We start from the raw sequence: 288,358 nt of genomic DNA on the forward strand, positions 1-288,358 counted from the left end.
CCATCCTTCCCTAAATTCTCTGTGGTTTATCCTGCCTGTCCATGGATGTCCTCCACATATCATTTCACCAACTCCCCCAACATCTTGCAAGCTAGCTGAGAGCTGTCCTGTTCAATTCGAGGGCACAGTGGTTCAGATGCTAATTTGTCCTTGGTTACACAACTCAGAAAAGATCCAGGGTCTGAAAAGAGCTCTTTTGGATACCAATGTCCTTGTTATTTTTTTTTTCCTGTTCTAGCACTAATACTGCACCCCATCCCATTTTTAAAGAAACTACTGTAATAGACCCAAAAAAAATCTATTAAAGGGAAATAAAAACTTTAACATCGAATAATTTAGCTGTAAAAATTGGGTGTTTGGGGTGAACAGCAGCCAAAAGCACGTCGAAGGGAGTAAGAAATGATACTCCCCGCGGCCAAATAGATAAATGATTTCATCTAATAAATTTTTTTAAATATTAAGACTATTTTTTTTTGTAAATGAGTATAGTTGACACACAAGGTTACATTAAGGAGTACAGCAGTGACTCGGCTTCTCTATATGTTATGCTATGACAAGGGTAGCTACCCTCTGTCACCATACAATGCTAGTACGGTATCTCTGACCATATTCCTTACACTGCGCCATTTAGGGAATAAGAATATTTAAATAGTCGAGTTGTTGATGCTATACTGTGAGACCCCCTCTATTGTGCACTCACTCGAGAAGTCTGGTGCTGCACAGCTGGTATCGGTGGTGGTCAGGGGGTAAAAGACAGGACCACGTATCATAGAAAAGGGACCCCCTATATGGACAGCCAGGTCATGGATAAAATGGTCTAATGCATTAGAATCAGGAACTCCTCGCCATGGCGGTTATAATCAGGAGAAGCACAAACCTCCCCAGAGAACTCCCACCCTAGAATTCCAAGGAGATTACTAGGACAGTGAGTTTCTCATCTTGTGAGACCGGAGTCAAGTGAAAATACTTTTGTATCTTAAAGCGCAGGGCGACTTTTCTTGTGTCTTCATTATTCCCGGAAATAGATAAAAGAAAAGGTCTCCATAACCATCCCCCTGATGACAAGCAAAGCTAATCGCTACAGTGTCTTTGCTCCCATTGTACCTCGTTATAACCTGCATTGCACTGTGACTACATAATCCTGGTGGAAGAGTGTACGCCCTCAGCCCCACGCCTCTAGTACATATCACTACAGGCACACAGATGCACACTTGATAGGTCAAGATTTTTAAAATCCCACCATCTCCAAATTAATAGCTGTGTATGTCATGTCCTTTCCATCAGTTGTGTTTACACTTAGTATTGCTTTGTAACTCTGAGTTTAATTTTCCAGAAGGTACTAATTTTATTGCTTCCAAAGTAGTCAATTATTTTTCTGTTTATATAGCATTTTATGTTTCAATTTTCCCTTAGACCCGTTTGCAGACACCCGGTTGGGATACACACTTGGTAATGTAAACCCAAATTAATTTGCACAGTTTTGCTTGACTGGGCTTTTTTTTTTTTTTCCTTGAAGTCACGCTCCATGAAAAATTCTAACCAGGTGAGCCTTGGCGAAGCAGCTGTTCCTCCCATGTTCTGTAGGGAGGAACCATCAAGGCATGAGCTAAGGGGAGGCAGGTAATTGCCTTGCCTATTTGGGGTCTTTGTCTAATATTGACTTTTAATTATGAAGGCCAAATGTTTATTTGCTTAAGGGATCCATTTCTACCCCTTGGTTATTGACACAGTTGGAATATGAAACATGTTTACTTTCTTTAACATGGGGGTGGATGGGTACGTTTACATTACAGTAATATATTCTGAGTGTTAGTTTTGTCAGCTCTGACCACATGTCTGTCTTGTATGTCCTGATCAATTTTAGATCTTTATGCTCCATAAGCTAACTAAAAATACGTTAAAGATGTATCACCTATTCTGGAAAACACTTCAGAAATCTATACCAGTACTGTAGTTGGTGTTGGTCGAACACCGGGGCTGGCACATAGGAGGGGCTCCATTTGTCAAGTGCTGGGGATACAACAAGGATCAAAAAGCCCTGGCTGCTACCCCCCAGGGACTTCTGTCTTGGGGCTAATGGTTGACAGCGGGCTAGGTGCTACCATAGCAATGCACAGGGACTATTTGGACCCATAAACCCTACTTCTAGAAATCTTTCCTAAAGAAATGGTCTGATAGGCAGAAATGGCTTGCAGAGCTTATTCTGACAGTGGGCATTGTTCTCGACAGACGGGTCATGCTGATAGGGTTCACGCAGTGAACCAAACAGTGGAAAAACTGGAAACAGTCGGAAAATTGTAATTAGCCAACTGTAATAAAAAATAACACAATGTGTTAGCTATTCTGAGCCAGGCAAAGTCCAAAACAATCTGAATTAACATTCTCAACCCTATGAAGGTATTACTATTTTCACTGTTTGATGTGTAAGAAAATCGACACCAAAGTTAACTTGTCCAAGTTTACTTACCATGCAGTGTAGCCCTAGAGCCTGCCTTAGGTTACAACCATTAAAAATATTTATATACTTGATAATGCTAGGGAGACAGGCTTATGATATTTACATAGAGTGGGACATACCCTGCCAATCTGAGCCTTTGGTTCTCTAGAAAGAATAGCCTAAGATAAGGGCTTGCAAGCCTATAACTTGGGGAAGTTATTTCGGGAAAGAGCGGTAGAGTGATGGAAGGAGTGAGACAGGGAAAGTGAGAAAGCCAGTGCAAAGATGTTATGGAGCTTGTCACCCTGTAAGCAAGGTGGGGGTGGGGGGTGGCGGGCTCTGTCCCACTAGGACCCTCTGAAGAGCTCTAAAGAATGTGCTTCAGAATCCTTCGCTGAATGGATGGAGGAAGGGAGGCTATGTCCCCCAACTCCATTCCTCGTTGGTCAAGGCTTACCCATCGGTGGCCTCCCTCTACGTCCAGGGTGCCATGAGCGTGAGCGTTGAGTGAGCTCCCATGGGCCTCACATTCTGAGGTGTCAGGGAAGACGCGGGGCAAAAAGCGAGAGACAGGAGGTACTGAAAACTTACGGCTGCGTGAGGCTGGTGCAGCAGCGATGGGTGAGGGGATGGGAGGCCTGAAGGACAGGTGGCAGAGCGCCAGAGGTGCCTCAGACCACCCATCCTTTACCCTAGTCCGGCCCAGGCGCCGCCTTTGCCCCGTTGCGAGATCGCTCCGTGCAGTCTGCTTCCACGAGCGTGGCTCACCGCAGCGTCTGCCGGGGGCCGGATGGGTGGGTGAGCCGAACAAGGTCCGGCCGCAGGACCGCAGGTGGCCCCAGGTTCTAACGGACCAGCTCTCTCCCCTCCGTTACCCATGCGGGCTTCCTCCCCTGCTCAGCACTAGGGTGCTGCCCAGTAGAATGATCCAGACTCTCCTCACTGAAAAACCCAGGCCTGCCTCAAAGGGATCAGGGTCCCTTGTGAGCGCAGCAGGTGTCAGCCCTGGGGAGAAGGACCTTGACATTGAAGACCCACCCTTCCATGGTGGGCTCTAAACCAGAGCCTTAATGGTGGGCTGGGGTGTCAGTGGGAGAGATCCTTTCCTTACTCTTTGGGGACCCCCACGGAAGTGCAACGGATGTTCTCTATATCACTGGCACATCCTCGAACTTCTCAGCGCATCTCAGCGGGTTCCCCTTCTGCGTCTCTGAACCTTGGTCCCTTCCCTCCTACCAGGCCGTGGTGGCTGCTGTTGCCCTTGTGCACCTGCCACGGGCATGGAACCTCAAAGAGCCATGACCAGTGTGTCCCACACAATGAGGAGAGGAAAGAGGAGTATTACTGCCACTGAATTATACTCCTTAAAAAATGGCTCAAGTGGCATGTTTTTTTAGACACATTTTAGCACAAAAAGCTATTGAAAATTATATATACCCGACATACTGCTTATAGGCAGTTTTTGTTTGTTTTTAATCTAGCATTTATATAATGCCCACCTTTATTTCCTACGTGCTTACAGTCACATAGTACTAGCGATGGTTACTTCTAGGTATTACGAGGGACTTTTATTCTTCCTTACACCTCTAGATAGCTCTCAAACTTTCTCTAGTGTTTCTACAATGAGAATAATCAGCTCTTAACATTCTGAGGTCCCCTAAAGGAGAGCTCCTAGGTGTTAAGAATTGGCACCTGATCTTCAGAACCTAAAAAATGTTCATAGTATTCCAGTTTTCCCTGCCTTGCAGTGCTCATTTCAGGTACAGCATTTTAGGAAGAGTTCAAAGGTAAAGAGAGAAAGCGGGTCCATGGACCAGAACTGGAGGGGCTTCTGACTGTGTCCCAGCCACATTCTGCCCCCTCATCTTGCCATCTGACAAGTGCAGACCTAGAGAAGATGGACTTGGCTCCCTGATCTTGGACTCCGGTTTCTGAAGCCTCTGCTGTTGGTCCACACAGAGGGGCTTGCAGGCCCATCGGGGGAGGCTGCAGCTTCTCCTCATCCCTCAGGTCCCTTGAGGGCTGCCCTGCTGTGGTTTCTGCCTCAGGCCCACGCACTGTCCTATCACCTTCCGCCCTGCGGCTCTGGGCTCGTGGCTGAACCACCGTGGGATCAGCTTCCCATTACCTGCAGTTGTTCGGCCTGGATGCTCCAGAGAGGTGATGCTCCGTGGGGCCATCCCTGACTGGTGGCAGATGGGAGTAGGTGAACAAATACTTTCTTCCAGAAAGATGGTCTGGAGACACAGCAGCTTCATGCAGCAGCTCTGAAAATGCCCAGTAGGGCAGGGAATCGGCTTGTTGGCAGGCTGTGGCAGCACAGAACACACAACTGCATTAACTCGCCTTGTCTCCTGCCTCCTTAGGATTTTGCTCTTCAGCAAAATGTTCACATAAACTTTAGACCCGGGCTGCTTTTCTAGAAGAACTGGGTCAAAACTCTGCCATACATCTTTTGGGCTCTGTGTGTGACTTAAAGCAAATCGCTTAAATTCATTTTATATAAAAGGTAACTCAAAACTTTAGCCGAGCTTAACGATTGAGTGAGATGGTTGTATATAAGGGTCGAGTGTGTGTTAAGTGTAAAAAACACCCAGCGTATTTCCCGACCTAAACAATAGCCAACAAAAATCATTTTGCACTTTGTTGTGTCCTAGCTTTTGCCGTGTTGAACCTGCTGGTGTGGCTGGCAGCCTATAATATAAGAGGATGTGTAGAAAGGTGAATCAAAGCGAAAATTGCCAGCAGAAGAGAGTAAGTAGTAGGGTGTTGGCGATTTCCGGTGGCTCGGCTTCATACAACCTAGGCAAGCAAACATATAACCCACCGCAAACCACACTTGACCTCATGAATCCATACCCTGTGAGGCAGAAGTGAGTCTGTGAGGATTTTCTGGGAGATAAGTTAGGTCAGCACTTTGCCCAGTGTTTCTCTTTATAGTATTGGGACAAGAACAGGATTTCCTGTCTCCTCGTCTTTGCTTCCCACATGTATTCAAGTCACCTTTGCTAACCTTCTCAATTCCAAACAAGCTTGCCCAGAGAGGCTGTGTGTTTTTAAAGGGCTAGATTTGAGTGTTACAAGCAGCCCTACTTCTTGGGCCATATGACCTGGCAGACCCTATGATGTTGGAAGTGTCAGTACTGGGGAAAAAAATGCATGTGGATTTGTGGCAAATCCCAGGGGGACAATCACAACACAGGCCTCTGGGTTTTTGTTTTTTTGTTTTGTTTTGTTTTGTTGTTTGTTTATTTTTAAACAAGGGAAGGACATGTCCTCTTCAATGGATAATTATACATGTGTATTATACCAACTCAGAACATCTATTTTAAAAGGAATTTACATAGTAAGATATTAAACATAATAGTTCTCCATAGCTACTGCTGTTTTCATTATCTCTCAACTCCTATAGGAATCCCCTCTAGAATTTCTCAGGGGTTGACATTAAGTTTATTGTTCTATAGTTTCAAGAAGAAAAGAGGCAGAATTCTGGAAGGTTGGGGCATATTTTCATCTCCTGCATGTTATGGTCTTTTGCTTTATGGTGACTAAACGCATTTCCACATCAAATCTACAAGTTTTATATTTCTTAAGATGTGCTCTTCTGAAAAGAAAAAAGCTAGAAAAATTGGTTATTTAGTTTATCTTATTTATGATGGTATAAATCTACAATTCGGTGGAAAACCAATACTTTAAAATTGTTCTTTTTGATGGGGGAAAATAGAATAGATGTTTGGTATTTCTGCTTTTTTTTTGCTCTGTCATCAAAGTACTTCACCCCCACCCAATGGTAAATACGGCATAATACTTCTAGTTCGTTTTTGCTGATCAGAATTCTTAGTGACTTCTGGAAAACAAGCTAACTTGGAAACTTTACCTCTTGGGCATTATTTTGAAAAGCAACTATTATGGTCCTGGGTCCCGGGAGAGTTGGGGATGCTGCTGCCCGGTGACCATGTGCCTGAGCTGCCTGTTGTGAACTGAATCTGGCAGATCCATTGGGTCCCGAGATCAAATGCGCCCAGCAAAACTTCATCAACAGATGGAAATGGTCCATTAAAGATCCAATGTACTCAGAACAAGACATTAGGTTTAATGAACTGACAGCTCAGACCCACCACCGATGGACCAGCATCCTTCCCTCAGTCCACGCCAAGGACCGTGGCTTTCGCCAAGTGAGGTTGGAGAAAATCAAGGGAAAATATTCAGTCAGTGGTTGTATGTGTGATTCCGGAGCTTGAAGAGGAAGTTTATCAGATCCTTTAGTGACCAACAGCAAGGCTTTTCTGAAGTTCCTCACAATTAACATTCCGAAGTTGATTTCCATCCATGTTATGACTCAGGGTCACTGAAGGCCAAGGTGGCAGATATCAGTTAAGATCTCCCTAAGCGCTGTAAGTTCCATTCTCCAATGATGACCTAATGCCTCCTGACTAGGACGTGATCTGAGACCACTGACCCTTGCCAACTGGCCTTAGGTCCGCCTCCTTAGCTTTTCCCTTTGCCTCCCGGATAATACGTGAAGTTCCTTCACCTCTTCCCTGACCCCAAACCTGGCTCGTTCTCTCTAGCCTGAAGTTACTGCACTGCTTGGTTTTCCTTGTGGAATGACTAGGTCATGACTTCCTTCAAAGACTGAAAAAGGCCAAGCATTTTATCACTTCCCACAACTCCAGTAAGTGAAGTGTAATCAAAAATATCTCTTGAAACTTTGTTTAAAGTCTCCGCGGCAGATGTCCCTCTGTTCCTCATGTCCTTATACATAAAAACAAGCGTAGACAGGGGGGCTTCAGTCGAGTACTATGCTGTGAGTGGTAGCAACCAATAGCAGATACTCCCAATTTTACACAAAGCATAGTAGTCAGAGCTACCTATCAAGCAAAGGGCTCACTCCAGAAGCAGGAGGCTTCTACCCCTGGAACTAGTTGTACAAACAGGATAGGCAGTCGATGCAGAAATATTTTAGATGTGATGTGAGCATTCTATTTGGGTACTGGTAGAGGTAGCAGATAGAAACCAAATGAAAGTCTTTGGCTCTAATACATAGAGGCCATTATCAGAAGGGCCATGCTTGGCATAAGCTCCGTCGAGTGACTTGGAGAGTCTGGCCAAGGTCCCCGTGCTGGCATGGGAGCCCACCCTGTACATAGTGAGCCCCCAGTAAGGAGTTTGTAGTCTGCTCCCCCTTGTGCATGATCTCACTCCAGAACAATTTGCGTCAGCCCACCTTGTATTCCACTGTTGGCTCAACCTATGAGCGTCAACTACATGTCAGTCGCTATCCTGGCCATATTAAGTTGCTTCCCTGAAGTCTGGTAGAGAAGTCCCAAGTAAACAGGTGTGGAAACAAAAACCTTTATGTAAAGTACCACAAATGAAATAAACAAGCTGTTAAGACAAAACTTTTGGGATGAGTAATGACTTCTGCCTTAGGTGATCAAGAAAGTTTTTCCCTACTTCTAACCTCTTGACTCAATTCATGTTCTCGTTTTTTGAAGCTAGAGCTTGATACAGCTCAAATGCCCCTAGCTTCTGTTCTCATCTACACTATGCAGTCCCCTTCGATTAAGTTGTTGGCACACGGACACAAATCATTGCCTAGTACACCGTACTTCTGCGACCTCCCCTGCATCCTCACCCCGTGAATCAGACCCAGGTCTGATCATTTAGCCCAGGGCCCTGTTGACCAATATGTAGAGTTGCCTAATTCAACCTGGGATTGAATCCAGACATTATACATGTTCCTTAGACAATGACTTTGACCTACCATTAGAAAGACTTGACCTTGGAATCACTTTTTGAATTGGTTGTGAGTTTTCTGCCCCTTGTCTTAGAATCAAGGTGAACTGGAGGAATAAAGACCTTCTTACCCCTGATTTACAGCAGTTTCACACTGGCATTAAAATAGATCTCCACTGCACTGACCTCTGTGGTCTGAGCATTGTGGTGGAAACCAGCCCGCAGCAGCTTGCTGCAGCCAGGCAGTGACCGGAGCCCTGCAAATCCATGTGTCCTCTTCTGTAGCCACAGGTGCTGGCCCCTGAGACCTCTCCACTGCAAAATCTCCATGCCCCAAGCCTGACAAGTCTTCATCTTTTAGTGTTTACCACCTTCCCTTCATTGGTTCTTTTTCTATGTTCTCCTTTCCATCTTAGATGCAGTAGATGTTAGCTATGTATGTCCTCTAGTTGTATTAGATTTCCCATCTTCTTCCCAAGCTACACCTCAGTTTTACCAAATATAGTTTTGCTCTCCCTGCCACTACTTTCATCCAGGCTGTCCTCTCCTGCCTAAGCTACTCAAGATGCTCTGATGATTTCCTGTCTAAGTCACTGGTGTGAGATTTACCCTAACACACAGAATGGGAGGACTTGGAAGGATGTGGAGAACCTCCTGAGCAGGGCAATCAAGGCCCCATGTGCCTACCTAACTCTCGTAGCGGCATCCTCCAGGTGTCTCCATGAGCCCCACTTTCTACATGCTGTCCTGATGTTCCAGCTTTGCACCTGTTCCTTCTGCCTAGGATGCCCTCAATTACCTGTACCTCAACTTGATCCATCTCATGTCTCCTTTTGAGTGTTACTTCTGAGACCTCTTCTGAGTCTTTAATCAGACACTTCACCACCCCTGCCACCACCCTGCACCATGATTGCATTTCTCACAGAGTACTCTAAGAACTGGCTTACATATTTTAAAAGATAGAGGGCCATATATATCCATCCCTATATCCCTACTACTTTAGTTTTTGCCTGACCTGTCAGCAGAGCTTCATAAAAATTGGATCAATGAATCCAACTCGTTTGCCTTGGCTTCCATTTATTGGCTCAAATTCCTAAAACCATATGCAAAAATGGTTTGTACATATTTAGAATGTGGGGATTTCGTTGCCTCCATTTTTATTGACTCATCAATATGATAGTTTGTGTCTCAGTAATTCCATACTCTCAACAGATAAATGAAATTCAGACAAGCAGTTTCAGGACTCCTGAACCCTTAGCTAGATCCATGGGCCTAAGAAAGCCCAAGGATGTAGGAAAACGAAGGGTTTGTGGAGAGTTCTTACTGTCTGGGAGAATCTACCTCCATCCAAGAAGGGAATGGTGGTGGTGAAGAAGCTAATTTCTTTACTTCCAGCCTCATATCAAAGAGGCTTCCCTGAGAGCATTGGAATAATTTGACAAGCATTTCCTGAGTTTGGGGGACAAGACTAAAGCAGGACTCCCACTAGAGAAAGGTAAAGCAGCCTTGGCAGCAGGATGGAGGGGCCGCCCCAAGGTCAGTCTGCACCCCGGAATTCTTGGGACTAGAGGTACAAGAGTGTTTCTGGGACCAGAAGTGAGAGAGAGACAGCTGCCTGGAGGTGTTTTGAAACCTGCCCAAGAGTGCTTCTGCTCCAAGTCTAGAGACCTGAAGAGCAAGACTCTGAAACCTAGAGCCGAGGGAAGGGTTCCGCAGCTGTAAAGAAAATGTGCCTAGTCCACTTCACTTCACAAGAAGTACAGTCAAAGGTGGTGTCCAGCAGGTAGCTCCAGGGCCCCATGGAAGAGCCCAGAGAAAAGTCCACTCCAAACATCTGCCCCAATCCGAGCAAGGCCAGTTCTAGTAAGAACTTTATGATCCCCTCACTGTCCTCTCTTGGTACCGACCCTCGGGTCAGGAACTGCCACCCAAACCAGCCCAAAGCAGAAGAAAGGGAAAAATTCACTCTCAAGTTTGGAGTTAGGGTTAATATCTTGTTTTAGATATTCTGGCTTCTGAATTAAACACACCTTATGACCTAAGTGACCATAGGAAGAATGTTAAGAGTAAACAGAAAAACCATGAACCTGTTGGAGTTGAATCTAGGTTGAAGGGGAAAAAAATGCCCCCACTGATTGCACCGTGCAGGGACAGTGACAACCCAAAACTGAAAGTTTTTAATGTCATTAAGACATGAGTTACATTTACAGACTTTCTGAGCATCCAGCTTTTATCACATTTCCGAAGGAATGTGTGACAAAAGGTTAGGAATTAACATTTTTACTTTCCAGAGCAAGGAAATGAGCTGGAACAAGTGGATGTACACAGAAGAACTGAATAAATGCCACTTGGTCCAGGTTACTGAGACCAAAGCCTTAGAGTTTTAAACATCAGGTATAAATATACAATCTTTATCTAAAAAGATCAGATTTTATGCATGTTCACATTTTTCTCCTAATGAGCAATCACGGGGCTATTGGGTGATTGGAAACATAGGGGGAAAAAAAAAGTCTCCATAATGAGACTCCACTAGTTTCTAAGCCATGGCCCCACTTGCACAGTGCATCTGTCTGCATATGTGATGGACTGCAGACTTCATTTGTCCTGGCAGCACTGATTACTGTTGACAGGGTCACCAACCCCAATGCCCTTGGGCTCAGGGAGGCAGGAATATCCTTGAGAGCTTGGCCACCCTAGAGGAGCTGTGTCCTATGCTTTACAGGCCTTGCTGAAGGCTGGGGACAGAAGCACTATGCAGATGCAGATCTCTGTAAGGAGGCAGAAGTCGGAGGTCTCTGGTAACCATCCTATCCGTAGTGGTAGGAGGGGGAAGATTGTGCTGAAGCAGGGCGGGGTAGAAACCTAGTTCCAGAGTTGGCTGTTCCACTCCTCCTTTAGAAAAGGAGAGGTGATCAGTCGTACAAATGATCATGACTATATTTTTCAATAAGGACTTTACAGCATGGTGTCTGCATCTTTTCCACTTGATTTTGAATAAGTCCCATCATCCTTGGCTATGGCAAGTGCCCAGTAAATTTTTGCTGAATGTCCTCTTTCCTGGAGACAATTGAGCACTATATAAAAGGTGCTGAGCTATAGACACAAATTGAAGTACAATCCCCTTCTGGGGAGCACCGACAAGTAAACAGAGGAGTATAAAATAGGACACGAGTGTGTGGTGATGGGGAAGCATGGGCAGAATGCACCCAACCAGGATGGGCAGCCAGGACAGCTTCTTCAAGAAAGGGAAGTGTCCACTAATGCCTAAGGGAAGGGTGAGAGTTAGCTAGCCAGGCCAGTTGCAGAAACAAAGGATCTTTTAGGAGGTACGAGCAGGAGCTGGGCTGCATTCTAGGAAAGAACCAGGTGTGCAGTGAGATTGGGACAAGTCAGGTAGAGGTGGAAAGGACATTAGGGCTCAAACATCAGGAAGGGAAGTGTGCACTGGATGGTATGGGGCTTTGGTTTATGTTTTAGCTTACTTTATACCTGCTCTTTTGCCTTCTCCTTTATCACCGGGCCTGGAAGCCGGAGAGCTACATTTCCCAAACTCTCTTTCCACCAGTGTTCTGCATTAGTAAGACGCATTCGTGTGAGTTTGGAAGGCAGAAGTGAGACAAAATCCTATTCTCCAGCAGTTGCTCGTGGACACAGGGTTTGAGCAGATGTGGATTTTTGTCGCAAACTGGGGACTCGCACACCAGGAGGGCACCATTCCTCCTGCAGACTGTGGAGGAACTGGGAAGCCAGCTAACCTGGGCGAGAGGCAAGAAGAAAATAAGGTAGTTTACAAACATAGTCGGACTGAGGAAGAGGAGGTCCTGAATGAGTACGGGGGCTACTGGGCAGGTGGAGAGGGCAGACACAAGGTTCGCATGAGGTACTGGATTTAAAAATGAAGAAACGGAGAAACACCATCTCCGGAAGAATACGATTAGTATGGCCCTAGTAAGAGCAGCTGGTAAGATTATGTTCAAACACATTGAGAGCCAGCTTTGGATTGCTTCCCCTTCATCTAAGACTTAGCTGCTGGCCAGGTGTTTTGGAGGAAGTGAGATAGATTTCTTTGCTTCTCAAGGGATGAGTACGCTTTGGATAACTTCTTTCATCCTCCTTCCACCTTTTAGCAAGCTTCTGTTGTACCCCTTCTGTGAACAAGGTGCTCTGCTTGAAGGTTGTACACATATTACGCAAGGTGGGCATCGTCAGCCACCTTACTGGAGAACACAAGAACTGGCCCCAGGTGACCCAGTTAGAAGATGACCAACCAAACCAGAATCTCCTCGTGCCAAAGAGAAACAACGGCTCTTTCCACTGTCTTCCATGTTGCCTCCACGTATGCAGTGTCACAGGAATGTTCACAGGTTAGATGTGCGTGGGTCGTTCCACGTAGATCAGTCTGGACTGGAAGGTGTAGAGAGTGGAGAGGCTCATTGAGGCGTCCCCGCGGAAAGCAACTGCACTGTTCTTGTAGGAAAACTACTCACTCTCCTCCCACAGCAGCTTTGGTCTATCCTCTCTGAAGTTCTGCACTTAGAAACTTATTTCTCTGGGTTACTTATTCTTATAAAGAGATCTTACAAATCCATAGGACAAATGCCAGTAAGAGAAAAACATGCAAAGAGCATGTGCAGATATTTTGCATCGGCAAAGGACAAAGGAGATCATGGATGTGGTCTACCCCAGTCACCCTGGAATGCAGGCTGGAAAATGGATTCAGAAGAGTACTTGGGTGGTACCCAGTGGTCCCTTTAATTCTGCAGATTCCTCCTAGACGAGCCCTTTCATTGCACTCTCCTTAATCCCTGCCTTGTATGTACTGGGACAGGATGAATACATCCACATACAAAACATCTTTTTCCCCCCAGTGAATGTCCTGAACCTCCTCTCAGGTAGCCTTAAAATTTTAATCATGGTAAAATACACATAAAATTTGCCACGTTCATCGTCTTTAAGCGTGCAGTTTGGTGGCGTTAAGTACATACACTCACATGGTTGTGCAGCCATTCCCACCACCCATCCACAAAATTCTCTTCATCTTGCGCAGCTGGAACTTTGCAGCGATTACATCATTCTCCATTCCTTTCTCTCTCCAGCCCCTGGTCTTTCACCATTCTATCCTCTGTATCTTAATCTGACTCCTCTAGGTATCTCCTATACGTGGAATCATACGGTAATTATCCCTTGCTGACTGACGTATTAGCACACTGTGTTCAAGGTTCATCCAGGTTGTAGCTGGTGTCAGAATCCCTTTCCTTTTTAAGGCTGAATAGTGTTCCATTGTACGTATATACCACATTTTCTTCTATCTGTCCATAGACACATTGTTTTCACCTTTTGGCTATTTGGAATAATGCCGCCACGAGCAAGGGTGTACAAGTACTTATTGAAATCACTGATTGCAGTTCTTTTGGGTTTATACCCAGAAGTGGAATCACTGGCTTGTATGGTAATTGTTCTTAACTGTTGAGGAACCACCTTACTGTTTTCCATAGTGGTGGCAATATTTACATTGCCGCAAACAGTGCACGAGGGTTCACATTTTTTCACATCCTTGCCAACACTTGCCTTTTTTTTTTTTTTTTTGATAGCAGCTGTCCTATCAGGTGTAAGGTGGTGTCTCCTTGTGGTTTTGATTTACATTTCCCAAATGATTAGTAGAGTTGAAGGAAATAACAAAGATAAGAGCAAAAATAAAAGGACAGAAAAAGCAGTAGAATGAAACCAGAGCTGGTTTTTTTTGAAAAGATAAACAGAATTAACAAACCTTTAACTGGACTAAAAGAAGACTTGGAATCAAAAATGAAAGAAGGAACACTTGAATTAATAACACAAATACTCAGAATCATAAAAAAATTATGAGCAGTTACATGCCAATAAATTAGATAACCTACGAGAAATGAGTAAATTCCTAAAAACATAATTTACCAAGACCTGAATCATGATGAAATAGAAAATCTGAACAGACCACCAGTAAGGAGATTGAATCAGTAACAAAAAAAGAATCTCCCAACCAAGAAAAGTCCAGGATCAGAGTGTTTTACTGGTAAATTCTATCAAACATTTAGAGGGCAATTAATACCAATCTTTCTCTAACTCTTCAAAAAAAAAAAAAAATAAGGTATGGTACACTCCCAAACTTACTTGACATGGCCAGCATTTCCTTGATACCAAATGTTATAAGAAAATTACAGGCCAATATCCCTGATGAACATAGTTGGAAAAATTCTGTGCTCCCCTTCAGTGTAATATCATTCTCAGAAAAAGTCAGATTAACATCCAAGAAGAATTTAAAAGCTAATTTAAATCTTCAGTGTAGTCTCCTGAGCAATGCTGAGTGAGGATCCCATTCACAGCACACCACAAATCCTCATAAAATTTGTTCTCCAGTTAGCTGATCTGCACTTTCCCACAGCCCCACACCCAATCAGCAGCTGTGCACAATCTTCCTTTATTCTGTCAAACTTTTCCAAAATAGTCTTGTCAATCTCTACCTGTGACACTTCCTCTGTTGTCCTCAACCCCCACTGTACCTTCTCACCTACCTCTGACTCGTCAAGACCTAGTCATTCGTCCCTGGGCCCAAGCCCATCTGTACGATGGAACTAACTCATGCTCTTCCTATTTCCCACAGTATTTCAAGATGAAACAAGAGAACATATGTGAAAAGTCCTTGTCAATTGAAAAATGCTACAAAAGTAATTTAGTATAAGATTTCATAGTTTTAGGACATACACAGTTATCCGTTCCAAGTTTTTTTTTTTCTTTTTTTAACTTACAAGGGAAAACACAATAACATCCAAAACTTGAAATAAGTGTATTATGGTATCCAAAAATATATTCTGTGATCCAAAAACACATGAAGACTCTGGTACAGCTGGGCTCCTGACCAAGGGCCATGTGTTTACCACCGAGCTCGAGAGATCTACCTAGTACCTTTGGGTGGCGTGCTCTAGAAAAGTGCACATCTCTAAATCCTCCTCAGGATTTGTTTTTTTCTCTTGATGTACGAAATATATTGAGTTCATCATAACACCTTAGAAATGCTTCTTCATTTTTTTTATAATGATTTTTTATTATATTATGTTAGTCACCATACAGTACATCCCCGGTTTCCGATGTAAGGCTCGATGATTCATTAGTTGTGTATAACACCCAGTGCACCATGCAATACGTGCCCTCCTTACTACCCATCACCAGTCTATCCCATTCCCCCACCCCCTCCCCTCTGTAGCCCTCAGTTTGTTTCTCATAGTCCATAGTCTCTCATGTTTCATTCCTCCTCAGGATTTTAATCAGAGCTCTGGCTCACAGACCAAGAGAAAAACGGTGTTTCACTGAGTGTCTGAAACACTGAAATGAGGCAAATCTGTCTCAAAGGGAAAGTAGTTTCAGGGTGGTCAAGGGGACAAACAGAAGAACCTGAATTCTTATAGTAGACATGGAGTCTGTTTTTCTAAACATATCTTAACTCATCTAAACACTACACAACTTGAAGATTCTCTATTTTACTGAAGATGAAACAGAGGCTCCGAGAGCTAAAATAATTTTTCCAAGGACACGGGGCTGGTAAATGGTCGAGTGGGATATTTAACTCAGGTCTATTTGTTCTGAAGAGCGCGGTCTTAACTTCTGTCCCCTACCTGTGAGCGGTGAATGAATGGTCTCTTTTCCCTCCTGCCCTTTGTCCCCCTGACTCAGGAAGGCTCAGGATTCTGAGGAAGGCAGTTTACGTAATAGAAGGAGCTCTCAGGCCGAGGCTTGTCAGTGACCCCAAGCATCTCTGAGCTCATAGGCATATCATGCAGCCTCTTGCATCCTCAGCTTCCTCATCTGTAAAATGGATATAGAGTTGTGATATAAAACCATAAGCCATATATATTAAGCCTATGGGTACACCTTTGTTAAACCCATACATTTTTAAATAAGGTTAGAGAAAACGCTTTTAACATGTGAAAAGAATTATACTTTATTTAGATATGAAAATAGCCTCATTTTTCCTGGTTAGGTAACTAATAAAAGCCCATACCTTTGAAAATGCCATAGGATATTTTGTTGTTTAAGAAAATATATAAATATTATGGACTTGCTAGTAATAAATCCCAGAGTTTGGGTCCAGTTCCAATACTCACTAGCTATTGATTTTAGGCAACTTTACATAACTGCTAAACAATCTGAAAAATAAGCTCAAATGAGATTTAATGTACTAAAGCTTCCAGTCCAGAACTTGGCACACAGTAGGTGCTTACTAGTGACCTTAAATGGGTAGCTTATTCCAACAACCCAGGGATCAACCATTCCAACACCTGCATCCAAGATTACAAATAGATGGCTATGTATTTTTTCCCCCAAGATTTATTTATTTGAGAGAGAATGAGTGCAAAGAGGGGGAGAGGGAGAGGGAAAAGCAGACTCCTTGCTGAGCTGGCAGCCCAACATGGGGCTCAATCCCAGGACCTGGAGATCATGACCTGAGCCAATGGCAGACGCTCAACCATCTGAGCCACCCAGGCTCCCTTGTGTCTTCTTGGGTGTATGACTAACAGGACTTCTTTATATGCCTAACTATTATATCACATCTCTTTTCTTTGTTATTTCTGCCAGTGCTGTAGTCTGATGCACTCATGTTTCTATACTAGTCCATTTTAAGGGTCTCCTTGTCCTGCTCTGGCCCTCCTCCAAAGAAGTTGCAGTAGGCAGTCTCCAAAATGACCCCTAATGATCTCTTGGTCCTGAAATCAATGCTCTTGTATGGTCTCTGTCCACATTACTTCAGAGCTGAAACCAGCTTGTATCACCAGTAGACTATGATGGTGGTGACAATGTGTGACTTCCATGCTAGGTGATAAGGACATTGCAGCTTCTACCTTGATCTCTTTAATTGCCTACATTCTGGCGCAAAGCAGTTGCCATGTTGTTTAGTTACGCAAGCAGAATGGTAGACAGTCAGGTATAAAGGAACGGAGGCCTTCCGTGGACTGCCAGTGCCAACTTGCCGGCCATGGGCATGAGTAGAATAACCAGTCGTTCCCATTTTCCGGAGACTTAAGGACTAAATCCTTGGAAACCCCTCCATCCCATGCAAAGCAGAATGATTGCTTTTACCCTGTGCATGACTCCCCTTGGAAGTAGGTCCTGCAGCCTCTGCTGACCTCTCCTTGAACCTCCTGAGAAACCCTGAGACAGAACTGCCGGGCCAAGCCACTTCCAAATTTCTGATCCTCACACTGTGAGAGATGATAAATATTTTATGCCACTAGGTATTGGAGTAATGTGTTAGGCAGAAATAAGGAACTAATAAACAAGTCTCATTTTTGGAACAAGTTGAATATAACTCAAGTCCATTACCTGTCATTGGGCATTGCAGGGAGGCCAACAGGGTACTGGGGTTGAAAGGTATTCAGTTCCACTTGTTCTGAAATTTTATATTGTGGCCCTTCTTACAAAATACTGTTAATACCAGCCTTTTATTCCATTAAAATAAAATCCTTCAACACACATAGTATACCTGGGTGTGGGGGGATTACAGTACTAAAGCATATAATCTCTTCTCTCTAGAAGTCCATGATTTTGCAGAGATGGGAGTTCTCTGAGAGCTCCTCTGGCCTTAACCAAGTCTTGGAAGGCAGGGGAGTTAGATGGATGGCATCCCAGGTTGGGGAGACAGCAGGAATACAAGCAGGAAGACGAAAAATGACGCGGAGCACCCAGAAACTGGGAGGCGGGCAATGCACAGAAGTGTGGTCAGGCAGGATCTACACCCAGCAGCTGCCAGACGATGCGTTCTCGCAATACTGACTCCCGATCTCCCGCTACTAGTAGCCTTTCCTTTAGCTGCTATTGGAAACAATTTTCTAGTGTGTACATGCATGTATGTATGAGAACCATACACATTCGTGGCTTATTTGCCTAAGTAGCTGACCCTCGGGCCTCTGTTTGATCATGATTTTTACCTCGTGTAGCAGCCCAGACATCCTGAGGGTGTACTTTAGAAACTGCAAAGATGAACATGGAAAAAAGAGATGCTTGGCTCCCAGGCCAGACTAGATTTCATAATGGGTATTGAAACCAGGTCCCAATCAAAGCGTCCAGTCTCCTGGCCAGGCGATGAGATGCTGCCACGTGCGCTCTCGCAGTCCAAATAAACACGAGAGCTTGCTTGCACAGCATCTGCTCAATGCCAGCACGGTGTTCTCGTGACAACTGCTCTCCCTCACCCATGCACATGTGAGGACACACCGCACCCCATCCCACATCCACACACGCATTCTGAAAAAGACTCACACTGATTGTCAACAAGTCGGTCTTAATCCTGCTGGAGCCTGGCATATGGAAGTAAAGGGAGGGAAGGGAGGGAAGGAAACTTGTAATCGACTTAGTGCCGACTCTGTTCTAAGATAACTCTAGGCGCCTTGCACAGATCATCTCAAGCTCCCCCCGCCGCGTTCTTACACTTGCAAGTCCCAATGTACAGTGGAATGAAGTGCATTCGGAATGGCCGTCCTGTTACTAATGAACTGTGTGGCCCTGGGTGGGTGAGTGGTGGAAACAGGAAGCAGCTTGCTTGGAGGTGAAAATTTAATACATGTAAAGAGTTGTTACCCACAAACACTTTGCCGATGCAGGCTCATGGTAGAATCACATTATATTGATTTAGGTCTATATCCAATGTTATATAGTGATAACCTTTTAACTCCCTGCTGCATTAAAAAAACAAAACAAAAATAAAAACAAACAAACAAAAAAAACCCTGTCTCTTAACCCATGTTAAATCTCCAGCTTAAAAACAAAACCACTTCATTGCCAACCGTCTGCCTCAACCAAAAAGGGGCCAACAAGTGCAGTCTTTTAGCTAGAACTAAATCTGTGTTTTCACCGGGTAGAAGGGAAAAGGGATAAGGAGATGAGGTTAATGTTCCTTTCAACAATAATGCTTAATATTTTCTAATCTTTCAGGAGTAAACCATGGAGGGCTAAAAGTTGCTATTTCTGGTAGTGAGCAGGTGACTGGTATCCAAATAAAAATAACATTTTTGGAGAACTTGCGGAATTTGTCTGTGGAATGAACATGTGCGTTCCTGGATGCGGTTTCTCCCAGAATGGCCACTGCGTAGGCTTCCTCCTGCCATCCAGAGTGACAGTCCTCTGCTTACAGAGCTGTAATGAGCCAGTCTACGCCACGCAATCCTATCCCAGTGTGAGAACACACAGAATAACCGCACGTAGCATAAATGGCTTAAGATCTCTTAAGCCCGGGCTCCCATGAGGACCAACCTGGTGATGTGCACTGCTCTGCCCTTTGCCTAGCACGGCCACCGGCAAGTCGTGAGCGCTTAACGAGTACGTGTTGAATTAAATGTCCATTTTGTCTCCTAAACTAGGTTTCTTGTTATCATCCAGCACTGTGCTTGGCACAAAGCCAGGTACTCAGGGAATAAGCAAATGAGGGTGAAAACTAAGTGAACAAGGAAGTAAACAAAACCAACGAATACCCTTTTCATGTTCGGGTATCCTAACCTCACAGACCCTCAGAAAAAAGGTTTTCTCTAACAAATGTTCTAAACTGGCAAGTGATGGGATTAAGACTTAAACCCAAGAATGACTGGCTTTAAACGTCATGCCCTTGACTGAAGATGGTTTTGGCTGAGTTCTTAAGACCCTAAAACATGGATTCTAAACAGGCTTTTTTTTTTTCTTTGTAGGAACATATCATAAGTTTAAAAGCCCCTTGACTAGTCTGATATTTGCTAAACTTCCAGTATCTGCCTTGGGAAGCTTTCCAGCTAGAAAGGGAGTTGAAGTTCTTTCGTAGAGTAAGACTATTTAGTAATAGAAAGATGCAATTAACAGAATGTTACACTCTTCTTGCAATTGCCCCAGCATGTCTCTCCCCGCTCCCCCCAGGAACAACCGGTGCAACAATTAGTAGAGTTGAAGGATCTGTCCTTACTCTCTCTAGAGCCCAGGGGCAGTGGAGTTATTTTCTGTAAGAGCACAGACGATTCCTTTATGCTTGTCCTGTGAGCCAAGCAGACAGACCATTCACAATATCAAGTTCAGGGGCCCCTTACAGTGACCTCTGAGTGCCAAGGTCAACACATGCTTGCTCCCTGTGAATGCATTTATTATGGTGGGTGCTGCAATTTACAAGGTCTCTCAAAGGTCCTGATTTCAGAGCGTGTGTCTCTGCCATCCTTGGAACTCATGGTCCTTCAGCATCATTAATGATCCCAGGATAGCCAAAATATAATGGGTTGCTGGGAAGCTTAGACTATGAGGCCATCTGGAATGAGTTTGGAGCCAGGACCCACCTGTGACGCATTAGGCCCCAACCCCAGAACTGGCTCCGAGGAGAGGAGCTGCTGGGGCCTGCTAACTGAGGAACCTGGGGGAGTGTAATTGGAGAAGGGTGATTTTTGGAGCACAGAACTTGCCAGGATCTTTGTGTCTCCTGAGAGCGTGCAGGCAGGCTGTCTGCCGAAAGGGTTTAAAATTTCCACATTGTGGAAGGAGAAAATGGCTACACATAGAGACGGTTTGCCTTTCAGAGACACCACTGAGTGAAAGGTGGTGGAGCCTGGCGTCTTGGACCTGAGGATTGAAGGTCAAGTAGCCTAAGTTCTTGGCTCTAACTCTAGGGGGATCTGTCCCCCAGTTTTCTCATCGGGTTTAGAATAGCCACTGTCTCAGTCTGCTTGGGCTGCTATAACAAATACTATAGACCAAGTGGCAAACAGATGTTTACTTCTCATAGTTCTGGAGGCTGGGAAGTCGAAGAGCAGGGTGCTGGCACATTTGGTCGCTGCTGAGAACCTGCTTCCGGGCATACAGATGGCTGCCTTCTTGCTGTATCTTCAAATGGGGATATGAGGGTGGGGGGTGGGAGAGAGACCTCTAGTCTCACTAATCTTATCATGGGGGCCCCACTTTTATGACCTCATCTAATCATAAGCTGAAGAAAAAAATTGCAAATAGCTAAATGATGCCAGTTTTAGATCTGTGTGTTATTGCAAATAGAAATCATTTGAAGCTACTATTTATAATTGGATAAATATGTATTCTGTACTGGAACCATATAACACTGAGAATACCATACTCTTGAAACATCTAAATTTGGTACAAATAATCATAGACCACCTATATGGTAAATTTTCTCTTCTAAAAGTATATCAAATATTTTCAAAGTGGGGGCAAATGCTAGTACCCATAAAAATATTTGGACTACACTTTAATATACACAAAAATAACAATTGTAAATCTCGGGGCGCTTGGGTGCCTCAGTTGGCAAAGCCTCCAACTCTTGATTTCAGCTCAGGTCATGATCTCAGGTGAGATCAAGCCCTGTGTCGGGCTCCACGCTGGGTAGGAAGCCTGCTTAAGATTCTGTCACTCTCCCTCTGCACCCCTCACCCCTGTGCTCCAAACAAACAAAAAAATGAAAGTGTAACTAGAGCATTATGTCAAATGCAGTGCAAGCCAAAGGAGGCAGCAATTAGTTCTGGCTGGGGGATCAGCTGTGGTGACCTTGAACTGGAGTTTGAGGGATTTCCACAGAGCAGACAAGGTGTTTAGAACAGGGTAGGAGAAAACGCAGAAAAAGTGCACCACACCGCTGGTGTGCACCCACAAAATCAAGTGTTGGGCAGAGAAATGTGTCGTTCAGACCTGCTCTTAGAAAAGAAACCACGGGAGAACCAGCAATAATTGGCAGGCACGGTGTTGTCCAGGCGGTTGTTCCCAGGATCCTGAAAGGGAGATCCAGAGCAACGTTGGGTACAACTGACCTCCACTTTGCCCTGCTGGAAAGTCCATAAGAAAGATCTGGATAGGAAGTGATGGCCAGCAGACACGGTGCTGCAGGCATCCTGCCCGACGCCTTAGGCCCGCACACACAACAGAGGTATTGGGAAACAGAAGTTTCCACTCCCTTTAGGAAAAACACTCCTGTACCTTTTTCGCTATCCCACCACCTCCAAAAAGAGTGATCTCATCTATCTTCTGGCCCCAACTGGACCACTTACTAGCAGATAGTAGTCCAATGAGTAGCTCTTCCTGGGACAGAAAATAAGGAGTGCTAAAAATCTGAATTTCAAAGAAGGGACTCAAGTTTCTCTTTATCTGCTCTATTTACTCAAGCATGAGAAAAATGTGTGACACAAGAAGAGCAGAATTCTTAGAACTTTGGCTTTTTCATGGCATTAACCAAAGGTTTCTATCCTTTTACACACTAATACTTGAAAACTAGACAAGGTTTATAATCAGAGGTTCTTAAATGCCCTTCTGAAGAGTGTGTATTCTTATATTGCCTGTAGTGTCAAATGCAAAGATTTATCATGAGTAGCATCATTCAATTTATGTTTTTGGTAGCACTATAAATAATTAGAGAACGGGCATTACCACAAGTGGTTAATCAGGAAAGTGATTATAGGGGCGCCTGGGTAGCGCAGTGGTTAAGCGTCTGCCTTCGGCTCAGGGCGTGATCCCGGTGTTATGGGATCGAGCCCCACATCAGGCTCCTCCACTAAGAGCCTGTTTCTTCCTCTCCCACTCCCCCTGCTTCTGTTCCCTCTCTTGCTGGCTGTCTCTATCAAATAAATAAATAAAATCTTTAAAAAAAAAAATGAAAGTGATTATAAAGTCACCATAATGATTCAGCATTTTTCGTCTCTACCAAGGCAGTGGAGTAACAGACTCAAACTTTTTTGGAGAGTCAAATAGGAACAGATAGTAATTGATATGGAATGTCATGGGAAGGGTAGAGTCAAGGATGGTAGAGAAACTTCTAACTGGCTTATATGGGTGGATAGCAGTAACATCAGTTCTCTGTTTAGAGGGAAAAGAGAGGTGGGCTCTGGGGATGCAGAGGTACTGTGGATTTTGTTTGCACCAAACTGAGCTTAGACCTGGTGGACTGACCTCCAAATTGGAACTGTCCGGCAGATATTTAGGTTCATGGATCTATAGCTCATAGTGGTGATCAGGATACTGGTTAGAGCCACGTGAGAAGGAGAAATACTTCCTTTATTCTATCAACTGCTAAAACGTAGAGCTTTTCATCCAGAAATCTGGCAAGCATCCTAGAGAAAATTTGGTAGTTGGCTGGACATTATCTTCAGATGCCCAGAAGAGAAGAAAATGTGAAAATGCCAGTAGAAGTTCTAAGCCTTGTTCTTACAAGATTTTATTCGTTAGCTGTCCTTGACTTTGCAAAACCTTGCGTTAATGCATGTCTGTTCTTTCTCTTGATGAAGGCAATTTTATTTTAATGCATTAAGTTGGAATACTGCCCCAAAATGTAGGCAATGGTGTGTAGCTCTAACTGAAAATATGCAGCACCCACTTGGCCAAAAACAGCCCTGCCAGAGACCACCCATTCACAGCAAGAGTTCTGTATGGTGATGTTCTCCACCCATTGTCCCAGAATCTAGGGACAGGATGCACCAGGTCGGGTAGAAACCTGGACGTTATTTAGGGAGGTGAGGAGGAAAAACAGAATACGTCATGTGGAGATTGAAATGCAGGGATGGAATTTGCAAACTCCAGACTCTGCTTTGCTCCTGGCCAGACTTAAAAGAGTGGCCAATTCCCTTAGCCCATGGCTCCTTCAACATCTCCTGCCACTGTAGGGGTTGCCCCTGGCAGGGGCTGGCTTTGGCTGAGCCAACATTTAAGAATACATTTGAGTAACATCAGGGTAGTTTTAGGTGCTTGGAATATTAAGGTTCTTTTGGTTGCAAACCAACTAGCACTGGCTTAGGTTTAAAGGCAGTTTTGTTTTTTTTTTTTAAAGAATTCTGGGATATCCTGTGGAGTCCAAGAGAAAATAATAAAGTAGCAGAATGGGGTAAGGGCAAGGATTTTTCCAGGGACCAACAGAACTTCCTAGACCTTTTCTGGAAGCTTTTCAGTGAAACTGGCTCCCAGATTCTAGGCTTCAGGCCTTGGGTGAAATTCTCAAAGGAGAGAATTTGGCACACTTTGACCAGCTATGGCCAAAGGTGATAAGGAGATAAAATATCAGTATGGCTTCCAGGCCCTGACTTGTGGGTCTGTAACCTCTTCCATAGCATAGAAAATTGGCTGGGCAAACATTCTGTTCAATAGCTACCACACTGGGATAGGGGCATCAGTTAGTGCTCAGTATCCAGTCTTCTCGGTCACATTATCCCATGACAACAAACAACATTGCAGTGATACCAAACGTTTTTACTCACATTACATGCTGGCTTCAGATAGGCTGTGGCTCCATTCTGGGTCATGTTTTGGGTCAGCTGAAACTTTGCTTCGTGTGGCTTTTTATTCTGGAATTCAGGCTGAAGAAGCAGATCCTATCTGGGACATGCTGTTCTTGAAGGTTGAACAACAGAATAACTCTTAAAGTTTCTGCATAGACATAAGTATGTCCCTTTCTCTCACATTCCATTGGCTAAATCAAATCACAGGGCCATGTGTGATGTCTGTGTTGCAGGGAATTATACTCCTCCCCTAGGGAAGTATTGCATATCCATGGCAACAGATCGATCTGTATAATCCTTTGAGGTAGATATGTATAATCCCTTACAAGGAGGGGGGTGAATAACTGGGTTCAAGGATACCATCTACCATAAGTGATTGAGGTCTTCAATACCAAGTCAGTCTAGCTTCTGATGCCATTCAGAGCTGGTACACAGGATTTGACCTGATCACTAAAATCCACTTTCCTGGCCTATGCCCAGCTCTCCTAATGCTCCCATTGTCGTGTCCGGTTGCACTAGAAGTTACTGACAAGATAACCTATCTGGTAGCCCTATTTATCTCCACTATATGCACTTAGACCAGACTGACCCTCTCGTGTAACACAAGTGGCAGCCAATAAAAGGAAATGTCAAGTAGGTTCATCTCATTGTTTAAATGGTCTATATCTTTACTGGCTTTCTGTCTAGTTGTTACATTAATTATTGAGAGATGAGCATTAAAATCTCTGCAATGGCAAGTTTTATGTGTGAACTTGACTGGTCCATGGGGTGCCCAAACATTTGGCCAAATGTTATGGTATGTCTGCAAGAGTGTGTTTGGATGAGATCAACATTTGAGTTGCCAGCCTGAGTAGATCGCTCTCCCCAATGTGAGTGGGGCTCATCTAATCAATTGAAGACCTAAATAGAACAAAAAGCTGAGTGAGTAGAAATTTTGCCTCCCTGACTATTCTACTGGCACATTAGTCCTGCCCTTGGACTGCAACTTATACCATCAGCTGTCCCGATTCTCAGTCTTCAGACTTGGACTAGAACTCTACTACCAGCTCTCCTGTGTCTCCAGCTTCACAGATCTTAAGACCTCTCAGCCTCCACAATCATGGAAGCCAATTCCTTATAATAAATTTATTATAATTATAATACATTTCTTAGAAAATATGTGTATATGTATGTATATATATGTGTGTATATGTATGTGTGTGTGTATATATATATATATATATATATATATATATATATATAAAGCATGTGCACACACATATATATACACACACCTCCTATTACTTTTCTCTGGAAGACCCTAATCTCCAACTATAATTCTTCAATTATCTTTCTCCTTTCATTCAATTTACTCAATTTTAAAATGTATTTTGGAGTTCTATTCTTGGGTGCATATACATTTATAACATATTTTCCTGACCAACTGATGCTTTTATCATTTTGAAATTACCCTCTTTGTCCCTAATACTTTTTTTGTCTGAAATTAATAAAACTATTTCAACTCTCCTATGATTACTGCCTATATGGTTTGTCTTTTTTCTTTTTCAAAAAAAAAATTCACCTTATTGGTGTCTATAAATTCAAGATTTAAAGATGAATCTTTAAAGACGAATGCTTTTTCATCCAGTCGGACAATTAAAATATTTAATCTATTTACGTTTAATACCCTTATTGATAGGAATCTGCCACTTTGCTGTTTTCCTTTTGACTTTTTGTTCTTCTTTCTCTTCATTTCCTTGTGTTATACAGATATTTTGAGTGTACCATTTTAATTACTCTGATAGTTTAAATGTACTTCTAAGGTATTTTTAGAAATTTCAGTATTGACCTGTAATTTATCACAATCTAACTCAAGTTAATTCTGACTTTATTCCTGCAAAAGATAGTTGCTAGTTGGACCAATATAGCTCCATTTCCTTCCCTCTTTTTTGTGCTAGTGTTGTCTTACATATTACAACTACATAGGCTATAAACATGATAATACTGAATTATAGCTATTGCTTATATGAAAGCAAAATGGTGGATATCCTGGTGCTCTCCATTCTTTACTATGGATCCAAGTTACCATGTGATGTCATCTCTTTTCAACCTGAAAGACTTTCTTTAGTATTTCTTATAGGGAAGGTATGCTGGCAACGAATTCCCTCCGTTTTTGTTTATTTGGAAAGTGTCTTTATTTCACTTTCATTTTTGAAGGATGGTTTTGCTGGGTATAGAATTCTTGATTGATGATTTTTTTTTCTTTCAACACTTTGAATATGTCATTCCACCGCCAGCTATATTTTTTTTTTTGGTCTATATATGATTTTTCTTTCAAGCAAGATTTCTCTTTGCTTTGATTTTCAGCAATTCGACTGCATGTCTAGGTGTGATTATCTTTGTCTTCCTGTTTTTATTTGACTGAACTTGGATCTTTAAGTTAATGGTTTTTTATCAAATTTGAGAAGTACAGACCATTTTATCTCCAAATATTTTCTTCCATCTTTTTCTACCGCTAACTTTCTAACTCCATTATACACATATTGGAACACCTGACATTTTTGTACAAATGCCTGACACTATGCTGATTTTTCTTCAACTTTTTTTTCCTGTTCTATTGGAATAATTTATATCCATCTTCAAATTCATTGATTATTGAGCACATCTGGTGAGTTTTTCATTTCAATTTTACTTTGCTAGTTAGCATTTCCATTTGACTCTTGCTAAAATAGATTTTCAACTTCTTAGGTTCCCTGTTGATTTATTAAGATATTTTCCTTTAATTTATTAAACATAGCTTATGTATTTATAATGGCTGCTTTGGAGTTTTTATCTGTGAAATCTAACATCTGGATTCTCTCACCCACTGTCAGTTCTGTGTGGGTTGGGGAATGCATTTAAAGTTTCAGGCAATTCTCAAGTGTACCGTGGGTTTAAATTTTTACCAGGCTCCATGGTCTCCCCTATGCATATGTAGTTTTCTAGACAGCAGAAAAGTGTGGAAAAGCTTATCTCAGCTTTTACATGACTGTCTCCTTTCCACAATCTCTCCATAAAAAATCTGAATGGTCTGTCACTCATTCCAAGTTGGAATGGCAACCTTGGTCTTGCACAGCTGTGGGTTTTCCCCATCCATTTCCAATTAAGTCTGCCATTTTAGCTGGCAAAGCCAAGAGTTTTTGCTTCCTGTCACAACTTGAATTAATTGCTTCTGGCAGTAAAGCTGCTGGATTTTGCAGTCAATCCCAGGCTGACAACGCTACTGTTCTTCCTACTAATCTGGTGTGAGGAAGGGAGGGAGCAAGGAGCAGAACCAGGCAAGAGACCACAAGAATAAGTGCTTCTCAATATTTTTGTCTGCCTTTAGTCGACACCTTGTGACCTGACATGATTGTTTTTGACAATTTTGTCCAGTCTTATAGTTCTTTATTGTAGAAAGGAAACCCCAACCTCTTCAGTTACCATTAGTGAAAGTCCTCCTCTGTTTCCTTCTCTTCAAATGCAAGATAGTAATACCTACCTCAGATTTCTGAGTGTGAAATAAGATCACCTATGCCAGTACTGTAATATTCCATGATTACTCTGACTTACTACACTGAGGAGGAAGGCATAATATTCAGATCTAAAAGAAAAATTATATCTTTCAGACAAATGAATCCATTCAGAGATGGTTTCTGCTAAAAAAGACTAGTGAAGTTACCTGTGAGGGTTTCTAATACCAAACTTGACTGAACAACGAGTATAAGATTCTTTGTTCAGTACCTGAGAGACTGGAAATATGGCTGCAAATGTTCTCAAAGTGGATATAAAGGAAATGCTCTTCTGACATTTTAGAAAAACTTTATCATAGGTAATTTAGTAATGAGAATGATAAATAGCTGCAACTATTTTTATATCTTGCAAAAATTATTCCTTAGGATCAAAATTTCAACTTGTGTACTAACTTAGACATTACAGAAATGGAAATGGAACAAAATAGAAGAAAATGCAGTTATTAAGTGAATGTTCTGAATTATGTCTTTAATGAAAATGTCCATGATGTACAGTTAGGGAAAATTTTAAATAAAATTAGACTTTGAATAACTCAGTAAAATTGATAGGTAGTGATTAGAAGCAGTCATTGATATAACATAAAAGCAATTGAAAGTTTTGTTTTATGGCAAACTTGATTATCAACTCTTACTTACATTTTTTAAGTTAAAATAAAATTAAACATAAATTTAAAAATCCCTGTGATTACCAATCAGCCTGGGCAATTTCAGCCATAGGACCAGTGTTAGAAGAGCCTATGTTTTCAATGTGTCTATATTTGAACTTCTTTCTGCAATTCAAGGAAGCTGCTACCAGCTTGATAGTGATGTTACAAACTTCACACTTACTCCAGGGCCTAACCCGTGCTAGTTCCTTTCCTTCAGAATCTCAATCTCTCAGAGAAAAAAATTCACAAAGATGATTTGTGTAAAACCAACACAAGGAAAATATCACTAGTTGGGGGAAAAAAAAAAGCCAAAACAAAACAAATAACATCTATTACCTTCTAAAACCTAGGACCTGGACTTCTATCCACCTTTTTGAGAATGTTTCCTTTCTTTCCACCTAATTTTATTACAGCATTTATCCTGTATTTTTCCCCCCACTAGACCAGGAAAAATTTAAGAGTAGGGGTTATTCCATGTATATAATTTCTAGAAACTTCTATAGCACCAGATAAAGAAGAGATGCTTCATAATTCATAAATGATTAAATGCCTAATTCATTCCTCTTAGGAGCTTTGATTCTGGCAACATTAAGAACAATAATAACACACAAACTCTCACTGAAATTCTTAGAAACTGGATTAAGAATGACAACTAGTTTGTTTCATAAGAGAAAAATCTTATGTCAGAAACAAAGACTTAAAAAGTTAAAAATTGAGCTACCCTATGACCCAGCCATTGCACTACTGGGTATTTACCCCAAAGATACAGATGTAGTGAAGAGAAGGGCCATATGCACCCCAATGTTCATAGCAGCACTAACCACAATAGCTAAATCGTGGAAGGAGCCAAGATGCCCTTCAACAGATGACTGGATTAAGAAGATATGGTCCATATATACAATGGAATATTACTCAGCCATCGAAAAGAACGATTTCTCGACATTTGCTGCAACATGGATGGGACTGGAGGAGATAATGCTAAGCGAAATAAGTCAAGCAGAGAAAGACAATTATCATATGGTTTCACTTATTTATGGAACATAAGAAATAGGAAGATCGGTAGGAGAAGAAAGGGAAGAAGAAAGGGCGGGTAAACAGAAGGGGGAATGAAGCATGAGAGACTATGGACTCTGGGAAACAAACTGAGGGCTTCAGAGGGGAGGGGGTGGGGGAATGGGATAGACTGGTGATGGGTAGTAAGGAGGGCACGTATTGCATGGTGCACTGGGTGTTATACGCAAGTAATGAATCATGGAACTTAAAAAAAATATATATATATATATATATAAAATAAAAAAATAAAATCCATCTATTGGTTAAAAAAAAAAAGAAACAAACAAAGAAACAAAGAAACAAAGAAAAATTACAATAATCACTGATAATGTAGTTAAGGCATTTAACACCGGGGGTTAATTGCCACGGAGGGGAGGGAGGAAGGTGAAAAAGAGTTGGAACCAAGACCTCTGCATAAAAGTGAGCCTCAAAAAAGAGACAACAGTAGTTTAAAAATGCTGTAAAAGTAGTATGCCTACTGGAACAGGGAGAGGGCAAGGAAGCTGGCCTCTTATTTGGAGTCAGAATTATAATTAGTCATGGGGCTTAGGAATTCTTATAGCAATCAGGATCAACATAAAATTGATCCTGTCCAGTAATAATCCTTGGAGTTTATGGCAGAAGGAAATGAGCAAACAAGATAAATATACTGGGCTGGGAATATACTCTGAAAAACAATAGGATTGCCTCAAGTAGTGGGGAAAAGTGAAAGATCAGCTTATAATAGAAAATGTAGGGGCACCTGGGTGGCTCAGATGGTTAAGCGTCTGCCTTCAGCTTGGGTCATGATCCCAGGCTCCTGGGATCGAGCCCTGCCTTGGGCTCCCTACTCAGCGGGGAGCCTGCTTCTCCCCTCCCTCTACTACTCCCCTTGCTTGTGCTCTCTTGCTCTGTCAAATAAATAAATAAAATCTTAAAAAAAGATGTAAAAACAGAAAGAAAAAATTATGAAATTAGAGTTAACAAAAGAGATCCCATCCTCCAAATTACAGATAATTAAAAAAAAGTTTTAAACTGGAAAGAGTAGATAGAATGAGTGATTTCTGTTCTTATATATGTTAAACAAGTAAAAAAAAAAAAAAAAAAGAAAGAAAGAAACCTATGGCAGGCTTTGGCTACCAATATCACATTCTTCCTTCCTAAACTCCAGAAGAATGTATTTCCTAGCCTCATTATAAGTGAGTGGAAAAACGACTAGTTTTGGCCAATAGTCTGTTATGAGAAGCAACGCATGTCATTTCTGGGCCAAAGCACTTAAAAGCTAGTGCATGACTTTCATGTTCTATTGGTCACCTCAAGCAGCCATAACAAAATACCATAGAATGGATGGCATAAACTGCAGAAATGTGTTTTCTCACAGTTCTGGAGGCAGAAAAGTCCAAGATCATGGTGCAGGCCCATGAAGTTTCCTGGTGGGAGCCTGCTTCCTAACTTACAAATGCTGCCTTCTCACTATGCCCCTCATGTGGCAAAGAGAAAGACAGCCAGCTCTCTGGTGTCCCTTATAAAGGCACTAATTCCATCATGCAGGCCCCACATTCATGACCTCATCTAACTCTTATTTCCAAAGTCCCCATTTCCAAAAACCATTACACTGGGGGTTGGGCTTTAACATGTGAACTTGGGGGGAGACACAAACGTTCAGTTCATAACACATGCTTTCTTCCTCTGCCATGGCTGACTTTTGCTCTCTCAGTTGATGCAAAAGCAAAATGTTGATGCTTCAAAACCAGTCTGGATTTATGAAAGACTGTGTGGAGCCGAGTATCTTACCAATTTTTTTCAGAGCATTTAGCATACAGAATAAAATTCTATTTTAAGCCACCAAGAGTTTGAAATTGTTATTGCAGAATGAATTAGCAAAATCTAGGACACAACGGAAGGAAAGGCCAATGTGGAAGAGAATCAAGAGAATCAAAGAATAAAACGAGATTATAAACACAATGAACAACATGGAAAAGATAAGATGTAAATGAAGAACTAGTAAGCTAAAAATCTGACCGCTTCATATACGGCACACAGATTGTACTAAAGGTCCTAGCCACCGATAAGTCAATAAAAACAAATAATACCAAGATCGAGGAGAATAAATAAAACTGCCCCACATACAGCGATAATTGGCTGCTTAAATTAAGAGTAGCCACAGAAAAACTAAGAGGTCTTACCAGTTTCAGGTTGCTGTACGGAGCAAAATTCAGTTGTTATAAATCTGTAAATCTACAACAACTTAAAAACTATAAATACTTTTACAATAACCAAAATAGAGGGCATGGAGGTATAAATCATTTAAAACATATGTTGGCATCTGTGAACATCTTTATAGAGGAAATGATAAAACTTTATTGAACATAAAAAAGATCTAGATAAATGGAGAGAGAAATCATACTCATATTTGGGAAGATAATCCTATAACATTTTCCCCAAATACCAAAACCCCTATAGTTCAATTTCTACATTTCTACAGTGGATTTTTTTTTTTAATTCAAGTCAAGATGTTGGTGCCAAATTTTTACAAGAATAGCTTATCCAATGGAGGAATGTGGGGGAAGATCTAGTTTATCAGGCATATTAACTAAAACAGTATGGTATTGACACAGGGATAAACAAACCATAAAAAAAATTGTATTTGGAAATTGACCTACACATATTATGAGAAATCATGAAAATGAGAAAGGGCATTCAAAGTTGGTGGAAAAGGAAGGATTAATTGGCAAATGACACTGGGATAATTGGCTGTCTATGTAGGGGGAAAAATAAAATTAGATCCTTAAGTTTCATGAAAAATGTTTGGAAAGTTTAAAGCTGTAAAGGTGAAAGCAAATCTTAAACTCTTAGAAGGCAACAGAAAAATACTTTATGACCTCAGGGTAGTGAAAGATCTTTATCAAACCACAAAAAGTAAATCTAAAAGGAGAGAGTAATAAAATGAAAAATTAAAAAATGAAAGCATCTGTTGGACGAAACCAATATGCTTGAAGTGGCAAGACAAGTCATCGATAGGGAAAGGACATTTGTTGTGTCGATGAAGTAACAGGCTTAAAAATGTTCAGAATCCTAGCAGATTAAGGAGAGCTTTGATCCCTGAGACAAGTGGGCTGGAGGTATCCATGTAATTGTTAAGAGAGAGAGAGAGATGCAGTACACTTTGCACCATGGTGACTGTTAAATGAGGAAGATGGGTGTTCCTGGGCATCTATGTTATTTCCTTATTAGGAGGTTTTTCTTTCATTATAAAATATTCCAAAGTCCATAATCACTCCCATCTTTTTGCTGCTCTGTACCTGCACACTCTGTTACCTTTGCTTCTGTGGACACAGAAAGGAGAAGAAACTGAAACTCAGTCCTTAAATTGTTTACAGTAGGCAGAATTTCCCATTCCTTTTATCAGTACTTGGTATACAGTAGGTGCTCATAAATGCTTGTTGAATTACAGTAATAGATTTCTGCAGTTTCCAGGATTCCCTGTGTTTCCCCTCAAATCTGATATCCGCAAAGTTCCCTGTGCTTTCCCATCCCACCAGATACTCATGAAACTGGACGAGAGATGGTCAGTTAATATCTGCTTAGCTCTGTGAGGACAGGAAAAGCATCTATGAGCTACGGTAGCCCCAGGTGACAGCACAGTACCTGATACTAACAGAACTTAATTCATTAAAAACCCAACAGCATCAAGTTCATACTACCTGTTCTTCACTCCACAGGTAACTACCCAGGATTGGCCCATCCCCTCCCCACCAGATAGGAAACATGAACTGGGCTCCCCTTGTCACTTGCCTTATGTTGGAGGTCTGCTGCTTCCCCACTTCCTCCCATTAAACTCCACCTGACTGAAAACTGATGTAGAAAAGACCTTAGGGTTTGAGACCGAAGGCCAAGAAAGAATTCTTGAGATGTCTTTGGTGCAAAAAGGTAGTTTTATCAAAGCACCACGGGAGTGGCCTATTATATACTTTCAGTTGGGAGGGGGTTAGGAATAGCATAAGCCTCCGAGGTATTTTGAAAACAAGGTTTCCAGGATCCAGAGGGGGCTAGCTATTGTTGGGAAAGGTCATTTATTATCATTTAGTAAACCCTCAGTCATGAGACCCTTCAGAAGTGTATCTGTGGGTCCTGTGCTTGGAGGATGATTGCCAACACGCATCTTGGGGGGTAGAGATAAAGGAAGTTTCCAAAGGAGTTATTATGGTGAAGTAGACTTTACAGGGTCCTGAGGGCTGGGCTAAGATTGCCTTTTGCGCTTAGCAAAGTATCAACATTGAGGCAGTGGAGCCCCTAGAGGAATGTCGCTCCGCCTGTTTCAAGGACTTGTCAATGGGCTGTGGGGGGTAAGGAACCCTAATAACTTTTCTGCCTTTGTTTCCCACGTCAAAGACCACCTTTGTATACTGTACTCAGGTTACGTCCCAACTTCGGACCACTTCTGTACCTAATTCCTCAGCCCTTGATCCCAGATCTACCTCTTATCTTTGTTATCCTCCTCGTGCCTTCGGGCACGCACGTGGAATCATTTGGCTCTGGTACGTTTGTGCCTGGGTTGATTTTTACTATGGGGCCACCTGGATTTGGCAACCTGCCTATAAGGAAACGATCGTCCAGAGCCACTTATCTGAGCAGGTCCTATCCGGAAGAGCACTAAGAAAACGCTGAGTCCCTCCAACTCAAATCGAGCCTACATGGCCAAGTTTCTGACCCCCATGGAAATTGCCTGACCTGGTCCCCAGAAGCCAGGCCCTGCCCTGAGCAGGGACAATCTCATACCAGTCACATAGCAACCACAAGGTAGGGCTTAATGGTGATTGCCACCGCTAAGACTTCTGTACTGGGCTGGCGGACTGGGCTTGGGAGAAATACGCTTCGATGTCTCTCTCTTTAGAAATGGATTACATTGGGTACTTGTTTTATTTTCTTTTCAGTAGCTGAAGTTCAGATACTCCCATCTCCTAGCACTTAACATTCCTACCCTGGGCAGCACTGCTGCTGAATATCACTTACACTCCCTGCTGACATTTTATGGGGATTTTAAAGCAGCAGGTGTGTGAGATAGAAGCCATTGTCAATCATTGCAGTAAAATGCTCCACCCTTTCAAATGCCTAATCGGGGGGCTTGACAGGTTGCAGCTGGCTGCTAACCAGCCCGGGTTTGAAGCTTTTGAGGCTAGTGGCACCACCCCACTTCGGGAAGGAAGCCTGTGGGAGGCTGGGGAAAGGGGCAGCTGAGAAGGCCAAGGCACTACCGTGTCCTGGTGAAAGCGGCGGGAGAGCTCACCGCCCAGATGGAAGTCGGCGCAGCATGGGCAGCCTCCCCTCCACACTAGTATTGTCTGCATGGTCTCCAGACCGGGAAGGGGCCATTCCGGTGCAAACAGCCCTATGCGGTGACCTGTTCCCTATTCGGACACCCTGGAGGACTCACCTCTGAAGGTCTCGATGAGGCTTTGGTTTCCTCCTTGGGGCTGGGGCTGATTAAATGAAAGACAAGTAATGACCCACTTCCCAAGAGGCTCCAGAGATGCCGTGGGGTCACTAAGGTGACCTGTTGAGTAAATTGAGCTCATTCAGCTTGTACAGGCACCTTCTTTTTTTCTTTGGGGCAAAACGTTTGGGGACGGTTCTGTAAGCAATGCCTGTGGTGGTAAGTCCTTGGCCCTCATCAATGTCAGTGGTCATTTTAACAATTTCCACATTTTTTTAAAGATTTTATTTATTTAACAGACACAGTGAGAGAGGGAACACAAGCAGGGGGAGTGGGAGAGGGAGAAGCAGGCTTCCCGCTGAGCAGGGATCCCCATGCGGGGTTCGATCCTAGGACCCTGAGATCATGACCTGAGCTGAAGGCAGACGCTTAACAACTGAGCCACCCAGGCACCCAACAATTTCCATGGTCTTAATCTTTTATAAACAGCTCCCCAAATGTACTTCACATATCCCCTCCTGATTCAGACTGCAGATTTTTAAAAAGGAGCTGATAAAATAAGAAATCGGCTGAAAAAGGAAAGAAAGAAAATTTTAAAAGCTGAAAGACTAAAGAGTCATGGGGGAAAAGCCATGAATTCCCTGTGCTGCATTGCCCGAGCGCTGGAGTTTTGCAATTCTCCTCGATGGGTAAACTTGGTCTTGGCTGGATGTTCTTGCTGGTCTTCCGGGGCAGGGGCCCGTTGCACTGATTCTCAAGTGTCTGCCCGAAGCGGGATTGCACCGCCCTTGCCTAGGGGTCAGGCTAAGAAATGTGGAAAGGTTTGCTCTTGGTAGCTTTTGTTCCCTGAAGGGACCCCCCTCCTCAGTGCACCCTCAAAGAAAAGCTGTCAATCGCTTCTGTCTCCCTGCTCTCCGGCCGCACTCCATGCTCACCCAGTCTGTGACCAAGCATTCCTGTCTCGGAACATGGCCCTGTTTAGAATCTCCAAACCCAGCAGATTCCTGCTATGGGCTCCCATTCTGCTCCTCCTGGGGGAGGAAGGGGAGTCTCTTCGGATCTGCCGCTTGTTGGGCCCCTGCTCGGAGAGCAGTCACCCTACTGTGCCGTGGATCATGGTTATGGCAACCCCGAGCTGAGAGCCCACTCCTGAGCTCATTCTTTGCAGCCGGCTCCCCGCTCCGATACCTGGGAGCTCTGCCGCCGCACTCAGGCCTCTCAGTCTTTCTGTGCCCCAAGGGTCCTGAGACCACATGGTCCCATCGAGTGTCCCCAACACCCCCCCACTCCCTTAGCCACCAGTGCAACGTCCCTCACCGGAGCAGACTTCTAAAAGGTCCGATGTTGCGTTGCCCTGCTGTATCACTCGTCCGTAGCCCACTGACAGCGGCTGCCTCCCCCGTGGTCTATCTTCCCACACCTCTTACCTTGCAGAAAGTGGTCGCTTTTGTGTTCGTAGAGTTGCAGCTGTCCTTTCCTTAAAGCTCCAGTTGAGTTTGCAGGTGTTCAGAATGGTAGCTATCTAGCTGAATTCCTGGGACCGCACGAAATCAAGGGCTCCACTCCTCTACCATCTTGGACTCTTCTGTCTCCCTTTTGTCATTTTGGAACAGGCTCTGGTAGCTCAGGGGAATTTTATTTATCTTTCATTCCCCCCCCTCAATAGCTTCTGGAAGGCCATACTTTTTCTGTAGTAACTCAAATACAAAGTGGATTGTCCACCTCCGAACTATCAGTGCGTCTACCTCTATTATAGCGTTGATCATACCGGCTCCAACTTCAGTGAGCTTGCAGTCCGGTGTGAGAGCAAGATAAGTAAACCTATCTTAAGGAACTACATAAAAAGATGCCACAAAGGGCAGAAGAAAGGGACCACCGAAACACAAAGATCCAGAGTAGTATGGGATAGGAAGAGGTTAATTCTCGCGAGGAGATCCAAGAGACCTTGCTTAGAACAGGTGGTATTTATCAGATACTATGAAGATGAGTCAAGCTTTCACCCTCAAAAGAAGAGCGAGTGAAACCAGGTGGAACCTAGGCTGTGGTGGCCTCTGAACAGCGATGTAAGGACAGCACTGAAAGAAGACACCACCACAGGACGCACAACTTCAGTCTTCTCCCCTGAGTCTGTTCAGACTCCATCCGTTTGGCTACTTCTCTGCCCATTGGGTGAAAACAAGGGCAATGCCCTTTGACCCTTCTGCCCGCTCTTTTTCATCTCTGTAAGGAAAAAACCCAACCCCATGGAATAGTCAAATTCCAAATTTCGTTGAAAGTTAAAACATCTTTCACAGATTTGAGGGGTTAGCATCTTCTCTATGCTTGTCTCCTACCTCTCCTTTCGCCCCAGCTGGCTCACCCAGGCATAGGGAGGTGTGCACAGAGTCACAGCAGGAGGAGTGAGGGAAAAAAGGCCTTCCTAGACTGGAACTGTTGTGGTCTTCCATTGGCGTTCTCAGGGATTGGTAAATGTTCAAAACCAACCTTTTCTTCTAATGGCTGGCTTCTGTGACTCCTTCAGTGATCGCCTTTGGGAGACATGGATTACAGCTCTTGCAACAAGAATTATTATCTAGCACCACAGAGGGATACATAAAATACCCTAAAACTTAGCAGCTTAAAACAATTATTTTTACCTCATGTGGTTCCTACATTTGGGAATCTAGAAGCAGCTTAGCTGTGTGCTTCTGGTTCAGGGTTCCTCAGGAGGCTGCTGTCAAGTCGTTGGCCAGGGAATAAGTCATCTGAAGGCTTGACTAGGGTTGAATGTTTCCAAAATGGCCTAATTCGAATGGCTATTGGTTTGAGGCCTCAGTTCTTAGCTCTGTGAATTTCCCCTTAGAGCAGCTCCAGTGTCCTCATGACACAGCAGCTGGTCTCCTTAAAATCCCCCACCACCAGCCTCAGTCTGAAGTCCTCTTGGGTTTTTAAAATAGTCCTGCATCTGGTTACTCCAAAGGAAGGCTAACCCTGGAGCGCCTGGCTGGCTTAGTCAGGAGAGCATGTGACTCTTGATCTCGGGGCTGTGAGTTTAAGCCCCATGTTAGGTATAGACCTTAAAACAAAACCTTCCAAACAAAACAAAAACAGAAAAGGCTGACCCGGCTTATGACACCACAGAGGTACAGCTTGGTCCCCAGGTAGCCACTTCTCTTTGCTCCACCACTGGGGAAATAGCAAAACCTTTTGTTCCTAAGACTTGTCAGGGATGGGTGAGACACAAGGTCCAGGAACACAGACCCGTCTCTTGGATGGACTCTTTGTAGTCCTCTCTCCAGTCTTGAAATGAGAAACCATTCACTGGGGAGGCAGAGCAGGGAAAAGACCATAGCATTACAAAAAACTTTCTTCTCAGCCTAATACACAACTCAAGGGTATAGAAACAATGGGCTTTGAACAGTCTTGGGAGTCACACAACCCCATAGGTCACCCCCTTTGCAAACCCTGCCTGAGGTTTTTGCCACTTATTTTGTATCCACTATTGAAAGCTTCATCCCAAGCTGAGAGGACCCATTCTGTTTTAACATTTTGTTGTTCTAGGGCAAGCATTTCATTAATGCATGTGTCAAGCCAGCTCTGCATTTTGAAAGTCCTTTGTCTCCAGGGTTCCCCAGAAGTAAACCCTAAGACGAGGATTTGAGTGCAAGTGGTGTATTTCAGAAGCAATGTCAGTAAATACTTTTAGGAAAATGGGAAAAAGACAGGACAAAGAAGGGAGCAAATGTTGTATTAGCAAATCTGTTACTGCTGTAGACAACTAGAGATTAATTCTGCTGAGCAGCTCCTCATAACAGCAGAAAACACCTACATAACAGCAGTTACCCCCTACTAAAGGACAAAAAAAAGTTGAGTATTTATCCACCAACTTCCTGTTTTTATTTGAGGGCTGCATTGCTTGGGGACTTGATTTATTGACATGAGCACGGGCTTATGAGTTAGCTCCCCCGTTTCCAGACTGGACTTGGAGCCACTTTGAAATTTTTTCCCAGTCACAGGGGCCACAGGAGGGGGGTCCTAGATGTGAGAGTCAGAACAGACTGTGTTAGAAAGCCACTTTTGAATATGCATCCTGCGGTATGGGGAGAAGGGATGGCATAGGTCCACTGCAAGTGGTGGGAGCATGCTCTGCCCAACATCTGAAACCCTCTTGCTCTGACTCCAGGCACATTTTCCAGTCTTATCTCCTGCTATTCTCTTCCTCGAAGCCTAATTTTTGGAGGCCAACCTAACTTTATGTTTCTCAATGATCACATCTTAAATTATGTCTTTCCCATGTTTTCGCTCTTCTGTTAAAATCAACCTGCCCTCTTCCCGGGACGAGATGAGGCAGCATAGCCTACACGCTGGGATCCTGCAGTCTGAGAACAAGGGGCAGGGTGGGGGTGGAGTGGGGAGGTGTAATCCTAGACTCAAAGTGTAGAGACCTGAATGCATTCTCCTGCAATAAGGCTTACACATTACAGGACATTACAAACTGAATGACCTTAACCTCTCTCTGGGCCTCAGTTTCCTCACCTGTGAAATAGAAAGAGCCCTCCCTAGCTGGCAGGGCAGCCACAAGATAGTGATGGCGAAGTGCTTTGCAAGTTGTGAAGCAATCCCTTTTGCACGTGTTTGCTTGTGCAAAAGCAAGGGATTGTCATGAGTATTCGGGATCTTCCTTGCTGATGTGTTTTTGCAAGAGTTTGGCTAGGAACATGATTAAGATATGTCCCAGCTGAGTAGCTTCTTCCACTGCAACTTCATCCCACAGCCGCAAAGGGGGATAGAATAGGCCTTTTGTGATTGTTTTTTACATAGTTGGAAGCATTTCAAAGCATCAGATCTCTTTTTTTTTTTTTTTTAATGAACTCTGCTTTATTTGCCTTAAATCTAGCTTCATCAGTGCTGAAGAAGCTCTGGCTCCAAGGTTAATAGGACATGGATCTCTCAAACTACCAACTCTTTAGATTCAGAATTTTCGAAGAATCGGTATATCCCTGACGATACTGATGAATCACATGTGAAAGGAGAATCGAGGAAACAATCTTGATCAAACGTTATCAGCCTACAAAAAATTTCCTGAAGTATAAAGCTTTCTTACTGTTAGAAAAATATAACTTAGATCCAGTCAATTGAGAAATCCACAAGCAAACAAAATAGAAATAAATTACCTTTAAGGAGAACATTCTAAGTGAAGGGCACTGGAAAAGGAGCAGGTTGGGGGAGAGTGTGATGAATTCACTTGGAGTCTATTGATTTCAAAGTGCCTTTGAAGGAGGCCATGTTGGAGTTCAGCTATACAAGCTAAAATGCAAAATTGATGAGTAGAAGGTAAGACTCCAATATGGCAGATATTGGGATTTAGATGGAGTGAAACCCTGGGCCTAGAGGTGATAAGCTAAGGGGGAAAGTGCCAGGAGTTAGGGATCAGGACAAAGAATGAGTATCTAGCAAAGAAGGTTCAAGAGGGTAGTCAGAAAGGTGGTAGGAAAGTCAAGTGAAATGGGGTGTCCTTGAGCCGCCGTAAGAGTAAATCAAGACAGAGGGTCAGCAATCAGCAGTGCTAAATGGTGCCGCTAAGTGTGGTACAGTGACAGTTCCACATGGTTTTCTGGATGCAGCGACATGAAGGAAACTATAGCGAGAACCATTGTGATAGAATTATAGGGCAGAACCAGCTTGGAATGGGTTGAAGAGAGAACAAAAAATGAAGACAGAATGTAGACAGTTTTTTCAAGAAACTCAGTAGTGAAGTGGGGAGAAAGCAGTACCTGGAGGGGAATGAGGACTCCAGAGAGTCTTTTCGTAAATTGGAAAAGGCTGGGACATGCCTGATTATTGATAGAAGGGGTCCAGTTGAGAGGGAGAAGTTACCCAGGGGAAAGACACATAAGATTACATGTTTGCCGAGGCACAGGTCAGGATCACCCATCCCACCTGTTGGTCAGGGGAAGCTACCTGGAGAATGTAACACCTGAGTTAAGCTACTTAGAGGATGAGGGAATTTCTCCGGGCAAGAGGAGTAGATGAAGAAAGATAGGCTATTCCCCATCCAATGCACTTCTCAATTTCACCACCGGGGCCTCTCAAACTTGCCTGGGTTGAGTAACATTTGGTGGGGCTGTAATTTTTCTAAACTCATTTTTATAAATAAAACGTGGGTTTGCTTACACAAGGCTTACATTGTGTGTCTCTACCCACGGTACATTTCTCATCGGGGTTATTTCCTTTAGAAAACGTGCAGCCAATAGTAGCGAGTCTTAACTCCCATGCGTCTGCAACTATTTATATCATGCAATGGGTTGCCTTACTCCCTATCACATTTCCTCTGTATTTCATAAGTGAATAATTTCCTTATAATCATGATGCTGCCTAATTAAAGCCTGTCCATCTCAGCTGAAAGGGAGAACTTGGCCTTTTTAGGTGGTTGGTCAGGTCTGAACTCACTTGATGAAAGACATATTTTTTTAGTGATGGTGGGGGGGCCGGGTCTGGATGGGGAAGGAGGCTTAAGATGTAGCATATTTTGTGAGACACACTATCCGCAAGGAGGGTCAGCTATTGAAGAACTTAGTCTTTCAAAGCTGATTATTATATACTAACAACAACGGAATAAACATGACAAAGTCAATTCACGAATAATACATGGAATGTTCAAACTCTCTAGTAACTTAAGAAGTGCTCATTAAATTGAAGTAACATTGTCACTATTCAACTAGCATTAATTTCTTTAAAAATACAAGGAACTAAAGCTAGTGAATATATGGTAAAAGGTAGTACCTTTGATCGTTCTTGATATTGGGGTAAATTAAGGTGATTCTTTTGGAAAAGGATCTGAAATCATGAAACAAGAGACATAAAAATGTTTATATAACTTGACCCAGAAATTCTTCAGGAAATGTTTTTTTAAAAAATGACCTAAGGATGGGTATGAACTTAAGCTCACTTGCACAGGGTGTAAGAGGTATCCTCGTTTACTATAACTCAATTTCTTACTCTGAAGCCCATTTCTCTAATAGTCTTAGAAAGATGAAGATCGCTTATTGGGGTTTTCCAGAATACAGAGTTGTGTACGGGGTTCCAGGATCATACATGATACTGGAGACTCATGGCATGGGAAGGAGGTTAGTGTTCAGCTATCCACTGTCACACCCCCAAGGTGCCCTGGAGCTCAACCTTCGTTGCTTCTGCAACTTGTGGAAGGCAAAGGGGTCACTGAGAAAGCTCAGAATTATGTCTCCATAGCCACACGATGCCTAACCCCTCTTGGTGGGGCCTTGCTGCCTTCCCAGTTCTTCTGTCAGGAGGAAGACCGTGGATGCCTGCTTTATTAATGTTCTTGGTCATGCAGTTCTCTCTCTTTCTCTCCTTAGCCCAGGGGGCTTGGTAGGGAAAGTTCCCCAGCACCACCACCACCATCCCCAACAAGGAGAGAAGGAATCATGTCCTCATTTTGTTTTCCAAGGCCCTCCGCCTCTCCTCAGATCCCCTAGCCGCCCTCTGCTTTTATCTTTCTTCAATCCCCACTCCCACCTCAAGCCTTTGAAAATAAAAGGAAGAGAAGAATTTTATAGAAGGCTGTGCTTTTAGCCCAATCCTGGGCCTTCTCTAGGCCAGAGTAAGGACAGTTTATCTGTGTTTGGATGAGGGGTCATGGACACGGGGGTGGGGGGGAAGTCTCAAAATATTATCCTGGTGAAGGGATTAGAAACAAATATCCAAGAACTGGGGACATGATTACATAATCATATAACCAGAGCAGACTCATTCTCTCAAAGATTACCTGAATTTAATCTTCGTACTAATCTTTTGAGTATCATGTAATCATTAGAAATAATTTTAAAGACAAGGCATCAACCTAGAATATTATATAATATGTTAATAATCTGATGGTGCACAAACATTTTATACTATTGCAAAAACCAAAAGCCACCAGCGGTGATGAAAATGTCTGCAGTGTTTGGGTGGCAGGATTTCGTGTGAGTTGTTTTCATAGTAAGGATTATATAACAATGTTAAAAGAAATAGAAACTAGAGGAGAAAATACTTCTTTCCAGATTTGGAATGAGAAATGAAGAAATCCTTGTGGATTTTGCCTCAGAGGGTATCAGCGAGATGTAGTTCCAAGAATTCCAAGCTATTTCAGCTGCTGCCATTGTTAATGAGTTGGGCTTGCAAAGACCATTTTTCTCTCTTGATTTAACTTTCTCTAATTCACCAAGACCTCTTCTCTGCCTCTCCAGATCCTATCCATCTTTTAGATACTAGAGAAGAAGTTCAGAATAAGAATTTGGAAAGAAATAGTCAACAAGTCATCTAGTAAGGGGTGAGCAATGTCTGGCCCATATGATAGATCGTTTGTTTCTGAGCAAGTGGAAATCACACTTGTTGGATGCATTCTGTGCTCCAGACGCAGGGGTGTGGATACTTCACCATCATTACATAATTGCATTCACTAGACCATGGGTCCTATTTTACTGATGTGGAAACCAAGGCCCAGAAAGGTTAAGTGATTTGTCAAGTGCTACTCAATGACTGAATCAGAATTCAGACTCCAATCTGGCTGAGCCCAAAGCCCAAGTTACTTTCCATGACACTGTGTTCCCTCTCCTCGAAGTGGCCTCTCGTTGGCAAGTCCATTCTGTCTGCCTAAGGTAACATTTTAAAGACCTAAAAAGTTTCATTACCATTATGAACTCACAGAAATATCAAGTCGTGCATTATTACTGGAAAGTAGCGTCACCGTAGGCCAGCAGGTCCCACAAGCGCGGTCCGGGAAGTGCTTCTTGATGCATTAGACAGAAATAGTCCACGGCCAAATAACGTGGACAGATACCTATGGGCTCCTTTTGGAGATTTACGGTCCACTAAAGGCTCTGCATAGTTAAAAAGACAAAAAAACAAAAACTCCCTCTTTTTAAATCCAGTGTTGCCCAGACAGAGATAGTCCTAGAACCCTTTCCATCTGAACACTTACACCCCCTGGCCTGCTTGTACAAACCTGTGTCAGAGACCATGGAGGGGTCTCCAGGGAGAAGAGAGAGGACAGTATTTTCCTGGAGAAGGAGGGTATTCTGTAAGACACTGGGAACACCTGGGCTCAGTGACCTAGTAGGAGAGAGGGATGTTTTCCTCAACTCTGAGCAGAAACAAAGGCCTTGGCACAGTGAAGACTCCAAGAGATGTGACTCCGTATTGGCATAGGGAGAGCCTGCCACCTCGGGGACATCAGGACCCAGGCAACACCAGGGCATGGCCAGTGGGACTCGGCAATGATGAGAGGTCCTCTAGTGGCTTCCAACACATACCTCCGTGACGGCAATTAGAACAAGAGCAGGAGCCCTGTGCCTGGCCCAGAGCAGGCATGCAGTGTTAAAAGACACAGTGGAAGGTCTACTTGCATTTACTCAAGTTTTGCCTGGGACTGCAAGAAGTACGTGAGTGTATCATCTTGGCCTTGGCAGGAAAGAGATGGCCAACGCAGCAGGGTTTAACTGAGTAGGAATTTCATGAAGGGACTCTTTACAGAGACGCAGAGGTTTAAGGGAATCAACAAAGGGTGGAGAGGCACCCAGGGACCAGCAACTGCGGGAAGCCTTTTCCACCCCTGAGTCTGAAGGGAGAAGAGAAGAAAGCTATGTTGTCAGAGCCTGGTGAGAACCAGAGCCATGGAAGAGGCCCCATCTGACAGGCATGTGGCGGGAAGAGAAGAGCCAGCCCAGCAGTAAGACATTTGGGATGGGCTAACGAGCCCGCAGAAGCAGATGGGGGAAAGCTGCCAGCAGACTGTGTCTAATTATTATCAAGAGGTCACAGCGTATGTCCACAGACTAGCGAGGCCTGGAGAGGCAAGAGCTACCCTGGGAAACTCCAAATCTAAGATGCTCAGAATCTTAGAATTTTAAAATATAGGAACACATAGTTAACCTGAAAAAAATAAGTGGGTGAAATTGAGGCTCCCTTCCCGTTTCTGTGGCCCAGTGACTGCCTCCCGCTCACTTATGCAAAGCATGCGGAGTCAATTTACGCAAGTTGCCTCCTTTTCAACCTTTGTCAGATGGGACACTTGGAAACTGTGGTTGGCACGTTTATTTGCTTACAGCGTTCCTGTAGGTGAGCCCACCCACTATATCTGGGGAAAGGTTTATGCCTTGGGAGGAACTCTTCTACCCTAATTAAGTAGAAAGAGACTATCAGCCCACCCCCATGAGCCATTCCAGAAACACCCAAGGAACTACTGGTCTTTGGGGCTTGGGTCCCCATGTCCTTCCCAAAAATGTGCTTGGAAACCACAGGGATGCCTGGATAATGGCCCAGAATGTGTGGAACGTAGGGCCCCGGATTCTGCTGACCAAAACTGGATGAATATAATCAGACTTGTCTCTAGGAGTAGGCTCTGTATAAGGAAGGGATGAAAGAGTGGCCAGGGGAGGGAGAGTGGGGCAACTCTGATACCAGGTCTACCAGGAAGCCTCTACCACCTGTAGGACGAGAGACAAAGAGGGAGGAGACACTATTTCCAGACCTCTGGATGCTGGAAACTTGCACCTCTATGGGCCCGCCCAGTTGGAGCTTGGGCCACAAAGAGAAAGGACTATCCTCTGGTAGCCAGGTCCATGGGGCAGCTGTAGTCCCTGCTGGAGATGTTACTCAAAGCAGAGAATGTGTGGAAGAAATACTCTGGCTTGTCTTCTGTCCTCCAATCTCCTGCCAAGGTCTTTCATAAACTCAATCTGGTCTGAAGTTTGGCGGTTGGCAGAGCATGTTAGAGACTGCGTCTCTTTGTAGTGCAGAAGAGAATGAGGAAAAGGGGTGGAATGGAATGGATGTAGGCTCAAACAGGCAAATGTCCGCACAGTATTGTATGCAGATGTTCACTCCTATACCTCTGCACAGCTCTTGTGAGTGTTACCCATGACCTTCACTTTGCCAAATACTATGCTAAATGCTCATTTCTTAACTCTCAACGGCACTGGAACTCCTTCAGTATCCCTTCCTTCTTCAAGTATATTCTTCCCTTAGCTTCTGGTTTTTCTCCTATATTATTTGCTGCAATGTTTTGGGCCCCTCTGCTGGCTCCTCCCCATCTTCCCATCGTTGATGTTGGAGTGCTTCAGGAATTTGTTCTTGGGTTATTTCCTCTTTGCTCTGTTCCTCCTTTGCTGCTCTCATCTGGTCCCACGAATTTAAATGCCACCTATCTAGACAGTCACCTTGAAATGTCTAAGTGCAGCCCCGCTCCTCCATTTCTGTGCTGTGTTATATAGCCATGTGACTGGGAGAGTTCCAGCTGGAGGCTAGTGGGCATCTCAGATGTGTCATAAAGTTAAAATTTTTTCTTTCACAAATTTATTTTCCCATTTTCAAAGCTTAGTTCTGTGCCCATGATAGGGAATGTACATATACTTTAATGAATATTATAAATATATTTTCCATGATCATTATGAAGTATTTTAAAAGCCTCTCATTGAACAAATACTGGCAGAATGCCAGAGAGGTGCTGGACCCTGAGCTAAGTACAGAGTAACCAAAAATGACCCAGGCATGGTACCTGACCTCAGGGGAGAGAGACACGTCATCGTGCCCACTTGCACACGTATTGTGTATATACTCAGATCTTCCACCTGGCTTTAGGTTCCTTGATGACTAGTGTATTGTTACTATTCCTTGAGTTGAAATAGAGGCTAGTTTGAGCAAGAAGCAGGATCTTGGGGTCTGTTCCAGAAGCCAGGGAAGGTAGAATAATCAAACCACAAAAAGGCTGGGACCTCAGCAGCAGTTGGTAGACTTTTCTCTAGGGTGCTATAATAATAAGACTCAGCCCCAACTCGCATCGGCATTAGAACAATAGAATCAATCACACAATGTAAAAATGACAACGATCATCTCTATGAACCCCAGGTTCATCTATGAAATAAAGAAGTTAATAATGCCATGCCATTGTGAGGATTAAGGAACATAATGCCGTACAAAATACAGGACATGCTTGGGTGTAGTAAGAAAAGCTACCATTGAATGGGTGCTCACTATTTTTATCTTTATTATTTACCCTAGCTCCTCATCTTTTATGTGGTTGGAAAGTCAAGCCCAGGGGAAAGCAACTTAATGTCAGCTGTAAGCTTGGCAGGCACAGAGCTGAGACCAGAACAGTGGCCAGCAAACTGCCAGCCCAGCATGATGACCGTGGCAGAGCTGTGTGTCTTTCTAAGTGTGATTCTCTAAAACGCAAAGAATCCTAGAGTCACCGTATTTGGGGGAATCTTCATGTTCATCAATGATTTGTCTTATATTATACAACTGGGGACAGGACTGGACCTACCAATGAACTCCTTGTCTGAGCCCACTTAGGGACAACCACTTAGAAAGCTCTATTTAGGGGCGCCTGGGTGGCGCAGTCGTTAAGCATCTGCCTTCGGCTCAGGGCGTGATCCCGGCGATCTGGGATCGAACCCCACATCAGGCTCCTCCGCTAGGAGCCTGCTTCTTCCTCTCCCACTCCCCCTGCTTGTGTTCCCTCTCTCGCTGGCTGTCTCTGTCAAATAAATAAATAAAATCTTTTAAAAAAAAAAAAAGAAAGAAAAGAAAGCTCTATTTATACAAAACCCAAATCTCTCCCCAATCTTGGCCTTTTCTCTTTGGCCTTCAGAAGATATTCAGAACTTGAATCAATTTTTTTTTCCCCCCGATGGCAGTTTTTGAGGCATTTGAAGAAAGATCTTCTCTCACTGGGTTTTCCCTTTTCCATTGTAAATGTTTCTATCCATCCTAAGACAACCTTGTCCTCATCCAAGAGTCTGGTCCCTCTCATCCCCTAGACTCTATTAAACACCAGTCCTTTCAGTTCTATCACATTACTGTTTCTCAAGCCACTCTCTCTGCCCTGTCTCTACTGCCACTACTGCTTTGATGTTTCTGGTCACCTTGCAGCTAGACTATTGCAATCACCTCTTTCGCCTGGCCTCTGTCCTGCACTCATATACCTTTTAATTCATCATCTATACTTCTAGAGTTATTTTTCTAAATGCAAATCTGACACCATCACTTGGCTCCCCATTACTTACCAAATAAATTCAGAACTCCTTAACATGGCGTATGAAGATCTTCATGATCAGAACCTCCTGATAGGTCTCCCCATTACTATCCAATAATACTGGATATTGACCTCTTGAAGGTAGAGTGGGAAAGACTCTTTTAACAATTGAAGAGGGAAAGGAGAATGGTCATAATGAGGACAGTGGGATTAGACATTAAAAACAGGGCCTGGGTTTAGAAGGCACCTCAAAAATAAACTCAAAAGAACGTGGTTGATTCTTATCTTTACCATTTAAAGATAACTGCCAGACTTGTTTTGATTGACAAATGAGATGTTGGTGTTATTCAGTGAGACTAAGACAGAGGAGAGGCTCTGGGAGCTTGGGAGCATAAGACGGTGAGTGCACTTTTCAATGCGATTGAAGGAACCCACAGCTAATACAGAGGCAAGGGGCTGGGGAGATCGAGCCCTGGAAGCTGCACATTAGTAATGCAGCCCGGTATGGAATCAGCTTCTTTGGTGGCACAGGCATGGTTGGTTCTTAGCAAGCTGCAAATGGAGTACGTTCCGCAGAGGAAAGAATGAAGTCATGCCCCCTGTCTGACCTTGGAGTGGGCAAACAGCTTCAAAACAGCCATTGTATGTGACTGTAGAAGATTGTTTTTATTGTTGCAAAGAAACATTCTACTTTGCTTAAAAGATTTGTTTATCCTTTAATCATGAAGGATGCCTCCAGCTGCTGTAACCCTTCATAACTTACACTTTACTTTTCATTGCCCATGACTGGGAGGTCACCCATTCAGGGAGAGGAATGGGTCCTTATTTGGCATAGGGAAGAGATCTAGGCAAGAATGATACCTTATGTCTCCAAAAGCAGCAGATAACCAGATAATAACCTCACCGGTGGCCAGCTGAGGTCAAAAAGTCAGAGTGATCCATTTAGTAACTATCATTTTATTATAAGTACTAATAGATGATCACTAATTATATAAAAATGTATATTTCAAGTGAAAATACTGTGGTCCAGAGAAGTTCAATAACTTGTCTAAGGCCATACTTCTACTAGGGGTAGAAACAGGCCTTCAATCCAAATCTGTTTCCTCTAACTTGACCTCGTTATGTCCTTCAAGGCGATAAACAAATCGAGGAGATTGTCTTGACTCAGTAAGGAGCTGAGCTATGTGCAGAGACCTATAACTTGCCGTGAGACCTGGCTTTGGATGTAGAGACTTGGATTACCTTCTCTGAACTGTGTGACTTTTGTTGAGCAATTCACATGAGAATATTTTCTGTCCTGTTCGCCTGATGTTGTTGCTAGGGTGTTCAAGCGAGATCAGTTAAATAAAAATGACTTATAAACTTTAAAGCTTTATACACATACAGATATTAATCATGATCCTAATTCCTGCTTATGATTGTGATTATTATAATAGCAGAGCCATTTCCTTTTCCTCTGAACCCCAATTACCACATCCATGAAATGTTTGGGTTTCACCAAATACTTTCTAGGTCCCTCCAAGGTCTATTAGCAAAGAATCATGAGAATGTTAAATACAGAAAGCAAGGGACCAGGGTGTAAGGAGCACTAGTGAGACCCTTTGGCTGAGACAATTGCAATGTAAACTGAAAACTAAGAGTGGTTGTCAGATTAAATGCTAGCTATCAAAAAAGAACCTTGATTAATATTCTAAGAATAAAATCAAAAATTTGTCTAGAAAACAAATTAGCAAGTGCTTTCGGGCCACTAAATAAGATCCCATTTGTGCATGGTCAACCGTGAGCATGAAACCGTAGACGCTGACCTGCACGGAGGTGTTCCCACGGAAGAGCCGATTGTCCGAAAACCCCTCCCTACCTCCTTCATCCACAAACACTTCTGTTACGTACATTCTGGAGCATACTTTAAGGCATTCTCCTTTCACAAAAAGCCTCTGTGCCCTATTTATCCCTCGTGTTCCTGCATCAGTGGTCTTCCTTCATATCGACATTCTCACTTGAACGCCATGTAGCCCTGTCAAGGGTCCTGGCTAAAGGGCTTGGCGGGTGGTTAGAATCTAGACGCTGCTGTCTACTTGGCATGTGGGACCTTGAAAAGTCTGGTTTTGGTCCAGAATTCCTTTCAGGAATACTTCTCTATGACTTTTAATACTCCCTCAAACTTCAGAAATGTGTGTTGCTTCCAGAAGTTTCCCAGCCCTCCTTGAAGAAAGGATAAGTCCAAAACCATTTCTTAGTCTAAACCAGCTTATCTGTGGACAGAGCAACTTGCAGACCATCTCCACAGGCCGGCATCTCGTCTCCATAAGCACCGGGCACTCTGTTAGGCACTATGAATGCTATAGATGAAATGTTTGTGTGCTGAAATTCATATGTGAAATCCTAACCTCCAATGTGATGGTTTTTGAAGGTGAGGCCTTTGGGAGATGCTTAGGTCCCTGGGTGGAGCCCTCATGAATGGGATTTGTGCCCTGAGAAAAGAGACCCCAGAGCATTCCTTTGCCTTCTTCTGCTGCATGAAGACACCGCAAAAAGACTGCCATCTCTGAGCCAGGAAGCGGGCTCTCACCAAGACACCGAATCTGCTAGGGTCTTGATATTGGGCTTCCACATTATGCGAAATCCCCTCCTGGGCTCAACATCACTCCCCATTGAGAATACTGTATCACACAATGCCTACCAAGCAACTTGATGAATATTATAACTATTACTGTGATTTTTTTATTACTGTATTATAATTATGGTCTTCTTCTGAAGATGATGGACAGATTTCTTTCCGTCCTGTGATGTCCTAGAGAGGAATTTGGCTTTCAAAGCTCAAAGAAATAAAAGAATTCTAGGATCAAAGTTGTTGGCTCCAGTTTCCCCATGCGTTAAATGGTGGTGCTGTTTATGCTGGTGAAGGTTCCACGAGCAAACACAGACCACACAGCCTGGGGCTGAGTAGGAGCTCAGTGACTGTCCTGTGAATACCCACCGTAGGGAGAGCAGTGCTCTTAGAAGAGCCCCAGTGTCAGGAGGGGAGGTAGGTCACACGTAGTGCTTGTCTCAGTAGACCAAAGCCATGTTTGATGAGCACCACCGGGGGCAGCTGCTCCAGTCTAGGGGTGAAGCCTTGCTCTGTGGATGAGTCTTTTTGGCGCCAGAATGGACACAGTTAAGCCAACCTGGGTGGTTGCCAGGCACAAAACAGGCCTAGACTTGCCTATCCATTTACAACCCTCTTCTGCTGTACTCTGATTAGAAAGGAAGTAAATTCACCTCCGGCCCCTCTGCCTGAAAGAAAACTTTCTCTGACTTTCCAACTAACTTGCAGGGAAGCCCAAGGATGTATTGGTGTCAGACTGGCATATAGTAGGTGGTCAATTCATACTTTTAAAGACTGACTATGCATACTGCTTTACTCTTTACAATAACCCTTCGAATTTAGTATTAGTGGATTTTGCTGATGGAGAAATTAAGCCTCAGAATTTACATGGATTTTCTAAGAAAGTATAGTAAGCAAGCAAGTGGTGGTCCTTGGGTTTAACCAGTGACTGTCTAACTCTGTTCCTTTCTCTCTAATATTGCACCTATAATACAAGGGTTGGGGAAGAAAAGTAAATTTAGTTATTTTCTGGAAAATCTGAGCATCTGAGCATCATGATAAACACACCTTGGCTTAAGCACATGAAGAGATTGCTCACACAGACCAAGTAACAGATAAAGTTTCTCTGACTTAAGAGCAATTTCATATCTCTGAGAATTCAATGTCTCATCTATTCACCCTTTGGCCAGGCAGGCGAAGTGTTTGAGGTGGAGAATTCTGATCTGAAAAGCCTAACAGAAAGACTTGAATGAACTTGAAATACCCACGGGGGAAAGGGAGATGGCCCTTTTGACATTTCCTTGCATGGTCCCAATTGTGACAATGATGTGTTCCTAAGTGCTGTGGGAACATAGGGCAGCTGTGAACAGCTCTGTCCGTGGGAGTCAGAGCTGCCCAGTGAAGAGACACTTAACCGAATCTGAAAGCATGAGTAGGAGTCTATGTGAAATGACTTGTCCCTAAGTCTGGGTCTGTATGTGGTTGGATTTTAGGATCGGTCATTATGCCCCATCAGCCAGGGCTGCAGCCTACACTTGCAAGCAATTTATACCCCTCTAGAGTATCAGATCTAGATATGAATGAGGAAATGGAAGTCCAGAGAAAGAATCAGGCTTGTTCAGGGCCCCTGGAGTAAAAACTCCTCTTGAAATTCCCGGAACAACCTCTTTACCACCCTCACTTGGAGCCGCGCCTGTTTGTCTCCTGCCTGGCCCAGATTCCCGGGGTCTCAAACCACATGAGACCTAGGAGCGGGCATTAGTCATTTGTGTTACTACCCGACCAGCATAGTTTCCTGGCCACGAAGCCTCCTGGCTTTGGAGCTGTGTAACATGTGCTCATTTCCCTGCAGGGTTCAGCTTCATTTAAGCTCAAACAAATGAGAAATGCTCCCAAAAAAATGTACAGTCCTTGACCTCTGAGCTCTTCCACTTGGCTGATGGCCTTGGGTGAATTCTTCCCCCGTGAATCTAAGTCAGGAGCCAAGTTGCATTATTGTAAGGACTTCAAGCTCGATGCCTTTTCTCCATCTGGAATGTTCTTCCATTTCCCCCCAAAGTCCTAACAGTCTTTGAGGCTTAGGCCAAGTGCCATCGACTTCAGAAGCTGCCTCCAATCCCCATCTCTCCGCCACATTCAGCCTGTAGTTACTGTTTCCTTCTCTGAACTCCTAACCTACTATCTCTACTACCCATTCCACACCCAGCATATTTTAAACAGGAAAAAGGAAAATGCAAATTATGTCTTGTAACCTCCCCAAGATGCTACACCCTGAAGTATTCCCTCTATGCCGTTTGGTCTTATCTGCCTCAGACCTGTGGCGTATTGGCTTACTGCTCCTTGGGATGCTATTCCTACCTCCCCTTACATTGTTCTGCTATTGTTTTCCTTCTCTCTCTCCCTCTAGCCACTTTTCTGGCTTGCTATGGGGCCGTAGTGGAGGCTGAATGCTTACCCAAGTTATCATGCAATCCAAGCTGCTCATAATGAGCTGGATGTCGTCTGACCTTTACTATGACCAAGTCATAAAGTTAGGTACGCACAGCAGTACTCTACCATAAAATGCAAGTGGTATATTCAAGATTGGGCTCAAAGAAGCCCTGATGGCCTAAGTTAGTTACATGAAGTGGCCCTCATGCCCACGGTTACTTTCCCCGGCTTGTACCTATGTCTTGTGAGGAGTATCGTACCACCAGACAACACCATCATCTCCCTCCTAGGTGATTGTAGAAACCTCCAACCTTGTTCTCCTTCCTCCCGTTTCTTACCTCTAAAGCTCTCAGAGCACTTGATCAGAGCCCAAAGCAACCTCTGCAGGAGTCCTTTGAGGACTAAGGCCTTACCTAAGAATTATACCAACTTGACCTTCTAGTCCATAATATTTCTGGATGTTTTAATGTTCCTTATGTTACATTTCCCTGTTCAATTTGCTATTTCATGCGAATGTCCTCTTTTTATCCTGTAGCTCTTTATACACAGTACTGACATGCCACCATTCCTCGTCCATGTCCGTATTCCCAAATTTGGACCCATGGTTCCTCTCACACTTTTTTTCATACTTCTGCTATCTCTTTGGCATGGTTCTGTGCCTGACAAACTCAAAATCTAATGAAGGAAATTTCACACTATGCTATGATGATATGCATATCATCGTAAATTATAAATAGTAACCAGTACTGGGCATTTGCAGGATTAGTATATTCTCAGTATCCATTGCTTAGCCTGAAACCAAAAATAAGTCATGACTGCACACAATAATACTAGGAACACAATATCAGCAGCTACAACTTATATAGTGCTTACTCTGATCAAATTCTTCAACATTTCTCAACTGTCTTTAGTATTAAGTAATAGTAGCAGCAATCACAGTAACCACACACACACACAGGTGTAGTCCGTTAGAAGTCAAATGAGATGAAGCATATAAAATCACTTTGAAATCCTCCTACCACAGACTAGTCCATTGTGAGACCATCCTGAACAACCCCTCCCTGAGTTCCACCTCCCTTCCTACCCCCAGGAGTTCAGGCAGAGGTCTCCCAAGATCCTGTGGTTAAGAGTTTCAGTGAGAGCAAGTTGAAGTTGAATCTGTGACTAGAAGAGCCGTGGGCAAGAGGAAGGTGGAGTTTCAACCATGGGACCTCCTCTGACGGACACTCAAGGACCCACTTTGGTCTGGCTCCTAACAATAGGCAGTCCTCAAACTTAGAAACCCTCTCTCAGAATGGAATTTGTGTTTTCATTTCAGGAAAAGGCTCTGTTAATGAAAGAATGTGAAGAAACAGGTGGGGGGAGGGGCACTGTGTGCAGTCTTTGGGCTAGACTTTGGTATATAACTGACCCCATGTAGTCCTCATGATGTCCTTGTGATGGGAGTAAGACCGTGGTCATTTTACAGACAAGGACATTGGTGCTCGGAGACATTTAGTACCATTCCCAAGGTCATACAGAAAGACGCATGCGGCACCAGCATTTGGAGTCCTATACATCAGGCCACAAAGCTTATTTGTAAAGAATCTACGTGGTATAAAGTTATATTTATTACCAAGAATATAATGTTTTATAAGAAACAACATCTCCTAAAAAGGAGATGGGTCAAGAAGTACTAGGAACTTTAAATTTGAAGTCTCTAGTCTTTAGTATAAGACTGCTCCAATAGGGCATAGCTTCCTAAAATCTGTAGGACTCAATTCCCTTCATTATTTTATGTCTTTAGGTGAGATGGTCACAGGCCTCAGTGGGTGTGATGACAGTGGTCAGATGTGTGCTTTCTAGGATCAGTCATTTCCAGAGCTGAAAAGAAAGGGCAGGTGGCAGAGGGTGGATGCAGGAAGTGGCAATAGGAGAAAGACCAGTAAGAGGGAAACACCTCTGAGGGTCCAGCAGTAGGACAAAGGTGTGCATGCAGACCTTTAGCTAAGGTCTCTCAGTTAGTTGGAGGGAGATCAGTTAAAGGGGTGGGAACAGGGGGTAGTTAAGGTTGCAAATCTAAGAGTGAGGGAAGGAGCAAGCGGACTTCCAGGCTTGGATTTCATAGGATTCCCAAAAAAGTTACCAAGACATGGTGTTCAAACAAGACCTGAGTCTAATCACAGGAAGCTGAGCAGAATGACCAGTGCAGGAGCAGGAGGAGCGGAGCAGGTAACTCGATGCAGAATACTGTGAAATACTGAACAAGGACTCCTACGGTCCTGTGTCTGGGAACGGCATGTGTAGGATTTTTGCCAAATACTGACATCAGAAAGGACACTAAAGGCAGAAGGAAGAGCATGTGCCAAAACATAAATGCTGAACGTACATGGCATTTTTGGAGCAATAGCAAATAGCCTTTTGGGCTTTGGATTGAGGGAAGTAACACTTAGAAAATGTTAGGGGAGCAGGGGGAGAGCAGATTACAGAAGACCTTGAATGTCCACTTGAAGGGCCTAGAGTTTGTGGGGAGTCAGCAAGTCTGGGTGGATCAGAAAACTGTGTCCTGGGAGTGGGGTTGAATAATTAAACTCAAAGCCAATTTTCTGACCTAAATTTGTAGAGTCCAAGGACTTGACCATTGGTCGCCCTTGGCTCTTCTCCCCAACTTCCGCAGGTTGGCTTCGTGTATATTTCATCCCTTGGTCTGTAAGACTTTTAACCCATAAACTGCACAAAACGTAGCAAAGTCAGGCAAATGCTTGAAAAGATTTTCTGTTTTGTGGACTTAGCCTGGAAATGCAATCCGATTCCAGGAAAGAGCAAGACACCAAATCTAGGGAAAGGCGAGACCAATATGAAGAGAAATCGAACCACCTTACCAGCCATTGGCTGATATGTCCCCTTTCCTTCAACAGGGGCTTAAATTGAGGAGGGAAGAACAGTTTCTAATGCCTGATTCTCCCAACATGACAAAGACTCATTGCTTATCTGTTTTTGTTACACACCAGCACCCTGGTGAGATCCACTCAAAGTGCACATGGAATCCAGAGAAGGAAACCATTGCTATTCGGGGAACCAGAGGATTCACCAGAATTAGTTTTTGAAAGATTAGAAGGCACTTTTTCAGTCGAAAGACAGAAAGGTTTTCCACCAGAGGAAATCATGTATGCACAGACATAAAAGCGACTATTGGGTAGAAGCAAGCAGATCAGTGTGGCAAGAAAATGAAGGGATGAGGGCGTGGAGGAAGAAAAGCATTCCAGGCTTGTGCAAGGGCATTCGGGTGTGGGAGACCCCGAGTGTCAGAAATGGTTTTATGTGGGGCGAGCCTAAGTGCCAGAAGGAACAGAGAGGGAGCTGTGGCTGGAAAGGGGGGATGGCTCAGGCCCAGGAGGGCTGCAACTGCCCCTCTAAGGAGTCTGGCTTTTATTCAGCAGGGAGTAATGGGGGGCCACTAACAGTGAGAAGGGGGTGACATCATTCATTAAAACTGTGCTTTTGGGGACAATGTTTGGAAAATGAGAGATGGGGAAATAGAATGCTTAAAAATGTGTGCTCAGATAAGACACTGAAAGAACACAAACCTAGGGCCCTATTAGTGCTGTAGACCCAGTTCTACCAAGAACTCTCCCCAGGCTTCCCATCTGCACCAACATCACCCTTGTCCAAAAACCTTACTGCTAACAGGACTTCTGGTCCTTGGACGTCTAACAACACTACTAACTGTAGATTTCTGCCTCCCTTGTGCTGTGAACAGCTCTAAGGCGCGAATAGGATCTGAATAACCTCTATCTCCAGCATACAGCAAAGAGTCAGCCCCATGGGAGTATTTGTTGAATGAATGCAGGCTGAGATGCCTGAATAAATCAGTGGATGAATGGAAATAGGATGCAGCTGTGTGCCCCACCCACCTACTCATTCCCTACCCCACACCCCTCCCGGTCCTGACACTGGATGGGGCGGTAGGACAAAGTTGTTCCTTCATTCACTGGTAGTAAAATATGAATTACTTCAAGGTGCCACTTGGTTACCCCTCAAACAGGAAATGTGAGGGCAAATGTAACTAATTCGGCGGGTGACTGTGGGATGTGCTATGTGCTATGACCAGGTCACCACAAATGCATCCCACACCATCTGTCAGTTCTGCCCATACACACCCGTACACACCCTTATCCTGGGAGCCACGACCCGTGTGATACGGAATGTGGCTGCCTAACAATGGGCACAGCTGGATCCTCAAGACCCGTGTGCACCTGGCTCAAGGACCTGGGCATAGCGTCCTTCCAGACAAGGAACTCTGCCAGATGCTAATCACTGGCCTTTCACATCTAGTGTCTCTTTTTACTCGGTCATACGACAGCACTGCAAAGTAGGTCTTACCATCCCCATGTGACAGATGAGGGACCCAGAGCCTAAAATGGTTAAATCAGTGGTTTTCAACTCTGGCTGTAGTGGACAGTCCCCTGGGGAGTTTTAAGTGCCAGCCCAGGCCCAGGCTGGTCCAGTCAGTTTCTAGAATGAGACTCAGACATTCATGTACAAGGTGACATGACTGTGGAGCAGAAGCCCCAGGACTGGAACTCGGGCTCCCCCAGCCTCAGGAGCTTTCCAAAGCTCCATCGGCCTGAAGTAATATTCTGCTCCCGAACTGTCCGAGGAGCTTTCAGTCCAGTGTCACCAGGAGCTGGGGTGGCGGGGGAGGAAGGGATGCAGGGAAGGCAGCAGACGGGAAACTGGTTTCTCATCCGTCTGTCGGTTCCTATGCTTTCTGCTTTTGATGGCAAACCAAGGGATTTATTTGTGGCTCTGATGGTGTGGTCACCATTCAGTTTCCTCGCACCCATCCTACTCCAGACACAACCTCTTTCCCGTCAAGTGGGGCCTTCCTGGCACAGAGGCCCGGCCTCTGCCTCTTCTTTGATGGGGGCGAAGCAGAGGGCCACTTTGGCAGCTTTACGGGCTGCCTCTCAGGCTGCTGACACAGCCACCTGACGGCTGGCCTGCCGCACGGTGCTGCTGGGGCCGTGTCCCCAAGTTCACCAAAGGCGCCCGCGCAGGGCATGTGCTTTGGCTTGTTTTAATGAGACTTGTGTTAGCCCATGAATCACAGAGTAGCCGTGCTGGAAAGAACCTGCAGGTAATCTAGTTTACCACCCGCACGGTCACCACTGCCCGACGCTTTTCTGAGGGGAAAATGGAGGCTTATTTGATAATTAAGTAGGAATACCCATAGAGTCTAACATAGTAAAACACCTCAATACCAAGAAAGTCTTCTAACAATAGATGTTTATTTCGCATCTACTATGTGCCAGACGCTTTGCATACATTCCCTTGATTAGTTCTAAGGGCCACTGCATTACACACATCCAGGGGTCATCCTTCGTCTCAGAGTACATGTGACCTTGCCAGGATGTTCATGGATCCCCTAGAATAGTGCTACTCATAACTCGTGTGGCCATTCCTTGTGGCCCTCTTAAGACTGAGGACAGCCTCCTGAGGAAGCGGTCATTCCTGTAGCGGTTCAGGGTATGACCCGCAGAGCCCCTTTCCTTCCGGAGCACTAATGGCTCATCACGGAAAGATTACCAGCCAAATGGGGGACACAAGCTATCACTTTTTAAATTTATGTAATCACCCTGTGTATCGGGGAGCTCTTGCTGCATAATGGGTCACTCCAAAACTTGAAGGGTTTAAAACAAGGACCATGTGTTATTGCTCAGAAATCTACGGGTCCGTGATGATCGGGGCTTGGCTGACCTTGGTTGAGCTCATTGACATTCATGCACCAACCAGTGGGTCTGTTGAGGATGGTTGGTCTATGATGGCCTTGGCTGGGCTGGCTTGGAAGACAGGGATCTCTCTCACTCGCTTGGTCTCCCTTCATTCAGAAAGTTAGTCTAGGCTGTGCATGGAAGGCACAGAGTTGCGAGAGAGTGAAGGGGAGCAGGCAAGACCTCTTGAGGCCAGGACCAGGCCTCATGCAATCACTTCTCCTCTCTTTTGAGGCCTGTCCAATCACAGAGGTAGAGAAATTAATTCCACCTCTCAGAGCAGGTACAAAAACTTGTGGCCATTTTTTCCTTGTCTACCCCATTCTTTAACCCAAGGTCGTGGGTTACCTCTGTTAGAGAGCATGCCTTAGGGGTCCACCTGAAAGCAGCTGACCCACACTCTCCCTGTGATAAGCCCACTTATGGGTGGCGTATTGGGAACACAGAACAGAAGGTGGAGGTTTTTGTCCAAGACAGTGGTGACTCCCACCTACTAGCCAAGGGTTAGAGTTTGACCTCCACTGGTACTGTGCTCATTAGACACTCCTTTTCGGTGAGAAGTGTATATGAGAGTGGAAGAGTCTACAGGGCTTCCACTGAGCACTGAGAGGGGAAGAGAATGCACATTCTCTCCTCTGTGGGTCAAGGTGGGAATGTGGGTAGAGGAAAAGGTCCCTTCTTGATCAACAGTCCTCAGATCCAGATGAGGAAATGGAGGCTCAGAGAAATTGATATATGCCCGAGAACACACAGTGAAAAAGATAAGGCATATTGCTCAAATTTTAATACCAAGGCACTAAGATCAGCCTTGTTCAGGTTCCCATCCTCTGTTGCTACTAGCCCTTTGCTGAGTGAGCCAAACAAGGCTTCTCAAATGTACTGGGCAGCTGATTTGGTCCAAGCACTGTACTAAGCACCTTTATAAAAATTGCTGCAAAAGTCGTCACCACTCCAAATGGCCACTACTTATCCTAATTAATGAGGAACAATAGACTCAGAAATGATGAGATGTGTTCAAGGGGCTCCTGAGTGTCTCAGTTGGTTACGCTGCCGACTCTTGGTTTCAGCTCACGCCATGATCTCAGGGTTGAGACAGAGCCCCCTGTAGGGCTCTGTGCTTAGCAGGGAGTCTGCTTCAGGATTCTCTCCCCCGCTGCTCGTCCTCCCACTTGAGCGTGCTCATGTGCGGGTTCTCTCTTTCCCTAAAAAAAAAAAAAAAAAAAAAAAAAGATGAGATATGTTCAAAACTACACAGTTAGTAAATGGAACGACATGAATCTAAATGTGAATTAGGCTCTCACCAAGTCCAAGTGCTCCCTTGGGTATAGGTAACTACTGGGTCCCCTTGTCCTGCATTGCATGCAGCAGGCAAACTGGGTTCTTTTTTGCCCCACAAGATTTTTCCTTATTCTCTTATTCATGCTTTCCCTCTATAAAGAATGTACCAGCAACCACTTTTTTGGTGATATAACATTTCCCCTTCTCCCCCTACATCTATTACCTATAAGACCCCTACCATCTTTGGGGCACCTGGGTGGCTCAGTTAAGTGTCCAACTTTGGCTCAGGTCATGATCTCAGAGTCCTGGAATCAAGCTCCATGTTGGGCTCCCTGCTGAGCGGGGAGTCTGCTTCTCTTTCTTTCTTCCTCTGCCCCTCCCCCTGCTTGTGCTCATGTACGCTCTCTCAAAATCTTTAAAGATGGTAGGGTTTTGGGTTGTGTTTGTTTTTGTTTCTTTTCTTTTCTTTTCTTTTCTTTTCTTTTCTTTTTTCTTTTCTTTTTAAAGGACTGGCTGTAATACCACTCCATCCAAGATCCAAAATTAAAGTCTGTTCTTGTCCTAACAGGAAGTCCTCTCTCTCTACTTCCTCTGTGCTCCTACCTTCTGGTGCATACCTCTTTTTGCCATATGCTGGTACTACTTGGTTCATTTCGTCTCCTCTGCCTGAAATATTATTGGGCCGCAGGGCTCATCACTGGAACCCCATTGCCCAGAATGGAGTCTTGTCATTGAGGAGACAAAGCAAAAAAGAAGAGTATGATTTCCATGCTTGGGTGGCAAGAATTAAGTAAATCCTCCTTTGCTATTAGCAAACCTGGAAGACTGCCTGGAGGGAGCTGTGGGTCTGGGATCAGGAGCAATTTCTAAGTCTCCTTGTGGCTTTCAGTCTTTCTCATCCCTTTGGTCTCTGATGTCTAAAAGGTGTTGAAAGCACTTTGGTAGAAATCAGTAGTTTGTCAAGCTTGGTTACAGCTGTTCTTGGAAAAGAGCAGGGAAAAAAGTGTGCACAGACTGGTGTGGTAATAATTTAAATTTCAGCCAAGTGAGATGTGGAGGCCTGCTTGAAGTGACACATTTCTGGCAGCTAATTGTCCCTGGGAAAGATAAAAGGGGGAACGAGAAGACAGCATTTGTGGGAGTGTGTGCCATTTCCAAACCAAGCTGCTTTCTCATTCTCGCAGAAAAGAAAGGATGGTAGTAGTGACTTTCTAAAGGTAAAGGAGACCAAGTCTTCACTCCCTGTGTGTCAGGCATGATAATTCCTAGCATGTGTCCAGTGCTTTCTGCTCCATAGCCTTTCCCAGCTGCTCTCAGTCTCCAGCCCACGGAGGAGAGAAACCCAGTGAAGAGGGAGACATGCAGGAAGCTGGAACTCAGTGTCATGTAAATTTTTCATCGTCTCTTTTAAAGACCCTTTTACTGTGGCACATGTTTTCTTTTCAATGACCTTTGATTCTTCTTCCAAGACATGAAGACTGACTCTTTGAAGACCATTCTCCCCTGCCAGGCGATCTAATCCACAGGAAGCGATCCAAGACCAAAGAACAAAAGGAGCCAGAGAAAGGCTTTAAGTAAAAGAAACCCTTCTGGCCCCAGATTCTAGTCAGGGCTTGCCTGTGACCCCCCTCATGACCTTGGGCAAGACACTTCAACTGTCTTACGTTTCCTGGGCACAGAGTCCAGCATGCCCTCCCCTCCGCTCCCAACATGTTTTCAGCACCATATTATTACTTACGTTTTATAACCTATGTATTGTTGGTGTGCAAGTCACCTCTTCAGGGCTTCTCTCCCCAGTTCTCCTGTGTAGAGCGGCTTCTTCCACCAAATTCTGTCTCAGCCCCGCATTGGTGACTTCATGACCCTGATCACAAATGATCATACTGTCTTGGTATTTATTTCTGCTTCCTTGGAGGGGTCCCGGCAGTCTCTCCAACCGCAAGGCCAGCTTCGTGAGGACAGGGCCAGGTCAGGCTTCAAATACTGATGGAGTGGATGATGCCTCCTGTAGGGGATGCGGGGTGGGGGGCTCCTCTTTTAGTCCAGGACCTGGTGCAGAGCTGGTGCCCAGTTAAGGTTGTGTTGATGACAAAGGCCTGTCCCCACCCCTCACCTCACTCTCCAGCCTTGGTCCGCAAGAGAGGGAACATCTACTTCCGTCCTTGCACTCAGGGTTTCCAGCCCTTAATAGGTTTTCCTGAGAGGAGAAGGGATTCTCCACATGGTTGGATACACCCTGACGGTCTTGGACCCTGAACTGTGAGTGGGCAAGGATACTCTGTGCAAACGTACCACGTAGCTGGGAACGGACCCCATTCTGCTTCCTGAAGCATGCGGAGCAGGATTCTGTTCCCTCTGTCTCTGGGCTCACGCACACGGGCTGCGTTGCCTCCTTCACTCTTGAGAAACCGATTCTGTATGAAGAGGTCGCTAGTAAAGGTTTACGGGCCTTGGCATTAGACCCATCTGAGCCAGGGCCACAGCGCCACCATCCCCCACCTGTGCGGACGTAAGCTGGGTATTTAGCTTCTCTGAGCGTCGTTTTCTTCAATATATAAAACTGGAAGACCGTCATCCGTTTCTTTTTATTTTTTTTTAAGATTTCATGAGAGACTATGGACTCTGAGAAACAAACTGTGGGCTTCAGAGGGGAGGGGGGTGGGGGACTGGGATAGACCGGTGATGGGTAGTAAGGAGGGCACGTATTGCATGGTGCACTGGGTGTTATGTGCAACTAATGAATCATCGAACTTTACATCAAAAAATAAATAAATAAATAAAAATAAAAAATTTTTTAAAAAAGATTTTATTTATTTGTCAGAGAGACAGGGGGAGAGAGAGAGCACAAGCAGGAGAACAGCAGGCTGAGGGAGAAGCAGCCTCCTAGCTGAGCAAAGAGCCCAACATGGGGCTCGATCCCAGGACACTGGGATCATGACCTGAGCTGAAGGCAGACACAACCGACTGAGCCACCCAGGCGTCCCCGTCATCCATTTCTTAAGGTAGCTGTGAGGATGACCAACTTAATATGCAGTTTGGGGTGCATAGAAGCAGTTAGTAAAAGAAAATAAGTGAAAGAAAGGAAGGAAGGAAGGAAGGAAGGAAGGAAGGAAGGAAGGAAGAAAGAAAGAAAGAAAGAAAGAAAGAAAGAAAGAAAGAAAGAAAGAAAGAAAGGAAGAAAGGAAGAAAGAAAGAAAGAAAGAAAGAAACTTTCAACCCTGAAAGGCACAGAGTACAAGGACGAGATATGCCTGTGGTAAAGAATCTGTGGAAGCTTTGAACTTGCATCCGGATTCTGGGGTCAGCGTGCACACACTCGCACGTGCGCAGACACACTTGTATCTGATTAGTTTCACTGCTGCAAAGCAGAACAGCCTATTCCAGCCGGTGGGTGTGCCTGAACCAAGTGTGTTTGCCCGCAGCTGACCTCTGCCAAGCCCTTACAGTGGGCACACCTTGTTTCCATAACCTTGTGGATAACAAGTGCCTATCTTCTCCGGAAGGAAATAAACATGCAAGGCTACACTGGCTACACTGTTTTGTCTTAGAGCTTTCAGTTAATAGATACCAGTGAAACTAATTGGAGCTCGTTAGTTAAGTAAAGCATTCTTGTTGGAAAATTATTCCTGAAACCCAAATCAGAAGGCCTGCACTGGAAGCTACTATGAAATGATTTTTCTAGTTTAGTGTCCTCTTTTTACAGATGGAAAAAAAAGGCTCAGAAAGAGGAAGTGACTACCCCCCCCCCCCTAGGTCAGCTTTATAGCCAATTTCTGGTTAGAACATGGCAGACCATAGCAAGCCATGAGGCGAGGCCTGGGACAGGCCCAGGAATCTGTGCAGAGTGCTTCGAAGAACACGTTTCCTTGGTCTGTATGGGAGACTCTGCTGTTCTGCCACACAAGGCCTCTGTGCTTGTCTCTTCCCCCTTAGGACACCACAGAAGTCCCCTTTATCACTGGGGGGTAGGGGACCTCAACAACTTCTTTGTCCAGAAGATCAATTCCTAGGAAGCCACGTGCCAGACCTATTTTATTTAGTCTTCTCTACGGTCCCTAGAGCTGGGTGTTCCCCTCTCCCTGGCAGAGAGGGAAACTGAAAAGTGCCAGGCAGCCCTGCGGCTCTGAATGACACAGCTCCAAGCTACCCTACCCTGGCAGGAGGCAGCACTACCTGGTTTCTGAAGCCCTCCTCCTCCCACCACACCCTGCTGCACCTGCTTCTTTATCTGTCACTCATCAAATCGCCGTATCTATTTGCTAGATCAGTTTCTTTAATGGAAAATACGCTTCATGGGGGCAGGGGATCTTGTCCATCTTCCCCCTGAGTATTTCTGTAGGCCTTGGGCAATGACAAACACTCCAAAAGGAAGGGAGGCAGGGAGGGAAAGAGGAAAGGATTGTGCTTCTGCCCCTGAGCCTCTGTTCTCTGTTCTAGAATCAGATCAAAATAACGACAGACCCTCAAAGGTACCCAGCCTTCCTCTCCACAAATGTCTTTACGGGGCTGCTGGGAGGGCCCAGAGAATGCAAAGTGGAAGGGAAAGGCATCTTTACCTGGTTTATGCATCCACCCCTAACATAATCCTCTCCCGAGAACTACTGAGTCCTAATGGCCGGGAGGGCCACGGGGTGCAGCAGTGGCCCTACCTGCTTCCCCCCGGGTTCCTTTTTCTCCTGTACCCGTCAGCGGAGGATTTTGGGCAATGATGGGTGGCGGTGGGACCGTGCACAAGAGGAAGGGATCTGGTCTGGGAGGCCTTCTGGAGCCCTGTCCCCCAGGAAGCGCAGGTGCTTGACAGGATTCGGGAAGAGCATGTGCAGAAGGAACAGCACGTGCAAGGGACACACGTCTGAGAAAGCGTGGTGCCCTCTGGGAACGATGTGGCTGGAACCCAAGGTGTGGAGAAGAGCAGATGCAGGTGCTGAGACTGGAACCTTGCTTGGGCGCAGACCTTGGGGAGGCCTGGAATGTTCGGATGGCAGCCTGGAGATGGAGCGACCGCTGGTAGTTGTAGACCTGAGTGTGGCCTATCTGAGCTTCCCATTCACACTGCCTCTTTCAAGCCCTTTCTTAAGGGCAGAATGGAGCAGGGCAAGCCTAAGGGGGCTGGAAGTATAGTTAGGAGGCTGGAAGGAGCATTCTGGAGAGAGGGAACAGAGCCCTGGCATTGCTGCAGAGGGCAAAAAGTAAGGGGAGACTGGGGCAGAGTCAAGGTCAGAGTGGGTCTTGCTTCTGGGAGGGCCTCGATCTGCCCAGGGCCACAGCAAGTAGAGGGCGACTTAGGGCCACGGTCTCCTGGCACAGCATTCTTGCCCCCGCAGGGCAAGTGCTGCCTCACACCCCTCCGCAGTGTGGCCAGGGCCCTGCCGATGTCCTGCTCTCCCCGAGCCCCCGGCTCAGCGTCCACGCTCCGCTCAGCCACCTCCTTCTGGCCCTGGGCCTGTCTGCCTCTGGTTCCCATCACAAAGTCAGTTTCCTCGCTTTATTCCCCCTCCTGGGGAGGCCGAGCAGTGACAATGCTGTCTGGAATAGGAAACCGTTCCATTTCCTCTCCCTGGAGGTTAAGGTGAACCCTCCACCCACTACTGAGTTACCTCTGTTTACTCATTCACTCCTCAAATACTTCTTGTATACCGAGCACTGGGACCCACCCGGCCTCTCAGGACCTCTCCTTACTTTATCTTTGAAGGCTTGTTTAATGTTAACATTCAAAGATTTTTGAATTCACCTAGGCTCAGGGTAAACATGTCATTCGTCCCAGGCCCCAGCAAGTTAAGTTGGCAGGTCAGGCCTCTCGACTGACTCCCAACTCCCTGGGATTTCCCTGACCTTTTAGCGGACTAGGAAATCAGGACTTCAGCTTTGATCTCATCAAACCAGCATGCTTTTCCTTATGGGGACAGGGAGCCAACAGGTGAGTGCCGCTCCCTGGCCCCAGGTGGGGCAGGCCCAGAGCTGGTTCCCCAGCACCGCGTGCCACACCAGCCAGCACGCTGACACCCATGCTGTTCTTCCTTCCCTCCTTCTGTGGGGATGTGCTCGTTGATGAGCTGTGGAGCCCATCCAGAATGTTTTTGGAGCTGTTAGCTATTATGTCCTAAAAAAATAATAAATTGCACACTGTGGCTCCGCGTCTTTCCCTCTTTCTTTCAAAGCAACTGGATTGCTAAAAATACCAAGCCTTCTTCCAGGGTCCTTCCAGGGTCTGAGTTACCACCAACGGGAGGGTCCCACCGCCCTGGAGCCCTTGTTGACTTTGAAAAGCTCACTCAGCACCCGCCGAGAGCCCTCTTGGCCCCCAGGCCTCTGGAGGATGCCTTCCCGGGCTCCTTTGTGTGGACACAGAGAGCAGGCTGCCCATTGTTGCCAGAGCGCGGAGCTGCACCCCCAGCCCACCGTCGGCCTGCTCCTCGGGCCACCACGTCTGTGTTTATTATTCCAGATGATAAAGTGTACTGTCCTGAGGAGTTCAAAGCCCCACATAACACGGCTGCCTCATGGGCAGGAAAGTTGTGGTGGTGGATTTCCTGGAGCAGTGGCCAACCTCTTGCTCTCCGCTTCCTCCCCCCCCTCCCCCTCTCCCTTGCTCTTTTTCTTTCCTTCAAGGCCCTATTCCCCAGCCTCTTTTCTTCCCTTCTTTGTCTTGCCCTGTGTTTTTCCCTCTCCTGAGAGCCCCTGGGGCAGCCCTGTAGAAAGCAGTTGGAAACCCTGGGGTGATTTGCTAAGGGCCTCCCTGGCACTGATAATGTATAAAAGCCATTCTTGTCCATTTTTGTCTTAGGCCACACATTCTGAGTGGGAGTTTATAAGACAGGCTGTTAAATGCCCAGCTTTTAAGCCAGAGGATAGAAATCCTGGGCCCAGCCTGCCTGAAATATTAGTGTACTAAAAAAACTGGTCAGAATTGGGAATATCTGTATGCAGCAGAATGGACCAGAAAATAGACAACTCTGCAACATTCCTAGATTTGTCATCTTGGGGAAAATTGTATTTCTGTCGTCCTCCGTTTCTAATACATCTAAAGGGGTTAGGAATCCTTGTCCTGCCCTCTCCTAGGAAGGACTGCAGCTTACCTAGGATCATAGATAGAAAAATCCTTTGGTGCCTGTGTGATGCTGTAGTGATATTATGGGCTCCCTATGACCCATGGTTATTGCAAGAAGAAACAAGACTACGTATATAAACTCCCTCACGTGCTGTCAGGCACAAATAAACATTAGCTGCAATTATCACTTGTCACTGGCCAGGTCCCCCAAGTAGCAGGCCAAGGTGGGGATGTGCATGCAGAGACTCTGTCAGAGAATGTTCTCAGGATTGCCATCCTGAAACAGAAGGGAAGGTGGAAGGGCCAGGCAGAGGAAGGTGTGGGTTACAGTGCAGCCTCAACAGAGGTCTCAGCCAACTTCACAGAAAGCTCTAAAGTGGGAAGGGCCTTTCACTTACGCACAGTTGGGGGAAGGGAGCCAGGCATTTATATCTCACCCCCAGAGTTCAGTCATTGGATGTGGGCTGTCCTACAAAGACCGTGTGATCTCAGAAGAGACAGCTCTCTTCAGCTGATGCAATCCTCAAAGGGGACTAAGAATTGAGGGCTGTCTGCTGGCAGCCCTCCCAGCAGCTGGAGGAATAATTCCTTAAGTGCAGAGGCAAGGTCTGGGCTATGCATCCCAGCATCCCCTACATCATTATTATTACATAAATATAGGGATTTATTTTGTTTCTTCATGTGGCTGAAAAAATTCTGATATTGGCTAAAGAGTCTGTAATTAGAAATGGGGAAAAATGTCCACCTAACCAGCCAGTAAGTAACCACTGATCAGCAGCTGTTCAAAGGAACACGTCAGACTGGCCGATCCAGTGGGCCCACAACAAAGAACCGTGATTTCCAAGACCACTTGTAACAGCCTATTGATCTCCCAGCCTTGCGCTCTCTATCACCCCCTACTGGCCAATTCTGTGTATTGCCCCGATCATTCTTTCTTACCTCTGATTGTATCCCCCTATTGCTTAAACAAAGCCAAGGGCTTCCTTCCATCCCCTAAGGAAACGGTCAGGACTCCTGTTTACAACTGCTCTACCCACCCTTTAGCAGCCTCCTTTCCTGCCCACACCTGCCTGCCTCTGCCTCCTGACCCCAGCAGCATCCAGGTACAGCACGGTGTTCACACCTGGAATTCTCTCCCCACGTTTTCCTCACGATGGATTCCTACATAGGCTTGAGGCCCGGCCTGAGTGCCCCCCACTGTGTGTGTTACCTTCACCTCTGGGAGAACACTTGCAGCACCGCCCGGGAGCTGGCTTGGCTTCACAGCTGGTCAGCCTCGCTTTGAATCTAGTCCACCCTCTCCTGACTTGAGCTGTTCTGCAAAGTCTCCTAAGGACTCTGAGGTGGTTTCCTCATCTGTATGATCAGAATAATCAAAGGATTATCCCGCCCTTCAAAGGAGTCTCCTGAAGATGAAATCAGGGGACATATAAACTACCTGGCTGAGCGCCAGGCCAGGAGTCCGTGCTATGCTCTGTTTCGGGGTTCGTGGAGAGCAGTGTCCGTTTCTGCGTTCTCTGAGCACCGACTTGCCACAGCAGAGGGTTCTCCCGTATTGGACTCAAAGTTCCCTGCGGGCAGGGTCTGTTTCTCCCCACTCAGGATTGCATTCCTAATGCAGAGCTCCGTGCCTCCATCAATTTTTAAATAAATTAAAAAGTATTCTGGAAATGTTGATATCCGTGGCCCTGAACAGAATTCCTTAAGGTTCTCTAAGGCAGAGGGCATCCATGTCCTTTTTTGAGAGCGTAAAATGAAATCCCATAGCCCGGGGACTGGCCCTGGAGCCTTGGCAGCTAGCCCGGAGGAGGAAGGACTAGGCCGCCATGATGATGAACACTGCATCGTTCTTCCCTTTTCGAGGCAGCTGCGCTCCACAGTGATGCAGCCACGCTGGACAAGCTCGGACCAAACACACACATCACTGTCTCCATGTGTGCTTCCGATGTGTCCGCAGCCAGCTCGGGAGAAGGCTCCTGGGGACAGCCAATGGGACTGAGACCACCTCAGAGTAATTCTGAACCTGTGCACCTGTCATCCTCCTGTCGCTCTTTCTGGAGCAGCCTCAGGACAAGTCCACCGGACAATGACTCTGTTTCCATCCAATCACTCCGCTCCTTCATGACCTGGGCCCAGGCCAGCTCACCAGATCCTCCTCCTGCGAAAAGAGCAAATTGTATGCCTGACAGGAATTCCATGGAGAAGAGATGGCCCCTCTTGGCTCCCTTAACTGCTCCTCCTAAGGAACGTTTATGATATAATGACGGGTGTTTGGAGGAGCTCACATTCAGACAGTAATTTGCGGGGGGGGGGGGGGGAGCTCATAAACATGAAAAAAGCCCAAGAATATCAAAGATGGCTTTCTTCTCTTTTGCTCCATACTGAGCAAATATTTTTTTTTTAAAGATTTTTTATTTTTTATTTATTTATGTGACAGACAGACAGCCAGCAAGAGAGGGAACACAAGCAGGGGGAGAGTGGGAAAGGAAGAAGCAGGCTCCCAGCGGAGGAGCCCGATGTGGGACTCGATCCCTGAACGCCGGGATCACGCCCTGAGCTGAAGGCAGACGCTTTAACGACTGCGCTACCCAGGCGCCCCAAAGCAAATATTTCTTAAATGTCCACTATGTGCCAGACGTTAGTCTGTACACTGGAGGTCCGAGGAAATGCGACATGAACAGTGTCCTCGTGACGCTCTCAGCTAGCCAGGCAGGCAGTGTGATAGACACTGTGGTCAGCTACGGACGCTTGCGGACCGGAGCCCCACTGCGGACTTGGAAAGGCTCCCAAGAACATGGTAACGAAGCTGAGTCCTAAGGGATCATCTCAGAGTTACTCATGTGGGAACAGGCAGAAGGTGGAGGAGGAAAGAGTGGGTTTCCGTCAGAGGAGATGGGGTGTGAGAACGCACAGCGGTAAACAGAGCATTGGTCGTTAAAAAGGACACCTCCAGTCGCTGTGGCTGGAGCACTGGGTATGCAGACGGAGGCAGAGACCCCAACAGTGGAGGGACGTGGAAGCCATGCGGGGGACAGCCAGATCTTAAGACACAAAAGAGCCCGTGAAGTAAGATCCTAAAATCTAATCTGCGGAGGACGTACCTGCCACGTGCATTCACGGGGAGTCTCCCGGGGCCACATCCTAAGCTGGCCCTGTCGCACACCCTAAATTACCAACGGAACGTAAGAAGCCTTCAAGCGTTCTTTTAGACCTTGCCCAAACCTGAGGAAATATGAGAAACAGAGACTAATGGACTAGTGTGGTTAATTGTATGTGGCAGTGGGCTCGGCGAGGCTGCCCAGCTCTTTGGTCAGGTGCTAATGGATATGTCGCCGTCAAGGTCCTCTGCAGAGATGATTAACAATTTTAGCCAGCTGCTTTTGAGGAAAGCAGGTTAGCCTCCATACTGTTGAGTGGGCTTCATCCGATCAGTTAAGGCCTCGAGGGCAAAAATGGAATGTCCCCGAGAAGAGGCAATTCTGCTCAAGACTATACCACAGAAACCCTGCCTGGGTTTCCAATCCGCGGCCTGGCGCGAAGGATTGAGACTCAAGACGGCGTATCAACGTTTACCTGAATTTCCTGCCTGCCAGCCTGCCCTGCGGGTTTCTGAGTTGTCAGCTTCTCTCACTGAGTGAGTCAATTCCTTAAGACTCACGTCGCAGGTAGAGATGGACGACAGATGACCGAGGAGCACGCGTGTACACGCCCGCACGTACTTACAGACATGTGCACATGTACGCACACTTGTACTGGTCTGTGTCTCTGGAGAAACCTGGCTGATACAGCCGGGATTCAGAAGACACACTCCAGACTGTTTCTTATTGAACTTCTCTGAGTCCCTTGCTGCCTCAGCACCGCGGGGACTGACCCGTCCCTCCCAGGATGACTTTGAGGACTAGCATACCGGCTGGCACAGAGGAGGGGCTTCCCATGGTCTCCTCCCTTTCCTTGCTTGATTGATAGGACAGATCCATACCCAACGAAAGGGCTTTTTTTTTTTTTTTCTGCTGACACAGGCTGCCCTGGGCGAAATCTGATCTAGAATGGGAAGTGCTGAACAAATAGAAAAGAATTTACTCGCAGTGGTATTGCCACCGTGATGGATGGCTGCTCCGAAGGCTATTTCTCAAGGGCTCACAGTAGAGAGAAAGGTTCAGGCTTGATTTTCGATGTGTGTGGAAAATAAATTGTATGACAAGGGTGGCGACATTTGGACGGGGAGAGGGCTTAGCTGAGGAATTAAACATGTCAGGAGGCCTGGAATGAAAACAACGCAGAAATGGAAGGTGAAAGGGGCGTATTTGGAGAGCTTGACAAGTGGCACCATGGGAGGAAAGGTGGCATCTGGAATGGGATGTCGGTCATTCCCTGCCACTCCAGCCACCGTCTGTCCTCGATAACTCAGCCAGGTGGAAAGGGAAAAATATGAGCCCAGGTTCTAATGCTCTGTTATCACAACTGGCTTAAATTATTTTTCCTTGCTTAATTGACTACATAGCAAACTCAGGGTAAAAGCACACAGGCTTCTTTTTTTTCTTTTCTTTTTTGGTAAATGAAATCTTTGCCTGCTTCATCTCTCAAGTTTCTGTCAGCAAACCTCCCGACGTTAGATCTATCTGAGACCCAGAGAGAGGAAGTGTCTGGAATAATGTCACACAGAACACAAGGGGACTTTTTTTTTTTTAAGATTTTATTTATTTATTTGACAGAGAGAGAGAGACAGCCAGCGAGAGAGGGAACACAAGCAGGGGGAGTGGGAGAGGAAGAAGCAGGCTCCCAGCAGAAGAGCCTGATGTGGGGCTCAATCCCAGGACTCTGGGATCACGCCCTGAGCCGAAGGCAGATGCTTAACAACTGAGCCACCCAGGCGCCCCAGGGGAGGGGGGTGGGGGAATGGGATAGACCGGTGATGGGTAGTAAGGAGGGCACGTATTGCATGGTGCACTGGGTGTTATACGCAACTAATGAATCATGGAACTTTACATCAAAAACTAGGGATGTACTGTATGGTGACTAACATAATATAATAAAAAATTATCATAGACACCCCCCCAAAAAAAAAACCACAAACAAAACAAAACAAAACAAAAGAACACAAGGGAAAACCCAAGTCTAAAGCCCAGGTCTGTGTGAGTTCCCAACCACAGGGCTTCTGTGTAAGGGACCGAGCGCGATATCTAGGCAGGGATGGCACATGGGTCGTGCTCAGCACACGGACTCCGATCGACTGACAGCACTTGGCTGAGGAGGGTGAGAGCAAACGCAGGTTCGGCATGAAAGAGGGTCGTAACTGATTAGTGACATCTGTCCTGGGAGACGGAGATTCTGCAGAGGGGCCAAATATTTGTCTTTCCTTACCTGTCCAACTTTTCCTTCTTTCCCCCTACATCCTAGGTCAGCAAACTATAGCCAAATGAGGCTTGCTGCCTGTATTTATAAAGTTTTATTGGAACCCGGCTCTACTCATTTGCATATTATCTATGACTGCTCTTGCTGTACAACCACAGAACGGAGATTTTGCAACAGAGACCACGTGGTTCACAAAGCCTAAAGTATATACAAACTGTCCATTTATAGAAAAAGTTTGCCAACCTTTACTCTAGGGTACACTGGGACCCCAGCTGACTTGATTCCAGGATTCCAGTCAGATAATGAAGTCATTCATTCATAATTCATCACATATTTACTGGATGTCTAATGTGTTCCAGATACTCTATAATATATAGCATAGTAATATATACTATGTAATATAACATAGTACTTTATGCCGAGAAGGGAAACAGCGTGAGGATGACATATATATCCAGATATACATATCCATGTCATCCTCAGGTTGTTTCCCTTCTTAGGCACAGAATGGCTGCCAGGGACAGTCTGGTCTGTATCCAGTAGAGAAGAGGAATTTCTTCCGATAGTCCAGAGGTGTACTATGCCCAGCCCAGCTCGATTAGGTTCAACGTCTAAAATGGAGATGGTAGCAGCTTTCTCTAAGCCATGTGGGGGAGAGAGAAATGCTTGCACAAAATCGAGTTTTAGGTAAGAACAAGGAGAGTGACACGAACAGTTGGACAACCAGCAGGGTCCCCTGCAGTGGCTACTGCACTTGTGCAGAATGGTGACAGTGACTTCTCAGGGGACATGAGGACAGAAGCCCCAGGACAGAGTGGAGCAAATACTGGAAGGAGAGGAACTTGGTAGATCGGGTGGGACAGAGGTAGGGCAGCGAGAAGGATCACCCCTCAAGTTTCTGGCGTGTGCAATGAATCCGTGATTTTACCAGTAAGGTGCAGGAGCGGAAGGGTCAGGGACCTCTAGCTGTTTTTAATACTGCCTGCTCACTAGAATCGCTGGAAAGCTCTTAGAAAATAATTATGTCTGGGCTCTTCTCCAGACCAATTAAAAGCTCTAGAAAGAAGCCTGGACCTTGATGTTTTTGAAAAGTTCCCCAGGGATTTGAATGCATAGCCTGTTGAGAACCAGGGTTCTAAACCTTTCAAGTAGGAGTAAAGCCGAGAGATTATCTAACCAAGCTCCTTATTTTATGAGTAACAAAACCCTGAGTTTTGTCCAATATCACAGGCTTTACCCCATTTCCTTTCATTTCAGTGAACTGTGTTGGGGTGCCCACTGTGTGTCGAGGACTGGGCTATGTAATGAGAAACCAAGGTTAGTGGAGGGCCTCACCATGGCATAAGAGGAAGAACGTAGATTCTGGAATCAGACCAACTGGGGCTCAGTTCCTGGCTCTGCCACCATGAGGTCTTGGATCAATCATTTGAACAATGAGAGTCTTTCTAAACTCCGAGGAGTGAGGGAAGTAATATGTATCTCGCGGAGGGGCAGAAAAGGTTAACTTCGAGACTGTACACATGGCCCACAGAGGCCCCGAGAGGCACTTGGAAATTATTAGCACCTTTCCAAGCTGGTTGGGGATGATTTCAAGCAGGCTGGGGACTGGTAGGAGCCTGGGCTGGGCAACAATTGTGCATCTGAGCTGGAGGCCTCTGCCAGATGATCTGTTGGCCAGAAGCACGTGAGTGCACCGGCCGATGGGCCATTAGGATTTCAGTTCGGGTTTTCATAACGGAATGACACCTCTTGCTGAGATGACTGATCCCAGAAGAGAGCCCAATCTAACTTTAGAGGGTTTCATAGTTCTCTCAAAAGTCCAGAAATGTGATTTGTCTTCAGGCTCAGAGCTTCCAGGATCTTATGCAGTAGCCAAGCTGACCGTGGCTTCCCCACCTGCTGCATTTTGAGCGGTGAGTCACGGTGTCTATATGGTCAGTTTGGGAGCTGAGAGATCGATGCACCAGAGCCATCCAGCTTTCCATGGTAATCAGCTGTCATTAGGAGAGGACATGAGTCATTAGGATCACGTACATGCGTGTGTGTCAACGCCAGGGACTCGCTCGTTCCTTCTACGTGAATCACCGAAGGCAATCACAAAGTCATGAGCAGCCTGGAGTGATGGGGCCAAGTGAGCACGAGCCCGGGGACCCCAAGCCTGACTCAAGACCATCAGCAATCTCTGCCAATAAGTGCGCATCTTGCTTCCCTCATGACTTTCCCCAGGGGACCCCTTGCCTAAAGTTTCCAGGTCAGGAGAAACAATCTTCATCCACAGGGAGAAGATTCTAGCTCCTTGGCAGATAAAAAAAAAAAAAAGTCAGACTAAAAATGTGAAAACAGAAATGCTCTTCAAAAATGATACCTGGATTGAAAGTGACATTTGTCTGGAAGGGGCTAGGACGGCTAGATATGGAGCGCTTCCCATGTGTCAGGCGCCGAGATTGCAAACATAAAACATCAGAGTGAATTAATTCTCTGAGCGCTAATTTCTTCATCTCAAAGTTCCGTTTCAAATGTGTGTCTCCTAAATTTTGAGTTATAAAAATATTCAATAATAACAGGAAACGTTTATGAATCACTGAGTTAGACACAGGATTAAATCTGTTTTATACACTACCCCACCCCTATGAAGGAGGTAGAGTCTAGAGCCACGGCACGAACCAGGGACCCAAGGCCTCCAACCGAGGCTCATCTGTCAGAGTTCACACAGAAAGAGCAGAGTCCGTACCATAAGCCTCAGCAGCCTGACTCCAAATCTCTCCAAGTAAATGAGGGCGCTAGAGCAGTACGGCACTTTAATTTTTCTGAATCTCACAGTGGCAAAGCACAGTCTTGAACCTGGCATTTCCTGGCTCCTGGTCCACTACTATTTTCAATTTCTGTCTTAATATGTCCCATAAAGTCTAAAGCAGGTGAGATGACCAAAGGAGTTAGCAAAGTCACGCATCTCCTCTGGTGAGCAGCAGCCCACAGAATGGTGAAGGCCGATCGTCCAGAGAGGAGGTCCTACTGTAATAAGAGGTACTCAATATCTGGTAGCCGTGTCCCGGCCACGATAGCACGCGTCATCATCCACGGTCCTCAACACGTGTCTATGAATTACGTAGAATTATCTCTGCTTTGTAGGAAGCAGAAACCCACAAAATGAAATTACTCGTCCAAGGTCGCTTAGCTGGGGTACGAAAGAGTTATATTAGGAAAAAAAAATGTTCTTTCCTACTATCCCGAAATTCCCTGAGGTCAGAAGCGCGTGTTGATAGTTTTGTTAACTTATCACAGTGCCTGGAAGGGAGCAGAGGCTTGATAGCTGATAGTTTACGTTCTTCTTCGACACTCTTACTATTCATTAAGAATGTGCCTGGCATTGTGCTAAATGCTTTATAACGTTATTTTTTCAGTGTTCCAACTAAGCCTGCGAGATAGATTTTTGGGTACACTTTTAGGCTGGGGAAACATCCTAAGTGAGACTAAAGTTAATGATCACACAGCAGAGGTAGAATTGAAATTGAGGTTTGTGCAACCCCAATAGCACGTCTTCCAAATTTATGCTTCTCTGCTTTTTGGAAGAAGAGCGTTAGGGCCAAGAGTCTGATTGCTGGAACTGCCTGGCCTCCACGCCCTTCGTGCCCTCAACAATCAGCTTCCAGTAGCACTGCCGTACCTTGCAAAGAGAACCTGGAGCCCCACCAGGAGAAGGTGGGTTTGCCAACATTTTCCAGGCCATTTTGGGGTTTTTAGAATCTGAAGGCAGTATTATTGGAGCTTCGTGCTCCTTATGAACTATTTTTATACCTGGAATGTGTTGGGAGCCAGCTAGCTGCTGCCACAGCTCAGATATCACCTGGGGCTTTTTTTTTTTTTTTTTTTTCCCCTGAACAGGGTGAATAAATCACATGAACAGCTAAGCCAGACTGTGTCTGTCTGGGTCTGTATCTGATAAGAGGCTCTCAACAAGTGAGCTGTGTTCCACTTTCTGCAGAGCTGGCTATGTAAAAGGCAGTGGACAAGGGGATAAGAATCACCAGATTTCAAAACGGGAAGGCCCATCCATCCCCCTTGCTTTAAGGTAGAGAAACTGAGACCCAGTGCCTTAGGCTGGTGTATTGGGTTGCAAGACCTGGAAATCAGTTCAACTCAATGGAGAGTGGTGTTTCATAATTACAGAAGGGTGCTGTAGGACAGACAGACAAGATCATGAGAATTGGAAAGTCCTCCCCCTGGTGGCAGACAGATACAGGACACAGATCCCTCTTGTAGGGAAAAAACAAAAAACAAAAAAAACCAAACAAACCCCCAAAACTTGCCACAGAGCTGAGGAGGGTGCTGTCCCCAGGCAACTTCCATCTATCCACTCCTCAGGGGTCTGCCTAGGTATTGAGGCCAGCCTCCATCAAGTCATGCCCTTGCGGGAGTAGCCCACATTCCATGATTAAGCTAGGCAGTGTCAAGGCCCAGTCATTCAGACCAACAAGGGACATCGTGATGGGCAAAATTTGTCCCAGAATACCCATTGTGTCGGCTAGAGCTTTGTCGGGCCTCTATCACAGGTCAACCTCTCCCTCTGCTTTGCACTGCTTCCTCTCACTTCCTTTCACAGAGGTCGTTCCCTCATAGAGAACCCAACCTGCAGCACCCTGACTCTCTAGCCAAATGGTATTTTCTTTTTCTTTCTTTTTAAAGATTTTATTTATTTATTTGACAGACAGCCAGCGAGAGAGGGAACACAAGCAGGGGGAGTGGGAGAGGGAGAGGCAGGCTCCCAGTGGAGCAGAGGAGCCTGATGTGGGGCTCCATCCCAGAACGCCGGGATCACGCCCTGAGCCGAAGGCAGACACTTAACGACTAAGCCACCCAGGCGCTCCCAAATGGTATTTTCTTCCTGTACTCCCCAGCTTATCCGTTCTATTTGACAGCACCTTCCCTTATAAACCATCTTTGACTTTTCTTCTTGCACATAACCCATCATGGCTGCACCCCAAATGATTGCGTCAGCACCTGTGGCAGATCCTATTTTCCAAATTACCATAATATTTTCAGTCCTACATTTCCTTCTAGAAACTGGCCACTCCCCATCAAGAGGCAAACACCTTCTGATGAAGCTGGGCAGGACTTTGTGACCACCTTGGTAAATAGAATGCATGTCATGAATGACATTGCGTGATATCTAAGGCTAAGTCAGAAAAGGCAATATGGCCTTAACTCTGGGGACACTTAGAACCTAGTCACCACCCTGTGAAGGAGCCCAAACTAGTCCATGTGGTGAGAAAACATGGAAAGAAACCAAGGCCTCCAGCTGACAGGCAGGATCAATAGCCAGACATGTGAATGAATGAAGCTTGAGATGATTCCAGCCCCTCACCTTTGAATTTTCTAAGACCCTAGACATGGTAGACATAGTTGTTCCCACTGTGTCCTGTGTGAGTTCCATACCGTCAGGATCTATGGGCATGATAAATGGTTGTTGTACACCACTGATGTGATTTGTTTCACAGCCTGGTAATTGAAACAGCCCCAAAGTTCCCAGGACATTCTGACTTATTCCCGTAGCCAACTGACTCCACCTCGAAGTCCCAATTCCAAATTCCTTGGAAAGACCAATTGATTGGACCAAGGTGGACTCCTAACTCAGATTAGGCCAATCAGCTGTGGCCATGTGACCAGAAAGGCAAGTCTTCAAATGTAAAAGCCTTTATTAAGAAATAATCACCTGTCTTGTGTGTGTTATATGCTGTATGAGCTAGGGTGGTCACAGTGGGGAATGAGACATGGTCCAGCTAGCATAAAGTGCATTTATAGAGGAATCAGGCAATGAACAAGGAAAAACGTACCACCTTTTTCTAAGGTAGCATGTCTCAGTGATAGAGACTTCCATGGAACCTAGTTTTTTTGGGAGTCAGAGTGTGGCCAGTGAGAAAAGGACTATTATATATGCTTTATCCAGACTCAGATTCAACAAGCATTTATTGAACATCTACGTTGGGTCTCAGGGGCTATGTCAGAGGGTATTCATGTACAGATGACCCTATATGACGAATATTTGAATCTTCCACTAGGCCTTGAACATCCTAGGTCCAAAGAGACGACAAAATTGCTTGAGTTTGAGCTCAGACCTGGACCACTGTTCACCCTTCTGATGGTCTCCCCCTGACACCAGGTGGTCTCATCCAGGATCCTTCAACATGGCTCAGGGTGAAAGGAGTTTTGCCAGGGTCAGAAAATGATACCTAAGTGCATGGGCTCTGGAGATAGCCTGCCCAGGTTCTAGTCCTCGACCACTTACTAGACACAACTAGTAAGGGGACAGTATGGGACAAGTTTAGGCTTTCTGAGCCTCAGTCTCCTGGTCTGTAAAATTAGGCATTAATAGTGCTGACCTCGTGGGGGTTTTGCGAGGATAGAAAGAGCTAAACCATGCAACGAGCTTAGACTATGCTCTGACCCATGTAAGTGCTCAACATAGTTCAGCTCTTATGATCCAGTTCGAGAAGCTGGAGGAAGCTTCCTCGAGAAGGGCCCTAAGAGTATGTGGATTTTGAACACCTAAAGTTAGGAGAAGAGATTTCCTGATGGAATTAGCAGTGGGAGCAAAATTAGGGAAATTATGGGACACGAATCCTATTTCATGGAGCTTGAAGAAAATTTGCCGACTTGTTTATCTTCTGCCCTTTCCAGTAGCGTATTAGCTTCCTATGAGATAAAGGGCTTCATTCCACCTAGACTATGCCCAGGACACAGCAGGTGTGCAATAAAATTTCACCGGCTAGATTAATGAGGTATGCGCTGTGTGGTCTCGGGCAGGCTGGCTCTCCTCTCTGAGACTTAGCGCCCTGCCTTCCCAGAAAGGGATAATGACATCCTCTTCATGGGCTGTTGAGAGACTTAAATGAGATAATCACACAAATCCTGGCCTGGTGTAGGTGTCCGACACAGGTAATCCCTTTCCTTGGAGTGGCATATCCAGCAGGAGGTCGAAGTGGAGTGGGATCGACGATAAAAATGTAAAGAGGAACGTGAAGAGAGGAGCTGGGCGTACTAGGAAAAATAGGGGTGTCTTCCTGGAGGAAGCAGAACTAACACTCGGCCCTGGAGGTGGGAGCTGGTCTGTGTTTGCAACAGAACCTCCAAGATGGACTCCAAATTCACAGGGGGCTAGGGACAATGGGTGTCTGCACATGTCACGTGCAGGCTCCCCAGGAAAGAGAACCTTCAGGGCGGAGAGTCTGTGCCCATGAGATGTGCCCTTCCCTCAAAGCTTTCCAAGTTATGAGCTCCTGGCGCCAGAAACTGACACCTCTCAGTTAAGACACCAGCTTGCCATGTGACCTGAGCAAGCCACTAAACAAGCTGGATTTGGGTTACCCCACCTGTAAGCTCAGGGGTTTGACGGATGAGACCACGGGCCGCCCCTAGCTCTGACACTCTCAAGTACCTGGACAGACATCAGGCAGCCATCTCATAAATACATCAACAAATGCAGTTACGCAATCGTTTGCACGTGGTGTTCTTTTGTATTAAATTTTCAAAACCCCAAAGAAAGACCTAAAGTGGTTTGATGGGAGACCTGTTTTGAGGGTCAAGACATAGCGTTAATGCAACAGCAGAGGGAGTAAACTGGCCCTCGGCTGTATAAATGCTCTCCCCTTCTCTGGGCCTTGAGCTGCCCTTCTATTTAAAGAGGGAGCTGGGTAAAAGATTGGAAGGCATTTCTGGGCCTTTCAGATCACCAAATTTTTATGATTCTCCTGGGATGAGATCCTTCAGGAACAGATGCCAGGAATGCTGACGGGTCCCTCAAAAGCCTGTTCAGTTGGACAACCTGCAGGGCTGTGGAATCTGGGCCTGTTTGTGGCCACATCAGGATGGCCTCACCACTGATCTCATTCTCTGGCACATCCTCTGTTATGACAAAGGCCCTGGTGTGTCCAGAAGACCTGCCCTGGGTCAGGGGTGTAGCTAACACAATTGCCTAAACCTCAGGAATTATTTTCCTAGGAGGCCTGCCTGTGCCAGGAATAAGGGTGGGTGGATAATAAGAACTCATCAAATCTGCCAAGGGCAGCAAGACGGTTGCAAAGATTCCCGATTCTAGAGTCAGGAAACCTAGGGCCGCACCCGAAGCTCTGTCCCAACCAGCCATTTGTCCTTGGGCAGGTGCTTACCCTGTCTGAGTACCCCTTTCCACATCTCAGAGTGGGAACGGGATCTTGCACGCCTCACAGTGAGCTTGTGAAGATCCAGGGAGGTCACAGATGTACATCCTTGGAGTGTTATTGACCCGCAAAGTTGAGACAAGGTTGTCTGTGACGGCTGCATCCACAGAGTGCTTGAAAATTTATGGAGCACGTTATTCTTCACGCACATTCACACCAATTATCTCACACTCCCCTCGACTGCCCTATAAGGAGAGAGAGTGAGCTCGTTATCCCCTCACCACTTATCAGCTCCACTCTTGGAGCACTTCGTATTTTAGTTATTTATGCACATATCTAATCTCCCTACCTTGAACAGAAGCCAGAACAGACACAGGGTCTGATGGCCCTGGCTCCAGCCAACCCCCAGCCACGCACCGCCTTACACGTGCTCCGTCCTTAGTGAGCAATGGAAGTAAGGAGAGGGGTGGGAGGGGACAAAGAGAGGTGAGGGAAGTAGGTTTTCATGTGAATAGTATAAGGCAAGCTGTCGACTGTGGTAGCTACTAGCCACTTGAGATTATTCAAATTTAAGTTAATTAAAATTACATAAAACTTAAAATTCAATTCGTTTGCTGCACTGGCCACGTTTCAAGTGCTCAATAGCCACTGATGGCTACTGTATTCCTCAACATTTCCATCATTGTAGAACATTCTATTGGACAATGCTGATACAGAGGAGGGAGCATGAGCTCTGGAGTCCAACAGAACCAGGTTCCAAGCCTTCCTCTGGTTCATGCAAGCCAGCTCACCTCTCTAAGCCTCAGTCTCCATGTTTATAAAATGAGGATTGAGAATTATATCAATGTCCCTTTCATAGGATTGTTGAAAGAAGTAAGCAAATGAATTCTGTGGGTCTTTTTAAGACTTTATTTGAGAGAGAGAGCACTTATGAGCAGAGGGGAGGGGCAGAGGAGAGGGAGAAGCAGATACCCTCCCACCACCCCAAGCAGGGAGCCCAACATGGGGCTCGATCCCAGGACCCTGAGATCATGACCTGAACCAAAGGCAGACATTTAACCAACTGAACCACCCAGGCGCCTCAAAACGAGTTCTGTTTTAAATATAAATGCAAGCAGCCCCTCTGCTCTGATGCCTCCCCCGATGGTAAAGCTAATGGTGTAGGCACCAGCCTCTGGTCTACCCGTGGGAAGTGGCAGGGCTGAGTGGAGGCAACACGGGCAGCTGGGCAGACACACTGAAGTTTGCATCTTGGTTCTACCTGCCAGCTATGTGATATGAAGATCGTTCCACCTCTCCAGGTCTCAGGGTCATTTTTTTTCCAGGTGGAAAAAAAAAAAATCATTCAATTCTTTCAACATCCCTATGAGTTAAATATATAAATACATCAGTGCCACTGGGTGTTTACCCCAAAGATACAGATGTAGTAAAGAGAAGGGCCATATGCACCCCAATGTTCATAGCAGCAATGTCCACAATAGCTAAATCGTGGAAGGAGCCGAGATGCCCTTCAACAGATGACTGGATTAAGAAGTTGTGGTCCATATATACAATGGAATATTACTCAGCTATCAGAAAGAACGAGTTCTCAACATTTGCTACAACATGGACGGCACTGGAGGAGATAATGCTAAGTGAAATAAGTCAAGCAGAGAAAGACAACTGTCATATGATTTCTCTCAACTATGGAACATAAGAGCTAGGATGATCAGTAGGGGAAGAAAGGGATAAAGAAAGGGGGGGTAGTCAGAAGGGGGAATGAAGCATGAGAGACTATGGACTATGAGAAACAAACCGAGGGCCTCAGAGGGGAGCGGAGTGGGGGAATGGGATAGACCGGTGATGGGTAGTAAGGAGGGCACGTATTGCATGGTGCACTGGGTGTTATACACAACTAATGAATCATCGAGCCTTACATCGGAAACCGGGGATGTACTGTATGGTGACTAACATAATATAATAAAAAATCATTTAAAAAAAAAAGATAAAAAAATTTAATAAACTGAAAAAAAAATAAATAAATACATCAGTGCTTGAAAATAGCCCATGTTCAATAACTGGAAAATTATATTACTAATAATTTTAACTATGTGCTTTTTATATTATCTAATTGCTTGAAGTATGGTCACCTTCTTTATCATTATTTTACTACTACTAACTAGTGGTAGTGGTATCCCCCATTACGCTTAAGGTCCATACCATGGAGGGCTCAGAGATGCTGAGGAAGTGAGTAATGTTCTCTGCACAAAGCAGCCAGAAAAGTACCAGAAAGGTGTCTTTTGTTATGAAAGGTAGCTTGTGTCTTTGTCCTCATCAAAAATATCAACATCTTCCCCTCACACACAGAATCAATTTAAATCCCCCCGCCCTCCAGCATCGGTGCCCCAGCGCGTGCTTCTCGGTGCCCGTGGCCCGGTCGCACTGGGGTCCGGCTCGCACTCAGACATGCCCAGCTTGTTTCTGCTCAAGACCTTTGTACTTGCCTTTTTCTCTGCCTGAGCTTCACTCTCCACATCCTCCTGGAACTTCCAGTTCTGGCTTCTTAAACCTCTTCCTAAAGAGCCTCTCTAGGAGAGCTGCCCCTCCTCCAGGATTTGCCTCCTGTCATGCTGCTTGACTGCTCTTCAGAGCCCTTACACATATCGTCTCGGCTGAAGCTGTGCCCTCCTCCCTCACTCCTTTCCATCGTTCACTTTGTTAATGTGGCGATTAGTAACTCGAATGTAATCTCTGTGAGGGAGAGACATCTATCTTATTGCTTTTACCCTGGGTTTAAAACAATGCCTAAAGCTTGCTAGGTTCTCAATACATTTCAATGCGTGTTCACATTTGAACAAAATCTGAGGGCTCTGGAACTGACCTTTCCTTTTCTGATACAGATATCAGCTCGAACTAAATGACTGTATTTTCAAATCTATTCATCCGCCCGTTCATTCCCCAGTTCTTAAACACGTACACTGCGCTCGGCACCTAACCCAGTATCTGCCTTTGACAAGAAGCAGATGACCTTCTCTAAGGAGTCCTCTCTCAGTTCCTGGGGCTCCGTCCAGAGGCACAGAAACCAGCAACTGCAGTCTTTTGGCTTGAGTTGAAGAAATCTGTTGTAGGAGCCCAGTCGAAGGAATGACTTCTTCGGCTGGAGAGCATCAGGAGAAATGCCTCAGTGGAGGTGAACTCTGAAATGGGACCTAGAAGAGTTGGTGTTTGAGCTTCCATTGACTGCAGTATGACCTCTGAGCTGGAATGCCTGGATCTGAAACCTGTCTCTGCTGCTTCCCTGCTGAATGACCGTGGCAGGTTCCCTCGCAGAGCTGTCCCCAGATTCCCCATCTGTAAAATGGGGACTATAAATTAGATGTCAAGTAGGGTTGGTGTGAGAATTAAAGTATCCACTAAAAAAGTTCTTAGGTGGGTGCTTGGTGCATAGTAAATGCTCAATAAACACCAATTACGTGGCCATTTTCTTAGGAGAGCATACACATGCTGGATGGGCATGGAAGGAGGCTAGTGCTTCCTCGTGGCTGCAGCGTGGAGCCCCCGGGAGGGAGCAGCTGTGGAAGGAGAGGCTGGCTGAGGCCATGCCACAGAGAGCTTTGTGGGTAGGCAGAGTTTGGCTTTGATCCGAGGAGAAGTGAAGAGCCATGGAAGGAGTCTAAGTTGGAACATGGCACGCACACATATGCAATCTAGGAAACTCTAGCTGTAGCACAAGCGTGGGAGGAACTGGCCAGACTGGAGGCAGGGGCAAGGAGGCTGTGACACAAATCCAACCCAGAAATGAAGCGTGTCATTAGTGGGGGGAAAGAAGAGCGCTCCTGAGGAAATAAAATTAAGAGGCTTGGCCACTTTGTCACTGTGGGTCTGGCAGGACACAGGCACACTCAGAAGGATTTTATTTAATAAAAGACCATCTTGAGTGGTATGAGCAGGATTAAGGGAACAAGGCACAACCAAGAGAAGAAAGGTATCACCACCGCCAGACCTGAGGGGACAAGGGAAGGGAATGGTATTTACAAGAGCCCAGAGAAATTGGAAACCAAGGAAGATGGCTGATCCAATAGGAGCTAGAGCCAGAGTCAGGAGCACAGCTTCTACAGATCATGGCCAAGCTAGGAGAGGAAGGGTAAGGAATAACATACCTAGCCTCTCTCCCCTTCCACTCTTTAAAAAAAAAAACAAAAACAAAACATTTTATTTATTTATTTGACAGAGAGAGAGAGACAGCCAGTGAGAGAGGGAACACAAGCAGGGGGAGTGGGAGAGGAAGAAGCAGGCTCCCAGCGGAGGAGCCCGATGTGGGACTCGATCCCTCAACGCCGGGATCACACCCTGAGCCAAAGGCAGACGCTTAATGACTGAGCCACCCAGGCACTCCTCCTCTTCTGCTCTTTAATCTCCTGCCAGTGTCCCTCTCTAGCCAAACCCAACTGAAAGGTAGAGGTCAGGAGAGCCTGGGTCCTGTGGTCTATAGATGTCAGCTGCCTTGGGTCAACATCAGGTGAGAGAAGGGTGAAAAATGTGCCTGGGGAAGGACACATCGATGAAGGATAAGTTTCACAGTCACCAATTAGATGGGAGTGGGGACTAGTTATCAGTGGGGAGCGAGAGGAATCTGTCCGAACTCCTGAGGTTCCTTGCTAAGGAGATTCACCCCATTACACATCTGTGAAAAGGAGATCGAGGTGCCTCTCCGAGTGGATCACACTCAGATTTGCACATACCCCTCAATGTTTGCCCCAAATTCCAGGATCTTCTTCCCCTTTCCTTTCCCCCCAACAAATGTTACCTATTGCTGAATGCTTGGAAAAGTTTGCCAGAAAAGGATTTGCACTAGATCGGTCTAATTTCATTTGTACTACAGCTAAAAAACAAACTGGTTTATTACATATTTTCAAAGTCATAAACCAACAAATACAAGAATGACCTCTGGGGGGGAAAAAAGTCATTGTAGCAGAGAGCACCTCACTCCTTGACAAAACATATTCTTTTTCCACAAACACCATGCGGAGCCAAAAAGCTACATGGAAACTGTTCCAGCTACATAGCCCTGCCCCTCTTCCTGACACATCTAATTCCCTGTGTCTCTGACGGGTTCCAGGCCTGGATGGATCTGTGCACACTGGAGCACCAGGCCACAGTGATGTAATGCTCTGAGTGGCGCTGAGGCAGGCACACCCAAGAGAAGAGAAAACTGCCTGGGGACCAGGATTCCGTTATTACAGGAGTCACAGGAACTGTTGACAGCAACAGCCAGAACTTCTTTCTACAAAGTGCTCCCAGGAAGACTTTACAGGCCTGGAGAGCAGAACGGTTTTCATCATTAATTAACACATTTTTCCACACTGGGGTCAGAAGCAAGACTAGCTAAGAGACACTGGGATGCATGGAAGAGACTGACTGGCAGCTATGGGCAAGCCTCAACATTGAACTCTGCTCTGTGGGTCACAGGAGAAGTCTGAGCTCCTTGGGAGACCTATTGAAGACCTTCCAAGATCTGACGCTTGTTGGTCCAGGTCGTTGCCCCAGCATGTTTGTCCTAACCTTTTCTACAACTGAGTTACTAGCATTCTATCCAGATATACCCTATAGACACTTCGGGCGTCTGGGCTGCTTCTTGTGCCAACCCCTCTGCCTGGAATACCTTTCTCTCCCTCACCTAGAACTCTCCTACTTTTTTCGTAAGACCTTTCTCTAATGACAACCAGATCTCTCAAGGAAGGCTCTGAGAAGGCATTGTCAAGCACTCCTCTGTCTATGTCTCCATGGCACCCTGGGCTGCACTCTCAAGCAGAAAACAAGTAAATGATTTGTGCTGTTCCCACATCATGACTATGAGCTCCGAAAAGGCAGAGTCCGCATCGTGGTGCTCGTACCTTAGTAGTGGGTCTGCCCCAGAGTAACCGCACAGGAACTCACAGCACTGAAGCTCACCATTCTCCCATTGGACAATTCTCACCAGAAACTTCTTCCTTTTTTTTTTTTTCTCTTGAAGTCTGGAGTTTCTAACTTACAGGTACAAGTTGGGCTTTATGCATAATAATAGTCCCTGCTGGTGCCACGTCACAGCCATTCGGCTCTTCCAAAACAGGGACCATGACCTACTAGGCCTTCTCTCCACCATACTTTTTATTTTTGCCTATTTGGGTTTTTTTGTTGTTGCTTTATTTTGTTTTTATGGACGTTTTTTGTTGTTTTGGTTTTTGTTTGTTTGTTTGTTTGTTTTTTGCAAAACCACTTTGGGATTCGGATAGATTTGATTTGGATATGAGCTTTGCTACAACCCAGCCCCGGTTTACTCATCTATCAAATGGGGATAAAAATGTCTACATTGGAGGGATGTTGAGAGAACTAAGTGATATATTTGATAGCTGTTCTGGCAGATAGCGTATCCTCAAATAAATACTCTTTGAATGACCTAACAATGAATGAATGAACTAGTGCTCTGTTCACTAGATGGAGAAACATTTTCTACATCTAATTCTCTTACACTAGTTAAAAGTCAACAAATGGGGACGCCTATGTGGCTCATGGGACGCCTATGTGGCTCAGTTGGTTAAGCGTCTGCCTTCAGCTCTGGTCATGATCCCAGGGTCTTGGGATCAAGTCCCACATCCGGCTCCCTGCCCAGCAGGGAGCCGGCTTCTCCCTCTGCCTGTTCTGCCTGCCACTCCCCCTGCTTGTGGTCTCTCTCTCTCTATGACAAATAAATAAAAATCTTAAAAAAAAAAAAGTCAACAAATGGTAAATCTATGGCAGGTACTTGCTAGGCTCTTAGAGTAGAGCAACGAGGGGCGCCTGGGCGGCACAGCGGTTAAGTGTCTGCCTTCGGCTCAGGGCGTGATCCCGGCGTTATGGGATCCAGCCCCACATCAGGCTCCTCCGCTGGGAGCCTGCTTCTTCCTCTCCCACTCCCCCTGCTTGTGTTCCCTCTCTCGCCGGCTGTCTCTATCTGTCGAATAAATAAATAAAATCTTGAAAAAAAAAAAAGAATAGAGCAATGAACAAAAGTCATGCATGATCCATGGCTCCTGGGGATGTCACGGGACAAATAATGACAAAACACACATGTAATAAGTGGTATGAGGGTGAACTTGCAGGTCACTCAGCTGAGTTTATCTGAGCAGGTCAATGAAAGACTCCTTGTGGAAGTGGTCCTAAATTAGCAAATAGAATACTTAGGCAGTATTGAGAAGGGCACATGTGGTGATGAGCACTTGGTGTTATATGTAACTAATGAATCGTTGAACACTACATCAAAACCTAATGACGTATTATATGTTGGCTAATTGAACATAATAAAAAAGAATACTTAGGCAACTTGTAATTAAAATTCTTTGCTTCTCATCCTGTTATTATTTGTATAGTTCTCTTGGGAACATTATGGAGAAAGCGAGATAGGTTGGCCAGACAAGAATGTTAAACCCTGAATGTAATAGTACCAAAATTGGACAATTAAAAAGCTTCCCCTCTAAGTATTGTACTGACTGGTGAATATGATGGTAAACACACTAATTGATAAACACACTAAGTCAGTGGTTCTCAGATTACAATAGATATGTTGCATATGTTGCATATCTTTCACAGGTTTGATGCCAAATTTTTGTCAATGCATAAAATTAGTTTGTATAACTGAAATTATACATCTGCACTATTTCTTAGCTGAAAGGTTAAGCTGAGGATACCTACTGTCCCTGGTGTCCAGTGGAGTGAAATCTGATATTTGCCCTATCACTATTTCTATTCAGTATTATCCTGGAGGTGTTAGCCAGTGCAATAATTTGAGAGGGAAAAGAGCACAAGAACGGGAAAGGAATAAGTAAGACTGGTATTATACACAGATGACATTAATGGTATATGTAAAAAATCTTAAAGAATCTATGGACAAATTATTAGAATTAACATGTAAATTTAGTAAGACCACTAAATTCACAAGGTCAATATACAATTAAAAAATGAACTTTAAAAACATTATAATAGCTTTAAGAAATGTCAAATACATAAGAATCTAACAAAAAAATTGTATTTTTCTATATACAAATTTTTCAAAACATTACTGAGAGAAAGGACAGTTGCCCAAATTGAAGAGTATACTATGTTCATGGATTGGAAGACTCAATACTGTAATTTTGTCAGTTCTCCTGAATCGGATCTACACAGTCAGCACAATCCTGATCAAAATCCCAGCAATTTTTTTTCAGAATGCCTTAGTTTAGATCACCAGAAAGTAGATCCTGAGAGGAGGTTTGCATGCAAGTGATTTATTAAAGAAATGTTCTCAGAAGAAACTGATCAGAAAGTGGAAAAGTAGAACATGGAAGGGGAAGAAAGCAAGCAAAAGTCCAGCTTCCGCCTGATCCCACAGGGAAACTCAGGAATGAAACGGACACCTGAAAGCTTTTCCACTTCAATGCACATAAGCTGGCCTTTCATACTCCTGTAACAGTTAGTCATTGCTAAGATCTATGGCAGGCATAAACTCCCTGGCATTTACAACTGTCTTTACATTTGGGCAAAGTGGCTCCTGTAGCTTTCAGGGCATCCTTCAAAGAGAATCACAGGTACAGGCTGTAGGAAATAAAACATAACAGAGGCTGGGTGAGAAGGGCAAATGTGAAGAGCAAAGGATTCCTGAGGGGTTTGGGGTCAAGAGTGGATAATGCTCACTATATGGAAATCAACAAGCTGATTATAAAATTTATATGGAAATGTAAAGAGCCAAGCCAAACAAAGATAATCTGGAAAAAGAGGAATAAAGTTGGAGGACTTGTACTACCAGATTTCAAGACTTACTATAAATCTACATTAATTAAGTCAAGTGTGGTACTGACCTAGGAATAGACAAACAACCAGTGGAACAAATAAAATGCCAGAAACAGATGCATACATACACAGTCACTTGATTCATATCGAAGATGCCTGCAGTGGAAAAAGAGAGATGTTTTTAAAAAATTGGTACTGAATTAGTTGGATATTAATACAGACAGAAATGAACCTTGACTCTAACAAAAACAAAATTCAATTCTAGATGGATTATAGACCTGATGTGATGGGCCAAGAAAATAAAATCTCTGGAAAATAACAGAAAAGGATATCTTCACGACCTTGGGGTAGGCAAGTATTTAAGTACAATACAAAATACACTAACTGTCAGGGAAAAGAGTCCGATATTTGACTTTATTAATATTAAAAACTACAGCTTATCAAGAGATACCATTGAGACAGAGAAAAGACAACAGAGTAGAAAAAGATTTCTACACTACACATAGCCAAGGAAGAATTCATAATTGAAAAATGTAAAGAACTATAAATCATTAATAGGTCTTGTTTTTGTTTTTAAGATAGTCAAAAGACTTACAGAGGCATTTCATGAGAGGCTGTCCAAATGACCAATAAGCACATGGTCAACATCATTAACCATCAGGGAAATGTAAATTAAACCACGATTAGATGCCACTGCATATCCACAGAGAATACTAACCGGAAGAAGAAAAAGAACCGTGACAAAACCCTACCATTTCTAAGTATGGAGCACCTGGAACTTTTATGCCCTCAACTTTGAAAATTGGAAGGATCTATTAAGACTGAATGAAGTTGCTATGAACATTCCTTGCGCATGCCTTTTGCTGAACAAATTAATAAAACTTGTGTTAGGTATGTGTCTAGGTGTTGAATTACATGCTCATGGACTCTGCATTTCTTTCAAAGTAGCCAGAAGCTGAAATGACGAATGTGCCAGTATGTACACAATGGGTTCAATAAAGCAATGAGAAATCTCAAACTGGTACACAAGACATGCATCAATCTCATGGTGTAATAAGTAAAGGATCAATGTAAGTGAAAAAACTTTCATTTTTTATGAATTATGAAATCAGGCAAAATGAATCAATGGTAATAGAAACCATAATAGTTGTGACACGTATAGAGTGTATCGACTGGGAGGGGACGTAAGGGAACTCCTTGAGGTGCTGGGAAGATTTTTATCTGATCTAGGTAGTAAAAATTCACCAAAATATAAGTTTAATGTTGTGCTTTCTATTGTATGTTAAGACCTATTTCACTAATGAAAAATAGAGCTCTAAAAAACCCCAAAGTGCCACAAGTTTATTGTGGACATTTTAGAAAGTATAGAAACACACAATGAGACATCCCAGTGTTAAGATTTTTTTTTTAATTACAAAAATGACAGTAGATTGTAAATGCTGTTTTGTAGTCTAGAAACAATTTTCCTATAAACGAAATGTCATGGTCATTTCGACATTCAATAGATTTTCTACTACAACATAAAATAATATTTGCTGGGACGCCTGGGTGGCACAGCGGTTAAGCGTCTGCCTTCGGCTCAGGGCGTGATCCCGGTGTTATGGGATCGAGCCCCACATCAGGCTCTTCCGCTAGGAGCCTGCTTCTTCCTCTCCCACTCCCCCTGCTTGTGTTCCCTCTCTCGCTGGCTGTCTCTACCTCTGTCGAATAAATAAATAAAGTCTTTTAAAAAAAAATATTTGCCAATGTAAACGGTAGGATATAACATGACTCTAAGCCAGAGAACTTTGTCCTACTATTAATTCTTACGTGTCTGGGCATGAGGCAGAGAGGGAGAAAACATTTCTGAAGGGGTGGATGGCCTAACGTAACCACATAAATATGCAACAACTGTTCATACCGTTTATGAGGGCTTCTCAACCTGTGTTTGCCACACTCTTTCAAATACTGACAGTTTTGCAAGCAATATTCAAGAAGTATTAATGGCAAATTCATTCTGCCTTCTTTTAAATTTTTTACTAATTAACAGCAATAAAATGTGGAATTATTTTTTAAAACTTGACAACTCCAAAGGAAAAAAAACCCTAAGGTAAAACATTGGTGAGGAAAAGTTTAGGAATCCTTGAAACAGTGTGGAGGTCCCTTAAAAACTTAAAAATTGAGCTACCCTGTGACCCAGCCATTGCACTACTGGGTATTTACCCCAAAGATACAGACGTAGTGAAGAGAAGGGCCATATGCACCCCAATGTTCATAGCAGCAATGTCCACAATAGCTAAATCGTGGAAGGAGCCGAGATGCCCTTCAACAGATGACTGGATTAAGAAGTTGTGGTCCATATATACAATGGAATATTACTCAGCTATCAGAAAGAACGAGTTCTCAACATTTGCTGCAACATGGACGGCACTGGAGGAGATAATGCTAAGTGAAATAAGTCAAGCAGAGAAAAGACAATTATCATATGGTTTCTCTCATCTATGGAACATAAGAACTAGGAAGATCGGTAGAAGAAAGGGATAAAGAAAGGGGGGTAATCAGAAGGGGGGAATGAAGCATGAGAGACTATGGACTATGAGAAACAAACTGAGGGCTTCAGAGGGGAGGGGGAGGGGGAATGGGATAGGCTGGTGATGGATAGTAAGGAGGGCACGTATTGCATGGTGCACTGGGTGTTATACGCAACCAATGAATCATCGAACTTTACATCAAAAAATAAATAAATAAATAAATAAATAAATAAATAAATAAAATTAAAAAAAAAAAAAAAGGAATCCTTGAACTAAATCGTCACCAGTAATGCTTCTCCCCAGTGGTGCCAGGACCTACACTCCAGTGTTTGTGATGAACTGTGAAGCTTGGTATATGTTACTTATTATAAGCATTAATTTAAAAAAATAGGGATTGTAACTGGTTTATGTATTTTTGTGAACTAAAGCAGATTCAAATATAGTTCTGTAATATTTTCACTCATTTATATACTAAGATGCTAACGCATTGGGGACAAAAGAAAAAGTTTCATGACGTTTTCAGGGAACTATACACCATTCTGAATGTGCCCCTGCTGGATATTTATATTAGAATCACCTGCCACAGGTATCTTATTTCAAAGCCTTTTTCTTTTTTACAATCTTTATTCTGAATCATCTCAAGCCTCATTTTTGTTATCCATTGGAAAGGTATAATAATTCTCACCTTGGGGTGCCTGGCTGGCTCCAGTCAGTGGAACATGTGACCCTTGATCTTGACATTGTGAGTTCGAACCCCACGTTGGGGGTAGAGATTACTTAAAAATCTTTTTAGAAAATAATACTAATTCTCACCTAATTTGTAGGTTGCTGTGAGGATTAAATAATAAAACCTGTTTGGTATGTATTATGTGTTAAATGTTGTATCAGGAACTTCCCATGCCTTAGGTATTTTCTGGGTCTGACTTTTTTTTTTTAAAGATTTTATTTATTTGACAGAGATAGAGACAGCCAGCGAGAGAGGGAACACAAGCAGGGGGAGTGGGAGAGGAAGAAGTAGGCTTCTAGCGGAGGAGCCTGACGTGGGGCTCGATCCCATAACGCCGGGATCACGCCCTGAGCCGAAGGCAGACGCTTAACGACTGTGCCACCCAGGCACCCCCTGGGTCTGACTTTTTAAAAAAGATTTTATTTATTTTAGAGAGAGCAAGCAAGTGGGGGGTGGAGGGCTGGTGGGGAGGGGCAGAGTCAGAGGGAGAGAGACAATCCCAAGCAGGCTCCATGCCCAGTGCAGAGCTGGATGTGGGGCTCGATCTCATGACCTTGAGATCATGATGTGAGCCGAAACCCAGAGTCGACGCTCAACCTACTGAGCCACCCGGACGCTCCATGAATCTGACATTCTGAACATACAGTGTGTGTCCATGTCAAAATCAGTCCATGATGGTACGAAAACTTGATTTGCTCAAGAAAAGAAGCATACATTAGGCTTTGACCCGGATTAAATTTGTTGGGATGAGCATTGGCCGACTCCAACTGTGGCAGAAACCAACATGCTTTTGAGTAGCAAGAAAGGGACCACAATACTTCACTCTCAGAAGAGTTGAGATTTAGTGACCCAAATACTAGTAAGAAATATTTGTTCTGGGGGTTAATTTTTTAAGCAAACATAGAGTCATACTGCCCTTCTCTCTATCCTCCTCTACTTCCCCATCTGAGAAAAGAAAAAGAAAAAGAGAGAAAGAAAATATGTCATCTTTAGCCAGAATGAAAATTCCAATCACCCAGCTGTTTTGTCAGTTTTATTTGTGATCTAACTTTAGAGCTTAGAAGACTGCCTGACACACAGTGGCCATACCCCCAAAATTCATTGACTAATTGTATAACATGAATGAATGAATGAATGAATGAATGAATGAATGAATGAATGAATGACAGAGGGAAGGCTTCAGAGCTTTAATGCCTAAATAGAGCTATAGAGACCATTAGCCTCTGTTCATACACTTCCCATCACTTAAGTCCCTGGCTTCAGGGGAAAGGGTCTGCTTGACCAGCCCATGTTAACAAATAATCTGCAATTATACAGTCCAACATTCGCTATATCAGTGTCCTGGCAAGGAGCGGAGCACTCAACATGTTTAACTGAAGAAAACTTAAAGAAGAAATTATTTATAGAGGTTTGGACAGCATTAAGGGAACCAACGAGGGATAGCAACATACCCAGAGACTAAGGACTGCAAAAAGCTACTGCTACCCCACTAGCTAGAAGGGCAAGGAAAGGGACCAGCATGTCCAGAGGCCAGTGATACTGGGAAATGGGAGAGAGGGGCTGCCTAGCACGTGCTGCAGTTTTAGAGAGATGCAGCCACTGCCAACCACAGCAAGACAGGGAAGGGGGAGAAAGACTAAGTACTCACCCTCTTTCTTTTCTGCCCTCTACTATCCTACCAGCATTTATGGCCGAACTCAACTGGAAAACAGGAAAAAGAGCCTGGGTGATATGTTCTATAGAGGGCAAACTCTGGGCACAGAGTGTATCAGAGAGGAGTGGGGTAGATCTGGGGGACAAACGGAATAACCAGCACAGTCCCCTTCGTACACGTTCCATCACAATACTCACTGGTCCCTCGGTCCTGTCCTCCATCATGAACTGCTTGCTCCCAGTTTTAATCTGTCTCCAACTACATTCAGTGGTGTGAGGTCGTATTGGTCTTGGATAATTATACATGAAAAGCACCAGTTAAACCTCGGCTAAAGAGTCATCACTTAGGAGGGAGCACTCGGTGTGTGAGCATCTGCCAGATGCCAGGCATTGGACTCAGCCCTGGATAGAAATTGCAAATGCAGCAGAGATGGTCTCTTGCCTCAAGGGGTGTACAGTCATGCCTCAAGGGGTGTACAGTCATGGAGTGGGAGATTCAGAAAGTAAAAATAAAATTTTAAAAAAAACTGATGATAATGTTACAATGAAGAGGAGAGTTGATTGGGAATGAATGAAGAAAAGCATGAAATGCTCTCTCGATGCAACACAGAAACTAACATTATTGTAGTTCCTTTTTTTCTTCCCCAGAGTTTGATCACCTTTCGAGTTTTGTATTCCACAAGAAAAGAAAAATATTGGTGTTGATTTTGGGTAACCAAAACAAGAGTAAGTAGAAGGAATTTCTGGGCACAAGAGTGGAAAGAAAAGTTTTGGAATCAGAGAGACTAGAAATCAAATCTTGGGTCTACCACTTTGAAGTCTGAAACTACTGCAATCTCATTTCTAATTGGCGATAGTGATACTTCAGTTGCAGGGTGGCTGAGAAAATGAAATCATTTGACTTTTTGACAAAACCTGGGTACTGTGCTAAGAATTTGGGATGTTGTGGTTTCTAGTCAAAATATTCAACCTGTATGTATTAAGGATGAAGGGGAGGAAGGAGGCCTAATATAGGTGAAGTCTCTATTTCCCGGTAATTGTAATTAAGGCCACCTTGGGAATAAAATGCTATGGTAACACTGTCTATATGACTCCAAATTGTGCTCTTAATTTTCTACTCCAAAGAAAAAAGCACATGATTGCACATCAAAAAATGTCTGCCCAGTGGCTGAAGTTTCAGATTGGAGTTAATTTCAAGGTTGATTGGAATGTCAGAGTTAATGATTTTGTCCCCCAAAACTTGGAATTCGTAATTGTCCTTTAAAACTGTAAACAATGTTGGAAAGAGCCTATTTGTCTTCAACTTGTGTTTTCCCAGAATTGCCTCCCCCCACCACGATCTTCCTGCAATAACGTCGACTGCCTGCAATAGTAGTTAAAATTATGGCGCCTGACACTCTCTTGAATTTATAAACCAGTCAGTCTGTTATTAGTGTTGTTATTAAGTCACCAAGATTGTTTAATCAAAAAGTGACCTGATTCTCTCCCCAGAGTATCTGGAGAGATGGCTAAGGCTAAAGAAGAGTTAGAAAAAAATGCACATAAGTTAAATAAGTTGAGTTGGAAACTAGATAATAAAACGTATGCATCAAAAAGACAAGCGAAAGAAGCAAAGTTCTTGAAAAATGGGAAAGTAGTTGTCAGTAGCAAACCAGGAGAGGGAGAGGAGAAGGGAGGGGAAAGAGCCTAGAGAGAAAGAGGACAGGGAGGAGGAAGAGGAAGAAGAAAAAGACAAGGGGCGCCTGGGTGGCACAGCGGTTAAGCGTCTGCCTTCGGCTCAGGGCGTGATCCAAGCGTTACGGGATCGAATCCCACATCGGGCTCCTCCGCTATGAGCCTGCTGCTTCCTCTCCCACTCCCCCTGCCTGTGCTCCCTCTCTCGCTGGCTGTCTCTATCTCTGTCAAATAAATAAATAAAATCTTTAAAAAAAAAAGAAGAAGAAGAAAAAGACAAGAAAAGGAAAAGAAAGCAAGCCTGAATCCGGTCTTGCAAAAGTTCAGAACAACACTGGAGTTCGTGAGAAGAACGGGCTTGCTCCCCTCCTGTGGCACCCGGTGTCATCGGATATTTAGAAGACTCCACCATCCAGGGATTATTTATGGACTCCAAGACTGTAGATCTTTTCTGTATGACCTTGGAGCATGGCTTACGTCCTTTGGGACCGGTTATATGATACCACTAAGCCTCTGTTCCAGCTCATTCCCCATCCTTGATGCCTTTCTCTCCACAGTCTTTCAGTCTTCTCACATTAGCGTGGAATTCCACTCTGGCAGAGCTAGAGGGCTCTTGGAGGTCATTTAGTCCAGCGCCGCCATTCTAACGAGAAACTGAAGTCCAGAGGAGAAGCGCAGCTACGTGTCCGAAGAACCAAGACTAAAAAAACAAAAAACAAAACCCCAAAACACAAAAACAAAAAACCAACAACAACCCTTCTTCCAGTCCAGGTACCCCAAAAAGATGAGCTCTTAAATGGGGTTACAATTGAGGTAAGGGAATCAGGAAATGCCGAAATACCTCTCCCCCAATTTCTTACCTACTGTTCCCTGTGCTCAGTGATTCCTTTGAGAGGAAACAAAGCTCTTCACTCTTCGGGGAGCAGGGAGAATGTTGTAACTGACATTTATTGAGCACCTTCTGTGTGCCACTGTGCCAGATGCCTCCCATCCACGATCCCATTTAATCTTCACAATAGTCCCATAACCCAGGTGCTGCTAGTCCTACCTTCCTTCTCGGAGTTCAGTTTCCTCAGCTGTAAGAGGACCTTCCTGAGGTCACAGAGAGTAAGTTCCAGAAACAGGTCCAACCATAGGTTTGTCTTTCAAATAGCAATGGTGTTCCACTGGGGGTGGGGGTGGATTCGGGAACCAAACTGTATTGGGTAATGGAGAACATCAGAAGGGGAAAGAGCATGAAGTGCCGCGCAAGGGGGATGCACGCCTCTCCGCCTTCCATTGGTTCCCCCTTTCCAAGTGCAAGGGGGGTAGATGAGGTTCAGCTATGTCTCCAGGATGAAGAAAGGAAACTGAATCATTGGCGAGCATACCATGGTGTTCTCTGCCGTGGTGTGCTGTCTCGGAAAGGTAAACAGCTCTCTCGTTGTCTGAGATTACCCCCCAATAACCATGTGAGTTCAGTACTCTCAGGATGGGACTCCAAAAGGAGGATTGCATTCAATCGAGGTCACAAGGCTTAAGCTGCAGAGGCAGAAAACCTCCGGTCAGGTTCCAGCTGTAAATCCGAATGTCTTCCCTCTAAACTATCTGTAGGTCCCAGGCGATCTTCAGGCTGACAAAGACCCAGATCACATCTGGCCCCTCCTGACCCAGCAGAGCATCTGCTGCAAAGAGTTTCTCAACCTTGAGCTGTGATCACAACTGCACCGAATGAGACACTCCTCCACTCAGCCATTTGCTTCCACCAGAATCACCACGTAAATGCAGCCAAAGAAGGAAGCGCTTGGGCTGTTCTGTCTGAATTCTCGGAATCAGTGAGTCAAATTGCCTGGCCTGGGAAGTCTCAGGGAAAGTATGTTGGCGCAGCCTCCATGGGGGAAATCGAGCATTCTGACTTCTCACTCAGAACTCTCGAAGCATCCAAGAGCACTGAGGCACTCTGGTTTCTGCCCATGGGATAATTGGTTACTTCTCCCTCACTGTCTCCCCATACAAGATAAGAGTTTACAGATTGGGAAATTAAAGCAGAATCTTCAAATGCGGAGGGTGGGTTTGTTTCAGTATACGGTAGAAGTAATAGAATCGAGAAAATTTTTAAAAAGAAAACACCGAGCAATAGAACACTGATAGAAACCAAACCAGGGTCAAGAAATGTGGGGTTTGGGGCCTGGCTTCGATGTTACCGTTCTGGGAGAGAGGGCAGTCAGGTCCTCTCTCTGAATCTTGACATCCTCTTTCTTGAAACCAAATGGGTCACTTGAGTGGTTCTCAGCTGGGATAGCTCCACCCCTAAGGGGCATTTGTGAAAGTATGGAGGAATTTTGTGATTGTCACATGGACTTGAGGACACAATTGACCTTTAGCAAGCAGAGGCCTGCAATCCATGGGACGGTCTCACCCATAAAGAACTGTCCCTCCCATAACACCAATAGTGCCCTTGTTGAAACTCCCTTGATAATCTCTCACTGCTAGAATCGAAGATTTTCTAATTTTCTGCTTTGGTGGCTGGGAAACTCCAAGCAAATTGGAGAAGCCTCATTCACAGCTCCATGTAGCCTAAGTCCTTGGCATTCTGATACTTTCTACTTATTCTTCCCCTGTCCTCTACACACACACAAACACGCGCTAGTGTTGTGCTGCTTAACTTTCCATCCGTACTTTAATGATCAAATTTTAAATGAGTCTTTCTTTTGTGTTGTTATTTCTTTTTTTTTTAATGGATTTGCACTTTGTTGTCTCATGGTTTCACTGTGAGCTGTTTGTACACACTTCCCCTACTAGACCAAACTCCTCGATGGCAGGGACAGGTCTTGCTCACATTTGTTCATTCATCCAATAATTCAAGTGACACTTATAATAGCTAATATACACTGAGTTTTACATCAAAAACTAGGGATGTGCTGTATGGTGACTAACATAATATAATACAAAATTATTATAAAAATATATATTATATATATATAATTGTTTTGGAAAATAGTTTTCTTTTTCAGAAGACTATTTTAAGACGTTATAGGCTTATTATTATTTAAAATAAAATTTAAAATCAAGCATTGGGTGTTGTATGTAAGTGACAAGCCACTGAACTTTATTCCTGAAATAATATTACATTGTATGCTCACTAACTAGAATTTAAATAAAAATTTGAAGAAAAAAAAATTAAAAAAATATATATGTGTATATATATACATTGAGCACTTACTATGTACCAAGAACAGTACCAACAGCTTTTATATGTCTTGAGTCTTGAGTCAATTAACCCTTAGGTAGTCTTATTATCCCCATATTGTGGATGAGAAGATTGAGGCTAAAGGAGGCTAAGTGACTGGCACACAGTCACACAAGCAGGTATTGTGTTGGGGACTGGAGATCAGAGACAGAAGCCAGTTCACACATTCAAAGAGCTTGCATCCTGACAGGCAAGTAAACCAACACAGACCGCATAGCACAGCGTGGTCTCTGAGTATGATCCTAGAGGTTACCAAGTGAGCCCCAAGGAGAGGCACAGAGCCCAATGTCTGGAGAAGAGACCCTGAGAAGATGACACCTGAGCTCAAGTTAGAGACCCAGTGAGAATGGTCAGAGAGGCCAAGGAGCAAGGACACTCCACTGGGGAACCCAAAAGTGAAAGTGTGTACGTTCCAGGGACTGGAAATGCCCAGTGTTCTAAGTCATTGCTTGGAATATGGTTTGCCAGTAGGGAAGCTGAAATCCAGTAAAATTTTCCCATAGAGAAGCTGAAAAAGAACATTGTTGAAGTCCCAGAATGTGGCTGTAATGGGAACCAGGTTGTGAATGATCGGAGCGTAGCCTACAGCCTTGGTCGGTCCCCTTCAACAACAGAGGCAAGGAGGAATAGGGAGCCAAGCCCTTCCTAAAAGCTGTACTTGGTGTTAAGCATCTGCCCTGCTAGTTCACTGAATCCTTGCCTCTGCCCAATAGGGTAGCATTATTATCCCATTGCATAAGTGGGAATACTGAGGCTCAGGGAGGACCAAAAAGGTAGTGAGGAGCCACACCAGGAATTAAACTCAGATCTGACTGTAAATTCCAAAATCTTAAGAGGCTACCGTGCTGCTCCCAGGGTCTCAGTTTGCGTGTGCTCAGCCCGGGCATGCTTACCAACTCTGCCGTCCCCAGGACCCCGAAAGGCTGCTGGGGTCTCTCTGTTAGGTCCGCTACTGCACCTAGACATCAGTGTCTACTGAAAGTGCTTTCTCCCCTCTTCTGTGTGGTCTGGAGCAGCAAATCCAATGTCAATTTTGTTCATGCTCAATCTCCGCTTAGATAAACCAGTTAGCAGAGTATATATGATCACGCTCCCCGCCAAGTTATAAACGAAGTACTCAAACAAACAAACACGAAATCAAATGACGATCTAATTAGCTGGCTCCAATCACTCTGTCCCCTTCCAGCTGGTCCAGGGTAATCTATAACAAACACCGGGGAAGAAAAACAAACTACTTGCTTTCATGTCTTTCTCTCCCTGTTCCTTAGTGTTTCCCATCATTCCTTCTCTCGCTCTCTCTGTAGGTTTTCCCCTCTTTTCTGTATTTCCTTTTCTTTCTTTCTTTCATTACTTTCATTCTCTTTCTCCTCCTCCCTTCCCTACCTTGCTTCCTTCCTGTTTTCTCTTTGTCTTCAGGACCCAAGAAGGAGCTCTAGCCTGGGAGACGTGAGACTCCCATAAAAGCCGATTTGAAAGGGAGCCATCAGTTTTTCCCTTCTGACACAGACAGCCCGGAGCTGAAAACCATCTCAACACCTTTTAGCCAGGAAACCAGATATGGATGCTTGTGGGACAGGAACCAGCGTGCGTCTCTGGTCCTCTCCAATGGTTCCTGACCCAGGCTGAGATTGGGAACCACCTGCTGGTGAAAGGCCAACAGGAAGGGGACCAAGGGGCAGGGAGTCGCCTGGTGGCATGGTGGGTACCAGACCTAAATCCTTCTTTCATTTTTTAGTCCCAACCCCAGTTACAAAAAAAAAAAAAAAAAAAAACCCTCTCCAAGCCGAGAGAAGAAAGTGACAAGTGAGCCAAGCTTTAGCTTTTTAATAATGTGAAAATTGAAGCAATTGAAGAACAGTTATTAATAAACACAGTTCATGCTATGAAAGCATGGAAATTTTTTCTCTGTAACGTAGCATAACCACGTGGGTGGAAATGTTGATTCATTTAAAATAAACCGCTGGCTATAACTTTCGGCAATCTAAGGGAGCTGTGTGTGGGGGAAGGAGCACGAGCTTGGAGTCAAACTCCATCCATCCCGGCACGAGTCGTGTGACCCTGGGCAGGTCATTTGCCTTCTTAAACCTCCCCTCCCGACTGTCTCTTCACCAGTAAAATGGGACCAATAAATAAGCAAACAAACAAATAAATAGACCTCCCCCAAACCGTTTTCTTGAAGTATATGAAATGAACACTCAAATCTCAGCTTAATGAAAGTGTGCAGGACTGGAAACTCACAATTCTCTAGAACTCTAACCCACATTTCCTCATTTGCTTTGTGATCAGAAGTGAGTCACTTCACTTCTCCAGACCTCCATTTCCTGTCTTCTAAACCACATCACACTCCCGGGGATGCAAAATGGTACGGCCATTCTGGAGAACAGCTTGGCATTTTTAATCAGGTTAATGATGCACTTCGACTGTGACTCACCAACCCCACTACTGGGTGTTTTCTCTAGAAAAATGAGAACTTAGGTTCATGCAAACACCTATACACAAATGTGTAGAGTTGGTCTCTTCATAATCACCAAAAAGTGGAAACAATCCACACGTCCTTCAGTGGGTGCGTGGATAGACAAACCGTGGCTTGCCCATACCACGGAACGCTGCTCAGCAATGAAGGAATGACTTTTTGACCACGCAACAGCTTGGATGAATTTCAGAGGCATTATGCTGAGTGAAAGAAATCCGTCTCAAAGGCTGTGTACCGCATGAGTCCATCGATCTGCTGTTTTCCACTTAGAGAAACACAGAACTGTAGTGCAAGAGAACACATCAGTGGTGGCTCAGAGGGAAGGGCGCGGGGCAGGTGTCATTGTAAATAGGTGGCAGGCGGGAGTTTGGGGAGTAATAAGAACTATTCTGTATCCTGATTGTGGTGGCGGTTCCATAAATCTCTGCATGTGTTCAAATTCCTAGAACCGTATGCGGAAAAAAGAGGGCATTTTACTCTGTCGTTTAGAAAATAAATAATAAATTGAGTGGGACGAATAAAAATAAATTACTCCTATTTATCCGTAACATTTTGGTTCCCAAAGTACTTTCATTTGATTCTCACAGCTCAGAAATCAGAACTGACAGACACAAAACGACTTGCCTGGCAAATACTGATGTCATGCTGGAATCCCGTCCTTCCAATTTCAGATTCTGGGCCCTTTTCAGCACACCTCACTAGGCGATACTGGAAGTCCTTTCCTTTTCTGAGAGGCTGTGCGTTTGCTGAAAGAAGCTGTAGTGTACTGTCTATTGTTTGTCTTGTTTTGTTTTGTTTTTTCCGAGTTCCTACGTCAACCTGCTCCTGCTCCTGGGAACACTCGTATTTGTATAGAGAAAAGTAAAACAGGCCAGTGCATGGTCCCGTAAAATGACACGTTAGTGGAAGGCCCTTTTTTGACCATCTCTTTGAATGAATGGTTAGGAAAATAAGTTGTGGCAAATTGTAAAGACTTCATGCATGTATTCGTTCATGCAACACCTCTTTACTCAGCCACATCCTCGGGTGCCGTGACTCGGCACCAGCCCTTTCTTTTGCTGTAGAAACTCTCCCTACAGCCCTTTCTGGCTAACTCTCACGCATCCTTCGGGTGTTGGCTGAAACTTCACTTTCCTGGTGGTTTCCCTGTCCTCCTCCAACAAGCTCGCTTCAGTGTTCTCCTGGGACCAGAGCGTCCTGCGTTCTGCGTCGATGCTGAGGATTTCAGTACAGCTTGGTGGCTGTCTCTCCCTCTAGACTGTGAGCGTTAAAAAGGGAGGGACCAGATCGGAATCATCTGGCACAGGACTCTGCACAATCAAGAGGCCTTCATTCATCCACTGGCCAGGTTTTTACATGGCCCTCCTATGTGTCAGGCAGTGTTCTCTTGCTGAGAAAAACGCACAGCACACGTCCACATGGACCTTACCATTAAAAGTGAGAGACCATGAAGAAACACATTACATGCATCGCCGCCCTTACAGATCAGTGAAGAAAAATACAAGCAGGGGCGCCTGGGTGGCGCAGCGGTTGAGCGTCTGCCTTCGGCTCAGGGCGTGATCCCGGCGTTCTGGGATCGAGCCCCGCATCAGGCTCCTCCGCTGGGAGCCTGCTTCTTCCTCTCCCACTCCCCCTGCTTGTGTTCCCTCTCTCGCTGGCTGTCTCTCTGTCGAATGAATAGGGGAAATCTTTAAAAAAAAAGAAAAAAAGAAAAGAAAAATACGAGCAGGCAGGAGGACAACAGAGTGTAATGGGTTCCTGAGGAAGAAACATTCGAGCACAGATGGGAACAAAGCACAATCCTTCATTCAGTGTTTACCCAACAAGAATCTCCTGAGAATCTAGTACTTTATTTCTTCCCAATCTTCCTGGCCCCCATGGCTTAGTTGGCATGGGCCCATCTGCTAATATTGGCACTTTGGGCCCTGGTCCCCATGTGACTGGAGCCATTGAGATGCCATCGGCCAGGCCTGGGGACACAGCTCCCACTCCACTGCCTCTGACAACCTGGGCAAACTTCTCCTGGGCAGGGGTGCTGGGAGTAATTTTGTTTTGGAATCTGGGTTGGTGTTTAGATTTTAAACTAGTAACCTGCCAGTCTCCGGCCATTTGAGAACTTGGCTTCCTTTGACTCATAAAGTATCCTTTATGCCTCGGAGGTGACATAAAATATCCTTCCATCTTTGCCCTGAAATATTCCCGACTGGTGCATGAAATAGGCCTTTATGGAGCATCAAAGGCCCACAACCGTGTCCCTTCCTGGACCTTTGATATTTTAATATTTGGCCAATGAAAGTATTATCTCTTTAATCCACAGAGCCCTTATTTAGTTTGCTGGGTATATCTTTGTTGTTACTTCAATGATGACAGTGCTGGCAAGGAGAAGGCGCCCAGCCTCTCGGCAGCTCCAGAGGTGGCCTTTTTCTAACTTTTATCTCCAAAAGCAAAAGAACTCAGCGTTTGAACTTTTTTTGGTCTAGGTCTCCTAAGGAAAATGTCAGACAGCATCCCCCTTAACAAGTACCTCTAATATATGCTTCTCATCAGCCCCCCAAGTTCCTTCAGTGGGCTTCCATGGGCTATCTGGATCTTGAGGAATTGGTGTTTAGCTTGAAACAGGAGCCAAAACTTCATCATTATTGGAAATGCACTGTTCATATTCAGTGACGAGATGTTGCACACCTACTGTGTGTCTCCTTTTAAGGTAGAAACCTAAGAACCATCTGAAATCCCTTGCCCATTTGTTTATATACTCAAGAAGTACTTATTGAGGTTCTGCGCCCCTCCAGGCACTGGGCAGGACCTTAGGCATACGCAGCATAAGCCAGTCTGCCCTCAAAACCCTTCAGCTGAGTTCCTCTCTCTCTTAAACTCCTCTTCGTTTTTTTACCAAGCCCTGTGGACTCTGCCTTCCCAAATAATTCTCAGATTCACCCCCCTCTCACTGTAGTCTCTACCTCTACCTTAGATCAGGATCTGATCATTTTCCAACCGAATTCTTGCGACCGTCTTTTAACTGGACACCTGACCTCCAGGGTTACCCCTGTGCGCCCCCCCCCCCCCCAGGATCCAGCCACAGGCATTAACCTAAAACTTAAATCCGATTTTATCAGTGATCTGCTCCAAACCTCTCAAGCTCAAATGCCTTCAAGTTCCAGGCAATGAATAAAAATAAGTGAACTAGCAAGAGGAGGTCAGGGCCAGGAAGTCAGTAGAAAGTTGAATTGGATAGTGCGTGCCCCACCCACAGGAGGGCCCCGCGGCAATCCAAGTACACGTGTCTTGGGGCTGAACCCCAGGCCAGCAGCCTGCACGTCTGTCGCACACTGAATTCCTACTCCTGTCTGCAGCCTCTCTCTGCTGCAGCCTCAGGAACTGGCCCACCCGAACTTTCTAGTCTGGTTTCTCGCCCTGACCATCCTGTGCCTGCCTCCCCTTCTACTCTGTGCTTAGCTCTGTTAAATTTCTTACTTTAGTTTTCCAAACACCATCCCTCCTTTGTGTGGATCTGCTCCTGGGGTTACATAGCCTGAAAATTACTGCAATTTCTCACCTAGAGAGTTCTGTATTATCTTTCAAATTTACTCTCCAGTATCCCCTCCTCTGATTCTAGAAAGAATGGATCCTTCCCTCTCTGTCTTGCTTCTTCGCCTTGTTGATTAGCGGGTGGAGAAGACCCGGCTCTTAGCTGGGAGCCCCCTGTGGCTGGTGTTTGCTGGCCGACACCGGGCAATACTTGTAGTCCTGGTACGTTAGGCTGAGCAGACACTTCAGTGCAAGTTGACAAACTGAATTATCAGCTTCAGTGCTAGGTAGTTCCACATACTTCTTATTTAATTTTTATAAGAGGCAGCCTGAGAGGCGTGTGTTATTATACCCTTTCTCTAAACGAGGAAACCAAGACTAAGCAGAGCTTACGGTTACACAGTGAGTAGTAGAACTTGGCTCTGGCCCCAGGTCTTCTAATACAGAGGCCAGCCTACTTCCAACAGTGTGGCCCACCCAGTTCTCAAACTGAATGCAAATATACCAGTGGAAAGTTCTAGAAGTATCTGTTGTGTCTGAGAAAAGGCCAAATGTTGGTAAGGTCATTAATGGGAGAAGATGAAATAGATGAAGAAGAAAATGCACAGAAAGAGCCAGAAAAACCAGACTTATGGCTCTCCTGAAACAGCATGTCACGGACTGTCACAGTACAAAGAGAGCTCACTCTTCTGCAGTGTCCTGGCTTCTGGGCCTAGTCCTGCTGCTGACTTGCTAGGTCACCACAGGCCAGCCACTTGTCTTCTCTGAGACTGCAGTTCCTCACCATGAACTGTGGGGGCCAGATTCCCTGGTAATTGAGGTCCCTTCTGGCTGTGTCTTTCTAATGTCATGTCACTAACAACTGGAGAAGTGGCAGGAGTGAAATTGTTCCCAGGTCTGCCATTCCTGACTGAGGCCCCAACTATCGCCTCACCACCCATGGTCTTTCCCTCTCTACCTTTCCCTTTGGAGGGCCTAGAACCTGGGAAGCCAGGCACAGGTATAGCAGCAGTGAACACAGTTGACTCCGATTCCTCGTATCTGTGGGCAGCTTTCCAGAATGAACGGGCCAGTCCAATGTGTTGCCTCACACAGTGAGAAGCCCTGTGTTTTTGGTTTTTTTATAAGGACTTGCATTTCCCATCACCTTTGTTTTTGTTAAGATTTCATTTATTTGAGAGACAGAGAGCAGGAGTGGGGGGTGAGAGGGGGAGAAGGCAGAGGGAGATGGAGAAACAGCTGCTGAGCAGGGAGCCTGATATGGGGCTGGAACCTAGGACCCTGAGATCATGACCTGAGCCAAAGACAGTCGCCTAACTGACTGAGCCACCCAGGCGCCCCTCCCATCATCTTTGTTTATATTTTAAAAATGGAGGACTAAAGAATTCATTGATATTTGATGGAGGTTATTTTTTTTTTTCAGGATCATGTCAATTCTTTAATGTATTTGACTTCTGTCCCTTCCTCCTTGAAAAAACCAAAAGAGAGAAAGAAATATTTTGAATGAAAAATTTACTGACCGTTTATTCGGGAATAATTTACTGGTCTTGCGGTGATTTCTGGGTTTTGTTACGTCCTCTCCCCTCAAATCATACCCCACACTGAGGGCCAGAGACTGGAGGTGGGGAGATTCATGAGGAAGCTATTGTAGTCAATCAGGCCTTCGTCAGCCTCGGCCTGGGGTAAATGCGAGAAGGCGCTAAACGCACGAGGTAATTCAGAAACAATCTCAGGACTCAGCTAACAATTGGATGTGGAAGGTGAGACCAAGGACGAATAGGATACCCTCCGTTCTGGTTTGAGTGATGGGGTAGATGGTGGTACCGTTTCTGTGGAAAAGAGATCTAGAAAGAAGGGTACACTTGGGGAGCGGAGGTGATGAGTTTGGGTTTGGACACGTTGAATTTGAGGTAAAGCGTCCGAATGTAGGTGTTGGGAATACTAAGGAAATAGCCGGATCTGCTAAGTTGAACGCCATTTTGATAGACCGTCTTACTACCAAAATCTGTGCCGCTCCTTCCTTCTAGGGCCCTTCTTTATTGGACCTGTCCTTGAGGAGAACCATAATTCCCATCCCATTGACATTGGACTTGTCCATGTGACTTGCTTCAGCCAACAAATGTGAAAGAAATGATATGTGTTCTTTCCAAGCAAAAACTTTAATAAGCAAACAACAGTTCTGCTTTGTTTCTTGCCTCTTGGCTGTGACACTGGCATGTCCCAGGGAGGCAGCTCCTTCCACTTTGATCTGGGAAAAAAGGAGACCTGGAGCAGAGCCACAGCCAATCCAAGAGAGCAAGAAATCAACCTTTGTTGTTGCAAGCCATTAACATCTGAGGGTTCGTCATGGCGGCAGCCGAGCTGAGCCTAAACTGAGTCACCCACCCTCTCATTTATGGAGGGAGACACTGAGACCCAGAGATAAAAATTGGAAAAGGGAGAGGAAAAGAAATTATCTCCAGGCTTTCAAATCTTAATAAGGGTTTTTCTCCTCTCCATGCAGAAGTTCTCATGGCCACAGTGTTTATGTTCCCTGAATTTAATGTGTTAGAGCTGAATATCTTGGTAGCGGGGCCCAGTTTCCTTTTTCTTTTCTTTTTTAATAAGTAAAACATTATTTTCTTTTCCTCTGCAGAGATTTCATCTGCATCCTGTTTTTTTCTCTCCGTTTAAAGGTTCCTGTCTAGCATCGAGCCCATTAATGTGAGATTTCTTTCCCACCACTTTCCCTCTCAGCTCCATAATACTGACTTTATGCACAAAAATTTTATTTGGGGTTAAGGCCAGGTGTGGGAAATTTTAGGACAAAAAGCCATTTAAAAATCTGTGTAGAGTGGAGGAAAGGGCACATGACCTAAAAGATGGGAGTTTGACTCCCACCTGAGCTGCAAAATGACTGTGTGACCTTGGGCAGGTCACTTCACCTCTCTGGGCTTCAGTTCCCTTATCTGTCATAGAGGAATAATACATGCCTATTTCTCAAGTTTATTTGAAGATAAGCATCTATTCGTAGATGTCTTTGAAAGCCTGGATGTTGAAAGAGTAAATGTGTGGAGGTGGGGGACTCAGAAGATCAAGTATTGCCAAGCGACCTTGGACAAGCAGTCTCTTGGCATGGATTAAAATCCCAGTTGCCTGTGAAAGCATTTGAACCATGCCAGGCCAGTAGGCAGAAGCTTGGATGGAGGAAAAAGATTTTGGAAAGTGCTTCCAGCATTTGAGTTTTCCTAAGAGCAGGATTTCTGGCCCAGGTTTCCAGGGGGCAGGGTTTTGGGGTCTGCTCTGCAGTGGTGGTGGTCGTGGCAGTGGTGGTCGTGGTGACGGGTTACTGTATTTAGAACAATACATTACAGATCTCATCAGACCTTCACAATAATGCCATTGTAGCCCCCTGTTGGGAACCCTCTTTCTATGAGAAGCTGAGCCTCAGAAAGGTTAAATGTATGAAGTGAAATCCCACCATAACTTTTGAGGAAAGGAGCGGCCTCGTTGAAGGCTGGAGGGTGGGCGGAGGGGGTGAAGTGAGGGCAGAGAGGCCAGGAGGAGGGAGGCCATTCCAAGTGTCCAGAGGAAAACAGTTAGAGGCTGGACCACACAGACCACCTGGAGATGCACTGGAAATACCGTCAAGATAGGCTATTCGCCCAAGGTCATGCGGCAAATTAGCGAAAAAACAGGTCTGGACCCCAGGTCTTGGGCTCCCAGCCCAGAGCCCTGTCTCTTCTTTCATGTTCTTGTCTAATACAAAGTGTTTTTCATGAGGTCGATGGAAACTGACATGAAACAAAGCCTTGAATCTTGAAGATAAAATTTTAAAAGAAGCACATTGATAAAGAGACTCAGAAAACAACCAGGCACAATGGCCCCACACCATGGAGCAACCCTACCGGGGCAGGACTTGCTCCCTGCGGTCTTTCCTTTTTGTCTCTCCCACCCACACTGCCCCGGGCAAAAGAAACACTGAGGCGGACCAAGAGAGTTGGAGGAATTTAATTAGTGGGAAAGGGATATGTGTATATGTACACACGCCTGTACATAGTCTTAATAATCTACGCAAAACAAAACAAAAGCTTTTTATACATTTAAGATTGTTCACTGAGAACAGGAATTGGCAAATGTTTTCTGAAAAAGGCCAAACAGTGAAGGCACCAGGCTCTGTTGAAACCGTTCGGCTCCGCGTGGTATGGCAAAAGTAGCCACGGGCAACACTTCAATGGTGTGTCTGTATTTCAGCAAAACTGTAGTTAGAAAAACAAGGGGTGGCCTGGAGTCCGCCCACGGAGCACAGTGAGCGGGCCCCTGCTTTAGAATAAAGTTGTCCACCAGTGCATTATCTGAAAGGGGGAGACATCAGAGCCCGTGCTGGGGAAAAAACCAGCATTCGATAATCCTGTGGACACAGTAGCTGGACATTTTCACGGCTCTTAGGCGGCCGTCTTACGGGACGCGGTAGAGCCATTAAAACAAAGCACTCCATACAATCTGCAGTTTGCTACCTGCTGTGCACTGTTCTAAGCAATTGACATGAAATCACTCCAGTAACCCTCCCAACTGTACCCAGGAGGTGGGTGCCGTTACGTGTCCCCACCTTTCAAGATGCTTTTACTATGCTTGTGTACCTCCCGTAATATATACGTGGGTAGAGAGGGAAGGGAGAGCCCTGTGGTGTCGGGTACCCTGGACTAACTCCAGACCTTTGCCACTTGGGTGGCTCATTCCTGGATTCCTATCCTCCTGTCCTCGTAGGGCAGACACCTCAGGGAGGATGTGGCTATCAGATTCCAGGAATTTCCAAAACTTAAAGGATTCAAATGTTTCCAAAGCTGAATTTCTTTTTTACTTAGTTTCTATCCCACTAGGATAGGCTTCTACGGGCACAGGCTTTCCAGAAAAAGACTGAGTGTGGCACATGAGTATTTATTCTTAACCCGGCTCTACTTTTCATCATAAATAGCCTCTCCGCATGGCCCAGAGGGAGCACAGTCAGGAAGACCGTGTTCTGTTCTGGCCCTGGCACTGTCTCGCTGGGTGACTGTGAGCCTCTCACTCAACCTCTCTGGGTGTTGGTTTTCTTGTCTGTTCAATGGGATCATGAAGAGGAATAATATCCAAGCTATTTCTCAGCTCTAAAATTTTGTCCGTGTTCAAAAACTGGGAAGGGGCAGAACAGAAATTCGAGAAAATGGGTTCTAGTCTAGGTTCTGCCACTGCTTCTATAACCTTAAACAAGTCCTGGGCCTGCGTTTTCCCAAAAGGTAAAAGGGAAATTATTGCTAACTCTTAAATAAACCTACGGCATACAAGGCAGTAATCTAAGCCTGCTCCATGAGTCTATGTATTTGAGTCCTCATGGCCCTACAAGGTGGACGTGTTATCATCAAGCCTATTTACGGGTACAGAGAGGTTAAGAAACATGGCCCAGAAATGGACCCTCAACTCTGTGGTCAACTAATCTTTGACACAGCAAGAAAGAATATCCAGTGGAAAAAAGACAGTGTCTTCAACAACTGGTGCTGGGAAAATTGGACAGCCACATGCAGAAGAATGAAACTGGACCATTTTCTTACACCATACACAAAGATAAACTCAAAATGGATGAGAGGTCTAAATGTGAGACAGGAATCCATCAAAATCCTAGAGGAGAACACAGGCAGCAACCTCTTTAATCTCAGCCACAGCAACTTCTTGCTAGACACGTCTCCAAAGATGGGAAACAAAAACAAAAATGAACTATTGGGACTCCATCAGGATAAAACGATTTGCACAGCAAAAGAAACAGTCAACAAAACTAAAAGACAATCTACGGAATGGGAGACGATATTTGCAAATGACTTATCAGATAAAGAGCTAGTGTCCAAAATCTTTAAAGAACTTACCAAACTCAACACCCAAAAAACAAATAATCCATCAAGAATTGGGCAGAAGACATGAACAAACATTTCTCCAAAGAAGACATACAAACGGCCAACAGACACATGAAAAAATGTCCCACGTCACTTGGCTGCAGAGAAATACAAATCAAAACCACAATGAGATACCACCTCACCCCAGTCAGAATGGCTAAAATTAATTCAGAAAACAACAAATGTTGGGGAGGATGCAGAGGAAGGGGAACGCTTTTAACTGTTGGTGGGAATGCAAACTGGGCAGCCACTCTGGAAACAGTATGGAGGTTCCACAGGACGTTAAAAATAGACCCAGCAATTGCACTATTAGGTATTTATCCAAAGGATACAAACTACTAGGTATTTACCCAAAGAACATAAACATCCAAAGGGGCACCTACACCCCAATGTTTATAGCAGCAATGTCCATAATAACCAAACTATGGAAAGAACTCAAATGTCCATTGACAGATGAATGGATAAAGAAGATGTGGTATAGATATGCAATGGAACAGTACTCAGCCATCAAAGGGGATAAAATCTTACATTTACAACGACGTGGATGGAACTGGAGAGTATTATGCTAAGACAAGTCAGAGAAAGACAATTATCATATGGTTTCACTCATATGTGGAATTTAAGAAACAAAACAGAGGATAATGGTGGGGGAGGGAAAAATAAGATGAAATCAGAGAGGGAGACAAACCTTAAGAGACTCTTAACCATGGGAAACAAATTGAGGGTTGCTGGAGGGGGGGTAGGTAGGGAATGGAGTAACTGGGTGATGGGCATTAAGGAGGGCACGTTATGTAAAGGGCACTGGGTGTTATATGCAACGGATGAATCACTGACCTCTACCTCTGAAACTAATGATACACTATCTGTTAACTAATAGAATTTAAATAAAATAAGTTTTAAAAAAAACCAACATGTTCCAAAACCACACAGCTAGGAATGGATAGAGCTGGATTTGAACCCAGGCCATCCGGCCCCAGAGTCCATACATTAAAGCATGACATTTAGAATGTCCCTGAATGAGCTGAATTAGACCATCTCTAAGGACTCTCCTGGCTTGTACATTCAACAGGCGCTATGATTCTAAATTATTTTGCACCATTTTTACCTCTTTCTCCTCCCCCACACCACTCCACCCTCTGCCCCCCTCAGCTCCCATGCACTTCCACCCCCTCGAACATTCTGTACATGGTCCTGAGGACTATCTCTGTGGCTGCAGAGGAAGAACCAGCCACCTCTGCTCCCCTCAGCTTCACAGAAGCTCAAGGCTCAGGGGAGAGGCAGGCCAATTCACCTCCCGTGGGAGCAGACATGGGGCGCAGGCCTTCCCTTTGGCCCCTGAGCCTTGCTAATGGAAAATAACGTTTACGACTTCCTGAGAGCTGTACCTGGTCAGTCTGAGACAGAGGCTGTTCCTTCACCCCAACTACAAGCCCAGGCTTTTAACGAGGGCGTTGTATGTTTATGAAGCAAACCACTGTTGGCCACCTACTGAATGCTGGGAGCTGCAATAAGCAGGAGTGAAAACAGGTGCCGTCTCTGCCCTCATGGAACGTGCAGTTACGGGGGAGGAACAACACGTGGCGTCTGCAGTGTGGGGCTGGAGCAGCGAGGCCGAGAGCGGAGGCGCTGGCGATGAGCCGGAGCTAGTCCAGGGCGTGGGGGGCAGTGATCCAGATGGGGGGGGGGGGGCTACATTCAGGAGTAGGAGCAGCCACGTCGGTCCTGCCTGCTTCCCTGAGTGCCGGGCGCCGCACGAAAATCCACCTGGTGTCCTCCTCGGAGCAATCCCAAGGGTCAGCCTTACGGTCCTCACTTCAGAGCTGAGCTAAGGGAGCCCGAGAAACCACAGGCGCCCTGGGCGGCCCGCAGGAGCTGTGCGGGGTGGGCGGGCTTTGATCCCAGGGAACCCCAAAGCCCAGGCTCTCTGCTCCAGCAGGGCTGCCTCCTCCCCGGAGTGTTTGGTTCAAGGAGAAAAGGCAGACTAAGAACCGTATGCTGGTGTTACTCAACACAGGCCGGAGTCCGGGGCCAAGCCCCAAAATGCGAAACATTTAGAAAGTTCTAGAGCCAATTTGACAGAGCACTCGATCTATGTCTCTTGAATTTAATAATAAACATTTTGGGTTTGTAGTTTGTATCTTTTTTCCCCCACTCTATTTCTCCATTAGTTCATTTTTATTGAATTTTATAAAAGTATTGGTCCATGACAGATTAAAAATTTTAAAAACTAGTTTTGAGACCATCAGAATTAATTAAATTAATACTAAATTAAAATTAAATATTAAATTTAAATTAAAAATTAAATCCCAGGATGCCTGGATGGCTCAGTCCATTAAGCATCTGTCTTCTGCTCAGGTTATAATCCCAGGGTCCTGGGATGGAGCTCCCTCTCCTCTCCACTTGTGCTTTCTCTCTCTCTCTCTCTCAAATAAATAAAATCTTTATAAAAAATCAAATCCCCATTTGCTGGTATGGGGAGCAGGTGGTGGTGGAGGGATACGAGGGGAGGGGAAAGAAAGTCAAGATTATACACTTGGCTCCCTTTTTATTGTTTTCATTATTTTATGAAGGAGATTAGAAAAGACAGATGAAGGCAATTGTTTTCTCTAACTCTTAAGAAGATAAAGACTCCGATCCCTTTTGGAGAGCACTAACGACAGGGACTCAGTCCACCTTCTAGGGCTCAGGAGGGACCACAGCGTGGCCGGTGCTCTGCGATGCCCCGGCCCAGCCGTCAGCCCCAGCCGATGCGGAATAGAGCACCGATTGTTTCTTGACCAAATGCCGTCCCTCCTGCTCATGCTGCCTCCACGAGAACTAGAAAGCTCTTCCTACCCCTGCCAGGGTTTGGAATCTTCCAATTTCCTAAGGGAGAGTCCTGACTTTATTACTGCTGCTGCTACTACTATCATTTTCAATATGGAGAAATTGAGGTCTCATGATGCCATGTGTCCCACTCAGGGTGTAGGACCCAGGTCTCTTAGACTCTGAAGTCCAGGTTCCCTTCCACTTGCTACATTATAGCTCCCTGCCCTGAGTCACCTCTCCTTTTCCCTATTAAATGTCTGTGTCACTAACGATCCTAGCATCCTGGCTGTGAGTTCATTTTTCATTCTGAAATTTCTCGGGCAGGTAATTTTATTTCCGTCTTGCCCCAAGGGAAGGAATTCGTGGAACATGTGGCATGCACTTCAAAGAGAGTGGCAGGATGAAAATACACCCACCCACCTCCCTCCCTCCCTCCCTCGCCCTGCCCAACCATTTCTCATCTTGTCTTACAGCTCAAACCAAAGAGGAGTCTATAGGAGAGAAGGAATCTGGGCGGGTGGTTTTTGAGTTAAGTGCAGCCAAGGGCGACATCTGCCCCAGACTCCGAGACCATCATTCTGGAGCATTCACAATGACCATAGCTGGGTTTGGCTTGCAGGACTGTTACATAAAACTAGGCAGGTGGGTTATATTTTGCCCCTGCCCCAGTGATTTCCAAAAGCTCTCTTCCCACTGGTTTTTGCCCAAAAAAAAAAAAAAAAAAAAAGAAAGAAAAAAAAGGTGGGGGGCAGAAGGTAAAATCCCTGACTTGGTCCCATACAAGGGTTTTTCTCTTTTCAAACAAGAACTTCAGGGTTTCCTTTGCCCAAATCTGGGTCTCCAGGTTCCTCCTGCATCATCCCTGCCAATTATTTTGCACCTGAAATTTTCCGCTGCTCCCTCCTTAAATGGCTCACCACAGTGTCTCAGGGATAACCTCTCATTAGGGCAGAACCTTTGATACCTTGCCAATAGAGAGTGCCAGAAGCACCCAGATTTTCCAGACAGCTGGCCAAATTCAACAATCATTATTTTATTTGCTAATTTTAAAATTGATTTTACACACACACACACACACACACACACTTCTGTGCTTCAAAGACCTCCTCTTTAAAAGGAGGGCACAGAAGTACAAACAGAAAATCCTGTCTTGGAAATAGGGGTTAAAAGTATGGATCAGCCAGACTTGGGAACCAATCCCATTTCTGCCACTAGTAGCTATGTGACCCTGGCCAGTTAACTGAACAGTTCTGGGTCTCAGACTTTGATAATAACAGTACCCACCTCATGACCCGCTCAGAAGAAGAATGAAAATCAGCCCTGCAAAACACAGCATGGACTTAACATATCTAACACTTATCACATATTTATTGTAATTATTAATATGATAATTAATGATATGATATGGTATATGATATGTCCTATGGGATATATGATATGACCATGATAATCATTTTAAGCCACAGAGCATAAACTCCATGAGGGTAAGAACCTCAAGCATCTTTTTGCTTCCTAGCTCCATTGCCTGGAACAATGTCTGGCTCAAGAAGGTACTCAACAAATATTTGTTAGTGAGTAAATAATAAATGTTGAAAAGAACCTTGAAAGATGATCTGCTCTGAGTTGAGTTCTTAGAGCTCTACTAAAATATTAGTCATTTTAGTTCATTTTTATAGATTTAAGTTACTTTTCTGATTTACAAGTTTTCCAAATGGACATGCATTCATTCCTTTCTAATTTTGTTTATATTCCCCATGTTTACAAATTGCTCCTAATTTTATCACCTATAGACTTCTCATATTTCCTATGTTTCTTTCTACTCAGACATTTTTGATGCCTAATACAAACATATTCATTCCCCAGAGGTTAAGCCACAAAGATAAGCCTTTTCTCCCATTTTGTTCAGAAGTTTTATCAATTAGGTGGAGTCATATTGCTGGACATGAGATCATCTGTTCTGTGTACCTTTCCATATTTTTAATCTATAAACAATATGTTGAGTTTTTCCCTATTTTTAATGTGTCACCCTGAGAAGCAAAGATCTTTCAGAACATAGGATCTGTTCTGGGATTATAATAAATGAGGTCTTTACTAATAAAAAAAAAAAAAACAAAACTGGGGAACCCCTGGGGCACCTTGTGGCTCAGCTAGTTAAGCACCTGACTTGATTTCAGCTCCCGTCATCATCTCACGACCTGGGCTTGAGCCCCACGTCAGGTTCTGCACTCAGCGGGGAGTCAGCTTGAGGATTTCTCTCTCTCCCTCTACCCCACCCTCCACTCACACATGCACTCTCCCTAAAATAAATCTTTTTAAAAGAAGTTGGGGAACCCCTGAACAAGTCTAGTGTCCTTATTTAACCAGTTGGTTGGAGAAGGTAATTAATGTTCAAAAAGGCTTTTTGTGTACCCTAATCCAGGTAATCTTCAAGAGCGTACAGAGCAGTTAGGTACCTCAACTGGATACTGTGAAATGGTAAAATACATATATTTGGTCTTTGCCCCCAGTTCCTGGCACAGAGCTTTAAAATCCCTTAGGATTTCCTGAGTAATAGGAGTGTCTTCTGATATTCAGAATGATCCCCTTTATATCATACCTGAGCTTGTGCAGACAAGGGGATTTAAACTGGGCTCTGTGATGGTTTCAAGGGAGAGACCGGCTGCACACTTGATTAGAGGCTTGAAACTTTAGCCTCCCTCCCTACCCTCTAGAGAGAAGAATGGGGCTGGAGATTGAGTAATCATTTAATCACCAATGACCAATGATTGAAGTCAACTTTGCCTACACAGTGAAACGTTGATAAAAGCTGTGGACCAAGGGCAGTGGGGGGAGCTTCTGGGTTGATGAATACTTGGACGTGCTGGGAGGGTGGTGTGGCCAGAGAAGGCATGGAAGCCCTATACCATCCCCCACCCTTGACCTTGCTCTCTGTATCTCTTCCATTTGACTGTTTCTGGGTTGTCTCCCTTACACTAAAATGGCGATTTTAAGTATAGCACTTTTCTGAGTTCTGTGAGTTTGTTTAGTAAATTATTGGACCTGATGGGGGAGGGGGATTGGTGGGGAACCCCCTGAATTTGTAGCCAAGTTGGAAAGAAGTGTAGGTAGTCTGAGGACCTGAGACTTGCTACTGACGTCTGAAGGGAGGGCAGTCTGGTGTGGCTGAGCTCATGAGCCTGCAGAGCGTGACACTAACTTGGGGTGCTTAGTGTGAGAATGGGATTGCGCTGTAGGACACCCAGTGTTGGAAAGATCCATCTCATCTATTAATGGGAAAAGTAAGGCTCAAAGGAAAAAAGATACCCACTGTCACATATCCTTTCTTCTCTCCATGTATTTCCTAGGGAGCCTGCCTGCCTTGGAATCAACTGGTAGCCCGTATTCCCCACACCATACGCAATTCTTCCTGCAGGAGAAGGAACGATTCATCTAGCCGCTGAGTAGTTGGTCTGACTCTCACCAGTCTACGTATCCAGACCAGGTGGGGTTAAGAGCTCTGATCTATAGTCTTTGCTACTGGAACTAGATAGTTGAGGGGCAGTGATTCCTCCTGCATGAGGCCACGTAACAACGTGCCCATTCTGTAGACTCACGCGCTCTTGAACGTGTCCTCCAAAGTCCTGTTTGTGGAAAAAACAAGAGAAAGTCAATTTGGCCTCAGGTCCAAGCCCTAGCAACACTACCCTGATGAAGCCTGGAGTTTTACCTTCCTTCCTCTGTCTTTTGTGCTTGTTTCTCAATTGGTTCAGAACTTGTAGGGAGAGGGGGAATTATTATCACTTTTAAAGCCCTGTCCATGAGGCATTGCTTTCAATTCTGATTCCAAAGCCTCTTTCTTTCTCTTATTCCCCAGGCTCACAACATTGAGGCAAAAGACTTAGGGAGACAAGAATGAATATAGAAACAAACATTTTTATATGTATAGAGCAGAACATCGGTAATATTGTGTAAGAGAAAGAAGATGGCCTCCATATCCTATCCAAACTACCTCACAGGGCTTGAAAATTTTGTAATATTCCCTGGAAATAACTTTTTGTCAAGAAAGAACTCAGCATGGGGAAGGCCAGCACATGTTTCCATTTGTTGTTTTATATATTTTATATTTGCCTCAATTATGGAGCCAGCCCTTTTAAAGCCAGGAAGTATGCATAAAAATGTGTGTGTAGAACAATAATTTGTCTTAAGGTTTATTTCATTTACAAATAAAATAAAACCCACCATGGATCAAATGGAATGACCAGGTTGAAGACATCGCGTCTCCTCCTGTGGGTCTTTTCATTACTGGGGGACAAAATTTCCCAGGTATCCTTTTGACTGTTTTCTTAAATTGTTACCATATTGAAAACAGCTGTTTTCAACAGTTAGGTGCAAAGAGCTAGGGGAAAATGCCGGGGGTATCTTTTCCTCTCCCACATGAGTCTACCCACAGACCAGCAGGTCATCCCTGTTCCCCTGCAGTTTGGGAAAGATGACCTTGAGCTGAAATCTGTTGTTTTGCACAAAGACATTATTCCTGCCTCATTGCAGTCCTGAAATTTGCCTTTTCTGCCCAGGTATGTTTAATCAGATCACTAAGTCTCTCTCATCAAGGCCACCAGTAAAATAAGGATCAGAAGCATTCGTTTACTACCTGTATGGCCCAGGCTGCCCCCCGCCTAATTTTTAGGTCAAGGACACAAGAAGAGTATTTTTATCTACATTTACAAATGAGGAACTAAAATTCAGAGACGCGAAAGATCCAGGGCCTTTCTGCGATGGCACAAGCTGGCGGGTGGCTGAGAAAAGGCTGGAATCTAGATGTGACCGGCTCCAGAGTCAGGGCTGTGCACGGAAACAGCGTGCTTGGAGAGGGACCCCAGACCAGGCAGCCAAGGGGAGCATGCGCAGATGCGGAACCAGGGAGCCCGCAGCTGCCGGTTTAGCAAATGTTTAGCAAATGCACGGGGCGTAGAGTCCTGTGTTTTGTTTTAAAGTGAAACCATCTGAAGCAGCCCATATCCTCCTTTAAAGCAAGTTATAGGGAGAAAAAAAGATCAGAGGGGCTGCAAGGCATTGATAGAGTTGGTGGTGTCCATGTTATCAGCTCCCGATTGAGAGCAAAGGAGACGTATTCTCTTGGACTCGTGGCCCTCCCTCCAGAAAGCATCTCATTGCTCCTCACGGCAAGGGAGATGATGTCAGAAATCCTATCAGCCTCTCCTTCTGTGGCACAGTGGCGTTGCTGTGGAAAAGCACCAGAAAGTTCTAGAAGACTTGGGGGGTGGGGAGAGGATTGTGCCCCCACCTCAGCTTCTCAGACACGTTCCAGCAGTGGAGTTAATTAGACCAAGGAGACTATGCATCAGGAAGCTCTGTCCCCAGAGCCCCGTCCAGACTTGTTTAAAGACAGCTGCTCTGATCGTTAAAATGAAATAGGACATGTAACCAGATTATGGGGAAATTATTGCTATTAACAGCAATAATTACCCTCTGTTCAAGTAGCTTCCTGAAATAAAAAACATCAAAGCAGCAGTTTTCAATTACTTTACTTAGTACCCTGCATGAACCCTTTGGGTATGTGTGTGTTTGTGACACATCAGAGAGACAGAGTTGGGGTCAGGGAGCAGGAAGGAGGGCGCAAGTGTGTGTGTGTGTGTGTGTGTGTGTGTGTGTGTACGCACATGTGCACACTGTATATACATTGTGAATTGTGCAAATACCTATTTTCATCGAAACAAACAAAATCTAGTGAATACCTATAATGTCGGGCTCTGTTGGGGGTACTGTGGATAAGCACCCGGGAAGATACAGTCCTACCCCACCAGAAGCATTAAGTGTGGAGCCAGAGGCAGACCTGTAAAGAAACCAGTGTAATAGGCGTGGTCAATCCGATCCTAAAGGAAGCATGCCCAGGGAGCAAGTGCAGCCCAGGGAGCAAGCCTCATTCCATCTGGCTAGGGAGAAGGGAAGGTAGACTTCCTGGAGGAAGGGGTGCCTATGCCACATCGAGAAGGACACATTGGGGTGAGATGGAAAAGGGAGGAGGCTGGGCCAGGCTTCAGAGCAGAGGGTCTGGTACAACTAAAGGTCCAGTGGTTTGAAATAGCTTGTCCTGACCAAGATTGCTTCTCTCCCCTGCTGTGCTAGACTGATGGAATTAATGCCCCCCCTTTGGTGTTCCTCCCTACCCTTTTGGACGTTGGAGTTCCACTCCTTAAGGCCAATACATTCCCGCAGCCCGTGTGACTCACTTTGGCTAACAGACCCAGGTTGAAGGATGGTGTGCCAGTTCTGAGCCTAGACCACAGAGGCCCTACATGTTTCCTCTTGCTCGTGGCACTTTTGCCATGGTCATGAGGCCATGTGCAGACTGGTTTACTGAAGAATAAGGGACTAACAGAGCAAGGCAGAGTCACCCCAGTGACCCCAGCTGAGGTCATGCGGGGCCAGCCAACAGCCCCAATGCCCAGACATGCAAACAAGCCCAGGCAAGGTGAGCGGAGCTGCCTAGCTGACCCCCGGCCAGCTCCTGATTGATAAGCGCTTCTGGCCGTTTGTCACAGACCATTAGTATAGGGCAGTGGATCATCGGGACACCTTCTCTCCCCAGTCCTTCTGCCCCCAGCACTTGTACACATATCTGCTTTACAGGACGGTCAGTGTGTCACCTACTCTCTCATCAGCATTCTTAATGCAAAGCTATCAAAAATATTTAACAGGGAAAATACCTGAGACTAAATCTGCAGGTGGCTTCCAGTCTGAACACGTCTCAAGATCCCCACTCTCTCTGGGTGGAGGGGAACCTCTGGAAAATTTAAGGAGGGGGCAAGAAATACACAGGTAGGGGCTGGCCAGAGCATCTCCGCCCTTCATTGCTTGAGTACCCTGCCTCCACATTCAGCACCTCCTTGTTTTTAATCCAATTCATCAGGGCTTGAAGGAATGTGCCTTTTCTTCTCGTACTTCAGAGCCAATGGAGATAAACATAGCAGCCAGCTGCACAGAGAGAAAAGCATCAGCCTCTATAAGAGCTAGATAGGAGAATATGGCTTGAGATATGGTCAAAAGGTCAGAAGTCAACAACACAGACACTTTTCCAATGAGGGCATACAAATGGCTAACAGACACATGAAAAAATGTTCAACATCATTAGCCATCAGGGAAATTCAAATCAAAACCACACTAAGATACCACCTTACGCCAGTTAGAATGGCAAAAATTAACAAGGCAGGAAACAGCAATTGCTAGAGAGGATGTGGAGAAAGGGGAACCCTCCTACATTGTTGGTGGGAATGCAAGTTGGTACAGCCACTCTGGAAAACAGTGTGGAGGTCCCTTAAAAAGTTAAAAATTGAGCTACCCTATGACCCAGCCATTGCACTACTGGGCATTTACCCCAAAGATACAGACGTAGTGAAGAGAAGGGCCATATGCACCCCAATGTTCACAGCAGCATTGTCCACAATAGCTAAATCATGGAAGGAACCGAAATGCCCTTCAACAGATGACTGGATTAAGAAGCTATGGTCCATATATGCAATGGAATATTACTCAGCTATCAGAAAGAACGAGTTCTCAACGTTTGCTGCAACATGGACGGCACTGGAGGAGATAATGCTAAGTGAAATAAGTCAAGCAGAGAAAGACAATTATCATATGGTTTCTCTCATCTATGGAACATAAGAACTAGGATGATCAGTAGGGGAAGAAAGGGATAAAGAAGGGGGGGTAATCAGAAGGGGGAATGAAGCATGAGAGACTATGGACTCTGAGAAAAACTGAGGGCTTCAGAGGGGAGGGGCGTGGGGAATGGGATAGACCGGTGATGGGTAGTAAGGAGGGCACGTATTGCATGGTGCACTGGGTGTTATATGCAAGTAATGAATCATGGAACTTTACATCGGAAACTGGGGATGTACTGTATGGTGACTAACGTAATATAATAAAAAAACATTAAAATTTTAAAAAATTAAAAAAAAGAAGTCAACAACACTTCAGCCTGAAACTCAGTTCGCCCTCCTGGCACAGGGGGTGCTGGAAACTGGAGCGGGACAGGCTCCCACACCCGTCATCAGAGGGAGATCCTCCCCTGCATGAAGGGAAGGGAGGAGTGAGGAGAGGGGCCGGGGAGTCTTGATGGAGGCCCTCCACATGGAGAGGGGAGAGAGGTAAGGAAAAACGTTGCTGCTAGCATCCGAACCCAGATTACAAGGGACTTCCCAGCTGCCATGAATCGTGCCCAGGGCCGTGGCACCTTCCTTCTCCCCGACAGAAGCTGTGGCACGCCAGTGGGAAGATTCACTTCCAGCGCTCAAGGCCGCAGAAGACCCTTCTCGTGCACATGCGCACACATCCCACGAAGCACGTAGAACACGCCTGCACTCCTGACAACTTCCTAACCTGAACTCTGAGCACCTAGGCCTCCCAGTGTCCCCGCGAGAGGGGTGCCGGCCAGAGCTGGGAACACCCTGCAGACGTGTCACAGCTACACCGACACACCCATACCTAAACTGGGTCTGAATCCTGCTCCGTACCTCCAAGTCATTTGTTCTTAGGGAAACCGTTCAACCTTGGGGTGCCTCTGCTTCCTCGTCTATAAAATAAAGATCAGGATAGAACCCCATAGGTTTGGTGTGAGGCTTGAGTGACATAACTCATGCATCTTATCTGGGGGGGCAGTAAGGGCCCTTGGCGGTATTTGGGTCAGCCCTTGGCCTGGCTTACACGGCCCAGCTTGACCCAGTCCCTAATGACCCCCACACCTCCTCTCCTGCCAGCCCACCCTGTCTTCTCTGCGGTAGCTGTGCTGAGCACATTTGGTTCGCACAAGCCTGCGTGCCTTCCAGATACCATTGTCTTTGCCTGGAATACCCTGGCCATCCCCTCTTCTATCCCCACACACATCCTTACCCTGCCTCGCCGCTACCCATGGGCCAGATCTCAGCTAAGTATCATTTTCACGTACTTGTTCATTCACTCCAAAAATACTTGTCGAGTGTCTGCTGAGTGCCTAGCTTAGTTTGCTAAGTCTGCCAGAACAAAGTATCACTAACCATGGGGCTTAAACAACAGTCGTCTATCTTCTCACGGTTCTGGAGGCTAGAAGTCCAAGATCAAGGAGTCGACGGGGCTGTTCTTCCTTAGGCCTCTCGGCTTGGCTCACAGGTGGCCATCTTCGCCCTCCGACCTCTCAGGGTCTTTCCTCTGTACTTGTGCGTGTCTGTCCTAAGCTTCTTATAAGGATACCAGTCATATTGGATTAAGACCTGCCCATGTGACTTCACTGTGACTTCATTACCTTTAAAAGATCCTGTCTCCAAATCCCTTCACATTCTAAGATAGTAGGTGTTGGTACTTCAATATATGAGTTTGCCGAGGGTATGTCCATAGCAGCCCATTACGGCACCAGAATGCAAAGCATTTCCTACTCCCCATTTTTTCCTCCGAAAGAAAATAATTTCTAAATAGGAAGACACTTCTACATACTCCTATATATCGCCAGTGATTCGGGATTATCGTTATTATACACTTCTCCAGCGAAATGAATTGCATCTCCAGCCAGATTCCAGACCCATAAGGAAAGGCACGGCATTGGTCTCAGTCACGGTGTTAGGCTCTTCTGATGTGATGAGGAGCGATATATAGGAGATGACAATGGCTATTTCTTGAGTGAATGAATGTCTGCATTCATCGGCGGCCATGTCTGCATGCCAAAACCACATTCTTAATAGAACACGTAGCCTAGAAAAATGTGTGATAAGAATCCCTTACATTTAAAGAGCCGTTTACAATTTAAAGAGCCTTTCTATTCCCTATCTTCTGTGGCCCCATGGTATGGATTCCTTATCCTCCTAAGTGGCCCCATGGTGTGGGTACCACTGTCTTCTTCTGGCAGAAGGAGCCACTGAGGCCCAGGAAAAATAAGGATCTTGACCAAGTTCCCCCTGCAAGCAAGTAGGTCCGATGGACCCAGCCCACCTCAACGAATAACTACAGTTTTTGAGGGGCGCCTGGGTAACGCAGTCGTTAAGCGTCTGCCTTCGGCTCAGGGCGTGATCCCGGCGTTCTGGGATCGAGTCCCACATCGGGCTCCTCCGCTGGGAGCCTGCTTCTTCCTCTCCCAGTCCCCCTGCTGTGTTCCCTCTCTCGCTGGCTGTCTCTCTGTTACATAAATAAATAAAATCTTAAAAAAAAAAAAACACAGTTTTTGAAATTACAGTGAAATAAATGAAATTTGTAGTAAAATTTCCTGCTTCCCTTGAGAGACTTGGAGACCCTGGCAGCTAGGGAAACGGAAGCATCAGCATAACCAGCAAAATGGAGCTCAGCTTCCCCCCTCACACTGCACTTCGTGGCGTAGCCCATCTTCCCAGGGTAACTCGGACTCGATGCGTGTCCTACATGTTCCAAAGCTAGGCTCGCCCTTTCAAGTTTGAAAGGCTGAAAAGGAGTCTGAACTTCAAACAGCAATTTAAGAGCCTTGCCCTTTCAAGTTTAACATTTCTGCAAGAACAAAAAATAGTCCAAATTGTTGCTTTTGGAATCCAGTTATTATTACTCATGTTTTTTTTCCTCCAAAAAGAACATCATTTCACATTTTGGTAATGCCTCTTGGAAGCGCTGGCTGGGGGCAGTCAACAGGCACCTCCAGGGTCCAGCATGACCTGGCTGCAGACGAAGGACCAGGGCATGGGAAAATATGTGTCTTTTAAAGCGCTCTTTTGGAAGCTGGCGAGTCCTCAGCAGACAGGCTGAACCCGAAGTCCGCTGTGACCCGTGTGTGAAGGAGGCCTGAAGCAAGGCTAAACCGCGGGGCCTTGGCACAGGGAGACCTGCTCTCAGATCCTTTCTCCAGCACTTTGCGCGGTTTGGAGCAGGTGGCCGTTCCTTCCTACGTTTCTGATTCATCCTTTGTAAAATGGACATTGTAGTTCGATAGGCTTCCAAACAGCGTGAGAATGAACAGATGAATGCATATAAAACTCTTGTCCCAGCGCCTGGTACACTAAGTACCAACGTTTCTTGAGTGCTTACCCAGGCGGTGCCAGCCCGGGCGGAGAGCCGAGAAAAGGGGTCTCAGAGGCTCTCCAAACAGGGTCCTCCTGGTGGTGGCCCTCCTGGTCCCAAAAGACAGCCTTCCTTTCCACCTGCTCTGGGCAACTGCTCTCTGCCAGACTCCCCCCCCCCCCCCAGTCTTCACCCTGTGCCTCTCAAATGTCCATCAAACTTCAGTTCTGATGTTCCAGACCCCCTGGCGGACACCCCTCTACCCCATCCCATGTCCTCGGCGAGAGACCTCCCAGTCAGGGCTCCTTGGTGGCGAGGACAACAGGCCAATTTGATAAACCAACTTGCTCCCTCCTAAAGTGAGTTTCTTTTCTATCCAGTATTGACACTTTCCTGCAGGATATGAAGTTGTCATTCCATGATTTCTCACAAAAAGGGATCCTGGTCCTGGGATCAGCCTGCAGCCATGCTGTGTCCTAAAAAAGCACACAAGGTTGACCTTGGTCAGTGTCCCTCCTCACGTGTCCAGTGCTTATGCCCAGCCTCTCCCCAGCCCCATTTCTGCATCTTTTTGGGTTTTTTTTTCTCCTGATAGATAATTTTATTCATTTCTTTTTTTTTATTTATAATGATTTTTTATTTTATTATGTTAGTCACCATACAGTACATCCCCGGTTTCCGATGTATTCATTTCTTTTTAATTCAAGTATAATTAACATAATATCTGGGTTCCCTTCAACCCCTCTTTGACCAATTTATTTAATGTGAATATTTACCTAGGACCTTCTCTGTGCCAGGTACTCTGTGTTAGACACATTGACAGCATTTTTACTTCTGTGTCCAAGATTTTATACTCTGCTGGGAAGAGAAGACCTGTAAATCAACAATTACGATAAAGTTTTATCCAAGTGCTTAGGTAATGGGACGAGAGGATGCAGTGAGAATAAAGAAGAAGGGAACTTATCCCAGACTGGGGAGTCATGGAAGGCTTCCAGGTGGAGGAGACACAGAATTTTGAAGAGCCCTACTGAGCTATCTCAATAATGCGGAGGGAGGGGATGCGGGGAGGCGAGGTTAGACCCTGAGGGGCGACTATGCGAGCTAGAAAGTTCTGTGGAGTTATCTTTTGATTTTCAGTGGAGGAATGAGGAGATCAGACCCATGTTGAGGAAGCTCGACAGAGGACAGAGGGTATGGTCCTGGCTCCCTTGGAATCTACACTGGGAGACCACCCTTCCCCCACCCTCATCTACTGCCGGGCCTCCAGAGAGAAGGCCCAGAGGAGGCCGGGGAAGGAGGGGGGGGGCAGGGAAGGAGTAGCCTGCCTTTTACAATGACTTTGCCGGCTCTGCTTTTCCTGAGCACAGCAAAGAAAAATAAATCACTCCTCAAATGGCAGGGGCCAGGGCTGGCCGCGTGATTGTCTAATTAGGGGTAAGATTACACCACAGGTCTGGTTACCGGACCCATGGGGATCCAGTCCAACAGCATCAGAGCAGACAGGAATAAGTGAGACCTTGCCCAGAGTGAAAAGGGGAGAGACAGAACAGCCTGCCTCTCCCCCCTCCTCCATCTTCAGCTACTGAACTGAAAGGCCAGATAATGAGGGATTTAGAAGAAGAGAGAGAAATGGTCTGCTAAGATTTGACACTCAGTTTCATTTCTGCCGGGGATCTCTGACTACATCCAGATAAGCTCAGAAAGAATCCGGAGTGTGGGAGATGACCACAAGCACAGCTTCTTCTTCTGATAAACAGGACTGAAAAATAATTGCCTGCTATGGGTCAGACATGGCCCTGTGGCGTCGGTACGTGGCAGTGATTGGGACATGGCAAGGTGCTCACAGCCTAGGAAGGAAGAGTGACCCCAAACCTCACAACCTCACAACAGAAATTTCTGTTAGGGTTTATTTGTATTCTTATCGATAGGGTGGGTTTTATGAATCCATAGACAACATTCAGAAAGTCGTCAGAGGAGACATTGGGTTTGAATCGTGTCTTAAATGAAAAGGAGAGAGGAGACTCTACTCGGAAGTATGCAGATGACACTTAAGGCATTGTCGTGAATAACGAGGACCCTATTTCCTTGATTCCAAGAACTCCTGGCTTTTCAGACACACCACTAATTATACCTTCTGAAGGGGGGGGGGGGGTAAAAATGAAAGACCTGTATTACATTAACTAAACACCCATAAAAATTATCTACCCATTATAGCATATATGTGTCCCCATCCTTACCAACCATTTTCTTATTTTATATCACGGTGAATTTCCCTACGTCTTCTCTACGTTCAGCAGCCATTCTTCTGAGTCATTTTTAGACCCGAGGAGTTACACAGAGCACAGTGACTCACAATTTTGTAACACGCGTTCCACGTCTTGACCTCATTTGCACCTTTATAATTGACAGTATAATTTTTAGACGCACCTGAGAATAGTAGAACTTTATTTGCATTTCCGATTTGATAATACTCCTAGATTTCCTCCCCTTCGTTGAATTATGAAATACTAAAAATTAACCTTCTCTTAGTTTTATTGTATTATATTTCTCAGGGATTCATTCATTTTATCTGACTCGAAATAAAAAGCCTAAATACTACCATAACCATTAAAGAAATTGAAGACTGGCTTTAAATCTTCCCACAAAGAATCTTTCAGGCTCAGATGGATGGTTTTACAAATGAATTCTTCCAAACTCACAAGGAGCAGATAATTTCAGATGCTTTTAAGAGAACGGAAAAAGGAAAACTCCCCAACTAGTTTTATGAGGTTGCTGTAATCTCAATGCCAAATCCAGACAAAGATGGTGTAAAAAAAATTAAAATTACAGGCTGTTGTCACTCACGAACTGAGATTTAAATATTCCAAACTCCATATTTTCAAACTGGTTTCATCGAGGAGTAAAAAATATAATGCGATTTGACAATATTGTATTATTCCCAGGAATGCAAGTTTAACGTTTTAAAAAATTTATGGCATATTTCACTTTATTTAATAATAAAGAAAAATCTCACATCCTTCTTGTAAGATTCTTTTTAAATGTTCAATAAGCTTTGAAAATTTACAATTAAAAATTCTTATAAAACTAGGAGTGGAGGGGCACCTGGGTGGCACAGCGGTTAAGTGTCTGCCTTTGGCTCAGGGCGTGATCCCGGCGTTATGGGATCAAGCCCCACATCAGGCTCTTCCGTTATGAGCCTGCTTCTTCCTCTCCCACTCCCCCCTGCTTGTGTTCCCTCTCTCGCTGGCTGTCTCTATCTCTGTTGAATAAATAAATAAATAAAATCTTTAAAAAAAAAAAAACTAGGAGTGGAAAGGAACACTTTACTGCTAATGGGCATCTATCAAAAATCTACAGTAAAACATACTTCCAGGTAAAATGTTGGAAGTGTTTCTTTTGAGGAAGAAAAATGATGATTTCCTCTTCCATATTTGTCTTAGCTAACGTAGTAAGTCAGGATAAAGAAATAAAAAGGATAATAATAGGAAATACTCATAGATGTGGTCATTGTATCAAAAACTGAAAAAAATGCAAATTATTATCATTAATAATAAAGCAAGACAGATGGATTAAACATGAATATGCAAAAGCCAACTGCATATTTAGATTGAAGAAACACTTAGAATAAATAACTTTCTAAAAGTATTTATCCAGTCACAAAATGCATATACAAATATTTTCTGTGTCGTATCTATGATATATATGACTCTCAATATACTTGAGAAATATAAAAAAGCTGTACCAAAATTCCATAGAGAAAATTCTAAAACTACTCAAAAGAATGTCAAAAAAAAAGAAACTAAAAATTTTACTGTGTCCATGGATGGGAAGACTCTATCATAATGATACATTTACATTTTCCCAAAAGTAACCTCTAGAGTCAAATTATTTCAACCCAAATCCCAACAAGAACTTCCTTGTAAAATTTGAAAAGATTTGCCCCCATCTTGAATGAACATTTGCTCTACCAGAATGCTTAGGAAACCATTAGACCGTCCTGATACGGCCCAAGGATAGACAAACAGATCTATATGACAGAACCGAGAGCCAAGCTGCTTTCCTGAGCATATGGAGACCTGGTTTGTGGCAGAAGCAGCACTGCAGCTGGGGGGGAAGATGAGCTATTTAGCAAATGGTACCAGGAATCCTGGGGATCCATTACAGGGAAAAATAGGAAATTGATACTACCTCACACCATACATAACAACCTATTCTAGTGGGTTCGGTACTTCCATATAAAAAGTAAAACTTCAAAAATTTAAAGGAGACTATAGAAAAGATCTTTATAATCTCGAAATAGGGCAAGAGTCCGTAACAAGCCAGGAGGCACTAATCACACGCACACGCACACACACGCACACACACGCACACACACACACAACTGATAATGTGACTACATTAAAATTAAAAGCCTCTGTCAAAAGAGCCTGTAAAAGAAGTGGAAAAACAAGCCATGAACAACTAGAGAAATTTGCCATATAAATAACTTATGGAGCATTATTACCCAAATATATTAAAGAATTCTCTCTTAACCAATAAAGAAATAAGTAACCTAATAAACAAACAGTGAGCAAAAGACATGAACAGACCTTTCATGTAAAAATAAACAGAGGAACACAAATGGTCTATAAACATATAAAATAGTCCATCCTCATTAGTGAACAGAACAAAATGTTAACTAACGCCAAAATAACTATTTTGTACTCACAGATGGGCAGAGATTACAAATAGCGCGATATTGAAAGTTGCCTGGTGTGGAGCAACGGGAATGTTCACAGGCCAGCGACAGCACACCGGGCGTTGGTACGATCATGCAGGGGACGGTCGAGCACAGTCTGGCATAGTGGGGATGCGCGTGCCCAGGGACCTGGCCATTTCTCTCCCAAGGCACCGCCTAGAGCAATTCTAGAACACGGGCAGCAGGAGACGCTCTCAAGGTTCCTGACAATATTGTTGGTAAGAGAAAAACCACTCCTAAGAGCCCACGTGTTTGTCAACAGAAAACGGATAAATTCGAGTGGGAATTCCCACGGTACAACAGCAGGCAGCAGTGAAGAGAAATGGGCTGCAGCTTCATGCATCATTGTGGCCACGTTTCTGAAACATAACACGGAGTGAAAAAGCAAGTGGCAGAATGACACACACCTTCACGTGTGTTCCGACACCTGTATCATAAAGCTCCCGGTATAGACACGTTCACAATATGTTGTTTGGGGTGCACACACGTAACAACCTATCATGCAAAGCAACGTAACAGCGAAGACAAACGCCGGGGAGTGGAATATGGTTATCCTCGGCAGAGAAGACGGCCAACAGCTGGAAGGAGCACACAGGGTGATGGGGGGGGGGGGCTTCAAAAGCATCGAGAACCTTGTATTTCTTCAACTGAAGCTTCGGCATTTATTTGTCATCCTTTATATGGAATGGATATGATATGTTCTTCTGTGTGAATGAAATGTGTCCTGATAAAAAGGACTAGCTGAGCATTACACAAAATTAGAATATACGAATGTATAAAGGAAACATAATCACCCCCAATTCTACTACACATAGATGACTATTGCCAGTGTTTTTTATATTCTTTTACTCATTATTTTATATCCTACCACATTAAAATGTTGTTTTGTTCTTTTTTTTTTTAAGATTTTATTTATTTATGTGACAGAGATAGCCAGCGAGAGAGGGAACACAAGCAGGGGGAGTGGGAGAGGAAGAAGCAGGCTCCCAGCGGAGGAGTCCGATGTGGGACTCGATCCCGGAACGCCGGGATCACGCCCTGAGCCGAAGGCAGACGCTTAACGACTGAGCTACCCAGGCGCCCCTAAAATGTTTTTTAAAACATATGAAAAGTGGCTGGAAGCCTTTGACAGATAGGAATTGGTCCTTGAATGATAACTTCTTCAAAAACAGGAGAGGTTGATAGAACAGATTTGGAGGCTGTGTTCTCTCTCTCTCTCTCTCTCTCTCTCTCTCTCACACACACACACACACACATACACACAGAGGCAGGGACCACTTTATCATGACTTACTTCACTAACGGGCCACTGGCAAATTTATTTTAACAATAACTACAAAAGGCATCTCAGAAATGTTAGAACGTGGAAAAAATAACATCTTCAAATCTAGAAAATATGCTAGCTTATTATAGCTGAAGCAGAGAGTGCCAATGGAGGGAGGAAGGAATGGAGAACAATCAGACATGAATCTGGAAAGTAAAGTTGACATGAGGTTGCAATGGCCTCTGCATGGAAATCTAAAGAGCCTGCAGACACTGGTCCGTGCTACGTGGTCAAACATCTTGATTGTAGCCCCCTCTTTGTGAAGAAAAGAGAAAGGAGTCTATGCCTGTTACGTGTGTATTTATACCTTTATAAATTATGTTTATTTCTCTGCTGATGGACTGAATGTGAGAAGTAATATTTTCTTCCTACACTCCAAAGCATTGGCTTGAGCACCTTCTGAGAAACTCACACCCACGCACCCCTCTGTGGAGCCCCTGCTCTATACAAGGTCTACAGAAGGATTTTAAACAGGGGGTTATATGCTCAGATGCGCTGTCTGCTCAATCCATATTAAATAAGAAGACGAATGAATGAATTCTTCTATTCTTCAATAATAAGTGAACAATCCAAGGGTTGAACTCTGGAAACACTGCAAAGGACAGGTTGGAAAGGCAGAAACAAAGAAGGCGGAGCAGGCAGGGTATCTAGTTGCCCAGGATATGGGTTTGGATTAAACTGCACACTTGCCTCCAAAGTCAACACCAGAGGAGGATGGAGTGAAAGGAAGAGCGTTGAGATTTAGTTCGTAACTAAGTTTGATACAATCCAAACTCAGATTAGTTGTGATCATTAAGAAAGCGGCAGTCGTTGAGGATGACCATGATGGGATGGATCATGGCACCCGACCCGGGACAAAGAAGCCCTGGGACAGGAGCAGGGCTGCCAGGGAACGAGGAAGATCCGTTTAGAACCTGAGAGCTTGTGAAGTCTGCAGGACAGTTAGTGTCTGGCCCAGAGCACAAGGGGGTGGGGTGGGAAGGAAATAGCCAACTCTTGACTGCAGCCCATGATAAGATGCTTCTACCGGGCCAGCCAGGCCACACGTTATTAGGCACAACTGAATACATGCATGCGTAGAGAACTGAAACGGAAGCTTTATAAAACAGCGCTTGTCCTGACTATATGGAATGCAGGGTCATATTTTTATTCTATTATTTTTCATGCCAATAGCAGTTCACAAAATCAATTTCATGACTCCAGGGTTTGGACAACAATAGGCTACAGAAACTGGTTTAAATAGAACAATTCATTCTCATCATTCAAACATCAAGCTGTGAGAAGACCTTGGACTATGGGATCGGATAGGCTTCCGTTTGAATTCCAGAACTAGCGCCCACTAACCGGGTGACCGTGGGCAAGTTGGAGTCTCAGTCTCCCCAGCTGTAAAAACTGAAATAATGTTATTTGTCTCCTAGGCTTGTGGTGATGATAAAATAAAGGAGAATAAATGGGGCATCAGACACAGGGCTGAGCCCCTCCTAATCAGTTTCCAGAGAACACAAACCCTTGAGGCATTTTTCCCCCTAGGAAGCCCACGAAATTTCCTGACAATGGCTATCAGAGCTTAACTACTCAACCCAAAAATTAGAAAATTAAGACTGAGTTGACCTTGTTTTACCCAAAGATTTAAGGGAGATTTATGCAGGTATATGGATTCCTTGAAATCCTGCATAATCTGGGTGTCTTGTGACCCAGTAAGGTAGTTCTGGGCCAAAGGAAATTGCCCTGTACCGAGAAACACTTGAGACACGCTGCTATATTGAGGTCACGGCTCAAAGAAAGGTCAGCGTGGCCCCAGAGGGCAGAACTGGAAAAGAATACTTGTTATTGACGGATGTTTTGAAAACATGACGATTCAATACGTAATCCCCAAAATAATAGTCTCATATCTCCAGAACCTGAACGACGTTTAAAAATATATACCCTGGAAATGAAAAATAAATGTGAAGGAGAAGCAAAGAAGGAATGTTGTTAATAAAGTGAGCTTTGGAGACAAATAGACCTCGTCCAATTTCTATGGAACTCAGTGATCACACAGCCTTAAACAAGTATTCAACCTCTGTGCCTCCGTTTCCCCATCTGTAAAACAAGGATACATAGCACCTGGCTTGGGGGTACCTGAAACGCTCATCGTCGTGCTGGACATACAGTTGGGCGATAGAGTGCAAGGAGTGGTGGCTTTGAACAAACAGGAAATGGGCAGGCTGTGTTATATATGGAATACGCAGCCTCTGATACGTACTAATGTAATTTACATGGTGTGACAGCTCGAGAAGTATCCTATCCCTTCGTGTCTATGCCAAAAAAGAATGTAATCCTCGTAGCCATTTTAATTGTATTTTTACAACTATAGGCATCTATTTTTAGAAACCACCTCAGCTCTGATTAAATTCAGGTTTCAGAGAAGCAGATTTAGAGTTGAACCTACTGTCTAAAACCCCATAACTGAGAACACTCAGACATTTTGAAAAAAATCAAACATTTTTTACCACCTTGTGAGGGCTATCTTTGAAATCTTTGGAAATGTTAATAAAAGCTATGTTTAGCTTTCAAACATATACATTGCTTTTTTCCTACATCATGTTTCCCACATACAAAAATGTAAAATCAAAGTGAGATAATGAGAACGACAGTTTAGGACTATGCCATTTTCTTTCCTTCCTTCATGGTTACAGAGTTAAAACACACACACACACACACACACACACACAGAGAACACACAAAACACACAGAATAGGCATTTTCATGCCTCTGGGTTTTATTCAAGTTTTGGCTTCAATTCCTAGTGCCCTTTCCCCTTTTCCACCCCAAAGTGAATTCTTGATTCTTGTTCACTCGCTTTCAGCTCAAATACCTTTTCCCTTGTCATACCTTTCCCGACTTAACCCACCCACTGCTGAAAGAATGAGACATTCCTTTCCTCTGCGACTGGAGCCTTTTTTCCATGTGATTAAAACCTAGCAATCAGCCACATAAATGAACGGAAGAATGTTATTTCGCTTTAGAGATGCATTACATAAGTGCTCCATAAATTAGGGTTAAGCTGCTGTAGCATCTAGACCCCAAAACAGAATGGCACTAGCAAGATAGAAGTTTCTCTCTTTCTCACCTAGCAGTCCAGAGTGTGTATTCCAGGTCAGGGGGCAGCTCGCCTCCATGTGGTCATTCAAGGACTCAGGCTGACCTTGGCTCTGGCAACTGCCATACCTACCTGCCTTCCAAGGTGGCTCTGGTATTTGTCCCACACGCAGAAGGCATTCCCAGGTGTGACTCGTGCCACTTCTGTTCACACTGCACTGGGTCCATCGGGTGGGAGCCACATTCCCATGCGAGCAGTGATTGTGCCGAATTCCTCTACATATCTGCACGTCCAGTAGAGTGCTTGGCACACTCCAACCCTCTCACCAACACCAAGGCCGTCCCCAAGTGCCCACAATGCTGACCCCAGCAGGTTACAACCCTGCCTAATTTTTTTCTTAATACTTGCTACCATTCAACACCTACATTTTACATATTTATTTGGTTTCATTTCTGCTCCCGCTCTAGGATGCCCTCCAGGAAGGCAAGAATTTCCCACCTGTTCCCCCTTTTATCTCTGGCACCTAGAACAATGCCCAGCATGTAATAGCTGCTCAATAAATATTTGTCAAATGAAAAACTAAATATAGTGAACCTTTTCCTTTGAGGGCTACAGGTCTAGTGCTCGGAGCTCTTTCTGTACTAACCACTTTAGCTGCCTATGAAAACAGACCAGTAAAAGCCCTTTGTGCACTCAGTGTTCCGGCTGATTTCAATTAACTCCTCAATCTCACTCTGGTGAGTGAATTTGCAAGAGCTTTGTGTTTGAAGACCAGCTATTTTAACACAGAACTGTGTATTCCAGTATTGAGTATGCATTTAGCAACGGCAGATAAACAAATCTGCTTACAAAGGCAATAAATGATGGGAAGGGACTTTTAGAAATATAAAGCCATACACAAAAGTTAAGAGTGGTGCTTCAAACTAGTCCTTACTTTTGTACAGAAAATGGGCTTTATTTGGGGACACCTGGGTGGCTCAGTCGGTTAAGTCAGCTCAGGTCATGATCTCAGGGTTCTGGGATTGAGCCCCACTCAGCAGTGGATCTGCTTCCCCCTCTACCCTTCCCCCCCTGCTAGTACGTACTCTCTCTCTCTGTCTCTCTCTCTCTTAAATAAATGAAATCTTAAAAAAAAAGAAAAGAAAAGAGAATGGGCTTTATTCTCAATGTCTAATAACAGGCTGAGATGTGGGTGGCTGAGCATAGCTCTGGCCAAGAATCTACAAGAGAGCAGTTTCTTTCTGAACTGTCCTGAGATGGGCCGGGCAAATGGTCAGGGGTGGCAGGTCCCACTGCGATCACATGGGCCTGGGTCCATGAGAAACTGCAGCTGCTGTTGTGCGAGTCCCTGAGAGGCAATGCCGCTGGGAAGTCAGTGGGACCCTTCAAGGGGTCATCCTGGGCACCGGAGAACCGAGGACCAGTGGAAATTCACACTTGGTCGTTGGGCTGTGAGCCAGAGATGGGGTGTGTAGGCGTTGCCTGCCATGGCAACAGAGACTCCAGAGGAAAGGCAAGCAGCCCCAGGGAAGGGGAGGACAGATGCAAACCAGTATTAAGAGCCTACTGTATACCAAATACCATGCAAGGTGATATACCGCCTCATCCATTTTATTCCTTCCGAAACCCTGTATCATCACCATCACCATCCTCAACACCGTCATATTAATATCCACTTCAAAACACTCTGTTTATTGAAGGCCTACTAAGAGCCCTATGTTGTACCAAGGTCTGTAGAGCATTATCTCAAAAATTAGTTAATTCTCAAATACCCTATGGGGTAGACACATCTCCTTATTTGATAGACTCTCTTGGAACTCAGAGAAGTCAAGAACTTGCCAAAGGTCACTGAAGCCAGAGCACAAATGGGAACCTGAAAGCCTAATCCTGTGTCCCTTCAGCCATGCCAAGCTACTCAATAACGTGAACAGCAGGCTTCCTTCTATTTTCTAGCCTCTAAAGCACCAGGCCATTGTCGTTTGATATCCATATCCCCAGGGGCGGAGGCCAGGCAGGCAAGGCCAGGAGCTTCTTTTCATCTCTCTGTTGACCTTGAGGAGAACGTGGTCAGGAGTTGGTTGTACCTGTGATGGCGGCGTCCGTCAGTCAGGGCTTCACACTGGGCATCCACTAAAGCCCCTGCTTTCTGTTCTGGGGCCTCTGAGTGCATCCAAAACGCACTGGCAGCTGACCCTCCACCAGGAGGCTCTGACGCCCCCACTCTGCGTCTCAGCACCCGGCCTCCGTCATTCAGGGCGGACCCAGAACCTACACTTTGAGAAGCGTAGAGCCCGCACTCTCTGGCCCCCGCCATGGCGGCCAACACTCACCAAGCATCTCCCATGTGTCTAAGCTCTTTTCACGTGTTAAACCAGGGAAACCCTACGATAAGGTGACTGTTCCCCTCATCCCATTTTCCAGAGAGAGAAACAGGCACAGAGAGGTTAAATAATTTGCTCAGGGTCACACGGACAGCAGTGCCAGAATTTTGACCCGGTACTCCGGCTGTAGAATCAGCCTTTGACACTTGTATTTCTCACTTCCTGTCCCATGAGCTTCTTTGCTACCTTGTCCTGGGGAGCCCGTGGGAAGCCATGGGCACTGTCATATGTGCGACAAAGAAAGCCGGAGTTGGAGGCTGAAGCCCATGGGGCCACCATTGACCCAGCGTTTAAATGTGTCAGGCATGCAACCCATTACGCCCCTCAGAAGTCCCGTGGGGTCAAGTGTTAGCGGTCCCAGGCGGTAGTGACCTCAGTGGCGCACCCCTGCTTTGGCGTCCCTCCTCAGTCCCTCACTCCAAGTGCTCCCTAAGATCACTTCCCAAAGAATGACCCACACTCAAGTCTGCCTCAAGTTCTGATTTTCAGGGAACACTGGTTCCCATAGTGAAGGACTCCTAACATAGGACACTGAGCAAAGAACCCAGAAAATACTGTCGAAAAACCAGCTCTGGTAGTTCCTGCCATGCCGTGAACTCCAAGTCTCCGAACTTCAGGCTCCTCATTTATGAGATGGATTAAATGAGAGCGACCCCGTCTACACCCTCCCCCAATGGTGTTGCAGAGAAGATGAGAGTTTGCAAAAACTCTCAAATATAGAAAACGTAAAAATGCAAGGTATCATTTAGGAATGCACCAAAGCTTAGCGCTGGTCTCAGGATTTGGCTCAAATACTTCTTGCATATTTAGCTGGACCTTGGGTTTCGACCCCTTTGATATCATTTCTGGCTCCCGCCGGTGTGTGACCATGATTGCATGGCTGCATAGGTCAACATCATGTCTGATAACGTCAGTAATTCCAACAGGGCAAGTCTTCTGGATTAATTTTTAATATCTAGTCAACTATTTTCCAACATATATAATCATTCTAGAAGTAACTTAGTAAAAAAAAAACTATTGTGTTTTGTATGATAGTCAATCTATATTTTAGTAATGTCTGTTATCGCAAGAGTAGAATACTGCCATAGTCAATGTTTTCTATAAAGCTGTTAATATCTCTTTCCAATTTTCAAGTAGTTATAAAGGGAAATAGATTGATGTTTCTATAAGAGTACTGAGCAACTTCTTTAGCTAAATAGCGTTAGCTTTAGTGTTCGAACCTAAAATTTTTTTAGAAGCTTACATCAAAATAGGACTGCTAGAAGTGCTGAGAAATCATTGTTTCTCCCCTTTGTTATCAAACTTTTAAAGTTCGATACTAGAAATTTGAATAAGTGGATAATTGATTTATAATAATATTCAAAATTTCTCCCAGAAGTTCCTTTTCTGTGATGGTAATATTACACTTTAAACAGATATTGATTTTGACATCTAGCCATTTCACATTTGCTCAAAATATATTTTGTGAACCTCTAGAATCTTTTTCTCCTCAATGTCCTAACTTCCAACATCTGGCGATACTATGAGCTCCTTTATTTTATTTTATCTTATTTTATTTTATTTTATTTTATTTTAAAGATTGTATTTATTTATTTGACAGAGATAGAGACAGCCAGCGAGAGAGGGAACACAAGCAGGGAGAGTGGGAGAGGAAGAAGCAGGCTCCCAGCAGAGGAGTCTTATGCGGGGCTCGATCCCAGAACGCCAGGATCACGCCCTGAGCCCAAGGCAGACTCTTAACGACTGCGCCACCCAGGCACCCCACTATGAGCTCCTTTAGGTAAAGGCTATGTATTTATTCACTCACTCATTCATTCATTTATTTATGTTAATACAACAAATATTTACTAAACACCTGCTATGTGCCGGTAGGCACTGTTTATCTCTGTATGCCCAGTTCTTAAAAGAGTCCAATAGAGCTATTTTAAATTTTTTGAGCAACAGAACTTTTTTTTCCTAATAAAATCTTATTTAACATAAGAGGAAAGTAAGAGACTCATTCATTCATACAAAATATTGCACCTGCAAGTGCCAGGCACTGTCCTAGGCACTGAGGCTACAGCATAACCGGCAAAGTCTCTGCCCTAATGGAGCTTGCACTCTAGTCTGAGAGAAAGAGACAATAAAGAAACATATAAATAATATGTCACATAGCAGACGGCCACAGAGAAAAGTAAGGCACAGTGAAGAGGGTAAAGAGTACTGGAGCCTGGGGGGTTACTAACTTTATAGAGTGTGGTCAGAAGATCCTCCCTAGCGCGGTGACCTTTCAGCAGAGATGTTGCCATCTGGGTTCATCGGAGCCACTAGGACTATTATTGGACTAAGAAAATTATTACAGGAATTAGACCTTACTCAAATATGGGAGAAGCTGGGGAAGGGGAAGTTCTGGCTTATAGCTGGGCAAGAGTCGTTTACTAGTCCCGAAACACTGGCTTATGGAGACAAATTGCAGCTTGCAGGGACTCTGAGAAGTCAAGAATGTGCAGCCATTGAGCGAGACTGTGAAGAAAGCTCATGGAAAGGTCCATGGAGATCTGTTGCTTCTAGGTAGCTACCACTTCTATAGGGCCATAGCCAAGGATCTGGGCGTGGAGGAGAAAAGAGTAAGGGCAAGGTGAGACTTGCCAGGCACTTCTGCTTCTGTCCATCACTGCATCTGCCCATCACAACTTTCCTACAGGAAGGCCCACTGCTCTACCTCATTTGTCCAAATCTCATGCCTGATCTCTTTTTGCCAAATCTAACCTAGGAAGTTATAGGAAGAGGGATTGTGGAAAATGCAGGCTCCATCTTAACCAAGTCGACATAGCTCAATCCAGTAGAAAAGTGAAGGAAGTGGGGGGTTAGCCATGTGCTCTCTAGGAGAAGAGACTTTCAAACAGAGGGAGCAGCAGGTGCAAAGGCCCAGGGATGGCACTAAACTTGGTGTGATAAAAGTAAGGATGAACTGCTCAGACAATTTAACTGTTCATTGTTTGTAGAACTCTTTCAAGCATGTCTAAGTAATACTATGTTACCTGTATTGGTAGGCTGAAAACCATAGCCTAGCATATTACATAGAGAGCAATCAACAAATGACTGTTGAATGAATGAAAAATATCACCGTGGTCCTATTTTTGGCTTGGCTTGGCTTGGTTTGGTTTGGCTTTCCCTGAACAATATTCAAGCACTCTTCCTATTTGTGGGTAATTCTCTATAGCATGGGATATTAGTAAGATCCAGCATCTTTCCCTTTGTGGAAGCTGAAGAGCAGAAATCTTTCCTTTCCCCACTCCCCCAAAGCCCACACAAGGGCAAATGAAATGGACTCAGCCAGTCAGATGATTCCACCTAACCTCGAATCTCAAAGAAATAAGTCAAAGACATGGAGATCGTTTGTTAATTATCTTCAGCGGAGATGACCGCAGCAAGAGTCTAGCACCAGCACATGTCAAGTGGCCATTGTGGTGAGTGGCGAGAATGGTGGTGGTGCCACTGAGCCCAGGACGTGATCTTGGCTGTGTCCCCTACTGCCCTGCTTTGTTCTTACCACATTTCCCATTGATTCTGTGTCTTACCTAGTACCCTTCCAATGTATTACTTTTCCGCAGAAGTTGACCAGAGTGAGTTTTGTTATTTGCAACTGAGTGTCTGGGAGTGAGTTGTAATCCAGAAAGTCTGAAAGAATGGGGAATGGGCGTCTAAGAGAGACAGAATTTTTGGATTGTCTATCTAATCTAAGGGAGCTAAAGGCAGAGTAATTTCCATTTGTCTCCAGGAATGGAAATTGAGAAATTCATGGCAAGCAGTAACAAACACCAATAATACTGACTAAACTATTGGCTGAGGGCGCACTAAGGGCAAAGTTTGGAGGACCATCACACTAACCCATAGCCCATAACACTAGGACCATAAAGCATGCATGTGGGATTCAAGGATCAAATGGCAGAGAGCCATCAACAGCTCAAAGAAAAATATTGACACACTCAAATCCCTAAATTCCCTGCTCAAGGTATGAACTAAAATCTGGGAAGCTTTCATGCCCAGGGCAAAAAATTCTATAATTGACATCTACAAAGCTGAAGCAGAGAGAAAGCAAATTCAACCCTTGGGCTTGGCTTGGGCTACCAAATAACAGATAAAAATGAATTCCCAGCCTTACCGCACCAGTTGTCTTTAGTGTAAAATGAGGGTAGAGATTAAGAAAGAATGCTTCTCTAGAAATTGCAAAGGAATGCCAGGAATGCTTTCAAGGGTACCTTGATGGCTACCTGGATGGCTCAGTTGGTTAAGCTTCTGATTCTTGATTTTGGCTCAGGTCATGATCTCAGGGATAGGAATGCTAGAGTGGATTTATCCATGTATGACCACTCCCTCCCTCCCAGTGATTGCTCTGTTGATCTAAGCACACACTCTTACCAAGAGCTTAAGATCTCCATTGATGAAGAGAGTGCCAGCATCTCTGAAAATTGGTTTGATGGTATTTTTCTATGGGTAGGGGATGCTGATGGGTCAAGTTCCAGGTAAAATGGAGTCACTGATTTCACCGGGTAGACCAAACACCAGTGGAGACGGTTAGAAGCATTTCACCTGCATTTGAAAAGTATAGGCAGGAATATTGCATGTCTGACTTGCAGGGACAAGAGTGGACAGTGCCACTGACCTTAAGATACCTTAGGCCCTACGTAGACTGGCACCTCATCAAGGACCTACTTGATTTGCATAGCTCTCAGTTTTATGACACCAAGATATTATGCTACTAATATTGTTGCCATCCCTGATGCAATTTCCATATCTGAACAAACCCAGGGCTCCTTGAGTGGAGGGATGGCCAGGTAGCCTAGAAAAGGGAAGCAGGAATCATGTAAAAAATATGGACGGTAAGCCTGTAACTCCTGCTTCTAGCCTTCCCCAAAGGGACCTGCGTTCTTTCAACAAGGTAAACATACCTCTGAGAAATTACTAGGCACTGGCCTTAATTAAACTCTAAATCCTAGGACCCAGAACCTCCTGTAGCTTAACAGGTGCAATGAGAACAAGTGAGTCTATTTACAGGTCAAATGATAAATGGAATTTCGACTCAATTTTGTTTCGTGGTAAGTTCAGTGGAAACTCTGAATCCATCCTGGAATTTATGAATATGGTGCTGGAAACACAGTCTCAGGGATTCACAGAATCTACATGTTGGCCTCCTAATCCACAGAGAAGGAGCCAAATACAAAAGGCCAAGGAGAAGCCCCCACAGTCCCCTCTCCCTAGCAAAATAGTAGATTAAAAACACGGTCATGTTCCTGGGGGCAGCAGGCACTGACCTCAGTGTCTTCCTCAAAGAACTGGGAGATACCAAGGTAATGATTCCCACCACATCCTCAGTACCTGCCAGTTTGCCAACTCTGAGGCACCATTTAGATAAATAATACAGTGAGATTGACTCTCCCAAAGCTATCTGATGCGATCACCTTGCAGAGGCCCTTTAGTTATTCAGCTTGGCTGATAGAGGGGATACAGGACTTTTGGAACCATGCTGTGCTGCTAAAATTGCTCGTGTCTTCTGGAGTAAGAGGTAATACACTAGGGATGATCCGAATCACTGATCTCTTGGAGAAAGCAGTCATCCTCCCATCAGAAGGTGGAGAGTTCATGATCTGCGATTTCCACCTTCCCTTTATATGTGGAGAAAATGAAATCCGAGAGCAAAGTGATCCATCCGGGCTCACATGGCCATCAAGAAGCCGTGCCAGGTCTACACCCCCTCCCGGTCTCCCACTCTGCATGAAAGCACCTGGAGCTCCCCAAGTTCATGCTGAGGTCGAAGATGCAACTTGTATAGACTTGGAGCTGCCGCCAGAAGAGAATGTGTTTTCTGGGAAAGATAAGAGAGAGACAAAAATAAAAATCAAGAATTGACAACCAGCCACGAGTGATACTCAAGATGTAATTTCTTCCCAAATCTGACGTCATTTGGGAGCTTATTTTCAGTTGAATGTTGTTTAGCGACCGTGGGGCTAGTACCAAGGGAACAGTCGGCTGACGCCTTTTCCTCTTTAGTTTCCAAGAAAGCAGACGGCGGCAGCCAAGTCCCCAGGTGCCCGAGTGTACAGTCTAAATTTCTCCAGGTTTGGGAACAGGCCCGATCCCACAGACTGATCAGCTGGGTAGGGAGATGATTCGCTCCAGTGACACTGGCCATGACCATGTGAGAGTCTTTTATGATGTGGTCCAACCGTACGTACATCAGGGACTTGGCCAAGATGTAAAGGGATTTTTTAAAAAAGAGACTAGCCCCCCTCACTTCCAAATAAATAGAACATTCGAAACATTCTCTAAACCACCTGGGCCCTGGGATTGAATTTCATCATGCACTTTGTAAAATACAAGTCTTAGAAATGACATACCACATTATCAACTAAGGACGTGTTCAAGTCCTATGACGAATGCGCTCTCAGAGCACAGAGGGAGGTCAGGGAGAAGAGTGTGCAGAGGGCTCTCCAAGGCTATACCTGAATGGAGACAGTTAGCCAGGGTCTCTGTGAAGCTTCGAGAAGACTGAAAAGAGTTCCAGCGCATGTTCTTTAAAGCCAGTGGGCTCTGGCTATTTTCTGCTTCCAGGTGGGCCCGGGGAGGGGTGGGGTCAATACTGGCACCAGTCATCACAACACTCCAGAGAGATGAGGGCTGTCTCTGTAGCAAGTTGCCCCCTGGGGAGGAGTTTGCATTAGGTCGTGGGGACCCTAGGGTGACAAAGAGTAGCTCCCAAATAGACCGTCTTCATCTTCGCTAGTCAACTGGTGCTTTGCTGCTCCTCTCCTGCCCAGCTCACATCCCACCTTCCATGATGAGATATTGGTGTCAATGGGTAACCCACAAAAAGCCAAAAGGTCTCATGGTCCTGCATCTAGAAGATGCCACGTCAAAGAAACTTTGGTCTCACTCTGAAAGCTTTGACTACTAATGGAGAGTTGCATTGCTGATTTTGTCGAAGGCACGATACTGGACACTGCACAGCATCCCACCCAGAAACCTTCTGAAAATCACCCGTAGATGTTTTCCCCATTCCTCAACGTTTCATCCTCATGGAAAATATTGAAAATCCACCCCCTTCTCCATCTCTCTCTCCCTCTCTCTGCACCCAAGTGCTTCTCTGGTTTGCTGTTGACCCAGTCCCATACCACTCATGCCCCCTTAACCTGTCATCTCGCCACAGGAAGCCCAGTGGGAGATGTGGTCTGATCCTTGCTCTGCTCTGTGTCTCCTGGAAGCAGCCATCTTTGCATTCCTGCCATATCTCTCTGCCTGCTTGGAGCTCCGTGGAGTCAGGACTGCATCTAACTGCTCTCTCTGCCCCGTCTCATGGCCTGACAGCAATTAGTATATAGTAAAGGCACTGTGAATGTTTGTTTCTGCAACAAAGTCATGGAGAGACAGAGGACAGGGGCTTTCTGCCAACCTGTCTTGAAATTCTGACCATTAGCACCTGCCACCGCTCACCCACAGCGTACCAGCAAACCGGTGTAGTAATCTCCTGGGCCTGCTGTAACGGCCACAGACTTGGTGGCTTAAAACAACAGAAATACACCCTTTCACAGTGCTGGAGGCAAGAAGTATAAAATCAGGGTGTTGACTGAGCCATGCTCCCTCCCAAGGCTCTAGGGGAGAATCCCTCTTCCCTCTTTGACCTTCTGATAGGCATGTCCCAGCATACCTCCAATCTCTGCCTCCACCCCCACCGAGCCTCTTCCCTCTGTGGCTCTGTTCTGTTCACATAGCCTTCTTACAAGGACACCAGATTAGGGCCCACCCTAGTCCAGTATAACCTCATCTTAACCTAACCCAATTATATCTACAAAGACCCTATTTCTAAACGAGGTCACATTCAGAGATTCCGTATGGGCATGAATTTAGCGGGGACAGCCCAGCATGCCAGGAAATGAAAACACAATTTTTTGAGGTAGGCAGAGACACTGATGCTTCTTTTCATAATCTATTTGGCCATAGAGCGCATCTTGCCTCGTTGCAAGGAGTAGCTAAGGATCTCAACAAATAAAAACTTTATATAGTACATTACACAAGAAATTCCTACCCCTTCAGCCTCTAGGGCCTGCTAGAATAGGTTTATATTCCATGTTTCTCCATCTCGAGGGCCACAGAAGCCACCATTAGAGCTTCCTGTCTGCTGGTAGCTAATTCACGTTTGGTGTGGCCTGAAGCTCACATTGTTGGGAAGGCCCAGTTAGGAAAAAAGAATACGAAACCATGAATACAAAATTAGTTTCAAGAGTGAGTATTGATTTAGTGTGAGAAAATAAATCACCATAAGCTATAAATTTTTAAAAGCTGGCAAAGACCATAAAAGCCTCAATTTTTATTTGTATTAATTAGCTTTTTTCCTACACTTTGGGCTGCGTGGTCTTTTATGATCTCTTCGTAGAATAATAATTTTGTAATATTTTCTGTGGAGGAAACAGAAAGATAATTGAGTAAGACTTCCTCCCAGCATGGACCCTTCAAATTTGTTTTTATTACGGATAATTTAGAGAAAGGCTCAGCTTCACACCTTGTTACTAAGAATGTCCTATAAATTTTCAGGATTACCATCCAATTGAGGAAAATCTCTACAAAGTTTCTTTCATATATGAGCTCTAAGATTTCAGGACATTCCAAGTGTTCTTGTGTGTGACTCATCTTAAATATGTTTTGAATTGATGACATTCATTTACCAGTTTGACGTTGATGTCCTCGTATGTCATATAGAGAGTTTAATGTTATTAAAGAAAAATCTTTCACCAAATCAAGTTGAATGAAATTACTCCTCATTTCAATGGGGCACAGTGAAAGAACACAATGAATCCATCAAAATAAAGCCACTATTGACCTTTGATCTTTCTGTGTTCTTTTGAAAGGCCAGATTATGTTATTTTTTTTATTATAATGATTTTTTATTATATTATGTTAGTCACCATACAGTACATCCCCGGTTTCCGATGTAAAGTTCGATGATTCATTAGTTGTGTATAACACCCAGTGCACCGTGCAATACGTGCTCTCCTTACTACCCATCACCGGTCTATCCCGTTCCCCCACCCCCCTCCCCTCTGAAGCCCCCAGTTAGATTATGTTATTCTTAGTTATTTTTATCTTTTTTTTTCTAATTTCTTTTTAGGGGTGTCCTGACTCCTCCCCCTCTTCTCTTTAGCTGCATTGTCAACTTTGCTCTCTATACTTTCTTGGCTATTACGATTCTTCGCTCACCATCCAGTATGACCAACAGAGATTTTAATTAGCCTGTGAGCGTTTTTGACATTTAAAGTCTCAACCGGTATTTTTTTTTTTCCAGTTTACATTTTTTGGCTTCCATTGAGATAGCTCCTTCTCATGAGATGTGAATTCAGGGGTGCTCAATAATTTTGAAGAAAAACAAAAAACATACAAAACTAATCCCAAATCAAGGCATACCAAGAGAAACGCAAGTGCATATCTTAAATCGTCTCTATATTTTATTGAGGTATATAATTATATAATCAAATCATTCTTAAACTGCATGCAGTGACTTGTTAATGAATACATACAGGAATGTTGTCACTGAAATACTTCCCCATACAGCCTATTTTGTGGTATTAGTGATGATTTCAAGTATAATTTCTTCTGGAACCAACACACATTTTGTGAGAACCAGATGTGTTCAATACGGTATACACTGTATACCGAATACTGAATACTCAGTATTCAATACACTGAGACGGGATCTGAGACTTTGGGATGCAAAAGATAGGAGACTTGACACGGACATACCCACTGTTGCTAGTACCGATCTAGGCCTGTGCCCTGGGACGGCAGGAATGCCCATAAATTCTGTTGGTGCGGTTAACGCAAGGGGCGTTTATGATTGTGCATACTGGCTTTTGACTGTATTCCTAAAGGAAAAGAACTTCCATTTTGACCAGGTACCACGGAGAACCAAATCTACTACTTAGAATTTTAAACATCTGATCATTTTAAATATTGTCCACAGACTAGCTTCTGGCCCCACAGATTTCAAATATTGTTTCTCTTCGGCAGTCCGCATATTTCTGCTGCCACAGATACACCCGTGCCCCCACGTCTGGCCCTGCCGGAGTGTAGTGAGGAGGAGAAATAGTCCTGGAAGCCTTTCCTGCACCAGGATGCCTACCACAACTTCACTGTACATGGAGGGGACAGGGATTCTCAACAATTTACTGCCCTAACCCCAAGCCCAAGGCATTCCCAGCCCAAATCCCAGCAATGCCAGCAGCCTTCTAACGCCAGGGCACGTGTGACATATTGGAAGGTGTTAGGAAAGAGGAAGTGGCCTGGACTGATTTAAGTGAAATGGCTTACTTTTGAACATTGTGCAGATTTATGTGACCATGAAGCATGTTGCTGGAGCCCCGCTCAGAGCCTTGGAAGGCACTCGGACCAACGAGGAGCCCTAAAGCTTAAGGGTAATCTCAAGGTAAATTCATGTCTTCTTGGCAGTCAGAAATACTCCTCACTTGGATTCTGGGAGAACATTCAATGCTCAGGCCCACTCCTTTCCCAGTCTAATGTTTACTTACAAAAATATATGTTAAACGATTGGGACTTAGGAGGCAGGAAATCTCCTTGTCACATGCTGGTAGATAAACGTTCTGGTCTCTTTGTAAGTGACTGAGCCCTATGATCATACCCAGTCCTTTCAATCTGTATTGCTCAATCACCACACCCCTCGACCATGGTCTGTTCCAAGAAGATGTGGCAATAAGGACTCTTCGGAATCAAGACCATGCCCCAGGGAACACAGACCGAAGCTGTTTTTAAGCTTTTAAAAAATTTCATTCAAGACATTCATTGATGGTATGCTATGTGCCAGCTGCTGTTTCACGTGCTGGAAACAGAAGAGGAGCAAGAGTGAGTTTCCACTCTCACAAAGCTTCTGTGTTAGTACGTCAAGAAGGATGGACGCTGGGAGAGAACAGACAATGGCCAAGCTGGTAAGGATATGGATATGAGAAAACATGATGTTAGGTAACAAGAACCACGGAGGAAAATAGAACATGGGAATCTGTGGAGGGGTGGTCACTACATTATACAGCACAATCAGGAAAGTTCTCTCTCAGGAGATGACATTTGAGATTAAAAATAAAACGTCAGCCATAAAGAATCAGATACAGGGGTATTGATGATAGAGAAAGCAAGTGCAAAGGCCCCGAGGCAGGAATAAGCTTGGTTACAGGCAAAGAACAGAAAGAGAGACCGTGGGGCTGGAGCAAGGTGAGAAGAGTGGAAGACACAGCCTGGACAGCCGTGTCGGCCGCAGCAGGGAATTGTGTTTATTCTGGGTGTGCCGAGGAGCCGCTGGGAGTGAGGGCTTTGAACAGGAGAGTGACATGGTCTGCTTTATGTTTTCACGGATCACTTTGGTTCACTGTATGGACACTTCATTGCGGAGCAGCAAGAATAAAAGCAGGGAGATCAGTTAGGTGGTTATTTCACCAGGCCAGTAAGAGATAATGTTCTTTTGTTTGTCTTTTTTGTTTGTTTTAAGAAGGAAGGAAACCAAACGTTTTAAGTGGGAAAACTTGATTCCACAAGGGAATTTGACTCCTTCCTGAAGTTTTCAAACCGTATTTACTGTCTTTCTTTGACAATGTTGTGTTCCCTTCATCACCCGTCCCCTCTTTCTTTGTCGCCATGAAATTAATTCTTCTGTGGCTGCTCCATCCGTCCTCCCCAGTTCTCTCTGTGAGCACTCATTCCCAGATCTCTCTGGACCCATTCAGTGCACACGTCCTAACTTCCTGCTCTCTGCCTGCTGGGGGGTCGTGTGTGCTCCCTCTGGGGCTACCGAGCTGCCAAGGAGAGCACCCCAGTCAGAGACACAGACACATGTAAAACTGAGAACCCAAGATGCTAATTGCTAGAGCAGTGGTTTTACTTCACAGAGGCGAGGCTGACTCTGGCTACTTTGAGTCCAAGAAGAAATAGGGGGTCAGTACCTGGCAGGCACGCACAGAGTTGGTGCCCACAGGGCACAGGACCACCGGCTGGGGGTTCAGGGACAAGATGTGGCCCTGGGGAGGAGGCAATCTAAAGTAGGAAGGCCCTGGTCCTAGGGCCCCAACCTTGGATGGGGGGGACTGGATGCTGTGCGGGGCTGCCGCCCTTGCCCCAGGACGAGAGCCCCAGACCTACAACTCAGGCCAACCACAGCATAGCTCAACTCAGAGCTTCTTGGGGGGCGGGGCCCGACTGGGACCTAGGGAGTAAGGGCCCCTTCAGCCCTACAGGAGCCTGAATTGAGGGAAACAGCTCTTGAAGAGCAGGAAATTGGCCTTCGGATCAGGGGTGGGAAGTGACGGAGGGACTTTGCACCCACACCGTGTGTCGCTCCAAGGCGAAGAAGTTTGGGCTTAATTTTTTTAGGAGCCTCCAACAATTTTGAGCAGCGAGAGATGTGCTCAGTAGCTCCACCGGGAAGATAAAGCTTGGGGAGCGTACCTGCTAATTAGCGAGGGGAGAGCCCGAGGCAGGAAGAGTTAGAAGGCTAACCCGCGTGCAGACAAGCGGCCTGCTCAGGCTCAGAGGCGTTTCATAAGAGTCACAGCAAACACTGGTGCACGTCTTCTAGAACTCAGCCTAACCAAAACCCCCGCGTGACCTGGGGCCACTGACCTGAACTGCAGCTCTGGCCATAATCCGCTGCGTGGCTTTGGCAAGCCGCTCCCCCTCTCTGAGCTCCCCTTTCCTTATCGGTATAATGACGGGCTTGGATCAAAGGATCCCTTTCAGCTCTGCGTTTCCATTTGCTCTTCGCAAATTCATTTCTACATTTGTAAGCACTTGGGAGAGACTGATAAGGCACTTTGATTGAAACCAGAGAGCCAAGGTAGCCAGGGAGACCCCACCAGGCTTCTCCAGATGTGGACCATTACCGTGCAGTACTAAGGACCGCCAGGCAGCTCAAAAGGAATATTTGGGAAAATGACTCCATATCTGGCCATTTTTCCTTGTAAGGTTAAATCAAAGCACGGCGGGAATAAACTGTTCTCACAGGAGATAAAATTGTTTCTCCTGGCCTGGCAATGCGCTGGACGCGGCGCTTCTGCTGACCCCTCTCCAGCTCACCGATCGCAGAGGGCCTACACGTTTCCAGAGGCAGCCAGCCAGCTGTCCGGCAACTGGAGAGAAGTGGGAGAGACAGGTGATGTGGGAGCCTCATTCTTTCCTCCAGCCGAGCGTCTCCTTGCCTCTCTGATAAAACCAGCAGCTGGGAGGACAAAAGCAAAAAGAAAACAAGCCAAAACAAATCAAAAATAGAGGGTGGAAAATAGGGAAACAGGAAAGATGTGAAAAGTGGAAAGCAGGTCTTGGGAAGAGGCAGTGTGGTGTAGTGAACTTGGGCGGGGGGGGGCGGGGGAGTCCAGGTGAGATCCGCCTGCACCTCTGTCCCAGGGCAGGGACCCACCTTGTTCCCTGGGAACTTTTTGGCTCTTGCCTTCTGGGGTTTGACCTCACCAGAGTGGGTCAGAGAATTTCCAGGTGGAAAGAGAGCACGGCTGGGGATCCCGAAGTCACACCAGTTTCTACGTGAGCCAGTACGTGATGTCAGGCAGCTTGTCTGGCCTCGGGGAGCCTCAGTCTACTCTTCTGGAAAACGCGGGGACACAGCTCTGCTGTATCGTATCCAATCTAACACACCAGACATTGTAAGAGTCACCATGTTTGATGCGTATTAACCCGTGGGCCATTAAACCACAATCCAAAGCTCTCCTACCACAGAGACTGTAAGATGCAAGTTCTTCTTGGAGAACCTGGGAACTATGACTCAGGACCATGACACTTACGAGGCCATGAGGAGCTCTAAAAACGAGACCCATGTGTGGGAAAATGCCCAACTAGTGTGACCCTAGACACATTGTAGGGAAAAATCTCTATGTGTGATTATCATTATAATTCTCATCATTAAAAACTTGTCTGAGCCCTCCGCAGTCTCCTGGGAAGTGGAGTTTGACCGTGTCTCTGGGCTGCGTCCCCCTTCCCTTCTCTACACCGACCCACAACCCTCTAGAATGCTCAGCAGATACGCACTGTGCACTGGGGGGCTAAGGCCTTCACGAGCATTGATCTGTTGGCCAACATTTTGAGCCATGCTAGAAGGATGCAGAGACCAGGATGTGCCTGTTTGAAAGGTTTCTGCTGCTCAAACAAGGGACCAGGAGATGCCAGCCTGTCCAATGATTTTGTTTTAAGCTTTGTATGCTTTGTTTTTATTCCTCCTCCTCTCATACTTTTAAAGTTTTTATTTTCTTTTAAAGATTTTTCCTTAATCATTTCATAGTACGTGTGTGTATAGGTACACATATATATATAACTTTTTACCTTCATGTTTTTAACTTTTTAATTCTTATTTTTACTTTAAAATTCCTCTTTTTAACTTTTTAACCTCATAGGTGATGGCCTATAATCATCATCATTTACCTCTTCATTTTCATATTTTTATTCATTATTTGGGTTTTTTTTTTGCCTTTTATCTTATTTTAAATCTTGTCCAGACTATCTCATTATATTTCAACTCTTAGCCTTTCATTTGACTTGATTTTTAATTCTCTATTTTTGTTGCTCGTGGATGTGCTTTTACTTAAAAATAAGGTCATTGAAATTTAAAATTATCTCCTTTCGTACTTCATTTTTTTTCATCTCTCTCTCCCTTCACATGCTTCTTTCTCCTTTTAATGTGTTCTTGTAGTGGCATTCAAGAAGCATAACTCCTGGGTTATGTAAAAAAGGGGAGTTCATCGATATAAAAGTTGTATACACACACACACACACACACACATATATCCATACTACGTAATTCCAATAAAACAGACAAAATTAATATATGGTGTTAGAAATCAAGATAATAATTAACCTGGTTGGGGGATGAGGGCCAATCTGTATCCCAGATGGGTCATTGGATGCGTTCGAGATACAGCTGTAGGAGAAATTGTGGGAAGATGTGGAGGGAGAAGGCCTTAACTCCTCCTATGCTAATAAGGAGGATTGACTTCCCGTGTCCTCAAGCCTTTGAATACTCCAGAACCTATAGGTTAGCCCTGCCCAGGGCCACAGTTCTGTCTGAACAAACGCTACCCCTGACGTACTTGCAATCCCACTCATTCATCCAGCCCACCATATGATCGTATGATCGGCTGTCCACAGTACTTTGAACAACGTCTGGCGTGGAGTAAAGAGCAGATGTCATGCTGTGGTTTCATAGCCCGTTTTCTTTTCTCTCTCCTTGCCAGACCAGAGGCTCAGTAAGGAAAGGGGCATTATCCGAGAAGGACGGGGGAGCACAGGAAAGCATGAGGGAGGGAACCCAACAGGTTAAGGTGTGTGCGTGTAAGGAAAGCTTGAGGAAAGCTGTCCAGGGGGAGTTTCTTCTTCTTCTTTTTTTTTTTTTTTTTAAGATTTTATTTACTTATTTGACAGAGAGAGACAGCCAGCAAGAGAGGGAACACAAGCAGGGGGAGTGGGAGAGGAAGAAGCAGGCTCCTAGTGGAGAAGCCTGATGTGGGGCTCGATCCCAGAACGCCGGGATCACACCCTGAGCCCAAGGCAGACGCTTAACGACTGCGCCACCCAGGCACCCCAGGGGGAGTTTCTTCTTAAGTTGAGATCTCTAAGATCTGGGCAAATGGAGTGGGCAACAAGAGGGCGAGTGCTCCAAGCTGAGCTGCCCACACAAGAAAGGCCCGCAGGTGAGAAGCATGGAACTCCTGAGGAACTGAAAACGACTCAATCTGGAAATTTCTTAACATTTTACACCCACCAGCACTTAAAACTCTATTGAGTTTCATCAAACTGTGCCAACACATGCCACATGCACGGTTGGGCAGGTGACAGGAGGCCTCAGTGAAGAAAGTCCCCTTTTGAGCAGTGAGGTAACTATGAACAACCACAAGGGAGGAGCACAGGAACAGGTCTGAGCCAGGCTTCTGGCACCCTGTCTGCTATTATTCTTGTACTTCCAGGTTGTTCCAACAACCTTCCTCTGCCTCTTGGTATGGTTTTCCCCATAACCTCCCCTTGCAATGGTGGTCAAAGAAAAATGGGGTTAAACTGCCCCACTGTGGGGCACCTGGGCGGCTCATCGAGTAAGCATCTGCCTTCGGCTCAGGTCATGATCCCAGGGTCCTGGGATTGAGTCCCGCAATGGGCTCCTTGTTCTACAGGGAGCCTGCTTCTCCCTCTGCCTGCCTCTCCCCCTGCTTGTGCTCTCACTCTCTCGTGCTCTCTCTCTCTCTCTGACAAATAAATAAATAAAATCTTAAAAAAAAAAGCAAAACTTGCTCCACTGAGTACAAAACTCAGACTGAGTATAGCACTCCCACCCAAAGTATTGGAACCCAAGATACCCCTGGGCTTTGGACCCATTAGAAGACAGCACGGGGGCCCGGGGAAGAGACTAAGACTGCTCTTCACTCCTTTTCTAAGCTCCCCAAGGGGAATAATAAGCTGTCCTGTGTACTATAAACTCTAAATCAACCATTAAAATAACAAACAAAGAGATACAACTATTAAGCCAAAAAGGAGATAAAATGGAATCATAAAAAAAAGTATTCAATCCACAAAAAGAAAAAAGGCAGAAAATAAGGGAAGAGAGAACGAAGAACAGATGGAACAAATATATTACAAATAGCAAGATGACAGACTTAAATCTAAGCATATTAATAATCACATTAAATGTAAATGTCTGCATACACGTAGATACACACTTATAAACAAAACTTTAACAAATTAAATTTAGGGGGTAGAGGGATGGGGTAACTGCGTGATGGACACTGAGGAGAGTAAATGTTGTAATGAGCACTGGGTATTATATAAGACTGATGAATCATAGACCTGTACACCTGAAACAATACATTATATGTTAATTAATTGAATTTAAATTAAATATATATATATATTTAAAAATTCAATGTATCATGACCAAATAGGTTAATCCCAGGAATGCAAGGTTGTTTCAGCTTTCAAAATATCAATGTAATTCACTATGTGAACAAATAAACTGAAATATATATACTCATCTCAATAGATGCAAAAAAAAAAAAAATCGTTTGACCAAATCCAACATCCATTTCTGATAAAAACTCTTAGCAAACTAGGAAAAGAATGGAACTTCTTCAATCTTCTATAGGGCATCTATGAAAAAACCTACAGCCAAAATCACACTTAATGGTAAAAGACTGAATGTTTTCCCTCCTAAGTTCAGGAACAAGACAATGATATCTACTCTCACCACTTGCATTCAACATTATACTGGAGCTTCTTGCAAATATAATCAAGCAAGAAAATCAAATAGAAGGCATCCAGGCTAGAAAAGATGAAATAAAACTATCTTTGTTCACAGGAAATAAAACATCCATGTAGACAATGTTATATAGTCTATAAAACCACTTGTTACAACCACTGAGTTTAGCAAGATGGAAGAACTGTCACTATCCAAAACTCAATTGTATTTCTATATGACAGCAATGAACAGTTAGAAAATTTTTTAAGGGGCGTCTGGGTGGCTCAGTCAGTTAAGCGGCTGCCTTGGGCTCAGGTCATGGTCCCAGGGTCCTGGGATCGAGTCTTATACTAGGCTCTTTCCTCAGTGGGGAGCCTGCTTCTCCCTCTGCCTGCTGCTCCCCCTGCTTGTGCGCACTCTCTCTCTTTCTCTCTCTGATGAATAAATAAATAAAATCTTTAAAAAAAAAAAAGAAAAGAAAAAGAAAAAAAAATTTTTTTTTAAAGATTTTATTTATTTATTCGACAGAGATAGAGACAGCCAGCGAGAGAGGGAACACAAGCAGGGGGAGTGGGAGAGGAAGAAGCAGGCTCCTAGCGGAGGAGCCTGATGTGGGGCTCGATCCCATAACGCCGGGATCACGCCCTGAGCCGAAGGCAGACGCTTAACCGCTGTGCCACCCAGGCGCCCCAGAAAATTTTTTAAAATGCAATTTATAACAGCACCAAAGTGTATTTTTATGAGCTACTTATGCATTAGTATGACAAAAGCTGTGAAGAAACCCTTAAAATTACAAAATACTGCAGGGGTTAAATAAGACCTAAATCAATGGGGAGAGCTACTCGTTCAAAATCCTAAAGACTCGATATGGTTTAGCTGTCGATTCTCCCCATTTTGTTTTATTTGCTCAATACATTCAAACCAAAATTCCAGCAGGACTTTTGTGGTTGTTTTTTGTTTGTTTGTGTTGGGTTTTTTTGTGTGTTTTTTTGCAGAACGTGACAGGCTGATTCTAACATTCATAGAGAAATATACAGGATCTAGGCTAGCCAGAGCAACTTCGATGAAGAACGAAGTTGCAGGGCTATCGCTCTCTGATTTCAAGAGTTCTTATAAAGCTACAATAATAAAAGCAGTGTGATATGGGCATAAATAGACAGCTAGATCAAAAATAGACCTGCACGTGTGTAGACGACTGGCTTTTACACAAAGAAGCAATGGCAATTCAATGGAGAAAGGATGGCCTTTTCAAAACATGGTGCCGAAGCATTCATATGCAAGAAAAGCGAACGTTCATCTCTACCTCGTACCATATAGAAAAATGAACTCAGTTATCATAAAAACCTAATGTAAAGCCTAAACTGTCTACTAACAAAAATTGACTTGAAATGAATTTAAGACATATATAAGACCTAACTCCTAGAGGAAAACATGGGCAGTAAGCTCCTTGACGCTGGTCTTGGCAATCATTATTGCGTTTTGACCTCAAAGCACAAGCAACAAAAGCAAAAATAAATAAGTGGGACTACGTCAAAATAAAAAGCTTCTGCACACAAAATAATCAACGAAATGAAAAGGCTCCCTCCAGAATGGGAGAAAATATTTGCAAACCATATACTGATAAGCAGTTAATATATAAAATATATAAGGAATTTATGTAACTCGATAGCAAAGAAACAAATAATCTAATTTAAAAATGGGCAAAGAGGGGCGCCTGGGTGGCTCAGTCCCAGGGTCCTGGGATCGAGTCCCGCATTGGGCTCCCTGCTCGCAGGAAGCCTGCTTCTCCCTCTCCCACTCCTCCAGCCTGTGTTCCCTCTCTCGCTGTCTCTCTCTGTCAAGTAAATATAATCTTAAAAAAAAAAATGGGCAAAGAACCTGGACAGACATGTTTCCAACAAAACAATACAGGTCTGTGAAAAGGTGCTCAACATCATTAATCATCAGGGAAATACAAATCAAAACCACAATGAAATATCATCTCACACCTGTCAGAATGGCTATTATCGAAAAGAAAAATAACAAGTATTGGCAATGATGCGGGGCAAAGGGAACACTTGTACACTGTTGATGGGAATGTAAATTGATATAACCACTCGGCAAAAGAATATGGAGGTTCCTCAAAAAAATTAAAAATAGAACTACTACATGGTGCAGCAATCCCACTTCAGGGCATTTATCCAAAGGAAATGAAATACATATCTCAAAGAGATATCTGCACCCCCATGTTCGCCGAAGCATTATTCACAACGGTCAAGACATGGAAACAACCTAAATGTCTATTGATGGATGAAGGGATACAGAAAATGTGAATAAACAGTTGTGAAATTTAAACTCTAAACTATAAAACTTTTAGAAGATATTATGGGGGAAATCCTTGTAACATTGAATCAGGCAAAGACTTCTGAGAGCTAACAGTACAACCATGATCATAAAAAGAATAAATAGATAAATGGATCAACCCTGTTAAAAAAAAAAAGGAAGAGAAAAGCCACAGGCTGAGAAAATATTCACAGACAGATCTGATAAAGAACTTGTATCTGAAATACAAAAAGAACCTCAAAACTCAATAATAAGAAAACAAAAGCTCAATTTAAAAAATCAGAGAAGATTTGGGGCGCCTGGGTGGCTCAGTCGGTTAAGCGTCTGCCTTTGGCTCAGGTCCTGATCCCAGGGTCCTAGGATGGAGCCCCGTGTCAGCCCTCAGCAGGGAGTCTGCTTTGCCCTCTCCCACGGCCCCTCCCCCCACTCATGTGCATGCTCTCCCCCTCCCTTTCTCTCAAATAAATAAAATCTTTTTTTAAAATTAATAATCAGAGAAGATTTGAACATACACTGCACAAAAGAAAATATATGTATGACGAACAAGCACAAGAAGAGATTCTCAACACCATAGTCCTAAGGAAATGCAAATGAAATGAGAAAAACCCCCTAAGATATGACTACGTGTTGATAACAATGGTTAAAATTAAAAAGACTGACTATACCCAATGTTGGCCAAGATTTAAAAAACTAAAACTTTCACACACTGATGGTGGGAATGTAAAACGCTATAACCACTTAGGAGAACAATCTGGTACCTTCTTAAAGTGTTGAGCATAAGCTACCATAGGACCCAGCCATCCCACTTATTTACCCAAGAGAAGGGGGAAAAAGAAATCAATCCATACAAAGACTTGTACATGAATGCTTCCAGCAGTTTTCTTTGCAACAGCCCCAAACTGGAAAAATCCCAAATGTCTGTCGACAAACAGGTCAATAGATATAAAAATTGCAGTATATCCAGGCACTGGAATACTACTCAGCAATACAAAAGAACACAGACATGGATGAATCCCCAAACCATTATTCTGGGTAAAATGAGCTAGATTTTTTTCAAAGAGTACACTATATAATTACCTTTATGTCGCGTTCCTTTAAAAGTAAACAAATTTATAGTGACGGAAAACAGATCAGTGGAAGTCTGGGATGGTGGGGATTCAAGGTGAGGAGGGCCAGGAGGAAGGGATTATAAAAGCAGATGAGGAAGCTTTGGTGGTGATGGATACACCCACCGTCTTGACTGTGAAATGGTTCCACAAATACGCACGTATGTCAACATTTATTAAAATTGTACTCTTTAGGGGCGCCTGGGTGGCTTAGTCGTTAAGCGTCTGCCTTGGGCTCAGGGCGTGATCCCGGCATTCTGGGATCGAGCCCCACATCAGGCTCCTCCACTAAGAGCCTGCTTCTTCCTCTCCCACTCCCCCTGCTTGTGTTCCCTCTCTTGCTGGCTGTCTCTCTCTGTCAAATAAATAAATAAAATCTTTAAAAAAAAATAAAAAATTTAAAAAATTGAAAAAAATTAAATTGTACTCTCTAAATTCATGTCATATGGCAGTTATATCTCAATGTTTAAAGAACGAAAAGAAAAATCTGCCCAGGTGCCTGGGTGGCTCAGTCGGTTAAGCCTCTACCTTTGGCTCCAGTCATGATCTCAGGGTCCTGGGATCCAGCCCCACATCGGGCTCCCTGCTTGGCGGGGAGTCTGTTCTTCTTTCTCTGCCCCCTGCCCCCGCTGTTCATGCTCTCTCTTGCATGTATAAATAAAATTTATTTCTTTCAAATAAATAAAATTTAAAAAGAAAAAGAAAAATCCTCCAATGGTTTCCTCTCATCACACTGCCATTTGAGTTTTATTCTAATCCCTAATTGTGGCCCACAGGCCCTACAACATATCCTGGCCCAGGCGTACAAATCTCGCCTTATCTCATTTGTTCTCGCTTCCCCGCATCTTCTACTGCTTCCGCCACAATGGCCTCCCTCCTCCTCCCTTCAAGCACTTTCATACAGCAAAAACTGTCACTTGTTTCTCCCTCTTCCCCAAGACATTCCCTTGACTGGCTCTCAGCTTCAATGCTCAGCACAGCCATCACCCCAAGGGAAGTTTTCTGGATGACTCAGATGGAGCAGGTCCCACAGCACTATTCTTCTCCGCCGTGCAGGGCTTACTTCCTTCATAACGTTTATCGCCATCTGACAGCAGCTTATTTATTACTACTCGTTTACTATCTATCTCTCCTTCCAAAAAAGCAAATCCATACGTGAAGGGTAGAGACCTTCACTATCTCGTCCAATGCTTTATCCCCGCTGCCTCGATTCTCTTCTGGCACATGGTAGATGCTTAGTAAATATTTCTGAATGAATGACTAAATTCAGTATGCCACTGAGGTCTTGAAAGTAAAAGCCAATGAAGTGTTCACTTTTCATTAAATATTAATGCTCTAGACGTGGAGGAGAGCTTGGTTTTAGAGCATTTGTCTTCCTAATTCATACTCTCAATCCATCCATCTTCCTGACTTTTAGGAATGCTTACTTTTCTCTGTTTACAAGCCAAGATCAGCTTCCTTGACATATATAAACTCCAGGCTGCTTTCTGACGGGGTCCCCATGATGCCCCCTAGGATATTGTAATTTGTCAAAAACTCGAGTGTAAAATAAAGAATTCAGGAGAGATTCCTTGTCTAAAACTGGAGAGTACAGGAAGGCAAAAGCAAGTATTCTGGTGTGGTCGGAGTGTGGGACTGGAGGCAAGGAAGGATACAATATTTATGTTGACCTATGAGCCAAGCAAAACCACTGTGTACGGCAAAGGGTATTGGTCTCCTTTCTCTAAAGGTGAAAATTGAGTAAGTCTTCTGATGTCAAAATCCATATTCTTTCCAGTAAGGGAAGTAGCCACAGGTAAAGCTAGACTAGGAGGAAGAATCCTGTTATCAGCCATGATAAGCTAAATTATGCTGCAATCTCAGTGATCAAACACAGACATGTTTATTTCTAGTTCACACAAAGTCCCTTGTCAGTCCAAGGACCTATCTAGGACAGCTTCCCTCCACATTAGTTCATATTCAAGGATTCTTCGATGTTATGGTACGTCCATTTAGATGCATACTTTCATAATCATTGGAACAAGGGAAGTAGGGCCATGGGGAATGGATCTCCAGCTCTCAAACATTTCCACCCAGAAATGACTTACGTCGATTCTACTCATATTTTATTGGCTAAATCAAACTTCACGGTCTTGGATAATGTCAAGAGACTGGAAGGACAATCATTCCATGTACCTGGAAGAGGAGAGCAGAAACACTGTGAGCAGCATGGTTTTCTCGGGTTTCAATCATGGAAGACCTTGAAATTCAGCTGAAGAGAGGGGACCTCACATGGTTAGCCAGCATACAGCCATGGAAGGTTGGAGCACGGAGTGGCAGTATCAAGAATTAAGGCTCTATTAAGGCCTGAAACAGGGATCTCTAATCCCATACGTCCTGATTTCAACCTATGAATACCTAGAAATGTTCATGGTGTTTATACTTGTGAGAACACAGGCCTGTGTATCTAAGCATTTGCCTTTAAGGTAAAGACCCATGTTATCTTGATGTAAATAAAGATTAACACATGTCTATCTGCCCGACTGCAGGTGGGAACTTTCTAGTCACATCCCCACCTCCAGCCAGTTATTACTGCCTGTACCCCCAGCACTGCCGAAACATCTTCCAAACAGCTGGAAGTTCTACTTGCTGACTTTGCAAAAGCCCCTCTTAAATTCCTCTTTTCTTAGAAAGTGACTCTGGCCAAGTACTGAGAAGTTCACACCAGATGGGATGCATTTACACAGAACCAGGGCCAAAGAACACCCATCTCTTTGTGCGTGGCCACAGGCTGGGCAGAAAATGTCCTCTGAGGCTCGGCTTTTCACACCTGTCAGATGTGACAACTCTGTGTGTGCGTGCGCTTTGGTGAAAGAGACTTCCCTGATTAGGAAAATATTTGTAAACAAATATACAGTTAGATGCTTTTTCTACAACAATGCCATTCCCTTCATCCTTATGATCTTGAATCAAAGCCAAAAAGATGTTCTCTAGTCATGTGTCTTTGAAAGAAAGTTGGAGCTTGGATCTGCCCATTCCCTATTTAATTTACGAGAGAAATTTGTTCTGACTACAATCACATGCCAGTTACAGTCCTTTCTTTTTCCAGGGCCTTTCTCTGTGGGGCTGGAATATTCGTCTTCAAGTTCAGGCATCTCCTATTGGGAAGATGTGATGCTGTAGGTTGAGTTTCCCAGGAGGTGGGCTCTGAGATGGGACTAGCACGCAGGAAGTCCAGTAGGGCACATTCGGAAGGGAAGGGAAGGAAGGGGTGCCGGATGGGGCAGAAGGAAAAGCCAGGCTGCAGAGAAGGCTTCTGCGGACCCCACAGGGGGCTCAGAAGCTGGAAAGGCCCTTCGGCATTACCCACTTCACAGGACAAGCAGGGGACTTTCGGCGTCAAGCAGTCATTGGAGGCAGGCTGCCCCAGGAAGGAGGAATGGCTTTGAGTGAGGAAACTCTCTCCAGCGCAGGGCAATTTCCAGAGACAGCCAGAAACATTTCCTGCCACTGAAGAGCAAAGCCATTCATTGTTGAAGGGGGAGGGAGGTGACACATTACAGCCTCCGCTATGTATTTTGTATCCACAGCTAGAGTTCAAGTGAGGCAGGGGATGTCATGGGCGGCACTGGACCAAAAGAGCACCAGACAATGATCAGTGATCTTCGGTCAAGAAGAACTGAGTAACTCAGACAATCATCAGGGTGCTGCACCCCCATAAAGATTAGGGCTCCAGTCAAGCCCTTGATGTTTGTGATCCTTCCCTAAATTCCATAAAACACAGTCCCTGGCCACTTATAGGCTTGTGCAAGCTGGAATAGATTCGTCTCACCCTGACACTTCTTTGTGGTCTCTTCCTGAAAAGCTGATGTCAGCTAACAGAGCCCACTGTTGTAGACCCCTCTGTGCCTTTAAGTCAGGCCAGCTCACCCACAGCCACCAACATGGACAATCGTAAGTACTCCAGCTCTTCTCACTTTGCTCGGGAACTTGCTCATGCTCCCAGATGCCAGCATGTGCCTGGCTGGAAGATTGCCTCCACCCTGCAGGCCTCTGGGAAGAGCTGAAGGATTGTGAATTTCCCAGTTGGCGTCCTTGTCCTCCACGCTTCTGGCTCACCATCACTCTCTTAATTCTTCATCCCCTAGATGTGTTAGGGAGCCTCTGCATGCAAGCTCCAAGACACCTGGTATTGTGGCTTGAATCGGGTCCCCCCAAAATGACATGTTGAAGTCCTATCCTCTAGTACCAACAATGTGACCTTATTTGGAAATAGGGTCTTTACAGAGGTAGTTAGGTTAAAATGAGGTCATTAGGGCAAGCCTAATCCAGTATGACTGGTGTCTTTATAGAAAGGGGAAATTCAGTCATCCACACAGGGAAGATGCCATGTGAACATGAAAGCAGAGGGCAGGGGCATGTGTCTATAAGCCAAGGAAGGCCAAAGATTGCCAACAAACCATCAAAAGCCACGGGAGAGGCATGGAAGAGATTCTCCCTCACGCCAACCCTCCTGGCACCCTGAACGTAGACTCCCAGTCGCCAAAACCATGAGACAAGCAGACAATGTCGGTTGTGTAGGCCACCCACTTTGTGGTACTTTGTTAGGACAGCCCAAGGGGACTGACCCACTTGGGAACCTTGCATCCTGGTCACCATTCCAGACAGGCCTCCCGCAAGTCCCCTGAGACAGAGAAGCCAGACATTACACCAGGGTCACAGGGCCAGCAAGTGAAAGAGGTGGCCACAGCACTTCAGAAGCGAGGTCGTCTGCCAATCAAAACCACAACGGGCTGTCACCTAACACCCATCAAATGGCCACTACCCCAAACCGGATGATAGCAAGTGTGGCCAAGGATGTGGGGAAATTGGAATATCCGTGAATGGCCGGTGAGAATGTAAAATGGTGTGCCATGGAAGATAGCATGGTTGCTCGACAAACTCAAGTAGAATTACTATATGACCCAGGATTTCCACTTCTGAGTCTAGACCCAAGGATCCGAAAGCGAGAACTCGAAGAGATACTTGCACACCCACGTTCACTGCAGCATTGTTCCCAACAGCCGACAGGTGGAAGTGGCACAAATACCCACCCACAGATGAAGGGATCGACCAAATGTCATATGTGCACACAACGGCGTATTCACCCACAAAGTTAAGGAAATCCTGGCACGTGCTACCACGTGGATGAACCTTGAGGACATGAGTGAAATAAGCCCGTCACTAAAAGACAAATACCGTATGATTCTACTTACCTGAGATACCTAGAGTAGCCAAAATCACGGAACAGAAAGTAGAGGGGTGGTTGCCAGGGGCTGCGGGGCGGGCAGAATGGGGAGTTAGCCAATGGGTATAGAGTTTCAGTTTCGCGAGGTGAAAAGTTCTGCACATCTGTTACACAATAGTGTGAATACAGTTAACACTACTAAACTGTACACCTAAAAATTAAGAGAATAAACTTTACGTTATGTGGTTTTTTAACCACAATTAAAAAGGAAAAGAAAGAGAAGCCGGAGGCCGGGTCACCTGGCTCCCGGCCCAGCACTCTTGCATGGCACGCCACCTCTCCCTGCCCGCACCCGGGGAAAATGCCATGGGGCCATGGAGGCGGGGGGCGGGGGGGCGGTGATGGATCTCCAAGGAATGCCAAAGACTATCCACAAAGGCAGTCCATGCGAATGCTTTGCGAAAGGACAAGGGACAGTGTGGTCATTCGACAAAAGCACTGCCCATCCGTTAAAACGGGAAAGGGGGCATTCCTTGAACATCTCCTGGGGGGCTCAAAGTCTACACAATGGGACCTGATCTTCTCAGCCACACTGTGGACGGTCCTCATTTCTCCATCCTGGAGAGGAGGGGGCTGAAGTGCAGAGCTGAAAGACCCGCTCCACGTCCCCCAGGCAGCGGGAGGCTGACCTGGGACTTCCGCCCACCGCCCCAGTTGCCCGTTTGATGACGACTTAACAAAACCGCTTGGCAGAGCTTTTAGGAACCTTTCGAAGGGGTAACTGGAACTCTCTCTCTGCCACACACACTTATCTGTGTGCTCATCTGTTGTTTTTTTTTCTTCTCTTTTTTTTTTCTGGAAGGGAAAACGGATCAGCTAGTGAAAAATATTTTCCTTAGAGATCATTCAAGGTATTTGGCAATTTGGATTGCCAAATATCGCAAAAGAGAAAGAAGTATGATGTGGGGCTCAGGGTGAAAGTAAACACCAGTCCTAAGAGGCTTGGGAAAAGCTTGCGGCCCGGCTTCCTGGCCACCGCCCCTGATGCTCGCGCAGCCTTTTGAGTTGCGGACCCTTGGGAGGCTGCTCCAGGGTGGCCAAGGCCACCTCTTGCCAATCTCGGTTACCCTCTCCAATCCTGCCCACCGAAAGCAAACCCACTGCCCCCACCCCCAAGCCTCGGTGTGTTCGAATTTCTTTCCCTCTTGCCAAAACCTGATTTCCTGCTTCTAAGAAAAAAAACTTTTAAAACACCCCTTTAAAAAACCTCCTTAAGGCAGCTTATACATCAAAGAGCTCTTAGAAAGTAGGGTTCTGTTTGGTTAAGTACACATGAATCAGAAAAAATTCCGATTAAATTTCCCCTTTTAAGTGCGAAGGATTTTTACTGGACGCGGGCAAGAGGCTTTCGGACAAAGCACAGATTCTTGGGGGCGCGGGGAACATTCTTCTCGTCCAGTGCGCTCATTGCAGAGATGAGGACCCCAAGGCCCAGAAAGGCAAAGTGACTTCCTAAGGCCTGGTGGCAAGGAAGCCTCAGAACCAAAGCCCAGAATCTTCACTCCCAGTCTGGTGGTGTTTCCATACTTCTGTCAATTTCTCTTAAGTTGCAAATTGTAAGACTTTTTTCAAAGTCAAAGGTGATTTAAAGTTTGAAACATTCAGAAGGAAGCTAGTTACTGGTCTCATTTTTTTAAAGGTATCAGGGCCTAAAAAGAATGGCCATAATTACTTTTACTGAGCACTTATCACATATGCGTATTGTTCATTTAATCACCATAATCATTCTATGAGATATTTACTGTATTCTATTTTACAAAAGAAAAAAGAAGGGAAAAAGAATTTTTTTAAAGAGGGGAGGAGAGGGAGAACAGGATTCAAATTCTGGTTCAAGCTTTTGTTCTATTTCTTGAGGGACCGAACCGTGCCAGGCTCTTTCTCATACTAGATATCTGTTAACCCTCAAAGCAGTCTTACGAGGGAAGTATTATCATCTCTGTCACACAAATGACAAAGCAGATCTTAAAGAAATGTATCGACTCTTCCAAGTTCTCACCACCGGTGAGTGGTAGTGTGGGGTTTGGGACCTTCGTCTAGACGGCAAAGCCCACCCTCTTTCTATTACTTCACAGGGTTGCTTTGAGGGTCAGATCAAATCATGGAAGAGAAAGCCTTCCGAAAAACTGTAAGGAAGGTAACATATTTGAGGGACAATCATTTGAATTCTAAGCTGTTCTATTTTTCTTAAATTTCCACTCTGGCTTTTAGCAACAGGATCCCAGAGCCAGCCAATGACCAGGGGCCCAAGTCCCTCAGCTGAAAAACATTTTCCAAATAAAAGATTTGATTGAACACACTCTTGTTTTCCTTGGGCGGGTCCCAACCACCCAAATGTTTAATTGGGTTGGAAAGTTTTGATCCTGATGGCCATTGTTGGAGGCAAATGAGAAACGTGGAACCTTGCTCTCTGACCCTGTGAGGAGAAGGGGGCCCAAGAAAACCACAAAGAGCAGTCACCCCACTAGCAGCGATGCTATCCAAATAGCAGCATTGTTAGACCAAGTGCCGGTTCGTTCGTTTGCCTGTTCACGTGTTTATTCTCGGCTGTCTCATGAGCACCTTCTGCAAGTCATGCCCTGCTTGAGGCGTATGGAATACAAAGGAATAGCTTCAGTGTTTCCCTTGAGGAGCCCACAGGGCTGAGGCCTTGGATAACATCCCGCATGAACGTTCCCCAGCCCTTCCTAGTCAGAACTTAATCTTCCCTCTTCTCTGTGCCATGACTTATGCCACTGTCAGGGGCTGAATTGCAGACCCCCCACTCCAACACCAAATTCACATGGTGAAGTCCTAACCTCTTTACCTCAGAATGTGACTGTGTTTGGAGACAGGACCTTTAAAGAGGTAATTAATGTGAAATGAGGTTGTGCGGGTGGGCTCTTAATCCAATATGGCTGCTGTCATCGTAAGAAGAGGTTAGGACACAGAAACACAGAGGGAAAGCCACATAAAGACACAGACAGAAGGCCATCTACAAGACAGGGAGAGAGGTCTCAGAAAAACAATCCTGCCACACTTTGATGTCCCCCTTTGCGCCTCCGGAACTGTGAGACAATGAATTCCTGTCATTTAAGACACCCACTCTGTGGTTTTTCCTATGGCAGCCCCAGCAAACTAATGCAACTGGCTAAAGCCTGGACTCTGATCTGCAGGTTATAAGAATCATTTTGGTGTTTACTGAATTTAAAAATAATGATAAAAAATAACCCTGGGTCAACCCTCAACAGGTTTGCAGTCTTAAGGGGAGACTGGCATTTTTCTTCCTTGTTCTGCGCTAGGTGCTGGAGCCACGGGGATGGAAAAAGCCGTGAGCCTTCTTCATGGAGTATTCTAGTGGGGAGCCAAGCCGACATCTCATGCATAGTGATTTAAGTGCTGTGATAGGGACTGCCATGCTCAGGGCACAAAGGAACCCCTTAATCCAGCTGGGGGAGGGACAGGGTCAGGGGACTCCTCCTGCAGAAGAAACTCCCCGACTGTCATGACGTACAAACGGCTATTACCCAGGACAGGGTAGGGATAGACCATTCCAGGCATGGGCACAGGCGATGGGTGTGAGTGTCCCAGCCATGGCAAGTCCGTGCGAGTGAGGGAACAGGAAGAGAGAAGGCCCAGGCTGAAGCTGAGGCGAGGTCATGGAGAGGCTGAGGGCCAGCCTTCCCCAGAATAGGCACTCGAGGAGTGTTTGCTGAGTGGAGTTGAAATGACTACCCCTAAACATGGCGTACAGACCCACCCACTGAGAAGAAACCATCTCATTGCCCTTTCTCCTCTGCTTCACCCAACCAGTCCTCACCCTTTCCTCCCTCACGCTGCCTCCTTCTTTGTGAAATCTGGCCAGAGCTTGACCTGGGGGTGGTCTTTCTCTTCCTTGTGGTCACACCTATGCTATTTGTTGAGGAGCCCTGCACGGTAACAAGGACTCTTCAAGTCAGCAGACCTGGGAGCCAGTCCTGGAAAGTTCTGGAAACTTGGGGTGAGTCACTCCAGTTTTGGAAGCCTCTGTTTCCTTATCTTTGAACTGAAGGCAACAAGACCCACCGGTGTCCATCCTCCTTTCCTTCCTTTGTATCATAGAACCTCCATCCCATTTTAGCTGGGCGCACGGCCACGAGCTGGAGGCTGTGTTTCCCAGCCTCCTTTGCAGCTGTGGGGTCAGGCGCCTCAGCTCAGAACAGTGGACATGAGCAGAAGTGAAGCAAGAGACTCTCAAGTCATTCCTTAAAGACAGCTTTGCTATTTACCAGGGGACCTCGAGGGTGGGGAGATGGAAGCAACCAGAGCGGGCCCCAAAGCCACACCACGCAGGTGATGGGCTGACCTACCAGCCAGGGGTCCAGAATGCCCACCCCAGACCACTTCCCCCTCGACTCTTCATAAGAGGAAACATCTGCTTTGTTCACACCACTGAAACCTGGGCCTCTCCGGGCAAACACTTCATCTGTATCCTAGGTAACCCACAGCCTTATTTTGGAGAACGTAGATTATATATTCAGAGTTCCTTGACACAGAGTGGATCTGTGATGCTAATACATCGATGCTAATAGCCATTATTAGGATGAATTAATAGGATGTGGTGACTCTCCAGGTATGGCTGGCAAGGAAAAAGGAAAGCTCCTCAGATTCTGGGATTTCTCACGCGAGAGTCTAGGACAAGGGGGCGACGCTGAATAGAAATGGGGGCAGAGTAGGGAGGAGCCAATGGAGAGGGGAAATAAAGGCAGACTTTGGCTGTGTTGAATTTTAATTGCTGGCAGGGCTCATGGAAAGAGATGCCAGCAGGCAATTTGAAATTCAAGCCAAAGTTGGGCCCAGAAACCAGGAATCGTTGAGGGGATCGGGGGGAGCCGTAGGACCAGATGAGATTTCTAAGGGAGAGAGCCACAGACCCAAGTCTTAGAAGGATACTGAGGAGACCAGTCTGTCTGGAGCAACGATTTTTAAGGGACAAGGGAGGGAAAAGAATAGAAAAGCTGGGTCAGATCTTGTAGAGCACGGGGCTCGTGCTGAGGAGTTCAAATCTCACTCCACAAGCAGTCGGGGGCCAGGGAGAGTTCTGAATGGGGAGGAGGGTGACGAGGAATCTGCTTGTCCTACCAGAGGATCCCTGGGTGACACAGAGGGGGCACTTCATCTGGAAGACAACCAGCCACCAGGTCCACCATCGCACTGGGATTTAGCAGACGCACACAGTACAGGAACAACTTCAATAAACACTTGGCCTCTAGGTGGTGGCTTGTGAGATTATAAAATTTTTTTAACATAAAAATTGGATGAAATTAAATGTTTTAAAAGGGCCACGCGTGTTATGAACTAGGTAAATCAAAGCACTCCAGGGTTGAATATTTTGGGGAGATTCTGTAGCGACAGGGAGAGCAAAGATTTGGCCAGAGTGGCACGATGGGTTGAAAAAGAACACTGGGAAGGAGGAGAGAAGACAGGTGTCTCCCATTCATCTCTTTGGTCCTTCCGTCAACAGATAGGCATTGAGGGTGAACTCCATGTCTATGTATGCTGGGGGCTGAAGGGAGGGGGGAGACAAGAGACAAATCTGTTGGGAACGAAGGAATTTGTGGTGGAAAATAAAGCTGAATGAAGGAATAAAAGTGAAGGGTGCAGCGGCCTTATCTCAGGGAAGTTCCCTCCAAAGCAACCCTTGAGCCCAGAGGGCAATGAGGGGAGCCAGGCAGGTCTCAGAGGCGGAAGGAACAGCAAAGCCCCAGAGATGGGAGAGGGCATGACATGAATGGCCATGAGGTCAAGGCCAGCACCAGGGGGAGGCAAGTGCCTGGGTGCAAATTTAAGGAGACACTCACTCTCAGGGCCACACCATTGCCAGAGTAAATATCTCTTGACATCCTGTGCCCAAGCCACTCTTCTTCTGTTCTTGGGTCATCTTAGTCCAAACCCTGGTGGCAGGAGCTGAGTGCAGGATGTGGAGAGTGGCAGCAGGCCTCAGGGTGGCCACTAGACTCAGAAGATTCCTACCAGAAAGCCGAAGGCCACAGATGCTCACTTGCTTGCTCTGCCCAAGAAACCTAATGTACGGTTCCCAAGAAACCCTACATGCCTGGAGGGATCGCCTAAAGGGTAAGAGGAGGATTTGGACCCACTTCTTGACATGTCAGAGGATCTTCATTAAGGAGAAGGGTCCAGCCTTTTGTCCCAACATGACATGGCTGTAAAACCTCAAGGAAGCCCCTCCCCCACTCTGGACTCAAATTTCCTGTTGTGTACCATCAAAGGACTGGATCTGATGAACTCAAAGTGCCCCCACCACCGCCACCCAGATCCAAAATGTTATGATTCTATCAACTCAAAATAAACCTCTGTTTTCAAAAGGAGAGAAGTGTCTCAAGGAGGCTATCAAAAGCTGGAAGAAAACAAACCCTTTCCTCTTCTTCCTCAAGTATTTCTAAGACACATGGGAGCTAGTTTCAGAGCTCTAGCTGTGGGCTCAATCTCTCTCCATGGGAGAGAAGAGCCTCTCTAGGTGTGTGATGACCAAGCTCTCACCAATAGACTTGAAATCCGCGATCCTGGGGAGTGTTCACCTGCTAGTGCCTTCACTGACCGGAACCACAGTGGACACTCATGGGAGGGACCACTTCAGGAGTCGGTGAATAAAGAGCAACGTTCTATTTTGAACAAAGTGGTCCACCTGAAGGCGATCTTTCTGTTCTTCATCCCGCGCCAACACAGATATAACTATCCCATTACCTGTCTCTCTTAGGCTTTCCACAAGCCATCTTGCTCCTTCCACATTTCTAACACTCTCCCGGGGGTTTAGAGTTTTTGAGCAATTTCCACTTTAACATCTAACTTGACTTCTGCACCCAGGATCTGAGGCTATCACTGCCACTTTACGAACAAGGCAAGTGAGGCTTTCAGGGACAAGAGCTGCAATAACCTCCCATGTGGAAAAGCTGGCCGCAAGACCCTACCAAGTTAGTGCCGCGAAAGCTCATGATAACGGGGGTTAGGGACCAGAAATACCCCTGCCTGTTGCATCAGTGAATCCAAGCTCAGGTTGACACCTTACAAATATCTACAGTCTACTCATTGTGGCCCAGCGTCACGGACAGCTGGGACACAGATGCCACACCACCCCTCCCACCCTCCTCTACACCTTTGCCTTTAGGCTCTTGGACACATATAAACTCCTTTCTCCTTCCGCTCCCCCTTAAAAAGTTCGTGCCTATCAGCTCCAGCAAATAGATCCCTGCAAGGGTCACCGTGCCACTGGTTCTGCCACCACCCTGACTCCAGTGAAGGTCCCCTGCTGTATGCTGCCCTAAGGAAAATCTTTGCAAGGACTTAAAGTGGCCTCCGCCCTCCAAGGGTAGAAGGATAGAGACACGTAGATCCAGGACACCAGCTACTCGAATTTTCCACTCTTGACTCACAGTGCCCTGCCCAGAAAGACCTTTGGGTCCCAGACTTTACACAGCTCAGAATGCCAGGATTTAATAGATGTGTTTTCATGTGCAGGATGAGCCAAAGAATAGAGACTCTGCCCCCATCTAGAGGGAACGCCCATGACAGACACGCATTCCCCGAAATAACCTGATAGCAACAGTTGGGAGAGGCAAGAGCTGGAGGAGGAGAGACAGTGGTCTCTGAAGTCAAACAAAGCACAGTTGTACGCTCGCAGAGCAAGGCCTCTGGGCTACCACCTAGAGGAAGGTAGACCCATGACAAAGGCAAGCAGGTGGTAGAAGTTACCTTAATAAGTTAGTTTGGTTTTGCTTTGGGTTTTGGCAATCAAGGATTTGTCTTATAGAAAATGGAAAAGCTCAAGTTCAAAGATTTAGTCTCCTGCAGCCTGCTTCATGCCAGTCAAATCAAGCAATAAGGGAAAGAGTTAACCTTGAACAGGGCTAGGAAGTTCAGAATGGATTCCAGTTTGACCTGGAAAAAATCTTCCCCCTGCCTTGAACTTCAGAAAGTGCTTTCATTTGCCACTCTTAGCTCTGAACCATCCCAATGGTCTTGTAAGAGATGACTTGTTATTTCCATTTTGCACTGAGAAAACTGAGGCACAAAGAAGGAAAGTGACTTATGCCCAAGGCCATATGCCGGTAAATGGCATAGCTGGAATTCTATTCTGGGTCTGTTTGAACCTGGGTTGTCCAGCCAGCCTACCACATGCTTGCAAACAATCCGATGAAGTAGGGATTTATTATACCTCAGATTCAAAGAGGTCAGCCCACGGTTACACGGACAGTAAATTCAACACCTGGAGGTGAACCTAAGTTTCTTAGCACCAGAACTAGGTCTCTTCCCACCACGCCACAATGCTTTGGTGACCGCTCTCTGCCCAATCTACTCCTCGAAACTGCCAGAGCAGCATCTGGTATGCAGTAGGTGCTAAAGAAATACTTGATGGATAAATGAGTCCTTTCAAGTGAAGTTTTCTTAGAAAAGCAGATGATTGTCTTCACTGAGCAAGATAGCGATTCCCTTAAATCTGGATTTGGAGCAAAGCTCTTGACTTAGCTATGAAATACGTCCCTGGCTCCTCCCTCCTCAAGAACAGGGACAACTGGAGAAAGAACCCACTGTTCCTCTCTGGAATGAGAATAAAACCATAAATTAGGCTTTTCTGGTTTTTTCAGGGCGATCAGGGAATAAAGTTGGTACTTGACTGCATTATGACATCCAAGAGCACAGGCCTCTAAGTGGCCAAACATGACTTTTTTCCCCCATGATCTGTCACTTTGTTAAGGTATGGTGATGGACCAATTGAAAATTATAGAAGAAACTGCTTACCTCTAGGGAAAATGCACTCATACATCCCTCTCCTACATCCTTTGGAGTACCGGGCAGAGCACTAACATCTGAGGCGTGGGAGCCAGTGGAGGGGCAGTGAAGGGAAAGGGGCTGCCGTGTGCAGGCCCTCTACCACACGGTGAGTCTCAAAGCAGCAAGCCCTGTCTCACAAGGGAGGAAATTAGGGGTCAGAGAAGGGCTGGAGTTACTAATTTCTCCATAATTACTAAGTGGCAGAACCAGGATTTGAACCCAAGACTTCCTGAACTCAGAACCTCTGTTCTTTCCCATGTACTGTGTTTAGAGTCTACTAATAATAGGTATGAGCACAGGAAAAACTGTTCCACAAAGGGTTTCACTTACTTTTTTTTTTTTAAGATTTTACTTATTTATTTGACAGAGAGAGAGATGAGGGGGAGAGCACAAGCAGGGGGAACAGTAGGCAGAGGGAGAGGGAGAAGCAAGCTCCCCGCAGAGTGGGGAGCCCGATGTCGGGTTCGATCCTGGCACCCTGGGATCATGACCTGAGCCAAAGGCAGACACTTAACCGACTGAGCCACACAGGCGTCCCCAGGGCTTTACTTAATCTTCCAGTATGGGAGGGTCAAAGGTGATGGAGAGTAGGGATAAGAACTCCCATTTTATAGGTGAGGAGACAGAGGCTTAGTGTTTCGAGTGATACCCATACGTAATATGTTCTCCATAAAATTCCTAATTTGTCGGAGAGGGAGCTGAAGCCCAGAGGCGATCAAGTTGCATAAGCACTTACATATATTAATATGGTGCTCCTACCATGTGCCGATTCTGTGCTGACATTTATATTTCTCCAAACCTCAGCAGCTTCTTTTGTAAAATGGGGATGAGGGGCTGAACCAGAAGTGATCAGCTAGCAAGGGTTACATTTGGAATCTGCACCTAGACTTTTCTAGTTTTCAAACTCATTGAAATTTTTTATGCGACAAAAATCTCAAAGCTTTTAACTATTTCCCTCTAACTTGATATCCTAAGATACGTGGCTCCTAAAAGCATCTCGATGGAGACCCATTTTATCAGTTGCTAACCAGGGTAGATATTCGGACAAATACTTCCCCGACTCTCTGTAGGAAGTCTTCGACTCTGATGCTTATATGAATCCTTTACTTGTGGAATCAAAACTATTCGTTCTACTAGTGCAGGAGGCTGCGTCTGAATAAATTCCGCCTGGCATGTCACCTATGAGATGGTGGGAGGGAAAAAATTTATTAACTTCCTCCAAGAGAATGGACAAGGAGGCCCTTCAGTCAGGGCTCTATGCCAAGTACTTAAAATTAAAATGGACTTTGTCCTCTTGGGGTGCAAGGAAAGCGATATTGGACGAAACCGTGGAAGACATAGTCAGAAACGCTTGGCCAGCCTCTGTAGAAAGACTCCTTTCCAGCCAAGGCTGTTGAGCACCAGTCATGAGCTTAGCAAAGTTCAGCAAAATGCCTGGGGGGCACACGTACCGCCCTTGGAGGCAGGCACAGAAGAAGGAGGGGTGGATAAGTGGGGTCTTGGAGAGGAGCTGTGTTTTAGAACTTTCAGGACAGTCCAGGCACAAACACCGACATGAGCAAAAGCTTGAGATGAGAAACCGGAGACTAGGGGCACATTGAGAAAGAACATTAATGTGGACCAGAAATTTGGACTTAACCTGCTAGACAGTGCTGAAGGTTTTGGTAGCCAAGAAACATATTCAGAACAGTTTTAGGAAAAGCAGTCTTTTACTTATTCACCAGCTATCTGTGGGACACCTTGCCAGGCATGGCATCATTCATTACTGCCCTTACCGGGACTGCACACTTAGTCTAGTGCACGGACGTTTTAGAGGTCTTCGGGGTGGGAAGTGTTGCAGGGGAGATGTGTGCGAGCTGCGGCAGCCCCAGACACAGGGCGTGAGGGCAAGTGGTTCGTTTAGGAGATACTCTCAAGAAGCTTTCAGAGGGCACTGAGGGAGTGAGACAGGAAAAGGGAACTAATACCACCGGAGTGACTGGTCTTAATCCCGCTGGATGCTCTCGGGAGACAGTGCAGAGCACATTTCAGAGCTGTCCCACCTGAGGGAGGAGGAAGCTGGGGTATTTGCCTACCAAATCCCAACCTTCATTGCCTCTGGGCTGCTCCCTGGAGGTAGGAATGACCAGGCTGCTCAGGGGCCATGCTTTGCAGCCAGAGAAAGCCTTGAGACAGATGGTCCCAGACACTAGAAGGGTGTATGGGAAGGGGGAGTCTGGAGGGGGGTCCAAGCAGGGAGGAGATAAGCTCCCTCCATGGTTCTCTGGAAGGACAAGAAGGGCACCATTGCATAGGTGGTTCTGGAGCAGAGGCTGGGAAGACCAGCACAGGCTCCCCGAAGGGCAGTTCCATAGAGAGTACAGTCTGTACGTAAAATGAGGGGGGGGGGGAGAAGGAGGAGCGAGTTACGTCACTGAGCAAAGAGGCAAGGACTAGATCACAAGGACCTTGGGCTCCCTGTAAGGGCTTTAGATTTTCTTTTGTGCTCAATAGGGCATTAGGGAAAGAATTTAGCTAGAATGTGACATTGTCAAAATAGCATGCTTCTGGGGAGGAAGGCTGGGGAGGCCAGACCTGGAGGTAGAGACCATGAAGATGTGGGGTGTGGGGTGGGGAGAAACCCAGGGTGGGGAATTACAGGCTTGGACTAAGGCGGAGATTGTGGGATTAGACATGAAGGAGCTGACAGGAGAGATAGTTAGGGAGAAGACGCTACAGGTTGCCCTCCCTGAGTCTAGAAGGATACATAGAGTTTCCCCGCTAAGAGCACAACAAATAAAGAAAGGGAGCTGAGAGGAAGAACCCAGAGGCACCGCCACAACCACGTTCAGGTCCTGGAGGAAGAAGAGCCAGCCACAGAGCAGCGACCTTTGAGGACATCCAGGGGTCCTCCTACAGAAGCCAAGGGAGGAGCACAGCACAACCATTGCTGCTGGTCCGCAGAGGTCAGGGAGCAGGAGGCCCGTGCCAAGACCACGGCTGTTGCTCATTAGCAGGGAGGTGGCAGCCGACTCTTCGACTTCCTCAGTGAGGGAGCAGTCAGGTGACAGGGTGATGGCGGTAAGGCTTGGTGAAGATGAGGAGGCCGGTGGGGCCAAGCAGATGGCAGGAAGTCTGGCCCTGACTAGGTGAAGAGCTGCGTGTGGCTTTGATGGGTACGAGTGGTGTGGGGTGGGCAGGAGAATGCGAGGTGTGGGAAGACCACCTGTAGCATCTTCAAGCCAAGGAGGCCCACCAAGCCGTGGCGTGAGGAAGAGACTGGAAGCAAATGAGGTTGAAGATGAAAAAGGAAGGACTTCTTAAAGGAGGAATCAGTGTTTGATGGCAAGAATTAAGATTCCTTTAAGTAAGCCCATTACTGCCACTGACTACCTGGGTGACCGTGGTAGCCAGCCCCCAGGGTGAATGACCCCTGCCTCCTGGTGTCCCCAACCTTCCCCCCGGGTTGGTCTGCGCGACTGCCGCACTATGACAGAAGTGATGGTACGTCCATTTCATGATCAGGTTAACAAAAGATCCTGCAGGTTCCCTTTGGCCCGCTCTTTCTCATCCTTGCTCTGGGGGAAGCCAGAAGTTCTGTCATGAGCAGCCCGATTCTACTGCCCACATGGGAGGACTCAAACCCTCTGCCAGCAGCCTTGTGAGTAAGCCTGAGCTTGGCAGTGGACGGCCCAGGCAGATGACCACAGCCCCGGCCAACCACTTGACCACAGCCTCATGAGGAAGCCTGAGCCAGAGCCACCCAGCTAAGCCCCTCCCAGCTTGCTGACCCCCGGAAACTGGGTGAGATAGTGCTTGCTGGCTCTTTTATGCCACTATGTCTTGGGGTGGTTTGTGACACAGTCATAGATAACTCATACAGTGATCTTCCTGGAATGATTGATGCGACAGTAAAGTGACCTAAAGAATGGCCTGAGATAGGGACTCATCAAAATATAGAGGAGAAAGAGGCAGACTCAGAAGATCAGGTGGGATGAAGGGCCACCCTCCTGATGACGTAAGAGGCAAAGAGCAGCCGCTCTCGGTCCTGACCTACAGCGAGCACTACCCAGGCTGGGCACTGGAGAGCCGCTTACGCAGCGTCTCCCCCGAACCCAAGGCAGGACTGTTGCATTATACGGGTTTTCCATTCGTTTAGTAACTCGATGCAGACACAGGTCTGAAAGGGGAGAAGGAGGGAAAAGCAGGGCCTCGCTCAGGGCAGGGCTTGGGAGGGCGGGCCTTCAGGAGAGGTGCGGCAGAGCTGGGCGCAGGGAGGGAGGAAGGTGGGAGCAGACACCCGGGGCGGGAGGCCTCTCGGGCGGGGCAGCCCGCTCCCCCAGCACAGAGCTCCCACGTGTGTCTAATTGAAGATCCAGCTCCCTTTATATCCTTTTAAAGTAAAAATTCAGGGATGTTCCCAGGCCATCTGTGTTTACCAGAAAGGGCCATTTTTCCACCTCCTGATGTCCAGGGAAGACACTCTAAGAAGGAACAGAGCGTGCCTCCCCACCCATCGCCTCCTCCCTGCCAGCAGGCCCAGCTCGGCTCCGCTCACCGCCGACCAGAGACGACCAATGAACTCTGTAACGTGCTCGGAGGAAGGGAGACTGGGTATCCCAGTGCCTTTCAAGTTCTGGAAACACTTGGAGATGCTCTCTGTGCTCTGAGCCACCTTCCTTTTGTCCCCAAGACTAACTGGACAGATCAGTGATTGTCTTCCCTGGAAGGCAATCTAAAGGCAATCTAAAACCTAATAAATTTTTCATTAACACATTATTAAGAGCTTTTGTTTTAAATCAATTAAGTTATTACCTCATTTCCAAATTGCTTTTGTTTTTTCATGTCCTAGAAATACAAAGAAATCTGTGGTGTAGACCTCTAAGTACACAAAACAAACCAACCTAAGGAATTTTTTTAATAGAAAATAAAGCAGGCTTCATTTATTGATCATGTTTTCCTATCTGGAATCATTCTTTTTTTGGATGACCATCACAGCTGCCAAGTGTGCACTTGTGTGTATTTTGGAGTTTGCAGAACAATTCCTCAATAACCTTCGTACCACGTCTGCACAGTAGCAGGGCACGGTGCCCACCCCCTTCCAGAGCGGGGACAGGCCTGCGGGGAAGCAGGAGGGCAGCAAGGACAGGCGAGCGCTTCCCACGTCTTGCTCAGCTTCAGTCTCCTCATCCGTGTAACGGGGACGAGAAGAGCACCGACTTCAACAGTTCAAATTCTCACGGTGCTTGGAACTTAAACGTGGTCAGTAAGCAAAGGACACTCGTTCATTGTTGTGTCACTTTCTGCTGCAAATCGGTAGGGGTTAGGAGCAGTGTTTATAAAAATGCCGAACACGGTACTCAGAACAGAGACGGCGTTCATGTTAAAGAGGCAAGGCTGGCACTGGGCGGAGTTTCTAATTCCTTAATAATTAGTCTTTCCTCTGCATCCCAGGCACCTGGGCATGGGATCAGTGAGACACATCTCTTCACTTTGAGAATGAGTAGACTAGATCTTTACTGACTAGAAAGGGAAGGAAGGAAGGGAGGGAGAGACGGAGGGAGAAAAGAAGGAAGGAAACATGGAAACATGGAAGCATTTTACTGTCTGCCCTAAGATGATGCCTGGCTGTCTTCATGGTTTTGAAGATTCAACACACTTCTCTGCATGAGCCGTAGGAGAAGCAGGAATCATGAATCTGTAATATTTCAGTGTCTCTCCATCTTCTAAAGAAAAAAAGCCAACTCCACATCCTTCTTCAAGCCATCCCTAAATGGCTCCTGCCTCCCCTTCCGGCCACCGTCCCTCTGGGGAAATCTCCCCGCCGCCCATGCACCCCTCCCACCTTCCCAAACCACCACACGCTCGCCCACGCTGTGGCCTCGGCCTGAAATGCCTTCCCTCCCTTCACCTACTGAAAATCTCCCCACTCCTCAAGCTCTGGCGAGAGGCCCGCCTTTCCCATCAGACCACCCGATGGGGACATCTGTGAGGACATCCGTGAGGACAAAGGTAACATCTCATCATCCCTGTCCCCTTAGCACCCAGCCCAGGGCCGGCACCACGGAGATGGTCTGTGAGTGTTTGCAGAGCACACCCCCGGAATGAAGCAATTGACCCAAGTTCTTTCGTGGGGGGGGGGGCAGTGAAGTGGTGGCTTCCCAACCCCCAGGATACGCCTGCCTGCGGGGAGAAGGTGGTGGAGACAGCACACATGTAAACACCTGTCCCTCTGCTTTGCTCCTCTCCCGGCTGTCAAGATGATGGAAAAAGTGGATCTTACCCTGGTAATCACAGATCATCTGGGTGTTGCTCTGGTTTTTCTTTAAAAGAATTATTAAAAGGGAGGGACCCTCCAATGATGGCCATGTGGAGAAAGCAGCACACATGGCAAGACAAGTCATTTGAGAGCAGAGGAAAAGTGCTCTTGAAACCGGTCTGGCTGGAGTCCACAGCCTGTCTCTCTCCAGCACCTAGAAATGCTGTCGCACAGAGAGGAGGGCAGCCACAGTCGCAGTAGCAGGACTTGGCTTTGATCGCAAGGCAGCTGCATGGGCCCGGACAGCCAAGCCCGGCACACGGAAGCCATGCCCCAGGACACGGGACTCGTACTCCTTGTGGCCCCGGGTTTGGGTCTCCTCACTTACAAATTTGATGGCCTTCCCCAATCAGAGTCTCCCTGTTTCCCATCTAGTGTCTAGTAGGCATCAAGTTAATCCCCACAAACCCTCAGCGTTGTGATGGGAATAAAGAGACGGTCAACTCCCTGAGGACAGGGAGTCTGGGACCAGCTGCCTGAAGGCAGTGGACGGTTGTCAGAGGCGTGACTGAACAAAGGTCCACCTAAGTTTCACCGACATTAACGCACTGCTGGGAAATCTTAGCCCAACAAATGTTGGCTAAGGCTTTGCCCTGGCTGTGCTCAAGGCCGTGAGGAGTACGAAATGGACACTATGTAAGAACTCCTCCAGACTTTGTTTTTTTTGCTTTTTTTAAGGAGGCCCTGAGCCCAGCATGGAACGCAACGCAGGGCTTAAACTCATAACCTAGAAATCAAGACCTGAGCTGAGATCGAGAGTTGGACGCTCAGTCATCTGAGCCACCCAGGCGCCCCCATCCTCCAGGCTTTAAGGTGATCTGAGCATAAGTAAAACATAAGACTGAGCGAGGGACGTAGACTAAGGCAAGACTCTGGGAGCTTGGCCTGAGTCAGGTAGGATCTGATGGTCCAGCTGGGAAGAGAGGGAAGCAGGGAAAGGTGGCTTTCTGGAGGAGGCCAGGATGGTATGAAGAACAATTGTGGGTACACTGGGGTTTCATTGGACCGCGGGATCCGGGATGGCCCAGGCCCCCTTACACATGAAAAATCAAAGATTATATTAATAGCTGGACTTGTACCCGAAACCTGCAAGTGAGGCTTCCTGGAGCTTTTTCTGAAGCTCTCAGCCCAAATTCAGATTGTGGGTTGTCCCACCAGCCTGCCAGTCACAGGGGACAGGACACCAGAGTGGACAGTACTGGAGCACATACCTGAAGGAGAGGGGAAGAGGCTGGACCCCATCCCTGTAGGTTGGGTCTGGCATCCCTTCCGCTCCCAGCTCTAGGAGGGCAAAGCTGAGAGCCACACTCCTGTGCATGACCTTTTAGTAAACAGCAATCCCCCTAGTAGTGCTGGAGAGTTATCTCACTGTCTTGGTATCTGAGCGATCAATACACAACTCCTCCACAAAGCTGCGGAAGAAGAGAGGGGGAAGGAGGAGGGACACCTCCCTGCTGAGCCCTTCCATTGTGAGGCTACGAGTGGGTGGGATATAGCTTACTATTTGCTGGCTCCATGCCATTCTTTGCCCCCACTGTGTCCTTTGCCTGGAATTTCCTCCCCCTCTGTTTTTCTAACAGCTACTCATCCTTCAAGACTCATCCCAGGATCACCTCCTCAGGTGGCCTCCCAGGTGCCCTGTCGGAGTCCACTGCTCCCGCCAAATGAAGCACAGGGCATGGCCATGCCCAAGCATCGCACTAACATGCAGCGTCGTCCTATCGCTTCACTGGTCTGAGACCCTCACACATCAGCGAGTTCCTTAAGGACATGGAACCAGCCTTCTTCTTTTTAAATCTAACACAAGGCATCATCAGATGTTGGTTATTCAGAAGATGAATGTAGAGAGGGGAGAGGAGGGAAGAGCATTTTCCAACAATAGAAAGGACGATTCTAGATAATAGTGAGGTCCCTGTCACTTGTAGAGGGCAAGTATCCCACGCATCTTGTGGAAGAGGAACCCCAAAAGAGGGTCCTGCAAAGCTACCCTCCAGCCAGGACTCCAACCTAAATGTTTCTAGGAAAGGCAAGGTCTGGAAGCAGGAACCCACATGACAGCTTGTGTGTTTGCTTTTCTCTCTCTCACATACACGCACGTATGCACGCGTGCACAGAGGCACCCGCACATCCAGATGAGCCCAGGTGAGAAGTCCCCCACCTTGCCGATACGCTAACCCTCAGTGCGCTTTCCCAGACATGACTTTGTTCCCATGGCGCCACAGTCCTGCTCTGAGCAGAGGCACATCTTCCCTTTGCTTTCTACTAGTCTGACCAGCTTGACAGTTTGATAAGGTGAAAAGAGGCTTGAACAAAAGTCAGAAAGCTGAGTTTGTATCTGGAATCTATCGAGATTTGCCCTAGACTGAATGTTTGCATCCCCTCAACCTCCCAGTTCATATGTTGGGACCTTTAATGTGATGGTATTTGGAGGTGAAGACTCTGGGAGGGGATCAGGTCACGAGGGTTGTGTGATTAGTGTGCCCATGAAAGAGACTCATGTCCCCAAAAAGATACACTGTGGTCCTAATCTCTAGAACCTGTGAATGTGACCTTATGGGAAAAAGGGTCTTTGCAGATGTAATCAAATGCAGATGACGTTACTCTGGACAAGGGTGAGCCCGAAATCCAATGACTAGCGTCTTTTTTTTTTTTTTAAGATTTTATTTTTTTATTTATTCCATAGAGATACAGACAGCCAGCGAGAGAGGGAACACAAGCAGGGGGAGTGGGAGAGGAAGAAGCAGGCTCATAGCGGAAGAGCCTGACGCGGGGCTCGATCCCAGAACTCCGGGATCACGCCCTGAGCCGAAGGCAGACGCTTAACCGCTGTGCCACCCAGGCGCCCCTAATGACTAGCATCTTTATTAAAAGGCCCAGTGAAGATAGAGTGCCATGTGATGATGGAAGCAGAGATGGGCGTAAGGCATCTACAAGCCAAGGAACACCAGGGACGGCTGGCAGGCACCAGAGGCTGTGAAGAGGCAAGGACACATCCTTCTCTAGAGCCTTCAGAGGGAGCGTAGCCCTGTGGACACTGTCAGACTTCTAGCCTATGGAACTGTGAGAAAATAAATTTTTGTTGTTTGAAGTCACTAGGTCTGTGGCATTTTGTTACAGCAGCCACAGGAAACTAATACAGTAACAAAAGCCTGCAGTAAGAGATGTTTCTCTGCAGTTCAGGCAAGACGAAAGTACGTGGGAAGGAGGCCAGCGGAGGAAACAAATGGAGGTGGACACGTAATGAACAGTTAACCCTGGAAGACGCAAAGATCCCTAGCACATACAGTTTCAGGTTTATATTTTAAAAAGAATTTTTTTTAAGATTTTCTTTATTTATTTGCCACAGAGAGAGAGAGAGTGTGTGCGCAAGCAGAGGGAGTGGCGGAGGGAGAGGGAGAAGCAGGCTCCTGACTGAGCAGGGAGCCAGATGTGGGGTTTGATTCCAGGACCAAAGGCAGACGCTTAACTGACTGAGTCACCCAGACGTCCCTAGGTTTATATTCTTATCAACACAATCACATAATGTCAGCAGAGAACCAACATGTTTAGAGAACAGTGTTGTCTTCACAACAGGGCAATCACCTGATCTGTTTGTTCCCAGTTTGGAGAAAGGTCCACCCAGTCAATCGGCCATCAGGTGTTTATGGAGCCGGCATGCAGGCGAGCGTGATATGTGAAGTCCTCGCCCAAGGGGCTCCCCATTCAGTTGGAGAGACAGTACTTTGAGTCAAGCAACACACCAACATTTGACAGAACCCCCTGGGGCACACAGAGAAGGCAGGGAAGGAAGGATTAACAGAAGAGATGTTCATTTGAGCTGAATTGGGGAGGAGAAATGCAGGTGGGGTTGCTTAAAACACAAGGTGACAAAAGTGAAAGAACATTCATGAAAGAAGGAAGCACACAGGCAAACCCAGAGCATGTCCCACTGAGGGGCCAATGCTGTCCTTTGATTTGGCCGGATCTGGCAAAAAGGAAGAAGGCAAATAAGATCTGTTGATTACCTATTTAGTACATGTGAATTTTTCACCAAACAGTCAAGTGCAAGACATGCCATTTATTTTTCTACAAAGCACCTATTTTTTCTACAAAGCACCTATTTTCCATTCTAAGCCCATATTCTGCTCAAAGGTAGAAATCCTAATGTAACCTATTTAAGGTTTTCTCAAACAAACCAGGGTTTTCTCAAGTCAGAGTTTCTTCCCTCCTGGACCAACCCTAAGCTTGCACCTTAGTCCTGATGGGAGTAGGAGTGTTGGAACGGTGGGGCTGGTGCATGCTGTCAAGGCACTAGGAGGGGGGTGGGGACGCACAGATATCTCATCCTCAGCAGCACGGTGGCCCATGTGGCCCATGCAGCACCTGCCGCCCTAGTCCCTTGCCCTGCCTCACAACGCCCAGATCTGCTCCGTCCCAATGTCATGTCAGTCTTCACTGCTCTCAATAACATGAATGTGGGAGTTTGTAACTGTGTCACTGCGGCTGAGCTGGAACTACATTTCCCAGAATTCCTTTCCTATACAGTTTCAGGTTGGAGTTGGTCAAAAGAGAAATTCACGCAAGATGTGGAAGAGGAAGTAAAGCTGCAGCCGTTGCTCTCTTGAGTCTGTCCTGTTTAGATGAGGTGAGGGACAGATGCAGAGTGCTGAGGATCTAGAATGTCTCATTCTCACTTGCCTACTTGCAGTCTTAGGAGCACTGGTTAGAGACTTAAGTCTGATCGTCCAGCTGCCCAGTTCAGACCCTTAGTCCCCAGTTCCCACAATCCTTTATTCCATATGGCCACAGTGGTTCTACTTCCTCCCCACCTGATCCAAGAGGGAAATATTTTCCGTTCTATATAGGCTCTCTGTAGCAGAATTACTAATTGTCCCCAAATATTCACTCTATCCTGATTCCTGTTAGTTGTAAAGCCCCACATCCATAAGTTTCAGCTGGTCCAATGGCCACGCAACTAGGGATTCCATTTCCAGGCCTTTCCTGCAGCTGGGGGTGCCTATAGGACAAAGTTCCAGCCAGTAGGATATGAGAAGTGATGTGTGAAATTTCGGGTCATGTCCTGGGAGGGAGGTAGCTTGCTCCCCATTTCTCCTTCTTTCTTTCCCCTTTCCAGCTCACTGATCTGCAGATGTGGTGGGTGAGAGCTAACTACCACTGGGGACTACAGCTAGGGGATCATGGAGTAATAAGAAAGAAGGAACCACAGCCCCAGAGGACTCATGGAGCAGAGCTGTCTTTCCTCTCTGGACTACCTACCAGTCTAAGTGACAAATACAACCCTCTCTTTCATTCAAGTCACTGTTATTATGGGCTCAGTTACTGTGAGCAAATACCCTATTACTTTCCCCATGTGGCCCTCTTCACCCCACTCATCAAGGCCAAAATAGGGTAAAATCCTTGTGGGGCTCACAGCATCCCAGAACAAGGAGCCAGACACTGGGCGGAGGCCCCCCAGTGCCCCTTCTTTGGGAGCCATCGAACCCATCTGGGGATTCCTTCACCCTCTGCTTCCTGTCTCCAAGTGGGACGGGAGCACTTGCACCAGAGATTCACTCTCTCGCCCTCCTCCCAACTTTTCCATCTCTCTACGGACTCAGAAATGTATGAGCTCTTCTTATGCAAAACAACAGCATCATCCCCGGATCCTTGGTTATTTTGTGCATAAACTGCCTGCCCTGAGTTGGTTCGGGCTTTGTCTTCTGAACAGACTGTGTGCTGCTAAGAACTTCAGTGCCTACTTGGAACTCCTAAGGTGACTTTTTAAAATCAGGGTTTCTACCCTAAGAGCCATGCCGCACAAGCAGTAAGTCTAGAATGTGTCCGCTACTACATGAAAGGAAGAAGATACAGCGATTAATACTTGACAGCGTCGTCTCCACCCCTGTGATGAGCGTCATGCTAGATACAGTTCATTTCCTCTCTGACTCAGCCCCAAGGACTAATTTCCTTGTTTGTGAAATGGACATAATATGACCCAGACCCGTGAAGTGATTTGCCCAAACACACACACACTGGAAGTTACAAAGTTTAATCTCAAATTCATGCTTTTTCAGCTGCATACCTTTGTGGGGGATGGGGGCTAAGGAAAATGGACTTTGGTTTCTCTTTTAATTTTTTTTCTAAGTTTTATTTGCTTGGTGTTGTAGAATTTTGATGATTGCTTTTCCTTCCTTTTTTTCCCCCTTAAAGAGGCTTATATTAAGTTCATGTTTAAAATGACCTTTTAATATTTTATATACTAGGCAGAAGTAGACTCATTAAATAACAGAAACGTTAAAATCACGTTTCCTTTCAGAATAACGAGGGATTAAAATAGAAGCAAAGAGATTTTTACAAGACATACTTTTTAATATTCTTTGGATTTCTCAACTAATATTAATTGTATTGCATTGATAGTTTTAATACTTTAACTACAGTATTGAAACCTTTCCACCTGCATATGCTAAATGAACATGAGAAAAGGAACCTTGCCTTCGAATATCTGGGATTTCTACAATTACATGTAAATGTTATGTCAATGTTTTGAATGTTTTTCTGTGGAACTAGAGTTCTATTTCTCTTCCCCAATACCTCCAGAATGATTTATTTCTCTTCTGCGGATGTAGTGGTGAGAGCAGAAATGAATCTTGGAAGCAGGGTGTATTGGTTTCCTGTTGCTGCTATAACTAAAATGACAAGTTAGTGGCTTTAAAAATAAATGTATTTCTTTTACGATTCCGGAAGTCAGCACTCCGAACGCTGTCTCACTGGGCTAACGCGAAGGCGCGGGCGGGGCTGGCTCCTTCTGGAGGCTGTGAAGGGAGACTCCGCCTCCTTGCCTTTCTCAGCTTCTAGAAGGCACCTGTATTTCTTGGTTAGCCCCGTCTTTCCCCATCTTCAAAGTGCCTCACTCCCACCTCCACTCTGTCATCGTATTGCTTTCTCCGGTGACTCTAACGCTCCTGGATCCCTCTTATAAGGACTGTTGTGATGACATCTGACCCTGCAGATCGTCTAGGGCAATTCCCCAACTCTGGATTCTTAATGTGTTCACATCAGCAAAACCCCTTTTCCTATGTGGGGTAACATGTTCACAGGTGCTGGGGGTTAGGACGTGAACATCTCTGGGGAGGCTTATTCAGCCTCCATGATGGGGAGACAGGTTGGGAGCGAGGCTGTGGAGATGAACGGAGACCGAGGGTGCCTGTAGGTTGTGACGGTAAAGATGAGAAAGGCAGGAGCAGAGGTCTGGACACCAGAAGGCCTGGTCAGAACCAGCTCCATAATTTTGCAGAGCCTGGTGCAAAATGAAAAATGCAGGGCCTTGCCTAAAAATTAAGAATTTCGAGAAAGCGCACCAGAGCATTAAGCATTAAGTGTGGGGCCCCCCTGAGTACACAGCCCTGTGCAGCGGCCCAAGCTGCACACTCACAAAGCCGGCCCCAGAACTGAGTTAGAATCCAGTTCAGGGCATTTGCCAATTCTGTGATCTTGGACAAAGGCCTAAACTCTTTCTTAGCCTGTTTTCTTATCGATAAAATAAAAAAACAGGGGCACCTGAGTGGCTCAGTCAGTCAAGAGGCCGACTCTTGGTTTCAGCTCAGATCATGATCTCAGGGTCCTGGGATTGAGCCCCGTATTAGGCTCAGTGGGGAGTCTGCTTGAGGACTCTCTCTCTTTCTCTCTGCCCCTCCCCCACTCTCTCGCTCTCAACTAAATATATCTTTAAAAAATAATAATAACTCCTATATTATAGTTATAAAAAATTACCTTTGATGGCTTAAAACAACAGAAATTTACTCTCTCACAGTTCTGGAGGACAGAAGTCCAAGATCAAGGTATTGGCAGGGTTGGTCCCTTCTAGATACTCTGGGGTAGAATCTATTCTGTTCCTCTTTCCTGGCTTCTGGTGACCACTGGCAGGCTGCAGCATTCCCAGGCTTCTAGATACATCCCTCCGATCTCTGCCTCTGCCTTCACATGGCCTTCTCTCTGTCTCCATGTCAAATCTCCCTCTCCTTTCTCTTACAAGGGTGCCAGTCATCGGATTTAGGACCCTCTCCAAATTCAGAGTGACTTCATCTCGAGACCTTTAATTTAGTTACAACTGCAAAGACCCTACTTCCTAAAAAAGCCACAGGGGTTACATTTGAACATTTCTTTGGGGGGAGGACACTATTCAATTCCACTACAATAGGGGGGCTGTGAGTATTCCAGGTGTTGTGAGTCAAGTGCTCAACACAGCACCTGGGGCCCTGGAGCCCTAAACCTTACAGCTCTCCTCATTATTATGAGGATTAGTCAATGTATCCAAAGTAAAAACAAAGCATAGATTTGATAATGGCTTCACATCTCAGAATGGAAATTCGGAGAAGAAAAATGATTCAAATATGTCTTCGAAGGGGAAACGGAGGAGCTCGTTTATTCCCAAGACAGGCCAAGCATGGGGGTGGGGCGGGGGGGGCTGAAGTCCAGACAGGCCGCAAGCAAAGGAGTTCCCGGGGGAGCACACCCAGGCACTGCGGGAGGAAGAGGAGGCAAAAACGGACACAGGGAGGCCCCCCGGGAAGAAAGGGGTGCCCTGGCAGGCAAGCAAAGGAGGTACCCGTTTGCCCATCCCTTGTCCATCATCTGAAGCTACCAGAGTCAGGCCCGGTGCCAGGCGCTAGGGATACAGGGCAGAGCAAGAATGCTACGCTGCGGAAAGATTTCTTCTTCTTCCTTTTTTTTTTTTTTTTCTCCTGGAGCAACCTTTTAAAATTTGTCTGCTTTCATCACAAAATTAATTTAAGGTTTTGGAAACTCCTAGAGGCAAACAGGAAACCAGAGCAGACAACCGTCGTACAGAGAAGGCTGGGAAGCAGACAGACTAGGTTCGAACCCGCTCGCCAGCGCAGGGCCTGGATCGTGTCATATAAACCCTCCGAGCCTCAGTTTCCTTATCTGTAAAATAGGGAGAGGACTACTCCTCACCTTCGCACGAGCGCAGGCCTATGTGAGGTGAGCCCTGGCGCAGGGACCGGAACAGGGAGGGTTGAATCGACACCCCCTTTCCCTTTCAGATGGGTGCTTCAGAAAGAAGGCTCCCAACATCCCTGCCCTCGTTCACTGAAGAATCTGACACTCATATTCCCTCAGTCAACTTTCACCAGCGGCTAACAGGCTGTTTTCTCTCAGTTCAAGCAAGATATGTTCCTGGCTGTGTTGTAGCTGGGAAGACAAGCAAGAAATATAGAATACAGTGAACTTGGGAGATCTTTCCTGTAAAACCCCCAGCAGATTTATCACAGATGTCTGGCCCACTCATGGCCTTCTCCTGAATTCTATTAAAAATAATAACAAACAATCAAGAAACTGAACCCCAAAGCCCAGAAAACAGTGTTCTGGGTCTCTGGCAAAGTGGGGTCATGTACACACACGGGAGACCCGAAGCCCTCCAGGCACTCCCTGGTCTGTGGGACAAGGAAGTCAGCGATTATGGAGCACCCCCGGGCAGCCTCTGGGTCGGCCCCTTGCTCGTGCAAAAGCTCTCCTGGGTCCTTGCACAGAGCCCTGGTCCCCGCGGCCCCCGTTTTTCAGATAAGAAAACACAAGACTGAGTTTTTTTATGCTGAGATTCTCAAGCACAAAAGCGCTTCAGAGCCGCTTGGGGCGCTTGTTCAGAATACAGCGGTTCTCATTCGGCAGGTGTGAGGTGGCGTCGGAGGCTCCTCCAGAGCATACATTCCCCCGACCAAGAAGCACTGCACTCCAGCTCTGCCGATATCCAGCAAGGTCACGCTGGGCAAGTTCCTTCATCTCTCTGAGCCTCAGTTTCTACTTCTGTCAACTGGAGATAATTAAATCCAACCCACAGGCGGCTTTAACCAGGACCAAATATAATGTATGCAAACTGAGCCTCAGTTTCTACTTCTGTCAACTGGAGATAATTAAATCCAACCCACAGGCGGCTTTAACCAGGACCAAATATAATGTATGCAATGCATTTCTATTAAAGGCTTTTACGAAATAAGTGCTCCATAAATCATAGCCGGGAGTGTAACTACGGACGAGTCCTGTGGTCTTGAGAAAGTTATTGAACTCTTAGACTTAATGTCCTCGCCTGTAAAATGACGAACATTAGGATAGAATCTTTCGAAAACATTTTGGCCCACTTAACCTTGAACAGACCCCTACTAATTTGTCTCTTCTCCAGCGAGAAGGGAACTCATTGGCTGCTCAAGGGATGAACTCATTCTGGGCAAAGACAGTAAGCCGAGCAAGAAAACAATGATTATTCTAGGCTAGTGTGTTTCCGTTCGGTCTCCTGAAGAGCTGGCCCATCTGCTGCAGGCTGCATCAGAAGCTGATGCCGGTGCAAAGCTCTGCAAACAGACCCGACGTGCTCGGCCCCCAACACCGTCCTCCAGCTGCCCGGTTTATGAAGCAAGCCCTATGCGGCAGGGAGGAGCGGGGCTGGGGCCAAGGCCACAACGAGGGGCTCTACTACCTTTCTCCTCCAGTTTGCAGCCACAGGTGAATGCAATGTAGGAGCCAGGCATTCATTCATCCTTTCCTTGTGTGTTGAGCGCCCTCGATGTGCGAACCGACACTGCTGGCTGCTAGAGATTCTGAGACAGGCAGGAGGCCGGCCCTAGCGCTCTCCATCCAGTGATGGGGGACCAGTGGTGAAATCGGGTCAGTACTGTGACTGAAGGAAGAACAGATGCCTGGGGGACCCCCTGGGGGACCTGGAAGCCAGGGTCTGCGTCTGCTTTACTCACTGGATTCTCTTATGCCAGCGTCGGAGCCAGTCGCTGGCTACGAGTCATCCTCAGATCTGGTCTCAGGGTTTGAGCTGCTTACAGCTCGGGTCCCAGACGCTCACCTACCCACGTGGATGCAGGACACAGCCCTGCCCCAACGGGTCGGTCTCTGCAGCTCTAAAGGCGCTGTAGCTGGAGGCCTCCGGAGCGCTCCACCTCGGCTGAGCCCCGCACTAAGGCCGAGGGTGCACAGAGCGACAGTGTCGCTCCACAGACTTGGCAACCTTTCTCTTGAGCCTGAACCAGCCGCAGAAGAAGGTGCGAGGACCCGTGAGCAAGTTGCCAAGAAAAAGCACGGAGGTAGGAGACTCCAGGCGCCATCGGAGGAGGACGGAAGATCAGTTCTTTCTCAGACCTGTCGCCGACCTCTGCTGTCCCGGACGTGCCGAGGAACTGGGACGCGGCCCCACCCAAGAGTTCAGTCTGGGCCTGATCGGGGCACCGTCAGGGCCGGAGCCCGTGGCCTGTCTCCGCGGGGTCTGGAGGCCCCTTGGGCCCACCCCCAGGGCCTCACTGGATGTTTCCTGCAGGCTCCAAACGAGGTGATATGTGCAGCCCCAGAAAGGCACTGGCAGGAGAAGGCGGTGACCCGGGTGTGACTTGAAACACACACTATTTTTTAATCTTATGTGGCTTTTTTTTTACCTTCTATCATTATTATTATTATTATTATTATTATTATTATTAAAGCATCTCCAAGAATGGCAATGGCTGAGGCTTCCTTCGGTCTCTGCAAAACTCCATCTGTGAGCAGCTCTCGCTGTCATCGGCGTCCCCCACCCCCCTGAGCTGCCCCCCAGGCTCGGCGCCGTGCAAATGGAAAGGGCAGAGGGAGACGAGGCTCGTGGAGGCGACGTGACTTGCCCACAGCCCCATAGCGGCCAAGAGCAAGATGGGGCAAACTGTGAAGTCTGGCGGCAGGCTGTGTGCCCGGCACCATTTTATCCGGAGAAGAACGCTGGCTTCAGAGACAAGCCTTGGAGCTTTGTCTTCGTGCCCTGCGTGCCCATAACGTTACCTTCTCACTAATCTCCCCACGCTCTCTTCCCGATGGGGAAAAGCGGGGCCCGTTTCAAGGAAGAGAGAGATTTCAGATGGGGACTGAAAGAATTTTCGAGTCCTGGCGGCCCAGGAGAAGTGCAGTCCTTGGTAATCAGGGTCCGCATCTCAGCCCACTTACTTTCCGCAGCGAGAATCACTTGTGAGGATTTCATGAGACCCCTGCGTTGGAGCACCTGATGTGTATTGGGTATAAAATAATAACAATAATAATAGCAACATTTATGCAGGACTCACTGTGTGCCAGGCGCTGTTCTGAGCATCTCCCATGTATTAACTCTTAATTCTCACATCAACTCTATAAGTCCAGTAATGGCAATATTCTCCCATTTGACAGATGAGAAAACTGAGGCACGAAAAAGCTTAAGAAAGCTGCTGAGGGTCACACAGTGAGTAGGGAGCCAGGGGGCTGGGATTTGAACCCTGGTTCTAGAGACAGAGCCCTGAACCACGTGCTGTATCACGTCCTCTTGTAAGCTGCATCTCCCTGGTGAAATAGAACTGCCTTTTACTTCCCCTAAGACTCATAAACAATTTCAAAAAGGATCCTGGCCTAGCACCAGCCCCCTTGGTTGGCTACTCCCTAAGCAAATGCCTTCCTGATTCTTCCCCTCCCACCCCACCTCTTCGGGCTGAGGACACGCTGGTGCCCCTGGCCCGCCAGCCAACTTTCCCAGACTGGTACAGAGACCCTCTCAAGTCGGCCCGCCCGGTCCTATTTAGACATTCTCTGCAGCTGAGAGCGCACGTGCTTTGCACAGAAGCAGGTACGAGTTTACCCTAAATGTCAAAGGACAAGACAAATGGGTGCCCCTCAATGCACTCTCGTCCCACCCAGCAGCTGGCCACCCACTGGCCACCAGGACAGCCCCGACCTCTGGGGGGGGGGGGGCCCTCCCTCTTTCCCCTGGTCTGCATTCCTCATTTCTCACTTTGGCAACAAAGAAAGGTCAGTGTTAGGTGGGAGAGACATTTTAATGCAAACGCCTCCATTAGTTGGAGGCCTGCGCCCACCCCGAGGACAGAGGAAGTCCGAATTGCTAGAGCGAGTCCTGAAAGCAGGCCTCTGGGTGTGCTGTGTATGAACTCAGGTTTCTCCTGTGTGATATGGAGACACGTATTACACAGTGCTGTGTGGGCATGAGAGCAAATAAAGAGGCATTTTTATGAGGAACGACGACCTTTGTCTCTTACACCCTCAGAAAATAAGCTTCCTATTGTGACTTTTCTAAGAACTGACCCTAATCAGAGCTCAAACTGTTAGTCACAGGTAAAGAAAGCCGGTGGAGCCCTTCCCAGGGCAGAAAGACACCCTGGAAAGAGCCCTGGCCTGTACCCATCCCAGTCCAGCCAGTCACTTGCTGCATAACTGGGCAAGTCCCCTCCCCACCTACAAACGTGACCGCGCTAATAATAGCAAAGGCTTGCGTGGCACCTGCTTTGTGTGGGGTGCTGTTCCAGGGGCTTTCCTACACCGACTCATTTACATAAAATAAATAAAATAGCACGAAGGCCGGATCTCCCCATTTCCTCCCACCTCTGCCTGTCTGGAGGAACTACCTGCCCTGGGGTTCTATAATTACTAAAGGTGTTAATGGCCCTTATCTGCCCCCAGATCATCAGGACCCTCGGAGTCCAGCTCGCTGGTTGTCCACACGGGGCGTGGGGGTCTCTGCAGCAGCACCGTGGGCCCATTTCCCTGAGTCCTGGGTGATTGATGAGGTGTGGGGGCAGCGACTGGACGAGGAACAAACGAGAGAGCCAGCGGGGCAGGGTGGCCGGCCAGAGGCGAGGAGCGTCCGCCGTGCTGTGCAGCCGCCTCCCGAGCCCCCTGCTCGTGGCCTTCCAGACCCGACACCTGATCCTCCCCCAGCCACCAGCCAGCTGTGTCCTTTCATTGCAAACCGGGCTCAAGTGGGAAAACACTTTTCAGTGGCCCCTCTCTTCTCATTTTTAGATTAGAGTGAAACGATGGACTTGCTGAGAACGGATACCTTTCATGTATTAAATCAGGTCCAGGGGCTAATGGCCTGCCTCCTGCCTCCCTCTGTTCTCTCCTGCTTATTTTCTAAATGAGGGCACAATCGGTTCCTCCAAACCTTTGTCACTATCTGTCCTTCCACCTGGAGCCCTCTTCGTTCTCCTCCCACCTGGCCAACAACTTCTTATTCCTCAGAACTCCCACAGAAGGACACCTCATCATCCTTCTAGAGGGTTCTGGGCCCTTCCTCTGCAGGCTAGCTGAGCCGTAGACTTAGGTTAAGTCACAGCTCTCCTCATACTGGGTCCTAATCACCTGGGTATATGGTAGCATGCAAAAAGCTCTGTCATCCATCAGAAACCAGGATTCAAGTTCTCGTTCAACACTTACTACCTGCATGACCTTGGGCACATTGGTTCACTTCCTTTAACCTCTGTTTCCAGAGCTATAAAAGGGTAATAAGGCTTACATTGGCCAGCTGCAGCAAGGAGTGGCGGAGACCACGTAGGGGACAACACCTGCGGGGTGCTTGGCGGGGCGCCAGTGCTCATGGCCACTCTGCTCAGCATCACCTCTATGACATGACCTTCCCTGGGTTGGAAGAAGAGCGGTTTGAGAATCTTATATTGAGATCTGGGCTTAGTATGCTCCCCCCCCCCTTCCTTTAGAATAATTGCTTTTGTTCTCTTAGTAAGAATGTTGGCTACTGAGTTCCGTTTTCCCTCAGACCCGACCCTTTCCAGCAGACTGTCCTGGGTCGTCAGAGTGACCTGCCAGACTCGGGGCACCACTAGTTAGTGGTACATGAGATTAGGGGCTTCCCCACCATGTGTCTGTGCTGAGCGAGGTGCTTCCCTGGCCTTTGTCTCACCTGTGAGGTCGGCGTCCTCCTTTTATAGATGACAGCACAGATGGGCGGGCAGCCTGGTTTGCCATCTGCCAAACTCAGTGGCTGCGTGACCCAGGAAATGTGACTTGAACTCTCAGAGCTTCTGTCTCTCACCTGGAGCGGGGATGATCGTGGTGCTTGGCTCAGGCCAGGAGTGGGTGGGAGAAGTCAGGTGGCTTAGGTAAATGGCCTGGTGCCGGGAAGCCCGGGGCCCTGCTCTCATTGGGAAAACCTGCACTTAGCCCTTGATAAATAGCAGCCCCTCTGCTCCCACCTTAGCCCCAAGCTAGAAAGCTTCCAGGCAGTCTTAGCGGAGTTCCGTCCCTTAAACTCCCCCACATTCTCTCACCTCAAGCTCTTCCCCCCTGCTGTTCTCTTTGCCCCAAGCATTCCTCCACAGTTGGCCAGCTCGGACTGATCTGCGGCAGCTGTTTAAATGTCACCTCCTCTCCGGGGCCTTCCCTGCTACCTCGGACTGGGTCACATGGTCCTCCTCCCCAGAGCCTGTGCTTTCCCTATCGTTCACTTCACAGGTGATCAGGTAATTTTTTTACCTGGTTCAAAAATGGAAATAACGTAAAACCTGGCTTCTAACCGTGCCCCACCCAGCCTACCTTCCCTTGCCCCATAGGGCGTCACTTCTACCAGCTTCTATTAGCTTCTTGCGTATCCTCTGCAGTTACTTCAGGCAAACGGAAATATGTATTCTTCCCCCCAACCCCCATACTCATTTCTCACCTGTTCTGGCCAATTCACACCCTGCTTTGGAGATTAGTCCTTATCGGTCTAAAGAGCACCTCCGTGTTCTTTGCTAAGGGAGCCTAGCTCTCTGTCGCACGGGATTCGCTAACTGGCCCCCGCTGTTGAAATGCAGCTTGTGTATCTGCCGTGACGGACGTGCGTGTCGATCTACAGGAGAAATCTCCAGAACTGAGAGAAAGGCAGGTATAATGCAGGGCGCTAGCTCCCCCAATTCAGCTGTCAGCCCCAGGAAAGCCAGGACAGGATGTCTGTCTCCCCCTGCACAGAGCGGAGCCCCCCGCGGGCCTCTTTGCCCTTCAGGCACGCAGCCGCACTGGGAAAGGGATACTGACACCAGTGACCCTTCTGATAGTATTCCCCAAAAAACAAGTCCTGCAGTCACCCCCAGAGGCACTGCGAGATTCCAGGGAATGACGGATTTGAATGCTTACGTCAGGTTGCCAGATACCAAGACATGAGAAATTGACTTTCCGACAAGCCAGGGAGGTCAAGGGGCCTTCGAGGGCGGCATGGCTGCTCGCCATTTGCCCACCCCCTCCCAGCTCTATTGCCAACCACACAACTTCCCAAGGCTGCGGGAGTAAGCACTCCATGGTGGCAGGCCTAGCTCTGTAAGGAGCAATGTCATTTATTAGCCACACGGCGAGCTAGACCCGGGACCCATTCGTTCTCTTTCCTCTCTTTCGCCCCTTATCACTGTTCACCAGGCCTACCTCTTAAAAATCTCTAGCATGTCCTAGGACTCCATCTCTGTGGTCCAATTTTTTCTGGACGACTCCACAGCCTTATCCTGAATCTCTCCTCTGTTACAGGACAACGCAATTTTCGGAAAGTTAAAATAAAAATGACTGTCTTACTAATGTAATTTCACATGTGTAAAGATGTATTTGATTCCCCAATGAGAGAACCAGCCAGATTACAAAGCTGGTTTGGAGAGTATTTGAAGAGCTGAGTATTGATATGGAAGTGCGGCAGGGAGAGTATTGGAATAGGAGTTCTTGTTAGGTACAAAACTAGTTAATGTCCTTCAGGACAATAAAAAGAGCTGGAATTATTTTCTTCTATAAGAAAAAATTACTTTATCTCTGACAAAAATCCACAAATCAAGGTGAATTTTCACAGGGCCTGAGCTCTAATCAATAGTAAGTAATATGTCCAACAAGAGTACATTTCTCCCAGAGCATGAATGGCAGCCACCTCTTGGTTTTGTAAATAAAGTTTTATTGACACCATTCGTGCTCATTCATTCACGTATCGCCTTTGGCTGCTTCTCTTCTACAATGGTACTGAGTAACCCTGATGGAGATCATATGGACCACAACGCTGAAATATTTGCCATCTAGCCCTTACAGAAAAAGTTGCAAAGAGAACTAAATAACCCTTAGGCGGACCTGTTTAGTCACTGTCCCGCATAACAATGCAAAAACACAGAGACCTCACCTTATTCTTACACCTCTTCCACTCTCACTTCCCCCCCCCAGCCCTTCCCCCGACTGTTATCAGAGCGATCTTTCAAAATCAGGCCCCTTACACTGTTGATTCTCTGCCTAAAACCCTTGCAAGCCCCCACCGCTCACCAGTTACACTGACCTCATAGGAACGCCTGCCGCCCTCGGTCCCCAGTCACCGTCAGCTGCAGGGACACCCTCCTGGGACCATGCGCGCCAGAGCTCAGAGGATCGGTGAGGCCCTGCACGAGGGCTGTCACTGCATCTGTGCTGGGCAGGGTTTGCTTTTGCCCTTGACTGGGGGCACCAGAAAAACTTTGGGCATTCCTGGTTCAGGGGAACTGGGGCTGGGTAAGGATTAAGACCAACCACCCCTGGAGCTTCTAGGGAGAATTAAAGGGGAAACTTGTTTATAGGGCTTGGCACCTGGTAAAGAGCTCAATAAATGTGAGCTTATTCTCTTACGATCCACTTACCTCGTGCGGATCTGAAAGGAGGATTATGCTTCTGAGCGGGAGAAGAGCAGGACGGAGGAGAGTGGGAGCTGGGGGCAAATAGCGCTGAGGGAACATAACACTGAGGACGACATCTGCTTTCTATTCCCCAGACTCGGGGGCCCAGGCCGCCTGCCTGGTGTAACGTTTCTCCGTTCTGTATAAACAGAAAAGATGACTCTCGTAATCTCGGCAACAAAATACGCAGGCATAAAAATGGGTCATATTTTACTTTAATGAGAGAAATGAGGGCCTGTTTCCTTCACACAGAGAAGCCTGGGTTGCTGTAATTAACACCAAATGGGCCTGAAGCTGATCCCTCGGATGATGAAGGCGTTGCTGGGATTGGAAGAACCTGGGGCCTCGGGAGGTGCTGACGCGGTGCCAGCCCTCCAGCCCTGCGTCCCCACCCCTCCCCTCCTCCGCAGCCACCAGCCGGCCTGCCAGGTCCTGCAGAGCAGGCAGCGGCACTCGCTGTCCCCAAGCGCTTACTAGGTGCTTTCAGCACGCACGCTGTCAGGAAGGGCATTTCAGCCCCCCTTTCCAGATCCCTAGATTAACACTCAAAAAGGTGAAGTAACTTGCCTAAGGTCATCGCTTGGAAGTTATGGGATCCTTCCCCGGCTGGCATTAATCTGTCCTTCAAATCTCCTCTCTCTCCAGAACAATCCCTTTGTGTGGTTTACAATCCAATCACACGGGACTTTTTCCTATTTCCCGTTTACACCTGACCCCAGCCACTTCCTGTGCTATTGTCTCAAACTGCCCGCCCTCCCGTTCCTTCTTCGGTACTGCAGTCTTGTTCGGCTTTCAAAAGTCAACTCGAAACTGAACACAGCATGGACAGCGAGCGCAGAGCATGCCTGCGGACATGGCGATCACCCAGGCCATATGCAAATACCAACTCTACCATCTAACCGACTTTTTCTCTTTGAGCCCCAGGATAACAGCACAGAGCTTTGATGCAATAACGTATCCAAAATGCCCGGCACAGGGTGTGGCTCTCAGTCCTACCTGTTATACCGCTTGTTCGGAAACACTGGCAATGTGGCCAGCCACCAAGAAAAAAACGTAAACCACAAAGGCATTTCAAGGTTATCCCCTCCTGATGAGACTGCTACTGTCACAAACGATGGTGAAATGGCCCAAGCCCTCCCCTGCCAGAGAAACCTGTTCCTGCTATGCCTCTCCCTACAGGCCCATCTTTGTTCGGGGGGTCACCCCAGTAAGAACACACTCAGTGCCGATTCCAGGGGCTAGTCACGGACTGCCGACCCTAGACGTAGGATGGACCATTGTGAACACCAGATAGGACGCCTGACCTGCAGGAAAGAAAGAGCGTGGCAACCAGAGATGGTGACAAATTCAGACTACTGCTCCTCCTTTCATAAGACTTCGCTGGTGGGAACAAGCTGACATGCCAATATGAATAAAGGAAGGACTAAGGGGGGCAAGAAGACAAGGAGATGGGAAGGGCATTTTAATATCAAGATTTGAGGGGAAATTCTTGGGGAGTTCTGCAGGATAATGACTTGAATATGTGCTCAGGATCCTTTCCCTGTTCCAGCTCAGGGATGAATCAATCACCAAAATGAGGTTGGCTGATTGTCGTAGCCTACAGAAACCAATATGGCTGACACCTCACATACTGGGAAAGGAGACATAGAATGAAGGCGTCATTTCTTGAAATACTGAGGGAAGAGCCCAAAACCCCACTTGAAAAGAGAATTACTTGCCTAGAAGAATCGGTGGTGAAGACATCCATTATAAGGTCATGAAAAGAAAGCCTGATGAATCCCCTAGGATCAGGGAGGTGTAACGTTTCTCCGTCCCGTATAAACAGAAAAGATGACTGCCTCCAACTAGCTATGTATAACTCTAGGAGAAGTCAGCTATTCTAATAGGTGGCTACGCCTGAAGGCCCTGGCAATGTGGGGCTGAGGACACCCCATTTCCACCAGGACATTACAACAAAGAGCCCTCCGTCCTTCCTCCCATCTTAACAAATCCATCATCAGTAGCCTACTGGAGAAGAAACTCGTCCCTCTCTTCCACTGCCTATCAGTCTCCCTGGCTCCAAAGACCCCAAGGCCTTGTGTTCATGCCTCCAAAACAAGCATGTACAGTGCAGATATTATCAAAGGATCAGAAGCCTTTGAAGGAGGGAGATCAGTCCCAGCAACTAGACAGGCCACTTTTTTTTTTTTTTAAAGATTTTATTTATTTATTTGACAGAGATAGAGAGTGCCAGCGAGAGCGGGAACACAAGCAGGGGGAGTGGGAGAGGAAGAAGCAGGCTCATAGCGGAGGAGCCTGATGTGGGGCTCGATCCCACAATGCCGGGATCACGCCCTGAGCCGAAGGCAGACAGTTAACCTCTGTGCCACCCAGGCGTTGACAGGCCACTTTTGAGGAGGCAAGGAATTGTCAGAATTCTTAAGGAGAGGTTGTGAAAGCACACACGAAAATAATTTTAGTACTTGACACATGATTTTTGAATTTTAAAATTCAATAGAAAAATTTTAGAACTAAGCATTGATTTCCCCAAAATGATTATACCATTTTGGAAAATTAAATATAGGAAACAACCTACAATACAGAGCAACAGATACATGAAAGTCATAAATGCAAAGGTACGGGACGTAAAAGACACATGCAGGACACCTATTACGTAAGTGAGAGAGTTCCGAAAGGGGAACAAGACACAGACGGAGAATTAATCACAGGAGCCAGAGTTAAAGAAAAGTTCCCTAAATTGAGGAAAGATGTGAAAATGCATATGGGAAGGACCCACTGTAAACAGGAGTAATGTTTAAGTGGCACACGCCTTGACATGAACTGGCAAAATTACCGAAGTCCAAAAACAGAAGAAAGAAAGACGATTCATGAGCTTTTTGTGGTGGCTGTGAAGACAAGTCTGTCAGATCTGAATCCGCCACCGAGGGCACCCTGAGGCCAGGCTCCTTACAGGCTGCTCCGGCCAGTGACTCAGCATGCGGGGACATGAGGCAGGCCAGTTCCCGTGAGACATGGGACTCCTCCACCAGGGACAACGTTGGCTCAAGGACTCCCCACAGGCCTGGTCAACCTGTCTCGGAGCTGAGCTGCAGTGAAAGCCAACCCCTACCTTAGTAGCCCTTCCTTTCCATTTCCTTCCACAGACTTCAGACCTCTGTCGTGGGCTGAAGGTTCTTCCGGCCTTCTCCTGCTCCTGTCCCGCTAAATCTCTTGCATATGGAATCCTAACTGCGAGTCATTTTGGCCAACCTCAACTAACACACACGTACAGGTAGGTAGGTAGGTAGGTAGGTAGACAGAGAAAACTAAAAAAAACAAAAACAAAAACAAAACTGACTTTCAATATGCAACACTGGTAAACAGGAGACCGTGAATCATAATTTTTAGATTATTGAGAGGAACAATGTAATTAAAGCATCCTATATTTTGCTATATTCTCATTCTATACTCTCAGTGAAGGCTGTTAGGGCCTGGGGACACTCACAAATATCTCCAGCTCTCCACCTTGCAGGCACACGGGGGGCTTGGCGTGACTCTGCCCCTTTGCAGTCTGTCACGGTCACATGACATTCTTTGGCCAATGAAAACGTGCGTGTTGCTTCTGGGCAGAGGCATGTCAGGGTGGCGTGAGGCCCCCTGAGCCCTCTCTCCCCTTGCTGCTGCAATCTGGGAAGCCTGCCTCGGTCCGGAGCAGCAACACCGAGCTACCACATCGAGGACAACCTCCCTGGTCAGTCTGCTGGACCTAGTAGCAAAGCTTGAATGAACACGAAGGAGACTTTTCCTTCTTTAAGCCTTAGAGGTTTGAAGAATGCTGCTTCCTACAGTATAAACGAGTTGATTCCACTAATACAAAAGCCAGAGGAAAAGCTAGAAACTCCACGAGGGCAAGGCCCTTGACTATTCTCTGTCCTACCCCCTTTGCCCAAGAACACCACGAACCATTACCACATACATATGGTGGTGGTGATAGATCTTGACGTTGAAAGAAATTTCCAATTATCAAAAAATTTGAAGAGTATGTGCCGAGGCCCAAAGCTGAGGAAATCACTTGAGGAAGAATTCTCAACAAATGAAAATTAAATTAAAACAAAAGTCTCGAGACAGAAAAGATGACAAGTACTGGAAAGGGGGGGGGGGCAGTAAATCTTGTGTATTTTATGGTTAAATCTAAAAGAAAGATGAATGCTTGACTGGGAATTGTAATATGAGTCAAGCAAGGATTATCGAAACAGAAGAGGCATATTGTAAGAAAATACGGGATAATAGAACGCAAGTTCTGAATTTATTCAGCAAAACCCAGAAGGTAGGGGAGTGAGGGGGGTGGGGGCAGGTTCCCCAAGGGGGTAGGAAAACAAAGAAGTTCAACCATTTAAAGGTTTCATCACTGTGGTGAGCACGTGGCCAAGTAAAACACTGAGGCGGGAAAGAATTAGGAAGAGTTATTGTATTTTGTATAGTGATAGAGAAGCATTTGACTGCAAAGATGGCTGACAATTACTACGATTAGGATGCCCATTGCTTGGTTATTTAGTCCACAAATAGTTATTGGGCATCTAGTATATGCCAGGTATTTTTTTAAGTGTTAGGGCTGTATCAGTAAATACATCAGTAAATAAAACAGATACGGTTTCTACTCTCATTCTCAAGATGGTGGCAATAACCACCATTTCTTTTCCTTGACTAAAACCTTAAGAAAGAATAGAAATTATCCATGTCAGGATGAGGAGACCAAGGAGTTCAAGGCAGAAAACTTAAGGCAGTGGTAAGCTTGGTATGTTCGAGCAGGAAGAGGAAGGTCAGAGTGGCTGGAGTGTGTGTGTGTGTGTGTGTCCAGGGTGGGGGTGGGGATGTCACGATACCAGTTCACAAAGGCAACAGGTCACATCAAACTTCAGGATGCCGAGTGTCACAAATGTGTTGGAAAGCGATCGAGGAGTTTTACAAAGGGGAGTGCCACGATCTGATTGAAGATCTTTGGCTGATAAGCAAAAAAAAAGGGTTGCAGAGGCCAGGACAAGAGTGAAAGCACGACACCAAGTGGGATAGGATGGTGGCTTGAGGCAGACGGTGGCAGTGGGCATGGCGAATAGAGGCCACACTGGGATTCTTCAAAGATGCAGCTAGTGGAACGTGGCCCTGGATTAGCTGTCCTAAGTGGGGAGGAAGGGAAGAATTAAAGTTAACCCAGTATTAGTGACCTGAGCACTTGAGCAGAAGACTCAGGGACAACAGATTGGGAGCTGGGGGTGGGGGGGCGGCAGGTAGGTTATAAACAAAGCTATTTTAGACAAGTTCAATCTGAGATGCTTATTAGACACCCAGGGAGAAACATAGCCAAGCTTGCATTCAGATATGTGATCTGAGTCAGAACCAGGGGTGGAGATGAACAGTCACCAGAGAGAAGGCATCTAAAACCAGAGGAAGACTCAGGCTACCATATTTCCATAGCTAGAAGTATGAAGCGCCTAGCCTGGGATTAGCACATGGTAGGTGCCCAATAAATGATTTCTTCTCCCTCTCTCCTGGGGATGAATGAAGGTGGTCTCCTAGAATGAATCCTGCCCTGAGTGTCAGGAGACTGGACCAGATAGTGGCCCTGACACAGGCAGGACGTGTCATCTTCTGGCCCTCAGTTTTCCCAGGGATTGCAAGCGATTGGGCTGGCAGGGGATGGGAATGGATGGCAGTGAAGCATGAGGGAACTTTAGGGGGTGGCGGGTATGTTCTTTACATTGGCTGTGCTGATGGGTTCGCAGGCATGTACATATCCCATAATTCATCAGATTGTACACTTAATGAGTATGGATTATTGTACGTCAATGATACCTTAATAATGCTGCTGAAATGAAAAGGAAGGGAATGATTTCTGCTTAACTTATCTCCCTGGGTTGCTGGGTCTAGGATTAAATCATAGGATTGAATAATAATTATAGAAGCACTGGAACTAATAAAAATTAAACAGATGGAGCATATCCTATTGCAGGTGACCTTTTGCTCCCTGTACATAGCCCCTACCTTATTCGGGGGTGGAGAGGAAGAGCCAAAGGAGGCATGGAGAACCAATATGGAGATTTTCCTGAAAAAGTGACAAGCCAGATGGGGAGGGGACTGCCTTAGTCAGGGTTCTCCAGAGAAACAGAACCAATAGGGGGTGTGTGTGATTTATTACTTGGAATTGGCTTGGGCAATCATGGAGGCTGGCAAGTCCTCAGATGTGCAGTGCGCGAGCTGGAGGCCCGGGATTGCTGGTGGTTTACACTCAGTCTGAAAGGGGAGGCTCCAGCCCCAGGAGAGCTGATACCGTAAATCGAGCCTGAAGACTGGAAAAACCGCTGTCCCAGCTCAAACGTAGTCAGGCAGGAGCTGCTCCCTCTTGCCCTCTTTTTGTTCTATTCAGGCCTTTGAGTGGATTGCATGAGCCCCCCTCATGAGGGAGAGCAATCTGCTTTACTAAACCCACCCATTCAAATGCTAATCTCATTCAAAACACCCTCACAAACACCACAATGTGGGACTAAAACATCTAGGCCTCCCACAGCCTAACGACGGAGCTGATGGAAGAATTGGCCATCGCACGGACTACCCCTTATTGAGCTCATATTTACAGCCGTGGCACAGATAAAACCCAAAGGGACCAAGAGGTGACATCACTTGCCCAAGAACACAGGGCTGCCGGAAGGACTTAGCCGGATTTAAACTTCAGCCCACCTGAGTCTAGCATACCACACTCCACTTCTTACAATCCCAAAGCTCAGAGGTGAATGAGCCCTTACGGATTATCTAGTCCGCATCGTTGGCTTTACTGAAATCCAGAGATGAAGTAACGAGCTGAGGTGACACACGAGTTATTGAGAGAGCCTGCGGCTCCGTTGAAAAGCTGTTTATTGAACACCCAAGACGAGCTCGGCAGAGCCTGTGCCTTCAGGAAGCTACGGACTGTCCAGGGAAACAGGCAGTTACAATAAAATTTGACTCTTTCATTGTTTTAATTTTTATATTATTATTTTTATTGAAGTAGAACAATGTAGGAAAACATACAAATCAGAGTGTACAGTTCCATAAATATTAAAGATGAACATATGTGCGCATACACAGAGCTATGTACGAGTGTGTGTATACGTGACTCTGAATCAAGGTACAGACTGTTTCCAGGACCACGCCAGGCTCCCTTGGTACCAAGGTCACTGTTATTCTGACCTCTTTCACCATGACTTTGTTTTTTGGTCTTCACCTTCATCGAAATGGACTTCTATAAATGGACCCTTTCATACCTGGCTTTTCTTACTCAACGTTCACTCATGTTGCCTCTGCCACAGTCTGTTCTTTAGACGGCCACACCGTATGGTGTTGTGCGAACACGCCGTGCGCTGCAGGTCTAATCCCCTGGGAAGCCAACTCTGAGACAGACGAGCATGCAGTATTGTGACTGAGAAGTGCCCTTGGGATGACAGCTGGGGCAGGGAGAGACAAGACGCAGCAGGGAGATGTCCCGAGTTCAGTGCAGACCCAAGGACCACGTCAGGCAGCCCCACGGGGAGCCTGGAAGCTAGAATGGCCTGTGTTAGCTGTGCCGTGTGGACGTGGGTGCCCCGGGAACAGCAGCCTTGGCAAAGAGGCTCTCTGCGGCCCACGCAAATCTGGAAGGTTCAGACAGCTTGAAGGTAGTCTGCTGGCAGCATTCCCAACAGCTGGGGCAAGCCCCACCTTGAAGAGGGATCTGGGCAGCCCATGACCATGTCTACACTTTGATATGTTTCTCCATTCCCCTGTTGATGGACATTTGGGTGGACTCCAGTTTGCACTGTTATGAATAATGCTGCTATGCACATTTTTATAGATGTCTTTTGATGGACATAACCACTTGTTTCTGGCAGACACATAACTAGGAACAGAAGTGCTTGATCGGTCATAGGGTATATGTCGATTCACACTTACACCAGCAATGTACGAGAGTTTCCATTATTCCAACACTTAAGATTAAAGTCTCTTTAATTTTAGCCATTTTTGTGGGTGAATATTTAGTGGAATCTCTTTATGATTTTTTTTTAAAGATTTTATTTATTTATTTGACAGAGATAGAGACAGCCAGTGAGAGAGGGAACACAAGCAGGGGGAGTGGGAGAGGAAGAAGCAGGCTCATAGCGGAGGAGCCTGATGTGGGGCTCGATCCCAGAACGCCGGGATCACGCCCTGAGCCGAAGGCAGGCGCTTAACCGCTGTGCCACCCAGGCGCCCCAATGATTTTGATTTACATTCCGTTGATTGGCTTAACACGCAGCCGTCAAATATCAGCCTGAGCTTCCGTGACCGGTTGGGTATAGCCAAATTTGAACCCAAGGTAGTTGGTTCTAGAGATACTATGCCTCTCCGTGTACGTGTCTGCCCCAGGGAGTGTCTATCTCTAAGGACTGAACTACTTCGGAAATCATCGTTGGCCCCCTCCCTGGGTGTCTGATATGTATTTGTTACCCTTCGGGCCAGAGGCAGCTTGTGGGGTCTGACAGCCAGTTCCCACCGCCTTCTCGTTCTTACACGCTTTCTCATCAGGTGCCTGGTGACCACGTGCTTAGGGGAGAAGACAACAGAGCACGGGAGTCTCACTCAGCCTGCTGAGGTTCATTCTGGGCTATTTGATAATGTCATGAAACCACTGAACTTACCAACTCAGAACCTCCCATAATGCAAACATCCAAAGAGTTGAAATGACAAATTTGCATATTACTTAAGCCATTCAAGTTAGTCTTCTGCTGCTGGTAGCCAAAACCATCCAACTCGCTTTTGCCCTCACCTCGACTCCAGCAGATTGGTACTTTCCTCCCTGGCTTCTCCTTGCCATGCGGTCTTCTGGAAAATGCAGAAGCGTCATTCTGGCAAAACCTTTGTAATAAGACAGATTATGTCGATTCTGATGTAGAGCCGCTCTACAACGTAGGATTCATGTAAATTCCGTTCATAGATGAGGAAACTACAGAAACAAATCTCAGCTTCCTGAGGACGTGAGCGTCTCAGAAAGCCCTTCCAAGCAACGACTTCATTTTTCAGAAACTCCAGCCAGGAGCCAGGGAGAGGAAATATTTTGCTTACAGTTCCACGACCGCTAAGTAGAACACCTGACATCTGTAGATCTCTGCGGAAAACAATTCTTCCCTTACAAGAAATGAACACACAAGCATTCAGCTGGGCACTCTGGGAAGGCTGGGGACACGGCCACTCCGGGTCTGAACTGCTCTGTCAACAGTCTTGTGCTTCCGAGGACGCAGATCGGAAGTCTCCCGCACAGAGGACACGTATTGGACACCAAGGAGAAAACGAAAGCAGCTCCATGTCCAAGACTCATAAAGTTAGCACTTCTGCATAAATACCCAGTTCCCCGAAGCTGGGGACTCCCTGGAAGCCAGAGCCGCCGGGACGAGGAGAGAGAGCGAGCGGGGCTCTCAGGACGGGCCGAGGAGCCCGGCACCTTCCTTCCCCAGCCGGATTCTCCGGAGGGCGCTGCAGGTGCCGCTGGTGCTCTCAGGGCTCTGACGCTCCTCAAATTCCATGCTCTGCTGCGGGGATCCTGCTTCCCCGTCTCCTGTGGAGCTGCCAGCCTCGTCCCTTCCCTCTGGAAGGCTCAGCACCCCGTCCCCCAATGTGGCTGCTGAGGATGGCGCGGTCGCCCAGCTCCACAGACACGCTCTTACTTGCTGTCCCTAAAGCGAAGCCCTTGGCCCTGGTATTAGGGGGGTCTTACTGGCAGCTTCTGACACGAGGGAGTAACTGAAGGTTACTGAGGAAAGAATGGACAGGGGGCCGCTACAGATGAAGCTGGGCAAGGGGACAGGGACCGCCCCACAGGAGCTCAAAGGCCTTGTTAAGGACTTCGCACTTACCTGGAAGGCGAAGGGAAGCCACTGAGAGGTTTGAAGCAGGAGTGCAACAAGAGCGAAGCAGGGTTCCTGCAAAATCACTCGTGTGCGCCAAGGGAAAAGTTGAGGAGGACAAGGGACCAGACTAGAGGCCAAGGGCAATGATCCAGGCTGCTTTGTCAGGTAAGGAGCTCCCTGTCACTGGAGTATGCAAATGAGATAGAGAAGCTGTAAGAAAGATTCCTACGAAGGACACACCGTTGGAGGAGCTCGTGCCCGAGGTCCCTTCCAGCGCAGAGACACCAAGAGAAAGCCTCCTGCTCCAATCCAAACTCTACTCCCTTAAGCTCACAGGCTGGGAGCACAGAGTCCCAGTCCACGCCGGAGTCGGTTTCTGTCTCCGTGGCATATCTGAGGTCCTCAGCCAGTGCCCCCCATGGGGACAAGGGGTGGTTCCATTTTGTTGGGCAGCAGCTCGTAAATCCAGGAATTACAAACAAGGAGAATTCTGTTATAGGTATATGCCATTTGAAATACAATCTCTGTAAGGGCTTTATGTTTGTCATGAATTTTATAAATTGTTGCAGTAATTAACAGGGCATAAAACAGGCTTCCTACCCCATCCGGGAAGGCCTTCCTGAATGCTCCATTGTCCGATGTGCCACTCAGGCCCTCGGAGTGGCGGTGCCCGGGGTGATGCTGGGTGTGGGAGGAGGGTGGGGGCATGCAACCCTGGGAAAAACGCCTGCATTCACGGGCGGTAGTTTAATGGGCTCATTTTAGGTGGCTTAGAGAATGACATCAAGATTTATCTCCTGGGCCCTTCCCTCAATAAATTAGAACGGGGCCTGGGGCCTGGGAGACAATTAAGACCCTCTCCCGCATTTCCCTCCGAAGCCGGGCAGCGAGAAGCGTTTTCTTCCTTGCTGGGACTGCAGGCGTTTGGAGGGTTTTCCCACTTTTTCCCTCCTGTTTTCTTTCTCCCTGGGAAAACCGTCACATGCTGGAGGGAAAATAAAGACCCCAATTCATGAACCCAGGTTTGATTTCTTTCTGGAAAATAGTAGCTTCTCGAAGTCTGAAATGACCCAGGGAGTTGATTCACAGCCCTCCCTGGAGAATGCTATCTCCCTGCACGGAGCTTGCAGGATGTCACGAGACAGTCAATGAGCTCAGTGTCCTTGGACCTCCCTCCTCATGGCTTTTTAATTGAGGAATATTTCAGGCAGACAAAAAGCATAACTAGTATAAATAATATGTATGAACCCACGATCCAGCTGAAAATATAAAACATTACAAATCAAAATGTAGGCCCCCGGCCTCTCTCCTGTTTTCCAACAGTGGACTGTAGCAGGGAAGTGACATAGTCAGATGAGATGGGGAGCTGACTGCGACCCCTCCATGGATTGGAGGAACCAAAGCTGGATCTGAGAGACCAGACCAAACACTGGAAGGGGCTTCAATGGTCCAGACCAAACACAATAGCACTGCAGGCCCTCTCCTGCACCCCTTAATGCTAAACATGGGAAGTTAACAGGCCGATGAATTTGTGAGTGACAATGGCAAATTAATACTGGTATCTCATCTTTAATTTACCCAGCATTTTTCAAACTCACTAAATCACCAAGTCCTCCCCATAACTCTTTATTTGAACCCAGTTCTACATATAGGGGAAGGGATACTCAAGGGAATTACATGATTTTCCCAAGATCATGGTTTTGAGTCCCGGCTAAGTCCACTATAGCTCTTCCCTTGACCTCGTGTCGACATAACACCTAGGACAGAACCTGGCACACTGAGTCTGTACCCTGTAAATGTTCAGTGGGCATCTGAGTCACTCCTACTACTCATCCTCTCCGCTCTTTGGAGATATAATCACATACAGCTTATGTCATTTTTTGTACATAAAATCATTAATGATGATATATTTTCTAACTTGGTAATAAACTCCTTGAAGGGGGGAGAGATCATCTTTCTTATCTCCTAGCACAAAGTAAGAAATTGTAATTATAATTCTGTAACAGGCATAGACTTCTACAACCAGACGAGATATTTGAGGACATCTGGTTAAATTCTTTCATTTTACTAATGAGGAAATGAGATTTAGAGAGGAAAAAAATGCTGGCCAGTGTTCTTTGGGTGTGTTAGGAGGACTGCGTACATGTGTAATACGGCCACTTTCTCCCAGAGTCTTTAGCCAGCCCCTATTTAGAAACCCTCTGATGTGCCAGGCTCCAGGATGGGCACTGGGATACCATAGGCAACAAGACAAGGTCTTTGTCCTAAAGGTTCACACTGTAGTCCAGGGGTCACAGGGGCTTCGGGACAACCCCCCTGTAAGAAGCCACAACAAAGAAGGAAACAGGGAGAGGTACAGCCTGTGCAGAAAGGGGGCGCTGGTGCCCAAAGTAAAGACATTCTGCTTCCAGGGACGCCTGGGTGTCCCAGTCGTTCAGCGTCTGACTTCAGCTCAGGTCATGACCCCAGGGGTCTTGGAATCAAGCCCTGTGTCTGCTCCGCAGTCAGCAGGGAGTCTGCTCATGCCCTCTCCTTGTGCCCCTCCCCCCACTCGTGCACTCTCTCTCTCACTCTCTCTATCTAATAAATAAATAAAATCTTAAAAAAAAATTTTTTTAAGACATTCAGCTTCTAATTTTACACTCTGGATCAACAAAACATACCCTGTCCCCTTTCTTGACCTCAGGCACTACCAAAATCAGAGGAAGAGAACCAGAATCTCTTGTGATCTCCGACTTATGATGGAGAAGAACTGGGTGGAGGAAGCCTGGAAGGTCTGTCTGTTCCCCAGCAAGTGCAGAAGTCCCAGCCACAGCTCCTACAGAGCACTCCAAGGCTTGTAGCCCTCACCGTTGTTGGGCGACGGTTCTCCACGGGTCTCTTGTGTTTCCGCAAGAAGAGGCACCAACTACCTTTCCAAAAATGTTTGTAGAGCAAACAGCCTTGGAAGAGAGAGAGAGCGTCTCTCCCAGGAGCAGGGGATAGTTTGTTTGCATCCTGTGTGACACAGACAATGTCTCCTCCGGGGCAAGGAGCAAGGAGGTTTGCATGCAGCCCATTATAAAAGCTTTGTTTCCCTAAGGGGTGCCTGGGTGGCTCAGTTGGTTAAGTGGGGGGCTCTTGATTTCCACTCAGGTCATGATCTCAAGGTCCTGGGATCGAGCCCCGTGTCGGGCTCCATGCTCAGAGAAGAGTCTGCTTGAGGATTCTCTCTCTCTCTCTCTCTCCCTCACTCTCTGCCCCTCCCTCCTCTCTCACACCCTCTCTCTCTCCCAAATAAATAAATCTTAAAAAAAAAAAAAAAAGATTTGTTTTCCTAAGCCCCAGCCTCCCCCACTGTGAACAGGCCCACTGGGCATACAGCACCGATGCGGGCCACCTTGCATCGCCCCCATGGGACTTGAGAGACAAAAGGAAACTCACACACACACACACACACACACACACGATGCTTATGCTGCCACTGCACCAGGAGTCATAAAGTTCTTTGTCCCCGACCCAGGAGCCACCCGTCTTCTACCAGCATCCGTGAAACGGTGGTGGGCTAACTCGTGAGCTTGGAAGAAGGGCGAAGTCCCAGACTCTTCTCGCTGCTGTTTTCTAAGACAACCCCCCCTGTGGTTTCACAGGTGTTCGTGTTATTCCTAGATGACATGTAAAGTTCCTTCCTTTCATGTCCGTTGTTCTGGTTGTTGTTGGAGCAGATTGAAGCTGGAGTAGAGTTCAAGCTTTTAGGGACTGATTGCCACTGTAGGGTGACTGTGTGACCTGGTTTGTCCCACATTGGCATTTCCTTTATGCCTGCTGTCCCGGCATACCTATGAATAACACTCCTTTTCATTCCCCAAAGTGGCCTCGTTTGGATAAGACATTATACAGGCGCCCTCATTAAAGGAGCTTGTATGACCAACTTAGCAAAAAGCCGAGAGGTTACAGCCCCAAAGCCCTGCCAAAACGACAGGGTACAAGGTAAGGCTTCATGCTCCAGTATAAAAACACCATGGCTTTGGCAAGCCCGCTAACCTCTTTGTGCCTTGATTTCTCTACTTGTAAAATGGGGATAATAATAGGCTCTACCTCATAAAGTTATCGTAAAGATTAGATCAGTTAATATACACAGATGTAAAAGGCTTAGGGCAATGCCTAGCTCATAGTAAATAGCATGTGTCGCTACCATTTGTCTTCTCATTATCTTTATCACCAGCATCTTCATTTAACTACAAGAGCCACATGCCTTCTTTGGCCATTTGTCAACACCCACTGATCTATTTTGAGCATTCCCAGAACTGGAAAGCACCCTGAGTGGTTACGCATGCCGTGCCCGTGGGTCCAGGCAAGACTGTGTTCCATCACATTCTGGGCGGCAGCTCATTTGGCTTCTCGAGAGAGCCACTGGAGGGCTCTCCACAGGACTGCCACAGAGCCACACGGTAAATAACTATGAATAAATAAAAGCCGTCTCCTTGCTATAAATCTGTATCTAGTTCGTGACTCCGAACCTTCACCGTTTTGTGTGTACATGGCGGAGGGGTGGGTTTATATCCATATACCTATGTTTTACTAAGGGCTCGACTCCAAGTCCAAGAGGAAAAGGGGTGCTATTAATATTTACATGGGGGCTATAGGCATAAACTAGGGCTGTTTGAGGCTAATCAGATCCCATGGTCAACTGGGAATAACACACACAAAGGAACACGACAGGTTGTCTTAGGAGCTAGTGGGCGCCCAGGAGCTAGTGGGCATCCCTGGAAGCAGAATGTCTTTACTTTGGGCAGGGTCTCTTGGCAAACTTTGTTGGGTTGCGGGTGGAAAGCAGGAGTCCCTCTGGTTGTGACATGCCCGCACCCTGGCCCAATAGCTGAAGAGCAGGGTCACCTTTCAGGGACAAATCCAGCACACTGAGCCTTGTTAAGGTCCCTTCCAACTCTGGTGGGTTGGCCAGTGGGGGAGTCTCTGATTCTGTGCACTGTATAAAAGGCAGGACATTTTTATGGCCCTGGGGGACAATAAATGTTAAAACACCAAAGGTGGCAATATAACAAGTATGCAAAACATCCCGAATGGTCTTAAATCTCCGAGCAACATGGCTTGTGTTTGATTGTCTTCGAGTCCTGACAAGTATAATGAATTGTCCAATATGCTTTCCACCAGGGCATCAGGGGGAAAGCGTTGAACATGTCAAGTATGAAATATTCCTCTTTTTAAGATTCATTTGTTTCCCTGTGAAACCTGAGCCGCCCTGCACACTCCACGTGAGTGCCTGCACCCCTTGTGAGGGGAGCCACCAGGACGGACGTGAGCGTTTGTAAAGCAGAGATCTTCAGGATTTAGCCCCCAGAGCCAGGATCTACAGAACATGGCCCCTGAGCAGAATATTCGTCCCTCCCGATAACTGCTGATGAGACTGAGAATGGACATCCTGTGTACTTCTCGCTTGGGTTTCCTTGCCCAGTGGGGCCACAGGTTTCTCTTAAGCAGGAGAAATAATAAGAACAGGTAAGAGTACCATTGATGGTGCCCTTGCTGTGCAGGTATTTGGGCAGGACTCTGGGCAGCAGACACCAAGACGAGGGGGATATCAGTGGCAGCGTGGGGGCAATGTCTGTAAAGGTTTGGGTGGTGAACACCTTTAGACTGCGATATGGATCTAACACCTGGGAAGGGAAATGGGGGAGGAAGAAGATTGCCAGGGAGTGACCCCAACAGCAACGCAGAGCTGACAGCTGGCCCACGTAACCCAAGAGGGAGCTGGGCAGCAAAGATGGCCTGTTACAGGAGGCCCGCGTTGGCCAGAAATGGCCGGGCCCGAATTGCCCCAAGTGCTCAGTCGTTGCCTGGGGCTGCTGGAGCAGGACACAGTCTCAATCAGAGGCTGAGGCAGATCCTGGAGGGGCTGCAGTGGGAGGCCTCCCACCTCCACGGCTGCCGCTGTGTTATTGTACCCGCCCCAGAGCTGACTGCACACCCGAGGTCCGGAGAGAAAGTCGCCCAAGTACACACAGCCCGTAAGCTGAGGGGCAGAGCTTGACTTCGGACAGACTTGTTTTCAAAGCTCCGCCCTCTTAGATCCGTCCAGAAAGACAGCGAGGAGGAGAAGGTGGAATCTCAGGGGATCCCAGAAGGCTGGGCGGGACTTGGGCCCCTGAAGATAAACACCCCAGGAGGAGGGCGCTGTCCAGTCTCCCACGCAGTCGTCACTCATGGGGGAGCAAGAGGGTCGGCTTTCAGGCAGCACCTCCGGCCGGTGTTGGAGCCTAACTGGTCGCCGCCGGTCGAGCCTGATGCACGTTGGTGCCTCCTGATGGGGAGCGCTGACCTACGCGCTCAGTGACTTCATCAGAAACACCGAGTGGGGAGGGCGTGGGGCTCAGCCAGGCAGCCCTGAGAGCAGTTCTAGCTCTGCCTCCCTCCGGAGTCCGTCACACGACCTCTCTCAGCCTCCCCGTCCCGCTCTATGCTCTCACTGATGAACCACACTCCACAGACAGGACCCCGTTCCCCTTCTGGTCCAGAACGACGCTGGGGCTGCAGATACCCCGGGAGAACAGAGCCTGTGTTGCTGGAGACAGTTTCAGGCTCCAGGGATGGGGGGTGCACAGACCTCAAGGCAGGGTAGCTGCTCGGACCTTCACGACCCCACGTCCAGGGCCTGCGTGCCGGCCCGCAGGGCTCCCGGTCGTGTGCAGCTAGCCTCGTGCGCGGGGAGCTAAATGAAGAGCCCAAGACCAGCTCCCTCCCAGTTCATGTTTCTGAACAGGACCCCTCACCTGGACCTTCTGGACACCCCAGTGCCTGAGTGACTCCAGCCTGCCCCGTTTGGCTCCGACTCAACCCCTGGCCTAGAACCCGTGTTCCATTCTCTCCTCCGGCCTTCTAGAGCTGCTTGAGCCATTGAGAGCCTCACGGGGTGAGCACTGTGACACCATCCCCGACGAAGCCCAGGACGGACCCTTCCGCTGAAGCGCAGCCCCGAAGGTCTACACGCCACACAAGTCCGGCTCACACCCTGCACGCTCACGTGGAAAGCACCTCGAGGCGGGAGTCTCTCAGGCTGGACTGCAGTGAATTCGAGTCCGCATTTCACAGGCTCTGGAGTGTGTGGTAGTCAGAAGCCAACGTCCTCTCTTGAGCTGCTCTCGGGAACTTCCATTCACACCCAGGACGGCAGGATCTAACCGCTGACCCAGGTCTCCAATAGGGGAGGCAGACGGATGGAAAGAATGTCAGCTTGGCGTTTCTAGCCCAGCTCAGCCACTTTCTGGGGGGGCCTTGGACTGACCACTTAGTCTCTGCAAGCCTCAGTTTTCCCATCTGCCTAATAAGGCTAATCACATTTTCAAGATGAAAAAGCTAATATACAGAAAGCTCTGCGCTGCCTTGAGGCACCGGATTATTCTAAGGTTGAGTGTGGAATAAATACAAAATGTCTATGTCAGCTACACTTCAATAAAAAAAGAAAATGATCATCAACAATAAAAAAAAGACCAGCAGCAGCAATAAAGAAATCATCAGCAATAAAAATAATAAAAATTTTTTTATTAAAAATTCTTAATAAAAAAATTTGGTAAGTACAAAACAAATCATGCTTGTCGAAAATAGGATTATCTACTATTTGCCAATAATAACTCTTCATAAATAATTCTACAGAATGATTTCTGTTTTATTAAAACATTCACAAACCCATTATTTGATTTTTCAACCTGATCAGGGAAACACTCTGTGGCTCCATTTTACAGAGCGGTAAACAGAGACTTAAGCGGCTGGCCTCCGGATGCCTCGCTCAGGGTCCCACTGCCCCACAGCCAAGAGACTGACCCTTTCTCCAGATCTTTCATCCCACAAACCTGGCCTGTTTCCCTGTGTCCTCCTGGCCCCCATCTCTCCATCACACAGCTCTGTGAATTCCAGAAGAGCAGAAATCCCATTTCCTATTGTGTTTGGAAACTTGGAGAACAGGCCGTTAAAGGGACAGGCCTCCGGTCATACCCAGGCCAGACTAAGAGGAGGAACCGGTTCCTGTCACTGAGCCCGTCTTCCAGACGATGCTCTGAGGGGCGCTTGGCAGCGTCTCAGGCAGCTGGGTTGAATCTCACACACGCCCTGAGAAGCAGGCTCAGGAATAAACTCGGTTTACGGATAAGGACATTTCAATGCCAAGAAGGGAAAGGAATGCACCAGGGTGACGTGCACAGAGCCCTGAGGTTGAAGCCCCGGCCCAGGCACAGACGCACGGTGAGGCCACAGGGAAGTCACGGCTCTCGTCTGACCTCCGTTCGTTGCCTCATGATTTTCCTACAATTTACTCAGAGAGCAACCACAGGGCCAGCCCCTCACAATGTCCATGAGCTTGGCCGCTTACAGAGCTCTGGTCCCCAGTGGCTCTCACATTCTAGGGTTACTGGTGACTCTCTTAGAACTTGGAAGACACAGAGCCCATGTGAGTATCTGGGTCCCCGACGGGGCCTTCCTGCCACTCAAATACACGGTACCAATTCAGGGGTCATCAGCCGGTCTTCCACGCCTCACCCAGCTCAGGGTGGAAGCCTGATTATGGGGAACACCTGTAATTCGAAGGTGAGGCTGTAAATGGAATCCAGACAGGAAGGGGTAGGAGCAGGGATGAGGGGCCAGTAGAAAGGGTAACACGCCCACGACAACGAGGCTGGGATTCTTGCCTTGCGGTAGGCTCAGATCCTCTGGGACACAGGTGGCTTCCCGGGGGTGGGGGGAGCGGGGGGAAGCTGCTAGAGAATGCTGAGGTTCAGCTGTGCAGTGGGTAACCCCCCTCCACCGACCTCCAGCCTCTGCACACCCTCAGTCCCTGTCCTGCCATGCTGGCCTGGGACCTCCCGCGCAGGGCCCATGGAGCCGTGCTCAAGGCGGCTTGTCTAAAGACCTTGCCAGAGAAGCTGGATGGTTTGGACCCTCCCTCCCCAAATGTTACTGCATTCATACCAAAGGTCTTGACCGCTCGGAGATACTTAATAAAGGCGAATATGCATCAGGATTTCTCCACAGCTCCTTCAGAAACCGACCACTCAGGGTGAGCCCGAGGGCTGGCCCTCCCAAGCCCACAGACCCATATAACTTACAAAGCTCTGGTTATTGACATTTCCATTTATAAAAGAGTAAACTAGGGCTTGCTGGCTCCAGAATGTATGCTCTTCCTCATGACTCTGTATTGTCTGTCTCAGGCAGTGTCCAGGAGGGAGACAGAAACCTGACACGAATGAGGACAGATTCATATGAAAAAATATTACCTAGTAAGAGCGAGATCAGGAAGGGTAGACCTGTTTCAGGTTCTGAGTTACGTCTACCATATAACGCTGCAGAGGCAGGCATCAGCAAGGCACACGAGCTTGCAGATTTTTCAAATGCTAGGTACTGTGCTGAGGTGTTGGAAATTCGTCAGGGAACAATCTAGACATAGCTCCTGCCTTCACAGAGGTCCGAGTGCAGAAGACGTGCCTCATATCATACAGGGAAGCATTGAGAAACACCAGCTTAGACAATTCAAGTAAGTGGGACCCATTAGAATCACCGGGAATGCATGTAAAAAAGGGCCCGGCATATCTGAATCCCACCCCAAACCCAATAAATCAGAACCTTGATGTGTGCTCAGGGAACACAGAGCACAAAGCCCTTAGTCTTACTGAGCTGATTAGGGGACGGGGGTACCAAGGAAAGCCTTGTAAAAGACTAATCATAGAGGAGCTCACCAGTCTTGCATGCTAACTGGACGCAGGACCCTGTGCTCAGCATTCTATATGAGTTATCTTATTTTATCCAGCAACCTATTACCATTACGTTTGCTAATTATGTCAACCTTTTGAGTTATTATTATCCCCCCAGTTTGGTAAATGATTGACATGAAGCAGAGAGAAGTAGTCTGTCCAAGTTCACAGTTAGTCAGTAACAGAACTTCTAGCCATTATACTATGTAGCTATCTAAACTGGTCCCTGGAGTCAGTGGGAACTTTCCCAAAATGCTCTCTTCTCTCTACCCTTCTGCCCATTGTGCAGTCCTCCTCTGACTGGCTGAAAGAATAGCATGTGCAAAGGTCCAGAGGTAAGAAAGATCACAGTGCTAATTGATGAGGCTAAATCATAAATGCCTAAGATAAAAGCAGGTCACAAAATCTAAACCAAACAGGTTATTGCTTTGACCTTCAGTCTAGTCCTCTTGACCCGCCTAGAAACGTGCTTCTCCATTCCCTGTACTGAGGGTCCCCGTCCTTGCTTACACCACAGCCATGGCATAAAGAAACGTAAGAACCCAAAGTCAGGAAATCGGCAAAGCCCACCTTCGATACACTTCAAACTCCCCTCCAACCCTGGGGACGCCCAGCTCAGAACCACTGCTGCCCAGCCCCTCTTCCTCATCCCTGCTCTGCCTGGGTCTACCTTCTAGACAACAGCCTGTGGCCCAATCCCAGCTTCCTACCTTTCCCTTCTGTGTCCTTCTATTCAGGGAGCAATTGATGTGATTCATGAATAATATGGTTAATTCACTTCTTAACAGTAATAAATACCATGATGAAACAGGAAGAGCTTGTGTTTTAGGTTAAAAAAAAAAAAAGTATTCAGGTCTTGGCTTATCTGTTGAGTAGCTCTCTGAACTTCAGTTGTCCCATCTGAAAAATGGAATAATACCCACCCCCTGCCCCCAAGAGCTGCTGAGAGGTAAAAGGAAAAAAATGTCCCTGAAGAGCCATTTGAAAACTCTTTACAAAAATGATTTCAACGAGCTTGAAGTTGACCACCGAACACCTGTCTGGCCCATTAAAACCCCTTCCTTCTGGCTAAGACAGGGTAGCAGTCATGTTTGGGACCTTTTTCAAGTTTATCAAAGTCAGGGGTCGTGTGTGTTGGCTCTGGGATCGGAACCTCCCACACCTGATTCAGAGCCTGCCACTGCCTACCTGTGCGACCGCAGACTGTCGGCTTCACTCTGCTGTATCTCAGTCTTCCCATCTGTAAAATGGAATAGCGACGGCACCTAGCTCGTGGGCTTATTGGGAGAATTAGGTGCCATACACAGTAAGGTCCTTTGTGCAGTGCCTTCTCTATAGGCCCTGCTCCAAAAACGTGTATGATTTTTTAAAAACATCTCCACAACTTACTCCTAAGGGCAGTATTATGACCTCCATCTCACAGACGAATAAACTGAGGCTTGGAGAGAATGACGTCTCAGCCCAGCACATTCAGAGAGGGAAGGGCACTGTTGAGCTTTGAAGCCGAGTCCGTGAACTGCCCAAATCTGCCCATATCCCATCCGCCCCATGGTCTCTCCCTGGGGAGCGTGGCCGGCAGCGTCTCCTATGGGGCCAGGAGCGTCTCCTATGGGGTCAGGAGTGTCTCCTATGGGGTCAGGAGCGCCTCTGTGAGCTCCGCGGGAGCACGAGCTCTTCAGGAGTCTCCAGCCCAGATGCTGTCCTCTAGAGAAAGAATGAGACCGGGACAGGATTCTCCGGAGCATCAGAGAGGGCAGTGAGGGCGGCAGGGAGATGGGGAGCCCAGTGGGAGCCTAGGCAGTGTGACAAGGCAGCCTGAGCCAGGACGGGCGGCAGAGAAAGGGGAAGCCCCCAGAGAAGGGGCCTCAGACGCAGAGGAGCAGCGTGCTTTTGCCAAAGGCAGGGAGGCCCAGGCTCCTCTTTTCATCTCCCTCCATGGTTAGAGGGGCGCTCTCACCTTTTTATAAGGCTTCCCCCTGGAGAAAAGAAAGACTACCTTAGGAAGCTCGTTTCTTCTCTGTCTGGGGCCCTGCTCAGCCCGCGCTGGAAGGAAGGGGATACACCCAGCCCTGTCCCTCCAGCAACCCAGCAGCTGCGGCACGGAAGCCGCCCCATGTTCGCCGCTGGTCCTGCCCTCTCCAGGGGGTACCGGGGGTCGGAGTCGCAGCGGTGCTCACACATCATCAACTGGGGGGCACCTGTGTGGCTCAGGCAGTGGGGCCTCTGACTCTTGATTTCGGCTCAGGTCCTGATCTCAGGGTCTTGGGATTGAGCCACTTGTCTGGCTCCATGCTCCATGGGGAGTGTGCTTGAGACTCTCTCTCTCTCCCTCCCTGCTCTTACCCAGCCTCTCCCGGGGGTTTTTACATATGCTTATTCCCTCTCTAATAGCACTTCCTCCACTTGGATGTGCATATGAATTGCCCTGAAAATCCTGATTCTGATTCTGCAGGTCTGGGCTGGAGCTTGAGACTCTGTATTTCTCACAAGGTGCCCGGTGGTGCTGGGGCTGCTGGTCCAGGACCACACTCCCGACAATACGTAGCTCTCTTAAATGGTTTTCACATATGCCCAGGACGCATTTCCCTCGTCCTGTTTGCCTGTCTCACTTCCACCTCTCTTTCAGGACAAAGTGTAGGTATTCCCTCCTGCAGGAAGCCTTCCCTGACTGCGCAGGGTAACTTAAACCTGGTCCTCAACTCTCCAACCCCTTTGCGCTTCCCTGTGTCCCAAGGAAACAAGTGGCTATAACCAGCATAAGGTGTTCCCCGCCCAGCAACTGGGGCCAAGGAGTCCGCGTCTGGGGTTTCCTTAACCCTGGCACTGTTCAAAATCGTTGAAATAGTGAAGTGTGTCCTCTCATTCATTCATCTAGCCCCGTGGGTGGAGTGGTGCCTGAGATGGGGATGAAGCAGAACTGGATTCAAATCCTTACTCACCGCGTGGAAGGAGACTTTACACAGGCTGTCTGGGCTCTCTGCGCCGATTTGTTTTATCAGTAAAATGAGTATATAAATATGTGCTTCTCGGGTTTCCTCTAAGTGTGAAGTTAAATCACACGTCTAGCCCAGTGCCTGGCACACAGTAGGTGATGAATAAGTGCTAATTACCCTTCACCTCCTTGCCTGGGTGCCGCAACGCTGAGACAGAAGCAAAGGCTGATTGGAGCAGGCCCTTGAGCGGACAGGTTCGAGTGATTTCAGATTTACATGGCCTTCCCAGGGATGCCCACAGCCTAGGGGCCCGTCACGCTCCAGCACGTGTATCTGCTCCCCTGATCACAGACGGGACCCGGGCAACGAGGGAGAGGCTGCAGCCCTGGGGCAGTGGGAGCAAGACCGGTGTGTCCTTAGGCCTGGTCATTTCCACCTGTCGGATTTGGGATTTTGGCTGTACCTCTCAGCCTCCTTCCCACTGGTGATAGAGGGCCTTCCCTCTTGTCCTTCTCTCTTCCTTACCTCTCCCTGCTGCCATCTGTGTGCAAAGCTAATCTCGGCTCAGGTAACAAGGTGTTCTAGAAAGGGTAACAGTCAGGGAGGCAGAAATTCAGGGATCCCATTCTGTCTCTGCCACTGATAGTCTGTGCGCTCTTAACTTTTCCATGTCTGGTGTATTAGTTATCAAGGGCTGAGTAACAAAACACCCCCAAATTTAGCAGCTTCAAAACAATTAACATTTATTACATCACACAGATTCTGAACATTGGAAATCCAGACACTGTGGAGCTGGTGGTTCTGGCCCAGGACCTCTCACGAGGCTGCAGGGACCTGAAGGTTGGCCTGCAGCTGGCGGACCTGCTTTCATTATGGCTCACTCACGTGGCTATTGGCAGAAGCCTCAGTTCCCAGCCACGAAAGCCTCGTAACGTGGCAGCTGGCCTCCCCAGAACAAGGGGTCTAAGGGAGAGCAAGAATAAACAACACAAAAACCAGTCTTTTATAACCTCCTGTCAGAAGGGATGTACCATCACCTCCACCATACACTTTTCACCAACCACGTACATGGGCCAACCCCAGGACAGTGTGGGAAGGAACTAAGGTGTGCCTCTCAGGAGACAGGATCACTGAGAGCCATCTTGGAGCTTGGCTACCTGATCTGGGCTGAATTCTGTCCCCCCCATCCCCCTATAATTCACATGTCGACATCCTAACCCTAGTGCCTCAGAATGTGAATATATTTGGAGATAGGCCTTTAAATAGGTTTTAAGGTAGAAAGAGGTCATGAGGGTGGGCCTAATCCAATGTGACTGGTGTCCTTATAAGAAAAGGGCATTTGGACACAGATGCGTATAGGAGGAACCATGTAAAGACACAGAGAAGCCTGCCATCTTCAAGCCAAGGAGAGAGGCCTCAGAAAAAACCAACCCTGTTTACCTCACACTTCCAGCCTCCAAAGCTGCGCAGTCTGAGGCACTTCGTGTGGAAGCCCAAGCAAACTCCTACACTTTGACCCCTCAGTGCTGTCCGTGCTAAGTGGAGATGACCGTGCTTCCCTCAAAGGCCTGCTCTAACGTTGACATCTGAGCCAAGTGCCCAGCACAGCCCCTGGCACAGACCAGACCCTCCATGATGGTACCCTCTCCGCCCTCCCCTCAGCCGTAAACAGGGTGGGATTCCATGTCCTCAGGGGTCCCTGCAGGGTGTAGGGCTCCATTCATCCCAGTAGGAACTGTTATCCTCTGAGAGCCCTCGGAACAATTCTGGAACTCAGCTTTGGAGATGAGGAAACAGGGGGTGGCCAGCCAAGGAAAACTTTACCTTTCAGGGTCGCCAGTGCCCTGAGGCAGATCACAGCGTGGGAAGGTTTATAGCCCCTTCTCCACCCCAGGGCAGGAAGGGAACAGGTTCACCTCTCACGCTGCTGCCCTCTGCCCAAGACGTGGCCAACAGGGTCACCTTCCCTCCTCTCAACATGCGGATCTGGGGCTTGTCAGCGCCATTTCACAGACAGAGCTCAGGCGTGTCCGGTCACCTGTGTGAGCTCACACAGCTATGGCGAGGTCAAGGGGGACAGTGATTCCAGGTCTGCCTGCTCCAGAGCCTGTGGCCTTGTCGTCCTGCCCCGCTGCCTCACAGCAGTCCTGCCTTCCAGGGCTTACAGCCTCGTTCTCCCAGCACAGTGTCCACCACAGAGGAGCCGCTCAATTCCTATCTGTTGTATAAATGAAAGAATGAGTGAAAAAAAAGTGCAGTGATAAAATGAAACCATATAGGAGACAGCAAGCTGGTGGCCATGTTGAAAAGGACATTTCGCCTAAGTTCCACTTCCTCCAGGAAGCCCTCCCTAACCACCCTGCTCACAGAGATCTGGCCTTGTGTGTGCCCCACAGCAAGAGCTGTCAGAATTCAGGGGGCAGGGAGGCAGGGCGGGCAGGCAGGGTAAGGCCCCGGACACTATTCGTACAGGCCCCGGGAGCACTTGCCACGGAGAGGGCATGTCCGTGCACTTCACTTAGCCTTCCCGGCTACACGAGAGAAAGGATTCCTAACCTTGCTGGGCTCGGTTTCCGTAGGCACAGGAGCTAAGTTACCCGCCCCGAGTCACAACCGAGACTCCATGCCAGGAGCTGGAATTCAAGCCCAGGGCTGTCTGATGCCTGGGCTCTTCCCCAGGGCCACATGCCCTCAGAGGGCAGGCTGTCGGGGCCAGGAGGCCCAGCCTGGCAACTGGAGGTCAAGGCCACAGGGAAAAGCAGCAGGGCCTCGAGTGCCGGGCTAAGGAGGTAGGCCTTTTCTTGAGGGCACTAGGGAGCTACTGAAAGGTGGGAAGCCGTGGGAGCGACATGGACTGATGAACTTTTGGGGAAGATCACTGTAGCAGGACCAGGGAAGTATGTGGGAGGGGAACTAGATCAGTGGTTCCCAGAGCGGGGTTCCCAAACTAGCAGCAGCAGCTTCAGCAGGCAGCTTGTGAGACTGACTCGGAAACGGAAACTCTGGGGACGGGGCTCACCTCCTGCTGCGGGGGATTCTGAGGTCCTCCAAGGTTTGAGAACCGCTGGAGCAGAATTTTAGTTAAACACTTTAAAGAAGAGATCGGTGGGAGCATACACTAGAGCAATACTGATACTAAATTCCTAGGCTTTGTGTCTTATATAAACACCATAATCACTATAATCACCATTATTTACATCGTGCATCATTAGTCACAATAACCCTGCAGCTATAAAGGACGGATGATACCATTTTTCAGACGTGGGTACTGAGGATCAAAGAAGTTAAGCAACAGTCTAGGATGACCTCAACCTTTCTCACCCAAACAGCACACCCTTGAAACGGAAGGGAGGTGCTAATGATCATAACACCGGCTGACGAGCCAGAGCGGGGGCTGTCCGAGGCAAACCCGGATGAACGACCAGACTTCATGTCTAAAAGCTGAGGCAGCCGGAGTCCAAACCCAGGGCCATAGACTCCATAGGCGCTCCAATCTGCCCCCGAGAATCCGCCTCCCCTTGTCAGCCCAGGGACGTTAGGAGGCCGGGGACACATGCTTCTGGAGGCCGCCTACCACAGTCTCTGGGACATGGGAGGGGGGCAGGTGGTTCTTATCATCTGCTCCTTGTTAAGGGCCGGGCAACCTGAACTCCTTGTGCTTTATCACTAGTCCAAAGCATAGGCAGTGTGCCAGCTTTACTGGCAAATACTGCAAAGGTAAGAGCCAAAAGGAGCATGTGAGGCTGCCCCAGACACTTCTGGAACAGTCCTCTGGCAGCCGGCAGCTGACAGGCCGCTGCCACCGCCCCGAGCTCATGAGCCTTTGTGGTTTGCAAAAGGCTTTGGCGTCCGCTGCTCAGCCCGGGTCCCTGCAGGCCCACACCTGCCCCCACGGGAGGGGTTGCAGTTTCCTACGTGGCAGGCGAAGGATCCCAGACGCAGGGGAGCAGAGCAAACTCCACAAATGTTGCCAGCCAGGGCCTGGCCGGTCCCATTTGTTTTTCTTTTGTAATCATCCACTCTACCATTCATTGATTTGGAAATAGAAAAACAGGGCAATTTGCTTGGAAAATAGTTCATCTGAACTCACATAATCTTTCCTTCCTTGTTTAAGAGGGGGGGAAAAAAGGAGGCTCTGATCTTTAATGGCTAGTTTAAATCTATTGTTATATGATCTCTAGTTTATGGAGGTGCAAGAATGGAAAAACTGTCCAGTCCCGATTCTTCTGACCGCAGGGTCAAGGGTGGGGGAGGGACAGTGGTGGTGGCATCATTGCAGCTGCCATGGGCCGGGCTGCGGCTGGGCACAGGACATTTGCCATGTAACCCTCTCCTTCCAAATGAGAAACCCCAAGTGAATGGGGGTCAATGGCGTCCTCGAGGCCACCCAGCTGGTGAGCGGTGCAGCCACGATTCAAGCTTGTCAGGTCCCAGAGCCGGGGCGCACAGTTCAACTCCTTCTTGAGTCCTGTAAACGTTCCTCCCGTGCTAACTCCTGCGCAGTGGATGGGGAAAACTAGAGATTTCTCCACACCTTTATTTTCTCCTAATCCCTCAAACCTCCAGCACCTTCCTTCTCTTCCTGTCAGCTGACGGCCTTTCTCACCCATGCCTCTGTGTTCTGTCACTCCACCTGTCACTGCAGGTGTCTGTCCTGTGCTAGAGACCAGCCTTTCCTGGGGGACCTAGACCCTCACTTTCCCACTCCCCAAGGACCTCGAGGGACTGTCTCCTTTCCATCTGACACTATCAAATCCCCCCCTTGTCTTTTCCAACAGCACGTGAAACTGCTGTCTCCCTCCCCCTTTACAAAGCCCTGACTTGACCCTTCATGCTCCTCCAGCCACTGTCCCCTTCCTCCTCGCCCTGTATGGAAAACTCCCCAAAGGAGCTTCTGTATCCTCCCCACCTCAATTTCCTCCCTCCAGTTTCGCCTGAACTCTCTCCACTCATGTCTCCGTCCCACATCCCATGGAAACAACTTTGTCAAGATTCCCAGTGACCTGCATGCTGCTAGATCCAGTGATCAGGCACCTGGACCTCACAGCAGTGCTTGACAGTTGACTACTCCTTCCTCTTGGAGTTTCTTTCTTAATTTGGCTTCCAACACTCTGGATTCCCCTCCTATCTCGCTGATGGCTCCTTCTCTTCTCTCTTCCTCCTGAATTTGGTGGGCTTCCTAGCTCCATTCTTAGTGTTATCCCCATCTTTTCTCTTGATAGATGAGATAGATAGATAGATAGATAGATAGATAGATAGATAGATAGATAATAGATAGATAGATAGATAGATAGATATAGATACTTGCTCATGTCATCCAGTTTTATGGCTTTACAGACCACAAGCTGACAACTCCTAAATACGCATCCTTAGCCCAGACTTCTCTCTTAATCCGTCTCACATATCTGTCTACTCAACATCTCTCTGAGGTGTCTAATAGATATTTCAAACTCAGCATCTCCAAATGTGAACTCCCGATCTTCTTCCCAAACCCTGCTTCTTCTCCACTTTTCTTCATTTCTGTTAGAACACCTCAGTCCCTCCAGTAGCTCATAGCCGCCTTGACTTCTCTCTTTGTCTCATATTCCACATCCAGTCCATTGGGAAACCACGCTGGGTTTACCTGCATAGTATGTGCAGCGCCTGACCACTCGCCACCCCTTCCATCGCCACCTGGTCTGAGGGGTCAGCGTCTCTAGCTTGGATTTAGGCAACAGGCTTCTAGTTGGTGTCCCTGTGGCCAGCCTTGACCCTATGGTCCAACCACAGCTGAACTACTAGAATGACTCATTTAATAAATAAGATGGGAGGGGCGCCTGGGTGGCTCAGTCCTTAAGCGTCTGCCTTCGGCTCAGGGCGTGATCCTGGTGTTCCAGGATCCGGGATCGAGCCCCACATCAGGCTCCTCCGCTGGAAGCCTGCTTCTTCCTCTCCCACTCCCCCTGCTTGTGTTCCCTCTCTCGCTGGCTGTCTCTATCTCTGTCGAATAAATAAATAGAATCTTTAAAATAAATAAATAAATAAAAATAAATTAGATGGGAAAAGTTATTTCTCTATCCAGAGCCTCCATGCGCTCCTCGTTCTGCTTTAACAGCAGGTCACAGTCCCTATTGTCCTGGTGCCCTGTCACCCTCTGACCTTGTCACCTGCTCCTTTCCTGGTTCAGTCCGCTCCAGCCACATGGCCCTCTGGCATATTTGCCTCTCTGCCTAAAGCTTTTCCAAGATATATCCATGGCTTCCTCCTTCAAGACTCTGGTCAAAAGTTAACCTGTCTTGGGGCGCCTGGGTGGCTCAGTCAGTTAAGTGTCTGACTCTTTATTTCGGCTCAGGTCGTGATCTCAGGGTCGTGAGATTGAGCCCTACACCGAACTCTGTGCTCAACACAAGTCAGCTTGGGATTCTCTCTCTCCCTCTCCCTCCCTCCCTCCCCTGGCTCACGCATGCGCACACTCTCTTTCAAATAAAGAAATAAAATCTTTTTTTAAACGTTAACTTCTCTTTACAATGTTAATGGTCCTACCCCAGCATTCTCAGTCTCACTAACTTGCTCTATTTTTCTCACAGCACCTGTCATTTTAGAACACACTCAGTACCTTTGTGTTTACACGTAGGGTCTGCTCTCTTCTCCCATGATGGTGTGCGTTCCAGGAGGGCGGAGGTGTTCTCTGCTTTGTTCACTGACACAGCCCAGACACCTAGAACACTGCCTGGTACACAAGCCCTTAAGAAATATTTGTTGAATAAATGAGCTAGCGAATGAATGACTGACTGAGGGAGGAATGTCCCTGCCCTGAAGGGCTTCGCAGGCTTCTATGAGCCTCTAGGTTCTGTACCACCCATACTGGCATCTGACCCTGAAACGCTTACCTCACTGTCTCATTTTTTTCTCCAAACTCCTATGGAGCAATGCCTCTGCCACTCCCCAGCGGGGCTGCCTCCGGGAATTGTCGTTTCTTGGACTTGCGAGAACTTCATCGGTAACCCCAATCACTTCGGTCTCTTGAGCGGTCATGATGTATCGCACGAGGTATCTCCAGCATCTTCGCTCTCATCTCCATGACACCCCTGAAAGGGGGTTTCCTTGTCTGTAAATGGGGATAACAAAAGGTTGCAGATCTTGCTTACAGTCAAGAAGCAGAGAAGGACGGAGCTATGACCTGCAGCCACATTCATGGCCCCCAAAGCCTGTGATCTTCTCACACCCACCTTGGTAAGATAGAGAGGGCAGTGGCGAAATAGCTTCCAACTTCCTATCCTGCTTCTTTCCACTTTTCCTTCTGCATCCAGCACCTGGAGCTACACTCCGGGAGTCCAAGCCCTGGCTTCACCACTTACCAGCTGTGGAACCCTGGGCTAATTACCTACTTCCCCTACTTCTCATTTCCCTCCCCTGTAAAATGTCAACAATAACAGCACCTCCCTCATGAGGTTGTGTCTGGATTAAATTAGCTAACACCTGTACAGCACTGAAAGTAGGACCTGGAATGTGGCAAGTGAGTAATAAATGTAGCTGTTGTTATTTGTTGTTCTTACTGTTATCCAGCCTAGAACATAAGATTGGTCACATGGGCAAAGAAAAATGGACCGTGAAGCCCTGGAAGGAAAGGTTCCAAAATATTAAAACTAGTTATCTTGGGGTGGGGGAAGATTACAGGTGATTTTTTACCTTCTTTATAGTTTTCCACATATATATATGAGAGAGAGAGATTGAGATTTTAAGGACTTGGCTCACAGAATCATGGCAGCTGGCAAGTCCAAAATCTTTGGGGGAGGCCAGCAGGCAGGACTCAGAGAAGAGATACCATTGCAGCTTAAATATAAAGACTGTCTGCAGGCAGAATTCCCTCTTCTTCAGGGGATGTCAACCTGCTTTATCTTAGGGCCTTCAATTGATTTGGTAAGACCCACCCACATTATGGAGGACAATCTGCTTTACTCAAAGTCCACTGATAACAATTGTTCATTTCATTGAAAAACTACCTTCACAGCAACATCCAGTCTTGCCTTTGACCACACATCTGGGTACAGTCCAGGCAAAATGATGCATGCTGGTAACCACGAAATGCATGCCAGTAACCCAATACCTCCCACAGGGGCTGTGGTAACGAAGGAGATCAGGCATAGGGAAGCCTCACAAGCTGCAAAGTTCGCCTAAATATGGGGGACTGCTTGAAACATGCCAGAAGTCACTTTTTTCTTGTTCTTATGACACCAAAGTGGGAGAAGGCAAAGAGGCCCAGCCCTGGGGAGACCTCCTATCAATCATACACCCAGCAAGTCTTGCATGTTTGCTTTCTTGATAGGCAAAATTTTCTAGACTCCTGATAAATGTACTTAGCCATCCCAAGCAGTATGGTAATAAGGAAGAAGATTTTAGTTTTGAGCTGAACCTTAAGCCTTACAATATTCCATAAGGCTAAATCTCTAAAGAATAATACTAAAGACAGACATCTAGTCACAAAACAGAATGACAGACAGTCCCTGCAACAGGTGCATTTTCTGGGCTTCAATTTCCCTTGTACAAGAGGAACTGACGCGGACCCCTGCCCCAGCTCACCCAACAGTCACTGAGACTCAGTGGGACCAGGCAGCTGACTGTACTCTAAACTGTAACATTTCCAAGTGCCAGGGATTTTTTTAATCATTAAAGAACACATACACCAATAATAACAGCAAAGCATGCCTTTTTCATTATCGCACAGGAAGTGTAACAGTAGGTGACACAGAGAAAGGATTAAGAGATAAAACTACAGGCTTCATATTAAAAGCAGAGGTTACCTGACACGCTCGCTACTACCCTCCCTCTCACTCTCATGGCAGACATATCTAATTGATCACAGAGCTCTCGGGGGGGCACAAAGACCAAATGCGTTGTCATGTAGACATGGGGTGGGAAAAGCTGTTACTAGACTAGGGAATGAGCTCGAAGAGGAAACTGTGGTCAAGATTCATATGTTTCAAGAAATCCAGCTGCTGGCCTAGATAGAGCCACTTCTATTTCCTAGCCCTGGGACAGAATGATTTCCCACATCTGGCTCTAAGGCTGGGAGTGGAAGCTAGGGAGCCCTGGATTATGCGTTTTGAAATCCTTCCTGGACCAAGGACTGACAACAACCGTTCCATCAATCTCTACACAGGAAACTTCTAGTGACACAGGGGCAGGCTTATAGATGATGCCACCACCACCAGCCCCAACAAGAGCAACCACCACCGCTGTATTCCTCAGCTATTGCTGTGTAACAAATTACCCCACAATTTCATAGCTTAAAACAATAAATATTTATCATCTCATGCAGTTTCTGAAGGTTGGGACTCTAGGGGCAATTTGTCTGGGTGGTCCTGGCAGGGTCTTTCAATGGTGGCCATCAGGCATCAGCTGGGGCTCTAGGCACGTGAAGGATTCACTGAGGCTGGAGAATGTGCTTCCCAGAAAGCTCACTCACAGAGCTGTTGACAGGGAGGAGTCGTTTCTCACCAAGTAGACCTCTTCACGGGGCTGCTTGAATATCCGCACGACATGGTGGCCGGCCTCCTCCAAGCCATCCAACAGCAAGAGCAAGGAAGACTCGGTGGCGTCTTTCATGACCTAATTTTGGAAGTCACACAGGGCAGAGGCATCAGGCTGCCACTGTTGGAGGGAGAGATGTCAAGGAATTTGTAGAGCTAGCTTTAAAACCACCAAAACTATCACCAGAAATGCCTGAGAAGCATAGTAGGGAGCCATGGCATGGGGAGAGGGTAAGTGTTATGTCAGATAAAATGCTCTCCCTTAATTGAATCTGTTAAACATTGCAGAGTATACTTAGCTTGTGCTACAAGTGGATGGATGCTACATTGCAGTATTTAAGCCAGAAAGAAACTTTCCAATCACTGATCCAACTTCCTCATTTTACAGAAGGGCGAACTGAGGCCCACAGAGGAGCAGAGACTTTCCCAGAAAACCCAGTGAGCTCTGCCCTTCCCAGAAGCCTGATTTCTGAACCCCTGGGCAGAACTTTCCCCAGTATTTCAGGCAGGGCTATTTGTTATGGTGTTTTTCCCCAAATGAGGCTGAGATATCCAGAGAAGAAAATGAGCTCCAGAGAGGGTGATTTGGGGGAAGATAGAAACAAAGTGAATTTGGGGCCCTCTCAGGAACTGCTGAGACCCTGGGTTCCTTCTGGCCCTGAGGTGAGCTGGCCCTCCTTCCAGGGGATGACCAAGAGGGAGGCTGGCCCCAAGGAGAGTAAATGGAAACGAGCTCGAGCTGCCCCTCCCTGAAGCCAGGGCAGTAAGTGTGCCTTGTTGGTGGAGACCACTGACCAGAAAACCCCTGCTGTGTGGCCAGTCCTTCCCAGCAACTCGGCCACAAGGGATCAGCTCAAGTGGAGAGCAGTAAGCGAGAGAGAAACAGACCAAGGTAGCTGAGATAATATTTTATATTACGTTTTCCAGGTTGCTTGTTAGTTTACGTATTTCACGCATGTTTATGCTGCATAAGGATGTGACATGACAGCCCTTTATGGTTTTAATTGCATAGGTTACGTAGGCCATCTGTAGCTCCCACGTCTTATCTAAGGTCTGCTGAGAGCTCTGGAACAGTAGTAACAGTGTAGCCGTTCTTGCCATTATTCTAGAGACGTATGGAGGCATGAAACATGGTGGAGGGGCATGCGGTTCTGGGGCCAGACTGCCTGGATTGAAGTTCAGCCTCCACCGCGTACTAACTGTGACTTGGGGAAGCTCATTCAACTTCTCCATGCCTTGGCGTCTTTACTGGTAACATGGAAGTGATCACAGTTGCTGGCTCGTGAGATTGTTGTGAGAGATGAGCAAGTCAACATATGGAAAAGCAGGACAGGGTTAGTGCATCGTGAGAACCCGGTGTGACGATTAGTGTTGCTACGTGCTTTACGTCACATGGTTTCGTCATTATGTCACAGGTCACCTTTTATGCATTAGGGAGTCACTGTACTGGTTGTGTTTTGCTCAAGACCACACAGTAATCTGGCCAATTTCCCACACCCAGGAAGTTGGACGAGAAGATCTCTGAGGTCCCATCCAAATAATTATTCTATGTGCTGCTAAAGGTTGGGAATCAACTGTAAGCAGATAGACAAAGTGAGTCATGTTTTGATTCCATCAAGTTCAGAAAGACCTACATGGCATAGCACAACCACAAAACGGCCAAGTGTAATCCTCACAACAATCCTACGAGATTGGCGCTACTAGTATCCCCATTTTACAGATAAGGAAAGTGAGGCACACACAAGCGGCCACGTGACACAACCAGTAAAAGCAGGGGCCAACTCCAGACCTGGGCGTTCCAGCCACAGGGTCGCAGGGCTGAGCTGCCCCTCTGCGTCCTGACAGCTTGCTTGGCGATGCTGATTGAAAGTTCGGGTGAGACGAATTTCTGGGTGGAAATCTACTGGCAGCCAAGTGCTTCATTCTCCATCGTATACTTGGCCATCTGTATTCATTTACCAGTCTTGCTCCGTGTGGTCTGTATTCTGTGTGCTGTGTTCCCAGCACAGGGCTCAGGCATGGAGGCATTAAAGAGCCGGAACGGCCACATTATATCTTCTCATGCACTTAAGGTACAGCTGCCCACCCCTATGAACCCGCCACGTCCATTCCTGCTCTTGTGCCTTGGCCATGCTCTTCCTTCTGCCTGTACGGTGCTCTGCCCACATCTCCATTTGGAGAATGCTTACTCCTCCTTTGAGGTCCTGCTCACATCACCTCCTCTATGAAGCCTTCTATGATTTCCCCAGGCAGAGCTGCCCTGTCTTTTATGAATCCTCCCATGTGGTGCTTTCCAAAGCTGTAGGATTGATCAATATGGGCCCAGCTCCCCAGAGGAAGACGTGTCCTTGCTCTCCATGACCTTTCAATAGTGTGTGGCCTGAGGGCAGGAGCTGAGTTTTATTCAACTTCAAGCCTGCTGTGCCAAGGGTAGTATTGGCTCTTGGCAGAGGCTTGATGAGCAGGAACTGACCGATTAAATAAGTGAAAGACCCTTTTCTTCAAAGAGTTTCTGTGATTCAATATGATATTTTTCTCCAAAACTTGTGGTTTTTCAGGCCAGAGGGTGACGTTCCCACCACTTCCGTTGCAAACAGCTCTATAAGAGTTTGGCTTCTGGAATTTTTCCTATATTTTCCTTGTAATTGTATCCCAATTGTTTCTTATTTGTTTGACACCTCATATTCCCTTCCTTCTTTTTTTGTCTTACTAGTTGCAGGCTGGGATGCCTGGGTGGCTCAGTTGGTTAAGCCTCTGTCTTCAACTCAGGTCAGGATCCCAGGGTCCTGGGATCGAGTCCCGCATTGGGCTCCCAGTTCAGGGGAAAGTCCGCTTCTCCCTTTCCCTCTGCCCCTCCCCCCTGCTCTTGCTCACACTCTCTAGCTCTCTCGTGCTCTCTCTCAAATACATTTTTTTAAATCTTTAAAAAATAATAATAATCCCTTCAGACACCATCTCAAATGCTTTGCCCAAATCCAAAACTCTAGGAGGTTTTGGTAAGAAGATTGGCAACTAGGGAAATCTCCCATGCTCATCCAGGGGACTCAGACCCTTAGCCACCTCTGCTGTTCCCTAGAAAAGGATGAGCGCGTATGCACGGAGGGGAGAGGAATAGCCAAAGGATTCGTGAATCACACAATGAGCATTTTCTTGACGCTTCTGCCATAAAGGCTAACCATTTTTGCCTTTTTAATTGGATGTGGGCTTTTGACAGGTGGGGTCACGAGTAAATGAAATCGTATTTGGATCACCACATGTGTGCATACAGAACCTTGGACCCACGCCCAGACAATTCTTTTCATGTGCTGCCATCCAAGAGGAGGTCTCGTTTGAAAACCAACAACTGATATTGCTTCCCCTTCAACTGTAAACAGAGCCCGATCGAGGAATTTACTGTTGTGCCTCTTAGTGGGTATTGGCCAGTGCCGAACAATTCATCGAGACTGATGGTCACGGCGTTAGAAAGAAACTTTCTTCGGTAAACCTTGTGATAAGAGTAGGCACTCGATAAATGAAATCCCTAACTGTGTGCTGCGCACTGAACGACCTTCTCTCAAGAGTCTCACAAGACCACGAAGTAGGTACCTTCATCTCCGTGTCACAGATGAGAATGGTGGGAAGGTTCCCACTGAAGCGACCTCGGGCAGCCAGAGAGGAACGCAGCTGGGGACTAAAGCGCGTCGTCACAACCCAGCAGCTACTTCCCGAGGGACCACGATGTAGGACAGCTCTTACTAATACGGCAGATATGATGATGAACAGAATGCTTTGCTCTTTGCCCCCGTAGAGTTCACAGCCTGGAAGTGAAAAGAGGTTCATCAGACTGAGAATCACTTGGCGATTTTCCCGGTGGAAGCTCTCTCTGAATACACGGAGCTGTAGAGGGGGATCAAGGCACACGGAGAGCTGGGGGACGTTTAGAAGACAGAGGCTTCCAGGCAGAGGAAGCCGAGTGCGTCAAGCTCAAGGCAAAGGAGAGCGAAAGGGGAGAAGCTGGTGACGCAGCCCTGGAAGGTGGGGGGCTGCCAGGGCTTTCTCCTGAGGGCACCGAGGGGCTTCTGACAGTCTTACACAGGGAACCACATGCTCAGATCTATGCCCCCTGCCTTGCTGCCCCACCCCCATCCATCATCCAGGCTTCAGCCTGAACAGACCTGGGGAAATCAAAGGTCCAGGACAGGACTGCTGGGGACCGAGATGCAGTGGAAATGGAGAGGGGAGGATGAACTGCAGGGGTCCTAAGGAGGCAGCTGGACTCTGGAGCCCCCGAAAAGCCCCAGCCCACTGCCGAGCGGGCGCCGGATCCAGGGTGATAGAAAGACGAAAAGTGAAAATAAAGAGAAGGGAGAGGAGGAACGAAGAAGCAGGGGTGTTGGCTCAAATCAGGTTGTTTGCCACCGTGTTCTTTTTTCTTTTCTTGTGCCTTCTTTTTCTTGCCCAAACTTATGCATGAAGAAATAAACTAAAGTATTCTCTTTTAAAAGTTTATATGGGATCGTAACCCTGTTTTATATATGGGAAAAGGCTGGCTCCTGGTGGGTTTTCTGTATTTTCATATTGCCATAATTCAAACAATGTGACAAATCAGCTCGCTGTAGTTTATGAAGCTGGGCTCAGAGGAGCTGGATTTTATGGGGACTTGACTGAGCTGCGCCTGGGGGTTGGGAGGGGGTCCTTGGGGTACTGGGGTATTTTCTGGCTGGAGAGAGGAGGGAACCAGTATTTATGCAGTGTTCCCTGTGTGCCAGGGTGGGACCTGCCTAACTCCAAGCTCGGGGTTCCTTCCCGTTCGCCTCCCAGTAACTGATGATGCATCCAGGCAGCCTGGCTGTGAGGAAGGAGGAAGCTTTAGGGATATTTTCCCTGTCTCTCCAGCTTTTCCAGACTTGTTTAACCTTTGATGCCTTGACGTCCCTTCCCAGGTACAAAAGGGAGGGACTAGGGGCTGCTCTCTTTGGAATCAATTTTATCTTCTGACCCAACAAACTTCCCACGTTGGCACACACCTGGCTTTTGTCCTAACTCAAGATCCAGGGCTCATACACATGCCCCACTTCAGGGACACCAGTCAGCAGGTGAGCAAAAGGAATTCTATGTTTCCTCTAAGGAAATCTCACCTCCCAGATCTGAGCCCGTAAGAGGGAATATTCAAACCTTAGGCTCTCAAAGCAGCTAAGGGGTTTGCTCTTCCCTCTTGGGAGTAAGTCAGCAGCACTCCCCCATTTCACACACGAGGACACTGAGACATAGAAAACTAGAGTGAATCGCCCCCGGTATTTACTAACACAAAGTCAGGCTTTGAACCGAGGTTTCAGATATGAACGTCCCCAGCATGGTGCTCAGCAACAGCGGGTGTTCGCAATGCATTTGTTTCCTTGCTTGCTTCCAACTCTCTAAGGACCAGTGTCCCTCACCAAAGAGACATTCTACTGGCATTGTCCCACGGGAGAGCCATGGCTCCCTGGTGTATCTGGGCCTATATCCCCAAGATGTGCCGTCCGTGGACCTTTTAAGGGATTAACAAGCCCACATATGGTGCAGGGTAGACTGGGAGCCTGGTCTAAAGAGTCATAAAAGATTTTTAAGAGAACTTTATAGGAGTGAGCCCTCCGGCAGGGCGAGTGGTGGGATGGGGATGGGGGTGGAGAGCTGAGCAGATCGGAGGGGTAGGAAGTCAGCTCTGACCGAGGAATTGCAGCTCGGAAACCCTCCACGGGAGCCCAGAGCCGGAGCTGGGGCCTGAACACCAGGGCCCTGACTCTACTGCACCGTGTGACCGGGGCCTAGTCCCGTGCCCCGTGAGGCTTCTCTGTGCACTGAAGAATCTGGGTGGCAGAAAATATTCTAAGTCCTTTGGAACATATTCTGTTTCATAGGTGTGGCGTCCCGTGGCGGTGACATCATGAGTAAGACTTTCATCTCTGTTAGGTATTTTTGGCGGGCTAGCCTGGGAACAGAAAGCAGAGAATATGGTGTCAATGCCTCTGTAGCTGCAGCAAAGTGTAACATTTCCGTTGTTGCACGATTCCATTTATGAAACTGGCATGTAAGTTACCACCAGTGTTTACAAGTCACTGAAGTCACAGACTTGCATCATTTTTTTTTTTCAACATAAGAAAGTGATGAGCAGACCTAGCCTGCATCTTCAGCTCTACACCTTGGGAGTGGAAGACAACGCCACTATTACTTGCAAATCACCGAACGTGTCCTTGGACCCTGCTGAGTAGTTGTTTCTACATTATTCAGAATTAAATCATATTTATTTTTCTTTTCAAAGTTCTAAAAGCAAAAATGAGAAAGGGCAGAGGGAGGGGAAGAAGGAAGAAAGGATTGGTTCGGACAGCTCAGCTCCATGGTGTCATCACACCCCTCCCTCCACCCCGCGCCCTGTGATCGGAGTACAAACGTGCCTTCTCGTGCCCCAGCCGGACTGTGCCGACTTGCGCGTATGCTGTTCCTGCTAACAGGAATGTGCTTTCCTCTCTTCTCTGCCTACAAAGCTTAGAATCCATTTTTCAGTTCTCAGGTCACATCACCTCCTTCACGAAGTCCTCCCTGACTCCTCTCCCACCTCCACCCCCTCTCAGACACAGGCACTCACACCTCTGAGTTTTTATAGCATTGCATATACCCCAAGACAGCATTTGGCCCATTATGTTTCTAGTGTAGTAGGACTAGTTGTATCAAACTGCTCTTTAAGGACCCTTATTTCTTGTCACCCGACATAGTGTTATAGTCTTTTTATAAGTTCTATCACTTAAATTTTTATCATCCCTGTGCTATGAATTAGCTATTATTTTCCCAAGTTTAAAAATGAAGAAACTAAGGCCCTTTGAGGCCGGGGCTCTTTCTACTGTGACCTTGAGCAAGGACTGTGCCTGTATTTTGGGGCGGGGTCTGGTCCCACTGTATTTCCAGACTACGCAGCCTAAACGAAGAAGCAATAATAGGCAATGAATGAAATAAGGAATAAATGTCACCATTGAGTGGAAAGGGCTTAAGTGTGAAACGTGGCTCTAAACAAGCATTTTATTTTGCTGCAAGCATCCCAGAACACCCCCACTCAGGAACCAAAGCAGGCCTTAAGGAATCACATTATTTGACCAGGGGGAAATGAAGCCCCCATCCCCCACCCTAACCGGCGGGTGAGGGGCTGGTCCAGGTCACAGGGTTGCCTTTGGCACCTGCCCAGCACTATTTCCCAACTCCTGGGGGGCAACCCTTTCCAAACTCCTCCTTCCCAGAGCTCTACATTGGTGACGGGCCTGTTTTCCTTCTTTGCAACAGAAGCCTTTCTGTGCCTGTGCTTAGAGACAGAAGGAGCACCAAGCCTCTGTATTTCTTGGTTGCCTTCTCCCAATTAAGCAGAGAAGCCAACCGAAGACTCCTTGAGTCAAGCTAATTGCATCTTAGCGAGCTTGGTGCCTGCCAGCTTTATCCCGGAGTCAGATTTTATAGGCCACTTAGCCCCACACCCAGGGTTTATGATGGAAACCCTGACAAAGCTGCACTGATAAGGCTGCAGAGGACCCAGGAGACCAGAAAACCTAGTAATTTTCCAGAGTCTAAACCCGGCCTCCACTCCGAGGGCCCCTTGCCAGCCAGGGCTCTGAAGTGTTGGCCAAAAGGGCCCTGGCAGGGAGCTGTTTGTTTCCACTCCGACGCACTCCGGAAATTCGGTATGATACCTTGCTGGGATTTTTAATGACAACTTTCTCCTTCAGCATCACCTGGTATGCAATTAGTTTTCCCATTCTTTGGACCGCCAATCATTCATTCACTTGGTCATTCGTTCATCAAATTCTGAACTGTGCCAGGCTTGTGCTGGGCACTAAGGAGAAGAACTCCTTGATGAACTTCTTGGGTGATTCATTTTAAATTCTGTTCTGTTAGGGTGCAGTCTGTGCACTGCACAACCCTAGGGGGTGCCGTTCACGTGGACCATGGGCACATTGGGCACCTTCTTGCAGATAACTGGACTCAGGAAGAATAAACACAAAACAGAACATGAAAATACTGTGTATTTGGGGCGCCTGGGTGGCACAGCGGTTAAGCGTCTGCCTTCGGCTCAGGGCATGATCCCGGCGATCTGGGATCGAGCCCCACATCAGGCTCTTCTGCTACGAGCCTGCTTCTTCCTCTCCCACTCCCCCTGCTTGTGTTCCCTCCCTCGCTGGCTGTCTCTATCTCTGTCGAATAAATAAATAAAATCTTTAAAAAAAAAAAAAAAAAAAAAAAAAAAAGAAAATACTGTGTATTTGGTCTATTATAGAAGAAGAACATTCAAAATAAGCAAGGCAGCTGCGTCCTATAGCCATTCCCCAGCTCTTAGCAATTTCCGATTTGCCTTTCTGAAACAGAAAAAAAGAAAAAATCAGATATATTTCTCAGGGGCGCCTGTGTGGCTCAGTCAGTGAAGTGTCTGACTCTTGGTTTCGGCTCAGGTCATGATCTCTGGGTCTGGGATCAAGCCCGTGTCAGGCTCTGCACTCGGTATAGAGTCTGCTTGAGATTCTCTCCCTCTCCCTCTGCTCCTCCCCCCCCCCCACTCACACTCTCTAGAAAGAAAGAAAGAAAGAAAGAAAGAAAGAAAGAAAGAAAGAAAGAAAGAAAGAAAGAAGGAAGGAAGGAAGGAAAGAAAAGAAAGAAAGAAAGAAAGAAAGAAAGAAAGAAAGAAAGAAAGAAAGAAAGAAAGAAAGAAAGAAAGAGGGAAGGCAAGGAGGAAGAAAGTCTTTAAAACAGGTTTTCTCAACCTTAGCCAGTTAACACTGGTGGGGGAAACTGTTCAATACATTGCAGAATATTTAGCAGCATAACTGGCCTTTAACCACAGTATACCAGTAGCAACTGCCTCCAATAATGTGACAACCAAAATGTCCCCAGATACTGCCCAGTGTTGGGAATGGGAAGAAGGAGGAAAGGGGGCAAATGGTCCCCACTTGAAAGTCACTGGTTTAAAATAACTTCTTTTCCCCCTTCCCTCCCCATTACCTTCTGTCACCCTCCAAAATGAAGTTGAAGACACTCAGATTTTCATTCAAGACCCGCTCAGTCTGACTCCTGCTCCCTGTCCAGCCCCGTCACGCGCCACGTCTCCATGCGCTCACCCATGCACTTCCCCCCATGCAGACACCATCCCCACCTCCCACCCTGCCTGCATTCCGCTCCTTGTCCTCCGACGCTCGGCTTGGGGACTCTAACTTGCGAAGCCCCTCCCCAGAGCAGGTGGATGTGCCCCTCTGTGGGATCCCCAGCACCAGGGCACCCCTCTATCACAACATGTAGAGGTATGAGCCCGTCAGTCCTAAGGACATTGTTGATTTATGTCGTCTGTAAGCTACCTGGGGCAATCACTACATATCCCCAGCACTTAGCAAAGTCCTGGCTCACAGAGATTTATTTAGCAATTGCGCTGTTGTACTCAAGTCCAATGAAGGATTAAAAAGCAAAGTAAAGAAAAGCCCACACCTTCTGCCAGCCTGCTCTGTAGAATTATTTGGAACTTCTGGCCAGAGAATAGGCACTCTTAGCTCCATTGCTGATGGGCCATCTGATCTGGGACAAGTCAGACCATCTCTCTGGTCTACATCAGTGTTCTTTTTTGTTTTTAAGGATTTTATTTATTTATTTACTTGAAAGAGTGAGAGAGAGAGAGAGCACAGGCAGGGGAGGAGCAGAGGGAAAGGAGAGAGAGAATCTCAAGCGGACTCCATGCTGAGCACAGAGCCGACATGGGGCTTAATCTAATGACCCTGAGATCATGACCTGAATCTAAACCGAGAGTCAGAGGCTTAACCGACTGCGCTCCCCAGGCGCCCCCGCCTTGATGTTCTTACATGTAAAATGGAAGTCTCTCACAGTCATTTTGAGACACAAAGGAGTCGTGACACGACAACACTTAAACTGTCATTAATTGAATAAATTTGAAAGGCTGTTATTACCATTGAAAAATAAGATCCTTACAGACATAAACATTGGACTGAAATAAACACATGTGTAGAATCTTTCTTTTCCTATATGGAGGCTTGGCCACATCCTAGATGTGAAGGGCATTTTATTTGGGTTTTTTCCTCTCCTGAAAAACAAAACTTTCCATGCAATAATTTCTACTCCACCTAGAATCTTAGTGTTTCAATTCAGGAACTTTTATTTTTTTTCCTGGGCCAGAATTCAAAGAGTTCCTTTGATTTCTTTGAAGCAGACCACCCCAATACCTGGAGGACATTTTTCTAAGAGACGCACAACTTGCAGAATTTTGAATTGTAAAAACTGTGTCGAGGGGTGCTAATTAGGATAGAAAACTTTAGAGGAGGAACTGCTTCTGAAAGACCCTCTTCCTTTCAGAGACAACACAACTACGTTAGCTTTAAGGAAATGAAGTTGAGAGAAATCTCTTCAGAGATTTGCCACTGTTGTGGGTTGAATTGTGCCCCCACAAAAACATCCTAGCCCCCAGAATCTGTGAATGTGACCTTCTCTGGAAATAGGGACTTTGCAGTCTAGATGAGGTCATACTGGAGTGGGGTGGGTCACAATCTAATCTGACTGGTGTCCTTATAAGAAGAGGAGACGAGACGGGGGCACACCAGGGAGGACGTCATGTGAAGTTGGAGGCAGAGCTTGGGGTGACGCCACCATGAGCCCAGGGACGTCAAGGATAACTGACAGCCACCAGCATCGGGAGAGTGGTATGGAACAGATCCATCCTCAGAAACTCTGGAAGGAGCCGACCTGCCAAAAGCTGGATTTTGGACTTGAGCCTCCAGAGTCTGAGAGGGTCCCTCCCTGCTGTGGTAAGGCAGCCTGCCTGCGGAGCCTGGCTCGGGCAGCTCTAGGACAGGGACACAAGCTCCCTCGCCAGAGTCACAGAACGGTTTCCTCACATGCGGTCTTCCTTTGGCCCAGCTGATGCTCCCCTCCCGTAAGGTCGAGAGCCACAACTAGAGACCCATGAGGAGGGCGAGCCCCGCCCCTCTGAAGAGAAGTGGAGATGACTTTTGATCCACACTGTGTTCATGAGAAGGCAAAGCAAAGCAACGGAAACACAAACCCTCAGGAAGCGTCGGATGTTCTGGACGAAGTGGGAGTCCCGATGAGAAGCACGGAGCCCCAGGCCGAGGCGTGACAGCTGTAATTTCAGGGAGACAGATGTCAAAACCTGTGTCCTGAAACAGAGTTCCGAAATGTAGCTGGGAGCCTACAGCCGGGCAGCGGGGCTGGTGAGCCAAAGACGTCGGTGAGGTCGGAGGACGGAAACCTGCAAATGAGATGTTGCCCCCCATCTGGAGTGTAGAGACATGTAGGTTTGGGGGAGTGGAGTGGCGATTATTGAGTCTTTTGGCTGTTCAATCTCCAACCCCCTTTCCTATTGGGGAGGAGTCTCCCGTTCTATGCGCTGTTGATGGACACGGTGTCCTGCTTTTTACTATTACAACTGACGACAGGAGACGCCCCTTCAGTGGCTGCCCCAGAAGGCACAGCACGCGCAGGTAACTGAGGCCCACCTGCCAGGCGGAGGAGCTGGCACTGCGAAGCAGACGGCGTATTCGCAGTAGGCGCAGACAGATCCAGTTGTGGGGGTCCCGTGAGAGGAAGGGAGGTGGGCACAACGGCCATCTCCCCAGACTCATGTCTTTATGCGGAGCCACTGCAACTAGAATAGTCCTGCCAGACTCTTCCTCCAGTCCTCACTCGTTTTTCCCCACGGGAGGAGAAAAAGTCACCAGCTGGGATGACACATGTAATGGGAAGTCTAGCAAAAGGACCTAAACTCACTCCAGAAGGCTACTTCCTCCTTCTCTTTTTCTAGACCAGTCCACCTAAAGGAACACGTAGCTTTTGCGGTGGTGGGAAACCTAGGACAAGGCATAAGGGGGCACCACTGTGCCAATGGCTGGGAGGAGTCAGAATATCAGGGGTGGACTATAAGCAAACCCACTTGGCCTCAGATCTAAAACCATGTTCTCCAACAGCTGCACCAATAACACGTGTGATGTGTTAGTAAGTGATTACTGTACCTATCTTTGAACGGGCTTTGAACTTCTAAGGGGAAGAGTCATGTTATTTATTGGGTCTACCGAATGCAGAGGGGGACTCCCAGAGACTTCTGGCATTATCTGTGATAGACGCTGAAAGGCAATGTTGACTTTGAAGAAAGAGAATAGGTGCCATCTCCAACATAATTTGTTGTCCTAGATTGGCTCCTTACTGGAGGAAATCATAAACATGTGACCATTGGTATGTAGTGACGGCTTTTTCTTTCTCTACCAAGCATCAGAAAACACCAGAAGAAGTTGGCTTTCACCTGGCAGAAACAACAGTGTACTTGTTGTGACGCAAGGAGATATCAAAACCTCTGCTCTGTGCCACAGTTTAAACCGCAGAGACCTTGACCACCTTCCCATCCAGGTGGCAAAACGTGAGCCCGTTACACAAATAGCACCATTTGGTTAGGATCAGAATGTAGGAAGTAGCAAGCACCGTAGATGCTTTTGGTAGAATACATGCAAGGCAGGTGGTGGGAGAGGAACCCCGTGAGCATGGGAGAGCAGAATGCTGCATGGGGCTCACAACAAGCCCCCGGACAAGACTCACAGTGACAAGCCCTTGAAGTCTAACAGCAAATCCAGGCTCTATTCAGCAAATAATTATGCTCCTTTTAGAAAACGTTGTTTGGGGGGCGCCTGGGTGGCACAGCAGTTAAGCGTCTGCCTTCGGCTCAGGGCATGATCCCGGCGTTATGGGATCGAGCCCCACATCAGGCTCTTCCGCTAGGAGCCTGCTTCTTCCTCTCCCACTCCCCCTGCTTGTGTTCCCTCTCTTGCTGGCTGTCTCTATCTCTGTCGAATAAATAAATAAAATCTTTAAAAAAAAAAAAAGAAAACGTTGTTTGAATTGCTCTTGGGCCCTGATGGATTGAAAATGGGGCACAAAATAAGCACTCGCCCCTCTCTGGGCATTATGAACAGGATGGTCCATAATCCACCGAGCCATAAAGTGCCATGCGCAGCAGATTCCATTAGCAGATGAAAATGGCGTACCGGGGACCATGCTCAATAGGTTCTTAAGGCACAAGTAGTGGCTGGGGCAGGAGGCTCACATTCCCAGCATGCCCACTCCTGCCATGATCCGTCTCCTCCATCAGCCTATTCCTACAGGTCCACGGAAGAGACCTCTGACTAGTGGACTGACACAGAAACGCTGTCATTTTTTATAGTTTCATTCTAGAACTGTAGAGAGGGGCAATCTACCCAGAAAGCAAAACTTCGAGTAGTAACCTTTCTTTGTTTGCTTTGCAAAGGAAGGGAGGGAGGGAGACCAGGAGACAATGGTTTTATGCCCATGGGATTTGTTTGTTTTAGGATGTGCCCTTTCACAGGAGCTGCTGTACGCATAGGATGGTATTCTGGTTGGTTGAAGAATCGGTCATCATCTCAGCAGGTAACACCTCATAAGATGGGGCACTATCCTACAGAAAACAATAAATACTCCGAACAATGGAACAATTTATGGTGATGTTGCCACCACAGCCAGAATAAAGTGTCCAGAACCAAGGGATTAAAGAAGGGTTTGCGCTTCTCACGCCCCACTCACAAACTTTTGCTTCCCAGTCCCACAGCTTTGGGCTCTACTGGCTCCGGTGACTTGGGGTGGGGGCTGTGCTTTGGAGAGGAAGGCCTCCACGAGGAAACATGACAGTGGTCACACTGAATTGGAATTTAACTCCACCATCTGGTCATTTCAGATTCTTTGAGCCCCTGGGAACATTGGCCAAAAATGAGAGCAGGCGCCAAACTGCCTAGGGTGTTTGATCCTGACTGTCGAGGAAAAATAGGATTGCTGGTGATAGGAACATGGGCTCCTAGGAAGAATGGAACTTGGGGACTTCCTGAGTGGCTCCTAATTCTGCTGTATCCAATAGGATAAGTTAGTGGGAAACTTCTGTAGCCCCAAACCAAGGGCCCATAACCTTCCCAAACCAAATGTTTGAGCCACCCACCAGAGTAACCATGGAAGGACTGGCTGAAGATAACAACCATTGGAATGGGATAGTAAAGGGAGGCCCCAAGCACTAGTTATGCAGACACGAGGATCAGAGCCTCCATCTGAATTCCTTCCTTGCAGTGTTGAGTATTTATATATTCACTCAAATTTCCTCTTCTTTCCTCTCTATTCTCCTCACTCTTATATATGTAGGAAGTAGTAACCATGAACTTTAAAATTTAATTCATAGGTTTTAGAAAATCCTGGAAGCACAGTCTGGATGCTTTTGGTTTTGTTCCTTTGGGGAGGGGCTAAGTATATTTTCAGTTGCAAGGAAGACATGTGCGTGTGTGTGTGTGTGTGTGTGTGTGTGTGTGTGTGTTTGGAGAATACATATAGGAAGAAAGCTCTGAATGAAGGTTGGGAAGGAAAAGAGGAGACCCACCAGGCACATAGGATGGTTCTTAGTGGTCACCCTGCAACAGCTCCTCTCATTTGGTAGGAAACACCATGTGGAGAAGCAGCCTACCCTCACAGTGGAAGCCAAAGCAGGTAGGGGGTGGATATCCTCCTGCTTTCCGGCCCCTAGCGTCCAGCAAAGTTGCCCAGATGAATGAGAATTAGGGCTCACTTGAAGTCACTGTACTGTCCAGCCTCGGTGGTGAGGGTACTGATGAATGGTGCAAACTGGCTGTCTTCCAAAAAAATAAATGTTTGTTTTTTTGCAATTTGTCTACTCGATAATCAGAGAATTCCCTGATTCCTGTCTATCTTTCAAGTCCATCAATCTTCCAAATCTGGACCTTTTGTGTCTGCTGATTCTGGAGCATCCAGCACCCACTTGTGAAGGTGCCAGAGTTGATTTTCACTGCTTGCAACTGAGAACTCTTAGAGTGGCTCTGGGTACATGGCTGAAGTAGGTTCACTTAAGGGTCCTGGATCAAACAGATGATGACAAGCAGCTTTTAAATAATGTTAGTTGTCATGATATTCTAGCCACCATGTCTACAACACCATGGTCCCTTCACATGCCTGTAAGGTCTCAGAGTATCCCTAACACAACCCTATAAAGTCAATATTATTCTTATGTCCATTTTATAAATGGGAAACTTTTGCACAGAGTAACCGTAACCTCAAGGAACCTTCCCAAATCACACAGCTAAAGTGTAGTGGATTAGAAACTCAGACACAAGTGTGTGGGTAAGAACATGGGCTTCAGAGAAGACCCGACTCAGTGAAGGGTTCCATTATCTTCAACCCCTGAAATCTCATCAGACCTATACTTTCCCTCCTCTTGGGAGAACACCTTCTCCAAGCAGAAGTTGTTATGGAAGCCAGAGGATACTGACCAATATCAAGATTCAATCAGGTTATCCTGGCCTATGGAGGATGAAATTCCTTTCATCCAACCAGATCACTGTATTCCTGAACATCTGTCCTAATGTATTGTTTCCCAGCAGCTATCCCAAGAAACATGAGCTACCACCTCCACCAAGATTCATTACCCTCAAAGCCACAACTTTCCATGCTACCACCCCTTCCCCAGCAAGACAGGTGGGGTTCCCTATTTGCACCATTCTCAGGAGCCCTTGGGTATGGAAGAATCTGACCACGTGTCCAGCTCCATTGAGTGACCAAGGCAGGAACATGTGCGAGCCATTAGGCCTGGCCTGAGGGTGGCAGTTGCCTGACCCCTGTTTTTAAGAAGCAAACCTAGAGTTTTATAGTCCAGAGCTCTCTGTGATCCTCAAAGCTTCCTTTTTAACCTTGGCCCTGCAAACACTCCAAGGGAAGAACTTCAAAGTTATTTTCTCATTATAAATCTCATGGCCTGGGGAGGCTCTGCCTACCACTTGAAACCACCAGATCTGTGACTCATTTGGAAGTTTCCAAGCCTTCCTTGCCTTTTTGGATGCCTCCCCTCCTCCAGCCACCCTGAGTTCTGACTAAGTCAGCTAATTTCGCCAGGTAGCAGGTTTTGTCCAAATCCTACTTATCCTTTGGGACCTCCCCTAAGACATTTCACCTCCAGGAAGCTTTCCCCAGCCTGGTTGGCTCCCCACAGAACTTCACTCTTACCTCTGTCAGAGTGGCGGCACATCCAAGAACCTGCCTTGAGGACCTATTGTCCTCTAAACCATTGGTTTCTAACCAGGGGCAATTTAGCCATTTGGCCATCTTTGGTTGTCCCGAGGGCTACTGGCATCTATTGGATAGAGACCAAGGATGCTGTTAATCATTTTAGAATGCACAGGACAGCTCCCAACAACAAAGAATTATCTGGCCCAAATGCCAATAGCAGGTCTAGCTTCATGGGCAAGCAACCGGTGTAGTCAACATGACCTGGCTTGCAGAAGGGCCCCATGCCTAGTTTAATGTTCTGCTATTACCATGTTGAAATTCTTAGTAACTTTTGAACAAGGGGGCTCCATATTTTCCCTTTGCACTAGGCCATACAAATTATGAAGCCAGGTGTGGTCAAGTCTAAGGGTGTTAAGAAACCCCATCCTAAGCTTTGCAATAAGGAACGCAGAAATGATGATGTCATTCGTGCCCACAAGGAGCCACGGTCCAGTGGGGGAGAGAACTACATGTTTCCTTGTCCGTGTGCCATGATGGGGGAACCCCTAGGAAGGACTGCCTGAACCAGCTTCCAGTGTCAGGGAAGTCACACTTACTTCAGCTAATTTCTGAGGAATGAGTAGGTGATAACCACATGAACAGGAGAGGAGGAAGGGGTCCAAAAAGAGAAACAACATATTCGAGGTGGCACGCTCTGAGTTGGTGAGGGCTGTCAGGGACGCTGGGCAGTCTTGTGTGGCCGGAGAATCAGGTGTGAGGACGTAGAGGGGTAGAGGTGGTAAGGCTGCGGGCTAGGAGGAGCCAGTTCTCAATCACATGAAGGAGCTCTTGGAGGACTTTGGGTAAGGTAGCGACATGATTCAATTCGATTTTAGAAAGACAGAGTTGGTGTGGCAAACCAATGGGAGGGAGGAATCACTGAACAGGAGACCAGCTCAGGGACAGTCACAGTACAAGAGCCAGGAAAACTGAATGAAGGCGATAGTAGCAGTGCGTTAGGGAGGGGGGGAGACTTAAGAGATGCTGGGGCAGAACAGGCTTTGATGGTGACTGAGTGGATCCAACACGTAAGATATACGCCTATTCTCTTTTCATCCTGACGACAGACTTAAAGGGATGTTGTGACTTCTCACTGTACAGTTGAGGAATTTAAGGCTGAAGAGATGGAAATACCTTGACCAAGGTCATACAACGGATAAGTGGTAGAGCCAGCTTTTGAAGGTGGGCATGTCTGGTGCCAAAGTCATTGCCTGTCCACAGAGCCAGGTGGCACCCTCTCAAGCATCGTGAGGGTCGAGCAGGATCACCAAGAACATGTCCAACTGGCCCTAGGTCAGGTGTACTTCTTAGCTCCCGTTAGCAACGCTGTTCCTCAAGTCACGTGGTCTACTCTAGGGTTATATGCCGAATTCCTCACTTCCTGCCAAGTGTCAAGTTGATTTCTCAGTGCATAGTAGATAATTATTAATGGCTTAAAAGAAAAGTTACACCAGATATGCGAAAGACTAAAAAATGGTTTTAGTTGATAACACCAAAACTCAGAGAAATAGAAATTAAAATAATAACGAGATATCATTTCTGCCTATCAAATAGACTTGGTACAACTTTCTGGAAAGTTATCTGACATTATTCATCAGTTGTCATTAAAAAAAAAAAAAAACACCATACCCTTTGCTGAGTGCTTGATTATTTCCTTAAGATGAGAACCTGAGTAAAGCTTTAGGGACAAAGATATTCACCTCAGCCTTTTATATAATGTAAGCAAAAAAAGGGGGACGGTGGGGATACAGTTTCCAAAAACAGGCCAATGGGTAGTGCTATGAAATCAAATGATGGAATATTAATTCTGCCCCAGACATCTTCCCTAACTTCCTGGCACATGAGGAAATGACCACAATATAATACTAAGTGAAAAAAGAATTTAATAAACACATCCTCTTATAGATGTAGTAAACTCCTCATTTTGCACAGAGCCCCCAACGGGAGTTTAAGCCATATATACCCTTGGGGTCGAGACGTGTCCGGAAACAGTGGAGAATGATGGGATGAATCTGGTGGAATTATCCTAGGGGAGAAGTCAGTAGCAGAAGGCAGGAGGCCAGGCGGACAAGCTTAACCCGGATACAAAGCCTCACACGTAGGTGGGGCAAGGGCTGTCCTGAGGGGGGCAGGGTGCCTATCACTCAGTTTCGGGGGGGGGGGCTCAGAGCACATGTGAGCTGAGAGAGATGAGGTTCTGTTGTTCAGATTATCTGTTACTATGTAACCAACTACTCCAAAATGTAGTGGCTTAAAACGGAAATCTATTATCTTCATTCATGGCTCTGTGGGCTAACGGCTCAGCAAGACAGTGGTCCCTCAGGGTCTCTCAGGCGGTTGCAGTCAAATGGCGGTTTAGGCCAGCGTCATCTGAAGGTGCGACTGTCTGGATATCCGAGTTGGCGCATTCATAGGGCTGGCAGTTGGTGCTGACTGTCCCCTCAGAGGAGGCCTTCGACTGGAGCTCCTGCACGTGGACTCTCATGATAAGGCTTTTCATCATGTATGGCTGGGTTCTGAGAGGAAGTAGCCCAAGAATGAGCATTTCAAGAGACCCACGTGGAAGTCACAAGCCTTCGTACAATCTAGTCTCAGAAGTTCCAGAACATCCTTTTGGATGCATCCTATAGGTGAATTAAATCACTGAGACCAGCCCAGATTCAAAGAGGAGGGGCTTAGATCCCACCTACTGATATAAGGGGCAGCAGGTGCCTGCAGGGAGGGAAGGGACGGACGGCGGCCATCTTTCAAGCTTTTTTATCGTAACTGTTTTTAGCTCTGAAAAACATTGCTATTGCTACATAGGACCTAAAGCAAGGTTGTTTGTACCCCAAAGTATATACCGAAAGCAGCAGAGACTCTCGCCTGTATAGGAGCCCAGCCTGGCTTTGGTGCCGCACAGGCTTCAAAGGGCACAGCGGTGCTTCTGTCCCCGGAGGAAGGCTCATGGCACCAGGAGCAGCAAGAGTCCACAGCAGCTGTAAGACTCATGACAGCGGCCAGTAGCGAAGCTTTAAAAACAAGCCCCGGCAGCAAAAGCGAGGCATATCCAGAGGCACGGAGGCCTCCAGCGCGAACATCGTTGTAAGGACCACAGTGCTGACAATCAAGAAAACACAGCGGTAGGTCCTAAGAGTTCATCTGAGAAATCCTTCAGAACTTCCCAGAAACAACTCGGGAGGCTTTTGCAAGACAGGGGGAGGGGCGTTGTCTGGAAAAGCCATAAAATACAAGTTATGATGACTAAGATCACCTCATTTTTTCATCCTAGCTGGATGCAAAACAGGTTACACAACTTGAATATATGAATACATATGTTTCTATGCACACAGACATGAATAGACACACGTACAAAGAAAAAATGTGCTTGAAAAAAAAAAAAAGAAAGACTGAAAGAAGGTACACCAAGATGTTAACGGCGTCTGTGCGATCTCCGACATCAGGTTAGAGTGGTTTTAACTCCCTTCTTAGTATATTTTTCTGTATGTTCCCAATTTTCGGTGATGAACACATTGCGTGTATAACTAGAAATAAGTGCACATTTGTGAAAGAAAGCATACGTGTATCTTTAATGATGGTGCTTGCTCAAACGAGGTCATGAGGGAAGGAGGCCCCCCTCCCCCAGGCCCTGGTTCTGGACACAACAAACTTGATGGCCAAGAACGTCTATGGCAGATGTGGCCTCCAGCGCAGCCCAGGGGAGCCACGAGCATAGCAGGTCGGGAGCCCCTGGGTCAGGATGTCCAGAGTGACTCCAGGTGGAGCCCCACCAGCTTGTCACTCCCTCCCCCGCCAGGTGATCTTCCCAGGGCCCCGGGAGTCATACTTTGTTCACACACATATCCACAGGCATTTCCTTCCATACACATCAGGGGCATTTCATCACGCTCGCCTCCTTCAACCCAGTCCCCATGAGTCTTCTTTATTCAGGCCGGGACATCTTCCTTAACCTCCTGGAAGTCTCCTGGCACCACTTCTGTCTCCCACCTTGAGGGCAAGTTTCTCACATTCCCATCATTCTCTCTCCTGGAATGCCCTATCCTCCACTCATTCTGGTACATTCCCTACAGCTTTGGAGAATGGGGGTGGGGGGGGGGTGGACAGAGACAAAGGGGAAGTGGGACTGCCCAGAGGCTGGCAGTCAGTGATGGAGCCGGGTGCCCTTCCCCCGAGCACCCCAGAGACACCTGCAGACCATGACAGAGCGGGAGTGCAGGCGGCGGAGGAAGAAGAGGTGCACAAGATAATGGAGCGGAAGATGCAGAAAGAGCAGGAGAGAAGGAAGAGAAAGGAGATGGGAGATAGACTGTCACTGGAGGAGACCAGGGAACAAATCCTAAAGTTGTTAGAGAAGCTTCAGGCCCTTCAGGAAGAAAAGCACCAGCTCATCCTGCAGCTAGAGATGTTTTACATGAGGAAGGAAAGCAGGGGCGAGAGAGACAGAGTGACCTGAGCACTGTGACATGAGCTGTGTGCCTGCAGAGCTGGACTGTCACCCAGGAGCTTACCTCCTCAGTATGCAGGGAACCCTGGAAGGCACACCTCCAGGTACCCCAGAGCATGGACAAGTCCCTGCAGCCCACGCGGCTCCCATAAGTGTTCAGCCCCCACGTCCGCACCTCACTATGGACCGGAGCAGCCGGTCTGTAGCCCAGTCAGCTGCTCAGTGCACACAGATAGCGCTTCCTGCACACCCCTGCCTCAGCCACAGCCGCAGCCCTGCCCTGTTCCTGGGAACCTCCAGCCCACCCAGAGAGGGTGCCTGCAGGCGGGCAGTGGCCTGTCCCTGAAAAAGCAGGTGGGACATGAAACCAGCAGACTGGCTTCTCTGACTCAACCTCCCTGTGCCCTGTGCACCCCCAAGCTCAGCACATGGCCTCTGGGCTCCTTGCCGCCCCCCTGCCAGGTCCCCGTGCAGGTGCAACCAGCAGGAAGCCGGGCTTCATGGCTCCCGGCCAACCTGGCCCTCAGCCCCCCCTTCAGTCAGCACAGCTGGACCCCGAGATTCCGCCACAAGTGTCCATCAGATTATATCTTCAGTCACACCCCATCTCTTGCCACGGGGGAAGGTCCCTTGTGTGTCCCAGGCCAGTAATAGCTACTGCCACCAGGGGAGACCAGGCATCGCCTCCTGTCAAAGGCACTCTGGCCCTCTGTCCTCGAAAACCGTTCATGTCCCACCTGGCTCCTGGGGGTGCTCGTCTTCCTCATGGCACGGCCTCACCCCATCATCAGGGTCTCGTCCATTTTCCAACACCATGCTGCGTTCCGTGAGGACAAGGCCCTTGCCTGATTCAGCCTCATGCCCCAGCACCAGGTCTGCATGCTCACTTGCTCCCACACACCTGTCACCCCTGCCTCTTGAAAAAGCCAAGGTCTAGGTTCAAACTTACAGATCGGAGGTACATCTATTGGTAGGGAAGAGGTGGTGGGGGTCCAGCAAGGAGCCTGTTGTTAAGAAAGTTACCATGAATTATAGATGATCTGAAAAATGGCAGATGGAAGACATTCTCCTAATGGTTTCTTCCAAAAATGTCCTTAGAGGGGCAGAAGTTTGCTCAGGGCTTTCGTGCACCCATCTCACGTAGTCACAGGGACCCCGAGAAAGGGAACCAGTAAGTGGATGTCACGTCGTGTGAAGGCAGAGCAGGGACCGCCCGGCTTCCAAGAGCCTGCCTGACCCTCCAGACCAGGGGAGGCTGGGAAGTTAGCTCTAAGGCAGATCTGTGGGCTTTAATAGAGTTATCTTTCCACAGGAAAAGAGGAAGAAAGAAGGCATCTCTTTTCCTAAAATGCCTGAGCTGGTGTGTCTGCTTCTTCATGCTTTCCATCACTGCCTGTTACGAACTGAGTGGTGTCCTCCCAAAATTCCTATGTTGAAGCCCTGAGCCCCAGTGTGACTGTATTTGGAGATGGGGCCCTCGGGGAGGTAGTGAAGGTCAAACAAGGCCGTGAGGGTGGGGAGCAGTCTGACTGGTGTCCTTAAAAGAAGAGGAAGAGACACCAGGAATGCATGTGACAGAGAAAAGGCCATGTGAAGACATAGCAAGAAGGCGACCGTCTCCAAGGCAAGGAAAGAGGCCTCAGGAGAGACCAAACCTTCCAACACCTGGATCTTGCACCTCCCGCTTTCAGAAGTGTGAGAAATAAATTTCTATTGTTTAAGCTATCCAGCCTGGCATTTTGTTACAGCTGCCCGAGCCAACAAAGTCAGTGCCTAAAAGGGAAAAAAGGACCCATGTTTGCATCTCTCTCTGGCCTTGATCACCCCACAAGGAGCCAAGGAGCAGGAAGATCAGATTTGGAGTTGGGGGTCTGGTGGAAAGCCTCTGGAAAAGAGGCCATGCCCCTACCAGCTGGGGTAGACACGGGACATCCCTCTGCTGCAGAGGCTGGGACAGCCAGGACCGTCAGCAAGTGTAAGAGCCCTGCACCAACCGCGCCTCAGGCTGGAGAAAGCGCTCCTGGTGCAGGGGCTCACAGGTTTCCCCGTAAGCCCACCATAGGCTCTTAGCGGGTCTGGTTGTGGTAAGAGGAAGGGAACAAAACTCAAGTGACCACCTTAACCCACAAATAACAGCCCTATTAGGGAACTGTGTCCATCAGGGAAATTGAATTCTCCATAGGTGGTTAAAAAACAGAAGGAAAAAAAAAGGCTTTGGTAAAAGGCCCATTCTAGAAATAAAGGACAGAGATAAGGGAACAAATGAGGAGTCATAAGCCCCCCAGACAGCAGCAATGATGGAAGGCTGTTACCACCGCTAGAGCTGAAGCGACAGGACAGAGAGGACAGTGTCAGTGAAGCTGTAGAAACGAGCACCCTTGCAGGAGGACCCATGGACATCAACAGACAAAATACTGCCGGAAATGTCACGCTGGGGCAGGGCAGAAATACCCCAGGCCTGTCTTCTCACTTCTCAGACTCCTGCCAGTGCCTCCCATGAGCCAAGCCAGTCATCAAGGGAGCCCAGGTAATGCAGAGCGCAAGGATCAGGTTGCCAGATCCCAGAGCAAGACCGAAAAGGGTCACAGTGGATGTGGGAACAAACAGAAAATAACTCATACGCACAGATACTATTATTATCCCAACTTCGGAGAAGGGAAGTGGAACAGGGAAGTTACATATTTGCTCACCATGTTCCAAACACCATGTTATGCTTTCTAGAACTCACCTGGACGGAGCAAGTCTGTTGACCGTAACAGTCATGTAAACAGCCTGGTAGGAACTGGAAGGCAGGTATTACATACGTGAACCCAACAATGCTGCGGGGGGGACAAGTGGTCAGGTAGGCTTCCCAGAAAAGGTGACTTCCAAGCAGAGTCTTGAATGGGTGTGAAGGAGCAGGGGGCTTCAATTCACTTCAGCCCTGTGCCTCTGCACATGGCTAACACACAAGCTAAAATGAGAAAAATGCAGCAGGCTATGAGCCCCTGGGGCATGCCAGGCTCCCCATCTCATTCATCTTCCCATTCCCGGAGTCCACCTGAGACACACAGATGCCCACGATTCCACAGGAGGCAGTGTTGGGTAACGTTCAGGATTTCAGACTCTGTGTCAGACCAACCTGGGTTTGCACCCTGAGTCTGTCCCTAGTGGGGTAGCAACCCAGGCTCCAGCCCAAGTCTCCTCCTCTTAAATCTGTAAAAGGGGGTGCCCTGGGTAGTAGCACTTAACTTCACTGTGGTTACTGTGAGCATGAAATGAGGTAATGCATGGAAAGACCTTAGCAATCAGTGCCTGATAATTTATTGTGATTTTCATGATTATATAAGTATTGTTATTATTATGTAATTTTACTCATTAGCAATTATTATGGTCATAACCTAATAGAAAATCTATAATCTAATGTAAATTCTAATAGAAGGAAGTAGTGAACAGTTCAGCCGGAGGAGCTTATGGGGGCTCTCCTGAAGAGGGGGCTGCTTGAAATGAATCTAGAAGTTCTCCAGGTGGAGAAGGGAAGGCATCCAGGCAACAGAACCGCATGAATGAGAGCACGGAGGAATGACACAGCTTGGCTCCCTGGGAGACAGTCTGTGTCTCAGTGTGGTCACGGGACACGGTGCATGGGGAAAGAGAGGAGAGGAAGTAGCACAAGATAGGGCTGCAGCAGTAGGCAAAGGCCTTTCAACAAATCCACCCCATCGTGAAAACCCATTGCAAGCCTCCTCTCCTTCCAAAAGCCTTTCACGAACATCTTACCCTACAGCCATCCCCACCTTCTCTGAATTTCAATAAGCCCCTGCTGTTTTAACCACATGATTTGGTTTCTGATTTTTTTTTAAAGATTTGTACTTATTTGAGACAGAGAAAGAATGAGCAGGGGTTAAGAGCAGAGGGAGAGGAAGAAACAGACTCCTTGCTGAGCAGGGAGCCCAACACAGGGCTGGATCCCAGGATCCTGGGATCATGACCTGAGCCGAAGGCAGATGTTTAACCGACTGAGCCACCCAGGTGCCCCTCAGTACCTAATTTTTTAAAAAATAGTATTATTCTCAAGATTCTTCTGTGCAACACTTTTTTCTCACCAGCTTTCTCCATCTCTTGTCTTACCCTGACGAACAGCGCCCAGTAAATCTTTAGGAGACCTTTGTTGATTGGTTAATAACTCTTGTTTGTTTAGAGTCTTTTCTCTGTACTAGGTAAAAAGAATTCCCCTCTCAACCTATGATGAACGACAGAGTCTTACCAGAGCCTCCCTGGCAGCCAAGCTTGGGACATGGCCTGGCTGGTTCCACCTCTCTCCTCCATTCAGCACTGCCCCTGTCTTTGCTTTACTTCTTTGGACGGGGACACAAATGGCCTGTCACCTCACTGGGCTGACACATAATAGACACCATGATCTGTAGCCAGTATTATTCTTATTTTTATTACCAACCACTGGACTTTTAGATTCTTGGGCATCAACTAATCTCATTTCTATAACTTTCTGACTTTTATCATCTCAAATCACCATAATGGAAAGGATGTGTAACAGGTACAGATCCTTTTCCCCTCTGGAGATGTGCAAAAGTAAAAGGGTGTTCCCTGCTGGGAAATGGTTTCTGAGTGGCCTGACCAAAAGACTGGGTCAGGGCAGTGAGAACTATTGACCCTCCCAGTCATTTCCACGATTTCTGAGAAAAGCCATCCCCCACAGTCGAGGGTTTTAACAGGGCTCACACCAGACTTCAGGTCAATTAAATGACCTTCAGCATGGAGAAGAAGCTAGCTTTTTCAATGGAAGTAAGTCCCCCATTCAAAGTTCAAGCACCTTCCCTTAAGGACTTATTACAGTTAGATGAGAAGCCACATGGTTTCTCCCCAGAAAAGTAATGATACTGGAAATGAACAGGCTAGAATTAGAACATTTCACTATTTCCAAAATCCCCTAACACTGGGCAACTGGTTACCGAAGGTTGACACTTTCTGGGAAGCAAGAGTTCAAAGACAGATGACTAGATTGTTAATAAGATGGAAGAAATCATCCATCCATCCATTTGTATGTTGATAAGTGTAGCAGATTCTAACAGAAATATTCTGATTTTCCATTCATAAAGTAACAGTCCAGATTGTAATCGTGAACATGGATTAACCTGGAGAACTCAGGCTTCTGGTTACTCGCCCACTCCAGCAGGCCATCTCCAGCCCCTTGCGTATAAATTATGCCCCCTCCCCCAGGAGCTAATCACAGCATTTAGCACTTGTATTTCAATTGCCCTATGTTCCCATCTGTAGCCCTGACCCGGCAGCAAGCCCTACGAGCTCCGCTTGGTTCATCACTGTGGCCCTAGCACATGCCCAGTGCTTTCCAGATAGTAGTCGTTTAATAAATATTTGTCAAACAGCTGAATGAAAGAGATCTGGAGTGACCATTCATGTATTCATTAATTCAAACTCTAACAATACTTGGAAGGACCCTCATCTGAATACTTTATAAAGAGAACAAAAATGATGAACTGAGAATAACTCATCTCACACATGGGGATGGGAACTGGCTCTGCCAAGTCAGACGGGTCACAGACCAACGAATGCGTAGATTCCAGGGCATGGATGATTGGAAACGAGATGAGTGGACCCATGAGTAGACAAAACAAACTACAAAGACTTGCAACAGAATTCCAAGGCTCATTTTCCGCCTCAGGCAGGCTGAGAGAATTAGCTCCTCCTGTTCTGGTCTAGATCTTTCTCTCTCTCTCTCTCTCTCTCTCTCTCACTCTCTCTCTCTCTTTCATTTTCTTGGGATGAAACTTCCTCCATCAGGTGATTGTCACCTCTATCCCCTGCAAATCTACCTGCCACCCATAAATCTGTATCTGCCCCCCATCTCGTATCTTCAATCTCTTCCTCTTTACTCACTATGTTTTCATAAATGTGGTCAAGACTCTCTATTCTTCAGTCTAACCCCCCCACTTGATTCTGTGCTCCTAAAGAGTTCCCTCCTCATCTCTCTCCTTCCCTTCACACCCAAGAGTCCCGTGACAGTGTGCTCACCGTCAGCCTCCACTTCTTTGCCTGTAGCTACTCCTCGAAGCACTCAATCTTGGAAACTCCTCTTACCCATGTTACTTGCTGAAACCAATAAATACATCTCTGTCCTTCTTTTTTTCCTGACCTCTGCTGCTTTTGCCACCATTGACCAAACCTTCTTAAAGTTCTTCCCTTCTGGGATTCAATGATGTTATTCTCATAGAGGCTTCCTCCCACTCTTCAGACCCAACCTTCCAGGTCTTGATCCTTGACTGCTGAGCCCCTCAAGCTTCTTTCTTCCACTGTGATCTCTTCTTCCTTCAAACACTACTCCTAGTTGGACTCATTCAAAGCTGTGTCTTTAAAGACCATCCACATGCTTGTACCTCCAAAAACCCTTCTCTCCCACCCAGAGCCTTCTCCTCCCCTAAGCACCAGACCTATGTGTGGAGCTACCAGCTGGACATGTTCACCTGGATGTGCCAAGGGTAGTTCAAATTCAGCATGTTTAAAATCAAACTTGTCATCTTTCTCCACATCCTGCTTCTCCTCTCCCTCTGTGTTCCCCTCCCCAGGGATGTCACCTCCATTTTTTAGGCACTAGAAGCAGCAACCTGAGAATCACCATCTGCTCCTTCATTGCCATTGGCACTGAGATCTGTCAATTCTACTTCCTTAAAATCTCTCTTAAAATCTTAAATTCCAGGGGCACCTGGATGACTCAGTTGATTAAGTATCCAACTCTTGATTTCAGCTCGGGTCATGATCTCGGGGTTGTGAGACGGAGCCCTGCCTTGGGCTCTGTGCTGGGCCTGGAGCCTGCTTAAGATTCCCTCTCTCCCCCTCCCTTTACCTCTCCTCTCTCCTCTCTCTCTCTTAAAAAAAAATATGAAATTCCATCCAATTCTCTCCACCTGCACATCTGCTGCATCAGTCCAGGCTGCCAGCTCTGCTCGCCTGGATGACATGGCCTTCAAGCCGCTCTTATCTCCAATTTTGTATTTTCTTCTTAACCACCAAAGCGATCTTTCTAAAAGACAAAACAGACCAGGAAAAGAATCCCTTCTCTCTCCCACCCCCACTTCACATAAAACCTTTCCTGGACTTTTCTGAGGACCACAGGGCAAGTCCATGTCCTCAGCCTCCCTTCTCTTTTCCCGGGCCTTTGCTTACACCGGCCCCTCTGCCCAGGGTACCTTCTTCTCTCTCTTTCTACACTAAGCAAGCTTCGACTCATTTTTTTAAACCCAGCTCAGACATTGCCTTTTCAGAGAAGTCTCCAGTGACTCCCAGCCTGAGTGAGTGGCTGCCTACATGGTCTCCTGATTCAGGCCCATGTGGCCCTTCCCCCCATGGTGAGCCACAACCAGTAAGTGACTTGAAGGTTTTAGCCCCAGTGTCCCTAGCCTAACCCCTAGTACAGGTGAGGCGTTAAAGAGTTATTTTGTATGTGAGCGAGTGATGGATGGGTGGGAAGAAGGAAAGAAGGCTTGCTGGGTGAAGGGAATCACCTGCACCTCTTAATTCCACTCCACATTGTATATCCATAATGCCCTCTAGTGACTGCTAGCTTCACCGTCGGTTTAGAGGCTCCTGGGTCAATTAGCAGACACGTACGGAATGTCTAGGGTGTGAAACACCCAGTGCTGGGCACAGAATGGTCTTAGTGGATCGATGACATAGTTACCAAAGAATCACACTACTCTGGATGCTGCATGAAACGAACGGGCAGTAAAACAGCGGGAGAATAAAGAAACTGAAATTCCACCAGGGCGAGCTGGATGAATTTCCTAGTCTCTCTGGCCTCCATTCTCTCATCTATAAAAACAGGGGTCACAATACCTATTTCTCAGTGTTTTGAGGAGGATTAAAGAAGAAAATGTTCATTCCAGGCATGTGCTAGTTTCCTTACGGAGCAGGCCCTCAGCAAGAGCCACCTTCTGCCCTTTCCACCTGCTTGCTCACTCATGAATCTGCAACTCCCCCTGGAACCCATTACAGCAAACTGCGATGAGGGGAAGGCAGCTCCATCCATGCCTGGAGAGCCGGCGTATTTTTAAAACCCTTGAGTTCAAAAAGTGGGTGACTCCCAGGGGAGTCTACATGGTACCCAGGAAAGTGTTCCTGGGACCTAGAACCTGGACCCTGGACCCCAACTCCTCTGTGGCACTGAGTTAGGTCTGGGTGAAGCATTTACTGCTGTGCTTGGTCTAACAGCATCATGGACCCCAGATTGCTTTCTGACAGCATCTGGAGACGACTGTGGCGTTCTTTTCTTCCAAAGCCTCTCATTGCTGCTTACAAGCTACAGGACACAACCGCATCCTTAGCACGACATGTGAAGTCCTGAGGCCTGGGCCTCGTCTTCCTCTGCACCCATCTGTACTCTCCTCCAAATACCGGAGCCCTCCTATGAGCCGAACACCTTGCTCTCCAGCCCCTCTGGGCCTTCTTTATGCTGTTCCCTCTGCCTAGAACACTCTGTCCCCAGTTCAGCACCCAGCAGTCATCTCCACTTTCTGAGAACCAGCTCAGGCATCAGCTCCTTTGAGCAGCTTCCCCATATCTGGGCCGGCTGCCCCTCCCCAGTGCGCCCACAGCACTCAGCCCCCTTGAGTGCCACTTCCTGACTTCCTGCTGGTGCCCCCGTTGGACTCTGAGCTTAATAAGAGCAGAACCAAGCCCTCTCCAATGCTGAAGCCTCTCGCCCTCCTGCAGCACCGTCACGCAGCAAGGGCTCAGCGAAGAGTACTGGGCTGCACTGCACCCCTAGCCTCCAGGGAGTCATGCTCTGAGCTCCCTGTAATTGCTGGTACAGAGTGTTTGCCTGAATTGCATCTGAAGACTGGCCACTGGGTCTTCCCTGTCTACCTGAACCATCCTTTTGAAGCCTTGTGTGCTGAGAAAGGCAGAGTCCAAGCCAAAGGATGTGGCTGGAGGGAGCAGAGCCAGAGCAAAAGCCCAAGTTAAAGTCAAGTTAGAATTAATGCATAGTCATAAATATTAGGCTGCACACAATATTTTCTTTTAACCGTTGATTCAGTACTTACCATGAGCCAGATATTCTTGGAGTTCCTTAACACACTCACTCATTTAATCTGTACAACCACTAGGTGAGGCTGGGCTAACGGATAATGTTATCCCCATTTTATGTGTGGGAGAAACTGAGGCACTGAGAGGTCAAGTAACTTGCCCAAGGCCACAAGTCCAGAAACTGGAGAAGAAGAGATTCTTTTAGAAGCAGACAGAATCAAGAGGAGGATGAGCAGTGTGAGGAATGGGGCAGGTGGGCAGCCTGTTTCACTCATCTAGTCATTCATTCATTCATTCATTCATTCAATACAAAATGTTAGACATCTGTACCTGGCTCTGTGCCAGACTCTGGAATTACAGTGGTGAACAAACAGGTTCGGTCCCTGGCCTAATGTGCTCATAGCAGAGGAATTAGGCAAATAATCACACAACTAAATAAATGAGTATACATTATGGAAAATGCCAGAAGCAAAAAGTACATGGCACCAGGAGACCAAATAGAAAGGGGTATCTAATAAATATTGGGAGTGAGGAAATTATGTTCCTGCTGAGACCAAAAAAAAAAAAAAAAAAAAAAACGGGTTAACCAAATGAAAGATAGAAAAGAGAAAGTTCTAGGCAGAGAGAGCAGAATGTACAAAGGTCCTGGGGCAGGCAGGCATTTGGGTGTTCAAGAAAGTGGAAGAAGGGCACTATGGCAGAGGGATAGGAAATGAGGTTGGTAAAGTAGGCACGGGCTAGATCATACAGGACTTTGGAACAGAGCATGTGGGAAGGGAAATAATGGGAGGCTGGCAAAGGAAGTCAGAGGCAGGTCTTGAATGCCACACTTAAAAACTGGTGCTTCATCTTTGATGTACAAGATGCCTAGGTATCTTGGAAGCCAAGACAAGGTCTTGGGCCTGTCACTTTAGAGATTAAAAATAAAAATAACCAAAAGGGTATGTGTTTGGTGGGGTGGATGCAAGGAGATTTAAAATATCCAAAAGGAGTGCAAAATGGCCAGCCAAATGATCCCAGCCTGGAAAGAGTTCACCCCTTCCTGCCCTTGATATCTTCATCAACTCAAGCACTCTGCAAAATAATAAGCTATCATTTATCAGCGTTCTGCAAGGTAGCATTACAACGGAGTCAGGGCAATAAATCAGGCACATATAATTTGAGCCCTGAAGTACAGTAATTCTTCTTTTAATGCAACATCTGGTATAGATAATACAATTTGCAGGGGGGAGGGGGCAATGAATGCTATGCAGGGCCCTCATTATTGTGCAAGCATTGCTTGCAGCCCGATTACCCTCCCATCCTTCCAGCAACACCGAGGACTTAAAAAGGACCTTTATTATTTTTCCCTTGGCTGGCCAAAAGGGAAATCGAGTTAATTATAGACTTGTTTGCCGGTTATTAATTAAACCCCAGCTAAACATAAAAACACAGGGGAAGTGCCATTTCCCGCTCCATGCTTCCAGCCCCTTGGAGCTGAGTTGACGTTCCCGTCTCTGCGGTCCACTCCGTGTCCTGTTTCCTCTGCGGATTTTCTCAGGAGGGTCCCAGGGCCTTTGCCCTGTGTGCAAACAAAACCTTATTTTTAGCTGGGAAGGAACACAACATTGAAAGCTCCGAAAGGGCAGGGTGACAATAGGAGGAAGCTTGCAGACACTGACTGGTTGTGACACCCAGGGCTCCGGGGACGGCCACACCCTCCTGTGTCCCCCAGCCTCCCGGATTCTCCAGCCTCGCTAGTGTGGGATGCCCCAGCGTGGCCTGCACAGTCTGCGTAGTGACAGCTCCACATAGTGACTAGGACAAGCCTCATGGCCCACAACCAGAGCACCAAGCTTGCCCCAAGTCCCAGCTCCATGGCAATGAGCGAGTTGCAGGGACTCCCCCACCCCCCGCAAAAAATACACTGACCACACCCCCTCCTAGGTTTGCTGTGAATCTCGCACAAGACAAGGCTTGTCAAGCACACAGCAGGCGCCCGGTACACGGTTGCTCGTAAATATCACTCGTCCAGGACGACAGGCTTCGTGTCTGTATCTCCCCCATAAATATCAAATGCTAGAAGGTGCACACGTGACCTTGGCACATCTCAAAGTCTTTCTAAGCTTCTATTTGTTCATCTCTAAAATGGGAGCAAGATCACTGCCCACAAGGGAGGATCGCCAAGAGAATCAAATCAGGCAGTGGGGGCCATCGATTGCCTGCCTCTGATCAGATGCTCAGGACGTGTTAGTGACCGATCTGAAAAAAATCCTCAGAAGAATTAAAGAGGAAATATCAAGCCAAGTATCAGCGGCATGAAAAAGAAGAGAGAGCTTAATCAAAGGGAATCACACCAAAGTAGGCTCATTTCTTCCTGGAGTTGAGATACTACATTACCAGATCTAGAACATTCCATTGAGGGGCGCCTGGGTGGCACAGCGGTTAAGCGTCTGCCTTCGGCTCAGGGCGTGATCCCGGCGTTCTGGGATCGAGCCCCACATCAGGCTCCTCTGCTATGAGCCTGCTTCTTCCTCTCCCACTCCCCCTGCTTGTGTTCCCTCTCTCGCTGGCTGTCTCTATCTCTGTCAAATAAATAAATAAAATCTTTAAAAAAAAAAAAAAAGAACATTCCATTGACGTTGTACAAAGACATCCTAAGAGAATTTGCCAGATTCCTTGGCAAAATCTAGCTAAACCATCAACCTAGCCTCCTCAAAATCTTCCAGTGGGCATGTTCTCTGCTTGTCCGTAGAGAGCTATGGCCATCACTGTCTGAGTCGCCTTACCCGCACTGTTTCTTAGATGGGAAGAGCCAAGGACAGAGCCCTCTGACCACCAGTAATCTCCTTCAGAACAAGACTCCTTAATGTGGCTAGTCACATGGATGAAAACAGAAAGCATTCCAGTGAAATTTGCAGATGAAACAAAACTTGAGGGAACTGTTCATGTGACTTCCAGACTCCGAGCCCTGAGCTCTTCACACCCCCTTGCACTGCCCAGCCCAACTAGAGACTGTCGAGTCTGCATCAAAACTTGCTGACCCTGCGCACTGGAGCTGCCCTGGCATCGGCTGCCCTGGCATCGGCTTCGCAACTTGGGAACGTGGACCTTCGCTGGCATCATTTAGTTCAGTTCACATTTTTCTCTCATTTTTTTTGTTCTAAGTGGATTGTTTCCGCCCTCCACCCATCTCCTAGCCACAAGCCTAAGACTCAGATTCACATCCTGCTCTGCTCAGGAGACCGCTGTGATACAGAAGCTGGAGATACAATGGTGGACAAGGCCAACAAGCCCTCTACAGGACAAACAGATGGTAAACACATAATTGTTCAAATAATTGTTTAATCACCATTTCACTAAGCACCAGATGCTAAAAGAGCAAGATAAGAGAGGGACCAGAGCTAATGTCTTACTTGATCTCCTAAAAGCTTTCTCAGGAGTAGTGCACAAATTGTTCTGCCCATTCTAAAGGTGAAAGTGAAGCAGAGAGCTGGTGTGATAGACACCACAGAGCTACCACCGAAGGAAGGAGTGGGGGTGGGGGACAGGAGGGCAAAACCTTCGTGAATGCTCAAGTGCCACCTACATGACAAGGGGATGACAACTGTCATTCTTGTACTCTGGGATACCAAGCCTGAGATTCCATCAAAAATTTTTTAAATACCTGACATCAGAGTTTCCATATTTCTTTCCTTCTTCTGGCTTTCTGGGTGATGGTGAGTAAGGTAGGGACATGGAGAGAGGATATCTCATTGTACACATCTACCCTACATCTATCACCCACCAACTACAATTCTTCCATATCAACGGCACTAACTTAGAAAAACCCTTCAACCTCTCCAACTGTCCACCTAGTTGTCTGCAAGGAATGGCTGATAATATTAGCTACGCCCCAGGCTTCTGGTCAGCAGTAAATGAAACAGCATATATACAGCCTGACACGGACTAAGTGCTTAGTAAATAGCAAGAATTTCCCTCGCCTCCCCTTTCCTTCCCTCCCTTTCTTCCCCCTTCCCTCCCCTTCTCCCTGGAGAGGTCTTCACTGCCCAAGAAGATGAATCAGCATTCTAGGAGCCTGGCAGAAGGCTGCTGTCAGAGGCGTGCCCTACCCTGTCAATACGTGGCTTTGGTCGTCTCCAGGAACTCAAATTTTAAAAAGAAATACAACTGGCATGACCTTCACTACTAATTTCCCACTTGTGATTCATGCCTTATCAATTGCATGAAGGGCAGAGTGCTTCTGAGGGAAAGGAACCAAGCAGGGGGAGGGGGGAAAGGGGAGAGGGTGGTATGGGACTCTTCCACGGTTCTTATCTGCACCTCTGAGAGCTTATGAATAGTTTAGTAAGAAAATACCTTCTCCCCTTTCTCTAAGAGTTGAGCAGTGATGAATTTGCCCTTCTCCTTAAACACAAAAACTGGGGGAAGGGATTGGAGATGGAGCTTGACTGTGGCATTGGAAAGGCTTACAGATCAAAGTCTCTAGAACTGGTACATGCCCCAGGAGCTTCACATGCAAAACTGATGGTAGGATGTCCTCGAGGAGAGGCCTGATTTCCCTTGGGGATCTGGCACGCTTCTTTGTGGTGATGAGGAAAACGTGGCCTGACACCTACCCTATGCCCAGCTTTTTGCTAGGCGCAGCTGGAGATGGGGTGAACAAGACGGTGGCAACCTTACCCCTGAAGCTCACAGGTGACCCTTTGCAGACTAGACTTAGCAAGTTGGAATGGGAAGGAAATTACAGAGCAAGAACTAAACCCACTCACTAGGAAGCTGTGTTTATCATTAACCAGCAGCAATGTATTAGCTGCTGTCATACCATTGGGTCGTCCCTCTTAATATATACTTGGCCCTGACAATGATACTGAATGGTAGAAATTTTTAGACAAGAGAGACACGTAACTTGTACTTGTATTTCAGAGAAAACACTGGAGCCCAGAGCCCGTAAGTGGCAGAGCTAGAATTCATATTCAGATCTGACTCCAGAACCCATTCTTGTCTGGCTTGTGGCACAGCCACCAAAAACCATGAGAAAGTAAGGCTGGAAACTAAATAAAATTATTGTAGTTGGCAGATTTAAGTCTAAATTCTCAACAAGGATGGGGAAATTCATTATTGGGGCAAATAGCTCCTTATTTTGTCTTAAATTAGAACCTTACAAATGAGTGGTCCCCATGTCCTCAAGAAAAGGTTAGAATATGGGCAGGATCCTCCACCGAAACAGTCAGAGACGCCTGTAATTGGTTTTAGAGAGACTTCCATCCAGAATGATTAAATCAAGTTTTGGCACATGAAAGGGAGAGGTTCAGTTATTGGAAAATTTACTTAGGTGACACAGCTCATTTCCTGATGGAACCAGATTAATGGGACATTACTGAACCTAATTCCTCAAGAAGTAAATGACTCACCTCTCCTCCTGCTGGGCTGCCTGGAGCTTTCCATGTGCTTGGCCTTCTGCCCTTTCTGAAAACCCAAGTGCTAGGATGGGAAGCTCAGCTGGAAAGGAGAAGGAAAAGCATCAATCCTTCTTTCTTTACCTCCTGGTCCTTCATTAATTAGGTCTTAAACTAAGCAGCATCTGACTAGCCAAAAGAGACCCCCCTCCCACCAAGTTTAGGGCTTACACTAAGTTATTTGGAGCTTACTGGGAAGGCCTAGGGTGCTTAAGATGGCTAGATGGGCAGGGTCTTGGAGAGAACAAGATTAGAGGATGGTAGCAAGGAGGTCTGGGGGTGGATCTCTCAGAATGGGCACAGAGCATGAGGCTATTTGTGTCTGCAGAGATGTTCACACACACACAAAATAAATATGTCATCCACAGCAAAGGAAAACTCACTAATCAAAGGGTCAAGATGTCCTATTCTGTGGTTGGCAGTTTCTCTTCCCAGCCACCCTGATGTTTGTTCAATGGGCTCATGAACAAGGAAGTCATGGTTGCAGGGATGCAGCTTAGCATTGCTATAGCCAGACTGACTTTGGTCAAAGAAGTCTATGTTATTGAACACATGCATGAGTGTCCAACCCATCAACTGCAGAGAGCGTGGCTGACTTGGGTATGGCATCACTCGCAGGAAGAGCATTCAGCCACCTGTCTGATCAAGTACTGGGCATTGATTTATCTTCACTGGAACAGACATCAATATGTATGTGGATTTGATTTCCCTGCCCACAATGTTTCTGACGACATCTTTCTCAGTAGACATAAAAATGCCTTATGTCCATCACGGAATCCCACATAGTGTTGCTTCTGACCAAGAAACTCATTGTCTAGAGAGGAAGGACAACAGACTCATGACCATGAGTTTCATTATGAACTTCACCACTCACAAGCAGGCCGTCTAACAGATAGAATGGGGGATTGCTAGATGGCAGTATTTGCCGGGTTGGGGGGACTATGCCACAAGATGCAGTATATGTTCTGAACTACCAATTCCTACTTGATGCCATTTTCCCATTGCCAAACTACTTGGGTGTAAAAACCAAATGGCGGAAGGAGCTTCTGTCACCATTAAGTCTAATGACCCATTTGCAAAAATTTTACTCCCATTCCTACAGGTGTGGGCTCTGCTGGCTTAGGGGTCTTCATTTCCAAGGAGGAAATTTTCTACCAGGAGACACAGCAACGGGTCTTGGACTGGACTGAAGACTACTAAAAGGCGGGTTGGTGCTCTTGCAACGTGAACTAACATGACTAGTGGTAGAAGCTAATGGAAGATCATAGAAACCCAGCACATTTGGATCTACTACAGGTTTAGACTTTCCAGGAATGACTGTCAGAGCCACACAATCAGGTAAAGGACATAACCAACCAAGCTGCTGAAGGAGGCACAGGGAACACGAATTTAGCAGTGGAAGAACTGTGCCCCGGCAATCTTTTGCAGAAATGAGGAAGGTTGTGGGTGTCATATGCAAACCATGAAGCCTGGAACACTACATCAAAACTAATCACATACTGTATGGTGACTAATGTAACATAATTTAAAAAAAAAGAAATGAGGAAGGTTGCGACTATGCAGTTCCTGCCTAGCATCCAAACAAAGTCTAGGTGATTTGGGCTGGCCGGCAAAAACTCGACTCAAGGAACACTGGGAATGAGAATGTCTGGCTTTGCAGCTTCTCTCGTGGGAATGGTGCGGATCAATCCAGACTGGAACGCTAGGGTCGTTCTCTGAGACACAGGAATCGGGAGCAAGGAGACCCCAGAGTGCTCACCGGAAGGAAACTCTCAGTGCCACAGCAGCGAGTTTTGCAAATATTCAGTTCTTTTGAGACACAAGCAAACCCTCGCCACATCCTTATTCTAAGTCCAAAGCCGAAACTGTCATCTCTTTTTTTTTTTTCCAGGAATAAGGAGTGGTCCATGTAAGAATAAAATATACTACTGACTAAAGGGAAGGGGAAGAAAAAAGGAATTGAATTTGGTCACTGCAAAGATAAAACTGGGGGGTAAGGCCCACAGCTGCCTTCCCGGGAAGTCCTATTAATGGGACAATGGCCCAATTGTTCTCTCCCGCCACAAGAAACCCCGCAGTCCCCAACCTGGGAGCTACTCACTGTCTTTTTCTATTTCTTTCCTTGAAACACAATTTATTGGAAATACTGCCAGATCTCTGGGGGGGGGGAGGGGAGAACAAAAGGCTGGCAGTAAAATGAAACACCTAATTAACAGAGAGGACTGTTCCACTGCCGCCAGAGAACTTTCTGCAGGACCCCTGGCTCCTTGAAGGGAGGAGTTAGGGGATGGGGACCCCAGCACCTATGGCTGTGCACACTGAGCTGGCTGAAGGAAGCACTGGGGAGTGGTGCTGAAGCATTCACCTTGGAGTCAGGTGGCCTGGGTTCGAATCCTACATTTGCCACTGACTGGGACAAGTGGTGTAACCCCCCTGGGCCTGTAAAATGAGGGTGATTGTTGTCCCTCTTCAGGTGATTGTGAAAGCCAGGTGAGTTGATCAAAGCACTTGGACAAGCACAGTGGGTGTGTTCGCTGTTATTGTTCAGTGTCAGGAAGGGTCACTGTGGCTGTTTGGCGGGAGAGCCAGAGCTAGCTCCCTAGCTGGACGGCTGGAAAGCCTGACGTACTTGCAGAATACCATGCCCACCCCTCCCCTACGAGAGGGCTTTCTCATCATCGTGCTCCTTTGCAGCCTCAGTCCGCTGAGGGCCTGGGCTCCCCTGCCTCTGTGCTCGTGGACACGGACAGGTGTGGCGTGGGGACTGTGGGGAGAGGGCCCAGGGACAAGCAGACCCTTGCAGCCAGGGTCTGGACTGTTACAATCAGGAGAGGAAATGAAAGAGGGGTGGGCATGAGCAAAGGGACAGCTCTGTGGGCATTAACCTACGTGTGTCCCCGCTTCTGCGCCCAGCCCTGGCTGGAAGGGATCCCACAGCAGGAGGAATCGAGGCTCACTTGGGGCAGCGAGTTTCCAACGAGTATCCTTGAACTCTCACCCTGGTGACTTTTTCAACTTTAATTTATCATTTTTCAAAACAATCTAAGGCCTTGGCAACGAGCCTACATCTTTCTCCAGCCTCCCACCCCACCTGCCTCCTACAGAAAACCGCAGAGTAAAGCATCTGGCAAATGCTTCAAACATAGTAGGTGTTCAACATCGTCAGAAGGTTCCAGGACCTGCGGGCCGCTCCCTCCAGCTCCCAGTGGATTTATTGAACTTCCAAAAGCAGCTGCTCCCCCGAGGTTCGCGAAGAATGCATTGTACACCCCGTCCCTTCCTTCCTCTCCCTACCCCCAGGAAGTCCTCTCTGCAGCCAAGACAGCCGGGACTGGGGGCTCCAGCTCGGTGCATTCGCTTGAGTGTGGGTGTGTGTGAGTGTCTTTCACTGGGAAGAGGCATATGAAGTCCTACCCCTGAACCCCCAGGCCCAAATTGAAACAAGCTGGTTGCAATTGTGAGCAAGCCCCGCGCACACCAGCTGGGCCCTCCTTGCAGCTTCAGAAAATGCTGTTTCATGTTCAGATGCAAATGACTATTTCCTCTCTCGAGCGTGCCCGGACTGTGTTCCAATCTGAACAGGGAGCAGAGGGGAACAGAGGCTCTGGGAGAACACTGGGCCAGGGCTGTCAGGATGAATTATACTGCCCTGAAGCTTTCCCCAAATTCAGAGAGCGGTCAGTGCTCCATGGGAGGTGCAGAGAACAGGAGAAGGGTGACGTTCCCAGAGTCTCCCCCCAGCTGCCCCTGACCCCAGCCCACTGCCAACCCCCTGAGCACCTCCACAGGCTCTGAACTGGTTCTCCAGTCTCTGCTGCCAGAGTGATGCCATCATTCATTCATTCAAATATCCATTATTGGACGCTTATTCTGTTGTATGCACAGAGGATACAGCAGGAACCACACAAAGGGGCAAAGAGCCTGTCCTCAGAGCCTCATATAATGATCTTTCTCCTGCACAGCTCCCCCACCCTCAAAAGCCCACGATGGCTCCCTCTGGCCAATTGAATAAAAACTAGTCTCCCCAATGCAGGCAAGGCTCTCCAGGCTACTGTCTCCTTCTTCGCAGTCCGCAGTCCAGGCACGAGCCTGCTGCACATCTACCAGCGGGCAGCCCAGCTCCAACGCTAGCTCCTTGAAGCCTTCCAGGATTCCCCACAGGGAGGGACCCCTCCTTCCTTCCTGTTCTCACAGCAACATCCCAGCAATTTTCAGCGAGGGGAAAGAGCAGAGATGATCCAAAAATCCAACTGACCCTTTCACGGTCCCATCCTCCCCAGGCCTCACTGTGTCCGACGATTCATTCCCACCTTGGTTCACATGACTCGGGGTCCTGGATGTGGGCATTTAACTAAAATTTATTGAGGACCTAATATGTGCCAAGGCCTGTGCTACAACTTTCATCTATTTTACTCCTCCCATCCTCTGTGTACTCCTACTGACAGAGGAGAAATGCAAACTCTGAGAGGTGAAGTAATTTAGCCAATGTTGCACAGCCGGGGGGTAGGGTGGGTCAGGGATTCCCTTGCTTGTGGGGCAGCCATTTCCCCCCACCTGTAGCACACAAATCCTCTGGGACACTATGGGGGGGAGGGGCGTACACTGGGGGTGCCTGTGCGGAGTTACAAGAAAAACACTGGGCATCTACCTGGGGTATCCTTTTCACTTACTGGTAAGTAATTTAAATACTACTTGATGTCAAGAATATCTACATTAAAACAAACCCAGATGTTGCATATTATGGAGTGGAATTTTAAGATTGCATAAATTTGGAAGATGAAAATGCAACTCTTCAAGTCCATTTTACACCAGGGGGAGGCTCTTGCGGCTGTGCTCCAGGCCTCCAGCCGGCACCCATTCAGCTTCCCGTGCAACGAGAGCCGCTCGGGTAGACAAGTTTTCTTGAATATTCTATTGTCCTGCTGAACAGTGTGACTCCATCCCTCCTAAGAGCTGGGCCTCGCCTGGGTCAGGTAACTGACTGACGCAGTTGGGTGAATGACATGTGAAGCAATGAGTTGATTTCTCTCCCCTCGAGGTGTCTTTGGTTCTATAGGGGACCTTAGCTGCCCTGCCCTAAAGGGATGATGGTAGAATCGCAGTCATTGTGTCAAGAAATCGGAGGCGTTTACATGGTGGGGGTGTGCAGAGCCGAGGACTGCATGTCCCTCAATGACTCTATTCCACATCATTTAGACTTGATTCTCGCTGGTATTGACTAGGAGCAAGGCTGGGTTTCCTGAGAACAAATGAGTTCTGGAAAACATGTGTTTTTGTTTTCGTTTTGTTAATGATCTGGCGAGAGCAACTCAGATTTAATGTGTTGCACATGAGCCATCCCCACATCCTCACCTCCCCACTTCTCATGTCTGCGGCGAACTGGGCTGCTTAGTCACAAACCTCATTTCTTCTAGATTCCAGACTTCAGGATCCTTCTCAACACAGCACTCAGGAAGCTGCTACCAGTGGACTGGAATTGGCTCAAGAGATAAGTTGTTTTTTGTTTTTGTTTTTGATTTTGTTTGCCCTCCTTGATCTGCAGGGCCATCATCTGATGGAGGGGACTATTCTAGTTCTTCTTAGGTCAGTTCAACAAATATCGACGGAGTCCCTGCTTTACACATGCCCACCTTGGACCTGCTTCTAGAGAGAAACGACCACGTCCATCTCCACCCTGACGCCCTTCTGTGGCTTCACGTTCCCTGCAGGATAAGGTGCACATGCCTCCACCGGATGTTTAGGGCCCTCCGTCGTCTGTCGCAGCAAGACGTCCAGGCTCCTCTATGGCACATCTGCGCAGTGAGTCTGCGCTCCAGCCGCTGAACCATATTCCTGCCTGAGCTTCCACTACCTCCGCGCCTTTGCACACCTGCACCCTGGGCCTGGGACGACCTGCCCCCTCCCTCGCCTACATCAGTGGCTCTCAAACTTGAGCAAACCTCAAAAGACTGGTTACAACACCGATTGCTGGGCCCCAGACCCAGAGTTTTGGATTCAGGGGTGGGCTCCAAGAGCTTGCATTTCTCACCATCCCCCAGACGGCGGTGGTGCTACTAGATGAGGGACCGCACTTCAACGACTACAGCTCTAGATAATTCTGGCCTTTCAAGCTCAACTCAGGCCTCCCTTCTTCCCGGAAGCCCACCCACGCCAGCCCTGCCACACTGTGTTAGGTACCTCCTCCGGGCCCCCACATCCCCTTACTACTTGCTCTGTCCTGGTACCTAAAGGGTCAGGCAGAAATCACCTACCAATTTGGCTATATGGCCTTTCAATATTAAGCTCCTTGCGACTGCAGCTCAACTGCGTCTTGTCCACCTCCATGTCCCTAATGCCTACTACACAGCCGACGCTCGCTGACGGTTTTCTAATGACTACAAACCCTCCCGTAAGCAGAGGAAACACATGATGTAATGAAGAGCAATATTACTGCCATGGCTCCCTCCACTTTCACCCGAGCACCGCCCCAATCTTAGCCCTCTGGTCTGAACACCTCTCTTCCCTCCCCGACACTGACGCTGCCTCACTCTTGCTGAAACATTCCACGACCCCACATGGCCATCAGGAAAAAGGCCAAATTCCTCATCCTCACATTCAAAGTCTCCAGAGCGGGGCGCCAAATTACTCTTCCATCCTCATCCTCTTACGCACTAGGTTCTTAATATCCCAAACTGCTTTATCCTTCCATGCCACTTCCTCCACGGAGAATGTCCTTCACCCTTGTCTTCCTGGAAAACTTTTATTTGTATTTCAAGGCCCAGATCAAATATCACCATCTCCATGAAGCCCTCCTTGATTACTCCAGGCCTAAAGACTTCTTCTCATAGCTTATTGTACTTCCCTTATTATAACACTCAGATAAGTAAACAATCCTATCACCCAGGAAATTTTCCCTATGAGCCTGTGTGTTCCTGAAGGACTGTGGTTTACATCTGTTTTTCTGGCCCCTGGTATACAGGAGGTGCTCAATGACTGTTTTATCAATCTGGCTTCTACCATGAGAAATATAAAAACATACTTGAGCTTTATAGGTTCTACCCTCCTTCAGAATTCCTTTAGAATCTCTACCTCAAAGAGACCATTTCACTTGTATTTAAAACTAGGGCAAGTCTCCTTACAACCTGGGGGAAAAAATACAGATGTGTGTGTGTGTGTGTGTGTGTGTGTGTGTACAGTCTCTGTCCAATGCACAAGTCCAGTGAAATCTCCTTTCCAGTGGGACCAAAATGCATTTACATAAACAGTCAGAAGAGGAAAATCTTGTAAAATCTACTTAACAAATGGGGGGGCCTCAGTGTCCTTGCACAGACTTGGGTGAAGAACAGAAATTCAAGAAGCCTTAGCAGCTCCCACTTTGTGCATAAATGCATATTCAGTACAGAGAGTCAGAGGACAGAAAGGGAAACAGGCATGACAACACAGAGAAGCCAGGAGAGACAGAGGACAATCAGAGAGACACTAAAAAGAAAAAGAGAAGGCAAATCCAGTGAGATCTAAGGGAAGACAAAAACAGAGAAAGAGGTGGAGAGGAAGAAAGAAAAAAAGAGAGGAAGAAAGGAAGGAAAGAAAGAAGGGAGGGAGGGAGGAAGGGAGGGAGGGCAGGAAGGGAGTGAGGAAGGAAAAAGAAGAAAAGCAAGAGAAGAGACATTGACCGCCCAGAAAAAGAAACAACTGAGTACACACAGGACAAACAAGAAAACAAAGACAGGCACAGATTAAAGACAGACAGACAAAGGCCAACCATGTCCCTGAGCTGCTGCGCCGTGACAACCGATCCCCAGTAGGTACGATCAATATTTTGAATGAAAGTGGAATGCAGATGAACAGGAAGAGACACAGATGGATGGAGAGGGGATAGCACCAAGCTCCAACTTGACACCTGCGGTTTTCTCACCACATACTCGGTAAGCAATGGAAAAATTATAAGTCAGCCAAGAGCACATATGAGCGTGAGACCTCCAGTTATGGCAATGGCCTCCAAAACTTCAAGGGCTCATCAGGGACGCGATGTCTTCTAGACCACTAAGGGCACGCCAAGCCTGGGAAGAGTCTGGATGGATCATACAAACCTTCTCTGAGATAACAATGTTTTCCACCCTTGATTGACGCTGTGGGACAGGAGAAAATACACTGTGCAGGGAGTCTGGGCACCTGGCTTCTGGTCCAGGCCTCGTAGCTCCCAAAGCATCTGTGTGAACAGGCACTTCCCAGTGTACATTTGGTACCTGGCTTCTTTCACTCTGCATCTCTTCCTTCACTCAGCTTTTGAGATTTATCCATTTTGCTGCATGTGTCAGTAATTTGTTTCTTTTTATAGCTTACTAGTATTCCAATACACGGATATACCACAATTTGCTTATCCACTCACCTGCTGACGAACATTTGGATTGTTTCCAGTCTGAGACTATTGTAAATAACAATGCTGTGAACATCTTGTTCGTATGTATGTATGTGTTCACTTCTCTTGGATAAATGTCTAAGAGCAGAATAGTTGGGTTGCATGGCTAGTGTATGATTAACTTTAAGGAAACTGCCAAACTATACCGGTGTACATTCCCACAAGCAGTCTATGAGACTTCCAATTGCACCTTATTTCCCTAACTCCTAATAGGGTCGGTCTTTTTCACTGTAGCCCTTCCAGTGGGTGTATAGTGGAATCATATTGAATTTGTAATTTCGAATTTCCTCCTGATTAATGATGTTGAATGTATTTTCATGTGGTTATTGGCCATTCATTTATTTTCATTCGTGCAGTGTCTGTTCAAATCTTTTGCCTGGATTTTGTTGGGTGGTTTGTCTTATTATTGATTGCACAAGTTCTCTATATATTCTTGATACTAGTCTTTATAAAATATAACTGTTATAGTTTCTTCTAGTCTGTGACTTCAGTTTTCATTTTCCTAATATTTTACTTTGAAGAGCAGAAGTATTTACTTTTGATGAAGCAAAATGTATCAATTCTCTTCTTTTATGATTTGTGATTTTGTGTCCTGTATAAGAGGTCCTGTTCTCAAGATCACCGTGTTTTGTTTTGTTTTTTTACAATTTCAGTTTTCACATTTAGATCTATGGTCAGTTGCTAGTGAGTTTTTGTATGTGGTGTGAGGTAAGGGTCATGGTTCTTATTTTTCCAAATGGATGTCCAGTTCTAACATCATTTGTTGTATACACATCTTCTCCACATTGGATTGTCTTGACATCCTGGTCAAAAAGCAGTTGACCCTGTACTTCTAGGTCTCTTTCTGGTCTTTACTATGTTTTATTGATCTATATGTCTATCTTTACACCAATACAACCCTGTCTGGATTACTTTAGTTTTACAATAAATCTTAATACAAGGCTTTGTAACTCCTTCAGTTTGTTCTTTTTCAAAACTGTTTTGGCTATTTTATGTCCTTTGCATTTCCTAAATTTTAGAATCATCTTGTCAGTTTCTACAAAGAGACTTCTGGAATTTTTAGTGGAATTTCATTGTATGTACAGGTCAATTTACAGAAAATCAACACCTTAAAAATATTGAGTTTCTGATTCTTGACTATGGTATATCACACTACTAATTTAGATATTACCAGTTTTTTATAGTTTTCACATATCTTAATAAACTCACCCTATTCCATGTTTTTAATACTATTTTATTTTTTTATAATAATATTTTTATTATATTATGTTATTCACCATACAGTACATCCCTGGTTTTTATGTAAAGTTCGATGATTCATTAGTTGCGTAAAACACCCAGTGCACCATGCAATACGTGCCCTCCTTACTACCCATCACCAGTCTATCCCATTCCCCCACCCCCCTCCCCTCTGAAGCCCTCAGTTTGTTTCTCAGAGTCCATAGTCTCTCATGCTTCATTCCCCCTTCTGATTACCCCCCCTTTCTTTATCCCTTTCTTCTCCTGCCGATCTTCCTAGTTTTTATGTTCCATAGATGAGAGAAACCATATGATAATTGTCTTTCTCTGCTTGACTTATTTCACTTAGCATTATCTCCTCCAGTGCTTTATTTAATACTATTTTAAATTACATTGTGTTTTAGAATTTCATTTTCTTTAAGGAGGGCACATATTGCATGGTGCACGGGGTGTTATACGCAAATAATGAATCATGGAACATTGCATCAAAAACTGGGGATGTACTGTATGGTGACTAATATAACAAAATAAAAATTATTTTAAAAAAAGAATTTCATTTTCTAATTGTTTTTTACCCTACATGGAAGTATAATTGATTTGGGCATATTGAACTTGTATCAAATGACCTTGCTAAATTCATTTAGTTCTGGTAGCTTTTTGGTCGTGTTCTTGGGGTTTTCTACATATATGATTATGTCATCTGCAAATAAAGACCATTTTCCTTCTTCCTTTACCATATAAATAGCTTTTTCCACTTTGCTTTATTGACTGTCCAGGACCTCAACTATAATATTGAATAAAATTGATGAGAATGGACATTGTTGACTGTGGGGAGTGGTAGTATTCATTCTCAACATCAAGCATGAGGTCAGTTGTAGGTTTTATTGTACATGACCTCTATCAGTTTAGAAAAATTCCCTTATATTCCTAGTTTACAGAGGAATTGTATCATGAATCAATGTTCAATATTGCCAAATGCTTTCTCTGTGTCTATGGAGATGATCGTTTTGTTTTCTCCTTTATTCTGTTAATGTCATGTATTCCACTAACTGGATTTCAGATGTTTAACTAAACTTGTATTCCTGGAATAAACACAGGATATTGCTGGACGTGATTCACCAATTTTTTCGCATCTATATTTTACAGAAATACTAATCTTAAATTTTCTTTTTTTTGTAATAGCTATGTCTGGTTTTAGTATCAGGATAATGTTATGCTTATAAAATAGGTTGGAAAGTATTCCCTCTTCCTCTAAAAAGAATTCATGTAAAATTCTTATTATTTCCTTCTTAAATGTTTGGTAGAATTCACCAATGAAGCCATCTGGGCATTAAGATGTTTTGTTTGGTAGGGACAATTTTTTTTAACTTTTTATTTTGAGATAATTTTAGACTTACTGAACAATCACAAAAAATAGTCCATAAAGTTCCCATAGATCCTTCACCCAGCATCCCCTAAGGTTAATATCTCACATAACCATGGTAAAATTATCAAAAACTTTTTTTAAAAATAACATTGGTATAAAAGTATTAATTAAACTGCAGACCTTATTTGGACTCACTGGTATTATTCACTAATGTCCTTCTTACGTTCCAGACTCTACTCTTGGCTGCCGAATCACATTTAGCTGCCATGCCTCCTTAGTCTCTTCTAATCTGTGACAGATCCTCAGCCCCTCCTTGCCTTTCATTAATCATGATGTTTCAATTGTGATGTTTGTCTACCCCCAGAATGCCTGTGTTGAAACCCTAATTCCCAGTGGGATGAATTACGAGGTGGGGCTTCTGGCAGGTAATTAGGTTGTGAGAGTGGGGTCCTCATGATGGGATTAGTGTCCTTATAGAAAGACACCAGAGAGCTTGCTTCCTCTCTCTCCCCCATGCAAGAATACATAGAGAAGACAGCCTTCTGCAAACCAGGAAGCAAGGTTTCACCAGACATCAGATCTGCTGGGGCACTGATCTTGGACTTCCCATCCTCCAGAACAGTGAGGACTGAATGTCTGTTGTTTCAGCCACCTGGTCTATGGTAATTTGTTACAGCAGTCTGAGCTGGTTAAGACAGATGACCTTGACACCTTAAAAAGTACTAGCCAGTTGTTTTATAGAAATGCCCTCAGTTCGGATTTGTGTAAGTTGTTTCATGATTAAATTGAAGTTATATGCTATTGCGAAGAATGCCTCAGAAGTGAGGTGCCCTTCTGGGTACATGATTTCAGGGAGTACACGATGTCAATATGCCTTATAGGATATGTTGATCTTTATTTCTCGGCTAAGGTGGGGTCATCCATGCTTCTCTACTGTAAAGCTTCTAGTGTTTCCTTTAAATTAATATTTATTTGGAGAGAGGTACTTTGAGATTCTACCTCTTCTTAAGCTTAGTAAAAATGATTTAAAACAGTTCATGTAGCCCACAAGAATTATTACTCTCTTCACAAAATATCTTTTTTTTTCTTTTTCTGTTTTTAAGATTTTCTCTTTATCTCTGGATCACTGGATTTTAGTGGCTTGATTATAATGTCTTAGTGGAGTATGTGTGTGTCCTGCTTGGAGTTCATTGAGTTTCTTGAATTTGTGAACTTACATTTTTTATCCTATCTGGAATACTTTTCAGGCATTATTTCTTCAAATATCCTTTGTGTTCTTTCCCTATCCCTTTTCTGGGACTTCAGTTACACTGGTAATAATAGCCTGTTTGTTTTATTTCGGGGGTCACTGAGGTTCTGTGCTCCCCTTTAAATATTTTTTCTTTCTTTAGTTTGGATAGTTTTATAGACAAAATTTATCTCCTCAAAATTCATATGGTGAAGCCCTAACCCCCAGTGTGACTGTAATTAGAGATGGGGACTTCAGGGAGGGAATGAAGGTTAAATGAGGTCATAAGGTGGAGCCCTAGTCCGAAGAGATTGGTGTTCTTGTAAGAGGAAGAGACACCAGAGATCCCTATGGGAACACAGAGAAGAGGGCATGTGAGGACACAATGAGAAGGCAGCCATCTATAAGCTAGGAGATGAGGTCTCACCTGAAACCAAGCCTGAAGGCACCTTGGGCTTTAGCCTCCAGAACTGTGACAAAATAAACTTCCATCACTGAAGCTGCCCAGTCTGTGATATTTCGTTACGGCAGCCCAAGTAAACCAGTGCAGACGCTTTACTGCTTCAAGAATGTTATCCTCTGTAATGTCACTCTGTGGTAAGACGTCTTACCATTTATCTTAGATATGACGTCTTTTATTTAAAATTATATTTTTTAAACTATAAAAGTTCTATTTTACTGGATTTTTTTATATCTTTCATTTCCGTATTGATTGTATCCATGTTTCCCTTTAAAGACTTGAATAGATTTATAGGTATTGCAAAGTTCTTATCTGCCAATTCCAACATCTGTCATTTCTGGGTATGTTTCTATTGGCTTTTTTTTTCTTTTTTCATCTCAATTTCCTGCTTCTTAATGTGTCTAATTGGATCCCGGGCATTGTTGTGTGCTGGGTTTTGTTGTCTTCCTCTAAAGAGTCTTAGACTTTGTTCTGGCAGGCGCCTGAGTTACTTATGAATCCTTTCAAAAATGCTTTCAAGCTTAATAGAGTCACCTTTAATTTAGGGCTAGTTAAGAACTCCTAATAAAGGACAATGCTTCTGGTGTTTACGGAATGCCTTTCAGTGAGATCTGTCTACCCTGGTTACAGATAACTGAGTGCTACGAGCTTAGGAAATTGTCCTACTTATCATTTCTCTAGTCCTCCTTTTCTTGGCTTCACAGAGCTTCCCCCTATGCATGTGCAGCTTAATATTCAGAAGCCGACTCAAAACAAACCCTATGCAGATATCTGAAGCTTTTCTCTGTGTAGTTTCCTCCTCTTTCATGCTCTGCTCTGCAAATTCTAGCAAAGTGCAACTCCTGGAACTCTGCTCTTGACTCCTCTATTCAGTGAGGCTTCCATGGTCTGCCTAGCATGCTCAGCCCTATTCCACAGCCCAAAAAGTGCCTTCAGGCAGAAAGAAAATGATCATTGGTCTCATCTCATTTGTTTCCCTTCTCCAATATCCTTTTCATATATTTTATCCATATTTATGCCATGCTATAAAAGAAAACACGAGTAGCTACGTTAATTTCAGACAGAGCAGACTTCAAAGCAAGGAAAGTTAACACAGATAAAGACAGGCATTATATAATGATAAAGGAGCCAATTCTCCAAAACGACATAACAACATAACTGCTAATTTTACAGAAATGGAGACAAGAATAATTAATTTTATGGAAAAATGACAAAAAAAATTATGAATTATGTAAGTCTTAGTTTTTTCACTCATCCAAGCATTGGCTCACCAAGAGAACATTCAGATATATTCAATAATAATTAAAGTCGGTCATCTTTTATACTTTGTCAACTTCCACTCATTTAAAAACTACCTTTTAAGTGTAGCTTTTAGAGTACATTTAAAAACTACATTTTAACATTTTTTAAAATTTTATCAAAACGTGTCATAGTTGATTGGGTTGACTGATAAGTTTTAAATATTTAGATATTTGGCATCCAGGTTCCATTTCAACTCAAGCTCCAGGCCCTGAAACTGTTAGGGATGGGCCTGCACTTGCCGTTAGACATTCTTCTGCCTCCAGGCCGAAGAGCCCCGCAAAGTCTCCGCCCTGCCTGGGTTCACTGTCTCTACATGCAGCGGACACTGTCACCCCGTCCTGCCTCTGCAACAGCCGGCTCTCCTCACGGTCCCAGAGGAATCCCGGTTCTTTACCCCTTGCTAGTGGCGCTGGGATTCAGTTTCACCCCCTCGGTCCTGCCATGGATATTAGCTGCTCCAGAACCTGCTCACCTCTCGGTGAGTGCCTGCATCCGTGTTGCCACCGCCATGACTGTCACCAGCGAAGCTGGAGGTTCACGCCGCCACAGGTGCGGCGCTGCCTCTGCGTGACGAGGGTTACTGACTATTCTCCAAGCCCCTGTACTAGTTCCCTGCGGCCGCTGTAACCAATTACCACAAACTTGATGGCTTTAAAACAAGAGATGGATTTCCTCACGGCTCAGAGGCCAGAAATCTGCAGTGATTGTCACTGGACCCAGATCAAGGTGTAGGCAGGACCATGTTCCCTCCACACGCTCTAGGGGAACATGTGCTCTTTGCCTCTTCCAGCTTCTCACAGCTGTCGGTATTCCTTGACGTGGGGCCACATCACTCCACTCTCTGCCTCCTGAACACGTGGCCGCCTCCTTGTTCATGTGTCCTCAGATCTCCCTCTGCCTGCCTCTTAAAAGGACACGTGTTATTGAATTGAGGGCTCATGCCAATAATCGAGGACAATCTCCCCATCTCAACAGCCTTCACTGAATCACAGCGGCAAAGAACGCTTTCCAAATATGATAACATCCCTGGGTTCCAGGAATTAGGACTTGTGATCTTTGGGGACCATTCTTCCTCCTACTGTACCCCCCATCCTTGTTCCCACCACCATCAGAACTTTTTCCCCAACTCAAAGTCTGGAGCCAAAACCTTCCTGACCCAGTTCAAAATTTCACTCATGTTCTGTCCCAGAATTAACAATTCCCAGAATGACTGACGATGAAATCAATTATTCTCTTCAAAAGAAAAATCTACCCTGCCCAACAGACCATGGCCTTGTCTTTAGTTCCAAAAACAAAATAACTTAATTTTGTACAACCAAACCTTGGGACGTACATGAGTCTTATCTATGTTTACTCTGTTGTAGTTCTACATTATAAAAACCATTTGGATTTTCAAGAATTTTCTTTCTCCTGTGAATGCCCTAATGTGCCACTAGATACCGGTACTTTGCAGACTGGCCTGCGGCTGACACCACTGTCCCTCTTCCACACTCATCACCCTGCCTACTCATGGGGCCTGATACATTTGGCTTTGAAGGGGCTCTTTAACAAAAATGTGTCACACGAATGGAAGAGTCTTGGGACATGGAAGATGGAAATCCCCTCTTTAAAGCCATATTCTACCGTATTTAATGGTCGTAATACGACACTTAAGAGCAACAGAGTAGAGAGAAGGAAGTGGAGCTGGGCTGTAATCCCAGCTGTCACATTAACTAATGGAACAGCCAGAGAGGCATCACTTCGCTCCCAGGCCGGCGTTTGCTCACTAGTGGGTCAAGCTGGGATACAAGCACAGATCACTTCCTGTTCTTAGAGACTGACGGTCACTAGTAGGTGAAGGGACTACGTGTAAAACACTGTTTGTTGTACAAACACTACCCGATTTCCCCATGGATCATGCTACAGAATGAATGTTATGATCACCGTAAGGTTGGTGATATTATTTTTTATATAAATCATTTTATTTTTTTAATTTTTTAATTTTTTTAGAAGATTTTATTTATTTGAGAGAGAGAGAGCAGGGGGAGGAGCAGAGGGAGAAGGAGAGAGAAAATCTCAAGCAGACTCTGCACTGAGTGGGGAGCCCAACTTGGGGCTCCATCCCACGACACTGAGATCACGACCTAGGCCAAAATCAAGAGTCGGACACTTAACTGAAATGAGCCACCCACGCTCCCCATTTTATCTTATTTTTTAAAATAAAAGAGGCTAGTGACATGCTGCCCCAAATCACACTCTGCTAGTAAAATCACATTTCAGTATCTGGCAGGTAGAAACAGGCACACTTTTCCCTTTCATTATAGGAAGCTTCTGCTAATCTTCTATATATAACCTAAATGCTAAGCATATAAGAACTCTGTCACATAGAAAAACACAGGCTGTGCACGAGGGCCTAAAAGGACACACATTTTTTTAATTTGTTTTCCAGTCACAGATCTTTTTGGCCTACATCCCAATTGCCACATATTCACTCCAAAAATATGTATGTGATGATATAATAATGGTAGTAAAAATAACAATAGTAATTATTACGATGTTAACAATAGCTATCATTTACTGAACAGTTACTCTGAGCCAGGCACTATGATCTACAGAGACCCCAGACAGCAGAGGAAGAAGATACAGTTTAGCTGAATTTTTTTTGAAGACTGTAGGCTGTGTGATTACTACCCCCAAACAACTCAGGAAATAAAGTGTAACAACTCTAGAAAAGAAAGGTTCTAGGTGTTTGTACTCATCGCTAAGCACACAGGATAGATTTTTCAGGATGGAGCTGTGGTCCGGGGGCAAAGGTTTAAATAAGCAACAGCTCCCTCACCTAAAAGAAAAGGAGAGAGAGGTTGCTAGGGAGAATTTAAAATATCAAGCTCGGGGCGCCTGGGTGGCACAGTGGTTAAGTGTCTGCCTTCGGCTCAGGGCGTGATCCCGGCGCTATGGGATCAAGCCCCACATCAGGCTCCTCCAGTAGGAGCCTGCTTCTTCCTCTCCCACTCCCCCTGCTTGTGTTCCCTCTCTCGCTGGCTGTCTCTCTCTGTCAAATAAATAAATAAATAAATAATTTTAAAAAATAAAAATAATAAAATACCAAGTTCCCTGCTTTCAGTGGAGTGGAAGAGATACCTCATGTTTGCTCTCTTTTCCCTTACTTGGTAAATGAAGCACTATTGTAATTGACACATTGTAAGGAAATGCCCTCAATAGCCAAATGAGGTCTGAAATACTAGAAAACTAAGTTACATTTTACATAGACTGCAAATCCTTACTTTTATTTCTTTCAGGCCGATTTGGCTATAAATTTGCTCACAGCCTCTGTTGCATCTTTTATACAAAGAAAACCCTCACCCTGGTTCTCACATACTATTCAGAGTAATTCCCAGCTATTCATTGAGAAGGTTAGGCAGATGATTGTTTGTGTTTTAATAATCTCCAGCATTTGGAGAACTTCTTAATGCTGACAAAGCACGTTCCCACTCAGGCTGTTAGCTCAGCCTCATTAACGACTTCATATTACAGATGCGGACAACGAAATTTCGGGGGGTCATGGGACTTGTCCAAAGTCACACAGTTAGTAAGAATTGCAGCTAGGACTCCAACCCTTCATCCTCCCAAAATTTCCTATGACCAAAAAAAAAAAAGCAAATCATCTTACTAAGACCTGCTGGATTCAACAGGAATTTTTCCATGACAAAAGTCTAAGGAGACACCGGAATAACGAGCATTCATAATAATAAAGAACAGGGACATCACCAAGGGAAGGAGAAGAGTCAGAGAACGATTCTGGGATTTGAAGCCCTCCATGCAGGTTCGAGTCCCAGTTCTGCCATTAGTAACACAGTCACGCCTCTTGGACGTGTGGGATTTTCACCTGTCTCAGCCCTTCTGCCTCACCAGGTGTCAGCATCACAAGGACAGATGACAGTCATTCTTGTTCCCCAATAGAATCCTCTGCACTCAGCCCAGCACCTGGCATATAGTAGATGCTCACAAATGTCTCTTGAATGTGTTTCTTTTTTTTTAAGATTTTTTTTTTTTTTATTTGACAGAGAGAGAGCACAAACAGGCGGAATAGCAGGCAGAGGGAGAAGAGGGCTCCCCCCTGAGCAGAGAGCCCAATGCAGGACTCAACTCTAGGACCCTGGGATCATGACCTGACCCGAAGGCAGTCGCTTAACCAACTGAGCCACCCAGGAGCCCCTTGAATATGTTTCTGGATTAAAGCAAGCAACTGCTCCCCTCTGGGTTCTGCTTACTCATTTGCAAAATGCTCCAAGTCTGTCTAAGGGCTGGGAAGGCTGAAGGTAAGAAAGAACTGTTAACTTTCCAGTAAAGGGCTGTTCCCCCGCCTGCCTTTCTCGGTGGCTCGCCGTCGCACAGGTCCACTGCTGGGATGGAGTTCTCTGGAAGGCAGAGTGTAATACACATGGGAGTGGACGTTTGGGTGGTGCCGCGCTTGCCGGGCTGCAGAGACACAGTGTGACACAGAGATGAAAAATGGCAGGGCTCTTAAGACCTAAAACCAACATCTCTCATTTTTAATGTTCTGCCAACGAAAATCTCAGCCTCTTGAAAGGACTGAGTGTTCCATTCATATTGCCCCACTTAGCATTTGTGTTTTTTAAGGGAATAAACATTTCTGTTTGCTGAGCAAAAGCAAAATGAGATTCAGTAAATACACAACTCATTTGATCAACACAGTTCACGCAAAGCTCCAAGCTGATTGCTCAAGATAGATTTGTTATGGACAAAAATACAGCATTCAGATCCTCCCTCGCCGGGCTCCCCTCTATCTGTCCAGGGTGAAGAGGCAGCAGATTGGAATGGAAGAACCTAGACCATAGTGTCAGATGTAACGTCAATCCTGGTTCAACCATATGCAGGCTCATAACCTCAGAAAATATTCCCTCTATATTAGTCAGGGTTCCTCAGAGAAACTAAACCACTAGGGTGGATGTGGAGAAAGCACACGAGACCTTTTGAAGGCATTGGCCCCCATGACTGTGGAGGCTGGCAAGTCCAAAATCCATAGGGCAGGCCAGCAGACTGGAAATTCAGCTGAGAGTTGATGTTGCAGCTGAGTTTAAAGGCATTCTGGAGACAGGATTTCTTCTTCCTTAGGGGACCTCAATCTTTTCTCATCTAGCCTTCAACCGATTGCATAAGGCCTACCATATTATGAAGAGCAATCTGCTTTACTCAAAGTCAACTGATATGTTAATCACGTCTAAAAATACCTTTATTATATCTAGACTGTTGGTCGACCGAACAACTGGGCATGCAGCCTAGGTGGACACATCAGATTAACCCGCCCACTCTTCAAGCCTATTCCTTCATCCACACACGACATCCATGCGAAGGGCTTGGAAAAGTGCCTGACTTATAGCAGATACTGGACAAATGCCATGCTAAGGAACCATCCAGTTCTATAAACATCAACTGGCCTCCACCAAGTGCCAGGCACTGTTGCAGTCCCTGGAGATGCAGATGTGAACAGGACCCTGCTCTTAAGGAGGTTGCCGTCTAGAGAGGGAAACTGAGGTGGCAGTTAACTACTACTGGTGACATGGACACCCAAAGGAGAGGGACCCAACACAGCCAGGAGACTCAGGGAAGGCTTCCTGGAGAAGGTGACCCCTGAACTGAATCTATAAGGGGGAAAAAGACTTAGCCACATCCAGAAAAGTAGAAAAGGCCTTCCAGGCAGCAATGAGAACATAGCCAAAGGCTTAGAAATCTGAAACAGCATGACGGAGGTGAGAACCTGAGCTTCAAGGGTGAGCTTGGGGGGGGAGGGAGATGAAGCCAGAAAGGGAGGTGAGGCCAGATCGCGAAGGGCCTTGGTGCCACGTCAAGGTGTGTTCGTGGCCCTAGGGCTGCCACAGCAAATTAATACAAACCCAGTGGCTGAAGAGAACAGAAATGTATTCTCTCACAGCTCTGGAAGCTAGAAGTCCAAAATCAAGGTGTCAGCCGGGTTGGTCCCTTCGGAGGCTCTGAGGGAGAATGGGTTCCATGACTCTCTGCTGGGAGGAGTCCCCCCGCCTTCACTTGGTGTTCTCCCTATGTGTGTGTCTGTGTCCCAATGTCCCTCTTCTAAGGGTGCCAGTCATGGGATTAGGGCCCACCCTACTCCAGTATGACCTCATTTTAACATGATTATATCTGCAAAGACCCTCTTTCCAAACAAGGTCACCTTCACAGGTACTAGGGGTTAGGACTTGAACATACCTTTTGGGGGCACACAATTCAACCCATGATACAAGGTAATGAGCGAGATGGTGAGAGTTTTAGTTACGAAGGTCTTCCAGGCTCTGATGGGAAGAAGAGATTAAGACCAGAGGTCTCTTGCTGTGGTTCTCTTGCTGTGGTCACCAGGAAGCTCAGGGTCAAAGTGCAATGGATGCACTGATGTATCTTTTTTGGGGGGTGGGGGTTGCACATGTAAGGGCATTACCATTTGCATTTCATTTATAAGCAGTATTTCTAAGCGCTTCTCATTTTTTATCCTTCTCTATCAGTCGGAGCTCCTCACAGGAAACAGATGGAATGCTCAAATTAGGGTAATTCAAGAAGGCTTTCTTTACAATGGGACGCTTGCAGAGCTGTGGGCTGCAGGTAGGGGAAGCCCGCGGTGACTAGGGGCTAGTCCCAGTGGAGTTGATCACCCCTGGGTCCCAGGGGAGGGCGCAGTCACCTATCTAAAGTGAGAGAGTCTTGTCGAGGTCACCTTGAGAAGAGACGACCTCCTCCGTGGAAGGACGCAGCCTGGCCAGAGTGACCTCATCACGTCCCCCTCCTCTCCTTCTCACCCCCCGATGGTGACCCCCATGGCCAAACTCAATGGGGATCTAGATGCAGGCCACACAGGCCTGTGCCCCAGGGCAGGGCGCAGGGATGGAGAAGGGTGCGGAGTGGGGCTGAGGGTTCAAGCAGGAGAAAACTTGATTTTCCCTTCCTCCTGATTGCTCATTTATTTTTCATACTCTGTATGCTTGGGTTAACCGTCTCAAACGCTTCCTTTTCAGGATAAAAAGGGTAGTCACTGCTGAAAGAGAGCATGCAGCAGAGGCAACATTTCCTGTCCCCCCCCCCACCAAGGGGCTCTCCGGCAGGCGCGGTCTACACACGGCATGTGGCAGCTAAGTGACCCCGCGCGGCCACCAAAGGCTGATCCGCGCCCCCCCCCCCCCCCGCCCCGGATCAGAGCCCTTTGCGCACATTCTTCTGACCACTCATCGAGTTACATAAACTCCCGGCAGGCTCCCCATCTCCAGGGCTTTCCGAGGACATACTTGAGGCACGAGTCATCCCGGCACGGAGTGCCTGGGACAGATGTTGCCGCCTGCCACGCGAAAGAGGCCCAGAGGGAGGACTGGAGGGGGTGGAGTGCACCCGGGGAGGGGACACAGGCTCTCCGGCTCACATGGAGAACACATCAGATCATTCTGTGCCCCTGCTGAGAAGCTCGGCTTTCCTCCCCGAGCCCCAGCGTACTTCAGGAGCATGTGGACTCAGGCACAGATGTCAGGACTGGAGGGGACCCTTGAGACCACTTCGCTTCGTGCTACAGCTGCACACACTCCGGGCCGAGAGGGCAGGGTAGCCGTGTGTCGGCTAGGGTTTGTCGAGTGCCTTCTTCCAGCCAGGTACTCCGTGCTGTGGTCACTCACTCGTGCTGCTACTCGTCAAACATTGCTTCGTGCAGGGCACCGTGGCTGGCGATGGAGAGACACTGACGACCAGGGTGCCATGAGCCTGTTTTCCTGGAGTCTGCAGGGCAGCAGATAGAAAGACCTCCCCAAACCCTGCAAGGTATGGGCAGGTCTCGGAGACCAAGGTGATCCAGCCAAACACTTTTATGAACTGGAATAATAAAGACAAAACAAAGGTGGCCCTGTGCCAGTTAAGTATGAACAGCTCAAGGAGCATCACAGACATGTGGCAGTCATAGAAGGAGGTAGAAAAGGCTTCTGGACCTGGAGGCCTGGATTGCAATGAACCCATGATACCGTTGTTTCTGAAGGAAAAGGTGGTATCGGCGCACAGGGTTTGAGCCAGGCGTGCAGGCAGAGAATATGGGTAACTGAGGCTCTGTCTAGGAAAAGGTCGGCAGGGAAGGCCTCAGCGCTCTTGTAGGCTTCCTCCTGGTTTTTATTGAATGTAATAGGAAGAAAAGCCTGTTTTCCTCAACCTCAGGGAAATTGGATTTTCTCTTCAAATCAGTCCTCTGACAACGAATTGACCCTAGCAATCGAACGAGACTGGACTCAGCACTGGCCCGGCCCCAGCTTTGACCACATTGCCTTACGATGCAGCCTGGCTTCAGAGGGGCTGTCCGTGAGAGACCTCATGCTGTCCAGGCGGGAAGTGTATTCACCAGTGGCCTTCTAGCAGGGGATGGCACCCCGGGGTCAAACAACCCTACTTCCAGCCCTGCCTTCCCCAGTGAAAACAGACTTAGAGCAAGCCTCTTATCTGTTAGGAGTCTCAGTTGTCCCATCTGTGTTATGGGAGTGATTCGAATCCCATAAATCTCTGCACCTGGTAGCACTTGATATTATGATTAAAAATCTTTAAATGCCTTCCATATAGTAAGTACTCGATAATTGCTGTTATCAGTATTGTCATAGCCAGTCAGTACTCAATCATTGTCACTGCTGATAATAAACAGCCACTTACACTGCTCACTGGTTCACAACAGTAAAGTTAGGAAGGACAACATTATTTTAAGTCAACTTTCTTTTAAGTTTCTTTTCTGATTCTCAAGTGAAAAAAAGGAGAAATACAGAAAGAACAAAAAGAATAAAATTTTTGGTTTTTTGAGACTTTTATTTTATTTAAATTCAATTAGCCAAGGTATAGCACATCATTAGTTTTTGTCATTAGTTGAGTATAACACCCAGTGCTCATCATATCACATTTAAGAATAAAATTTTTAGGGGCGCCTGGGTGGCACAGTGGTTAAGCGTCTACCTTCGGCTCAGGGCGTGATCCCGGCATTATGGGATCGAGCCCCACATCAGGCTCCTCCGCTATAAGCCTGCTTCTTCCTCTCCCATTCCCCCTGCTTGTGTTCTCTCTCTCACTGGCTGTCTCTATCTCTGTCGAATAAATAAATAAAATCTTTAAAAAAAAAAAAAGAATAAAATTTTTAAATCCACAATCCCACAATCCATATATAACAACCCTGTGAACATATCGGTGTATATCTCTCAGTGTTGGGGCTTTTTTTTCTGTATGTGTGTATGTATGGAGAGAGAGAAAGATAAATTGTACGTAAATGAAATCATACTTTACATAGATGACCATTTTCCAGAGAAAATGGACAATATTCCATCTGTGTACACACCGTAACTTACACAACTATTCTCTTGTTAGGCTTTGGAACTTCTCCAATATTTCTGCTCTTATAATTCATGCTACAATGAAATTCTTGGAGTAGAAATCTTTTCTGCACCTCTCCTAATTTCTTTTGGAGAAGATTCTCTTGCCAGAATTTTTGGATCAAAGGGTATAAACTCCTTTAAGTCCCTAATATGTTTTGTCAAGTTCATTTCCAGTAGGGATCCACGAAATCACCCTGCCTTCAGCAGAATGTGAACAAATACCTACTTTTATATTTTTTTCATTTCATAGGTGAAAACAGCATTTTTCTGTTTTCATTGTTTTGATTACCAGTAAGCTTGATGGCTATTGTTGGATCTTTTTCTAAGAACTATATGTTCACACCCTTGACCCCATTTTCTGCTACATTTGTCGATTTTCTTATCACCATATATGAGCTTTTTCTATAATATTTTTTTTGCATGTCACAGCAGTGGCAAATAAATTTCAGAGTTTATTGTTTGCCTTTTAATATCTAGACATGCAAATTTAAATTTTTATGTGGTTTGAAAATTTAATATAACATAATTAAATCTGCTCTTATATATACAACCACTTCCAACTCCACACTCTTAAATCTCGCAACATTCAAGAAAACTCAGTAGAGATACCTTCTATATACTTAAACTAGTAGTACCAAACATTTTATACTGTCCTGTATATTGATGATTTGCTGAAACTGGACTAATGGGTACACCAAGGTTTGTAAGAATATTTTCTCTTTCTGCGCATGTCGCATGTTTTAAAATTCCCCATAATAGAAATCTAGGACATTATTTTGTAGTCTTGACTCTTCAGGCGCACAAGTCTTATCTGATTTATGTTCTAGTGCCTTTCAAGCTTCATGGATATAAATTCCTAATTTGTGACCTTGGACATACTTTGAAATATCTGTAAGCCTTAGCTACCTTCTCTATTAAAAAAACAAAACAAAGAAGTGAAACTGTACCAAGCTTGTACGATTGTTGAAAGGAAGAAATGAAATCATGCATATCTAGCATAAAATATGGTGCCTGGCACACAGTAGGTGCTCAATAAAGGCTTTTTTTATTATTATTGTTATTATTGTTGTTATTGTTACTGCTGCTGCTGCTATTTACTCCAATTTCTATATGTCAGACTTTCTTCCTGCAAGAATCAGAACCTGACCGATTAAGTGAAAGAGAGCAGTTGATTTCAAAGGTACCAGGAAGCTTGAGGACAAGTTCATGGAAAGCTCCAGATTGATGCCTGGAAGCCTAGTGTCAGGAGAAACCTGCTGGGGCAGCCGCAGCCCCACAGAGCACAAGTGGTAACTGCCCCTGCAGCCACCCGAACAGTGTGGCTTCTGCACCAGAGCTGGGCACCCCGCCACTGCACCTGACAGCCCCTTGTTTCTGAGCGTCCTCCTTCAAGTGGGTCTGACCCGCGAAGCCTTGAGGAGCCAGACCCATAAGGCTGAAAGTCTCCAAACTGGGGTTCGAAAAATGCTGAAAATCGGGCAGAAAACATAATATCCTGTACAGTCAGTCTCTTTAACTGCCAACAACGATCACAACAACAGGAATCTAACACAAGGAGCTCTCCACTCATGGGAGCGTGCTTGCCCTCTGCATAGAGGCCAACCCAGAGATTTCAGTGCTCGGCTGGGCAAGCAGTCCAGGGTCTCTGGGGGATGCTTACTCCTCCTCTGGTTGTATTCCAAGTCTCTTAATGTGCTGGAGTGCAGGGACAATACCATAAATTCTGCCCCCACCAGCGCACACAAGTCACACGAGAGAACAAGGGAAGAAGGGGGGGATTTGTGATAAGACAACATGAGAACACACCGTGAAACTGTAGTTAGAAAAAGACACTTAAATATTATGTTTGTTCTGCTCTCAGCCAGCATCTCAGCTGCTCAGAAACCTTGACTTCGTGGAATGACCCAAACCAAACACCCAATCTTCACTCCTGAGGGATCTGAGCCATTGGCGGGCTGACCAGTAGGGAGACTTCATATTCTTCCCTTTTTTTTTTTTTTTTTTTTAATTCCTGAACACACACACACACAAAAAAAAGGAAAAAAAATTGTAGAAGACCCCACAGAGGAACTTCTTACTCCTCCTTGTCCAATTTGGTTAGCACAAACCCTACTTCCCCGTTGGTCATCAGGATTAATCACCTGCGAAAGCACCAGAACCTCTTTTTTGGCCTATTCATCAAGGGCACAGAGGAGCCTGAGAATAACCAGGTGGTTATAACCAGTTCAACTTCCTGCCAAACGTGAGCAGAGCCCAGAGTCACAGGGATGAAAAGTAAAATTCCCTGAGTGGGGTCACTGAGCACGGCTGCGTTAGGAAGTCCTGTGTAGGGAGATGCCGCCTTAACAACTCGAACGTCACAGGGCCCTACTCCAGGCTGCCGGGCATAAAATGCGGAGTTCGGGAGTGGCCGGAGACTTTCCCTTTCAGTCCTGGTTACTTTGCACCACTGAGTCCCCGAGGGTGCATATTGCTATCAGAAAACGCTCCGGGCAGTCCTGCTTGATGGGGGGAATACGGAGTAAAGGAACGTGTCTGACCAGGGAGCCCTTACCTACTCAGCTGGGGCAGAAAAGCGTTCCAGGTGGAACAGAGGTCGGGGATCCAGACTGCTGCACGGAACCCAGAACGGAGAGCAGAATCTCATCTCACCTCCTGACCACATGGCACTGTCCTGAGAATTGGATTAAGTAACAGATGCAAGTTGTGTCACGTAGCAGACGCTCGGTGAACATGGAAACGGGTTCCCTCCGCATGTCCCAGCCCCGCTGGGCAGTGAGTAGGCTGTATGCTCGTGTAGCCATTTTACAGATTGAAAAGCACTGATTACTTGTTAATGAGGACACAGCTGAGAAGTGGGAGTGGCAACGGCAGGAAATGACCTTGGCCTTCCGGCTTCAATTCCCATTAACTAGACTCACCACTTCCCCAGCCACAGAGCCTCAGTCTGCTCTTACTCACCCCACAAGCCAACGTTTCCCAAATAC

The sequence above is a fragment of the Ursus arctos genome, unplaced genomic scaffold, assembly GCF_023065955.2.
Source record: "Ursus arctos isolate Adak ecotype North America unplaced genomic scaffold, UrsArc2.0 scaffold_12, whole genome shotgun sequence".
Lineage (NCBI taxonomy): Eukaryota > Metazoa > Chordata > Mammalia > Carnivora > Ursidae > Ursus > Ursus arctos.